At 40.1% G+C, this 288,358-nt stretch overlaps 2 protein-coding genes and 1 non-coding gene across 6 annotated transcripts; 2 read left to right on the plus strand and 1 right to left on the minus strand.

The window, feature by feature from the left end:
- Positions 1–40,678: 40,678 nt before the first annotated feature.
- PAPSS1 (3'-phosphoadenosine 5'-phosphosulfate synthase 1) lies at positions 40,679–192,066 on the plus strand. Of its 4 annotated transcripts, none has more exons than XM_061164249.1 (12): positions 40,679–40,794; positions 95,042–95,156; positions 100,392–100,627; positions 107,136–107,274; positions 114,546–114,664; positions 132,905–133,018; positions 135,783–135,894; positions 139,629–139,834; positions 141,393–141,528; positions 153,218–153,486; positions 172,584–172,813; positions 191,335–192,066. In XM_061164249.1, exons 2-12 carry the CDS (start codon positions 95,045–95,047, stop codon positions 191,471–191,473), a joined length of 1,812 nt encoding a protein of 603 aa, XP_061020232.1. In that variant the 5' UTR covers positions 40,679–40,794; positions 95,042–95,044; the 3' UTR covers positions 191,474–192,066. The 4 variants fall into 4 exon arrangements, with proteins under 4 accessions (XP_061020232.1, XP_061020233.1, XP_061020231.1 ...); XM_061164250.1 differs by lacking the exon at positions 40,679–40,794 and adding an exon at positions 81,123–81,144; XM_061164248.1 differs by lacking the exon at positions 40,679–40,794 and adding an exon at positions 81,962–82,113.
- On the plus strand, positions 71,701–72,159 carry LOC133071654 (guanine nucleotide-binding protein G(I)/G(S)/G(O) subunit gamma-5-like). Its single transcript, XM_061164253.1, has one exon. The coding sequence runs from the start codon at positions 71,702–71,704 to the stop codon at positions 71,906–71,908; it is 207 nt and encodes a 68-aa protein (XP_061020236.1). The 5' UTR covers position 71,701; the 3' UTR covers positions 71,909–72,159.
- Positions 135,386–135,573, minus strand: LOC133071955 (U2 spliceosomal RNA). The gene has a single exon (XR_009696576.1). It is a non-coding gene; the product is annotated as a U2 spliceosomal RNA (small nuclear RNA).
- Positions 192,067–288,358: the final 96,292 nt, after the last annotated feature.

Here is a 288,358-nt window from a genome sequence, read left to right on the forward strand (position 1 = left end):
GGTATCCATCAGGGTCCTGAAACAAATACTCTGCAGATACCGAGGGCAACTGTAAAGAAGGGAAGCATGTGAGGAGGAAACTTGCATTTCTGGGCTATTTTTCAATCAGCCATACTACTTTTGAAATTAAAAACAACAGCACAAGCAGTATTATAGCCAAGAAGGCAGTAATAGAAATCCAAGACATAAGGAAGCTTACTGTCTAGTTGGAGAGACAGTAACACCCAGAACAACTAGAGATTAAGGCTGATCACTCTCTGAATTTGGAGTTTCAGATACTTACTCTGTGCCAAGCCCATCCAAAGAGCGATTACCTACCATTTATTGAATACTTGTTATATGCCAGGGGCTATGCAAATTGCTTTATCTATAATATCTCATTTAATAATTTAAGAAACAATCTGAGATAAGTACTCATAGTGCCCTCTACATATGAGGTAACCAAAGAAAAGAGAGATCGTCATTGTCCAGAAATCACATTCAAGTAAGTGGCATCACTGGGGCTTAAAACCAGGGTCTTCCAATCCCAAAGTTCATGCTTTTGGCCACTATTCCATAAATTGTATCCACATTGATATACCTGTCTGATGTAACAATACTCTTACTTTGGTTTTTAAAACATGTATTTTAAACTTTATTTTTAAAAATATGAAGTAATAGTATCATATTTTGGAGCAATTGGAAAATGAAGAAAAAATATAAACACTATTAACATTTTCATGTCCAGCCTGCTTCCCTTAGAGTTCCATATCTTAAGATAATTTCAACAAACATCATAGAAATGATTCTAATTCTGATTTTTTAAAAATGTAGCACTATAGCATATGTTCTTTCCTCAAGATTATTGTTTTAGTGTCTGGGAAGTATGCCTATATATGTACGTACATACATATATATATGCTTGTGCATGTATGCATGTGCACTGAACTTGTACTCTCTGAAATCTGGTAGTCTCTTGATTAGGGAGCAATTTATTCTAATATTTTTGTTTACCTTGGGCTATTTTTTTTAGACTTAGTAATACTATACTATATGTATTTATACAGATGTTCTATATTAAAGGAAATGGTTTGGGTATTCAGAAAAGTAAATGAAATGTACTATTTGCCACATCTTATTAACTACTATCCTTGCTATTTCTGGACTAGAGGAAAATGGAGAGGGAGTAGGGACAGTAATGAGCATCTTTGCAGTAGTCCAGGTGAGAAATGGCAGTGGTCTGCCTTAGGAAAGGAGTGATGGGAATGTAAAAAGTAGAGCAGATGTGAAGTATAGTGGACAAAAGTTGCAAATCAATTGTATATAAGGAATGAGCCAAAGACAACTTCTACTTTTTTTGTTTACTTGAGCACTTGCTGGATGGATGGTAGTACCTTTTACCAAGACAAAGAATGCCAAGACAGGAACAGGTTTGTAAAGGAGGATGATGAATTTTATTTAAACATGATGACCTTGAGATATGACATGTATGATTGGAGATGCCAGGTGGGCAGCTGATGACAGTCGCCTAGAACTCAAAGAGCCAAGAACTGCAGATATAAATTTGAGAATAGTCAGTATGTAGATAAGAAAGTCATAGGCGCCCTTGGTGAAGATGGTGGAGTAGGAAGACCCTGAGTTCACCTCCTCTCATGGGCATAACAAAATTACAAATATTTAGAGCTCAACTATTGATGAGAAAGATCAGAAAAGATCTTGTACAACTAAAAATGTAAAAAAAGAAACCACAATGAGGTGAGTAGGAAGAGTGGAGTCATGGTACAGTCAAGACCCATATGCTGGTGGTTGACCAGTCCCGGAATCTCTTGGTCCCAACCCCACACAGAAGCAGGCAGTCACTCGCCCCAGGACCAATGCATCCCTACAGTTTGCCTTTTTGGGACCCATTCAACACACCAGCATCCAGACACCAGGCCCAGAAACTCCCAGGCCCCGGCCATGCCCCCCAGCTCTGGGACACCTTGGACCTTTTAGCCAGCAGCCCCAGGATCCAGCCCAACCAGTCAGACTGAATCAACAGACTGAAACCAGGTTTGGAGAATCCAGGGCCTTATAGCTAGAGACCCTAGGACCTAGTTCCACATACCAGCAACTTGGAAAATGAGCTGACAGAGGACAGTTGCTCCAAATGAAAGAACAAGATAAAGTCCCAAAAGAAGAATTAAGTGGCATGGAGATAGTCAACCTAACTGATAAAGAGTACAAAGTAATGGATGAGCAGAATGAGAAATTAGGAGATTTTAACAAAGAGAAAATATAACGAAGAACAAGAGATAAAGAATATAATAGCTGAAATGAAAAATTAGAAGGAATCAAGAGTAGATTAAATGACACAGAGGCTGTAACAGCCAGCTGGAAAACAGAGTTTTGGAAATCGCTGAAGCTGAAGAGAAAAAGGAAAAAGAATAAAAAGAAATGAAGACAGTTTAAGAGACTTCTGCAGGCTTCCCCAATGACTCAGAGGTAAAACAATCCACCCGCCAATGCAGGAGACACAGGAGATGGAGGTTCAGTCCCTGTGTTGGGAAGATCACCTGCAGGAGGGCATGACAACCCACTCCAGTATCTTGCTGGGAAAATCCCATGGACAGAGGAGCCTGGCAGGCTTTGGTCCATGAGGTCGCAAAGAGTTAGACATGACTGAATCAGTTGAGCACACGTGGGACAACATCAAACACAGTAACATTTGCATTATAAGAGTCCCAGAAAGGAATGCAAACTAGTACATACAAACTATGGAGAACAGTGTGGAGATTCCTTAAAAAACTGGAAATAGAACTGCCATATGATCCAGCAATCCCACTCCTGGGCATACACACTGAGGAAACTAGATCTGAAAGAGACACGTGCACCCCAATGTTCATCGCAGCTCTGTTTACAATTGCCAGGACATGGAGGCAACCTAGATGCCCATCAGCAGACGAACGGATAAGGAAGCTATGGTACATATACACCATGGACTATTACTCAGCCATTAAAAAGAATTCATTTGAATCAGTTCTAATGAGATGGATGAAACTGGAGCCCATTATACAGAGTGAAGTAAGCCAGAAAGATAAAGACCAATACAGTATACTAACGCATATATATAGAATTTAAAAAGATGGTAACAATAACCCTATATGCAAAACAGAAAAAGAGACACAGTTGTACAGAACAGACTTTTGGACTCTGTGGGAGAAGGCAAGGGTGGGATGTTCTGAGAGAATAGCATTGAAACAAGTATACTATCAAGGGTGAGACAGATCTCCAGCCCAGGTTGGATGCATGAGACAAGTGCTCAGGGCTGGTACAATGGGAAGACCCAGAGGGATGGGATGGGGAGGCAGGTGGGAGGGGAGATCGGGATGGGGAACACATGTAAATCCATGGCTGATTCATGTCAGTGTATGGAAAAAACCACTACAATATTGTAAAGTAATTAGCCTCCAACTAATAAAAATAAATGAAAAAAAAAAAAAAAAAAAGTCCCAGAAAGAGGAGAGAGAGAGGAAAGGACTGAGAACATATTTGAAGACATAACAGCTGAATACTTCCCTAACCTGGAAAAGGAAACAGGCATCCAGGTCTGTATCCAAGAAGACAATGGAAAGATTTTTTGAGGAAAGTAGAATGGCCATCTATATCAAATTCTCCTGAGAGAGCAGGTAAAATAAAGATGTAAAGGTCCATTGGATTTGGTAACATAGAGGTCTTTGTTAGTTGTAACCAGAGGGTTTGGTTATGCTCTGGTGCAGTGGAATCCTAGTTGAATGGGAATGAGAAAGAGCTGAGTTCAGCAGTGGTTCAGGGAGTTGGCTTCCTGGAGGGCCGATCTATAAGGGATGCTAAAGCATTACCAGAATAAATTTATAAAATACAACTTGGGTTGGGGAAAAATGAGGACTGACTATAAGTTATAGTTTCTTTCTGAGGTAAGGAAAACATCACTGAAGGCTGACAGGAAAGAGTCTGTAAAGGGGGGGAGGATAAATAGTCAACATTCAGGAGGAGTCAAGAGGTATCCAGAGCACAGATGGAAGAGACGGCCTGAGACATGAGAAAGAACAGCTAGACCAACACAAGGGGGAAAGAAAAAAAGAGGAGTGCGGGAATGACACAGTTATGCTCGTAGACTGTCTGTGGAAAGTTGAAATCACCCCTTCAGCTGCTTCCGTTTTTCTGTGAGTTATGAGGTATATTAGTCTTCTGTTGTTGCTATAACAAATTAGCACAAACTTACTAGTCTGAAATAACACAACTGTATTAACTCACAGTTCTATAGGTCTGCTGGTTTCTCTGCTCCAAGTTTCAGGAGGCTGAAATCAAGGTGTGGCTCTCTGGGCTTTTATCAGCAGTGGCAGACTTCCAAACTCCTTCAGGTCGCTAGCAGAATCTAGTTTTTTCCTGGTTGCAGAGCAAAGGTTTCTATTTCCCTGCAGGCTGTCAGCTGGGAGCGATGGGGGTCGGGGTGGAGGGCATCTGATGCCTATGGCAGCAAAGGCATCTGTCCCAGAGCCAGTCACAGCTTGTTGAATCCTTCCCACAATTGGACTCTTGCTTACATCTCAATCTGCCACATCTCTTTGCCTCAGTTGGAGAAAATTCTGTTTTGAAGGACTCACGTGATTAAATCAGGCCCATCTGCATAATTCAGGATACTTTTTCTATTGTAGGCCCCTAATCTTAATTAAAATATAAAGAAGAACAGCAAATAAAGACTATAATAACTGAAATGAAACATAAACTAGAAGGAATCAAGAGAAGATTAAACGATGCAGAAGAATGTATCAGTGAATTGGAAAACAGAATTATGGAAATCACTGAAGCCCAATAGAAAAAATAAAGAGAATAAATAAAAGAAAAGGAATAAGAATAAAAGGAAATGGGGACAGTTTTGCCATGTGATGTAACATATTCACAAGTTCTGGGGATTAGGGCATGGCTATCATCGGAGGACCCATTCTGCTGAGCACAAAGTGACATCATTAACTGCGAATAAGAAGTGGAAGAGGTGGGAAGTTTTAGAAAGAATAAGAACAGTTTGAAATAGCCATGCTGGAGAGCAAGAACATGAACTGATCAGAAAAACTCTGTAAATCTGACAGACAGCACTGAAGATTGAACTGAAGTTGGGGCCATAGTGATACCAAGAGTGACTTTTTCTGGCAGCACTCAGCCTCCTGGGCAGGGCTCAGAGAACCGCGGTAGTGATGGAGTAGGCAGGCAAAGGAGAGAGACAGTAGTGCCCGGGTAGTGTCAATGAAATGAGGGACTAGGGAATAAAAGATGGTCAGGGAGACAAAGAGAAGAGCTGATGGGTCAATAGCCTAGAGATCTTGGACACACTGCAGAACGGGTGAACTAGGGCTAATAGACGGAAGACTTTGGAAGTACAGAGATTAGGTGATGAACCTTTTATCTGAGCTGTTTGCGGTGATGGCAGGGCGTGGATGTAGGATGCGGCTGTGAGTGGATGAGTGAGGATGTAGGGAAGGAAGAGAAGAGAATGAAGTCACTTCAGAGTTCAGGGCATTGGAAGAGTAATTCTCATGGATGCTAAAGTTACTCAGAATGATGACCAGACTAGAGGTAGGGAAGAAGATGGTAAAGCAGGTGCCAAACCAACAATGATGGGTTGGAAGGAGGAGAGGAAGAGGGTGGTACAGAGGACATGAATGCCTCAAAGGAGTGGGGAGTTTCACAAGAGCCTGGTATAATCTTGGTCCAGAAGTAGCTCTAGAAATCAAAGGGATGAAGACTTTACCTTTCAGCTTCAAGGACACAGAGAAGGTCATCAGACACCCTTGACCGGCTGTAAACTGTGTCCTCTGATTTCAGTTAAGACAAAAATTATAGGAAATATTCAGAGATGCAATTGAGCATATAGGAGAGTTTGTGATCATAAAGTAGGGATTTCAGAGGATATAACAGAAGGTTAGGTAGTGATGGGAAGAGTTCGGGAGAGCAGGGGAACAAAATCACAGAGCATTATGGAGATAGATGTATGAAGATGAAATAGGTATGTCAGTAGGAAGAGGGAAATTTTCTCCCTAAACCTAATCCTACCTTTTTTGGGAGCTGATAGCCTGATTCTTTGCCAAAGTCAGGGTAAATAGAAAATGGGTAAATAGCAATGTAACTCAAGGCTCAAATGGAGACATACTTATTTAGCAAAATAAAGCTCAGGAGGTACATCAAGAAGAGATTCATCTTAGTGCAAATGGTTTCATTTTATGGCAGCTGTTTCATTCAGAGGCCAGACTACTGTGAGGATCCCTGATCCTCCACTTGCCCTCCCTAAGGATCCCCAAACCACTAACTTTCCCCTAACCACCTGCTCTCACATGCACCTGCTAATGAATGACAAATCATGGCCATATTTGGGGAATAGGCAGGAGAAAATTGGTTTAAAGCACTAAACAACTCTTTTTGGGGAAAGAGAGAAAGTGTTCCGGCTAGGGGTGGGGGTCGCAGGGACGAGAGCGGGCAGCCTCTGCTGACCAAGATAAGGAGCCATGAGTCAATCAAGAGAGTTTACAGCTGTGGATGGAGCAGTAAATTGACTGGGCTAGAGAGAATAGTACCCAACAGCCATCATTCGGGGGAATCTGGTTGGTTGAAATACAGTACTTTAACCAGAAGGGCTGATCTAACCTCTGCGTATATTCTTGACTGGCTAATGTTGCGATTGCCTTGCTTTTACTGTCTGACTCTCAATTCCATAATAAAGGGGTAAGTGTTGGGACCCCATGAGAAATGGCGGATACAGTTCTGAGAATCTCCGCATTGGGCGGCAGGCTCTTTACTGCTAATGCCACCTGGGAAGCCCAGGGAAAGTTTAAGTAGGCTTCAACAGATTCCCTAGAGACACTGAGGCTCATTCTCAATAGGAGGGGTTATCCCCCACCTCTCCACTTCCAGCCTCGTCCCCTGTTTAACAGTCATGGGTCTAGACTCTAACCAAGAGAAAGGGAATTCACTAATGAGTTTAATAGTGATATTCTGGTTAGAGCATTCTCTGACATAATTTTTGTCAGCCAGTCACCTAGAAAGCCAGTCACCTTGCTATTCTAGCAAAGTTGAATTTCAAGCCTATCAAACTAAAGACTGGACTTCACAGACTGGCACCCATACCAGGAAAATGACTCTCTGTAGGCCGGCTAGCCTCCCAGGCCACACTCCCTTCTTCATTAGCTGGATCTCCAATTGTTTCCCTGGTTATATCCCAGTTAGAATGTGCGCGCACACACACACACACACACACACACACACACACACACACACACACATCTTCCTCCAGAGAGTTTATTAGGGCACCGAAAATGATTAAATGGATGGGACTTGAATCACAAATTAAAACAGACATTTCCCCCAATTTAAAATGTGAAGGAGGATGATATTGCTGAAGGACGTGGAACCCTACACAGCCCTGACTTTTCAGCCAGTAGCTCAAACTAAAATGTTTAATGAAAGTGAGAGCGAAAGTCACTCAGTCACGTCCAACTCTCTGTGACCCCACAGACTATACAGTCTGTGGAATTCTCCAGGGCAGAATCCTGGAATGGGTAGCCTTTCCCTTCTCCAGGGGATCTTCCCAACCCAGGGATCAAACCCAGGTCTCCCTCATTGTAGGCAGATTCTTTACCAGCTGGGCCACAAAGGAAGCCCAATAATACTGGAGTGGTAGCATATTCCTTCTCCAGCGGATCTTCCTGACTCAGGAATCAAACTAGGTTCTCCTGCATTGCAGGCAGATCCTTTAAAAACTGAGCTATCAGGGAAGCAAGAAATGTACAAAGTCTGCCTGTTTATCCAAGCCTTTCTTTAAGGATATAACTGTAAGTAATAACTGTATCTTGTTGTGTTTTCTGTGTAAAGGTATTAAGTCAACAACCTCAAACATGTAATATATACTATATCAGTCATCATCTTTATAACTTTCTAGTAGTTAAATATTGTCAGGGAGAAAGATGTAGAAGATGAGCATTAACAGGCAAAAATCTTTGACTTCCCAGTTTCTTCAACCCTTCTAATCTTAGGTGTGTTCTCAGATAGTGGCCATTAGAGTATCTATCATATGTGCAATCTATAAATTTAACATGACTTAACATCTTGCTTTTATACTAATGTTGCTGTTGAAAACAATCCAGAGTATTCTTTCATATCATTAACTCATTTATTATCTCTTTAAAACATTCTCTTAAATTATGATGGCTCCTTAGTCTGTGCTCAGTATTTAATATCAAATGCTTTAAGATTCAGAAGAAAGTGAATGCTTATAATAGTTTCTAAAAACCATTTTTCTGTTTTCTTTTGTGACTTTAAAACATTGTTTTCCATTTAATTTCCTGTCCTTATATCACCCCTACCCACACAAGCTAGCATTCTTCATTCTCTGCTGCCCTTGCACTTGCTAAGCTAGGTCTCATAAATTAATTGTGTCCTTCTTTTAACTCTCTCTTCCTCTAGTCTGGTTTCCTTCATTACACAGTTGAGACAATTAGAGGGTTAGGGATGTCAACCCTCCCCACAGTTGAAAATCCAAGTACAGTGACTTCTCTGGTGGTCCTAAGACTCAGTGCTACCAAGGCAGGGGGCCTCAGCTTGATCCCAGGTCAGGGAACTAGATCCCCCATGCCACAACTAAGAGTTTGAATGCCACAGCTAAAGATCCCACATGCAGCAGTGAAAACTGAGGGTTCCATGAGATGCAACTAGACCAGTGCAGCCAAGTAAATTAATAAATAAATATTTAGAAAATCCAACTACAGTTGGTAGTTGGCCCTCTATTTCCTAGGTTCCTTGTATCCGCAGGCTCAACCAACTGTAGACCATGTAGTACTGTAGTATTTACTACAGAAAAAAGACTGAGTTTTATACGGGAGACAAAAGTATAGCCTCTATCGCTTGTTTCAAAATGTTCTCAATACGGTTGGGAAAACACATTAGAGTTAAATTTATCAAAAATGTGGTCATATTTCACCTGGAAATAACCTAAACCTTAATATACTTATTTGACATTTGTTTTCAAAGGTTTTCAACTCATGGGTGACATGCCATGCTGTCTGCGTGCATGCTCACTCAGTCGTGTCCGACTCTTTATGACCCAATGGACTGTAGCCTGCAAGGCTCCTCTGTCCATGGGATTTCCCAGGCAAGAATACAGGAGTGGGTTGCCATTTTCTCCTCCAGGGGATCTTCCCAGGGACTGAACTCCCCAGGGACTCCAGGGGATGTTTCCAGGGACTGAAATCTCGTCTCCTGCATTGGCAGGTGGATTCTTTACTGCTAAGCTACCTGGGAAGCTGCCGTGCTATTTAGGACCCACTTTAATTGTATCTACCAGTGCCAACAGCTCCTAGCTTTCCAATGCTTCTCCATCTCTAGGAGATTTCAAATATCCTTTGAAACATGCTAGGGAATTAAAGTCATAGATAACTAAATTAATAGGAAAAATCAAGAGAAAAAATGTAAAATAACAATAGTAATTATATTCACTGAAATGCTGAACCATAGGCATATGGCTATACATGTCTTCATATAGTTAGGGTTGTCAACTAAAAAACAGATACATAGCATGAGAGTTGTGGGACTTCCCGGGTGGCGTTATCAGTAAAGAACCTCCTGCCAATGCAGGAGACACAGGAGATGTGGGTTCCATCCCTGGGTCAGGAAGATCCCCTGGAGGAGGGCATAGCAACCCACTCCAGTATTCTTGCCTAGAGAATCCCCCAGACAGAGGAGCCTGGCGGGTTACAGTCCGTAGAGTCACAAAGAGTCAGACATGACGGAAGAGACTTAGCACAAGAGTTGTGAGTTAAGTTTGATTTGGGGCAAAATGAGGACTGCAGCCCAGGAGACAGCCCCTCAGAGAGCTCTGGGAGACTGCTCCAAAGAGGTAGTGGGGGAAGGTCAATATATAAGATTTTGGTGATGGGGGGTGTTCAATGCAATCAAGCACTCATTTTATAGAAAGTTTTCTGCTAGTCACAAAGAGCTGATGTCACCAGGCTTTAGTGCTTTTCTAGATATGAGGAGATGCAAGGATTGGATTATGAAATCAGTCCCTGAAAATATCTAACCATCTAAGGACCTGTTCCACCAGTTTCCCTGGCACACAGAGTACCTCACTCTCCACCCTGAACTCCTTTGCAGGGCGTGTCGAGGGTGAGCAGCTGCAGTGGCACGGGATTCAATTGCTGCAGAGGCAGATGGCAAATGCCCTTGGCAAGCACCAGTTTGTAGTTGGCAGGGTCTTGGCAGGAAAAAGATGATGTACCCCAAAATGTTTAACTACAAAGAGTTTAATGAAGGGACTAGTTAGACATGTTATAGTCAGAGAAAAAGAAAAATGTGAAATTCACTCAGTCGTGTCTGACTTTTTGTGACCCCATGGACTATACAGTCCATGGAATTCTCCAGGCAAGAATACTAGAGTGGGTAGCCGTTCCCCTTTCCAGGGGATCTTCTCAACCCAGGGGTTGAACCCAGGTCTCCCGCATTGTGGGTGGATTTTTTTTTTTTTTACCATCTGAACTGCCAGGGGATCTTCCCATAGTCAGAAAGGCCAGTACAAAGATAGAGCAAGACATGATGAAGCTCCGAGGGGCTCTGGGAAATCATTACCAACTCTAGGGCTGAAGGGAGAAAAAAGGAAAGATGTTTTCAGCACCAGAGAAAAGACAGCTCTGCTCCCGTCCTCAGATGACCTGCCCATGACTGACCCCAACCCAAAGCTGAAGGGTGATGAGGCCCAGATGATGCTGTAGGGAAAGGTTTAATGTCCAGGGGTACACAACAGAGCTGAGATGAATGAGAGTGGATCTGGGAAGGCAAATAGGGAATAGCAAGCACAAATCCCTACAAAGCTTTGGGAGTCTGTGCAGGTGGGTTTATGACAAGGCAATGAACTCCAGCATCCTCCACTTGGTTGGAAAGAGTCATAATTGGGCAAACTGAAGAAACAAATGGCCTGAGAATCTAACTTAACCAGTCGGTCTCCCAAAGCCCTCCCAACACACCAACTACCATACAGCTTAAATGTAGCCAAGTTGTTCACATTTTACCCCTGCTTGTTTGGTGGGAACAGGCTCTTTTGTTAGGCCAAACTTACCTTAATAGTAAGGGCCAACTGGTATAAAAGATGGGCCAACACGAAGATACGATAAGCAGTTATGCATGGATGCCATGGACAATCCCAAGTTAAACCACACACACAACAGACACCACCCTGAGGTTTGTAACGCAAGGACTCCCTAAATGACCTGTCCTCAGAAATATGCAGATAGTCCATGCTCGGGATCTTGATTAATTAGAATTGATTTGTGAAAGCATCCTAGGGGTACGGTAATACACAAAATGATTCTTGAGTGCCTCAGTTTACCAATTGCTTACTCAGTTACGACTCTGGGGCCCCACGGACTTCCCTGGTGGTCCAATGTTAAGACCCCACACTTTCATTGCAGGGGGCACAGGTTTAATCCCTGGGTGGGGAACTGAGATCTGCATGGCACACAGCACATGATCTAACGTTAGATTCCAAAGCACTGCCTGCTTTTTTTTAAAAATAATTTTATTTATTTTGTTTTAATTTTGGCTGTGCTGAGTCTTTGTTGCTACATGCAGGCCTTCTCTGGTTGCGGCGAGTAGGGGCTCCTCTCCAGTTGTGGTCCCAAGCATTGCCTGTTGATTCTCCTAAACAACTGGGCTTTGATCAAGAAAGCAGTGAAAGGAAAGTAGCCTGCTCTTCTCATCTCTAACCTACTTCCTGGCCTCCAATTCCACACTATCTTGGTCATTTTAAATAGAACCTCCATGATCAATAAACTGCTATAGATCAGATGAGGACGGAGAGGCAGGCACTGCATTTGTCAGTGAGGTCACTGGTGTCCTTGGCCAAAGCAGTTTCAGTGGAGCAGAGTCTCCCTTCTGGTATGCCAAGGTTGGTTAGTGAGGCATGAACAATGCAAGTGAGCTGAACACCAAGCCCCGTTAGTGCCTGACACGGCCAGGAGCAGCTAGAGTAATCTTGAGGCTGCGTTCAGGATACCAAACAAATATGGGAATTTTCTCTGGTTGCCATGACATGGAGAAGTTTGGAAAGCACTGCCACAGAGTGATAGAAGTGGAAGTCAAATTGCAGTTCAGGAGGACGAAGTGGAGAAATGGAGGTGGAGGCTGTGAGCGTAGAGAATTCTTTCCAGGCATACAGGTCAGTGAACGAAGGGAGAGAGAGCAAATAGACTGATTCTAAGGAGGATTAATAGGCAGATACTTGAGGACGTTCACAGATAACAGAGAAGGATCTGGCTGCAGAGAGAAATTATAGATACAAGAGGGAGAAAAGGAATGCACTCTTAAGGTGGGAAGGAGGGATGCTGAGGGAGTTCACTACCCTACCTACTATTTCCTTTGTTAAAAAAAAAGGTTGAATCACCTGCTGAGAGTGAAAGAGATAGAATCTTGACATGGGGTTTTAAGAGGAAAATAAAGATTCAAAATATCCGCTATCAGAAGTGAGACTGCCAAAAGATAAGTAAAAATTTTGCCAGTGTTGAGAGTCAGACTGGGAAAAGAGCCACAAATCTGTGATGAAGCTAATCAGCAGAGTTATGTTTCACACGGCTGTACCAGGACACCTGGGTGCTTGAGAAGAGATAGTGTTAGGACCGGGACCTGGAAGAGAAAGAATAGTAGAAAAGATAAGCTAACAAGAGAGTTGCGGCAGCTGGTAATCGAAGGAGGGATAGAATTTGAACTTGTTAGAGTTCTGTCTTATTTGTCTTGTTTATCTCTGTATCTCCTGTACTTGGATCAAAGGTGCTTATCTGTGGATTAGAATCACCTGGAGAGCTTTAGAAATTCCTGATACACCTTGAGCCAATTAAATTGGAATCTTTTGGTGGCTTCCAAATATAGTATTTTTAAAGGTCTATGAATGATTCCAGTCTACAGTCAAAGATGAAAAACATCTGGTCTAGAATACTGTCTAGATAAAAGAGAAACCTAATAAATTTAGTTCAGTGAATGGAATTCAGGTTATATTAGAGAGGTTCTAAAGCTAGACTTCCCAAGTGGCTCAGTTGTAAGGAATCTGCCTGCCAATGCAGGAGATGTGGGTTTGATACCTGGGTCGGGAAGAATCCCTGGAGGAGGAAATGGCAACCCACTCCAGTATTCTTGCCTGGAGAATCTCCATAGACAAAAGAGCCTGGCAGGCTACAGTTCATGGGGTCCCAAAGAGTTAGACACAATGAAGTGACTAAGTATGCATGCACAAATCCAGGAATGGCTGAGGTTTCGAAAAGGGATTAAGACTGAAGTTTCCATGAACTTGAAATGTAGGTTTGAGGCCACAGTTTTTATAGAGGGATTTATATAAATGCTTATTATTTTGGAGTGGGCACAGTCCAAATGATATGATTAAAGTATTTCTGGCCAAGGAAAATTCTGCATAAGTACCATGGTGTGAAGCATGCTACAGTAGTGAAAGCATTCACCTCAGATTGGGACTTGAATCCTACCAAAACCCATGGGCTTCCAACTAAGAAAACACACCTGGTTTCAAGACCTAATGAAGCTTAGGTTTTGGGGTCTCATCACCGGAAGAATTCTGTGAGAGACAAAGTAATAGATAAGAAGTGGATTTATTTAGGGAGAAACATACTCTACAGACTTCCCAGGTGGCACAGTGGTAAACAATTCGCCTTCAAGGCAGGAGACGCAGGTTCAGTCCCTGGGTCAGGAAGATCCCCTGGAGGAGGGCATGGCAACCCACTCCAGTATTCTTGTCTACAAAATTCCATGAACCGAGGAGCCTGGTAGGCTACAGTCCATGGGATCGCAAAAGAGTGGGATATAACTTAGTGACTACGCAACAGCACACTCTACAAACAGAGCATGGGCTATCTCAGAAGGCGAGAGTGGCTTCGAAATGCAGTGTGGTTAGCTTTTATAGGCTGGGTAATTTCATGGGCTAATAAGTGGGAGGATTATTCCAACGATTTTGGGCAAGTGGCCACTACCCACCTTTGGATCTCTCATGGTCAGCCTTGGAGCTGTCATGGTGCCAGCCTGCGGGCGTGTTGCTTAGCTTGCTGCTGTGTTATAATGAGGACGAGATGGTTGGATGGCATCACCGACTCAACGGACATGAGTTTGCCTAAGCTCCAGGAGTTGGTGATGGACAGGGAGGCCTGATGTGCTGCAGTCCGTGGGGTCACAAAGAGTCTGACATAGCTGAGCAACTGAAGTGAACTGAACTGAGCCTCAGTGTCAGTTGACTTGTCCTGACTTGTTGGACATCCAACTTGTTGGACAAGTTGACTTGTCCGCCATCTTGGACCCATTTGGTTCTAATGGGAACCCATTTGGTTCCCATCGGTTTGTGTTGTGTCCTTGGGCTGTGTCATTCTTTCAAAGGTTGTGCCCTGCCTGCCTTCCTCCTGTTTCATTATAGTAGTTAAAGATTTGAAGCTAGGGAGTTGGAGAGTTTGTGAAGTTAGAAGTTAAAGTTGCATAGAAGGGAGGAAGAGAGGAAGACTTGAGGTCCATGGCTCTCAGATTGGACCTTGATCTCAGTTGAACTTGGACGTGAATTTGAGCAAACTCCAGGAGATGGTAAAGGACAGAGGAGCCTGTCTCGTGTGCCACTGTTCATGGTGTCACAAAGAGCCAGACATGATTTAGCAATGGAATAAAAACAATTCAGTTGAACTGATACAGGCTTACACTTCCTTCTATATCCTCATGACCCTAAATTCATGTTTTTCAGCAAATTTCTCAGGCTCCCTTAGTCTGAGATCACCTTTGCTTCCCTGGGATTGAGTTCACCTTACACTAAGACACACATACTAAAGTCTTATTGTAAACTAGTTAATCCATTTTCTTGCTTTCAAGAGAGTATCAGGTGAAGGCATTGAAGGTTAGGAAAGCAAAGAGTGGTAAAAAGTGGAAAATTCACCACTCTTACAATTGTGCTTCTTGTTTAGTTGCTAGGTCATGTCTGATTTTTTTTGTGACCTCATGGACTACAGTCCGCAAGGCTCCTCTGTTCATGGGATTTCCCAAGCAAGAATACTGGATTAGGTTACCATTTCCTATTCCAGGGGATCTTCCTGACTCAGGAATCAAAACCATATCTGTTTTGTCTCCTGCATTGGCAGTTGGATTCTTTACCACTGAAATCCCAATTTTGCTTGAGGCTATTCCAGTCAGGGCTTCTACTTAGCAAAGATGACAACAGAAGCAAAACCCACAAAACTAACCTATTACCCAAGTACCATAATATTTTAGGAGAAACACAGTGATGCCAATGACCTCTAAAATGGCGTTTTTTCTTCATTTAATTAGATAGTTAACTGCTCACTTCTCAGGTGACTCAATGGCAAAGAGTCCACCTGTCAACACGGAAGACGAGGGTTCGATTCCTGGTTGGGGAAGATCCCCTGGAAGAGGAAATGGCCACCCACTCCAGTATTCTTGCCTGAAGAATCTCATGGACAGAACACCCTGTCAGGTCACAGTCCATGGACTCACAAAGAGTTGGACACAACCGAGCATGCACACATGAAGCGTTATCTTATCACAACTCACAACCTCTGTATGGGATCACATTGAACTCTGATGGCACATTAGGTGATTAGGGTGGGTTGGGCTTTCATGACAGAGCTAATTTATCTTCCCCACTGCCAAACACCTAAGTCATTTCCAAGGAATTGTTTATAAATAGTTGGGTAGAGTATGGTCAGGTGGTGAAGAAGTTTGTAAATCATTATTTTATTATAAGAGAAAGCAGTTGCATTTCTCCTCCTGGTGAGGTGAATATTAACTTTCTAGATGGAAAACTGTAATCCTAATCATCTTGGCAGCTCTCTGGTCATATGACATACCTGGGGGCAGCTCCAGGTGGCCGTGCGTCAAACAAATGACAAGGAGCCTCAAGTAATATTTGACTAAGAATTGTTTTCTCTGTGGGAGACAATCAGCAGTCATACCACCTAAGCTGGCAAACTCTCCTCCAGCGCTTATTGCTATGGCAGGATGTTGGAGGAAGTTTCTGGAGGACAAGTAATACCCCTCACTGCAACTGGTGAGCCAAAAAAACAGTCACAATGGAATCGACGTAGGAAAGAAGACTTTAGACTAAAGACGTGGCGTTCTCCCCAGAGCGGCAGGACTGAGGAAGGACCAGGTCTCTCTGCCCCATTGTTACTACCCTGTCCCAGGTGCCTCCCGCCACCTAGTACCTAAGGCAGCTTCCCATAGGCATCCTGCCTCCAGACCTGGTCCTCCATTCCATACATAGTCTGCAGCCATCAGGCTCTTTCTAAAATGCCATTCTGAGGACTTCCCTGGTGGTTCAGTGGCTAACACTCTGTGCTTCCCACACAGGTATCCAGGTTCAATTCCTGGTTGGGGAACTAGATGCCACATGCTGCAACTAAGAGTTCACCTGACTCAACTAAATGTCCCGCATGCTGCAATGAGGACCACATGCCACAACCAAGGCCTGGTGTAGCCAAATAAATAAATAAAATTAAAATGTAAATAAATAACACCATTTATAATAATGGTATTATTATATATAATAATATATTAAATAAATAAATTTATGAATAGTATAATAAATATAAATAAATATAAAATATATTAATATATAAACCATATAAATATATAATAGAAATATATATGTTTATATATACATAAATCATATAATAAATATAAATAATATAATAATAAATGAATAAATAAACACCATCTGGTTTTATCAGCCCCAACTAGAGCCCATTTTATGACTGCTCGTTTCTCCCATTTCTCAGAATAATGTCAGCTCTGAGTACAGCTGAACATCTCAATTAATGATGATTTCTGCCTGCAACTCCCAGTTTCCATTCTCCACTACATTAAACATCTAGTTTGCTTAAACCAGTAAGCTCTCTGGCTTCTTCTTCTGGGAACCCACTTCCTCCTCTTTTTCTCACTAACTCTTTACTTTTCAGGACTCAATTTAGATATCCTAGTGGGGACCCCTATAACACCCTAAACTTCACTTATCATAAGCTATTGCATCTTGTAGGATGTTTAATTATCTGCCTGTCTTGCTGTATAGTATTAGCTCACATCGAGTGTCTATTACTCACCACACCCTATCAAACATTTTCCTTGGCATATCTCGTGTGATTCCCGTAACAGTCCTGTGAGAAAAACACTTGATTACAAATAATTAAATTGAGGCCCATGTTAAGTCATTTGCTTAAGTCCTACAGCTAGAAACCTCCATAGGGCAAGATGGTGTCGGTCTTGCCTATCATTTGATCCCTAGCAATCCTGAGCCTAGCCCTTTAACATAGCTAACACTTACATTGCACTTAAACTGTGCTGGGCATATCTCAACCTTCTGTCAATAAGATGCGGAAACTGAAATAAAAGTGACCTGCATATGATCACACAGTAGAGAAGTAGTCAGGTTGGGATTTAAACATAAGCAACTGGCTTCAGAGCTGCAGCACTCTTAATCTCTAGGCAGTTCTTCGTTTGCTTAAACAGAAATGTTTCAAGTTGCAGAAATGTTAAGGAAACAGATGAAGCAGTCAATAAAGCAAAGCAAATCGAGACCACTTTTAGTAAGGCAATTTGTTAGTTGCCTTCAGACAGCCTGTCATGAAGTCTTCACAGTGCCCACGATAGGATAGATGCATAGTTCCCACAAATGAAAACATGTCTGGAAGCAAAAAAAAAAAATCATTTTCTATCTTCGAGTGTCTCAGCTTCAGTGAGAGGTTGTCAGTGATTAAAAAAAAAAAATCAACTAAAATTTCCTTCTTAGTACTGCAGTATGTACTCAAATGACATTATCTAGAGAAAATAGGGCGGAGAAGGCAATGGCACCCCACTCCAGTACTCTTGCCTGGAAAATCCCATGGACAGAGGAGCCTGGTAGGCTACAGTCCATGGGGTCGCTAAGAGTCCAACACGACTGAGCAACTTCACTTTCACTTTTCACTTTCATGCACTGGAGAAAGAAATGGCAACCCACTCCAGTGTTCTTGCCTGGAGAATCCCAGGGACAAGGGAGCCTGGTGGGCTGCCGTCTATGGGGTCGTACAGAGTCAGACACAACTGAAGTGACTTAGCAGCAGCAGCAGCAGAGAAAATAGGGAGGGAAATCCAGTGGGATTATGGTGAAAAAGTCCACCAGCTATATTGGTAGAGGACTACTGTGACCTGGGAAAAAAAGAATGGAAAAATCCTTGCATTTCCTAAGAAGGCCAAAAACACCTTAGTTTGCCCTTGTCAAGTACAAACAGAACTTGGGTGGCAGAGAGAAAGAAGCAAAAGAATGCTTTCATAGTTGTTTTTATCTCCCTTCCCCAAAAGGAAACTTGTATTACTGTTTCTTCTGATTTTTCTGAATCATTTTGATGGTTTCTACCACAATGACTTGTTTTAGAAGATCAACTCCACATTTTTTCCTTTTAATAAAACAGAAAAAAAAAATTGAATAAATTTTTATTTCTATTTGTTCAATTGAAAAATTGAATAAAATGGATAATATTTTACTTTTTGGAGAATGAGGGGAGAATGATGACTTGGGGGAATGAATGCCCCTCATCATCAGATGTGTCCCGGCAGCAGCTGGCAGGTCCAGAGCTGGAGATCCCCATAATTGTCACAAAGGCAAGGACTTTATTTGACTTGGCTGCTGCCTTTTGTTAGAGACAGGAAAAAACAGTCCTTGACCAGAAATAATGGCTTGCTGATGGGGAGGAGCTCAGGTTAGGGATAGGATTTGTTCATAGATTTAAGGAGGAGTTGATAGAAAAGGAAGAAACAAGCATAACTCCTAGGTGTGTGGCTTTAGCTTCTGGGTGGGGTCAGTTATTGACATAAGGAAGGCTGTGGGGAAGAAGAGATTTCAGGAAGAAAATTTCTAAATTAAATTTTGCATGTGTTAAGTTTGAAATTTCTGAATGAGGGTCCTACTTTGTCTTTCTTGTTCTACTTATACTCCATTACGGTATCTGCTCAGCATCAAGAGGAGCCTTTTAAACTGTAACTCAAAGCCATCCAACAACTCCACATCTAGCTACAAGTAAAAACGAAAGTCATGACCTTGTCTTCTACACACATCCTTGCTCCTTCCCTTCCAGCTGTGCTGTTCTCCTTGCTATCCCTTGAACATACCAGGTACATTCCCATTTCAGGATCTTTGCAGTGTATCTTCCTTTTTTTGGGAATGCTCTTCCTACGGGTAAGTTAGCTATCTTCCTGACCTCACCTCCTCCAAACCTTAGCCTGAATTTTGGCATCTTGGTAAGGTCTATGCTGATCACCCTATTTAAAACCACGACTGTTCTTCCATACCCAGCACTCTACTTTCTCTTCTTACATAGCACTTTTATTTCATCACCCCCCATTTTGGGGGCGGTCAGCATGCTGCATAGCTTGTGGAATCTTAGTTTCCTACCCAGGGACTGAACCCAGGCCCTCAGCAGTGAGAGTGCAGAGTCCCAGCCACAGTACCACCAGGTTATTTCCTATACTATGACTCTTTAATAAGGTCAGTTGTTAATCTTCTTTTCCTCTCACTGGAATGTAAGCAGGACGAAGGACAATTATTTGATACTAGTATCAAATTTGATACTAGTTTAGCCCAAGAACATAGAATATTCTATGGCACATACTAAGTACCCAATAGTTATTGGTTGAATGAGTAGAAATAATTATCTGCTGTCTAAGAAATGTCAAAAAGATGGTTGGATAGATGAGTACAGACCTAAGGAGAGGTGAGGTCTGGAAATATTCATCGTGATGAATTAGTTAAAATTTTGAGAATGGATGAAGCTACCCAAGGTAAAAACATGACTAGCAAAGAGAGGTTCCAATATTAAGATCTGGAAAATGTCCACATTTTGACATCAGGCAGAGATGGAGAAACCAAAAAAAAAAAAATATTTAGAACCGGTAATGTAGGAGAAAAACTAGGAGATATTTGGGGAGGGGTGGTATTGTGTGAAGGAGAGAGGGGTCAATAATCTCATCTCCTGCTCTGTCGTTGGGTAAGATAAGGCTAGAAAAGCCTCCATTATATGGGCAACAGTGGAGATCTTTGCCAGCCTTGGTAAGAACTATTTCTGGGAAGATCAAAGTTGAGATGGATTGCCAAAATGGCTTGAGGATACTATTGGAGGACTGTACTTAAAAACAACTTCCCAGGTGCCACTAGTGGTAAAGAACACATCTGCCAATGCAGGTATACATAAGAGACAAGGATTCGATCCCTGGCTTGGGAAGATCCCCTGGAGGAGAGCATGGCAACTCCCTCCAGTATTCTTGCCTAGAGAATCCCAATGACAGAGGAGCCTGGCAGGCTGCAGTCCATAGGGTCGCAGTGTCAGACATGACTAAAGGGACTTAGCATGTAGTTCAACGTGTGTGTGTGTGCTTAGTCACTCAGTCATGTCCAATTCTTTGGACTGTGGCCCACCAAGCTCCTCTAGAAGTCCATGGAATTTTCCAGGCAAGAATACTGGGGTGGGTTGCCATTTTCTTCTCCAGGGAGTGGGTTGTACTTAAATATAACTCCGCCAAATAAGAGCAAAAGATAACTAGGAATAATAACTCACAGGACCAGAACTAATAGGAAAAGAGACAGCAGCAGATCAGCAACATCAATTTTTGGAAGATGAGAAGCACCTGAAAAAGTAGAAATTGACTCGACTCAGTAGACCAGGGGGATACACGCCTATGTGCCCGGGAGCAGTGGTAGAATTGGGGTGTTTTGATGATGAACAAGTCCATTTGCTATGTAGAACTCTTCAGACGTTTTGCACTTGGGTCCAGAAGGTACTACAGAAAGTAAAGTTAATCTGCCTGGATAGAAACAGGGAAAGTGGTTGAAAACTTTTATAGAGTAATTGATCTCACTGATTCCTTTCCTTGTATGACCTGCCTAGAGAACTACAATTCCATGTACCTCCAGCCTGCCCAAAGAGTTTTATTCTCTGGAGAAATTGGATTAGTGAGAGAGACTCGACTCTGGGACACAGAGATAAGAATAGAACAAGACATGGAGTTATAAAGGTGGGAATTAAGTGAAAATTTTCATACTGAATTATAATTATTAGGCTCCCTTCTCCTGCTGTGCTCCTGGAATTCTGTCCACAGATTGGAAAGTATATTGGGGGACTTTCTTTGAAGAATCTAAGTTACACACGAGAAAAGACTGACAGATGCTGGTATCTCCAGAATCATCCAATAAAAAGGCTCTGTCTTAGTCTGCTCAGGCTGCTTAATGAAACACCATAGACATTTCTCACAGTTCTGTAGGCTGGGAAGCCCAAGATCACTGGAAAATACAGTGTTCGGGAGTGCCCTTGCAGACAGCTGTGTTCTCACATGGTGGAGAGAGAGAGAATTTTCTCTTCCTCTTCTTGTAAAGCCTCCAATCACCTCATTTAATCATAATTACCTCCTAAAAACCCTATGTCCAAATACAGTCGTATTGGAGTTAGAGCTCCAACATATGAATTTAGTGAGAGAGGGGGTCACAATTCAGTTCATATCCCTGAACAGGAAATAACCATTGAGAGTATGCCTTTTTATATGTTTGGGATCTGGTTTTAATGGCAGTTATCCCACTTCGATTAATGTAAGGGATTTCAACAGAGGAGAGGAGTGAAAAGAGAGCCCCGCACTAGACTTTTCTAGAGGACAGCTAACCTCTCCTGCTTAGAAAAGAAGAGAGAGGCTTTCAGAGGGAGGGCACCAAATGAAAAGTTAAACTGATTTATTCGAACATCTGGGGAAAATTATTGGTAAAGGTTCAGCAAGTCTATTGAAACATTTAGAGAAACAATAAATGATAAACACATGGGAAGCTTAGCAAAGGCAGTTTCAACTCCAGGAAAAACAAAATGTTGTATGAAGAGGAGATATTCATGCATCTTGGGTTAAACAGGGAATCTTTACTGGACATAGTAATGTAAACAACAGCCGATTCAGCCGAAAATTAGAATAACTTTACGTGGAGGGGATGAAGCAGGAAAGGGAAGTTGTGTGTGTGTATGAGAGAGAGACATGACATACTTTACCTTCTGTAACAGGAGGTGTTTAGAAAACATTTAAAGTATATTAAGAAATAGCATTATTATCCTATAAAAATATGTCAATAATTACTAGTAAAAACAGCAAAGAAGTTGAAAGTGGGTTCCACTGGGAGTGGGGTGGGAGTGCCAGTTGAATATTTAAGACTTATTTGTATATTGGATAAAACTGATACATGTAACTTTTCAAAATACATGGTATATATACTTCAATTAAAAAAAAAAATATATATATATATTCTTCCCCAGTGGGTCAGAAGGTAGAGTCTGCCTGCAATACAGGAGACCTGCGTTCGATCCCTGGGTCAGGAAGATCCCCTGGAGAAGGGAATGGCAACCTACTCCAGTATTCTTGCCTGGAAAATCCCATGGACGGAGGAGCCTGGTGGGCCCCAATCCATGGGGTTGCAAAAAGTTGGACATGACTGAGTAACTAACACACACACACATATATACACACATAGGTGTATATATATATATGTGACAAATGCTGTCAGTCAGTCCAGCCGCTCAGTCGTGTCTGACTCTTTGTGACCCCATGGACTGCAGCACGCCAGGCTTCCCTGTCCGTCACCAACTCCCGGAGCTTGCTCAATCTCATGTCCATCAAGTCGGTGATGCCATCCAACCATCTCATTCTCTGTTGTCCCCTTCTCCTTCCACCTTCAATCTTTCCCAGCATCAGGGTATTTTCAAGTTAGTTCTTCGCATCAGGTGGCCAAAGTATTGGAGCTTCAGGTTCAGCATCAGTCCTTCCAATGAATATTCAGGATTGATTTCCTTTAGGATGGACTGGTTGGATCTCCTTGCAGTCCAAGAGAGTCTCAAGAGTCTTCTCCAACACCACAGTTCAAAAGCATCAATTTTTTGGCACTCAGATATCACTTTTATATGTGGAATCTAAAAAAATAAAACTAGTTAGTATAACAAAAAAGATTCACAGATATATAGAATAAACTAGTAGTTATCAGTGGACAGAGGAGACGGGGGAGTGGGACAAGATGGGGGTAGGGGCTCGAAAGATACAAACTACTGTGTATAAAATAAACAAGTCACAAGGTTATGTTATACAGCAGAATATAGCCAATATTTTATAGTAACTATAAATTCAATATAACATTTAAAAATTGAATTTCTATGTCATACATCTGAAACATATAACATCATGAATCAACTATACCTCAATTAAAAAAATACATAAAATACATTGTACAGGAGGTTTAAAAGAAGAGATGGGAAGTATGGACAGCTCTTTCAGGAAGCTTTGCTGGCAGAGAGGAGCAAAGCAATGGGGTAGCAACTCATTCAAGGGTGAATTAAAAAAAAATTTTTTTTGGCTGCACCACGTAAGATCTTAGTTCCCCAGTCAGGGGTCAAACCAGTACCCCCTGCAGTGGAAGCTTGGAGTCCTAACCACTGGACTACCAGGAAAGCCCTTGAATCTAAATAGGTTTCAAGTGAGAATACTTAGTTACCAAATCAAACAGTGCGGGCTTTATAATGAAAAGTGGAGTCTCTTGCACTCCACCCCCTTTCCAACACATTGCTTTCCATTCACCTATAAACATTTAAACCATGGTTTCTCTCAACTCAGCAGTGTGAACGAAGTTTGCTGCCCTGGGAGAGGAGGGCATAGTTTCCTGCCCTGGGAGAGGAGGGCATAGACAGGATTTCTGCCAATGGAGAGCAGTGTCTCACCAGCCCGTGAGCAAGCCGAATGGCACATGTTCTGCTGGCGTCTTATCACCACCCAGCCTGTAGGAAGACAGGAAAGCCCAGAAGAGAAGCTGGGAAGCATGCTGTTAGGGCATTTTTGCAGCACTGCTTTGTAGAATTCTGTGATCTCTCAGACTCACAGTGCCCTCATTAGGACCTGTGCAAAGAGGAAGGAAACACCGAGTTCTGTTTGCCATATATCTTAAAGCCTTGAGGTCTAAATTTGATTTGGGGAAATCAAGAGAGTGATTTCCTACCTCTGCCCGCCTTGAGAAGAATAGGTGAAATGCTTTCTGTTGGTATCTTTACCCAGACCCTGTACGAAAGTGAAAGCGTTAGTCACTCAGTCGTGTCCAACTCTCAGTGACCCCCACGGATTGTAGTCCGCCAGGCTCCTCTGTCCATGGGATTCTCCTGGCAAGAGTAGTGGAGTAGTTGCCATTTCCTACTCCAGGGAGACCCTGTATACCATAATGATAAAGAGGCACAGGCTAGTTCTCATGGTCACACCTCTACTGAGGGTGCTGTAAGTAGGGATAAATTTTATTGCTCTCAAGTGGCTATAATCATAACAATATAATGCAAACATACAGTGTTTACTTTCTGAACATTAATGAAACAACCATACGAGTACAGAAGAGCCACCAGAACTATGAGGGATTTTAAAACAAACATAAAAAGGCCCTCAGGAAAATGGCCTGTAGATCATCATCTAGGGATTTTTAAAGATTATATTTATGTTTCTTCTTTTGCAGCATATTTAAGAGGATGACAGATTTGCCAGGTTTAATGCAATATTTAAGATAATACATTATAAAAGTTACTGAACTCAAATATTAGAGGCGGGACTAGTATACAGACGTATGCCACTGCCTTGGAGTGGGAATTCGTTTTGGAGTGAGGTTGCCGTAACTAACTTGGGAAGAATCAGACGACCATTTGCAAATCGGTATTTCATGTTTTCCCCATTAGGGACCTAACTCCCTGATATTTTCCATGATACTGTCTGTCTATTGAAATGTCAATAGAAGAGAAAATGTACCATGGCTTTTAGGTATGTCACGTGGCTATGTCAACCTAGAGGAAACTCAGATGTCTTCAGGGACCAGACAGGTGAGTAAAATGCATGTGAACACGAGGCCCAAGAGAACATGGATTAAATTAAAACCCACACTACACATCCATGGGCTTCCCAGGTGGCACTAGTGATAAAGAACCCGCCTGCTAATGCGGGAGACATAAGAGACACACGTTTGATCCCTGGGTTGGGAAGATCCCCTGGAGGAGGGCACAGCAACCTACGCCAATATTCTTGCCTGGAAAATCTCATGGACAGAAGAGCCTGGTAGGCTACAGTCCATAGGGTCACAACGAGTTGGACATGACTGAAGTGACTGAGCACTCACTCACACACACACACACACACACACACACACACAGCCTCCATACTGTGCCGGCCAAACAGGAGTCTGCTGCTCACCTCTTTCCTGGGGGCTACCAATCTGTGATCTCTGCTCAGCTGTGGGAATAACGCCCCTGACAAAGTGAGACCAGAACGCCCTCTAGAGCCACGGGGGTTTCTAACACTCTCTTGGAGCAGAACCAATTTAGGCCTAAAGGAGTTAATCCAAAATGACTGCCTGAAGTCCCACCTCGCCTCCAAGCCGTGCTCAGAGTCTCCCTCTGAGACGGGGCCTTACCTCCTGCTCAGTACCTCTGTTGCGGCACCTCCAGGGTTGTGTGTTGCAATGGCCTGGGTTTGTGTCAGCTTCGCCTCCCGGAACTCATGGCCCAGCCTCACTATGTAAACCTATATCTCTCTTGGTAAAATTCAAAGGAAGGAATTTCTGAGTATTTGAATTGCATATAGAAATTATTTTAAAATCCTAGAGCTGTATCCAAAAAAAGAATACCTCCTACCTTACATATTCTCTCAGTGTTTCCCAAACTGGTGTTCCTCCGAACATTCGTCCCAGGAGATGCTCCCTGAAAAGTGTTTTGTGGCCACATGCCACCCTGTATCCTGATCGAGTCACATGGCACGCTAGCATTGTAAAGGCTCTGAGAAGATCAGGAAAAATTAAAGAAAAGTTTACTTTTTTTCACCGAGATTTCTCCTCACGTATTTAGCCATGGGATTCTTTTAATGGGACCATTTAAGGACTTGCTCCTTGGTTATACACTTTATTTTTTTCATTATGAATATGAGTTTTATTTATTTATTTATTTATTTTCCATTTATGTTTATTAGTTGGAGGCTAATTACTTTACAATATTGTAGTGGTTTTTGCCATACATTGACATGAATCAGCCATGGATTTACATGTGTTCCCCATCCCGATCCCCCTTCCCGCCTCCCTCTCCATCCCATCCCTCTGGGTCTTCCCAGTGTACCAGCCCTGAGCACCTGTCTCATGCATCCAACCTGGGCTGCTGATCTGTTTCACCCTTGATAGTATACTTGTTTCAATGCTGTTCTCTCTGAATATCCCACCCTGCCTTCTCCCACAGAGTCTAAAAGTCTGTTCTATACATCTGTGTCTCTTTTTCTGTTTTGCATATAGGGACTTGCTCCTTGGAATGTAACCTTTGCAGAAGCAGCCAGGACAGACTCTGGCCCCAAGCTGCCTACAAGCAACCCTCAGCATTCATCGTCCTTGGGTAAGTTACTTGACCTGAACAGGTTACTTGACTTAAGCTGTCTCATTTGTACAATGGGCATAATAGTAGGACATCCTCTCTTACAGGGCTGTTGTGAAAGTTAAATGAGTTAATATACATATAAACTATGTGTGTGTGCATGTTAAATTGTTTCAATCATGTCTGACTCTGTGACCCCATGGACTGTAGCCTGCCAGGCTCCTCTGTCCATGGGATTCTCCAGGGCAAAATACTGGAGTGGGTGTCATGCCCTCCTCCAAGGAATCTTCTAGACCCAGGGATCAAACCCCCATCTCTTACGACTCCTGTATTGGCAGACTGGTTCTTTATCACTAGTAGCACCTGTATCTCAGCCTAAATTTGGAGTTTTGGTCAGAATATCAGACTTTTTTCCCTGCTTCAAATTCAGGGGAAAAAAAATAGCAACAAGAGGACATTGAAGTATCGGCTTTGCTACCAATAAAGGCTGTTTAGAGGAAGCTTGCTATTAGGTTTGTTAATATGTTTCACTACCTTCCTGCCTTATCCACTTCACCCCCATTTGATTCCAGCCTTTCCATTGCAGGTGGAGATGGTTGCAGGCTTTTTTTCATAGGGTTAGGTCATTTACAGCAGAGTGGACAAAGTAAGTGTTTGTCTTGTGTATTAGTTTGTTCGGGCTGCTATAACAGTGCCACAAACTAGGTGGTTTAGAATGACAGAAATTTACTGTTCTGGAGACCAGAAATCTGAAATCAAATTATCAAGGACCATGCTCCCTCTGAGATGTGTAGGGGAAGGCTCTTCCCTGGCGTATTCTCTCTCTCTAGCCCCAAGTGTTCCTGGGCTTGTGGCGGCAAACCCTCATCTCCACCTTCATCGTCATACAGCATTCTCCCCGTCTATTCACACGGCCTTCCCTCTCTGAGCGTCCCTCTCTATGTCTACATTTCCCCTTTTTATAAAGGCTTCAGTCATGCTGGACTAGGGACCACACTCACGACCTCATTTTATCTTGATTACCTGTGTAAAAACCCTGTTTCCAAATAAGGTTGCATTCTGGTTTATAGGGGGGTCAGGACTTCAACACAACCTTTTTAGGGGGACAGAATGCCACCTGTAACATCCTGAGACCAAACCCTCTGAAATAGAGGAAAAGGGACCAAAGATAAATTCTGATCCTTCTTCCCTATGTCGCCAACCAGAGACATCGTTCCTCCTTGCTTGGGGAAGCGTGAGAGGGGATCAAGGAAGTCCAGCGTCGTGCTCCTACGTCTGAAACGGAGAAATCTCCCTCCCTCTCTACGGAAAATGAAGAAGGAGGGAAACCTCCCCATTCCCACCCACATCTCCAAACTGTGGTCCAAGGAGGACTTTGGGAATAAAGAGGTCTTTGGAATTGCTTGTGATCCTTCCCTAAAATTTGTCAGTTGGAGTCCCTCCATCTCTCTTGGGGCTCAAAGGGCATACCTGTGTGTACTGAGAACACTAGTTGCCTAGATGCTGGGAGACTTAAGGATGCCCTGGTGCTGCATCTGGAGCCAGTTTCAGTTGCCTATGCCCTCGGGAACAAAGTTCTTTCAAGCCTAATCTTTTTGGGATTGAGGAGAAAATATTCTCAATAGTCTTAGAAACAGCTATTAGCAGTTAGTACAATATATATATATAGTGTATATATATAAATATATATATATTTTAATAAAGATTTGAAGAAGGGGAATGCATATTCAATAATGAGGGGAGAAATGGAGATATACATGAGGCAAAGATAACATTTCAAATAGCAATGGGTAATGTGGGAGGGAGGCTCAAGAGAGAGCGGATATATGTACACGTATGGCTGATCCATGTTGTTGTATGGCAGAAACCAATACAACATTGTAAAGCAATTATCCCCCAATTAAATTTTTTCAAAATTAATTTTAAAAATAGCAATGGGTAGAACAAGCTCTGTGCATGCTAGGTCGTTTCAGTCGTGTTCGACTCTTTGGCAAACTATGGACTGTAGCCCGCCAGGCTCCTCTGTCCATAAAATTCTCCAGGCAAGAATACTGGAGTGGGTTGCCATTTCCTCCTCCAGGGGATCATGTTGGATTAGGGGCCACACTCATGACCTCATTTTAACTTGTGTCTCCACCCAGGGATCGAATCTGTGTCTCTTACGTCTCATGTATTGGCAGAGTGGGTTCTTTACCACTAGCACCACCTGGGAAGCCCACAGAATGAGCTAGGCATCTTTGTTAGGGGAGAGGATCTATAGCTGTTAAGTGTTTACCGTTTGCCTGACCTGTACTATCTTGTTTAATCCTCATACCCTCTGAGTCTCACTGGTGAGCTGTGGGGAGGGCAGCTTGTCACCAAGGCTTGTGCTCTTAAGGGCTGAGCTACACAGCCTCCTTTGTCTGAAACCCAGGAGGCTGCTCTTCCTCTGCATCCAGAGAATGGTTTGTGTCATTTCTTCTACAGCACTGAATCCGTTTGGAGTTGTTCCCTTTCTTGATTGTGAGCCACTCCAGGAGGAACTGGCCCACACTCATCTTCATTGTTTAATCTGCTGCCTGTCACCTTGTGGGTAAGCTTTTAGTTAAATCAATGAATAATTTTTTATTAAAGAATCCTTGAAGATTTTTCTGATCCACAGAGTTGCTATAATACTCATGAACTGTGATTGCTTCACACACAGAAACAAAGACATTCAGGCTAATGATCTGTATTACAGCAGTGACAATATGCTAACTGGTCTCTTTCATTATTTAGAACTTTCCCCACAGTTTAAATTGAGAAAGCCCGATTTCTTCCTAGGTCTTTTCGTGGAAGTATCCAGGGTGTGGTGCTCAATGCATAGTGTCTTGGTGTCTTCAGGGAACCTGCTGAGTGGTCACTGACTCAGGCTCTTCCTAGACTAGGTAGGACAAGGGTGACTCTGGGCCACTGACACTAGAAAAGTACTGACAAATCTGTTGCCCCATTCAAACCCAGCGTTCATTTACGTAGTGAATTTAGCTGAAATTAGCTGAAATTAGCTGGCCTAATTTCTTGGCCACAAGAAATTAGCTGGCCTTTATGTTACATTCTGCTCTCCACGAGATGCCTAATTTTTGAAACCCATGGAGCACAGACTTGGTCTAATAAATGCACAGAGGGACAAGCACATATTAGAAGAATCTCAAATCAAAATCTAACAGCAACTGACCATGTGACCTGCTTTGGGAAATGGAAAGGGAGACAGCCCCAGCTGTTACCTGCTTATCAAACTAAGCCTCCTGGACCTTGTTCTACTCTAGATGATTTTCTTATATAGAACAAATGGAAGAGCAAGGGGAAATAATACGTTCATGAGAAAATGGCAGGTACTAGAAGCTGAGTGGAAGCCAAATGGAAGGAATGGTGGCAAAGACTATATATCTCTTCTGTTTTCTAAACTCAAAGAGAGAGAAAAGTGAATAATACTTCTTGGTTTGATGGTCTCTGGGCAGCTTGGATCTTTAAATATTTGTTCAGTAGTTTCTATTTCTTCATTTATTCATCTACGCGTTTATTGATTCATTCAGGAAACATTTATTGTGTACTACTCTGTGCTAGACACGAGGTAGGACACTGAGGATGTAGGGATGAGGGAGGCCGATTGCCTATCCTCCAGAGTTTAGGAGGAATTTAAACACGGACATGGAGTAGACTGAAGACGCTTTGAAGGCAGAGATGGAGACTTATTCATCGTGGTAGCACCAATCCGTGGTATGGTGACTGCCATATAGGAGGCATTTAATAAATGTTTCTTGAATGACTTTATGAAGGTATTGGTCATATATTAATAAAGCAATTTTCACACTGTAGTGTTAAACTACTAAATATAGTTGAAGACTTCAAAAAATACTAAAAAGTTTCTTGCATGGTAGTAACTTCAATAAAATTTTCTAATTGGAAAAATAGCCAATGTAATTTATACAATATATATCTGTTAATATACTGAAACCTCCATGGTGCTCTAGTGCTGCTGAATGCTACCTATGTTTTAAATGATTCATCCTGAGTTAGAAGTTCCAGGATAGAGTGTTCTTCCTTAATACTAGTTAATATTTTTTTCAGTTGTGGCTCAACCTGAGTGAAGCCACTGACATAGAAAAGGCATCAGTTGTTCTAGTCACTTTGGTGAAAAGAGCATGGCATGGGTTGACAGTCGTTGTGAGGACATTTGAAACAGCTCATATGTTTGTATTCTTATTGATTTCTGATAGCACTTTAAAAATAGAAGCCATAAATTATGTATAGCCAAGAACTATTAAGAACTTCAAGGCAACTACACTTAAAATAAATGGCCCAAGAACTGTAAAGTCAGCTGGCTTAGAGCAAGAATTTCTAACAATAATTCATTTCTAGCTGTTACTAGTCATGCCCATGGTCTTGGAGGATGCTAAGAGGGATCTCTGGTGTGGCTACAGCCATAGGTCAGGTACCAGCTACGGATGGGGCGCACATAACCTAAAGCCTGCCTAGGGCTAGGGTTTGTTTCTGCGAGTGGCTCCAGGCCCACACTCTTCTCCACAGATGGCTGCCCACAGAAGGCCACCAAGTTCCTCTCATGAGACTGTCCTTGATACCTGAGCAGTGGTCTCATGGCATGGGCAGAAATTTCAGAAAAGCATGAGAAAGCATGACCACTGAGTGTGGTCAATATCAGGGCCAGTGGCACTGCTAGTTTGAGCATGCTTGTGGCCATAGCTTGTGCCTTAGCTGCATAAAGAGGACTTGAGTCAACAGCTACCCTGCAGCAAAGTAGTAGCACGCACATTAAGTTCTCCTAGTTAGAGAACTCTGTAGACAAAGGATTGGAATAGGCACTTATATGATGTGGTTCCCTTGCAGTTCAGGGTTAACGATGTGTGACAATTTGATTTGAGGCATTTTGAAAGATAACCTTCCTTAACACCACCTAACGACCGTGGAGTTATCATAACACATACAAACAGGCACAGGAGTGCTTTAATGCCTTCTCACTGTGCAAGCAGAGGAAGATGCCCAGAAGAATGTGGAGTAAGTTGTACAATCTGTATGGAGAACAGAGGGAAGCATACAGATAGCTTCTGCCTATCACACACATGGACTTTGTGGCCACCTATACTTAGCCTTCTTTTGCTAAAACCAGGCAGAGAATAAGCTAGTTGTTTTTCTGAAGAATGGCTGAGTGACCCGGGCTGGATAACAATCTCTGGGCATGACCTGGCTCAGTGACAACTGGAAGGCACATTCTGGCCCTTTTAAAAAACTCATCAAAGGTCAGGGACGGAGAATCTGGAAAATGGTTGGCCAAATGTTCTGAGACCTTTCTTCTTGGCATGTAATGTAGAAGTAGAGTTCATTTTTTCAACTAATATTTAGTCTTTGCTACATGCTAGTTACCAGTACTACACTGGTAAATGAGAGATCCATCCTGCCTTGATGGAACTTACTATTATCCAGCAAGTGGAAAATTTTCAAACCAAGCCACCAGAGTAAATATATATTTTCAAACAGTGATATGTCTACCAAAAGAAGTATAGGATACTTTTTGAGGCATTGTTATAGAAGAACCTAATTTAGGTTTGGGGCTAAGGAAGGCCCTACTTTGAGTAAATGACATTCAGCTGAAAGCTGAAGGCTGGAGTTGGAGTTGGCAGAGTGTGTGTGCGTGTGTACATGTGCCTGTGTGTGTGAAGAGTGTGAGTGCTGGGGACATTGGGAAGTGTTGTGGGCTGAAGGAGTAGCAAAGGTCTCATGGGGGAAGTTTGACTCTTTGGGGAATTAAAAGCAAGCCAGGGTGGTTGTCATGGGATGTGTGAGTCAGAGATGGGTATGAGTTGAAGTGGGAGGTAGGCAGGATCCACGCCATTCAGGGCTTTGTAGATCATGTGGAACATCTGTGATTTATCCTAAGGATGGAGTGTGTTTGTCGGTGATCTGCTGTAGAAAGATGTGATGAAGTGTCCTCCAGCTGTCAACCTGAAGAAGGATGCTTCTCAGCAGTGGTTCTTGAAAGTGAACCAGGATTGAAGTGTGACCTTGGGTGAAATGTCAGTGAGACAGGGTCGCATTTCATAACACATTTTATAGATTATCAGTGACGGTGATAGAGCTTTATTGAGGTTGTGGAAAAGGAATGAAATCACGCAGGAAAATACTTCATGTTGACTTGACGTCCCCCACATCTCAAATACCATGAGCACATGTGCAGACATCCAGGAAGGCAGAATCAGTGAACACCAGGGTCCCTTCTGAAGCTGACTCTGCAAGCAGTTGTTCACTCCACATCCTGCCTTACTAGATTCTCTCCTTGTACGTGCTCTCTCCTGGTCCTCAGTTCAGGAAATAGGAGGGGAGTTTAAATAACTCACTCTCAGGACTCTTCTCCTAAGCTTGAAAAAAATTTTTTTCTTGTATGTTTCTTAGGAAAGGGTAATAGAAAATACCAAGCTCCAAAATCTTTGACAGTGCAAAGGAATGCCTGTGGTGCTGCCCACATTTGCAAAGCTTGGACTGGGATTTTTTTTTTTTTTTAATCAATATTTTTCTTACTGAAGTATAATTGATTTACAATGTCATGTTCATTTCTGCTGTACAGCAAAGTGATTCAATAATACATTTTATCTGCATTCTTTTTTATGTTCTTTTCCACTATGGTTTATCATAGGATATTGAATAAAATCCTCTGTGCTCTACAGTAGGACCTTGTTATTTATCCACTGGGATTTTGCTTTTGATTAAGGTTTTAACAAGGAGCATGGACCTTATGAGAAGTTTAAGACCTTAATTTAGCATGTTTTGCATTTCACTTGGGGAAGTGACTTTTCTTTTAAAACTGGTGAATGGGAAACATATGCACAATTATGTGTTGAAACCTACAACCCCAATGAAGCAGGGAAAACTATGGATTAGTAGAGGAAAAAGTTATCATTTCAAGTTATGTTTCTATGAGTTCAGCCATCAAATATTTTAGAAGTTGTCACTTAAAAGCATTATTCATAGGCTACCAGATGGATTATATATAATCTATTGTCTACAGATGTATCAGGTTAGAAGACTAATGAATTTTTGGCTTTAAGTAAATACAGATCTCAACCATGATTACTTTGAAATGAATCTGAATGAGTTGGAGAGGCAATGGACTAATTGTTTCAAAAGACAGAATGAAAATAAAAATATGATAGGAATTCACAGTATATATGAATTCTGCCCAATAGATGGTCAAGTCTCCATTCCTAAACCAGTAAATCTGAATTAATACTTATCCCATTATGTGCCTTAGTTCATAGAAAAATAACTTTCCTTTCCTCTGTTTCATTTGCTTAATTTTAAGAAAAATAGAAGATGATAATAATCTTGACAGTTAGAAGCATGATCAAGAAAAAAAAAAAAAGATTCTAAAACCATTGGCAGATCCAATGGATCGACAAAACTAAATAGTATGAGGTTTGAACAAATATTTCTCAAGTCCTATTTGCCATAGAACTATGAAGCTGGCCTTCTAGAGAGCACAGCCTGGCCATTTTTATCCCCTAGCTAGTCTGTCTCAGACAGTGAGACTAGATATAGCCAGATGAACTAGACTGTCTAACCATAAAATGTGACAGAAATGAGATGAAAAGAGACTCAGTGTTCCATAAAAACTTCACTGTTACTAATGCTGGTTCTCTATTGCCCACTGATTCCCATTTTAAAAATCCAGATGATTCCATCCTAGAGAACAAGGGAAATGAGCACTACTCAGCTGTGAAAATGGCATGAAGGTGAGAGAGTAAAATTCTGATTGCCATTCAGAGCACAAATGATTTCAAATGCTTTACTGTGTTTTGGGCTTCCCTGCTGGGTCAGTAGGTAAAGAATTCACCTGCAATGCAGGAGACCTAGGTTCAATAATTGTTTCAAAATAACTTTTCTTTACAGTTACTTAGTTTTCAAGAAACTTAAGGACCCATTTAGGTAACATGCTAATATTTAAGGAATGATCCCTAAAAAGAGTTGTTCCAAAGATTTATTAAATAATATTTGAGAAGTGCTAATAAAGAAGGAAATGACTTGACCATGCTAATCACTGTTTTATTTAGAATTGTATAGAAAGTTCTTCTAATTTTACAATATGTGTTAGTGCTTTTTCTGGTGTTACACCCTATGTGTGTGCTAAGTCACTTCAGTCATGTATGACTCTGTGTGACGCTATGGACTGTACCCTGCAAGGCTCCTCTGTCTATGGGATTCTTCAGGCAAGGATACTGGGGAGGATTGCTGTGCCCTCCTCCAGGGTATCTTCCTGACCCAAGGATTGAACCCACATCTCTTATGTCTCCTTTGTTGGCAGGCGAGTTCTTTACCACTAGCACCACCTGGGAAGCCCAAAGTACACTAGAGCATTATTAAAATAGAAAATGTTGGGAATTCCCTGGCAGTCCAGTGGTTAGGACTCAGCACTTTCACTGCAGGGGCCCAGGTTCAATCCTTGGCCAAGGAACTAAGATTCTGCAGGCCACGCATGGTATGGCCAAAAAAGAAAGAAAGAAAGAAAAAAATGTTATGTAATTTCTCTATTCTAATATGTCACACTTTATAATCTCACAATAACAAGTTGTGATGTTCCTAAAAATAAAAACAAATAAATGCTAAGAACACAAGCTACGTAACTTCTTTAATAAACTGGGCATTCCTGATATAGCTATAATCAAGAAAAGAACTGTACTGTTTGCAGATGACATGGTACTATAAACAGAAAACCCAAAAGATGCCCCAGAAAGCTATTAGAGCTCATCAGTGAATTCAGTAAAGTTGCAAGATACAAAATTAATATACAGAAATCAGTTGCATTTCTATATACTAATAACGAACTATCAGAAAGAGAATTCAAGGAAACAATTCCATTTACCATTGCATCTAAAAGAATAGAATACCTAGAAATAAGCCTATGTAAAGAGGCAAAAGACTTTTATTCCAAAACTGTAAGATGCTTATGAAAGAAACTAAGGAACAAATAAACAGATGGACAGATATACTGTGTTTCTGAATTGGAGGAATCAATGTTGTCAAAATGACCGTATCACCCAAGGCAATCCATAGATTCAATGCAATTCCTTTCAAAAATACCAATGGTATTTTTCACAGAACTAGAAAAATAATTTTAAAATTTGTATGGAAACACAAAAGACCCTGACTAGCCCAAACAATCTTGAGAAAAACGAAGAGAGCTAAAAGAATCAGGCAGCCTGGATTCAGACTATACTACAAAATGACAGTAATCAAAACAATATGGTACTGGCACAAAAACAGACATATAGATCAATGGAACAGATTAGAGAGCCCAGAAATAAACCCATGCACTTATGGCTAGTTAATCTATAACAAAGGTGGTGAGAAATATATAATGGAAAAAAAGACAGTCTCTTCAATAAGCAGAGCTGAGAAAACTGACAGCTACATGTAAAAGAATGAAATTAGAATATTCTCTAACACCATATAAAAAATAAACTCAAAATGGATTAAATACCTAAATGCAAGACCAGAAACCATAATACTCCTAGAAGAAAACATGGGCAGAACATTGACATAAATCGTTTAGCATAATCTAGCTCCTCAAATAAAGGAAATAGAGGCAAAAATAAACCACCGAGACCTAATTAAACTTAAAAACTTTTGTACAGCAAAGAAAATCATCAACAAAATGAAAAGACAATCTACTGAATAGGAGATAGTATTTGCAAATGATATGACCAATAAGGGGTTAATATACAAAATAGGTAAACAACTCATATAACTTAATACCAAAAAAAGAAACAATTTGATTAAAGAGTGGGCAGGAGACCTGAATGGATATTTTTCCAAGGAAGATATACAAATGGCTAATTATATTGCTAATCACTAGGGAAATGTAAATCAAAACCATAATGAGATGTTGCCTCATAACTGTCAGAATCACTATCATCAAAAAGGCTCCAACTAACAAATGTTGGTTAGGATGCAGAGAAAAGGGAACCCTCGTACACTGTTGGTGGGGATGTGAATTGGAGCAGCCAGTGTGGAAAACAGTATAGAGGTTCCTCAAAAAACTAAAGATAAGGAGTTTCCTGGGGACCTGGTGTTTAGGATTCCAGCTTTCACTGCCGTGGCCCAGGTTCCACCCCGGTCAGCGAACTGAGATCCTGCAAGCCATGTGGCATGACAAAAAAAACCACAACAAACTAAAAAGTAGAACTACCGTATGACCCAGGCTTCCCAGCAGGAGACACAGGAGATGTGGGTTCGATCCCTGGGTCGGGAAGATCCCCTGGAGAAGAAAATGACAACCCGCTCCAGTATTCTTGCCTGAAAAATCCCACGGACTGAGGATCCTGGTGGACTAAAGACCAATGAGTCTCAAAGAGTTGGACACGACTGAATGACTAAGCATAGCACCATATGACCCACAATTCCACTCCTGGGTATATGGCCAAGAAAAAATTACCCTCAGAAACTCTAATTCAAAAAGATTCATGCATCCCAAGTTTCATAGCAGCATTATTTACAAATAGCCAAGATATGGAAGCAACCTATGTTGTCATCAACAGATGAAATAGATCAAGAAGATGTGGTCTATATATATATACCATATATTAATACATACACACATAAAATGGAATACTTGTCAGCCATTTAAAAAATGACATTTTTCCATTGCAGCAACATGGATAAACTTAGAGGGTATTATGCTAAGTGTAATGAGTCAGACAGAGAAAGACAAAAACTATATATCACTAATATGTGATATATAAAAAATACAATAAACTAGTGAATAGAGAAAAAAAGGAGCAGACTCACAGGAATAGACAAAAACTAGTGGTTGCCAGTGGTTAGAGGGAAAAGGGGGCAAAATAGGAGTAGGGGAGTAAGAGGTTAAAACTATTAGGTACAAAATAAGCTACGAGGTGGTGGGGGTTGCGAAATGATATAATCTCTTTGAAAAACCATTTGTTAGTTTCAACTAGGGTTATGTTTCATGATACAGCAATTCCACCTTTTATCCTCCAAAGAAATGAATGCATATACCCTCTCATTTGTAAATTATATTCATGGCAGCTTTATTCATAATATCCAAAAGATAAGAGAATGCAAGCACTTATCATACAAACAGATAAATAAATTGTGATAATTTATGTAATGGAATACTACCCATCAATTAAAACCAAGATAGTTCTAACACAAGAAGGAGAAATCTCACAGACACTCTGTTGTGTGAAAGAAGTCAGATACAAAAGAGGTCTAGTATGTGATTGTATTTATATACAGTTTAAGAACAAGCAAAACTAAGAGATGTTTTTAGAAGCCAGAATAGTGATCAACCCATCAGAGGAAAGAGTGAAAAGTGCATGAGACTCTTATAAGAAATATTCTATCATTTTATCTCAGTGGTGGTTATTAAGATACATACATATGTAAACATTCAAACTATAATGCTTACAATTAGTACATTTTATGCACTTCGCTATGTGTATGTTATTACTTGCTGAGTAAAATAAAGTTGATCAAATCTGCAATCAATCAATCAATAAGCTGTAAGGGCATATTGTACAATACAGGGAATGTAGCTGATATTTTATAATAGCTATAAATGGAGTATAGCCATTAAAATTGTGAATAACTATTATTGTATACCAATAGCATATAATACTGTACTTCAACAAAAGAAAGTAAAAACAAGTAAATGCCGAGAGTCCAGGGTGCATAACTTCTTCAGTAAACTGAGTTTCTAATACAGCTATTAACAAAAAAAGAAACTTTGGATGAACTTATTTGCAGGGAAGGAATGGAGACACAGATGTAGAGAAAGACTTGTGGATCCGGTAGGGGAAGGAGAGGGTGGGACGAAGAGGAAAAGTAGCATTGACATATATACACTATCATGTGTAAAATAGATAGCTGGTGGGAAGTTGCTATATAAGATAGGGAGTCCAGCCTGGCACTCTGTGATGACCTAGAGGGGTGCGGTGGGGGGACGAGAGGGAGGCTCAACAGGAAGGGGCTACATATGTAATCATGGCCAATTCACATTGCTGGATGGCAGAAACCAACACAACATTGTAAAGCAATCTTCCTTCAACTAAAAAATAAATGTAAAAAATTTTAAATGAAAAAAAAAAAAAGATAAAAGAAGCTTCTGAAATAGTAACTAAAATTAACTTTGCATATCCTATACATTTCACTTATGTTAATAAATAAGTCAGATGAAGTCCAAAATTCTGTTACTTATTTTAAATTTTATTTTATTTTTTGGCAGCACTGCACAGTATGCAGGATCTTCCCTGATCAGGGATCAAACCTGTGCCCTCTACAGTGGATGCATGAAGTCTTAGCCATTGGACCACCAGAGAAGTTCTGTTAAATTATTTTAAAAGGAGCAAACATCTAGATCCTGAGCTATTTGGGAGTTACGGCAATTTACATGTACAGTTGAGAGGCCCCGTCTTCCTGCCTTGCTCCCACCAGCTGCCTTTTTTTGAACACTCTTCATGTGACAGCGTGAAAAATGGATAAAAAGGTGGTCATTTGAAATTGTTTCTTTGGATTCCTTGGCAGAGGAACAAATGCACTGCTGAAAATATCACAAAGTGATATCACAAAGTGTTGTAAAAAAATAAAACTTTTTTATATAAACTATGGTTATTTTCATGGAAACAGTGATAGACTATTTTCTTAGACTCCAAAATCACTGCAGACTGTGACTGCAGTCATGAAATTAAAACATGCTTGCTCCTCGGAAGAAAAGCTATGACAAATCTAGACAACATATCAAAAAGCAGAGACATCGCTTTGCTGACAAAGGTACATATATTCAAAGCTATGGTTTTTTCAGTAGTCATGTATGGATGTGAGAGTTGGACCATAAAGAAGGCTGTGCACTGAAGAATTGATGCTTTTTAACTGTGCTGTTGGAGAAGACTCTTGAGAGTCCCTTGAATTGCAAGGAGATCAAACAAGTCAATCCTAAAGAAAATCAACCCTGCATGTTTATTGAAAGGATTGTTGCTGAAGCTGAAGCTCCAATACTTTGGCCACCTGATGTGAAGAGCCGACTCATTGGAAAAGACCCTGATGCTGGGAAAGACTGAAAGCAGGAGGAGAAAGGGGCAACAGAGGATGAGATGGTTGGATGGCATCATCGACTCAATGGACATGAGTTTTGAACAAATTCTGGGAGATAGTGAAGGACAGGGAAGCCTAGCATGCTGCAACTCATGGGGTTGCAAAGAGCTGGACACGACTGAGTGACTGAACAACAAAATGGTTATTTTAAGGTACTTAATACATTTTATTTGCTGAAAGAATGACCTTATTAACAAATGCTTTTTGATATTATGTTGATATGTTGATGCATAAGAATATAAGCTCTATCAGTTAACTGTGGGAGTTAACTTCAATTACCTTGCAAGATTTGAAACGGTTTATTGCATTTTAAAAAATTTTAGATAAAGCACAAGAATGTTGTTTTACCCTACTGATTAATTCTAACACCTAAGGTTATGCTTCCTACAAAGATCTATGGTTGGACTTTGGGTTGTAGAATTTCCACACCCTGTGCTTCTACATCATCCTGTTCTCTGCGGTTCATTTCATAGATTGCTAGAGTCTCTTAGAAGAAGGAAAATTAGTCAATTGTTTTGTTATTTCAGTATTTCTAGTAACTGAGGTGATAGCAATAGAAGTAATAAGCTTCTTTCATTGTGTTTTCACCCACACTTCTTTTTGCCCTTAGTTCTCAATATTATTTCTGCACAACTTTTGTAAGTTGTACTAAGCAATAAAATAATAAAAGTCTCAAGATATGGTCCACGTGTCCTAGGCAGTTTACATCTAAAGAATTAGTAAGACTCTCTGAGACTTGGCAGAGCCTTTCAAGTGGGATTTGCCTCAGTTCTGCTTTAAAGAACAAAGCTGTGATCAATGGCATATAGAGTACTCTCAATTTTCACACCATTGAACAGCTTGGTCTACCTTCAGTCCGTAATTTACTTCTGGAACTCTGAAGTATTTTGAGTGTGTTGTCATTCTGGATAAAATGAGCTGTGTAAATAACAGGTAAGGTGGAGACTGCCAACGGTCTACTAGATCCTATTCCACATTTTAAATTATAGACTTTCAGGTGAGGCCGTGGCTAACAGGCTAGGAGTGCCATTTCCAAACTTCCTTATAGCTAGTTACGGCCATGAATTTCAGGTCTGTGTAACAGAATGTAAACAGAAGTGATGTGTGCCATTTCCTGGTTCAGACTGTGAAATGCGACGTGTAAATTCCCCTATGCTCTTTCCCATCTCGGGGAGTCAAACATGGACCATGCTTGGACCAGGTCTCAACCATGTAGGTAAGTAAAACACCTAAATTATGGAGAAGAAACAAGAGTCATTCATTCTTGCAACTAATATTTACTGAAAGGTAGGCTCTAAATGCAGGCCGCGTTCTAAATTCTGGGGATACATCAGTGAACCAGAGACCAAAGTCTTCGCTCCCCTTGAGCTCAAATGGGCAATAAAGAATAAGTAAATATAAAGCATAGTTTGTTAGAAATAAATGTTAAGCAGAAAAATAAAATATAAAGCAAGGAAGGGAGATTTGAAATCCTGACTGGCTGTTAGGTGATCATAGGCAACTAAATGAGACAAAATAGTGGTATAGAGGAGAAGCTGTTGCATTCTGAAGGTTCTGAAGGCAGAGCCAGGGAGATTCGCCAGGGAACAGGAAACAAGGTGTGGGAGTGATCCAAAGCAGGAGTCAAGGTTAACACAAAGATATTTTTCCCTGAGGAGTTTGGCAAAATACTGTTGTTGTTGATTAAGGCTGGGAAGATAGTAGGAGGGTTTGGAGGGAAACATTCAAAACTCAGTTTTGAATATTGAGGTTGTGATGCCTATTAGATGCCAATGGGGGTGTTTCGTGATCAGTAAAATGTGGGTCTGAAGTTCACAAGAGAGATCCAGACCACCAGTGTTTGGGAGTCATCAATAGAGCTGTTATTGACTTCACTTTTGGCTGTGCTGGGTCTTCGTTGCCACACTGGCTTTTCTCTGGTCGCGGCGAGCCGGGGTCTCCTCTTGGGTTGCGGTGGGCGGGCTTCTCATTGCGGTGGCTTCTCTTGCTGGGAAGCACAGGCTCTAGGGCGCGCCGGCTCCGAGTTGCAGCTCCCAGGCTCCAGAGCACAGACTCACGAGTCGTGGTGCAGGGGCTTAGCTGCTCCGCAGCGGGTGGGATCTCCCCAGACCAGCGACAAACCTGTCTCTCCTGCATTGGCAGGCGAATTCTTTACCACTAAGCCACCAGGGAAGCCCTATTTCTTTTTTATGAATGTAAATATTTTTTTATTTTACTATTTAATACCACAAGACCAGATGAGATGACCTAGGGAATGAGTGATACAGAAAGCAGAAATAGCCCAAGGACTGAACTCTGTACCTTTAGAGGTATGGCTGATGAGGGACAACTAGCCCCACCTCCAAAAATTGAGAAGGAGCAGCAAAAATGATAGGAGGTATACAGTGTCATTTAAACATATTCAAAGTTTGCCTGGGGCTTTCCCAGGTGGCGCTGTGGTAAAGAACCCACCTGCCAATGCAGGAGAGGTAAGAGATGTGGGTCCAACCCCTGGATCAGGAAAATCCCTTGGAGAAGGGCATGGCAACCCGCTCTAGTATTCTTGCCTGGAGAATCCCGTGGACAGAGGAGCCTGTCCTCCAGTCCATAGCATCGCGCCGAGTTGAACATAACTAAAGTGACTTAGAATGCAACCATGCATACTGATGGATAGATAAAGGCAACGGAATACCACTCGGTCATAAAAAAGAATAAAATTGTGCCATTTGCAACAACAAGGATGGACCTGGAGGGTGAGGTAAGTCAGACAGAGAAAGACAAATACTGTGTGCTTTCATTTAGATTAGACTCTAAAAAACCAAAGCAAACATGAATAAAACAAAATAGAAACAATCTCCATCATTGATATGGAGAACAAAGTAGTGGTTATCAGTGGGGAGAGGGATGAGAGGAGGGACAAGATAGGAGCAGGCAGTTAAGAAGTACAAACTACTACGTATAAAATAAATAAGCTAGACGGATATATTATAAAACACAGAAGATGTAGCCAATGTTTTATAATGACTAAGTAGAGGATAATGTATAAGAATAATGAATCACGAAGTTGAACACCTGAAACTAATACAATATTGTAAATGAACTAAAAATTTTTTTAAAGAAGAACACACTCACAGTTATAGGCTGTGTGTTTGTGCGTGTGTGTGTGTGTGTGTGTGTGTGTGTTAGAGATTAAGGCATACTTCCTTAGATTCCATCTTGCATGCTATTCTTTCTCTAGAGACCTGGGTTGATGACATCAGTCTCTACACTTTGACCTGAGGCATCATTTCTAGTGATTCATTATATTACTTTGGTGTGTTTTGAAGAAATCCTTGGTTTGTCTGGTCATCTGGGTTTTGCTTCTTCCCTTTTGCCATTTTTTTTTTCAAATAAGGGGTAGACAGGGGAGAGGGAATGATACCCAAAGGGGAGGTAGGAAGTCTAACTTCCTGTGCATTTATGTGTATTTCTGACCGGAGTGTATGTATGGGGGACAGAATGTCCAGGGAGTCTGTAAAAGGGCAGATTTTGAATACTCACAGAAGGAAGCATAGCCGGGTTACCTGAGCTTGGTACTTCAGATTACAGGCACTGATTTACAAGACATGGCAAAAAGATGGAAAGGAAATACACTGAAAATTCTGCAACAACTATGCTTCAGGTCTAAGCCTTTTATCTTTTTGATTTTTCTATATTCTATAATTTTTGTACAGTGAACATTTATTATTAGAATGTGTTGGATTCCCAAACTGGGGGAAAAAAGAAAACAACTAAAGAACTTTGGTTTTAGTTCTACCACTTCCTAATTCTGTGACCTTGGGCAAATTTTTAAATATTGCTTAGCCTTAGTCCTCTTGTTCTTAAAATGTGAATAAATCAGTTAATTGAGTGGATTAAATGAGATAATATATAAAAAATGCTTAGTATACATTAAGAACCTGGCATATAATAGGGTCCAATGAATTATCTTATCATCATATTCATTTTTATTACTAGGGGATACGCTGGCAGTAACGACTTATATATAGGAGTAGTTGATTATTCCAAAGACATTAAATGATAAGAACTTTTTCAGATAGCGCATTGCAGTTCTCAGGAAACTAAGTACAAGAAGACTAAAAATAAATCCTACACCCTTTTTTTACAGGGGGCCTTCAGATAGAAATTCATTTTAAATCTGAGAAAAACTATGTATTTTAAGCAGTATCTTCTTATCATAGGTGATTATGTACTCTCCAGATTTTTCTCGTGAATCATAATAATTATATCTACTTTTAAAATCAGACCAATATTTGTTACTAGTGGTCATAATGCCAGCACCAATAGTTATTATTTGATTATTCAAAGAGAGTCCCAGGTCAAGCTCTCAGTTCTTGTGAAAATGCCTCTTTTGGAATCAAATCCTTAAACCCATCCAATCGGGAACTCTAATTCTTAAGATTTTAAATTTGTTTGTTAAAAACCTACAGATAATTTCACTTCACTTTGGAATATGTTTTTCCTTTCACAGTTGAATATGGACTATTCTGATTCCTTAGAATTTACATATTAAGAGAAATAAAGCCATATTAAATTTCTGGCTAAGGACGTTTTCAACTTCCTTAATTTTAGTCATTCATCTTACCACTTTAGCTTTCCTGCTGGCTGTAAGCAGCTTCCTCCCTCTGACTATCACAAAGCACTAGCCTGAAATGTTGTGGTTTTTTTTCCCCTTGCTCTTCAGATTTTGTGACTTCCATCTTCATGTCTTGAAAAGTCTCTGGCTTATTCATTATTAAGTGGTGGATATTGTTACTCTCAGAATTTTCATTAAAACTGTGTATAAATCTGAAAAAGAGTCTTTGGGTCATCTACTTGGAAATCCTGATTTTAGTGTTCATCTATATTCTAGAGCCATGAATCCTCATTTCTTATTAGTAAATATTTTGTTATTGCCATTTATGTTCTTATTTTTTAAATTATAGTTTACTTGCAAACCAGGCCTGATGTATTTAAAGAGTTTGCTTCATGAAATATGTGTTGGTGCGTATTCCTTTTAGAGCAAAAAAAAATGATGGAGGATTTTTAAAAATAATACCTTTTAAAGAATTTGAACTGCAGGTATGTCGTGAAGTCCTTAATTTTCAAATACTTTTGTATCCTCAAAGCCTAACAGAGAGCGTGGTCCTTGCAGGTCCTTGGTGAGGGCTTGTTGTTCAGTCACTCAGTCGTGTCCAACTCCTTGTGACCCAAGGACTGCAGCAAGTCAGGCGTCCCTGTCCTTCCCTATCTCCTGAAGTTTGCTCAGACTCAAGTCCGTTGAATCAGTGATGCCATCCAACGATCTCATTCTCTGATGTCCCCTTCTCCTCCTGCCCTCAGTCTTTCCCAGCATCCTGGTCTTTTCCAATGAGTCAGTTCTTTGTATCAGGTGGCCAAAGTATTGGAGCTTCAGCATCAGTCCTTTCAACGAATATTCAGGGTTGATTTCCTTTAGGATTGACTAATTTGATTTCCTTGCTGTCCAAGGGACTCTTATTAGTGCTAAAGTAACCATTTCCTTTGGTTAAAAATCTGCCTATGTACTTTATTTGATAATATGTGGATCTGTATTATCAGCCTTCCAGCATATTAAACCATCTTGGTGATTTTTAAAAAGCCAATGCTCAGGCCCCACAGCAGGCCAATTCAGTACCTAATTTTGTATTATTTAAAAGGTTTCCAGGTGATTCTAATGTGTGCTGGGGTTGAGAATCACTTACACAGGTCAGAGATTTTGGAAATTTATTTTAACCTTTACCTGATTGCATGCTTTCATTTTGCAATCATTTATATTTAATAACCTAGGCTGCCTATGAGATTTAATATAAGCATTTGCCTAATCTTTTCTTTTTTAAGCCAAGAAAAAAATAGTTTCTCTACCTTCTCCTCCTTCCCACTTTTATTCAGTACATTTAAAAATTCAATGTGAGAAAGTAAGAGATCGTGTAGGTTACAGAGTTTTGCTTTCTTAGCTGTAGTTTTAGCCCCTGGGCTTATATGGTAACGGTATGGAAATTAGCTCTAGAAACGATAGCTGACAAGTACATGTGCATAGTTATTGAAGCCCTCTTTTACAAATGCTATTTGTTATTCAACAAATAGTGACTTTGGGACTTGAAAAATTCAGTTAGAAAGTGAAGTTAAAATTTAAAAGTTATTTAAAGTTCAAGGAGATTTTCCCTTCAAAGGCAAGGCAAAGTTAAATTAAAGGGTTTAAAATCATAGTTCTGAGTGTGATGTTTTTAAAAAGACTTATTTTTGTAGCTTGTTTAGGGTATAGTTTTGCCTATGATTATAAACACTGCCTTCTAATCTCTTTTCTTCCAGAAGCCTAGCCTGTTTTTATGACTCAAGGATAAGAAGCACCAGAATTACAGGGCTTTTTGATGTCCTTTTGTAGTAAAACATTGCGTTTTTTCCATAGTAAATGAAACAGCTACAAAGATTATGTTTCCACTTGTAAGATAAATAGATGCATAATTATAGTAGTTTTAAAAAGAACGATGCCACACAAGAATATAAACAAGAAAATGCTTATTTAGTAGATAAAAACATGCTATCAGTAGAGTACAAAATTTTGAGAAAATATTTGTTCTATAGAAAGTAGCATTAGTGGAAAATCATGGAAAATAGGTTTATTCAAATTATAAACAAGTACCTTTTTACTAAATTTATCAGGTCCAAAGTAAGAGAAAAATCGACGATATTTTAAAGGAAAAATCTAGTCAGCCAAACTAGATCACTCAGACTACCTAGATTAGACTTAGTTAAATTAGCAGGATAATTACCAGTGTTGAATTTATATTTATACTTTATTACACTATTGTCATTCTTTTTTTTATTACCATGCATGATCATAATTTCACTATCTAGTAAATAATTCCAAAATTTAATTTTTTTTTATCTTAAATAGAATAACAACCTTAGTATTTCTTGTTAAGATTATAATACTTAAATTGAGTTGAACTACCTAATGGTTTGGTCAGTATCTACCCATGACAATAAAGCAATTATCCTCCAATTAAAAAGAAATTTAAATTAAAAGAAAATCTACCCATGGGTTTTGAGGTGAGTGTGAGTGTTAGTCGCTCAATCTTGTCTGACTCTTTGCAACCCATGGACTATGGCCCACCAGGCAAGAATACTGGAGTGGGTTGCCATGCCCTTCTGCAGGGGAGCTTCCCGACCCATGAATCAAACCTGGGTCTCCTGCATTGCAGGCAGATTCTTTATCATCTGAGCCACCAGGGAAGCCCATCTAAAAGCTAAACTTTGATTTATCCTGTGTACGTGAATTATGCTTCGTTCTGTGTTTTCCCTCATACCTTTCAATGTATTTGTGTAAACTAAATGAATGAAACGCTTTAAAATTTTTGGAACTTTTTCAATATTATAGAAAGCACATCTGTAAAATGTATTATAAATGCACATGTATGGCATTTTCTCCCACAGTCATGAACTCTGTTTATCTAAAACTCATACCCTCCCCACTCTACTACCATGCATTGGGTTCATGAATATCCTCCAAGTCAACCCAGACAGACCTGACTCATTTCTTCAATGACCATATATTACATACAGGTCTATTAAAGTTTATTTAACCATCACCCTATGGGCAAACATTTAGATCACTTCGAATTTTTACTATTAGATAATGCAGCAAAGAGCATATATATGCTTACACAGTTCTGTAATTATCTCTCAAGGACAGAATCCAAGAGACAGATTTGCTAGGTCAGAGGATGTACATTTTAAATTTGACAAGTATTGTCCGTGCATAAGAGTCCCTATTTGTCCACAGTCTACTAAAAACAATTGGAAGGAACTGTAAATGACTAATGACAGAGAAACAAATAATTATGGTACTACTATAGATGAATTATTATACAGATATTTATAGGTAGATTATTGTATAAGTATTAAAATAAGTATGAAGGAGGTCTTATAACATGAAAATGTTTATAATATGATACCAAGGTAAAAAGTATAATACTTTATATGTAAAATTGTATATTTATGGGGATGAGAAATATAAGAGTTATATGAAAAAAGGAAAAACTGTTTCTTTGGGTGGTAAAAGTATAGACAATCCCCCCCCCAGCTTTTTATTTTGTTTTCTGTTACTATTATGTTGTTTCTACAATAAATATAATAAAAACTATAGCCTTTAAATAACTAACAGGAACCATCAATATAAAAATTAATTCTTATCAGATTTATTGATATCTTAATCTAATCTTGATTTACTATTTGTCCCTTCAGATAGGCATTGAAAAATTTTGTGTGTGTTCTTGTTGGGACTGGGTGCCTTAAAGAGATGGTCCTTTAATAGCAAATGCCACAATGCTAAAAAAAAAAAAAAAATCACTGGTGCATCACATTGTGGAAATTATTGGTATGGTGCCAACCCAATAGATTCAGCACATTTGTCTTGAATTTAGACAAATGTTCATTTGTTTAAATTTTCCTTTGTCTGAGAAGGTCATAAACAAAATTTTCAAATTTTTTCTTCAGTAAGTAGTATTTTCAAATTGTAATGATAAAAACCAAAGTTCAAGGATGATAAAATAGTAGAATTATGATGAAAAATATCTTTGCCAATCCTGAAGCAGGTTTTGAAGGATAAGAAGGCGTTGGCCAGGTACAGAGGAAATGGACCCAGATATTGAAGTCATAGCTTGACCCAAAAGATGAGAGCAGGCATGGCCCAGAGTGGACAGGGTTCTGAGATAGCCATTTAACTCAAACAGAAGGTGCTTTTTGTGATGAAATGGAAAATAAGGCTAGATAGGTAGAAGTCTAGCCTCTAGGGGAGAGGAGGACAGGCTTTGAAAGCCAGGAAAACAATGAGTTTGGATTGAATACGTTAAATTGGATTGATTGAAATAAGGAGAAACTTTAAGATCCTTAGCCAGGAAGAGAAAGAGTGAACAACTGTTTTTACCGGGATCGGGAGGCATGTTCTTATCCAGTTCTGTGGAAGAGGCAAGAAGGAGTATGTGCAGTTTAAAAACAAAACAGTATTTTGTCTCATTGCTTTATTTTTTTATATTAACCTATGAACTTTATTTTTGTCTCATTGCTTTAAATTGTTTTTAGCCACACAGTTTGCTTCATTTCAGTCTCCAAATAATATTAAAAACAATACATGGTTTTTGTTTGCTTATCAAATGCAATCATGATTAAACATTGTTGAAAAACACAGAATATAAGCTCATGTATAAGCTACTATTTGATAGTATAATTAAAATAATGGGCTACAATCAATAGTTATAATTAAAAAAAAACTTTCCCTATGGCCAGTCTCACTCACTATTTCTAATTTTTTCCCTGTGTCTTGTGGTATTTATTTTTATACATGAGAATTACATGTTTATGCTGATATAATTTATTATATCTATTTATACATGGTCTATTGACTTTTCACATTGGTAAGTGAGGGTTTAACTCTCTTATACAATCAGCTTATTTTCTTTCCCTCCAACCTCCCAATATAATCAGATCACAGATTTGGCTAAATTTTATTATGTGTTTACATTATTTTGACTGTCTACACATAATTCACTGCTGAAACTAGGAGTGTACCATGATCATGCTTCTTTTCGTTTCCTCTGGAGTCAACAGTTGTATCAATTGTTCATTTGGTAATCTTCCAAATAATTTTTCTAAATATGGCCCAATAGTTGTCAAATAATCTGAGTTCCATTTCAAATTTATTTCCAGAAACTTTTGTTCTCCTGCTCCAATCTTGAATGGTTGCTTTCTAGCCATAGTTGATGATTTGTATGTTTATTTGAGACTGCATGCCTGACGGTGGCTTTGAATTTGCAGAATATTCTCAGGGGTCACTCAATTTCTACGCAGAGACCCTCAAATCTTGTGCCTGGCTACAGGTGTTTGAGGATCTGGATGGGGAAACAGGGCTGGTGAAAGGGTGATTGTATGTTTCTCCCATAAATATACAAACTTCGCTTAATCCACCTATTTTCAGCCCCTTGGCTCCTCTTGAGCTTTTCTGAACCTTTCTCTCCTTAAGCTCAGAACCTTTTTGATTCATGTTCTGAAGGAATCAATCTCATGTCTGAGGTTTTGGAAGAGGAAGTCATTAGGCTTTTTGGGGTCTAACTGCTTCATGTGCAGGCTTTCAAACGATTCTTTGAATTCCAGATCTGTGCCTCACTGTCCTTCTGTACAACCAAATTCCTGAGTTTGGTTTTTCCTCCTTTTTGGAAGAAATTAGGTTCAATTTTCTCCACTCTCCTAATTCATCAGCTTTCCATCCTACAAAACCTGTTGCTATCTCCTATCCCCTGGTGTCTTCTCTCCTGTTTTTTTTTTTTTCTTTTTCAGTCCTTTAGACCTATTTATTTTAAATATTATTATTATCATTTTAATAGGAATTCAGGAGAGAATGGAAGTGATACATCCATTCAATTTATCATATGGAATCAGAAATCCCCATTTACATTTTAAATCCTGTGATAGTAGTATACTATTTTCTCTTATTCATTACGAAACTTATTTTTTCAAAGATAGTTTTGGCAGAAATATGTCATGAATTGAGTCATCCTACTCTTTTTTTTAACGATTTATTTATTTTTGGCTGCACTGGGTCTGTATTGCTGCGCAAGGGCTTTCCCCAGCTGTGGTGAGCAGAGGCTGCCCTCTGCTTAGGTTTGCAGGCTTCTCATTGCTCGTCTCCTCTTGTTGCAGTTGTGCCACATGAACTTAGTTGCCCCCAAGGCATGTGGGATCTTCCTGGTCCAGGAAGATCATTCTCTTTACGGTCTTTTCATTTCACTGGTGCCTCCTCATAATTTGTTACATTGACTCAAATACAACATTCCTAGGTTTGCAAGTATCATTCCTCTCCATATTCTTCAGTTCCTCTAAAATTGCATTTCTCAAGAAACTCACATTAATTGTTCTAACTTCTCTATGTAATTGTATTTTTGGAGAATAGAGTGACTGCATGATGCGAAACTGTCAAAGTCAGAACAAGACAATGGTTGGGGTTACCTGTTTTTATACACATAACTCCAAAATTTTATAATAATTTTCTTTTAAAATCCCTAACTCAATACCACATGTACCTGCCTTCATCTCTGAAATTGTCTATGCACTTAGTATAGGAAGCAATAAAGGAAAGAATAAATAATAGATAATAATGAGTTAATTAATATAACGTTGATATAAAATAAGGTGATAACAGTTGATATATAATATAAATCATATTTAAGAAATAAACACTGAAGGAAGAAAACAAAAGCATTTCCCATACACCAAGAGCTAGTATAGTGGTTCTTCATCATCATTTCTAGTACTTAGGGTGACAGATTATTACTCTAATATAATATATATTATAATATATTATAATACCCTAATATAATGTACTATCTATATTGAAAACATTTGACATTTGAGATGCCAGACTACTGATATTATTTTTTTTTGTTCACTGAATTGACTGTTGGTAATGCCCTTGGTGGCTTAGCTGGTAAAGAATATGCCTGCAATGCGGGAAACCTGGGTTCGATCCCTGGGTTGGGAAGATGCCCTGGAGAAGGGAATGGCCACCCATTCCAGTATTCTGGCCTGGAGAACTTCATGGACTGTATAGTCCGTAGGGTCACAAAGAGTCGGACACTACTGAGCTACTTCCACTTTCACACTTTCAATGTGTAAGTGTCATTAAATTTGCTCTAGTGTTCATATTTTTTGAGTTTAGTTTCATGCATGATAGGCCAAAACTACCTGTGTGTGTATACTCAGAAAGCAATATGGAAAAAGGAAAATTTCAATCAATCATGTACTATGAAAGTGAAGTTGCTCAGTCATGTCCGACTCTTTATGACCCCACAGACTGTAGCCTACCAGGTTCCATCCGTCCATGGGATTTTCCAGGCAAGAGTACTGGAGTGGGTTGCCATTTCCTTCTCCAGAGGAAATTCCCGACCCAGGGGTCGAACCCGGGTCTACCCTCATTGTAGGCAGACGCTTTACCATCTGAGCCACCAGGGAAGCCTCAGTCATCTACTGCTGCTGCTGCTGTCACTTCAGTCGTGTCCGACTCTGTGTGACCCCATAGACGGCAGCCCACCAGGCTCCCCCGTCCCTGGGATTCTCCAAGCAAGAACACTGGAGTGGGGTGCCATTTCCTTCTCCAATGTGTGAAAGTGAAAAGGGAAAGTGAAGTCACTCAGTGTGTCCGACTCCTAACACCAAATCCTCAATTATAACCCTTACAGCAGAGTTATCTTTGAATAAAGTGGGAGCTCAGTACATATTTGCTCCCTTTTTTTTGTTTTGTTGCAATTTGTTAAGGGCTCTCGTAAACAAAATGTAGGTAAACCATGAGGGCATTTATCTAACTTAGTGTACATATATCATGTTAGAATGATTATTTATTTGATACATAAAGATAGGAATGGATGTCCTTATTCTGAACTGGAAATCATTATTCTGCTAGGAATTCTTCACACAGTTTCCAGTTAATCTTGTAAATTATCAGCTCACTTTATATCTTTTAGGTTCTTCTAAATTGTGTCTTGTTTTCCAAAACTTTAGATAATAGAAGGCTTATAGCTTAGTCAGGATGCTATCTGCCTCACTCTCAGCAATCTTTCTGCCTTGTTGACCTTCCTCTACACCTTCCAGCATAAATGCCTGTTTTTCTCCAAGTCTTACTTCCTGACCACGGAGTACAGCTTGGAAAAAATAGACAAAGCTCATTGGCTCTAAAACTACTTAGTGATTTCCAACATTAGCTCAGTTTTACTCCCTAGATAACTTCCTTACCAACTGATCTCAAAGATTATTCCCAACTTCTATTACTTTTATCAGGCTTATCTCTGTAGGTGTATGCCCCTTATCTCTTATCAGAGAAAATGACAACAGCAGCTGCCACTTGCTGAGTGCTTTACAACACAACTACACAGAAGATCTTTTATTCCCTTTCTGTAGGTGAGGACAACCTCAGAGAGGAAAAGAAGCATACCTGAGGGCACACAGCTCATCAGACTGCGTCTGATTCATGCCTTACTCTCTTTTTCTTTGTTCTTCCTTTTATTATCTTTTAAAGTATAATATTTTACATGTACAAAAGTACATAATGTATCAGTTCAGTTCAGTCGCTGAGTCGTGTCCGACTCTTTGCGACCCCATGGATTGCAGCACACCAGGCCTCGCTGTCCATCACCAACTCCTGGAGTTTACCCAAACTCAGGTCCATTGAGTCAGTGATGATATCCAACCATCTCATCCTCTGTCGTCCCCTTCTCCTCCTGCCCTCAATCTTTCCCAGCATCAGGTTCTTTTCAAATGAGACAGCTCTTCCCATCAGCTGGCCAAAGTATACATATGTATACATAATGTATACATAATTGTTAAAGCTACATAATAAAATGAGTGTCCACGATCTCATCATCTAGTTTGGGGACTAGCACATCATCAGTACTGTTGCATCTCCCTATGTGTTCCTCCCTTTCCCACCCTCAGGCCTCTCCCACTACTCAGAAAGGTTACTGCTGTTTTCCGTTTTCTATTTATTTTTTCCTTGCTATTTTTAAACATTTTATTTCAAAATAATTTAAGACACAGAGAAGATTAAAGAATATTGCCCCAAATTTCTGTATACCCTTCACTAAATTAAACAATTATCATTTGCCACATTTGTTTTCTCATTTTGTGTCTCTGTGCCCATGGTTATTGTTGTCATTTCTGAACCATTTGAAAATAAGTTGTAGATATTATACCTCTTTGCCTCTACATACTTGGGTATATATTTTCTAAAACAAGGACAGCCAGTTAACAAAATTGGAAAATTTAACACTGATGCGTTGCTATGTTTAACCTATAGCCCATTTTCAACTTTCACCAGTTATCCTATAAATATCCTTTGTAGCCATCCTGGTCTACCCTGGTGCTTCAGTGATAAAGAATCTGCCTGCCAATGTAGGAGATGTTGGTTTGATTCCTGTGTTGGGAAGATCCCCTGGAGAAGGAAACGGCCACCCACTCCAGTATCCTTGCTTGGGGAATCTCATGGATAGAAAGAGCCTGGTGGTGGTGGTTTAGTTGTTAAGTTGAGTCTGACTTTTGCGACCCCATGGACTGTAACCTGCCAGGCTCCTCTGTCCATGGGATTCTCCAGGAAGAACACTGGAGTGGATGGCCATTTCCTTCTCCAGGGATCTTCCTGACCCAGGAATCAAACCCAGGTCTCTTGCATTGCAGGCAGATTCTTTTCCAACTGAGCTACGATCAAATCTACTGGTAGGCTGCAATCCTTGCAGTCACAAAAAAGTTGGACACGACTTAGTGACTAAACAACAACAAGCCACGCTACTGTTACCAAAAGAGGAGTCTCTGGGGTCTGACTGCTTATTGCTCAAAAGCCAATAAACAGGCCAAGTTGGTGGAAAGGAAAATTTGCTTTATTTCAGATGCCAGCAACTGGGGAGGATGGTGGCGGACATCTGTCCAAAGACTGACTCTCCCCTTCCCCACCCCACTGGCAACCAGTGGGGCAAGAGATTTTATAGACAGAAGAGGGGGGAGGGTTACATGCAGAAACAGCACAGACAGTCATCTTCTAACTGGTCATCAGCGGTCTGACCAGCGTCATCTTGACTGTTTTAGGAACAGTTAATCTTCACTTCCAGGGTCCATTTGTTCCCATTTCGTTGAGGCAGATTCTCAGAATTGTGGCAGCTTCTGTCCTGGGTACAGTCTGGTCATTAAATAGTTAACTTCTTCCACCTGGTGTTTTTGTATCTGTGACAGCTCACAGGATATGGCTCAGAATATTGTCTACAGCCCTTGGGAAAGAACTAAAGGTCCCTGACTATGCTTAATGACTACATGATTATTAGTTGGTCTCCTTTGGCTGTTTCCCTTTTTTCCTGGATTTCTCATTTTTCTGATTAAACTTATTCTTTGACTAGTTTTTCACAGACAAAAGGCATGCAGAGGACATGGGGTGGGGGGCAAGGACCATAGGGTTCCACTCCATTTCACTCCTCCACCCCCCAAGCCCATCCCCCCACCACAGGATCTAGTCTAGGATCCCCCCATTCCAGGATCACATATTGTTACTTAGCGGAATTATCTCTTCAGCCTCACTTAGTCTAGAACAATTCCCCAGTCAGTCTTTGTGTTTTTTGACCCTGACATACTCAAACAGTTCACGTCAATTATTTTGTAGACTGTCCATCAGTGTGGCTTTTCTTCATGATTTTCTTCACGGAATGTTTCTTCACAATTAGACTTAGGTAATAACTTTTTTGGCAGGAATATTATGAGTGAGGTTGTGTCCTTTTCTATGTAACACTCCGGAAGCATATGGTGTCATTATTCTCTATTTTTGGTAATGTCAACTTTGATTACTTGGTTATGGTGATACCTTCCAGGTTTACCATCTCTAAAAGCACTATTTCCCTCTTTGTAATTAATAAGTAATTTGTAGAGAGAGACTTTGAGACTATGTAGCTATCTTATTCATAAAATTTCAACCCAATAGCTTTGGCATCCATTGACATTTTTGTCTGAATCAATTATTATTGTCAGTTCAGTTCAGTCGCTCAGTCGTATCCAACTCTTTGCGACCCCGTGGACTGCAGCACGCCAGGCCTCCCTGTCCATCGCCAACTCCTGGAGTTTACTCAAACTCATATCCATCGAGTCGGTGATGCCATCCAACCATCTCATCCTCTGTTGTTCCCTTCTCCTACTGCTTTCAATCTTTCCCAGCATCAGAGTCTTTTCTAATGAGTCAGTTCTTCACATCAGGTGCCTAAAGTATTGGAGTTTCAGCTTCAGCATCAGTCCTTCCAATGAATATTCAGGACTGATTTCCTTTAGGATGGACTGGTTTGATCTCCTTGCAGTCCAAGGGATTCTCAACAGTCTTTTCCAACACCACAGTTCAAAAGCATCAATTCTTTGGCACTTAGCTTTCCTGATAGTCCAACTCTCACATCCATACATGACCACTGGAAAAACCATAACTTTGACTAGACTGACCTTTGTTGGTTTAGTAATGTCTCTGATTTTTAATATGCTGTCTAGGTTGGTCATAACTTTTCTTCCAAGGAGCAAGCATCTTTTAATTTCATGGCTGCATTCACCATCTGCAGTGATTTTGGAGCCCAAAGAAATAAAGTGTGTCACTGTTTCCACTGTTTCCCCATCTATTTGCCATGAAGTGATTGGACCAGATGCCATGATCTTAGTTTTCTTAATGTTGAGCTTTAAGCCAACTTTTCCACTCTCCTCTTTCACTTTCATCAAGAGGCTCTTTAGTTCTTCCTCACTTTCTGCCATAAGGGTGGTGTCATCTGCATATCTGAGGTTATTGATATTTCTCCCAGCAATCCTGATTCCAGCTTGTGCTTCCTCCAGCCCAGCATTTCTCATGATGTACTCTGCATATAAGTTAAATAAGCAGGGTGACAATATACAGCCTTGACGTACTCCTTTTCCTATGTGGAACCAGTCTGTTGTTCCATGTCCAGTTCTAACTGTTGCTTCCTGACCTGCATACAGGTTTCTCAAGAGGCAGGTCAGGTGGTCTGGTATTCCCATCTCTTTCAGAATTTTCCACAGTTTATTGTGATCCACGCAGTCAAAGGCTTTTGTGTAGTCAATAAAGCAGAAAAAGATGTTTTTCTGGAACTCTCTTGCTGTTTTGATGATCCAACGGATGTTGGCAATTTGGTCTCTGGTTCCTCTGCCTTTTCTGTAATAGTTGCTAAATGGTCATTTACTATCTCTTCATTCCTTCTACACGAGATTCCTCTAAAAGGGAGAATTTTTCCTTCTTCCCTGTTTATTTGTTATCAGAAGAAACTCACCTGTTTATTTACTCTCAGTTCTCAGTTCATCGCTGATCTGCATTGTCACCTCTGTCATGTACCAGGTGTCCATATATTCTTGGGTCTTTTCGGGCTCTCCCTTTTGTCCAATGACCTTTTTTTCTTCTCTGTATCAAAACAACATTATCTCAATTACTATGGTTTCATCATTAGCTTCAGTTGTTCCAGTGTCTGTTTGACCAAGTTTCTCCTTCAATAAAAATTGAAAAGTGCCTTGGGTTTTCTTCCTTTTCCATATAAACATCAGAATCAGCTGTCATGTTTCATAAAACCTCTGTTGATATTTTGATTAAGAATATATTAATTTTGCACATCAATTGGGGGAGAATCACTTTAAAAAATTCAGCCTTTGTTTCCATGAATATGTTTCTCCATGTACTTAGATTTTCTGAGTGTCTTTTAATAATGCTTTATATATATTTTTTTTCTGTACAGAGCTTGTACATCTTTTATTAAATTTAATTTAGATGTCTTTTTTTTAGCTATTTAAATACAATTTCTTTCTAAATTATGTTTTCTACGTGTATATTGTTACAGAAGCGTTTTCTGAATACTTGTTAAATTTTATAGAAAAGGAGTTGAATCTTACATATTGATCTTATGGTAAATTCTTATTACTTTTAATAAGCAATCTTTGCGATTTTTTACATAGATTATCATATTGTTTGTGAAATAATGTAGTCCGAGGTCTTCCCTTCCGATCTTTTTGTCTTTGATTTCCTTTGTGTCTTTCAGTGTGAGATTAATAAAATGGGTAGGAGACCCTGCCTGGTCCTGGGCTGTTGTTTTGCTATCCAAAATCCATCCTGGTCCCCACTGTAGTTTGGCACCATCTAGCGGTGATTGATCACTCCAGTTTGTAGTGATGGGAAGGATTCAGGGTCTGCAGCTGACTTGAGGGCAGCACCAGTGATTCCAGGAAATTGCTGGCTAGATGGCAAAATTATTGTTCGCCTAGTTTGGGAATATTGAGTTCAGAGACCACTGAGCTAGCAGGATTCAAACTCCACCTCCCCTCTGGGTTTTGTGCTATTTTCCTTCCAGGCTCTTCCCTCTACCCCCTGTCATTTTCCATTCCCCAACCCCAGAATAAGAACTTTGCTCTCCTTCTTTTGTACCATCTGCAGGGCTTGGTGGTGGAGAGGAACAAATCATCCATTCTATCATCTCAGAATTCATCATATCCTGTGTGTATTTTCACAGGATTTTACTGTATTTATTTGTATATTTTGCTCTCTTCTTTCATTATAGTAAACTTCAAAAGGATTCTTATGTCTCATTCACAGTCATATTTTCATGAGAAGAAAAGTTCCTAGCATGCAGGCACCCGAGAACACTTCTTAAATAAAATGAGCAAATGACACAGAAATCTTCCATTACATGATACATTTGTTAATTTCTTCCTGTAATTTTTGGATGAAGCACAAGCTGGAATAAAGATTGCTGGGAGAAATATCAATAATCTCAGATATGCAGATGACACCACCCTTATGGCAGAAAGTGAAGAAGAACTAAAGAGCCTCTTGATGAAAGTGAAAGAGGAGAGTGAAAAAGCTGGCTTAAAGCTCAACATTAAAAAAACTAAAATAATGGCATCTAGTCCCATCACTTCGTGGCAAATAGATGGGGAAACAATGGAAACAGTCACAGACTTTATTTTGCGGGGCTCCAAAATCACTGCAGATGGTGACTGCAGCCATGAAATTAAAAGATGCTTGCTCCTCGGAAGAAAAGTTATGACAAACCTAGACAGTGTATTAAAAAGCAGAGCCACTACTTGGCCGACAAAGGTCTGTATAGTCAAAACTATGATTTTTCCAGTAGTCTTGTATGGATGTGACAGCTGAAGTGAAGTGAAGCGAAGGCTGAGCGCTGAAGAATTGATGCCTTCAAACTATAGTGCTGGAGAAGACTCTTGAGAGTCCCTTGGACTGCAAGGAGATCAAACCAGTCCATCCTAAAGGAAATCAGTCCTGAATATTCATTGGAAGGACTGATGCTGAAGCTTCAATGCTTTGGCCACCTGACGTGAAGAGCCGACTCATTGGAAAAGACCCTGATGGTAGGAAAGATTGAAGGCAGGAGGAGAAGGAGATGACAGAGGATGAGATAGTTGGATGGCATCACTGATTCAATGGACATGAGTTTGAACAAACTCTGGAAAATAGTGAAGGACAGGGAAGCCTGGTGTGCTGCAGTCCACGGGGTCACTGTCAGACACAACTGAGCGACAGAACAACAACAGTTACTTAGAAAATTTGAGGGTTTTCGATCAGATGCATACAAAATTAAAATCGCTGCAGCTTCTTGATGAAGCTTCTTAATGATATTTTTAGTATTTTGGTTTTGGTTTTCATATTTTTGGTCATGAAACCTATTTCAAGGCAGTGCGCTCAGTGGTCCTGCCAATCTGTCTCTTGCTTCAACAGTATTGATGCAACAGATGCCGGGATGTCCCTTGCTCCAGCCTCTGACCACCCTCCAGCTTCTCTTCCAAGCGCAACTTTAGAACCAGCCACTCGGCCATCCTTGACCTCTGGGACCAGCCAACACCAATTGTTGAGTTTAGCTCTTTATTACCGATTAACCATGAATTCCAAGATTCCTCAGAATTATTCCACCAAGGTCGAGGCTGCCTTCAACTGCCTGGTCAACTGCATCAGCCAGCCTCCTACACCTACCCCACTGGGCTTCTATTTCCACCACAACAGCATGACTTTGGAGGGCATGGGCCACTGTTTCAGGGAATTGGCCAAGAAGAATTAGGGTGCTGAGCCTCTCTTGAAAAGGAAAATCCAGGGCAGCGGCTGCAGCTTCTTCCAGGATGTGCAGAAGCCATCTCAAGTTGAGTGGGGGTAAAACCCAGGATACTGTGGAAGCTGCACTCTCATGGAGAAGAACGATCTGCCCATGCAGACCCCCACCTCTGTGGCTTCCTCGAGAGCCACTTCCTAGAAGAGGAGGAGAAACTCCCGGAGAAGATGGGCAGTCTCCTGGCTAACTTCCAACGGCAGACAGGTCCCCAGGCTGGGCTGGCTGAGTGTCTCTTCCAAAGGTTCACCATTCAGCATGACTAGTCGGAAGGAGCCTTGGAAGCCCAGCAGCCTTTGAGGAGCTCTTCTGGTGTCAGGGCTTCCGCCTGAAGCCTCTCTCTGCAGGCACAAGGCCAATTTTTCACCACCCTGGAGCCCTCTCCCAAGCCTTGGACCAAATGGAAACAGTAAAGCTTTTTGCAGCAACAAAACAAAACAACCCTCCCTGCCCCACCCCCGACCAAAACCCCAAAAAACCCCTCCTATTTTGATGCTAACATGACATCAAGCTTTCTTCTGGTGAAAATCTACCACAAGTCTTTTCACTTGCTTTTACTTTCAATCTTCATATGTCTTTATGCTTTATGTCCCTCTCTTCCAAACAGTATTTAGCTGGATTTTTAAAAACACAGTTGTATAATCATTTAACTGGTAAATTTAATTCATTTATGTTTACGATAATTATTGATGTATCTGAATTTATTTCTATATATGTTTAACCTGTTTATTGCCTTAAATTTATTTTTTTTGATGATTGCACTTCTAAAAAATCCTTTTGCTTCTTTTTCAGATCAGGTTATTCCTATTAGTCTTATTTTACCCATTCATCTTTAATTCGATTATAATTTTTTAAATTCCATTGTTTATTTCTGTAAAGATTCTATACCCAATCTCCATTCTCGAGTCAAGTTGTAACAGTTATACTAGTCACATTTAAATAGTGCTAACATAGCTGTTAGATAATTAGGTAAGCCCATATGTGCCAGATACTTTCTAAAAATTTTAATAAAGTATTTTAACCTAGTATACCCAAAGTATTTTTTCAACCAAGTACTCTTTTAAGAACTTTACTTTCATTAGATCATTTAAGTCTCATTTTACTGATCAACCCCATTTTATGGAATAGAAAACTGCAACAGAGAGGGAGGTCAAAAAATTTGGCCAAGGTCACATAGGTAGGTAGATTTTTTAGCTGGGATTTGAATGCAAGTTGTTAACTATACTCACTATGTGCTGTGCTTAGTAGCTGAGTCGTGTCCAACTCTGCCAGCCCATGGACTGAAGCCTCCTCCCAGGTTCCTCTGTCCATGAGGATTCTCCAGGCAAGAATACTGGAGTGGGTTTGCCATGCCCTCCTCCAGGGGATCTTCCCAACCCAGGGATCGAGGAGAAAAAAAACCCCAGACGTTGTTTTTGGCAAAATAAAATGTTATTTTTGCTTTTTTTTTTTTTTTTTTAATGCTAGTGATTTTCAACTTTCTCATACAGTAATTGGCTATCTGTACATCTTCTTTAGTTCATCTTTCATATTCTTTGTCTATTTTTATCTTGGAGTCATAATCTTTTGTATTAAAAACTCCTTGTCTTAACTACAATAAAATGTATTTTTATTTAATAAATTTTTCATTTTACCAGAGATAATTTCTTGGTTAACATTTTAATTTCCTAAGGAAATTTACAAGAGTTATATAATTCCCTTTTCAAAGAAAACATATCTCTGCTCTCCTTCATCCTCACTATCAGGAAATTCTCAGCTATTATTTTACGGTCCCTGAGCTCAAATTTCCAAAGGAAACCATGAAGAAAGTTAAAAAAAAAAAAAAATTCTTCTTTTATGTGTATTATGTAAAATATAATTTCTGAATCTCTATAAAATTAAATAAAAATATATTAGCTATATCAAAGAACTAAATCTATTTAATATGATATAAGCATAATACAGTACAATGAATAAATAGACAATTTATATTTGTGTTATTTTAAGGAAAAAAAACAAAATTTTTAAAAAGGTGAAGATTAGTGATTATGAAAGATATCAAAAGGAATACTCTGTTTTCAAGAATGAGCCACTACAGAGATTCTTTATGGAGAGATCCAAAGTGTTATTTGATTTTTAAAACGAACAGGCAAACAAAGAACCATGCAGTCCCATTTTGAGGCTCTCAACATTTGCCATGGTCAGAAACTGTCCTGGGAAAACAGCACAACATAGGAATGTTGCCATCTAGTGTTCACTTTTAGAATTGGCCCCACAAAATTAGTGTAATCTAAACATATTATTTCAAAATGTAGTGACTCTTTGGAGCCAGAGATCAAGAGAGTTTTCAGAGGTAACTGAGAAGTTGTTAAAATTAAGGAGAGAAAGGAGGATGTTACTAGAGATGTGTAATCGTACATGTAAAGATTGCAATGAATCAGAATAGACAATGGAAAGAGAAAACAGCAAATGCGTAAGACCCTTTAGAGGGGATAAAGAATGTTAGAAGGCGGAGGGTCAAATCTTTGAAGCAGTAGAAAAGTAGCAGTCTTTGAAATGTATTGGGTGGGAAATTTAAAGAATAAAATGTATGTTTACAACTTTTGAAAGATTTTTGTTTTAGATAATGAAAAGTTACCATCTGTTGAGGACTTAGTGAGTACCAGCTATTATAAATGCTTTGCATGTAATATATATTTGACTTCTGTAATTACTCTGTTACCCCCATTTAAACATGAGAAAATTGAGGTACAGAAAGTTTACAGAGTTTGGTAAGTGGCAAAACCTCGTTATTGATTTGTCTAAACCAAGAAGCTGTTTCCAATGTCCATGCTCTTAACCCACATACTATGCACTTCCTTCTAAAGTAAGTATAGAACTTGAGCTGGGGTCACCATGTAATGTTAGCTAGAAGGTTTAGTCAACTATCCAAAGCATTCTGACGAAATTTTATTATTTTTACTATCTGGATCTGGTGTTTGAACTGATAAACTCATCTAACAATTGCTCAGCTTTCCCTTTTACATCTGTGTCATGTTCTTTTTAAAAAATATTTATTTATTTATTTGGCTGCATCAGATCTTAGTTGCAGCACTCGAGATCTTTCATTGCCATGTGCTGGTTCTCTAGCTGCTGCGAGTGGGCTTATTTGCCCCAGGGCATGTGGGATCTTAGTTCCCCGTCCAGGGATTGAACCTGAGTCCCCTGTATCCCAAGGCAAATTCTTGGCCATTGGACCACCAGGGAAGTCCCCGGTGCTATTTTCTTGCTGAGGTTTAGTACGTTCGTGTCTTAGGTATAAAAATATCACAGCACCGTGTTTTCTTTTGTAGAGTGTGTACAGCAGCATCAGCAGTGGTAAATTTCTTCTCTCAGCTGGTGGTCCTCCTTCCTGTCACCAGCGCAACTGTAGTCACTAGTATGGGTTGCGTTGCGTCACCCCCACCCCGTTTCCCATTCACATGTTGAAGTCCTCACTCCCAGTACCTCAAAATGTGGCTGCCTTTAGAGATAAGGTCTTCAAAGAGGTAATTAAGTTAATAGAAGGTCATTGGATTGGGCCCCTAATCCAACAAGAAAAGGAAAATTGGGTGTGAACACTTACTGGCGAGACCGTGTGAAGACAGGGAAAACACAGCCAGCTAAAAGTCGAGGGGAGAAGCCTCAGATGAAACCATCCCTGGTAAAATTTGACCTCAAACTTCTAGCTTCCAGAAATAGGAGAAAATACACCTCTGCTGTTTAAGCTGCCACGTCTAGGGTACTCAGTTGTGGCAGCCCTAGCAAATGGAATGGAGTGCGTGCATTACTCAGGCTCCTGGTTTATAAAGCAAACAAACTGCTCTCGCTAGGTTAAGAAGAAGGAAAAAAGACAGTTCCTAAGGAATATTAGATAGCTCAGCGAATCTTTGGAGGACTAGAGAGCCAGGTTGAGAGCCCACACAGTCAGAAACAATGCCCAAACCACATCACCACATTGTACCAGTAAAGGCTTCAATGAAACTAGACCTTACAGGGCACACCACTCACTGTGGACTTGAGATGCCAGGACTTCCATCTTCTGACCACAGGAGATGACATCTCAGCAGCTACCTTTGCCCCTCAAAATAGAATTCCTGCAGCTCTGCCTTGCCACATAGCTCATGTATGGTTTGATGTCTCATGAGGTTGCGTGTGCTTGGAGAAGCCTAGGTTCCACGCCTGCAGCCTAGTTGTGAGTGAGCCAAGGGAGTGAGTTTTCTGACTTCTGCCACATGGAGGTGGATCAAAAGGCAGGAAACTGTCTAGACATAGAAAGAGTGTTAGTGGAAAACCAGAAAAAGCACATAAAGGGAGTCAACTGTAAAATCTCAGTAATATGATTCTTGGACCAGTTGCTCTGCTAGTACATTTCTCTGAGACCTAGTTGTCATTTCCATAGTCCTTACACTTTTCTTGAATTTATTTTTATTTTCATTAGGTAAAACTCTCCCTTGTCTAGAATTCACATGACTATCAAGCACAAACAGCTGGATCCCTCACCCCAGCTTGTTGTCTACTTTTGTAAGACAGAAAGAAATTAAGGCAGTTAATATGAAGATGATGCTTTGCAAGTATCCATTCTTCTTTATGCTGGTAAAAGAATCCCCAATTTTCCTCAGTGAATCATCCCTTTTTCCTGTCTTTCTCTATGATTTCTGTGAGAATACCATTTCCTGGTCTGCCACTCCTGCCCAAGTTCTAGAAGACTGAGGCTCAATTTTGCCAATCAGAACATGCATATACCATCCCTCTTCCCCAGCTCTGTGATTAGCTCTAGAATAAGCAGCAGCATTGTCCAGGATGGACCAATGAGACTCCATCTAAGGATATTTCCTAGAAGAATACACTTGCCTTTTCTGGCTCTTCTCTTTCTGCTGTGGTTGCTAGGCTAGGACACAAGCCTGGAGCTGCTGCTGACTAAACTGATGCTCTTTGATAAGACCTTTCCTGTAAATTGACACAGTGCAAAGCAGAGCAAGAGATAAATAAACAGAGTCCTAATATCCTGTGAGCACCGAGAACCAGCTGTGCTTGAAGTTTGCATTGCTTCTGGATTTTTCAGTTCCTTATGCCAGTGAGGTCACTTTCTGCTTAAATCCATTTGAGTACCTTCAGTTACTTGCAAGCAAGACTCTTGACTCATTTTATTAGGTAAATAAAATAGTTCATTACTACAAATTTTTCTCTAATAATTCTGATTAACAAATATTTATGGTATCCCTTAATTCGATGTCCAAATGAAAAAAACTTGGGCTTGTTTTTACATAGGTGTGCACATACCACATATGCATATGCACAAGCAAACACACACTGGGTGAGGGAAAACAGAGTAACTATATCGAAGGTTTCATTCCTCTTGGTTTCTCTCCCTTTAGATAAAATGACCTTTTTATGATTTGATGAGAGAGAACATACTTGCATGTATTTTTCTGTATTTTTTGCTTTATCTAGATTTATTCTTGAATGCAGCAGAGACATATTTTTCTGTTTCTTACATCCCGGTGTTTGGAGGTCAGCATATGGGTTAGTTGGATTAATTTTGTTTCTTTTTAACCTATGTGTCTCTACAGGTTTGACCTTTCCATTTTTTTCCTACATCGTGACTATTACAGGTTAAATGCTGGGGTGTACATACATGTTTAATAAAGGAGTAATGTAAGTTCAGGCAGACTTGCAACTCTCTGTCTTCTATAAGAATTTATGAGCACTATCAAATAACAATAGTACCTCACTTTGATTCATCTTTTAGCTTTCAGCGCCTAGTTTTACCTGTCCTCCTTCTTCTAATCATAAATCAGTTTCCACTGTACTTAAGAGCAGCTGTTGTATTGACGGAGACAGATCATTATCACTAATTTAAATCTAATGTACTTTGGGGGAAATATTTTGTTAAAGGTACTGTACTGTACCTAGATATATTAAGAATCTAGTTCTTGAGTTGTTTTTCTGCATAAATTACAAAATGAGACATAAATGAGTGCCTTGGAGAAACTATAGACATATGTACCATCTTGGTCTATTCAGTTGGTTGTAATAAAATGCCTCAGACTGAGTGGCTGATAAACAGACCTTCCTCTCTCCCGGTTCTGGAGGCTGGTGAGTCCAAGATTAAGGCACCAGCAAGATAAAGTCAGGGGCTTCCCAGGTGGTGCAGTGGTAAAGAATTCGACTGTTAATACAGAAGATGCAGGAGACACATTCAATGGTTCAATCCCCAGGTCAGGAAGATCTCCTGGAGAAGGAAATGGCAAACCACTCCAGTATTCTTGCATGGAAAATTCCATGGACAGAGGAGCCTGACAGTCCATGGGGTTGCAAGAGTTGGACATAACTGAGTGACTAACACATACACACATATACACACAATGCAGCATCTGGTCTTCTGACTATCTTATGTGAAATGAGTCTATGTGTTTCTCAGAATACCACCTTACAAAGACCCAGATCAGTGTGACCTACCTAGTATTCTGGACATCAGGGGAGAAAAGGATTAGAGACGAGGGAAGGCTGGGCAGAAGGAAAGGGGAGAGGAGGAGGAGGAGGAGGAAAGAAAGAGAACTGTGTTTAACTGTGGTTAGCACTTTATATTCTTAGGGCAAATCCTGAGTATCCCCAAGCTTCTAAATAACAGGATAATGTCCTATCTCTGAAATTAAGACCTTGTTTTATGTTATGAATTTATAATTTCCTAATTGCTATTGATATTTGTTGCAGCATAAAATAAGCACACACGCTTTTAAATTAGATTTGCCTATTAAAAACTAATGGATGTCTCAGGTTCAATCCAATTTCTTGGTTCCTTATAGTATGAAAGTTTTTTAATTTTGTTTTCTGTAAGAAATATGCACAATTAAATTGGCTTCTCTCTGATTAAATATTTTATAACTTCCTTTATGTATTTGACTTGTGATTTTTACTGATAAAGTGGTTATTTTCAAAAGTGCATGTGTGCTAAGTCACGCACGTCCAATTCTTTGCAACCCCATGGACTGTAGCCCACCAGGCTCCTCTGTCCATGGGATTTCCCAGGCAAGAATGCTGGAGTGGGATGCCATGCCCTCCTCCTGGGGGATCTTCCTGACTCAGGGATGGAACCTGCATCTTATGTCTCCCGCATTGGCTGGTGGGTTCTTTTACCACCAGCGCCACCTGGGAAGCCTGTTCAAAAGGAAGTGAAGACAAATGATTGTAGTAAATGTAGGGTAAAGGAGTTAGAGAAGGCAAGGTTCAGAAAAAGAATGAGACCATCACTTTACAGGAACAGATCACTTTTAATGAGATGAGAAGGGGCAGCAGTCAGATTAGTGAGCTGCTGCAGTAACCCAAGAAAAGAGTAAGTACATACAGGCATATACGTGGAAATCTACCGTCTTAAGGGGGCCTGTTCTTCTCCAAGGTTGTTCGGAGTAGTTATCTCTTAAACTGCTGGGGCAAGGAATTCTGGAGATCGGCCAGAGGCTGGACTGGCTGGGATCTGGGCGTAATCAACCTTAATGTCCATTTTTTTTCTTCGGGTAGGCAGGTTCTTTGTTTTGCATAGAATGGTGGGGAGGACCCGGAGGGGAGTTTTAACTCCAGGCTATTTTGAGCCCTGTAACTTTCCTTCAGTAAACAGTGAAATTATTTAAATATTTATAAATAAATAATGTATTTCCTCTAAAATAGGTCATTTCTGAAGCAGACACATGTGTTTACAAATATAGTTTAGGCACAATATGTTAAGATTATGCAATACTTTTTCCAAAACATTTAATATATTTTTTAATCTATTGTTTTTTAAATTTTACTTCAAAACTTATTGGCTTAAAACAACCACCGTTTTGTTATGCCTCACATTCCTGAGAAGGAAATGGCAACCCACTCTGGTACTCTTGCCTGAAGAATCCTATGGACAGAGAAGCCTGGTGGGCAAAAGTCCATGGGGTCGCAAAGAGTCTGACATGACTGAGCACGCACAATTTGTGGACTGGGATTTGTCTATGGCTTATTGATTTCACTACTAGTACTGGACTGGAATATCCAGGATGCCTGCTTCACTCAAATTAGTCACTTGGACTCGGATAGATTGGACTGATCAGCTGGAGTGGCTCTCGTAGGGTCAGATACTTGGTGCTTTGGTTCCCCCTGCTGGCTGGGTTCCTTGGTCTTCTTGTGCGTCTCTGTGTAATTCTTCCGGCAAGGTGGCCAGACTCCTTAAGTTGCCAGGTGTAAGCCTGAACTGATACACAGTCACTTTGGCCACATTCCATTAGCCAAAGTAAATCACAGGTCAGCCTGGATTCAGTGTGGGAGACTACACAGGGAGTGAATATTAGGATGAAAGATTCAGAAGGGAGTGGAGGTACCCTGTGGAGTTTAGCTACATCAGTCTATGTGTCCTTAGACAATATCATTTCCTGGATCTTCAAGAGCAAAACTGAATATTTCTCCGGATGCATCCTTTGTGTTATCTGCAGCTGAAGAAACGCCTTTCAGGTGACAGTGCAAATGACAGCCCTTCTCTTGGGTTTATAATGGAATCCTAAAAGCAGTAAGGATTTTGCAATATACAAAATATTGATTTTGTTTAACCTGGCATTTCCCAAGCATTTAAGTGCATAGAACCATGCCTGGTACTTAGTAATCACTTATAAATATCTGTTGAATGAGATTTACCCTAGGACATTCCCCCCCTTTTCTTTTTCAAAACGTACATGAACATTACTAAGAACTGGTGTTTCCGAAGGAAGAAACTTTTTGAAAAACAGGCTGTTATGTGAGAAAGGAGCATGTGATTCTGAGTTTCTTCCTGACCTATAACTCCCCATCTAGCTGTTTCCTAATGAATTAATTGTTGTACTTTAGTCTGTATGCCCCCATCTCCTGGTTGCAGGTGAGTAGACTCGCGTGGGCATCTGACCCAAAGGCAATTATCTACAGGCTGGCCAGCAAGAGCGCTGTGCTGCAACCTAGCACAAGAGCTTTTACAAAAGTAGTCTAAATTGGGTTGTGATAGGCAGACCAAGTTAGATCCTGTCCCTTGGATAGTTTGAATGTGGGAAAATCAGTCAGTTCATTGTTAGGGGTAGGAGCAGTAGAAACAGAAGCAGAGAACAAATGAGTTTCCATTACATGGAGCCCTAGGATGCTGTTTCTTCACTGTCCTGGTTGTGTGGCTGCTGAAAACACTTCCTATTTCCCTTTCTCCACCCATATTTAAAATGAAACCCCATTAACTGAGGTAGCCCAAGTGTGTCTCTATGTCTTACTCTCTGAAAGAGCCTAGTACATGAAGTCAGGAAGCGAGGCCTTATGCTATCTTATTCAGAATAAGAAAACACTCTATTCAATCATCTTCTCAGGAGAGAAATGCCACTATAACATGTCCCTCCAGAAGGATGACTCCTACTAGTGGTGCCAACAATAAGCAGAATGGTAGGGAAGGCTGGCAAATGAATTGCTCAGGAAATGTTTTCAACTGTTGTAGGGAACTCTTTGGTTAATAGATACAGAAGAAACCAGATGTGACTGAGAATTTTTCTATTAGGAGTCTCAGAAATACATGCTGAAAAGTCTGTTCAGGACATGTTATTTTCCCCCACTGACTACCAGAAAGGAATAAGGAAATTAATTATGGAAGGGAGGTGACAGGTGGAAGGAGAAAGCACATGGATACCAGTGAAGCTGGGGCTGTTGTGCCAAATTTAGTTGGCTACTAAAGCAGAGCTGTTCTAGGGAATAGTAGAAAGCCCGGAGAGAGGTTCTGATGGCCACTAGTCTAAGGCAGAGTCAGCATATAACCACCTGCTCCAGTATTTATTAGGAGGCTGGGGGAGTGGGGAACAGCACCCAGAAAATTCAGTGTAAGGCCACAAAAATGCCAAGCCAACGATGTCAGTGAGAAGAGACAGAATATCGACATTTGAACACCAGATCAATCAGTGGGCAGGGCTGCAATCCACATGAGGGAGAAGAAATTTAAGCCAGAACCCAGGCATACACAGAACTTGCCTCTTCCTGTCTGAACAGGTTCAGTGGATGGTGAGCATTGAGGATTTTTTAAAAGAGATTTATTTATGTATGTATTTGGCTGTGCTGGGTCTTTGCTGCCGTTCACAGGCTTTCTCTAGATTGCAGCGAGAGGGGGCTATTCTCTAGTTGTGGGGTGCTAGGTTCTCACTGCAGTGGCTTCTCTCCTTGCGAAGGCTCTTCTCTGATCGAGGGCTCAGTAATTGTGGCGCACGGGTTTAGATGCTCTGGGGCATGTGGGATCTTCCGGAGCAGGGATCAAACTCATGTTCTCTGCACTGGCAGGTGGATTCTTAACCACTGGACCGTCGAGGAAGCCCCATATTTGGAATTTAGCACAAGAAAGGAGCATGTTTGCTCTATGGTGTCAGGATTCTTTCATTTTATTAAAACAGTTTTATATTTACAGAAAAATTAAGCAGATGGTACAGAGAGTTCACAAATACCCGCACACCCAGTTTTCCCTATTGTTAACACTTACCTTACAGGGTACGATGTTACAGCTAATGAACAAATACTGATATTTTATTATCAACTGTAGTGCACAGTTTACTCAGATTTCCTTAGTTTTTGCCTGATTTCTTTCTATGCCCCAGGGTCCCATCCAGGATATCGCACTGCATTTAGCTGTCATGTCGCCTTCGGGTCCCCTTGGCTGTGACAGTGTCTCAGACTTTCCTTCTTCTTTTTTTTTAATTGGCGTATAATTGCTTTACAATGCTGTGTTAGTTTCTCCTGTAAAACAACATGGACCAGTTATAAGTACACATGTGTCTCCTCCCTCCTGAATCTCCCTTGCCCCCATCTCACCTGTCTAGGTGAGCACAGAGCTCCGAGATGAGCTCCCTGTGGCCTACGGCAGCTTCCCACTGGCAATCTATTTTACACACGGTGGTGTACATGTCAGTGCTACCCTCAATTCATCCTTCCCTCCCCTTCCCACTCCCTCCCCTGTGTCCACGTGTTTGTTCTCTATATCTGCATCTCTATTTCTGCCCTGCAAAAAGGTTCATCTGTATCATTTTGCTAGATTCCATATATATGCATTAATATATATTTCTTTTTCTCTTTCTGACTTACTTTGCTCTGTATAACAGACTCTACATTCACCCACATAATGACAAATGATCCAATTTCATTCTTTTTATGGCTGAGTAATATTCCATTGTCTCTATGAACCGTATCTTTTTTATCCGTTCATCTGTTGATGGATATCTAGGCTGTTTCCATGTCCTGGTTATTGTAAATAGTGCTGCAATGAACACTGGGGTACATGTGTCTTTTTGAACTATAGTTTTCTTAGGGTATATGCCCTGTAGTGGGATTTCTGGGTCATGTGGTAGTTTTTAGTTTTTTACCTCCATACTTTTCTCCATACTGGCTGCATCAATTTACATTCCTATCAACAGTACAAAAGGGTTCTCTCTGCTCCACACCATCTCCAACATTTATTGTTTGTAGATTTTTTGATGATGGCCATTCTGACTGGTGTGAGTTGATACCTCATTGTAGCTTTGATTTTCACTTCTCTAATAGTGATTGATGTTAAGCATCTTTTTAAGTGTTTGCTGGCCATCAGACTTGCCTTGTTTTTGATTATCTTAACAGTTTTGAGTACTGGTCAGGCATTTTGTAGGTTATCCCTCTATTGGAATTTGTCTGATGTATTTCTTATGATTCAACTGGAGCCGTGGGCTTTGGAGGAAGATCACAGAGGTGAAGTGTCATTTTCATCACATCACATCACATCACATCACATCATAATAAGACTACCAACCATCAACATGACTTATCACGGTTGATGTGAATCCTGATTACCTGACTGAGGTAGCATCTGTCAAGTTTACTAGCTGTAAAGTTTTTTTTTTCCTCTCTATTTCCATAATGTACATCTGGAAGGAGGTATGCATAGCTCACATTTAAGGAGTGAAGATTTATGATCCCTGACCTTGAGATTTGAGTATCTACATAAATTATTTGGAATTCTTCATAGGAGATATCTCTTCTCCCACTTATTTATTTATTCAATCATTTATTTATCAATATGGACTCACAGATATTTATTTTATACTTATGATAATCCAATACTACTTTGCTTTGTTGCTCAAATTGTTGTTCCATCTTTGGCCAGGGGAACTCTTTCACTTGGCTCTTGTGCTCCTTTGACAGAATGACATGAATGTGGTATTTTGTTGTGTTTGTTTTGCTTTGTTTTTTGTACTCCCTCACTTTCTGTCACTATATGTTCCAGGCTCATCTTGTATATTTCTTTGCTAGTCTTTAGGTCAGCTATTATGCCAAGGAACTCTGGTTACTGTTATTGCAAGTGGCATAAGAAACCAAGATCTGGCCCAGCCCCGCCGACTGGCCCAGCGGACCCACCGCAGACCTGCTGATGGCCCGCGGATCTGCCATCCTTTCCAGTGCGCCATGTCTGGTTCATCCAGCGTCGCGGCTATGAAAAAAGTGGTTCAACAGCTCCGGCTGGAGGCCAGGCTCAATCGGGTGAAGGTTTCCCAGGCAGCTGCAGATTTGAAACAGTTTTGTCTGCAGAATGCTCAACATGACCCTCTGCTGACTGGAGTATCTTCAAGTACAAATCCCTTCAGGCCCCAGAAAGTCTGTTCCTTTTTGTAGTAAGATGAATCTTGACAAGGTTTTCCAAACCACTTTTCATAAACCAGTGAATATTCAAAGGAAAGCTAAATTTGAAGCCTGTACAAAAGCCTCTCTAACGTGCCATACTACACAAACTTCTACTTTTGTCAGTCCTTAATGTCTACCTCTCTGAATATTCTTAATTTTCTGTTTCACAAGGGTAATTATTTTATATACACTGATGGCAGCATACAATAAAATACTTAGTATAAAAAAAAAAAAAAAGAAACCAAGATCTGGGCATTAGGTATACTTGTTATGATGAGTGGAGTGTTGTTTCTTTAGAGCTTTTTCATTTGACAAAGCAAAGAACTATATATGCACGTATCACTTATGCATATACACATATCTATAAATGATGATCTATATGTAAAGTTGACTCCCACTTCGTGCCATCCATTTACTTGTTTAATTCCACTGTACATGTACAGTAACATCAGAATTATTAACCCATACACTCATGTGGAATGGCTTTATCAACTAGCATACAGTGCTTATGTGTAGTTCCTTTTGCCTTTGGTTTTACAGATTCTACTCTTTTCCAAATTTACTCAGTTCAGCACCACACTTCCCTGTAGTGACACTGTAAGGAATTGAAGAGGATGGAGAAGTAAATTTACAGAATAAAATAGTCTTAAAGATGTATCATACTTTTGAAATTGGTAATATTAAATTACACCATCCAGGGATGTACATTTAAATGGTGAAAGGAAAAAAGCAAAGAAGTTGTGACTATAGAAGTAACCACATAAAAGCAACTCCTCCTTCTGGGCAGATGAATTGTCAGAGACTGGATGTACTATCCCACCCGAAACAGGTTTTAAAAAACCCAACAAGATAATATATGAAACAATGATTTTCAGACAGTAGACACCAGGAAATGCAGGGCAGTGGTTCCTGAGAGATGAGGAAATAAATAAGGTAAGCCCTATAATTGCCTTGGCTTAACTAGGAGAGAGCTTTGAAGCTACAGTGCAGGCAGGGGGAGCCCCAGAGGCCAGGAGTTCCCCTGAGTTAAGGAAATGGCGCTGGGAATCCAGCCTCCAAGGAGTGGAGCGCAAGAGAGGAGAGAGTGACCATAGAGAAAGCTCCAGGGGCGGCAGGAAGTCCACCTGAGCACAGGCAAGCAGGAAACTAATGCAGGACAGAGAAAAATACCTGGAACTCCACCAGAAGAAATCATGTCCCCTCTAGCCAGAGTAAAAAACCTTGGCTTTGGGCAAAATACACATAGCGCTTACCAAAACCTCACTTATTTCACTGAATCAACCAATACAGCCTTGACCCCAAAACACTCACCCGCAAACCCTAATAAAGGCACGTGCCGCACCCTGCCTCCATCCTGCCTTGACCTCCCCGTGTGACCCCTTAAGGTGTGCCGTGTACTTTGTTCAGGACCTGTGAGTAATAAACTTCTCTATTTCAATCTCTTTTGTCTCTACTTGAGCCACAACTCATCCAGTACCCTATGTTCCACTTAACAAATGTCAGTTTGACCAAATCATAACAACATACAATGAAGTACTAACCATCAATAAAATGGAATGAACTACTGATACACACAATAATATGAATGAATCTCAATATTTATGTTGAAAGAATGTAGGGAAAGAATCTGTGCTGTGTTTGCTGCTGTATTCTATTACTCACTACTTAGCTACTTTAACATACAGAAGTTATTAACACAATGTTTTACAGAATGTAAGGTACTTAAAGACAATTTGTGGTTTTGATTAAATTATTTACAGGTATAGATAACACACAAATTAACCTAGAATACTTTTAGGAGAAGAATCCTTTGAGATAAATATATCCAGCTGCTCCCCCATCCCACCGGAATTTGCACGATTTACCCAAAGTCATATATTTAGTAGAAAACCTAGATGTCTAGCAAGTTATTTCCACTCTCTCTGAAGATCTCTTCTGAATTATGAATAAGCCACAATTTTAAAACATAATTTTTAGCAACTGGTCTTATGAAATCCACTATCTGGGGACTTTTTCCTAAGGAAAAAATAAAGTTAACCACAAGGAAATGCTTCAGATGAAATTGATAAGTGATGATTCAAGGTTTCTTTCAGTCTTGTTTCTTTATTCAATAAAATCCTCTGGTGGAGAAGACATTTACTTACCTTCATGTATTTTCTCCACAAACAAAATATGGAGAAAATGGAACGCTATGACTGGAGGCAAACAAAACAGTATTTTGTTCACTCTAAAAATGAATTAGAAATCTTCTCACAAGTCCCAGAATCTCTAAAGGAACTTTCCCGAATCTGTGGTGATTCCCTCCAGATGGTAACCAAACATTCCTGGCTGCTTCCAAACCACCACACCAGTTTCTCAGCTGGTAAGGATTTAACAATGGAATGTGGAAGGTGACTGAGATTCTAATGATCATTTACCTCTGGCTTGTGCAGCATCTTTTCAATTCTCCCAGAACTCCTAAGACTGATGCTCTGATATCACCAGGGTAACTGACTTAATATTACCAAGCTTACTTACCTATTACTCTCTCACTGAAAGAACCTGTGTACCCAAAGGGTTAAAATATACTTTGCTCCAGGTTTCCTAACTTTTATACCTCCTCAGTTTAGCTTAAAATATTTAATTTTTTTCTTTCAGTTTTGATGACATTTGAAATACATAGTTAAATTACAAGAGAGAGCTAATGCCTTCAGTTAATTACTTAGTTATAGATATTCAGGAATGCCCACCCATTACATAGAGCAATAGTTCTTAAAGATGGTCCTTTCTCACTAATAGTCTTGCTTCATACTAAATGAGAAAATAAAAGCCTTCAGTGGAAATCCCCTCATCTTCCCACCACCTACACAAATGAACTGGCATCTCTGCCCCTCTTCTCCTTTTAGCTTATTTTGCAGAAATGACTTACTGTCTGTCAAAGGTCCAGCTTTATTTATGCTCTGGCTCACAGTCACAAGGACCTCCATCCATCAGTTACCGCCCCCCGCCCCCCCCCCCCCCCGCATTGGATCATTCTCATCAGCATACAATTTACTCTAATTTCTTCTTTTTTAAAAAAAAATTATCTTATTTTGATTCTGTATTACCCTTCAACTATATCCCATGTCTCTGCTCCTTTTTTCAAGTCAAACATCTTAAGGGTTGTTCTCACAGGCTCACTTCATTTGACTTCTAATCCAGTCTTTCCAAAAAATGTTTCTTGCATGCATGTGTCAAAACGATATATCCTAATAGAGTCAAATAATCTTTTAAGGAATTTTAAAACAGAGAGCAAATCCTTAGTCATCTTACCCTTCTCCCCCAATTTCCTTCCCTGGAGGCAACTACTCAAGTCTTTTAGTGAACTTCCTTGGAATTCCCTTGAAACAATAGGTACACCACTATTCTTGGTCTTTATGTTTTACACAATATCTCTTATTCTCTCACTATGGTACATGTGGATCTATCTCTCCTCTTCTATCACCATCACTCACACACACAGACACACACAAATTTTATCCCCTCAACCTCTTCAGCTAGTCATAGTGCAATTTTGTTAATATTTATGTTCACAGTTTACATTATTATGTCTATGTGTGATTTAGAGCTGACCCATGTAGTAAACCTATTATTAGTCTTCCTTTCCATCATGATATTTTTCTTCTAGAGACAGTTTCTTTTTCTTTTTTTCACTTTCTATTCTTTTTTTTAAGTGGGCGTGTGTGTTTCTTTGAAAAATTGTTTTTTGTCTTTTTAAAAAGAAGAATTCTCACATAAAAAAAGAGATAGTGTAGAAATATGCTTTTTTAAAAAAGAATACTTCATAAGTGGCTCTAGCAGACACTCCTGGCGCCCACCTACGTCTGTTCAGCCCTTACTACTGTGGAGCAGGCTATTTTGACTTCCACCTGTGAATACACTGCCATCTCTTTTCATAAGAGTTTTCTTTAGGACTAGTGTCCTCTCCATTGAGGTGCACTGCAATCCAAACGTACCAGAGAATGACTACTCCCTGGGAGTGGTCCTTAAGTAATGACTGCAGGGGGTTGTGTAATTGTCCTAGCTCTCTCAGGTGATATACCCTGAAGGACAAGTTCAAAGTGCAGCACTCTGAAGTTCAAGTTCAGAGTTCCCCGCTGAAAATAAGCTCCAGCCTCTCACAATGACCGTTTGATAGCACATTCTTTATTGACTTGACTACCTTCTTGTTTCTGTATCACTCCACTAATGGTGTTTCCTGGGATAACTTCCCAAATAAATGACTTGTACTTGAATCTGTCTTTCCATGCCTGCCTCCTGAAAAATACAAACTAACACTATAGTGCTGGGTATTTCCTGTTACATCACTTTTTAGGGTACATGTTATCTGCTGTTTCTCAATTTTAGAGATGCTAAGACTGATAGGAGGCTGCAGGTGGTGTCAGCCTCATTTCTCCATTATAAAGTTCCCTTGCCTGCCTGTATTAGTCAGGGTTCTCCAGAGAAACAGAACCGATAGGATAGACAGATAGGTATTTATCATAAGGAATTGGCTCACCTGATCATGGATGGTTAGAAGTTCTAAGATCTGAGGTCAGTAAGCTGGAGACCCAGGACAGCAGATGGTGCAGTTCCAAACCAAGTCCAAATGTCTGAGAAGGAGGAGAGCTGATGGTGTATATTCCAGCATGAAAAATAGCAAGCTCGAGACCCAAGAGCCAATGTTTCAGTTCAATTCTGAAGACAGGAAAAAGACCAATGTCTCAACTCAAGGAAGTAAGTCAAGAGGAGTTACCTTTTAGTTGTGGAAGAGACATCATGTTGTTCTATTCAGGCCTTCAGCTGACTGGATGAGGATCACCGACTTTAGGGAGGGCAACCTAGTTTAGTGTCTACTGATTCAAATGTTAATATCTCCCAGAAACACAGACACACCCAGAATAATGTTTAACCAAGTATATGGGCACCCCTCAGCCCAGCCAAGTTGACACAAAATTAGCCATCACATTATCTTTCACCTAACAATTTTATCAGTTACTAATGGTTACTGCCTGGTCATATCATTTACCTGGTCAGATGTTTAAAATGGCGATTTAAAAAAAAATGCCAGTATTCCTTCTGCATTTATTACCTGAAATTCTATCCATACGAACTTTCCCTTCCTTATCAATTGTTTTATTACTCTGAAATATAGTGTTTACAGAAAGAATGCAATAAATATATCTTTTCTGATGACTTGGTTTTCTAAGGAGTTATCACTAATTTAATCCCAAACTATGTCAGCTGTCTAAATTATTTTCAGTATGTGACTCCCATCGGATGCTCTATCAATTTCATCTTCCTAAACTGAGCTCCCCAAGGATTTTCTGACTTCATGAAGAAGCTTCTGGATGATTATCCTCTAGACCTGATCCACAGCAGTCATCCTGGGATCTCCCTTCATTAGAATTCCCTCCAGCTGTTTCCTGTGTGGGAGCTCCTATTCTCTGAATGCTGTTTTTCCTCGTTATATTTAAGTGAAGCATATCCCCCAGGTTTCTTTAAGAGAGAGTGTATGATAATTTCAAATTCTAGGTTGGAAGCATTTTTCTTTTCTTCTTTTTTTTTTTCATGGCAATACTTTTTGTTTTAGAGCATTTGTTTTCTAGCTCTTGATGTTTTTCTTGATAGCTTCAGTTCCTATTTTTTTCATCTTGAGAGAAAAAATCCTGCATTAAAGGACTGTGGAGTCTGCTTTTTATCAACTGCTAAGTGTATGAGGGAGACAGCAGAGGTGGGGTGGGTTCATACTCAGCTGCAGGGCTGAATATGGCACCCCAGCCATATTTCTCTCAGCCATTCATTGTGGTGAGAGCCAGCTTCAGTCCATTTTCACTCCTCATTCTTTGTTTGTGAACTCTCCTTCTCCTTGGAAGCTTGTAGGATTTCCAAACAATTTCAGAGTGCTGGGGAACAGCATTTGGAAATTTCACAGTGCTTTGTGTGCTTGATATTTATCTGTTTAGTTGGACATTCAGGGAAGGTCTGAAGTCCTTCAGTGACAGGAAATTTTGTTGAATAATTTTCTTGGTTATTTCCTCTGGTGAGCTTTTTCTTTCTGGAACTCCTAATATTTGAATCTTAAATTTTCTAGACTGTTCTTTTAATATTTCTCATCTTTTGGATTTTTTTGCTCTACATCTGGAAGATATCGACACCTTTCTTCCACTCCTACTATCTTGTTTTTAATTTCCAGGAGCCCAATTTTGTTTCCTGAATACTTTTGGGCATTGCCATTTCATTGGTAAATCTTTCAATATGTACCTCTAAAATTACTCCTTTAATAATAACAACACTTTTATCACAACAGAAAAAGTTAAGTCTTTAATATCAAAAGTCTAGGGACTCTTTAAATTTCCTGCGGTAAAAAAGATTTTTTTGTTTGAAGCAGTGTTCAAATAAGTTTATGTATTTCAATTGCTTATTTTTCATGTTATCTTTTAATGTTTAGTTCTTCCTTGTTTATTTTTTCCAACCATTGAGTTACTGAACAGTCAGGTCATTAATGATGTAGAGTTTTCCACAGTTTAGACTCAACTGATTGTATTTATGCTGATTTTACATCTTCCTCTTTCCTCTGCATTAACTATAAAATGCTGTCACCTGAAGACTTTATTAGAATCAGATTTGACTTTTTGAGGGGGGCATTAATACTTTCAGGAAGCAAAAAAGTTCTAATTTGTTCTTTATTTTCATGATTTAGCAGCCATTGATGATCATTGCCTTTATTATTCCATTTAATGGTATAAAATATTATAAACATATTTCTTTCTGAATTTATTAGCTGTATGTCTACAAAGGAAAAATTGCTCTCATCAACTTTTTCATTACCTGAGTTACAGTTAGTGCATGGTACAATTAGCAAATGCTTAATATTTTCCTTTTGTCAGTTTTCAAAATGATGAGTAGGTTTATTAGCATCTTCCAAGGATTACAATGAGTTCTTTTTAAATTGTCATCATTATGAACATCTAGATTTAAACGTATTTGATTTGTTTCAATACCTTGTAGATTTTACCCCCTTTAGTCCTCTAATGGTGTAATTTTATTTTTAATTATTTGTTTTTGGCTGTGTGGGGTCTTTGTTGTTTTGCAAGGGCTTTCTTTAGTTGCAGTGAGTGGCAGCTACTTTCCAGTTGTAGTGCAAAGGCTCCTTGTTGTGCTGGCTTCTTTTGTTGTGAAACATGGGCTCTAGGTGTCTGGGCTTCAGTGGATGTGGTGCACAGGCTTAGTTGCCCTGAGGCATATGCAATCTTCCTGGACCAGGGATCGAACCTGTGTCCCTGCATTGGAGGCAGATTCTTCACCACTGGACCACCAGGGAAGTCCCTAATTGTGTAATTTTGACAGAGGAAAGCTTCTTCCGTTTGGCTTCTGAGTCCTTTTTACATAATCATACTGTTTTGTTTTTTTTTTTGACAATTTCTTGTTTTGGATTTGACAAGTTGTTTCAGGCTCATTTGCATGATGTCTGAAACAATAAATTTGAATTGATAGTATCAATGTAAACTTATGATACATTTTACCTGAAAAAGTCCATAAATATTGAGTAACTCAGAAGCATTAAACACTCCTGGAAGCCTAGATTGTGATACCTAAAAAACATTTGCTTCTGAAAACCAGGAATCCTGGGTCTCCTTAGAGAAATGGCTGATTCCAGGTGTAGTGTTGTGTTTTCATCTGAAGCTTGGGATCTTCTTCCAAACTCAGTCTGTTATTGGCAGAATCCAGAAATTCATTGAAATTAAGTTCTATGTACAGATTGTAAATGAAGAATCCCCAAAGAAAAGGCTATAAGGAACCATTGACAATTTGAGGATCAAATTTTTAGAGACACTACTCTGACAGCAATGACAAGAATGGAGTGTGTGGGCAGTAGAAGCACAAGATGCCTATAGACAGAGATTAATTCTGATTCTTCCTGGATATGGGGAAGGCCTAACACTAAGACAGCAGCAGTAGGGTAAAGAAACAGGGGACTGGTTTGCTAACTATTAAGAATGTATGACTGTCAGCATAACTGATGCCAACTTGGGCATGTACAAGTTCCTATCCTTCCACTGACCCTACCCAGAACTGTACACTGCAGCAAATCATTTTACTGTCATCAAGAGCTGTGTAGTTACTAGATGCTATTTAATAATCATTAGGATCCAGTGGCTCCCCTGGTGGCTCGCCAATAAAGAGACAGCCTGCAGTGCAGAAGACCCGGGTTCGATCCTGGGTCAGGAAGATCCCCTAGAGAAGGGAATGGCAATCCACTCCAGTATTCTTGCTTGGAGAACCCCATGGACAGAGGAGCCTAGTGGGCTGCAGCCCATGGGGTTCCAAAGAGCCAGACACGACTGAGTGACTAACACTTTCACTTCAGGACCCAGTGGCCTCTGTGCTATCTTAGTCCTTGAACAAGGATGAAGACCTTCTCTGACATATTCCCAGAGCCCAGGATACTAGTTAGCCGTCTATAAATCTTAGGAATGCACTTACTGTTTCTAAGCACCACTCCCATTCCCTTGGCTAACTATAAAACTGCCCCAGTGGCCCCTCAGTAGTGTATGCAGTGCAACTGCAAATGCCTCTGGATCATAGTCCTTCTGATCCCATCCTGTAAGTTACTGAACAATAAACAAATCCGTTGATTACATGGACTTCCCTGGAGACTCAGACTGTAAAGAATCTGTCTGCAGAGCTGGAAACCCGAGTTCCATCCCTGGGTCTAGAAGATCCCCTGGAGGAGGGCATGGCAACCCACTCCAGTATTCTTGCCTGGAGAATTCCATGGACAGAAGAGCCTGGTGGGCTACAGTTCATGGGGTTGCAAAGAGTCTGACACTACTGAGCGACTTTCACTTTCACTGACTACATTGAGCTGCCTGTCTCATTTTTTTCAGCTGCAAGATATCTTCTCAGTTTGGTGGGCATTTTTCATTTCCTTTTGTCCTCCAACGAAGAGGAAGTAAGGTCAGGTCTTAGTGAGTGGTGTGCGCGTGTAGGGGAGGGCACTGGGTTATGGGCAAGCGCTGCAAACAACTATTTTGGTGCTAGGGACAAGCTACGGGAAAGCCCTGAGAGGGGTGGTTTAGTCGCTAAGTCGAGTCCGACTCTTGCGGCCCCAGGGACTGTAGCCCGCAGGCTCCTCTGTCCACGGAGGTGGAAAGGAAGGTAACTCTCAGAGGAAGCTCCCTCCATCCCCAGCCCATCCTCAGGTGAAGTAGCCACGGAATTCTCAGGTGAGTTTGAACATGTCCTCTACAGATGGGCATTCCACTCAGTGGTAACCAAAGGCTCTCCCTCAGCCTGGATTTCATTCCACTAAGGATTTCATGAGAAGCTAATAAAATACATGCCCCTTCTTGACTTGGCCGGTGAGAAGTACCTGACAGAAATCTCCTCAAGAGATGTCTTCTGGTGGGGACGGAGGCACCTGGCAGATAACCGCTAAAACCAGAAGAGATGTTAACTACTGATGGTGTATTGACTTTTTTTTTTTTTAATTGTTGGGCAGAATTTCAACACGAAGCGGAATGTGTGGACAATAAGCTGTTAAATCTTCTCTTTGAGATGCTGGAAAATTCCTTTTTATATGTGCCCAAGCCGAGATGAGCACAGATTTGGAAGATAGGAAACTGGTGGCCGGGCTTATGGAGGAAAAGACAGGGGCGGGAGACCACGTCCACGTCTTCTTTCTAGTAAACAGCAGCGGAGCTGGGAGCCTGGTGTCTTCCTTGTCTCTAGGTCTGGTCTTGGGACCCGGGTCCAGCCTCCACGCATGCGCAGCTCAAGGAGCGAGTCAGAGAGGCACGGGGGAAGTTCCACGACTACCTTCTCAGGCTCCGCCCCTTCCTCAGAATCAGAGGGAGGAGCGTCGTGCGCGCTCGCGTCGGTGCGCGCCCTGAAGCCCGCCCCCAACTCCTGCCTCTGGTCGCTCCACCCCGCACACCTCTGCCCCGGACCCGTTTCGGAGGCGCGGCCGACGCGGCGCGCAGTCAGAGCCACGAGCACGAGCGCGTGCCTACGACTGCGCGGCCAGCCCCGTCGCGAGGAGGCCCCGCCTTCCCGCCCCGCCCCCGCCGGCCTCAGGTCCTCTGGCTTAGCTCACGGCGCTGAGAATCCCGCCACCCGCGCGCGCTCTGTAAGCCATGGAGGTCCCCGGTAGCCTCTGCAAGAAAGTCAAACTGAGCAATAACGCGCAGAACTGGGTGAGTCGAAGCAGATGTGTGGAGGAGGCTCTCAGAGGCTCCGGCTGCAGATCCATTCGGAGCCGCTGCCCGCTCCTTCTGCATGCATCCTGCTTGGAGAATCGGGGATGGTACCCGAGGCCGCGGCGCCTTCCAGCAGGGACGGAGGGTGGTGCCGGGTGGCGTGGCGTGGCGTGGCGGGGGCGGGGGTCTCTGACTGGGCTCTGCAGGCAGTCGGATCCACGGTCCGTGGGAAGAACGCCTGCTTCTCCAGCTCCACGGCTCGGATGAGACCTCGAGGACTATCTTTCGGGAGTGAGCTGGCGGCTGCTGAAATCTTCTCCCGTGAGGGGAAGCTGCCCGCATCCCTTCCAGTGGCCTGAAGGTCTGCAGAGGAAGCGGAGGCAGGCGCCTTTGGTGCATTCCTGGTTTTTCTTGGCTCTGCCAGTGCAGTTAGCCCAGGTTTGGGTCCGTCTCCATGTCTTTCCATTTCTGACTTACAACATGAAGGGAGAGTACCCAACAATGTGGCCATTCATGAGTTGAGACTGCCCTGAACTGAGGTTCTTTGTGACTCGGTGTTAAATTGGACTATTTAACAAATAACATGGAAACTAAAATGTAGGGGGAAACTAATGGTTTATAACATTTAGCAAGGACTGCCAGTTGGCTTTGATGGTGAAGTGTTCTGTCCTCAGAAGGTTGCTTCCTTCCTTAATTATTCTTGCTAAGAAACTGCCTTAAGCTAAGGTTTTGTAAGTGAGGTGGGAGTCGGGTGGGGGAGGTGGTGTCCAACTCTGGAGGCCGGAAAGGCCTTGGTTTTAAGTCTGGATGGAAAATTTTTTTCACAGTACAGCAAGATCATGAGGTTTAAATGCAGCCTTGTAAGTCATCATTACTCTTGGTGAATCGAAGAAGAAAAAAACCATTCAGACAAGTGTTCATTTTAAGTCATTAATTTACCATTTCTGAGGTTACCAAGGATTCTCACCCAATTCCTTTCTCCTTCTAATTAACTTCTCTGTTCCTTTAGGTGATGAGGAGGAAGAGGAGATAAAAGGTGAATTAGAACATTGAGAAGGAGCCCTGGACTACCAGTCTGGTCTCTGGTTCCAACTTTGCCATTTAGTAGTTGTTTGATCCTGAGTGAAAACACTCGACTTCTTTAAACCTCAGCTGACTTAAAGATATAATAGCCTGTACTTCTCTAGACAGTTTTGAGGAGTAAAGAAGGTAATGATTTGGAAGGTCAGTGATACCACTGCTATGCAATTGTTGATATTGCTCCTGTTACTCTGAGGTATTACCTGGTTAGGGACATAGGGTTGGTTAAATTAGAGTATTTACAGGTCATTTCAGCTACACTGTCTGTAACTCATTTACTGTTCCACTTGCCAAAAAGTGCATGTGCTTTGTAGAAGCCCTCAGAGAAGATGAGAAATGAGGGAATCGGTGCTTGCCTTCCAGCTGGTCATGGCCTGGTTGGGATTATAATTGGCATTTGCTGGATGATGAATATATCATTACAGGCCCAGTTATTTTATCACAGTTTAGAGGAGAGATTAGTTTAGTCTGGATGTTTTGGAGAGGATTATGGAAGAGAGGCCTTCCCTGGTGGCTCAGACGGTAATCCGCCTGCAATGAGGGAGACCTGGGTTGGGAAGATCCCTGGAGAAGGGAACAACTACCCTTTCCAGTATTCTGGCCTCAAGAATTTCATGGACACAGGAGCCTGGCAGACTACAGTCCATGGGGTTGCAAAGAGTTGGACACGACTGAGCAACTTTCACTTTTGTGGAGAAGTGTGCTTAGGTTTTGAGGTAGATGGAAGCTGTATGAATAAGGTCTAGGAACAAAAATAATTTATATTATTTATTGTAATATTATTATAACTACTATAAATAATAATAATTGTTAGTTACTCCAGAAACAGTGAAGAGACCTGTTTATCTGTTCTGGAGGGCTTTTGTTGACTGAAGATAAGATTGAATAAGCAGTCTGGGGCTAGGGTATATAGTTGTTAATGTTTGGCTGCTGAGTTGAGACTAGATCCTGTGGGAGATTTTTGATGAAGCTAGAATTTTTAATTTTAAGGGCCTTGTAAATCTTTCTTTGCCCCAATAGGGAACACCCATCATTTTTGCCTCTCATATACATCAACTGATAGCCACATGTGTAGAGAATGCACACACCTTTCAAGTTCCCAACATGCGATGAAATTGGTATTCCAGAGGGACTGGTCTGCTGAAGAAAGTAGACGCTCTTAGAGCCCACATGTAGAAGTCCTGGCGAACAGAGAGGGTTAGAGTGAGGTTTAAATGAATTAATAGATTTGAAGCATGCCTGTGCATCAGTTCAGGTGTTTTTCTTGTTATTGCTATTAAGTCATCCAGTCGTGAGGGTGCAACTGCAACTGGTCTAACGTGGTAGTGGGGAACAGAATAGCTGCATTAACAGCTCTCTAGGAGGAGTTACGAGGTACCTGACTAGAGTTAGGGAATGAGAGGGAGAGGTGTTCAAAGATGTTTAGCCCTGGGAGTTGGGGAGAGTAGTTGTGGCATGCAGGGAATTTGGAAAATAGATTGAGGGTTGGAGTGACGGTGATGATAAACACTAACGAAAGTTTACTGTTCGCTGGAGACAGTTTGACATTATTTGGTAAATTAACTTAATGATTTTTTGTAACATTTTTGAGGTGAGTATCATGAGAGACAGTGGTTTAAAGCAAGGATCGTGGAACTGACTACCTGGACTTGATCCTGGGTTTCACTGTTTACTCATTGTGTAACCTGTGGCTAGGCACTTTCTGTGCCTCCACTTTGCTCATCTATAAAGTGGGAGTGATAGTCTCACAGGGATGTTGTGAAAATTAAAGGAGTTAATGTATGAAAAATGCTTACGACAGTGTCTGGCATATAGTGTTATGTGTCTGTTAGCCCTTATTGTTGCAGTTATCCTCTTTGCGCCAGTTGTTGTTCAGTCACTCAGTTGTGTCTGACTCTTTGCGACCCCGTGGACTGCGGCACTCCATGCTTTCCTGTCCGTGACCATCTCCTGGAGTTTGCTCAGGCTCATTGGTGTCCATTGACTCAGTGATGCCATTCAACCATCTCATCCTCTGCCGCCACCTTCTCCTTTTGCCTTCAATTGTTCCCAGCATCAGGGTCTTTCCCAATGAGTAGGCTCTTCTCATCAGGTGGCCAAAGTATTGGAGCTTCAGCATTGGTCCTTCCAATTAATATTCAGTGTTGATTTCCTTTAGGATTGACTGGTTTGATCTCCTTGCTGTGTCCAAAGGACCCTCAAGAGTTTTCTCCAACACCATAGTTCAAAAGCATCAATTCTTCAGTGCTCAGCCTTCTTTATGGTCCAACTCTCACATCTATACATGACTCCTAGAAAAACCATAGCTTTGACTATATGGACCTTTGTTGGCAAAGTCTTGTCTCTGCTTTTTAATATGCTATCTAGCTTTGTCATAGCTTTTCTTCCAAGAAGCAGATGTCTTAATTTCATGGCTGCAGTCACCATCTGCAGTGATTTTGGAGCCCAAGAAAATACCAGTTAGTGTCTCCATTTTATTGAGAAGCTGAGGCACAGAGCTATCATAGAGGTTGTAAGAGGTGGGCCCAGTATAAAGCATGCTACATGCTTAAGGGACAGACATTCTTAGTAGAGATAGTCTGTAGAACAAAGCTATGTGTGTGCTCAGTTGCTCCATCTTGTCCAATTCTTTGTGACCCTATGAACTGTGACCCTCCAAGCCCCTCTGTCCATGGGATTTTCCCGGCAAGAATACTGGAGCAGGTTGTCATTTCCTTCTCCAGGGGTCTTTCTGACCCAGGGATCGAACCTGCATCTCCTGTGTCTCTTGCATTGCATGTGAATTCTTAATCACCCACTGGAGAAGCCTGTAGAACAAGGCTGTCTAATAGAAATAAAATGTGAGCCATATAACATAATTTAAATTTTTCCAGAGGTCAAATTTAAAAAAAAAGAAGGAACAGATTGAAAAAAATTTTAATATTTATTTAACCCAGTATAGTTAAAATTGTTGTTGTTTAGTCTATTAGTCATGTCTGTCTCTTTTGCAGCCACATGGACTGTAACCTGCCAGGTTCCTCTATCCATGGGATTTTCCTGGCAAGAATACTGGAGTGGGTTGACATTTCTTTCTCCAGGGAATCTTCCTGACCTAGGGATTGAATATGCTTCTCCTTCATTGGCAGACAGGTTCTTTACCACTGAGCCATCAGGGAAGCCTATAGCTAAAGTACTGTCATCTCAGTATAAAAATGGGTTCAGTACTGTCATAATCAATATAAAATTATTAAGAAATATGCATAAGTGTATATTTTACACTTAGCACACATCTCAGTTTAGACTAACCACATTTTATTTTTTATTTTTTTTATTAGTTGGATGCTAATTTAAAACCTCCATAGGAACATGTAGATAGCCGATAGGAATCGAGTTAGGTGAAGGTTGGAAATAAAGATTTGCTGGTTAAATTTGAGTTAGAGAATTTAGAGAGAATTGCAGTATTTTCGTGTACCTGCAAGAATAGTAAAGAAAATCAAGAATGCAGAGGGCCCTGTTAGCCTCCTCTTATCTCAGTCTGACAAAACATAAGATGTAATGAATATCATTCTCCATCTGTTTGAACCTTTCTCCGTTGGGACTGGTTTTCAGCCGCCTTTGGAAAACACTTCAAAGTGTGTGTTAGTTGGCCCTCGGTTCAGACCCAGGTGTCACTCACCCATTTTGTAGACTCATGTTGGCCCAGATCCTGTTTGAACCTGCTTTATGGTGGGGTTGGACACTTGCTACCCACAGATTAATCTGAGATCTAGCACACTGTTCAGAAGCACATGCAGTCTCATTCTGGTTTGCCGTTCCAGTCCCCTTTCTCTTCCACTCCCCAGATTCCTATAACTCCACATGTCCAGCGTCAGTTTTCTTTCTATACCTTACATTCTCAGGGTTTTACAGAAGCTTTTCCTTCTGCCCTGATGCCTGTTGACCTTTATCACTTGTGGAAATCTTCAGAGCCTCAGACGCCTTTACCACAGCAGTGTGGCCCTCCTACATCCACACACTCTAGTGTGTAGGATGAATTGTTTCTGCACCTCTGTGTTACATTGCACTCTGCTGTTACCATGTAATCATATTTTGTTACAGAGGTTTTGTGTGTACACTGAGCTTCTGCTGATATAACAGGATGGGGATAAAGGTTAGGGTGCAGAGTTAGCTAGGGTACTTCTGATATTAAAAGGCTTAGGTAATTTACTAGTAATTTAGCACAGCTTAAATAAGAGAGTAAGCTCCATATGGGGTAGGATTAAAATTACAGTTTTGTCACTTACTACCTGTGTAATCTAGGGCATGTTACCTAACTCCTCTGTGTCTCAATGTCTTCAAACGTAACAATGTGGATAATAAAACATACCTTGTAGTGTCATAGCAAGGTTTAAATCAGTTAATATATTTAAAGCACTATAGCTGGTGCTTTAAATAGGCATTCTTATTTATGTAAGGTGTTAAATTTAAGGCGTTCTTATTCATTAAGCCATCAAATATTTAACACCTGGTTTGTATGTGCCTTTGTCCTCAGTGCTGGAGATGCAGTCATAAAAAGACAGAAAGGGCCCGGCTCTCATGGATATTGCATTCTACCTGGGAGAGAGTTAATAATGAAAAAGCAAATAAATGAATGAGATACTTTTACCTTTTATCAGTTCTCCTTCTCTGAACAGTATGTCCCTCATACTGTTCAAAGCCTTTCATAGGAGGCTAACAGCTCATTCTGGATTTGAAGGAAGACTGAGGTGATACAAAAGTGAAACAAGCATGCAGAAGTGGAACAACATGGCATCTGAAAAACCATATATTCCTCCCTCAGAGCGTGGACCTGGCTGAGGGCAGGGGCGGGTATTGAGCCAGAAGTTAGGGAGCCACTGCTAGAAAAGTTGCCTAAAGGAGAAGGCAAGCTGGACTTCTGCCACGAGTGTGCTCCACTGTTGACTGACCACAAGAACAGGAAGAATGACAGGACCAAATCTGCATTGTCCAATACAGTAGCTACTAGTCACCTGTGGCAACTTGAATTTAGTTAAAATGAAAAATTCTGTGTTTCAAGTGCTACATTTCCATAGGAAGCTCATGGCCACTGTTTTGGACCATGCAGTATAGAACATTTTTGTCATCTCAGAAAGTTCTGTTGGATAGGGCAGGTCTAGATAATGACTCTGGGATGGCTATTGACATTTTTTTCCTACTTATTTGTGTATTTATGTATTTGTTTTTACTTTCTTCCTTGGGGAAGGAAATTTTGAGAGATGGTGGCAACTTTGGAATCATGGTTTTGGGCACTTCTGCTCTTCTGGCTTAGCAGGGTACCCAGCTGTCAGTTAGCCTTCCCTTAACACAGTGACTTCTCTAAAGTCGAAATGTGAAATGAGCTTCCCCAGCTTAGCTCTGTTATATTGACCTTTAAGAAGTAGTTTTCTTCTTCAGTGATTCTCAACCCCCGGGGGTGTTTGGTAATATCTGGAGACATTTTTTGTTACATTTATGTGTCTGGACAGGGTTGCTTCTGACGTGTTGGGCAGAGGCCAGAGATGCTGCTAAGAAAATCTTACAGTGCACAGAATAGCCCCCACAACAAAGAATTATCACTGGTGCTGGGGTCCAAAAGTCGTTAATGCTGAAGTTGAGAAACCCTATTATGTGCTTTGAGTAAGAAAATTATGTAACTCCGAAATGCAAAACTAGTCATTTAAAACAAAGTCCAGTTGATACCAGCATTTTTTTCATCCACCTGCCTGGATGTTACTGTCTTTTGCTCTGAGATGAGTCAATTACCTGTAGCATAATGACAGCAAAACCATAAAATCCACCACTGAATTGTTTTGAAACATATTACTGAGTAATTAGTTCACATGAAGAGGCTGTATCTTTTGTTTTTGTTTCTGCTTTTGGCAGTCACCTAAGTGGTAATTTTTTCTATGAAATTTCCTTTCCCAAGGACACAGTTCTCTACAAAGTATCTTTTAACTGGATAAAAGTAGTGGAAATATCGGACACTATATAGAAATCCGGAGAAGGCAATGGCACCCCATTCCAGTACTCTTGCCTGGAAAATCCTATGGATGGAGGAGCCTCGTAGGCTGCAGTCCATGGGGTCCTGAAGAGTCGGACACGACTGAGCGACTTCACTTTCACTTTTCACTTTCATGCATTGGAGAAGGAAATGGCAACCCACTCCAGTGTTCTTGCCTGGAGAATCCCAGGGACGGTGGAGCCTGGTGGGCTGTGGTCTATGGGGTCGCACAGAGTCAGACACGACTGAAGTGACTTAGCAGCAGCAGCAAGGGCCATTGCATTAAAAAATATCCATTAAGTCAATTTTTAAATGTTTTTTAATCTGTAAAACAGAATAGTTGGCGAGCCATAATGTACATGCAGAGTGCATGCGTGACAATCAGTGATCAAATAAGCGTGCCAGTTTCTTAGCTCTGATTCAGGAGATCTGGGGTATGACCAGAGATTCACTTTCTGACGAGCAGCCAGCTCACTGCCAGTTTTGCTCTGCACCATGCTTTGAGGCAGCAAGGTTTTTAAGTGTAGCCTTTACAAGTTGTTTTCTTAACCTCCAGGAACATCTGAGCTTCACTTTTGCTGTTTGTGTTTGGCTTGTTAATGTTCAAAGGATTAATTTCAGTCATCAGTAACTGTGAACTAGAGCTCTTGCCTCATGGTACTCTTCAGTTTGCCCACGTGGTACTCTACCATCTCTCCAGTTTACTCACTGTAAATTTGGATGTAAAACAAACGTGCCTGTGACCATTTGAGGTATTCCCTATTGAGGAATACACAGTTTGGCAGTCAGTGTAAGGTGGATGGTGGGATGTGTGATGGATGTTGAAGTCTAGAATTACTCTTGTTATTTGGTATATGCTTTGTGTCTTTGCAAATTCGACTTAAAAATGCAGAGATCTTCATAAAATCAGAATAAACTCACAGACCTTGAAATTCTCTAAATATCATCATGGGAGAAGTTAGCTTGTTCCTTCGGGAAGTGGATAGAATAACAAAGCATCCCATGTGGAAGTTGCTGCTTTGTTGTTGTTTTACTTGCTAAAATTCTTCTCCTGTGTCGTGGACTGTAGCTCTGCCAGGCCTCTCTGTCAAATTAAGGAGGGTCAACAAAGGGGCACAGGGCCACTTGTGTGGATGTTGAGGACAGCAGCAGCAGGTGTAGAAAATGTACGCCGCAAATACGAGAGGCCACCTGACTTTAGCCTGGAAATAGGACTGGTAGTCATTTAGTTCTAGTCGAGTCTTTTAGTCCCAATCAGAGAAAGAGAAGGAATTCTCTGGAAATGGATTGTCCGAGTTCTGCTGTTCTTAAAATTTGTGAGTGTCAGTTGTCAGTTCATTTGCAAGTTATACAGAGAACACAAATCACGCTTTAAATGCCTTATATCTGACTTCTACTGAGCGCAGACTAGGCTCAAGAAAAGAGGTTGGAGGTTGTGAAAAACACAAAGAATCTAAGTCATAGTGCTTGACCAACTCTCCCAAGAAAGTAAAAACTATATACAAAGAGACTCCTAAAAGTATAAAACAACAAATGAATCCTATGGGCAGTAAATGTTATAGTGACTCCCTGGCTGTACATTCACCAAGCCAAATATTACTTCAAACCTCCCATACTATTAGGAAAGAATAAGCCTGACTTTGCTGCTCTGTGGCTAGAAACTAGGCCATTGAAGACTCTGAGAACAGGAGTGGAGAGTCGGAAGGAAATAACTCACTCTTGGCCCTTAGTCACTAATGTCAAGTTTTCCCAGCAGAATTATAGGCAGGATTTGGCTAGAGTGGGATGGAAAAGGAAAAGAAGGGAAGAGGCCCTAGATTACATACAGAAATGGCCTTTAGATTTTTAGTAATTCTGGCATATACCTACCATCTTGCAATTGTAATAGATTTTAAAAATGTTCTTTGGTTTATTCTGAAAAACTGGGGATTAGGAGATTGTGGCAAATCTTTTTGAAAGTTTGTTTTTTAATATGAAAAATATCAAACACCCATAAACAGTAAGCCTCCTTGTACCCAGACTGCCATTTTGGCTGCCAGAATTTTTTTAAACGTAGGCGGAAAGAGGCCTGGAGGGAGCATACTTTCCTAGTGATTAAAACAGTCTTATCCTATATCTTCTGTCAACCACATCCTCTACAGTTTATAGCTTCTCAGTTGTTTTTTTTTTAAACATTCTACTCAATTTAAAAAGGAAAGCAGAAGGTATTTTATGGTGCCAAAATGAATTAAAATTCATTAGATACATGTTTCTTCTTGCCCTAAAGCAAAGTAACTTGGAAAAACATCCCCAAACCAAATGACCAAGTGGAACAGGTTTTGCAAGTATAGACAGCTAACCTGTGTAGCACCCTCCTGGTCCCCCCATTCCTGTCGTGTCCTCTTTCAGCAGACTTAGCTTCTGTCTCCTCCCAGGCTGCCTGACTGGGAGCTGAAACTGGACACTTCAGGAAAGAGGTGACATTGCTTGCCAAGAGATGCAGATGTCTGTGTCTGATACCCCGTGTTTTGTTTAAAATCCTGGAAATGCAGAGCCGGAAAGTTATGTCTGCTGCATCAGTTTAATGGAAATGAAATGGGAGACCCCTATTAGCATTCTTCGTGATTATTGGAAGTATATCCGTTAATGAGATGGTTAGTGGGGAAGAGGTCCTTTTGGCTCCTGAGAATCCCCCCAACTCCCAAAGGCAATGAGCGATAGACAGTAAGAGGCAGATGGACAGAGATACTTTCTCCTGCATACCCCGTTGATTGTGCAGGGAGATGAGGAAAGATTCTAAACCTCAGGCACTTCTTTAGGCTAGCCAGTTTGAGATAAGAATACATCTGGAAGTTGAAGATCTCGATGGAAAAATAGTCCCTTTTCAAAGTCCATGTGTGTATACCTGTGAGGGTGTTTGTTCCCCGTCTTGATGGCCTCTGGGTCAAGGTTGAATCCATCTCTGACTTTCATGCGTCAGCCTGAGCCACTCATGTGGCTGTGGAAGCACACAGTCATGGCCACCACTCTGGCTTTAAATGAATGATTGGTGCCTTCAGATGCCTTGTTCCAGCCGCCCAGCAGTCATTCTGGATCTGCCTGGTTACTTCTCTGCACTTGCTGTTCCTGGTCTGGAAGGGGCTTCCCTCAGAGGTCCTCAGAGACCTTCAGTGCCTTATTCTGGCTGAAGCCTTCCCTGGCCACCCTGTCTAAACATCACCCTTCCTCTGATACTTCTCATTTTTGGCTTTATTTACATTCCCCTCCTGTTTGATGCTTATTTCTAATTTACATAATTTCCAAAGTATTTATCTTGGTGTATTTTCTTTCCTCTGTTTTCCCAGTGGGTTCTCAAACTTAAATTGGCATTGGAGTCACTCGGAGGCTTTAACATACAGATTGTTGGGCTTCATCCCAAAGTTTCTGACTTAGTTTGCCTGGGATCGGTTCTGATAATTTGCATTTCTGGCATTTCCCACGCGTGCTTGCTCAGTCACTCAGTGGGGTCCGACTCTTTGTGATCCCATGGACTGTAGCCTGTACTCCACTGTCCATGGAATTTTCCAGGCTAGAAGACTGGAGTGAGTTGCCATTTCCTCCTCTAGGGGATATTGCAGACCTCAGGATTGGACTTGTGTCTCCTGCCTTGGCAGGTGGATTCTTTACCAGCATTTCCCAGGAGATGCCAAAGCTGCTGGCTAGGGACCAGGCTTTGAGAACTCCTGCCCTGGCAGGGAGGATTAGAAAGGCCTCAGGAGGACAGTGATTTTATTGGCATTTTCATCAGAACCTAGAAGAATATCAGGCATGTAGTGTGCATTCAGTAAATATCTTTGAATGAATGATGAATAAAATTGTGTTGAAAAAGAAGAGCTATACGAAGAATCAGATGCAAACACCCAATTAAAAGACTGCTGACACTTATTCTATAAAGGCATAACTCGTTGGAAAGGCCCTATAATTATGTTTTTGCTCCATGGGAGGGCAAAATAGAACCTACATGATTCATATTTTCAATTTTAGAAAACAACTTTATTGAGATAAATTTGCCTACCATTCAGTTTACCCACTTAAAATATATGATTTGTAAATACACATTGTTTAGTATATTTACAGAGTTGTGCAACCATCGGCAGTCAATTTTAGAGCATTTTAATCACCCTAGAAAAGAATCCTGTTCCCATTAGCAGGCACTTAACATCCAGCTTGAGGCAGTCACTGATCTACTTTCTATCCCTCTAAATTTTCCTTTTCTGGATGGTTCACATATTAACAAATGGAATTGTGCAATATGTGGCTTTTGTTACCAGCATCTTTCACTTAGTATAATGCTTTTGAGGTTTGTCCATATTATAGGATGTATTGGTACTTCATTCCTTTTTATTACCAAATAGTATTTCCTCATATGGATATACCATACAATTAAAAAAAAAAGCATTTTGTTTAATTATTGTGATGCACAGTTGGGTTGTTTGACCCATTGGCTTTTGTGAATCAACTGTTAGAGCATATGTGTACAAGTTTCGTGTGGACTTGTTTTCACTTCTTGTGAGTGTAAATCTAGGAGTGGGGATCACTTGGTAATTATGTTTAATGTTCTGTAGAACTGCTCTTTTCCAAAGTGGCTGTACGTTTCCATCAGCGAACATATGTGGATTTCAGTTTGCCCATATCTTCACTACCACTTGTTACTGCCTGTCTTTTTAAAAATAATTATATTTTACTTAGTTATTTTTGATTGTGCTGCATCTTCGTTGCTGTTCGGGCTTTTTTCTAGTTGTGGCGAACTGGGGCTATTGTTCACTGCAGGGCATGGGCTTCTCATTGCAGTGACTTCTCTTGTTTCCGAGCACGGGCTCTAAGGCACACAGGCTTAGTTGCTCTGCAGCATGTGGGATCTTCCTGGACCAGGGATCGAACATGTGACTCCTGCATTGGCAGGTGGATTCTTTACCACTGAGCCACCAGGGAAGCCCCCTTGCCTGTCTTTTTGATTATAGCCATCCTGGTGGGTGTGCAGTGGTATCTCATTGTGGTTTTGATTTTCATTTCTTGGATGGCTAATGTGGTCGAGCATCTTTTAATGTGCTTATTTGCCATTTGTATTTGTTCTTTGGAGAAATGTCTATTAAGATCCTTTGAAGCCTATGTAATTGTATACCCTTTTTGTTTAAGAAGAAAAAAATTTGGGAGAACAACAGTTGCATTCCTTTTTTTTTTTTTCCCGTTACCCATTTCATGATACCTGCAGACATCCCTTCCATACCTCATTCAGGAATCTGCTCAGATGCCACCTACTCAAGAGGCTTTTCCTGATCATTCTGTTTAAAGAGGCACTCACCCCCTATCTCTCTTTCCAGTTTTACCCTGTTTTATTTTCAGAGAGCACTTGTCACTCTCTGATTTAATAATTAAGTTTTATTAGTCTGTCTCCCAGTGGAATGTTAGCTCATTGAGGGTAGGGGACCTGTGTTGTTTACTTGGTTTACAAGTATGGCCCCAGGAATCACTGGCTGAATGAGTGATTAAATGAATGAATGAGTGAGAAGACTGGGCTCTGGAGTCCACCATTCACAAGTTATGGGAACTGGGGCAGGTTTAACTTTTCACCTTAATCTGGAAAACCATAGTAGTAGGACTTTGTGCATCTTTGGGGAGCTGTGCAGACTAAATCAGTTGGTGTATGTAAAGAACTGGACACTGCCAGGTTCTCTAAAGAAAGGAAAAGCTGTTAGTATTCATCTTTCTTCCTTGCTTTTGTCATGTCACATAGGGCAGTTACTGTATGTTTGCAAGGAATATATGTTTACCTTTTAAGAGACTCAGGTAGACCAAAATTCTTTCTTTTTTTCCCCCCTTTTTTCCCAGGGGATGCAGAGAGCAACTAATGTCACCTATCAAGCCCACCATGTCAGCAGAAACAAGAGAGGACAAGTGGTGGGGACCAGAGGCGGCTTTCGTGGCTGTACAGTTTGGCTGACAGGTACGGTCCAGAGAGTTAACCAGTTTTTCTAAAGCAGTGTTTATTATAGACAGCCTTGACCTGGGAGTAAGCATATTTCAATTTTGAGTCCTGTTGTATCTGGAGCATCATACTAGAGCTACTCAGTAATAACATATTTTCTTTTGGTAATTCCTCTTATTCTTTATAAAATTGCTGTTAAAGGGGAAAAATCAGAATGCATCTTAAAATCACTTTACATTCTGTTAACTTCTGCATGCAAATACGAACTGGATTCTGCCTTCAAGATGCTAATGATATAGACCACATGAGGAGAAAGAATGAGCGGTGAAGAATTTCACATTTTCTATCACTCTTCTTTTGTTTTGGCCTCTGATTGATTCTTGTGTTGATTTTTCCAGAGTCTGTCTTGGAGAGGGTAAATTGATCCAGGTTTTGGAGGTAGTTTTAAAAATGATGGATCTTTTCACTTCTAGGAGTTTGATTTAAAATTTTGATGCATCTTGCCAGTTTACCCATGTTGGAGGACAGAGGGAATGAAGAGTGCTTACTGAATTGAGAAGGTATCTTGAGACTGAATAACAAGGCAGGCAGTTCCATATAATCAATGGATCAGTTTATTATAGGGTAACCTACTCACTGGGTGGGATCTGGCAGTGATCTGGAAGCATTGGCAGCTGCACTCTGCACTGCCGAGGGCCCCCTGGGACAATTTGATAGTTAACCTAGGGCATGGGAGTAAGTGCTTGGACATAGGAAGTGGATTCTTAAGTCAATATTTATGAATGGGTAACTAGTCTTCTGGGTACCAGAAGTATGTTAGCTAAGGTCTTCATCATTGTTGGGGATTAACAGAACACAGAAGCATCCTGGACCTAATAATCTTTAAACAGTGTCTATTAACTGCAAATTCTTGATGACGGAGAAGTGAAGTACAGGCCTGGGTAGGGTCAGTGGGAGGACAGGAGGAACTGTACTGGTCCAAGATGGCATCACTTAGGCTAACAGCCACACAACCCGCTAACATTTGGACCTGTTTATCTTCCTAATGTGGACAAGGGCCCATCTTCCAGTGTCTTGTCAACATGGATATTACTCATCCTTAAAATTTTTGCTGATTGCCAAAAAGCAGCATTCCCATTTTTTGTTTTTATAAATTAAAAGTTTCAGCTGTAGATAGGTGATATGTTTCTGTATGTGGCACTTTTGTGTTCTTCCCATTTCCTCATTCTTAAATTGAGATTGATGTTAAATTGTTATGTTTACATTGTCTAGACTTGTAATGGGCTTTCTAGGTGGTGGAGTGGTAAAGAATCTGGCTATCAGTGCAGGAGATGCAAGAGATGTGGGTTTGATCCCTGGGTTAGGAAGATCACCTGGAGAAGGAAATGGCTACCCACTCCAGTGTTCTTTTCTGGAGAATCCATGGATAGAGGCGCCTGGAGGGCTACAGTCTGTGCGGTCACAAAGAGTCAGACTCCACTGAGCATGCTTGTAACATATTCTGTTCCAAATCTTAAATATACATAGTTGTTTGTATTTGAGTTCTGTAAGTAAATTGATTTACCCTTACCACCTAATCATCAGTTCTTTTATTACAGCATGTCTGCTCATGAGCTCTTTCTTTGAGTCACGTTTCTATGGTCTATATTTTTGAAGTGGATTTTGTAAGATGGTTTTCTGTTAGATTCTGAATTCCCTGAGTTGTTATGTTTGAGAATATCTGCCCGTCTTTTATGACAACTTGGTTGGGTAAAATATGTATTTGGTTCCTACTTTCTTTGTCTTAGAATTCTTAAAACATTATTCCATTTTCTTCTATTAAATGTTGTGACTTTTTTCTGCTCCTTATGAGCTTTTTTTTTTAACCTGCATTCTTGAAGAATGATTACTTTTCCTATAATTTCTTTCAGAAGTTTTGCTTTTCTCATTTAGGCTCTTTGTTATTGTTCAGTCGTTCAGTCATGTCTGACTGCGACCCCATGAACTGCAGCACAACAGGCTTCCCTGTCCTTCACTATCTCCTGGAGTTTGCTCAGACTTCATGTCCATTGAGTCGGTGATGCTGTCCAACCATCTCATCTTCTGTCGCCCCTTCTCCTCCTGCCCTCAATCTTTCCCAGCATCATGGTCTTTTCCAATGAGTCAGTTCTTTGCATCAGGTGGCTGAAGTATTGGAGCTTCAGCTTCAGCATCAGGCCTTCCAATGAATATTCAGGGCTGATTTCCTTTAGGATTGACTGATTTGATCTCCTTGCAATCCAAGGGACCCTAAGAGTCTTCTCCAGCAGCACAGTTCGAAAGCATCAGTTCTTAGGGGCTCAGCCTTCTTTTTTGTCCAGCTCTCACATCCGTACATGACTACTGGAAAAACCATAGCCTTGACTAGAGGACCTTTGCCAGCAAAATCCTGTATCTGCCTTTTTAGGCTCTTTATCTTCCTGCAGTTGGTTTTTGTATGTAGTGTGAGGGGGGGATCCATTTTCTTTTTTTCCATGTAGATAATCAGTTTTCCCAAGAGAATATATTGATGAAGGTATCCTTTTTCTCTCTGATCTGCTGGGCCAGCTGTCATAGATCAGGTTTCCACTTATGTGTGGGTTTCTGGGAACTTGCATCGATTCCACTGGTATACTTCACTTGTTGATTCCTCTCTTATTACCACACTGTTTTAATTACTATGTGTTTGTAAAGTCCTGAAATTCAGTGGAGTAAGTCTTCTCACCTTCTTCATTGGAAATATCTTGAGGTTTTTTTTTTTTTTTTTTGGCTCTTTGTAGTGTATGAATTTTGTAATCCGTTTAACCAATTCCCCCAAAATCTTGTTGAGATTTGGTTTGGGGTTACATTGTATCTAAAGATCAATTTGGGGTGGATTGATCTTTAAAACATTGAATACTTCTTTTCTTGAACCTAGTATGTTCCCTTTATTTTACCACTAATGATGTTTATAAATTCTGTTTATCAGATTTTTTTTTTTTGGTACTTACCTTCATTCAGGTCTAGGATGTAATCAATTTCAGAATTGTCTGTTTGAAAAGAAAATGTATTCCCCTGATGTGGGCAATATTCTATATACATTCACCAAACCAGGCTTGTTAATTGTGTGTTTTGGATTTTTTTTTTTTGACAATATTGTTGGATACAGAATTCATGACTTCTTTCTTTTTCTTTCCTTTCAGTAGCTTAACCAGATCTGTCCAGGTTTATACACCATTTTCTTGAAACACTTCTCAGATTGTGCTTCACATCAGCTTTCTTTGTATCTTTATGTTGATTTGTATATTATTTTACCAGGGCCACTGTAACAAATTGCTGCAAACTGAGTGGCTTCAGACAACCAAAGTTTACTCTCTGACAGTTTTAGGAAGCGGCCAGAAGCCTGAAATCAGGGTAGCTTCCTTCTGTCTGCTCTGGGGACAGTCTATTCCATTCCCTCTCCTGGCATCTGGTGCATCTGGCGGTCCTCAGCGTTCCCTGGCTTGTAGGCGTACCACTCCAGTGTCTGTTTTCGCCTTCACATGGCCTCGTTATAGAAACACCAGTCCCTGGATTGAGTGCCCATCCTAGTCCTGTGTGACCTCATTTTAGTTTAAGTCGTTACATGCACAGAGACCCTGTTTAAAACAATAAGCAAAGGACAGAAAAACCCAGTCTCCCCAGCCTGTGTTCACTCATTGTTGATACGTAACAAGTTACCCAAAACCTAGTGGTGCGGAACAGCCGTTTTAATTCGCTCACCATTGTGGGGGTAAGGAGGTCAGGAGGGCTCTGCTGGGCAGTTTGCCTCTGGCTCTTGCTTGGTTGCAGTCTTGCTGGCTTGGGCTCCAGTCACGTAAAGCCACAGCTGGTCGGGTGTCCGCAGGAGCCCCACAGTAGGTGCTGCGTGTCAGCCGGGATCTTAGCTGGCTAGGGTTATCAACTACAACACTTACTTCTCATTTCTCCAGGATGTGGTCTCAGAGTATTTAACAGCTGATGCATAGTTGCTAAGTCGAGTCTGACTCTTTCCGACCCTGTGGACTGTAGCCTGGCAGGCTCCTCTCTCCAGGGGATTCTCCAGACAAGAATACTGGAGTGGGTGACCATTTCTTTCTCCAGGGGAGCTTCCTGACCAAGGGATCGAACTGGAGCCTTCTGCATTGGCAGGTGGATTCTTTATAGCTGAGCCACCAGGAAAGCCCTGTGTAACAGCTGGCTTCTCTCAAATTAAATATCCAAAGAGAAGCTGAACAGCTTTTTCTGACCTGGTCTTGGAAGTCATGCATCATCATTTTCACTGTATTCTTTTGGTTATAGGTGAGTCTTAAGTCCAGCCCAGATTCAAGGGCTGGGAAATATAATAGACTCTGCCTGTGAATGGGACAGTGGCAATGTCCTGTTGTAAAAAAGCTTTTAGGCCATTGTTGGAAAATATACTACCTGCTGTGCTTGTTAATATACGTTTTTAATGTAGAAAGCATCTAATGCTATATTGATCCTTTTAACATATCATCCTTTTTAAAATTTATTTTTCAGTTTGCCTTCTATACTGACACGTCGAGAGTTTCAGTACATGAGGTTTCCGTGTTTTATCTCGTCTCTCATAATTGTCTTAGTTGTGAATTCTGTAATAACATACTCCCTAACATAGCACATGTTAGTGCATAAATATACTTTTTTCTTTTCCTTCACTTCTTATCATTTAGTGACTAAATATCATTAGTAGAGGAAGGTGAAATGAGGATATTCTTTTCTTTCTAGATTAATTATGTTATAAATTAGATTCTCAGTTACTTTTGTCATGAGAGCCTTTGGGAAGTGTTGATCCTGGGATCTAGAGGTAACTTTCTAATATTTATTTCACTGACTTTTGTCTTTTCTTTTTCTCCCCTCACCAGAAGTAATTTGGGCATATAACTTTGTTTTAGAATTGGCATGCAGTTTTAGAATAGTGGTAACAAGAGGACATGGTGAATATCTGTACTCAACCAAATATAATATTCAGATTGGTTAAGCCTTTGTAGCTCAGTGATTTCTGGGATACCTTTGAATTTAGACAGGAATTACTAAAACATAAATGCTTATTATATTTAAATTACAGATGTTTTTCTAGCTAAGACATAGTAAAATCTTACAGAGAAATATTGGATAAGAATGTTACTGAGAGATTGCTTTGCATAATGAATATAATTAAGCCTGTGACTAAAATTCTTTGTTACTAAGTAATTATCCTCTCAATTTTCTATCTGAAATCTGTGGACTGTTCACTTTTAGGCTTATCTGGAGCAGGAAAGACCACAGTAAGCATGGCTTTGGAGGAATACTTGGTTTGCCATGGTATTCCTTGCTACACTTTGGATGGTGACAACATTCGTCAAGGTCTCAATAAAAATCTTGGCTTTAGTCCTGAAGACAGGGAAGAGAACGTTCGACGCATCGCGGAAGTAGCTAAGCTGTTTGCAGATGCTGGCTTAGTATGCATCACAAGTTTTATATCACCTTATACTCAGGTATGTGACTTTTGCACCATTGTGGGTCTGATTACGTATATTGAGAACATGGTGTCAGAAAAAGCAAATAATCTAAACATTGACATGTACTTTGAGGCTAAATCCAAATTAAAACAGTTAACCTACAGCCTTTCTGTGCTGCAACTTTCTAAGTAAATTCATTTTTGAAAAGCATTGCTGTGACCCACTCATCCCCTGGCCCTTACCAAGTATAACCAAAGTTGTTGACCAAGTCAATGGCCAAATTATTTCAAGTTTGACTTTTCAGTTCACAAAACCTATAATAAAGACTCAACATGCATTAAACACCAGGGAAAATGTTAGATTTCTTAACATGTGTCCTGTTGGGATTCTTTTGCTCACAATTCCTGAGGCTCATCTTTCATCACATTTTTTCATAGAGACCATAGCAGCACTGATTCATTTTTTTTGTATTGCTTTGAGAAAAGTCATGTTGCTTTTCCTCACGAGAATTCCGTTTCCCTCTGCCTAGAAGGCGTTCATCTCCTTCCTCCTAGCCTCACCTCAGCATCAGCTGAACCCTGTTCATGCTCTGAGTCTCAGGTTGGGTATCTCCTCCTCTCAGACTTTGCTGGGTATCTGTCTTGGTTGCCCTTGGTAGTGTACCATGACACATTTAAAAAAAAATTAATTAATCTTTGGCTGTGCTGGCTCTTCGTTGCTTTTTGCGGGCTTTCTCTGGTTGCAGTGAGCGGGGACTCCTCTTCGTTGTGGGATGCAGGTTTCTCTTGTGGTGGCTTCTGTAGTCGTGGAGCTCAGGCTCTAGGTGGATGATGGGCTTCAGCAGTTCAGCACATGGGCTCAGTAGTAGTGGTATATGGATTTTGGGGTGCGTGGGTTTCACTAGGTGTGGCTTGTGGGCCCTAGAGTGTGGTCTTAGTAGTCTTGGCATACAGGCTTAGTTGCTTCTTGCCACGTGGATTCTTTCCGGACCAGGGATCAAACCTGTGTCCCCTACATTGGCGAATGGATTCTTATCCACGGTACCACCAGGGAGGTTGCATTGTTTTATTATAAATCCCAGTTTTTTGATTGATGATGCTAGCAGCAGCAGCAGCAGTAATAATAACAGTGATAATGGTAATAATAGCAGCTAGCACTTACTGAACACTTACTATGTACTGATAACAGTTTTAAAGTGCTGTCATATGAACTAGCTCCCTTAGCTCTCATCACTCAGTAAGGAGGGTGGAGGTGAGGAAACAGAGATGTAAATCATCCAGGCTCACACACTGCATGGAGGAGCAAGGGTTTGCTCCCAGACTGTGCCACTGGGATCCATGCTCTTGCCCACTGTACTTTGCTGCCTCTAAACCCCACTGGCTTCTTGAGGCTGGGGTTCCGTCTGATTTGTCTTTCTAATCTTGACGCTAAGCCCGGATCCGGGAACACAGTAGATATTTAGAACACAGTAGATATTTGTTAAATGATAGCATAGCCTCTTAGGGAGCCCAGATATGTAAAAACAGGCAAGATATCTTAGTGGTTAAAGATAGCAGCTTTGAAGCCAGAAATAAGAGACTGAAATCTCGGCTCTCCCAGTTACTGTTAGGACCTTGGCCAATTTACTTAACCTTTGAAGCTCAGGTAATGCCTACCTTGTAGGGTTGCTTTGTGTGTGTGTGTACGCGTGTGCAGGTGTGTGTATGTGTGCACATGTGTTTGTATGCATGCACATGTGTGTGTGTGTGTGCGCGCGCGCGCGTGTGTGTGTGTGTGTGTGCACATGTGTGTGCATGTATGTGCTCAGTCGATCAGCTGTGTCTCTTTGTGGCCCCACCAGGCTCCTCTGCCCATGGAATTTTCCAGGCTAGAGTTGCTCTGAGGATTAGGTAAATCATGCATTGACTGCTCTTAGCACAATGCCTGATGTGTAGTAAGTATTCAGTAGGTGTAATAAGTAATAGCACAATTCTATTATTGTAACATAAATCTGGACGGGTTACTTAGATTTAAAAAAACTTGAGCTGTAAAGATTATAGATTAAGTGTGAGATTGAGTGTTAATCACAGAGATTCACTTAGTTGAACTGTGGCAGGAGTCGTAAAAGGTTCTTTGAGGACTAGCTACTTTTCATTTTCCTGAAGCATTGGGATCAGTGTCAATACATCAGCTTAAAGTATCCTAGATAATGAAATGTGTAAGAGAATGAGAGTTGTTAGAGTTCCTCAATTCTTGGACAGAAACAGTTTTCAGAGTGATATAATAATGGTGATATTCTTGCACCTTCTGGGAATCTTTGCAGTTCTTAGAAAAAGAAAAAGTCAGTGATACCTTTGGAGAGCTGGCAACTGAGCCCTGGGTATCTAAAAGTATATGCTAATATGCTTTTTTTGGCCCTGTTGTTTCCATAGCATGGAACAAAACTTTTGTTGGTCTCATGCCTAAAAGCACTGAGAATGGAAATGAGGTTTAGATTATGCTTAGAGCATGTCAAAATCCACAAGAATATTTGTACCAAGTCATATAGGATATGTGTATTCTTCTGTCACCCCTGAACTTGGGCATCTTGGTTGTAAAAATAAGCCTGATAATTCTTATCCTTAAGGAGTTGGTAGGTGATCTGGTGGGAGCATAGAGATGTGATCTTAAGGCAAGTGATTGGGTACGTGTATGAAAACTGCTGTGGAAGATCCAAAGAGGTGGTGCTGCTTGAGATGAGTCATGAGGGGTGACTCAGTGTACCAGTTAGACCGGAGGGAGGAAGCTATTTCAGACAGCAGAGATACTGCAGTAGTTACAACAGCATGGAAATGTGAGGGAATTGCACCTGGGGGACTGTAGGTAGTTTGTTTTGGCTGCTCTGCAGGATAAACATGAGGAAAGATGAAGCTCGAGCCATTTGCAGCAGTCTCACAGAAAACTCCAGACTGCTGAAAACTTTGCCCCAGGGATGGTGGAGAGCTGAGATTGTGCTGGGGAATGGTGTCTCTGGGTGTGTATTTTAGTGAGGTCACCGTAAAGCCTGGAATGAGAATGGTCTAGAGGTAGGAGACTAGTTAGGAGGCTTTTGGGGGTGAATTCAGGCACCGGCCGTGGGAATAGAAAAGATGGGGCATATATGAGAGCTCTTGAGCATGTATGTAGCATCAGTGGGATGTCGTGCCTGGATTGATGCTGAATTTGGGGTGAACATGAAGGAGGGTGCTTTCTGAGGAGAAGATGGTCTGATTGAGTTAGAAGATGTAGAGTAGGAAGGGAGGAGAAGACTGTGTCATTTTAGATGGGTTAGATTTGAAGTGTCGGTGGTGTATCTAGGTGAAGATGACCTCTGGGTTATTTGGAAATGTGTTCTGGAGCTCAGGAATGTTGTATAGAATTGAGATATAGTTTTGGAGGTTGTTAACTCAATTAGTTGAAACCTTGATGAAGCTGAGAAATCAAAAGAGTATAAAGAATGAGAAGAGAGTGACAGGTGGAAACTTGGGAACACCTTCATTTGAAAGGACAGTTGTAATAGTAGGATCACCACTGAACTGCTATGCCAGAAACTAAGGTTATAAAGCTAGTGAAATTATTTCAGTACATTAGGATCTGTGATAGAGGTACATGGTGGGTACTTTCCCAGATGGCACAGTGGTAAAGAATCGACCTGCCAGTACAGGAGACGCAAGAGACGCGGGTTTGATCCCTGGGTCCGGAAGATCCCCTGGAGTTGGAAATGGCAACCAACTCCAGTTTTCTTGCCTGGAAGATCCCATGGACAGAGGAGCCTGGTGGGCTGCAGTCCATGGAGTCACAAAGAGTCAGACATGACTGAGTGACCGAGCGCTGAGAACTCAGAGGAAGTGAGGCCCTCAGCCAGCCTGGACATGTGGGGCAGGGTTCCTGAGGACTGAGCACGGAGCTTACTCTGAGGGAGCACACTGCTGTAGCCGCAGGAGAGGGGTGAGTGTTTGCAGGGGGTATGCCAAAGGCATAAGATCCAAGCAACCTGGTAGAAAGATTGGTATTAATTATTGATTAATAATTAATCAGATGCAAGACTTGAGGATGTTGGCCCAGGTAAAGACCTGTCATGTCACTCTGAGATGCTTCGGTTTTACCCTGATGGCGATGAGGGTGGTCTCTGAAGAGTTTAGTGACGTGGTTGAATTTGCATCATCTTATTTGCATCATCTTATCATCCTGGGTACGGTGTAGAGTGTGCCCTTGAGAAGATCAAAGCTAGAAGCCAGTAGGCTGATTAAAAGGGTGACTCACTTGTCAGCAAAAGAAATAAGGTGGAACCAGGAGTTAGGCAAGAAGTGGGTTAGTATAATGTCTGGAGGTAAAATCTGAAGGACTTTGTGACAAAATGCACAAGATGGGACGGCATAGGAACCAGGAAAACTCTGGAGATTCCAGGTGAATAGTGTTAATATTCCTTGATTTGGGCAGTATGGGTGGGAAGGACAGCCTGGGAGAAGAGAGAAGGCGTTCGGTTTTTGGACATGTTCAAGGTACATGGGGGATGTCCAGGAGGGTGTATTTAGGAGGAAGTTAGAAAAGGGTGTTAAATTTCAGAAACGGACAGAGTTCATGCTGGAGAGTTGGTGTGTATGTTGTAGTTTCCACTGTGAAAGCAGTTGAGAAGAGTGCTCTGGGACTGTGTGGGGTGAGCAGTGGGCTCCTGATCAGGCGTGGGCAACACCAGTGCTGCAGTGAGGGGTGAAGTCAAAGGAGCCCTGGGCAGCCTGCGTGGGATCCCCCAGGGAGTAGCATTATTGGGATATGTACGCTCAGTAGTGTGAAATGTGGTCAGAATGGCCTGGCAAGTGCCCACGATGATGGGGATTTTTGTATCATTTGTTTGTTCACCGGTTTTTAATAGAAAGTAGTGACTTTTACTTGTTGCCAGTGAAGAAAGAGAAGGTTGAAGATTCTGGATGAAGCAGGACTCGTGGACTGAGCAAGTTTCATTAGAAGGAAGGGATTTTTTTTTTTTTTTGGAACTTTTTATTTTGTATTGGGATATAGCCAGTTAACAATGTTGTGACAGTTTCAGGCAAACAGCAGAGGGACTCAGCCATACACACACATGTATCCATTCTCCCCCCAACTCCCCTCCCATCCAGCCACCACACAACATTGAGCAGAATTCTATGTGCTATACAGTGGATCCTTGTCCGCTATCCGTTTTAATCATAGCAATGTGTCCATGTCCATCCCAAATCCCCCGACTATCCAGAAGGAGATTTTTTTTAAACGTATAACTTTAAAGGTTACTTTCCATTTACAGTTATTACAAAATATTGGCTCCATTCCCTGTGTCATACAATACATCCTTCAGCCTATCTTGTACCCAATAGTTTGTATCTCTCTCTCCCCCACCCCTGTATTGCCCCTTCCCTCCTCTCCCCATTGGGAATCACTGATTTTTTTCTCTCTTTGAGTTTGCTTCTTTTTTGTCATATTCACTAGTTTGTTGTATTTTTTAAGATTCCACGTGTAAGTGATACCATACTATATTAGCCTTTCTCTGTCAAACTTGTTTCATCAGCATAATGCCCTCCAGGCCCATCCGTGTTGCGACAGATGGCAAAACCTCATTCTTTTATATGGCTGAGTAGTATTCCATTGTAGGGTAGGGCATTTTGAATCTGTGAGAGCAGGAGTGGCAGGAGGGAATGAGGTCAAGGTGGGGGATGTAGGCATATTTGTATGGCAGAGGGGAGATGGAGAACATTCATGTCTGGGGATTTTCTTTTTAAAGTTAGAGGTGTGGCCATTGGTAAGAGTGGAAGTAGGCTTGAGTGGAGGGACCGTGAGAATGATGGTAAATGACAACAAAAATGGTGGCACCACCTTGAATATATAGAGTGAATGTGGAGCCTGACTTTGAGAACACGCAGGGCAGTGAAGCCATCAGGGAGGACTTGGTTTTAGTTAAGATCAGAAAGAAGAAGTAGATCCCTTAAAAGGGCGGAGTATTCCGGAAGACAGCGTGGAGAGATTTTAGGCTGGGCGCTGAAGTAATTATCAGAGTTGGGGGTTAGGAGCCATGCAGAAAAATGAAGTTTGGGGCATGTTAGACATGTGCAGTGGCTGCAGGGGTTTGTATGTGGCAAGAGAATAAACTAGCCTTGGTTCTGAATGGATTTCTGGTGAAGTTACTTTCAGGCCATCACAGACTGAGGTTGAGTGAGTTGTTAAGAGAGGCCTGATGGCATTTGCATTCGAGCTGAGCTTTGGCTCAAGTTCCTCATAAAGTTTAGGTGAAAGCATTCGTGGGGCATTTATTGTTCTCCCTCCTGGAACTTCCCAGTATATCCGATTTTCAGAATAGCAACGCTTTTAAAATTCTTAATGCAGAATGGGCTTGTTAACCTAATTTCTTGGGTTTTTATTTTCAGTTTATATTTTTAAAATACAAATTAAACTTTGACAAATACATTTTGCTCTAACTCAACCGAAAAGCTCTTTTCCTTGTCCTTGTTATTAATACAGTACCCTTGGTTCCTATGAGCATTTTTTGTTAAGTTTCTGCCTGTGTCTTTTTTCTAAGGATCGCAACAATGCAAGGCAGATTCACGAGGGTGCAAGTTTACCTTTCTTCGAAGTATTTGTTGATGCTCCCCTGCATGTTTGTGAGCAGAGGGATGTCAAAGGACTCTACAAAAAAGCCCGGGCTGGAGAAATTAAAGGTAAGTAATATGCTTTTTTCCCAGTTTGTCTTTCCTTCAATATTTCATCTTAACCGTATCTGAGACTGATAATCTTTTCTAAGAGATGAAAGTATTCGAACAACCTGAAGCTCCTTGAGAAGAGTCAGTGGGTCTTACTACACAGTTGTATCTCTCAGGCTTAACCAGTAGTACCTGTTGGTAGTAGTACTGTTTACACTCAGTATCACCCATCAGCTTGAAATCCTACCCACAAGACACGTTTTAGAGGACTTGGACTTTGGGGGCTGGTGGAAACCTATTTGGTGAAATTTGGTGCCTAGCACTTCTGTGGTCTTTGTTCTAGTGAAAATGTAAGAAATCCCATAGTGAATGGGGAAAATGCCTAAATCATAAGCATCTTGAGAGCAAGGAAAATGTCTCATTCTTATGTATATCATGTTGCTTGGAGTGATCTGGAATTCATTCTATGTATGATTGTTGCATTAGATTGAATTAACATATCAAAGTACACACAGCTTGTATTTTCAGTTTTATAGTCTGCTCCCGGAGTTTCAACTCTGATGAAAATTTGGCATAGAGACATTTAGAACTTGTTCCTCTGTGGCCTTTGATACCAGTCATTCAATTTATCTTTTAGACATCCTTTGACATTAGTCCTGGTCTGTTATTATTATTAACAGTAAGAGAGAGCATGCCAACATGAAAAAAGCATCAAAGATAGATATTTAGTTTACATTGTTTGGAATCAATTCATGCTGGTAACTTTTATTTGCCTCCCAGCAGGGAATGTGATAAACTGGGGCTATCAGAAGCTCCCAGGAGCTCTATGAAGTATAGATTTTGGCACCAGCTTCTGACCCTGAAAAGGAAAGGGTGGAAGAGGAAGGAAAATGCTTGTTATGCTGAGCTCTTTTGTCTGGACCTGGGAACGCATGAGCAGTTGGGGCGAGTTCCACTGAATCTGGTGGTGAATTTGGTTCCTTGGGCAGGCTCGTGTCTAGTCTTGCCACCTTGGAAGCTCAGTTTCACCCACTAAGCCTGTACTTTCTTGACTCAGGAAGAACAGTCCTGATTATGATGACAACAGGAAGGGAACCAGTTTATCCATTTAATTTCTTGGTCACTGTCTGGCTTACCTGGTAGCTCAGCTGGTAAAGAATCCATCTACAGTGCAGGAGACCCCGATTCAATTCCTGGGTCGGGAAGATCCCTTGGAGAAGGGATAGGCTACCCACTCCAGTATTCATGGACTTCCCTGGTGGCTCAGACAGTAAAGAATCTGCCTGCAATGAAGGAGACCTGGGTTCGATCCCTGGGTTGGGAAGATCCCAGGAGGAGGGCATGGCAACCCACTCCAGTATTCTTGCCTGGAAAATTCCATTGGCAGAGGAGCCTGGCGGGCTACAGCCCATGGGGTTGCAAAGAGTCAGACATGACTGAGTGAATAGCACACAGCTCTCTCTGTTGACGATCAGTGTTCACTTCTGTTTGTTCGTCATAGAGATTTGCAAAGAGAAGCTGAAGGATGTGTCCAGGATCCCAATGTCTGAATCTTTTACTTATTTTAACTATAGTTGGTTTTGTTGTTTTTTCAAGGATGGATTGGTGAGGGATTTGTCTGCCCACCTGGAATAAGCACCCTCTTTACCATTTTTTGTGTTGTAAGAATTTAGCACAAAGCATGGCCCAGAAGTAGGAAGTCAAGAGATACCTGGAGTAACAGCAGGCTTGGCCTTGGAGTACAAAATGAAGCAGGGCAAAGTCTCACAGAATTTTGCTAAGAGAACACAATAGTCATAGCAAACACCTTCTTCTAGCAACACGAGATGACTGTACACATTAATACCACCACATGGTCAATATGAAAATCAGATTGATTATATTGATTATATCCTTTGTAGCTGAAGATGGAAAAGATCTATACAGACAGTAAAAACAAGACAGGGAGCTGACTGTGACTCAGATCATGAACTCCTTATTGCAAAATTCATACTTAAATTGAAGAAAGTAGGGAAAACCACTGGACCATTCAGTGGAAGTAACAAATAGATTCAAGGGATTAGATCTGATAGACAGAGTTCCTGAAGAACTATGGACGGAGGTTCATGACATTATACAGGAAGTGGTGATCAGAACCATCCTAAAGAAAAAGAAATGCAGAAAGGCAAAATGGTTGTCTGAGGAGGCCTTACAAATAGCTGAGAAAAGAAGAGAAACGAAAGGCAGAGGAGGAAAGGAAAGATATACCCATCTGAATATAAAGTTCCAGAGAACAGCAAGGAGAGATAAGAAAGCCTTTATAAGTGATCAGTGCAAAGAAATAGAGGAAAGCAATAGAATGGGAAAGACTAGAGATCTCTTCAAGAAAATTAGAAATACCAAGGGAACATTTCATGCAGAGATGGGCACAATAAAGGACAGAAATGGTATGGACCTAATAGATGCAGAAGATATTAAGAAGAGGTGGCAAGAATACACAGAAGAACTGTACAAAAAAGATCATAATGACCTGGATAACCATGATGGTGTGATCACTCACCTAGAGCCAGACATCCTGTTGTGTGTAGTCAAGTGGGCCTTAGGAAGCATCACTATGAACAAAGCTAGTGGAAGTGATGGAATTCCAGCTAAGCTATTTCAGATCCTAAAAGATGATGCTGTGAAAGTGCTGCACTCAATATGCCAGCAAATATGGAAAACTGAGCAGCGACCACAAGACTGGAAAAGGTCAGTTTTCATTCCTATCCCAAAGAAGGGCGATGCCAAAGAATGTTCAAACTACTGCACAATTGTCCTCATTTCACGTGCTGGCAAAGTAATGCTCAAAATTCTCCAAGCGAAGGTGGGAGAGGGGTTCAAGATGGGGAACACATATATACCCACGGCTGATTCATATCAATGTATGGCAGAAACCACTGTAATATAGTAAAGTAATTAGTCTCCAATTAAAATAAATAAATTAATTTAAAAAAATCCTCCAAGTGAGGCTTCAGTAGTATGTCAACCAGGAACTTCCAGATGTACAAGCTGGATTTAGAAAAGGCAGAGGAACCAGAGATCAAATTGCCAGCATCCGTTGGATCATAGAAAAAGCTAGAGAATCCCAGAAAAAAACATCTGCTTCATTGACTATGCTAAAGCCTTTGACTGTGTGGATCACAGCAACCTGTGGAAAATTCTTCAAGAGATGGTAATACCAGACCACCTTACCTGCCTCCTGAGAAATCTGTATGCAGGTCAAGAAGCAACAGGTAGAACTGGACATGAAACAATGGTCTGGTTCCAGATTGGGAAAGGAGTACATCGAACGGTATATTGTCACCCTGCTTATTTAACTTATATACAGAGTGCATCATGCAAAATTCCGGGCTGGATGAAACACAAGCTGGAATTAAGATTGCAGGGAGAAATATCAATAACCTCAGATATGCAGATGACACCATTCTTATGGAAGAAGGCAAAGAGGAATTAAAGAGCCTCTTGATGAACGTGAAAGAGGAGAGTGAAAAAGCTGGCTTAAAACTCAACATTCAGAAAACAGATCGTAGCATCCGGTCCCATTACCTCATGGCAAATAGATGGGGAAACAATGGAAACAGTGACAGACTTAGGTTTCTTGGGCTCCAGAATCACTGCAGACAGTGACTGCAGCCATGAAATTGAAAGACACTTGCTCCTTGGAAGAAAAGCAATGACAAACCTAGACAGCATAGTAAAAAGCAGAGATGTTACTTTGCCAACAAAAGTCTGTATAGTCAAAGCTCTGGTTTTTCTACTAGTCGTGTATGGACGTGAGAGCTGGACAGTAAAAAAGGCTGAGTGCCGAAGAATGGATTTGTTTGAACAATGGGCTGGTGAACATTCTTGAGAGTCTCTTGGACAGCAAGGAGGTCAAACCAGTCATAAACTAAAGGAAATCAACCCTGAATGTACATTGGAAGAGCTGATGCTGAAGCTGAAGCTCCAGTCCTTTGGCTGCCTAATGTGCCTACTGATTGGAAAAGGTCCTGCTACTGGGAAAGATTGAAGGCAGGAGAAGGGGACAACAGAGGATGAGATGGTTTGATGGCATCACCAACTTAATAGACATGAGTTTGAGCAAACACTGGGAGATGGTGAATGACAGGGAAGCCTGGTGTGCTGTAGTCCATGGGGTCACAAAAAGTTGGACACAACTGAGCGACTGAACAACAACAAATGGCCCAAAGCATAATACTTAGTACATACACAGTAAATGCTTGTTGGATGGTATGGAAGGTGGAGTAAAAATCATGTGTTCAGCACATTGGTCTCCACTGTCTATTTGCAAAGTTTGTATTTGGTGCTAGGGATGTAAAGTTGAATAATAAGACCAAAGCCAAAATACCTTAAGTCACTTGCAGTTTCCATTCTGTATCTGGGAGTATGTTTGTGCTCAGTTTTCTATGTGTTACTTGTTTGCCAAGTATTTCTTAGTTCCTCTGATTAGGCATTGATAAAACATTCCTTAGATTAATGTATACCTGTGTGCATAAATGTACCCACATTTATTTATTTTAGGTTAGCCATGATACTAGAGTTCCTGACTGGGTAGTTTTTAGAAATCATTTATTCATTGTTAGAATGGTGCTTAGAGAGTTTCCTAGCAATGAGCCTTGATGGTAAACATTCAAGAACAGGTGGTATTACATCCATTCAGTGGACCTCAGGCTTTTATATGGCACTACTAAACTGTAAGTGTATGCCTATGTCAGATACTTTAATACCTAGATTATTTTCATGATTAATGCTTCAGTAGTTATAACCTACTTATATAAATGTTTTCCTCACAATGTACATTTATTATAATCACTGATGGGATAAATTAATTAGGAAGAAACTTCCTGGACTTTTAAAATGTTAAACCAAACCTCCTAACACAGTGATCTTCAAGCTTTGCTGCACACAAGGATCACCTAGGAGAACCTAAAAAATCTAGTGCCAAGGCTGAACCGCAGACCAATGAGATTAGAATCTCTTGAGGTTAGGACCTGGTGATTCCAAGTTGTAGCTACATTTGAGAATTTAGAACTTATGAACTAGAGTTTTAAATAACCAGATTTGTTTGTTCCCTACCTATGTTACTATGACTCACCAGTAATACTGTTGGAAGTATCAGTAATGCAAAAATTTCTTCTTAGGCTTGGGACTTAATGTGATATTTAGGAATATGAGATAGAAAAAGAATGAAATAGGTGGGTTATAGACTTGTAGTGCTCATCTTAAGGCTCCTTTGATACCTATGCCTCTTTTTAAGAAAAAAAACTTTGAATTTTTTATTGGAATATAGTCAGTGAACAATGTTGTGATAGTTTCAGGTGAATAGCAAAGGGACTCAGCCATACATAATACATGTATCCGTTCTTCCCCAAACTCCCCTCCCATTAAGACTGCCACATAACTTTGAGCAGAGTTCCCTGTGCCGTACAGTAGGTCCTTTTGGTTATCCATTTTAAATATAGCAGAGTGTACATGTCCATCCCAAACTCCCTAATTGTCCCTTCCTCTTATCCTTCTCCTGCAATCATTAAGTTCATTCTCTAATTCTGTGAGTCTCTGTTTTGTAAGTCGGTTCATTCGATGCCTATGCCTCTTAATAGTAGTGATTTTAATTTCATATTTACCATTCTAACCAAGGAATTGATGTTTCAGGGCAAACAGGCCCTGAATGACTTAGGTATGGAGTAATGTGAAAGACAGGAATAGCGTACTTTAACTCAGCCAGCCCATTCTGTGGTAGCAACATGTATTTTTTCTCTTCTAGCAGTTACACAGTAGTGCATATATGATAGGGAAAATCTAAATAGTGGTTAATACCTAAATTGATTGCATTTGATTGTGGAACGTATTTGATGATATAACAGGATTCCTCACCTACGTTTTGCTTGAGCTAATAGTAGTTAATCGATCTTGATTAACCTAATATGATCTTGAACAGTTAATGTGATGGCAGAAGAAGCCTGCAGAGCTATAATTTGGCTGCAGATAATCCTGGTGAATATAATGGACAGATTGACTTGGCATCAGTTTTTGCACTGAGAGGAAAGAAAACCTAGATGAGGTTGGTTTTATGCCCAGGGCTTAGGCACTATCTCCTGTGTCCCTGTGGAGAAATTGGATGCTCTGAATCACTTGGTATGCATACCTGTTTTTTCATACAAGGCGCTTACTTAACAGAGAAAAGGAAAGGTGATAGAAGTATTGTCTGTCCTCATTATCTGAAGATTCCAGATCTGCACATGTGCCTACTCACTCATGTTTATTTGTAACCCCCACATCAGTGTACCCACAGTGCTTTGGCTTATAAACACATACAGAGCAGCAACACTTCAGTCACCCAGAGCGCACACTCCCAGCTCAAGTTTGAACAGCGCCTTTGTGTGTCAGCTATCATGCTGTGAAGGGGTGTCCTTTAAGTGGCCTATTTAGTACCGTGTCTTTTGTTTTTTAGCTTTTTGTTTGTTAGCTTTTAATTTTTGTTGTTTGCTTTTTAAAATGCACTCCTCTTCCCTGGCATAGTGCTGAAGTGTTATCTAGTAGTTTGAACTGCAGGAAGACTGACCTGCCTTGTGGAGATAACACGTGTTAGATAAGATTTGTTCAGATGTGAATTCTAGTGCTCCTAGCCATTATTTTGGTGCTAATGAATCAACTATATATACATATAAAGAAATACTCATAAAAAGTTATATATTGATTGGTTGATAAAAATTTGGTGACAAGAGGCTCACAGGAGCCCACCTGCATGTTTCTCCTTGGAGGCGTGGTTTAGTATTCACTACTTCCGTGTTTCTCCTTGGAGGCGTGGTTTAGTATTCACCACTTCCGTGTTTCTCCGTGGAGGCGTGGCGTAGTATTCACTACTTCCGTGTTTCTCCTTGGAGGCGTGGTTTAGTATTCACCACTTCCGTGTTTCTCCTTGGAGGCGTGGTTTAGTATTCACCACTTCCGTGTTTCTCCGTGGAGGCGTGGCGTAGTATTCACTACTTCCGTGTTTCTCCTTGGAGGCGTGGTTTAGTATTCACGACTTCCATATTTGTGGCGACTTCATTGAACATGATCGCTGCGAATAAGGAGGAACGACTGTTTATGTTCAGAGAAGGAACAAAAGTTTAATTAGAAATCTTCTCCCCAGAAAGAAGTTTCAGTAATATAACCCTGTAACCTCAAAGGGAGAGTGTAAAAATGAACTTCAGCATAGCAGAGACTTGCACTGAAGGAAGAAACCTATTTTAATTTCCACCCTGTCTATCATCTGTTACCTTTTACAGGTTTCACTGGGATTGATTCTGAATATGAAAAACCAGAGGCCCCTGAATTAGTGCTGAAAACAGACTCCTGTGATGTAAATGACTGTGTCCAGCAGGTGGTGGAGCTTCTACAGGAACGGGTAAGAGAATGTCAAAGAGCGAATTCCCAGAGAATGACTGTGTCCATTTTATAACATTCCCTCTCCGAATAAAGGATGGTGGTAATATGGAGTGACATGTATATTTTAAGTCTTTTTTCCTTCCAATTTTATTGAGACATAATTGACATACAGCATTGTATGTTTATAGTGTACAGCATAATGGTTTGACTTACATCATGAAGTGACTATCACAGTAAGTTTAGTGAACATCCATCATCTCATATAGACCCAAAATTAAAGAAATAGAAATATTTGTGTGTGTGTGTGTGTGTGTGTGTGTGTGATAACTCTTAGGATTTGCTCTCTTAGGAACTTTAGTATATGGCATACAGCGGTGCTAATGGCACTTGTAATGTTGGACATGACATCCCCAGGACTCACTCACCCATCACTGGAGACTGTGCCTCTTGACTGCTTTCCTCCAGGTCCCTCTCCTCCCCACCCCTTCCTCTGGTAACTGCAAGTCTGATCTCTTTTTTTGTGAGTTTATTTGTATGTTTGTGTGTTTTTAAAGCATAATTGACCTAGAACCCTGGGTTGGTTTCTGTCACATAAGAGAATGGTGTTTTTATACATTTCAAAATGATCACCCCAATAAATCTAGTTATTACATGTCACCACAAAAATATTACTTAGTTATTAGCTATATTCACCACATTGTATATTTCTCTTGGAGCTGTAAGTTTGTCCCTCTGAATCAACCTCACCTATTTCTTTCCTTCTTCCCAGTTCCCTCTCTTCTGGTAAACACCTTTTTGTTCTCTGTGTCAATAACTCTGTCTCTGTTTTGTTAAGCTTGTTCATTTGTTTTTTTATATTCCACATATAAGTGAAATCATAAAGTGAAAAAAAAATCATTTATTTTTCTCTGTCTGACTTAATCATATCCTCTGGGTCATCCATATTGTCATAAGTGGCAAGATTCCATTCTCTTTTATGGCTCATATTTCACTGTATACATCTACCACAACTTTATCCATTCATCTATTGATGGGTACTTGGGGTGCATCCATATCTTGAATGTGTAAACAATGTTACATAGGGGTGTGTATAATTTTTCTAATTAGTGTTTTTATTTTCTTTGGACAAATACCTAGGAGAGTTAATGCTGGAGCATACGATAGTCCTATTTTTAACTTTCTCAGGACTGTCCATACTGTTTTCCATAGTGGCTACACTAATACATATTCCACCAGTAGAGTATGAGGGTTCCCTTTTCTACACATTCTTGACAATACTTGTTATAACTTGTTGTGTTTTTGATAATAGCCATTCTGACAGGTGTGAAGTGATATCTCATTAAGGTTTTGATTTGTATTTCCTTGATGGTCAGTGATATTGAGCATTTTTTCATGTACCTGTTTATCAGTTGCCTGTCTTCTTTGTAAAAATGTTCAGCTTCTCAGAGCCTCTGCCCATTTTTTAATCTTTTTTTTTTTTTTAATGTTAGTTGTATGAGTTCTTTGTATATTTTGGATATTAACCTTATCAGATGTATCATTTGAAAAATATCTTCTCCCATTCAGTAGGTGACCTTTTTGTTTTGTTGTTAATTTCCTTTGCTGTGCAAATGCTTTTAGTTGTAGTCCCATATGTTTATTTTTGATGGTGTTTCCATTGCTGAGGAGACATAGCCAAAAAAAAACGTTATTAAGTCCAGAGAGCATACGGTGTGTGTTTTCTTGTAGAAGTTTTATGGTTTCAGGTCTTATATTTAAGACTTTAATCCATTTTGAATTTATTTCTTTTTATGGTGTGAGAAAGTGGGCCAGTTTGATTCTTTTGCATGTAGCCATCCAGTTTTCCTAAAATTGCTTATTGAAGAGGCTGTCTTTTTCCTATTGTGTATTCTTGGCCCCCGTGTTGTAGATTAATTGCCCATATAAGTGTGGGTTCATTTCTGGGCTCTTTATTCTGTTTGTTTGATCTATGTGTCTGTTTTTGTACCTTAATTTTTTTTTATGACTATAGCTTTATAGTGTAGTTTGAAATTTTTAGGGAGCATGATACCTTCAGCTTGTTCCTCTTTCTCAAGATTATTTTGGCTGTTTGGAGTCATGTGTTTCCATACAAAATTTAAGATTATTTGTTCTACTACTGTAAAAAATGCCATTAGTAATTTGTTAGGGATTGTATTGAAGTTGTACATTGCCTTGAGTAGTGTGCTCATTTTTTTTTTTTTTTTTGTTTTAGTGTGCTCATTTTAACTGTATTAATTCTTCCAGTCCATGGCCAAGGTATATCTTTCCATGTGTCATCTTCATTTTCTTTCATTAGTGTCTTATAGTTTTCTGATAACAAGTCTTTAATGTGCTTAGCTAGATGTATTCCTATCTTATTCTTTTTGATGTGATTGTAAATGGAATTGTCTTCTTAAGAGCTCTTTCTGATAGCTCATTGTTAGTGTGTAGAAATGCAACAGATTTCTGTGTATTAATTTTGTAACCTGCAACTTTACTGAATTCGTTGATTAACTCTAGTAGTTTTGGGTAGTCTCTTGCAGATTCTCTATGATTTTCTGTGTTGCGTTTCCATCTTCTGTGGTTACTGTTAATGTACTAACAGGTTTCTCCAGTGGTGAGCTGTTCCACCTGGTCCTTAGTGTGGGATCTGGCCTGCAGAGAGCTTTCCCCCGTGTTTGTACTTTACCTGCAGCTTTTAGCATTCACCCGATGCCTATACTAGTCTTCTTGCTCCTCTCTCAGCAGTAAACTACTGTGGCTTATTACCACACTTGTAACCACTCATTACTAGCCCAGTGCTAGCTGGGCTCATCTGAGAAGGCAGTGGCACCCCACTCCAGCACTCTTGCCTGGAAAATCCCATGGACGGAGGAGCCTGGTAGACTGCAGTCCATGGGGTCGCTACTGAGTCGGACACAACTGAGCGACTTCACTTTCACTTTTCACTTTCATGCATTGGAGGATGAAATGGCAACCCACTCCAGTATTCCTGCCTGGAGAATCCCAGGGACGGGGGAGGCTGGTGGGCTTCCGTCTGTGGGGTTGCACAGAGTTGGACACAACTGAAGCGACTTAGCAGCAGCAGCAGCAGCTGGGCTCATGATGGGGAAGTGGTGATGGTTCCCAGTTCTACTGAAGTTCCAGCTTCAGTCTTTTTTCTTTTTTAATAAAGGAGGGGCAATATTTTTAAAATTAATTAACTTCTTTCTTTTTGTTTTTTTTGACTACACTGGGTCTTCATTGCTTTGCATGGGCTTTCTCTAGTTGTGGCGAGCAGGGGCTGCTCTTCATTGTGGTGCACGGGCTTCTCACTGCGGTTGCTTCTGCTGTTGCGGAGCGCAGGCTCTTGGCATACGGGCTCAGTAGCTGTGGTGCACAGGCTTAGTTGCTCTGTGGCATGTGGAATCTTCCTAGAGCAGGGATGAAACATGTATCCGCTGCCTTGTCAGGCAGGTTCTTATCCACTCTCCCACCAGGGGAGTCCCAGCTTCAGTCTTAAGCAGGACCTACGTCCCTAGGCTTGAGGGGGTTCTTTCTCAATGTCTCTTCGCCTCCCTACATGGTAGCTAGCCTCTCTGGACGCGGGAGGTCTTGGAGGATGAGTCTTGTGCTCCTCACATGTAGATCCCTGGTTTGTATTGGTTCAGGGTCTTGGGCCAAGACAATTTCTTCTGCCCCCTTTCGGTGGACCGTACGTGGTTCTGTTGTTGCTGTTGTTCAGTGGCGAAGTTGTGTTCCAATCTTTGTGACCCCATGGACTAAAGCGTGCCAGGCTCCTCTGTCCTCCGCTGTCTCCGAAAGTCTGCTCAAATTCATGTCCATTGAATCAGTGATGCTATCTAACCATCTTATCTTCTGCTGGCCCCTTCTCCTTTTGCCTTTAATTTTTCCCAGCATAAGGGTCTTTTCAAGTGAGTTGACCCTTGGCATCAGCTGACCAAAGTATTGGAGCTTCAGCTTCATTCAGCTTTAGTCCTTCCAGTGAATATTCAGGCTTGATTTCCTTTGGGATGGACTGGTTTGATCTCCCTGCAGTTGAAGGGACTCTCAAGAGTCTTCTCCAGCACCACAATTCAAAAGCATCAATTCTTCAGTGCTCAGCTTTCTTTATGATCCAACTCTCATGTCTGTACATGACTGCTTGCTTCTACAGACCTCCCCCAAAATAGTGGACCCTGGGCGGAGTGAGGGGTCCTTGCCATCCACCATCAGCTTAAGGCTTTTGTGTTGGATGAGACAGTGTTGCGGGGGGCAGGCAGAGCCTTGTGCCTGCACCACTGAGGGGGCTCACTCTCTGGTCCCCAGACCTGCTCCTCATCTTCCTTCTGCAAACCTGTTAGAGGTCCGCTTAAGGTGAGTGCAGAACTCCTAGTGTCTGGGTTCCCAGTGATAACAACCTGCCACATAAGTCCACACTCAGCCATTAGAGTTTTAAAATCTTTAAAGCTGTTTTCTTCTTTCTGTCTTTACTACAGCCATCGCTTCTTCCCAGCCTCTACCATAGGGAGATAATTCATGTCTTGACTCTTTTTGGTGGGTTCAGAAGCAGTTCATGTTACTGCGTTAGGACCTCAGCTCTGTGATGGGCTCGGGAAGGTTTGATTTTATAGATTAGCTGGTCTTTCTCCTTGTTAGATGGTGGTCAGTTGTGAAATCTGTTCCGTTTTCAGTGTACTGTCTATCCTTACTCTACTTTATGGGGTTGTTTATAGTTTTCTTATAAATTTGTATGACATTAGTAAGGTGGAACTAGTGGTAAAAAACTTGCCTGCCAATTACGAGATCCAAGTTCAGTCCCTGGGTTGGGGAAGATCCCCTGGAGATGGAAATGGCAACCCACTCCAATATCCTTGTCTGGAGAATCCCGTGGACAAGAGGAACCAAGAGGGCTGCAGACCGTGGGGTTGCTAAGAGTCAGACACAACTGAAGCAATGTAGCACGCATGCACAGTAAGTATTCTATGTCATTTTCGTTGAGCTGTGTTCTCAATATTTTTTCTTTCTTTTTAAATTTATTTTTGGCTGTGCTGTGTCTTTATTGCTGTATGCAGACTTTCTCTAGTTGCAGCAAGCTGGGGCTAGTCCTCATCGCAGTGCACGATCTTCTCATTGCCTTGACTTCTCTTGGGGCGGTGTGCAGGCTTCAGTAGCTGGGGTCATGAGCTCAGTAGGCAAGGTGTGTGGGCTGCGTAGTTGTGACACAGGGCCTTAGTTGCTCTGTGGCATGTGGGATCTTCCTGAACCAGGGATCGAACCCATGTCTCCTGCATTGACAGGTGGACTCTTAACCACTGGACCACCAGGGAAGTTCCTTTCTTTGTATTTTGATATAATTTTGTTTGTATGTTTTGTGTATTGAACCTGTATTTTCTTTTTTAACTTAAGACTTGTCATATCAATGTTAGAAAGTTATACATGGTTCTATTTTCTGTTGGTTTGAATTATCTGTTTTTTACATCTCATTAGTGATTCTTATATGTTTTATGAAACTTCAGAAAAATGCACATAGATACTTTCGTGAAATTTTGGTTCATGACTTTCTGAGACCATTTTATGGGCTTTAGATAATTCCAGATAGTTCAGACACTTAAAAGGGATTAGTTACTTAATATGTGATGGCTATTCTCCTTCCTTTCTTTCTTTCCTTCAATTCCTAAACTCTTCTTGGAGGCCCTGCTCAGAATAGCATCATTTGAATTTGACCCTTTAGTACATAGAGGCTATTTTTTTTGGTAGTAGTGGTCAGATGATTTTTTTTTTAATTTATCTTGATAAAATTTCGTGACTCTTCTGTGAGTCTAAAAGTAGGACAGATTTCTCATATATCCTTCATTAGCTTCCTCTTAGGTTAATAACTTGCATAATCATAGATCGTTTCTCAGAACTGAATAATTAACCTTGGTACTAAAGCACAAGCTTGTTTGGATTTCACCAGTTTTTCTACTAATGCCCTTTCCTGTTCTCTGATTCAATCCAAGATTCTTCACTGTATTGACTTATTTTTAACCATGATTCTGTAAAGTGAAACTACAGGCTCACATGATATCTGTTACACCCAGGATTTTGCTTCCCCTGCAACCCAGTGGTAAAAAATACAGGACTGACTGTCACTATAATTTTAGCCTCACTCTACTCAATATTCCCTCAAGTGGTCACCGCACCTCCAGTTCTATATGCCTTTTATTCCATTTAATGTTGTTGGCAGAATCATCTTTCTAAAATGTAGTCTAATCCTTTCTGTCATTTACTCTAAAATGTGTATTGATTTTTCCCAGTGTTTATAGGATTAAGGTGATTTGTGTTCAAGGTTTTCCATAGTTTGGTTTGAAGCTGTATTTTTTCTTATGTCTTTCACTACAGTGTTTACCTATTTTTTCCCCCCTTTTATTGCTGCTGTTACTTGCCTTAGTCTCTGTAGCCGTAATTATTGCCTTGCTCCTAATTTGTTTGTTCCTAATTAATGATTGTACCTATTATTCTTCCTTTTATATGGTCTATGTTATGGTCTATTCTTCCTTTTATTAGTCTATATTATGCTTGCTAGACAGTCTCATAATTGGACAGTTTCATTTAAGGTTTTGGAAAAAGGAATAGATAAGGAACTAATGTCTAGTAAATGCTTGTTGTAAGGGACTTGTATGTGGGGCTTTGTTTTTTAAAATATTTGCTTTGGTGGTTAGAACTGGGGGAAAGTGGTCTTTCTTCTGCTTTAGTTTCTAACCAGTTCTACCTTGAATTACTATAGTGGTTTCCCACTTGGTCTTTGCACTGAGTGTATATGTTGTCTAATTGTATTCACACAGTTAACCTATGAGTATTTCAGAGATCTGTGCTAACTTGCTCATGAATATATTGAATTCTATATCTAGGACTCCAGGTACATGAATTCCTAGAACTCATTTCCAGGTGCCTCTGGCTTTTACTTTCAAGTGTCCTCATTATACCTCAAGTATAATATAAATAATTTTACAGCAGAAGGATATTCTGACAATATTCTAGTTTAAGACAGAAATTTTCTTTTGAAAAATTACTCATTTGGGTGTTGACAAAAGAAATGTAAACGCTTCCTTAATGCAGTTGCTTTTTCAGGTACCACCCTCTTTTGGGGAAAGATTTCAATTATGTGCTTTCCTCAGGAAATTATTTCACTTCACATTGAAAGTATGTATTTCTGCTTATACTGATTGATCCTGTAAATTAATTTAGCAAATACTTGGTGCTGTACATACTAGGCACTGTTGCAAACCACTGTGGATGTGGCAGTAAATTAAGCAGTACAGATTCCTGCCTCATGAACCTTAATTTTTGGTCGTTTGTTGTTCAGTTGCTCAGTTGTGTCCTACTCTTTGAGACCCCTGTGGACTGCAGCACACCAGGCTCCCCTGTCCTTCACCATCTCCCAGAGCTCCTCAAACTCATGTCCATTAGTCGGTGATGCCACTTAGCGATCTCTTTCTCTGTCGTCCCCTTCTCCTCCTGCCTTCAATCTTTCCCATCATCAGGGTCATTTCTAGTTAGTTGGCTCTTCACATCAGGTGGCCAAAGTATTGGAGTATCAGCTTCAGCATAAATTCTTCCAGTGAATATTCAGGATTGATTTCCTTTAGGTTTGATCTCCTTGCAGTCCAAGGGACTCTCAAGAGTCTTCTCCAACACCATAGTTCAAAAGCACCAATTCTTCGATGTTCAGCCTTTTTTATGGTCCACCTCTCACATCCAGCTGCTGGAAAAACCATAGCTTTGACTGTTGTTGGCAAAGTAATGTTTCTGGTTTTTAATACACTTTCTAGGTTTGTCCTTCTTCCAGGGAGCAAGCGTCTTTTAATTTCATGGCTGCAATCACTGTCCACAGTGATTTTGGAGCCCAAGAAAATAAAATCTGTCACTGTTTCCATTTTTTTCCCCATCTATTTGCCATGAAGTGGTGGGACAGGATGCCATGATCTTCATTTTCTGAATGTTGAGTTTTAAGCCAGCTTTTTCACTCTTCTCTTTCACCTTCATCTACAGGCTCTTTAATTCCTCTTCACTTTCTGCCATAAGTGTGGTGTCATCTGCATATCTGAAGTTATTGATATTTCTCCTTGCAGTCTTGATTCCAGCTTGTGCTTCATCCAGCCTGGCATTTCACATGATGTACTCTGCATATAAGTTAAATAAGCAGGGTGACAATACACAGCCTTGACGTACTCCTTTCCCAATTTGGAACTAGTCCGTTGTTTCATGTCTAGTTCTACCTGTTGCTTCTTGGACTGCATACAGGTTTCTCAGGAGACAGGTAAGATGGTCCGGTATTCCCATCTCTTGAAGAATTTTCTACAGTTTGTTGTGATCCACACAGTCCAAGGAAATGGCAACCCACTCCAATATTCTTGCCTGGAGAATCCCATGGACAGAGGAGCCTGCCAGGCTACAGTCTATGGGGTCTCAAGAGTTGGACATGACTTAGCTTGTAAACCACCACCACACAGTCAAAGGCTTTAGCATAGGCAATGAGGCAGAAGTAGATGTTTTTCTGGAATTCTCTAGCTTTATCTGTGATCCAAGGGATGTTGGCGATTTGCTCTCTGGTTCCTCTGGGTTTTCTAAATCCAGCTTGAACATCTAGAAGTTCTTGGTTTAGGTACTGTTGAAGCCTAACTTGGAGAATTTTGAGCGTTACCTTGCTAGTATGTGAAATGATTACAATTGTGTGGTAGTTTGAACATTCTTTGGCATTGCCCTTCTTTGGGATTGGAATGAAAACGGACCTTTTCCAGTCTTGTGGCCACTGCCAAGTTTTCCATATTTGCCGGCATATAGACTATAGCACTTTAACAGCATCATCTTTTAGGATTTGAAATAGCTCAGCTAGAATTCAATCACCTCCACTAGCGTTGTTCCTTACAACCTTTACTTTTGGATATTTGGTTCTTACAGCCGTTATTTATAATTATAAGCTAGAATGACTGTATAAATTCTTTTCTTTTGTAAGATGAGATAGAATTTTTTAAAAAATTCAAGAAAGAAATTCACACATAGACATAACTGCTTCTATTCTGATGTTTATTCTCTTTTGATTGACTTTCTCACAAAGTTGAATCTCAAATGAGCGTTAGGGCACATGGGGGTATTCACCCCCTTGTGAATACCTGACATTCTGCTCAAAGTTTATGGTGATACAAGGAGTTTGCTTGCCTGTAGTACCCTGATCATGAGGTGACTTACTATAATGTGCACTCTTTCTAACAAACTTTCTACATGGTGATCCAGGAGTAGCCAATGCAGTTGAACTTCATTGTCATCACAAAGACATTTGTTAGGGTTTCCAAAGGTGGGTTGTTGTTCAGTCGCTCAGTTGTGTTTGACTCTTTGTGACCCCATGGACTGTAGCACTCCAGGCTTCCCTGTCCCTTCACCATCTCCTGGAGCTTGCTCAAACTCATGTTCATTGAGTCTGTGATGCAATCCAACCATCTCATCCTCTGTCATCCCCTTCTCTTCCTGGCCTCAGTCTTTCTCAGCATTAGGACCTTTTCCAGTGAGTTGACTCTTTGCATCAGGTGGCCAAATGTCACAAATATAGATTGGGAGTGGAAAACATGAATATGTTGAATACAGTGGTATTTTAAAGCAGAGAATAGTAACCAAATCTTCATAGGTTTATAGTGTGTGTGAGTGGGGATGTGAAGATTTATTAGTGGGTCTGTGTTGACCAGCATTATGTGTAAGAATGTAATTGTGAGTGGAAGGGGATGATGGGCAGAGGTGGAAACCTGCAACAAGAACTCCTGTGAGCTGGACTCTTACCCTGTGCAGAAGCCTTTGGTAGTCACTTCAGTAGCATTATTGCATTGAATTTGTAAGACTCTGAGAAGTAGTTGTAATTTTCCTCATTTTACTGATGAGAAAACAAATTCAGGAAGGTGAAGTTATTTGTCCCAAGATTGAGAAGTGCTGCCTCCCCTGGTGATGGGTGGAATTTTTTTCTATCTGCTGCTTGGTATTGGAGAGACTCAACAAAATGAGTTCTACTAGGTATTGTTTCTTTAGCATTCTCTACTACCAACAAAAAATTAATCAGTCCATCTAAGAAAGAAATGGGAAATTTTTATTGGAGTCAAATGTGTGAAGTCACTTCAGTTGTGTTGACTCTTTGTGACCTCATGGACCGTAGCCTGCCAGGTTTTCTGTCCATGGGATTTTCCAGGCAGGAATACTGGAGTAAGTTGCCATGCCCTTCTCCAGAGGATCTTCCCAACCCAGGGATCAAACCCAGGTCTCCTGTGTTGCAGGTGGATGCTTTATAATACAGATTTTTATTTTATCATTGCTAATATATGGAATTGATTTTCACTGAGAAAAAAAATATTTTTAGGGTGCTCTACAGTGGGTATTTTAGGATGAAGAGTATTGGCTCTGGCATCTCTGGATTGTCTTATTTCTCTTTTGATCTGGCTTATGTAGTAAAATTGGAATACACAGTGTAGTCATTTATATATTTAATTTTTCAGTATTTTGTCAGAGCATCTTTATTTTCCCAATGTGCTTTGGTGCACACATTTTTATTTAAGAAGATAGAAGACACTGGAAAATATTGAAGGTTTTTAAATTCATTAAAGTTTTTTCCTAACCCTTGAATGGTCACTAGATGGCCTGCTGGTATTGCATTTTCACTTGACGGGTTATGACATAAGGAAGTAGGCTTCTTGCTGATGGTTTTAATCTAATGTGATATTTTAAATACTGTTTTTAAATCTACTAGGAACTCTAGATTTAGTAGTGCTATAAATTATTTAAAGGTTTGTCTTTTTATGAAATGGTGGTTTAGTGCTCTAAATGGATTTTATACTGTACATAAAACCAGACTTTGCAGCTCCGTTTTCAAGTGATGCCAGAATGTCATTTGGTGTTCATGCTTGGGATGCATGTAGTTTAGATAATAGAAATTTAATAGTTGCATAAAAAAATGATTGAGCTCTAGTGTTCAAATCTGTTGAGCAGACTTGGCTTACAAAAAAGTTCAGAATATACTTAAAGGAAAAATTTAAAATGTGAAGTCACTCTGTTTATTAACTTGTTCACAGTTAGGAAGATTAAAAAGAGAAGACTACTAAAAAGAAAGACTACTATTTCCAGGTAGTGAATGTTCTACCAGTCAGTTTCCAGGGAAACAACGAGCAATTGTCTCTGAACAAAGATGTGAATACAACACATTAGGTCTTAGACTGTATTTAGTCAGTCAAATAAAAAAGTTTTGTGTATCTATGTTACATACTAAATTTAAATTAATATTTGAATATTTCTAGACCTACCTCACTAATGGTAGCATGTAAATTGTTAGTCAGCCAACTAGTCTCTCAGTGGTGTCTGACTCTTTGCAACCCCATGGACTGAAACCTGCCAGGTTCCTCTGCCCATGGAATTTTCCAGGCAAGAATACTGGAGTGGGTTGCCATTTGCTTCTCCAGGGGATCTTCCCAACCCAGGGATCGAACCCAGGTCTTCTGTGTTGCAGGCAGATTCTTTACCATCTGAGCCACCAGGGAGGCCCCTAGCAAGTTGTTAACTAACCTCCTATTCACGAGAACTCCTAGGAGCACCCCTGTTTCCTCTTCACCCTTAAATGGTGACTGTGGAGCTGTTAAGATCAGTTGTAAGGGTTTAGGTGCATAGACGTCTGTTCCTGACCTGGCTTGTGATCTCTTTTTGTTTTAAAGGACGCTTCCTGATGTAGAGGGCTTTATATGTACAGGTTGCAGAAGAACACAGTATTTTCTGATAGCTGTATCTCTGGGAATCCTACTGAATCCCAAATAAAATGACTAACTCATGTGGCAGAGACTTCATGTTCTGTTATCCAGATATCTTGTCTCACTTTGAGGTGGTTTTGATCTTTTTTGATGTTTAATCGTGGTTTTGGAAACTAAAAACATTTCGGTGGAATGTGATAGAAACTGGCTGTGTCCACATTTTAAAAACAGTTTGTCTTCCTGTTGGTTCTCTTCTCTCTACATGTTCAGTCTACAGAGAACTTGCTTCCTCCAAACATGTGTTCCACGTTCCTCTTGATCCCTGCTGTGCTTGTGTTAATTCCAAAAATACTTGCTTATGTACCTTTTTGAAGAGAAAAACAGTGGCAACTTCTCAAACCTTTATTTTGCCATTGGTTAGTCATCAGAAGAATTTTATATTTAAGTTATGAGGCTAAAATTCATTTTAAAATAATTGCTGAGTGTGAATTTTGAAAAAGAATTTTGTGACATGCTTGTAATGAAAAAAATTAATACTTAAATTTTAATAAAGTTTTAATGATAAACATTAAAATTTTGTATAATTTAAAATTATTTTCTTGATAAAAGGAATAGAAATACCTTCTCTCTTGGAGTCTTAACCACTGGACCACCAGAGAAGTTCTAAATTCCCTCTTGAAAAGAAAGTGATTATAGGGGAATTCCCTGGCCATCCAGTGGTTAGGACTCAGAGCTTCCACTGCAGGGGTCCCAGGTTCCATCCCTGGTTGGGGAACTAAGATCCTGTAAGCCATGTGACGTGGCTGATAAAAATTAAAAAAAAAAAATTGATCATAGCCTCTATGTTCATACAGATAAAGTGGCTTGTTACTAAAAATGCAATCATCTTAAAGCTATGGCATTATTAGTATACGAAACACTAAAAAAATAATTTGGCCAGGCTTATAATATAGATACTGCTTTTTCATGTTCAAACAAGTTCTCTTGTATTTGCTCACCAACTGTTTATACCTTTTGGTTTTTCACCTAGGGTGTGGTTGACAGGAAATGGACATGATGTATAGAAACATGTGTTGATTCTCAGCTCTTACTGGGAACAAACTGTCCTTGGAGGAGGCAGATTCACATACTGGAGTGGATAGTCCAGTGTGGTATGTGATGCAGAAGGGAGTTCCAGGTCCGAGGCGAGGCGCAGACAGACCCTGTGTTGGGGGGCATCGCAGTGGGCAGTGGGCACTGCTGCTCCTCACTACTGTGTGTGGGCTGACGCTAGTGATGCTGGCTGAGGAAGCCAGCTCAAAATGCCCTGTGGTATCCAACAGAAATCAAAAGATTTAGTCTGTTGCATGCACTCCTCTGACCCTCCAGGACTGTTGACAACCGTTAGTGGTAAAGCGGGCGTGAGGGTGGAGGAAGTCATCAATACCCATCATGAAAGAGGCATCCCATCCTTGCAAAGTAATATGGGCTTCAGAGATGCCAAAGAAAGCTTTATGTAGAGTTGTTTGTATCAGTGAAACCCTTCTCTTCCCTGGAGTTGCTGTGTCATTTGTTTCCAGACTGTGGATTCTGTTTTTTAAAGTTTTAAGGGATCCAGAGTGGTGAGAATGGGGGTGTTTGATTTATTTACGGTGATGGGGCTCGAGAAAGTTTGTTGAAAATCATTCACTTGTTATTAGTAGAAATGTTTAGGTGTAACTGAAATGTTGAATACTTTTTGTCTAGATCTTTATTAACACAGAAAGATCACATGCTGAAACCCTGGGAATTGTAAATGTTTAATAAAATCATGAAAATAAACTCAGAACACTTTGTGTGACAACATGTTTCATAACTTAGTTTTATGGGAAAAACAGTAAAGGTTTTATTTTTATTAAAAAATTTTTTTAATTTATTTTTTTTATTTGGAAGAGAACAGTGTTGGGACTTGAGTTGGAATCCCAGTTCCAACACTTATCAATTAACTATATGACCTTGGAAAAAATAACCTAATTTCTTTGGCTTCGATCCTCTCATCTGTGAAATGGGAAATAAAAATAGTACCTGTCTCAGAATTGTTCTGAGAATTCTATTAATAAATGTAGAGTGCTTAGAACAGTTCCTGGCATGTAGCAAGCACACTGTAATTATTATTTATTGAGTATTTATCATGTGTTAAGCACACTGGAAGACAGTGTAGTAGGGATTTGGGGTAAGTTATTAACCTCTTCTGAGCCTCAATTTCCTCATCTGTAAAAGAAGGATAGCAACAGTTTCTTTTACTTTCATAGGTAGGATTGCATGAAAATTAAATGAATTAATGCATGTGACGCCCTTAAGGTATTGCTGTTTTTGTTGTTAGCATCCAGTAAATGTGAGCCCCCACAGATTACATACTTTAAGTCATTTTTCACACAGCCATGTAACTATATATATGTATATACATATACTCACATATATTATATACACACACACACACTCATACCCTTGTTGTTGTTAAACAGTTGAGAAAGAAACAAGTTGAGAAATGTAGATAACCTGTTCAAGATTGCACAGTTAGAATTTGATCTCAGGCCTTAAGTAGCCAAATCAGAAATAAGTGACCTATAGACCTCTGTTGCTTTATTGGATCTTATTGGTTTTGAAGATGATGTTCCTCTGATGGTTTTGCGATTCATATAAATATTTAATTTCAAGTGTGCTTTGTGAAATTTTATCATATTCTTTCTCTCAAAAGCCTTAGTGAATGTCTGACTGTGTAACTTTTGATTTTAGGATTTGTTGTGGAAGACTTGAATTCTTTATTGTGCAAAAATGTGTGTTTCTCAAGGCACCTTTGCGAGCTTTACACATACTCAAGAAGTTAATTGAACATATAGGGTGCATGTGCAGTTCCCTTAATGCACGTTATATTGTTCTGGGAAACTTGGATTCTGAATTTTTATTTTCTGGTTGATGGAATAATAGACTTTGTGCAAACTGCTCAAAATACCAGTTGCTCTATAATACACTTATGGGTGAAAGAACACTTGGAGGGAAATATACAAAAATGATGTTGATAATCATATATAAGGGTGATGGGTTTTTCTCATTTCCACGTTTTCTTTACTACTATTTATTTAATTTAATTCTTTATAAAATTATTATGTTATTCTTTATAAAAAATAATTAAACAATTAATTTATTATTTCAAACAAATGTGTTAAAAATAACTCCTGGAGTTAGAAGTACAGAATGGACTACCTTAAGCTGTTTCTCTTGCTAGATTTTAAAAAGAGATGTTATCTTGTACTGTACTAACATCTATAAAGAGAAAATGGAAGCAGCTGATGGAAGCTGTCTCTCTTCCTTCACCATTATTCTTTGAGGCCCTCATGTAGTGTTTACTGTTAGTAAATACAATAAGTAGTCTTCTGCTGTGGGTACCTGCTGCAGGCTTAATTGCAGAAGGAGGTGTGGAAGGTTTAGGAAGCTCTCTGTGCTGTGCCAAGTTTGTGTTTAACACACACTTTCTGCTTTCCCCTGAGCAGTGGGATGCTCGAAGGACAAAGGGCCCCCAGAGAGCTGGCTGAACATGCTATGGTAGCAAGCAGTGTTCCTTTATTTATGTCTTTTAATTTTATTATTTCTTTTTTTTCTTTCTTCAAATTTACTCATCTCATTCATTCTTGAGTTTCTCCCAAGAAAGATCAGAGGCCTTGAGTTTACTGATAGGAGGAACTTGGTTTTGGTATATGACTTGGCCAGTCCTATTCCATCTTTATGGGCTTCCAAGGTGGCGCTAGTGGTAAGGAATCTGCCTGCCAGTGCAGGAGATGCGGATATGACCTCTGGGTTGGGAAGATCCCCTGGAGGAGGACATGGCAACCCACTCCAGTATTCTTGTCCAGAGAATCACGTGGACAGAGGAGCCTGGTGGGCTGCAGTCCATGGAGTCACAAAGAGTTGGATACAACTGAAGTGACTTAGCACACGTGTTCCATCTTTGAAGGAACAGAATATCAGAGAAATGGAGGAGAATAACTTTCTAGATTCACAGGACCCATAAGGGCTGCTTGAATGGTAGCATTCAGGCTTTCATGAGGTCATCCAGCTTTGAGACACATGTCTGACTCTGCTTTTTCCCTCTGCTGAAGATATTAATATAAGTCCAAATATAAGTTGAAGTTTCTTCCCAAAATTTTTCCTCAGGAAAAGTAGTAGGTAGTATCTTTAAACACTTGGTTTTTCCATTAATATTTATTTCAAATTACCTTTTTTTGTTGTTATACATTTTAAAAAATAGACTTTATTTTTTAGAGAAGTTTCAGGTTCACAGCAAAACTTGAGTGGGAATTATAGAGAATGAACTCCTAGGACTCCCCTCCCTGCCACACGTGGGTTATCCGGCTGTCCGCATCCCTCACCTGAGTGGTAGCTTTGTTATAATTGGTGAACCTATATTGATATGTAGGTTCATTAGAGAAGATCCCGATGCTGGGAAAGATTGAAGGCAGGAGGAAAAGGGGATGACAGGGGATGAGAACGGGTTGGATGGGCTCACTGACCCAGTGGACATGAGTTCGAGCAAGCTCTGGGAGATGGTGAAGGACAGGGAAGCCTGGTGTGCTGCAGTCCATGGGGTCACAGAGTCAGACACGACTGACTAAACAACAACGTTGATGCATTGTTATCATCCATAGTTCATAGTTTACCTTAGGGCTGAACATTCTGTGGGTTATAACCACTGTGTAATGACATTTACACACCATTGTAATATGATATAGAATAGCTTTACTGTCCTAGAAAGTCCCCTGTGTTCTTCCTATTCTTCCCTTCTCCCCTTCCCTCTAACCCTGGGCAGCCACTGATGTTTTTACTGTGTCCATAGTTTTGCCTTTTCAGGATGTCCTATAGTTGGAGCCATACAGTATGTAACCTTTTCCAATGGGTTTCTTTGATTTACTAACCTGTCTTTAAGTTTCCCTCATGTCTTTTCATGGTTTGATAGCTCATTTCTTCTTAGGGCTGAATAACTAATATTCCATCATCTGGATGTACTGCCGTGTATTTGTTCATCTATTGAAGGACTTCTTGGTTGTTTTCATGGGCAGTCTTGAGCAAGGCTGCTGTGAAATCTATGTGCAGGTGTTTGTGTGGACATAAGTTTTCAGCTCATCTGGGTAAATACTGAGGAGCACGATGACCCGGTTGCATGGCAAGAGTATGGTTCAGTTCAGTGCGTTCACTTATTCAGTCGTGCCTGACTCTTTGTGACCCCGTGGACTGCAGCATGCCAGGCTTCCTTGTCCATCACCAACTCTCAGAGCTTGCTCGAAACAGATTGTCTTCTAAAGCAGCTATGCCATTTTGCATTCCCACCAGCAGTGAGAGAGAGTTCCTGTTGCTCTGCCTCCTTGTCAGCATGTGCTCCGTGTTTTGGATTTCGACCATTCTGATAAGTATATTCTAACAGGGTTATCTCACTGTGGTTTTGAATTGCATATTTCTGATGATATATCATGTAGAGTATTGTTTCATATACTTATTTGTCATCTGTATAACTTCTTTGGTGAGGTGTCTTTTCAGGCCTCTGACCCATTTTCTAATAGGGTTCTTTTCTTATTGTTGAGTGGTTAGAGTTCTCTCTCTGTTTTGAATAACAGTCCCTTTTCAGATATTTTTTCTCAGTCTATGGCTTGTCTTACCGTTCTCTTGGGAATTAATGTATTTTAAATGAGACATTGCTTAGACATATATGAAAAACTTATCAGTGCCAGTTTTATATGCTTATGGAGATCACTTGATCGATTTGACTTTAAAAATTTAGAGTAATTAAACACATTTGATAATTATTCCTAGGAGTATGGCAGGTGTAAACAGGCCTCGTGAAGGTCACTTGATGAGCAGTGTCTGAGAGCAGTGTGTACGTTTGTGGTCATCACAAATAGATACTTGTGGGATAAATGAGGAAGAGCTTTGTCCCAGTATGATATAAATGAGTGCTTGGAGTTTGGATAAAATTTCCAGAATGCACTGCATAAGAGGTCAGAGAGTGCTCTTTTTCAAACCGCAGTGGTGGGAATAGAGCTGATGTGCTCTGGAGTACTGTATGTTTATTAGTATTAAATGACTAATAAGGTGGTGTTAGTCACACTGGTGATAAAGATCTGTACGGAAGCTGGAATAAAATGGTTTCATAGTATGTTACAGGTAATGGTGATTATGTTTAGAGTGCTTCTTTTGTTTGTTTGTTTCTAAATCCTTTTAGTGATCATTCCTTACTTGAGGTCACCTCTTTGCAGTTGCCTGATTTTGACATACATGGTACGCTGTGGGAATTTCTTTCGCACTGAGTAGTGGGAAATTATGTGTAATGATTTCTTGCATGTGGGATGTTATTTGCTTGGGAGTAGACCAACCGTCGTTAGGAAAATTGATTAAATCCCTCTCATATGTTTTTTTAGAGTCTCTTTTTGAAACATTAATTTCCTTCATTAACGTGCCGTTTGGCAAACTCTAAATTGTTGGATCAGACATTTAATTTTGCTTTTGTTAATGTGTAGGATATTGTACCTGTGGATGCCTCTTACGAAGTGAAAGAGCTATATGTGCCAGAAAATAAACTTCATTTGGCAAAAACAGATGCAGAAACGCTACCAGCCTTGAAAATTAATAAAGTAAGTGCTTCGTCCTTTTCTCATATCAAGTGCTTTAATCCTATAGATAGTTGTTGGTCTGTAGGATTTGTGATTTTATTGATGTGGTGCTGGTGGTGGTGGTCATCGTTGTATATATCACCATTTCCAGGGGTGGGAAATATGTTTAACACATAAAACCATATTCCCAAATTACCATGGCTTTTGATTTTATTTCACTCACAATATTTATTTTGAAATACCAAAGAATAGAGGTTATATAGGATTTTAGGTTTATCAGAAGGAATGGATTCTAAAAAGTAAAAAACCTTTAATAATTTAATAATTAAAATGAACTTTTTTTTCCTTAAACATGTTTCCTAATCCCTTGCCAAGACCCTGATTTTCCCTTTCTTCTATTGTGAGGAATAATTCTGTTGTGTATTGTAGCTCTAATAATATCATTAAGTATTTTTCCCAATAAGAAACTGCTTAAACTAGGTATGATGACAGTGGAAACTATAATTTATCACTTTCAAATCTTAGAGAATTTTAAATTGTATCATTCAGATATACTTTAAAAATAGGTTAGAAATAAGAACTTAAACTAGGAATAGAATTTCCCAGCCTTTCTTCTAGTGTAGTAAAAATCCCAGACACCCAGGGAGGTGCCACATCTGAAAGTAAGGAGAAAGAGAAAAGGAGGCTGAGGCTGGAGAAAGACTCTGCAAAGACTTACTCAAATTCCTGATAGGAGTACATTGTCTAGGTGGTTTGTGTGATTGGGTTTCTAACCAGAAGCTAAGACATGTTGCAGGGAGCAAGGAGAAGGATGAGTTGGGGAGCAGAGTCACTCAAAGCTGACTCTACTGAGGAACCACAGATTTTGTCCTAACAGACTTTGTGTCAATTGAATAAACACACACACACATATTGGGGTAGGGAGAGAGAGAGAAGAAAGAAACTGAGAATGAATGAATCTGAATCCAGATCAGTCAGACTCTGTAACCCAAAAAGATGGTAGCTTTTTCAAATGTGAGCCTTTTTTTCAATACAGTGGTTTGTTCTTTGCGTAGCAGTATGAAAAATAATTAATTAAAAAAATGTAGGCTACATCATGTAATGTTTTAGCTCAGGCTGCCACAACAGAAACCGTAACCTGGATAGCATAAACAACAGACGTTTCTTTTCTCACGGTTCTGTAAGAAAGAAAGGCCAAGACCTCGGTGCTGGCTGACTTGGTCCCTGACAAGGCCCCCTTCCTGACCTGCTGTCAGACACCTTCTCACCGTGTGCTCAGGGTGAGAGTCGAGCTCTGGTATCTCTTCCTACTCTTATGAGGGCACCAGACTACTAGATTAGGACCCAGCCTTATGACCTCATTTAAGCTTTATCACCTCCTTAGGGCCCTATCTCCAATTCACATTGGGGGCTTCAGCATATTTGGGGGGGATATAAACATTCAGTTTATAGTAGATACCATCTAGAATTAGATTCCAGTAGAGACAAATAGGGGGCATGTCAGAGGTTTAGGAAAAATGAATAAGAGGAGAACTTGAAAATGAAACAATTTGGTGCATGAATCTCATTTTTTCCTGTGAATTGAAGGAGGGGTATACTTTGCCCATATTTGATTTTTCAGTGGAACATGCTGGCCAGCATACTTTGGGAATACATGGTAAGCCACATCTTACCACACACCTCTTGGTCAGGTGCTTTATCTTTTCTCTTTTGAGAATCATGGCTATATATATATATACACATATATATACCAAGTTAAAAGCACATCCAGCTTACATTGTTGTTGTTTTGTTGCTAAGTCGTGTCTGATTGTTTTGCGACCCCATGGACTGTAGCCCTCCAAGCTCCTCTGTCCATGAGATTTCCCAGGCAAGAATACTGGAGTGGGTTGCCGTTTTCTTCTCCAGGGGATCTTCCTAACTCAAGGATTGAACTTGCATCTCCTGAAATGCAGGTGGATTCTTTACCACTGAGCCACTGGGGAAGCTCCCCCCCCACCAGCTTACATTAATTCATCATTAATTTATCAATTCTTTAATATTCTGATCGGATACACTAGAAATCTTAAAGTTCAAGAAATAATACAGTGTTTGTAAAATGAATGTCATTGGTGAGGGACACTTTTGGTAAGTATTTTTACCTAAAGTTTGTTTTAGCTTAGAACAGTGGTTGTCAGAGTGTAGTTGCTAGAACATTATTGTTAACATTTTCTGGGTACCTGTTAAAAATACAAATCTTTGTCCCCCATAACAAACCAGCTAACTCAGAAACTAGTGTGGAGCCGTCTTCACTTAACAAGTCTTCCAGAGGTTTCTTACATGTATTAAAGTTTGAGGAATGCTGGTTTAGGAGATGCTATTCTTTTTTTTTTTTTTTTGTCTCCCCCGAGGGGGGTGCACCGTTCCTGGAAGTACTGCAATACCAGGTCGATGCGTGTGGACGGAGCAAGCTCCTATTCCCACTCCCAGCTCCAAAAATCCATTTAATATATTGTCCTCGGATAGAGGACGTATCAGATATTAAACTGATAAGAACAGATACTACACTTGATCTTAGCCAAAAGGCCGAGAAGCGAGATGCTATTCTTATTAGAAATGTTATTTAAATTTATTAAGGAAAACGTGTATTTTCTTAGTGCCCCTGTTGTTTATTGGATTTGTATAACCTTATTCATTCTTGACAAGTTTGTTACCGTTACTTTCAAAACGAAACTGCAGAAAACCATTACTGCTTTTGTTCATGAGTACATGAAACAGAGCATTGTTCTTTACTGTCTCCTTCACAGGTGGATATGCAGTGGGTGCAAGTTTTGGCAGAAGGCTGGGCAACCCCGCTGAATGGCTTTATGAGAGAGAGGGAGTACTTGCAATGTCTTCACTTCGATTGTCTTCTGGATGGTAAGACTTGGACATTTAGGTGCATTGAGTGTGGAAAAGAAGGCACATACTTGCAGGGATTGGTCACTGTTTAGAGAAAGTACTGGTAACGTCTTAATTGGAGATAGCACTTTAAGACTAAATTATGTCAGTACTGAATATTTTAAGTATATTCTGAGATCGTCTTTCTAGTTTTAGGTTTCCTGATTGTGATTTATTGTGGGGGGAGGACAACCTGGGGGTTAGGGCTGAAAATGGATTTAAAAAACGAATGCAGTTTTCCCTATTCCGTATCTACCTGGTCACGGTAGAAAGCCTCTTCCGAAAGTGTTCACTTCAGTTCAGTTCAGTTGCTCAGTCTTGTCCGACTCTTTGCGATCCCATGAATCGCAGCACGCCAGGCCTCCCTGTCCATCACCAACTCCCGGAGTTTATGCACACTCATGTCCATCGAGTCAGTGATGCCATCCAGCCATATCATTCTCTGTCGTCTCCTTCTCCTCCTGCCCCGAATCCCTCCCAGCATCAGGGTCTTTTCCAATGAGTCAACTCTTTGCATGAGGCGGCCAAAGTATTGGAGTTTCAGCTTTAGCATCAGTCCTTCCAATGAACACCCAGGACTGATCTCCTTTAGGATAGACCGGTTGGATCTCCTTGCAGTCCAAGGGACTCTCAAGAGTCTTCTCCAACACCACAGTTCAAAAGCATCAATTCTTCAGTGCTCAGCTTTCTTTATAGTCCAACTCTCACATCCATACATGACTACTGGAAAAACCATAGCCTTGACTAGACGGATCTGTGTTGGCAAAATAATGTCTCTGCTTTTTAATATGCTATCTAGGTTGGTCATAACTTTCCTTCCAAGGAGTAAGCGTCTTTTAATTTCATGGTTGCAGTCACCATCTGCAGTGATTTTGGAGCCCAGAAAAATAAAGTCAGCCACTGTTTCCACTGTTTCCCCATCTATTTGCCATGAAGTGATGGGACCAGATGCCATGATCTTAGTTTTCTTAATGTTAAGCTTTAAGCCAACTTTTTTACTCTCCTCTTTCACTTTCATCAAGAGGCTTTTTAGTTCTTCTTCACTTTCTGCCATAAGGGTGGTGTCATCTGCATATCTGAGGTTATTGATATTTCTCCTGGCAATCTTGATTCCAGCTTGTGCTTCTTCCAGCCCAGCGTTTCTCATGATGTACTCTGCATATAAGTTAAATAAGCAAGGTGACAATATACAGCCTTGATGTACTCCTTTCCCTATTTGGAACCAGTCTGTTGTTCCATGTCCAGTTCTAACTGTTGCTTCCTGACCTGCATATAGATTTCTCAAGAGGCAGGTCAGGTGGTCTGATATTCCCATCTCTTTCAGAATTTTCCACAGTTTATTATGATTCACACAGTCAAAGGCTTTGGCATAGTCAATAAAACAGAAATAGATGTTTTTCTGGAACTCTTTGATCTCTGGTTCCTCTGCCTTTTTCTAAAACCAGCTTGAACATCTGAAGTTCACGGTTCACATATTGCTGAAGCCTGGCTTGGAGAATTTTGAGCATTACTTTTCTAGCATGTGAGATGAGTGCAATTGTGCGGTAGTTTGAGCATTCTTTGGCATTGCCTTTCTTAGGGATTGGAAATGAAAACTGACTTTTCCAGTCCTGTGGCCACTGCTGAGTTTTCCAAATTTGCTGGCATATTGAGTGCAGCACTTTCACAGCATCATCTTTCAAGATTTGAAATGTGTATATAGTCACTAAATTGTGCTGTACTGAAGCCCATGCTTGCTTATTAAGCCAGGTGTTCTAACAAGGAATCAGGGTGTCCATGTTTAGAAATCCTGAAATAGGTGGTTGAAAGGATGGTTCTTCTTATTTTAAAACACTGAAGCAATTGCCAAAGAAATCTATATTTAGGATATTGTCATTACATTCTAGCTACCTTAAACTTTGTATACTGTTGGTAGTATTAATTTGCTACAGTAAAGGAGATATTACTAAATTGTAAAGAACTCTAGTGCCATATGATCTGGCAATTCCACTTCTGGGTATTTATCTGAAGAAAACAAAAACACTAACTACCAAAGATATATGCACCCATATGTTCACTGCAGCGTTATTGATGATCACTGAGACATGGAATCAACCCAAGTACCATCAGTCGGTGAATGGATAAAGAAGATACACACACACACACACACACACACACACACACACACACACACACACACACACGAATATTACTAAGCTGTAAAAAAAGAAGGAACTTTGCCATTTGTTGCGACCTGGAGGTTATTATGTTGAAGTGAAATAAGTTGAACTGAGAAAGACAAATTTCCAAAAAAGACAAACAAAACAGAAATAGACTCATAGATACAAAGAAACTCATGGTTGCTAGAAGGGAAGGGTGTGGGAGTAGGCTAAGGTGAAGGGGATTAAGAGTTGTTAACTTCCAGCTATAAAATAAATAAGTCACAGGCATATACTAATTAGCATAAATATAATACTGTAATAACTTTATATGGTGACAAATGATTACTAGACTTATTGTGATCATTTCATGATGATTTAAATATTGAATTTAAATATTTAAATATTGTATTTAAATGTTGGATCACAGTGTTGTACATCTGAAGCCAACATAATATTGTATGTCAGCTACAATACTTCCATTTAAAAACAAGTCATAGAACCCTACAAAATTGCAACCATATTCTTCTGTGTTATGACTTCTTTTGACTGAGGAAGTAAAGTAGATACCAGAAAATGTAATTCCTAATCCTTGTTCTCAAGAAACTTTATCACAAGAACATGAGGATTGAATTTTACTTTTTGATTTTCTTCTTTGGAAATAATGGTAAAAGTTAACTGTGGACTGCCCCCTTAGTAATGATTCGGTCTTGGATGTGGTACAAATTTGTCTATTAATTTTCCATTTTGAACTCTACCTTGTGGTGGTAATTTTAAAATAGTTAAGCAGTTATCACTGATTTTGTTAACATCTTTTGCCCCAAGAAGGCATGCCATGATTTAAAAAAAAAAAAAAGGTTTCTCTTTGATATGTAAATAATATCCACATATGAATTTGAGAATGCATTTTATTTTCCTAACCTGTACATGATCAATGGGAAAAGAAGAAAACACTTCTAGCGCTTGAACGGTTGGGAACCGAGAATGACCTTCAGTCTCACCAGCAGCGTGTTATGGTGTAAATGGAGACACTGATTAGTTACTACCTTTGTTTCTTCACCAGCGACAGATGACAGGAGTTCCATTCTGATCAAAAACTAAAAAAACATTTTGAGTGTTTTTGTCTTCCTTTCTCAAGGATCGAGACCGAGGTCTAGCAAGTGTCTTCAAGTAACTTGCCACTCAAAATGTAGTTATCAGCAGGGGTTCGTATTTGTCCTGAAAGGGCCCTGAAGCACAATTCCTAATCTTACTCGAACATTTTTGGTGATTTAGGTTTAGCCAGTTGCTCTTCCTTGTTACATCTGTGATTCTTCCCCCTAAAGACAGTTTCATGAGTGGTTGTGAAGAGTATTGCTACAAACAATTGATGTTCTTAATTTTTGCTGTTTTTTTTTTAAACTCTGGATTTGTTGCTTGTTCTCTCTGATTTTCTGTGCTAGGTGCCAATAGAACATATCACTGCAGTAGTAAACCTTTTATTGTTTGAAGAGTGTCTGCTGAAGCGTGAAAGGTAGATACGAGACCTGTTGAGTAACATAAGCTGTGCGCTTTATCTTCTCTTGTGCCCTGCAGGGGGTGTCATTAACCTGTCAGTACCTATAGTCCTGACAGCTACTCAGGAAGACAAAGACAGGCTGGACGGCTGCACGGCATTTGCTCTGATGTATGAGGGCCGCCGGGTGGCCATTCTTCGCAATCCAGAGTTTTTTGAGCACAGGAAGGAGGAGCGCTGTGCCCGGCAGTGGGGAACAACATGCAAGAACCACCCCTATATCAAGGTCCTGAGTAAACCTTGCTGCGTTTTGTCTTGATTTACCAATAATGCTTGTGCTGAAATGTGAGGCGTTACCTGTATATCAACTCTGCCATAGGAACCATTAATATTTTGCGGAATCAGGGCTTGAACTTATATTCGTGTGATGAGCATGCGGGCATGTCATTTCGGTGCAGACAAATTCCAGCAAATATTGTTTAAACACCTCCTGTACACCGGCCCTGAGCTAGGTGCCAGAGCTGGGAACATAGGGCTGAGGTGCATGGCAGGCACAGTCCTTTTGTGCTTGGTATGTGCTCTCTGGTGGTGGAGCAGATCCTGATCTTGTATTTACAGGTCGGATGTGAGGGCAGGATGCTATGGGAGACCACAGAGGGCGATTTTATCTAAGCTGGACTTTTAATTGAACATTGTGTTTCTGGTATGCAAACAGTGAAATTTTAGTCTCCTTAAAGGGCCTCATGTTATTTCATGTATTGTAAGTGAAATATTATCACTGAAGTCACATTTCTGCCCTTTGTTTTAAAGTAGACTTTGAACTGTAAGGAGCTAAGTGAGGGGGTTCCCCGGCAGTCCCGAGGTTTGGACTCGGCGCTTTCACTGCTGGGCTTGGGTTCCATCCCTGATCAGGGAACAAAGATCCTACAAGCTTTGTGGTGCAGCCAAAAAAAAAAGCCTAAGTGAAATTTTAGTAGCTCTGTATATCTAGAAAATTTATATAGTGTCTGTTTAAATCATGGGAGTGTGCTAAATTTTATTTCATTATCTTCTGTATGACAAAAAAGAGCAATTAAATGTTAAAAATGGGCAGATGTGGGACTTTGCTGGCAGTCCAGTGTTTACGGTGCCACACTTCCACTCCAGGGGGCGCAGGTTTGGTCTGATCGTTGGTAGGGGAGCTAAGTCGTTGGTAGGGGACCTGAGGTGTACTGACTCCTTTGTCCTTAAATGCCATTCGCTCTATTCCCTGGACACTGTGTTCCAGTGCTCTGTTTGTTTTCTCTGTAACATTTATCACTGGCTGGTATTCCTCTGGTTTCTCCTGTCTTTTCTCATCGTCATTACTTTAATTGCTCAGAAGTTTAGGATTGGAAAACACCAAGAGGGCAGAGTGACCCATTTTTCTGTTACTCAACATGCAGCAACAATTAAAAGAATGTTTTTGTTACTTAAAAAGTTACAATTATTCATTTCGTTTGTCTGCATTTCATATGCAAATATGTTAGCTGTATCACAAATCCTTTGTGAATTATAAAATGTATTCTAATTCTACAGCATCTCTCATTCCCAGTTCAGTTGATTTACTATTAACCTTAAAGCAAGTGATGTCGCTCAGTCGTGTCCGACTCTTTGTGACCCCATGGACTGTAGCCTACCAGGTTCCTCCATCCATGGGATTTTCCAGGCAAGAATACTGGAGTGGGTTGCCATTTCCTTCTCCAACCATTAACCTTAAGATGAGCATAATTTATAGGTATATATAACTCGTGTGAGAGAAATGTTCTTACTTATTTCGATCTTGATTCCTGTTTAAAAAGTTATTTTCTTTCTCTTGCCATTAGATGGTTATGGAACAAGGAGATTGGCTGATTGGAGGAGATCTTCAGGTCTTGGACCGAATTTATTGGAATGATGGTCTTGATCAGTATCGTTTTACTCCTACTGAGCTAAAGCAGAAGTTTAAAGATATGAATGCAGGTAAGACATGGATCTGATTATCTCACATGGGACTACTTGGAGTCTCTGCTTGATGGGGAAGTTCATAAGGATTTTTTCCAATACTTACTAAAATGTAAGACAGATTGAGGAGTAAAGATAAGGGTAGTTAGCAATGGAATATGTAAGGAAAGCTATTATAATCAGTCTGAATCCACCTGTGTAGTTCACTCCCGTTCTGCAGATAACAATAGAACAGCAATACACACTCACTGTTCACTCACCAAGTGTTCGTTGCTCACATGTTGTATGTGCCGGAGTGCCGAGTGCTGAGTATTCATAAGTCAACAGGAGTTTATGGTGTATTAGAGAGAGACAGTCAGAAAACAACAGAAAAAGTTATTGAAGAGTAGGTTAACAGTGATTTCAGATTTCTGAATTAGGATGAAGTGGAGCTGTGGAAGTAGAGAGTCTGTAGGGACTCTTCTTTATAATGCTGCCTTAGAAAGTATCCCAGGACAGGGATTTTTATATTAGACGTCTGTGATTAGCAGGTCTTTTACACAAAGGTAGGTAAATAATGTGTTTATACTGTTTATACAGGTGCCACAGCGTTTGCTGTAGATTTTGGAAGGCTTTTTTAAGGTCTGAAGAATTTGGAGCCTCTTATAATCATACTACTTATGAATTCTCACTCCAGAAATGGTTAAACCCTAAGCATGGGTGCTGCTTTTTCAAATAACTTCTGTGTAGAAATTGAGGAGATAGCTCTATGTTAGTTTGCTGATATTTGATATGATGTGAAATGGATCAGGAACTGGAGATGTGACCTGGGCACACCCCTTCAGATCTCCACGGGCCTCAGCAGCCTGCCTCATTCACTCACATTTCCTGCTTAGACACCTCAGGGTATTTGGTAGTGTAGGACCACATGTCTGCTTCTGAATTTTACTCCTCACCTCTGAATTTGAAGCGCAGGTTTGGCCTAAGCCTCTTGTGCAGGGATTTCTCTGTGACACTCGCTGCTTGCTTGTATAGCAGCTTGTTTTCTTCTTGTTAGCTGACATATTTTGGGCACAGTCGTAGGGACTGCATCATGACTGCTCAAAGTCAGTGATGCTGCCTCATTCCCTTTTGTCAGCCTGTGACTTAAAGGTCCATGGTAAGTCTGTTTTGGCCTTTGAAATGTAAGGAAGAGGGGCTTCTGGGAAAGGTTTTCTTTTCTAAAGAGAATCAGGCTTAGGACAGAAAGTTACCTTTTTCCATCCTTCCTTTTCCTCTTGCTTCGGATGTGGTCATGTAAGGGTTCAGTGTTTGGAGCTCTGGCAGCCATTTTGTAACTATGAGAATCCATGAGAATCGTATACTGTTTGAGTTTCTGATCAACCCTCGAGTCCTCTCTCTCCACATTTCTTACTCAAAGACCTAATGCATGTTTGAGTTATAGAAGACACTTCCAGTTGAGTCTTATCTTGTTTGCGACCAGAAGCATCTGATAATTTAACATGTATAGACCTGTTTTTTTCTGATAAATAGGAACATGTTTAACTGAGGACTTGCTGAGACCTGCTCGTTAATTCTTTTTTCCAAAATAATTTATATCAAGAGCTCATGTTAATAAATAATTTTTTGGCACTGTTGAAGGGTCTTATCATGAAATTATCATTCATAATCAGAGACTTTATGTTACATCTGTTTTGCATTCTTCCTTGTGGGGCCAAACATTTTAAATCATTTAGATAATTTGTTGCATAGTGAGAGATTGCAACTTTTGTTTAAATTAGCTGGGAGCCAGTTATTAGCCTTAAATCAAGCAAAAAGGATGGTGGGGTGTTATTTTGTTTACTTTTCCATTTTAGACTAAAGCAAATAAACAACAGATTGAGTGTCTTCCTTTATAGTTCTTATTCACTCTTTCCGGAAGCCAGTAACAAGTCATCTACTTGTGTGTACAAATCATAATTCAAGGGAGAGAAAAGAGGAAATTCTTTTTTTTCTTAGGATTCCTTTTTAACCTCCTCCTCCTCCTCCCCTCATCTAGTAGAAGAACTCTGATTACCCTGTGTGGGCTATTGTCCTGTGCACATTGATATGGTCAGTTTTGGTGTTTGTAAACCATTCTATAGCTGGAAGGATTGGGAAATCACTGACACCCACATCAGTGACTGCAGGGTGTCATGGTTCCAGGTGGCAGGTTCTTTGAACCATTGATGATTGACCAGTATCCTGGAAAGAATGAATTTCACGTAAACCAATGAAGAGCCAAGTTAGCGTTTATTATACACAGTGGAGTCCTGCTGGGTTACAAAGGGAAACATTGACATAATTTCTTTCAAGCTAGTATGTGCTAGCACAGTGCTGAATAAATCTGAAAAAGCTTTATAGAGCTTGTTGAACCAGACCATATTTTAAATGAATTGATAGAAACAGCAGAAATATATCTTAGGCGAAGTTGGGAGTGATAGATACATGAGGAAGCTGAGGCAGAGGCAGATCGTCTGCCTCTGAAGGAGCTGCCACAGGCAAGGAGCAGGAGATGCTACGATCTGAGGTTGGGTGGTGGAGCCTCTGTCACCTGGGTCAGGGGACACTCAGATGAAGCTGTGAGTATTGTCTGACAAAGTGAATATTTAAAGATGAGTGGTCAAGGTTAAGGGAGCTGCCAGGGAATGACGAGGCATCTGGGGACTAGCAATTTGGGGTAGTATTACCATTCCTGACATTGTTTCTTAAGTGGGGTAGGAGAAGGCTGGCGCTGCGGGGAGGGGCAGCGGGCAGGAGATGGTTGTCGGGGGTGTGGGCACGGCTGTGGTCACCATGCTGGGGCAGGATGCTACTGGGCACATGTTTTCTCCTCCGTCCTCTGCTTGCCTGTTTGTCTGCCTTGGGGAGGTAGGAGTACAGCCCTCGCCCTGCCCCTGGACACACATGTGCGCACACACACGTGTACATGCACACACACATGCACACGTGCACACACACCAGAGACATGGACTAGAAGGGAAGGTGAACGCAGAGCAGACAGTGCAGAGTCTGTTTGGCAAAAAGCTTTATATTCAACGTTACTTTTCACGTTAATTTGAAAGCACTTTTAGTCTTAAGAGAGAAAACAACTTGTGGCCATGTTTCGGGTATGAGAGTCCCTGTTTGTGAAAAATTCTAGTCTATTCATATTTACTCAAGTGGCCTATCTTTGTCTTGTGGATTTTTTTTAATTCCCTCATGAGCAGTTTAAGTAAAAGAAAAACTGGTGATTTATGACTGGCCTGAGGGAGGAGGGGGATCAAACTCGTTTTTTTTGTTGTTGTTTCCAACTCTCTTAAAAAATCTCCCACAAAAACAAACATAGTGTGCCCTCACCTTTCCACCCTCCCCCTCCAGCTGTGGCACTATTGTCAGGACTCTCTTGTTCAGCTGCTACATTAATTTGAGGAAACTCAGAAATGCCTGTACTTATAGTTTTGGGGTAAAATGGCAGATAATAGAGCTTGCCTAGGATTGGAGAGAAGACTGATTAATTAGTGCTATATGTAGGACAGTTTTCAGAGAAGTTGAAAGGAAGGAAGCAGGAAGATGTTGTAATTCGGGGTTTAGTGGTTGGGATACAGTCCAGGACTCTGCCTGTGGGCTGGGCAGCGAAGCACAGTTCTGAGAAATCTGGGGGAAAGAGTTTGGAGCACTCCCCTGCTGACCAGTCCATTCGTTGCTCACAGCAGCTCTGCTGGGAACCTGCTGCCATCCCTGGGCCCTTTGCTGAGCAACTGCAGCGCAGGGGCCCAGCCCAGGTGTTTTCAGCATGCCGAGTTGTGTTCCAGGGCCATGATGCTCGGTCAGGCAGCCTGTGTCCTGCCTGTATCCAGGGAGTCGGGGTCCGCCCTCCTTCCACCACCAGAAAGCACTCCTGGTGCCATCCTTCCCCATCACATGTCCGTGCATCCTCAGAAGAACCTTCCCCACTGTCTTCTTCCCCTTCCACCTGCTGCAGGGAAGGGATCAGACTATACTTAACATGAGGTGTTGGCTCCTGGATGGTATCGAATGCAGAGGAGAGGGAGAGAAGCTGTACTGTGGGATTCTTCCTTACTTAGGCATGAAATATAGAAGCCTGGGGAGCTGGGCCCGCTTTTGGTTTGAAATATGCGGGTTATAGTGAAGGTGGAGGAACTGAGGGGGTGGGAGCAGTAATGAGCAATATCTATTGAAATGTTTTGAGTAATAAGTCTCTGTAACTGATGAGTTGGAAGGTCAGGACTTAAAGATGCAGCTAACAGAAGCCATCTGTATGCACATGGTAATTGAATCCAGGCAGAGGGGTAAGTTTCCTGAATGAGCCTATAAAGAAAGAATGTCATAGGACCCAGCAGTGAACCTTATGGTTCTGAGAGGACTACAAGATGTCAGAAACAGGTGATTAGACTAAAATGGGCCAAGCAGAGTATAAAATGTCATACGCATTTGATCACATCTGTGTAAAAATGTATGCATAAGGAGAAAAACTAGGAGACTCTGCAAAAAACCAAAACCAATTATATTAAGATCATGCATTTCGGTTGGTTTTTTTCTCTCCAAATTTTCTTCAGTATTTCATTTGTATGTATGTGTTAGTCATTTGTGTCTGACTCTTTGTGACCCCATGGACTGTAGCCTGCCAGGCTCCTCTGTTCATGAAATTCTCCAGGCAAGAATACTGGAGTGGGTAACCATTCCCTCTTCTAGGGAATCTTTCTGACCCAGGGATTGAACCCAGGTCTCCCATGTTGCGAGGGTAGCACCTGTCTTCACTGTTGCCACGTTGTTAGGGTATGTGACCCCCACTCACAGTGTGTAGGCTGTGATCAGTCACAGGAGCCTGACTGTATGCTGGGGGAGGAATAGATTGAGTGAGCAGAGACAATGGAAGGCTGGAGGATGGTTTGTTTTATATGGAAAATGTGGGGCACATGTTTCTCTGCAGCAGCCTTCTGGTTTTGCTGTCTCCCACTCCACCCCCTGACTCTTACCCACATCAGCCCTGCACAGTCTACTAGGCCAGTTCTCTGTGAAATATGGCTGATAAATGCACAACCTCTGTTTGGAATGCCGTATCCTTCCTAACCTGTGTTCCAGAATGCTACATGATATCACGTGCTAGGCTTCGTATCCATCTTTGACAAAATGGATGATTCTATGTCCTCGGACACATCTGCCTTCCTGCTTCCACACTTTTGATCTCACCAGGTGGCTTGGCTACAGTGCTTTTACTTCTATCACCCAAATTTCATTTGTCTTTGAGAGGTCAGTAAATTACAGCCTGCAGGCCAGATCTGGCCTACTGCTGGTTCTTGTAAATAAAGTTTTATTGGGAAATATCCACAATTATGCATCGTCTGTGACTGTTTCTGCACTATTTGTGCAGGGGTGAGTAGTTGCAGCAGAAACCCTATAGCCTGAAAAGCGTAAAATATTCACTCCAGCTCTTGAAGGAAAAAGTTTGCTTTTCCTCGGCAGCTTCACAGTGTATTTTCTATAAGTCAAAATAATAGAATTCCTGGTCCTTTCCCAGAAATGAAGGCAGAGGACTAGAAAGAGATGGAAATCATAGTATTCTTACCTGGAGAATACCATGAACAGAGGAGCCTGGCAGGCTACAGTCCATGGGGTCACAGAGAGTTGGACGTGACTCAGCAACTAACACATGCACGCACAGGCATCCCAGGAATGAGGACAGAGGGCTAGAAAGAAATGGAAATCATAAGTGTTAATAGTAAGTTTCAGTCATTTTGTAGGTAATGTCCCATTTTCAAACACAGTTGAAACTCTGATCTTTGGTAAAGCATTCAGTCTTAAACTAAGCCATAAGGAGTTATAAGTGAAAAGGTAAATATTTTATACCAGTTATGGTGTGACAATAGGGAATGCATTGTCCTTTAGGAAATGGGGATGAGAATGTGAAAAATTATTGAAAGTTGCTATAAGTATCAGTGGGCTGAGGTCCATAGTAGCCCATTATTCTTTTTCCATCCTTGATGGAAAATTGATGGAGGAAAATTTAATAGTGATGCATGTTGGGTTATGTTTGTTGGGACAATACCTTGGGAGTGTAAGCTTCCAATGGATCAGTTACTCCTGTTACATTGTTGATCCATGTAAGTTCTCTAGTGGAGAAACCAGATGGTAGGGATGAAAATGCAGTCTGCAGCTACAGACAGTTAAAGCCATTTGGGTAATTCATTGATAAATAGTTATAAGGGATTGAAAAGACTGGAAGTTTAGGAAAAGTCTGGTAATACTGGGAAGGAAAAAATGGGCAGACCAAATGATCACTGCATTTCCGAATGTACCTGATAATAAGGAAATAATTCTACCTGGAAGAAATTTTGGCAGTAAAATCCTTTATATGCTGCTAATGTAAACTTTTAAGAAGTCATTCATCTTAACTTTATCTGTTAAATGTCCATGTGGAGCTAGATTAATTCTTTTTGGAAAGGAAGCCTAGGTAGGTGAATTATTAGAACCTGTGAAATATGTGTATTTGAGACAGAATTTATTTTTTATGTTTCCTTTTGCACATCCTGTCATATAAATAATCTTGCTAAATGGCGCTCTTACAGAATGAGATTTGCCCTGCCTGAAGTCTAGGAATGTGGTCATCACACACCTGAGATGTATTACCCAGGGGTCCTGTTCATGGTTAGGCACCTGTTCCTCATTAAGGACATCGAAGGCTGCGTGTCCCAGCGCAGAGCTAATGCACCCTTGTCTTTAACACTCACTGGAGTGTTCGTCCTGGAGTAGACCTGGAGCCACCAGTAGAACAGTGGGTTCAGTTTTCCTGCCAGGAACTTTTAGATGTGGTGCTTTTCTGTTTGCTTTTTAAAGAATGAATTGTCTTAAGGAACTTAGATTTATTAAGTGACTGCAGTGTGCATCTCACCGTGCTGGGTACTGTATATTATCTTCATAACAGTAACTTTAGTATCACCCTACTAGGAAGATGTCAGAAGTGAAATTAAGACCTTAAAGACCACAGTCCATGGTTAAAAACTAGTAGACTTGTGATTTGAAACTAAATATCCTGTTCCAAAACAATGCTTCTTCTGGGTGTATCTTTACTCCTAAAAATTTTTAGAGAAAATTTCAAATATATGCTACTTATATTTGTAAGTAGGTACATTAGGCTTCCTTGGTGGCTCAGATGGTAAGAATCTGAAGTAACGCTTTAAAGTAACACTTTACTTTAAAGTAAACACTTTTGTTTTTTAACACTTGCATGAGACAAGTGTTCAGGGCTGGTGCACTGGGAAGACCCAGAGGGATGATATGGGGAGGGAGGTGGGAGGGGGGATCAGGATGGGGAACACATGTAAATCCATGGCTGATTCATGTCAATGTATGGCAAAAACCACTACAATATTGTAAAGTAATTAGCCTCCAACTAATAAAAATAAATGAAAAAAAATACGGAAAAAACTGAAAAAAAAAAATAAATAAACACTTTAACACTTTAAAGTAACACTTTGCTTTACTTTTGTAACAGTATGAATGAGTCCCCATTTACCTCCAGCCCAAATTCAGTTGTACCAACTCTTGACTAATCTTGTTTCCCTTGTGCTGCTGCCTACCCCACTGCATTCCTGCATGTTATTCTGAAGCACACTCAGACCTCATGTCATTTCCATCTAAATATTTCAGAAAGTATTTAAGAGTTAGGACTTTAAAAATAGAGCCATGATATCACTATTGCACCTAAATAATAATAGTTTATTAATACTATCAAATAGGCTTCCCCAGTGGCTCAGCAGTAAAGAATCTGCCTGCAATGCAGGAGGTGCAGGAGACTCAGGTTTGATCCCTGGGTCGGTTAGACCTCCTGGAGGAGGGCATGACAACCCGCTCCAGTATTCTTACCTGGAAAATCCCATGGACAGAGGAGCCTGGTGGGCTAAAGCCTGTAGGGTCACACAGAGTCGGACACTACTGAGTGACTGAGCACACATACACTACTATCAAATATCTAGTCAGTGATCATATTTCTGATAATTTCATAGTAGTCACGTTTCTTGTTTTTATAGTTTGAATTAGGATGTAAGTAAAATTCACACGTTGTAGTCAGGTCATATGTTTCCCATCATAATTTTTTACTTGGTTTTTTTAACCTTTTGTTTTGAAATAATTTTTAAAATCTACAGAAAAATTATAATAGTACCAAGAGCTCCTATATATTGTATCCAGATCCCACAATTGACATTATGTTTATTTGCCTTTTCATTCTCACTTTCTTTGAAAGTTGCAGACACAATGCCCCATTACTCCTTAGTTATTTCCACGTGTATTTGCTGAAAGTAAGGAGAGTCTCCTGCCTAACCTCTGTGCTCATCAAACACAGAAAAATACACTGATATGAGACAGTCTAATCTGTGTCCTGCCCTCACATCACGCCATCATTCTGGTTGGTTCTTTATCACAGAACCAACGATGACAGCGGAAATCTTCTCTTTGCCACCTTTCATTCCCACTTCAGGATGCCAGTCGTGTCTTTAGTCTGCCTCATTCAGAGCAGTCACTTACTCTCTGTCGTGCCTTTCACAGACTCGGCATCTCTGAAGAGTACCTACTCTTTACTTTCTCGACTGTCTCTCAGTTTTGGTTTATCTGCTGTTTCCTCATGATTAGGTTCTGGTTACACCTTTTCTCAGGAATCCCATAGGAAGCAAGGCCGAATCATTGGCACATCATATTTTGTGGCTCACAATTTTGATTTGTCCTCTTACAGATGAGTTCAACTTTTTTAAAAGTTAACTTTTTGCATTAAAGGTCATCTTTACCAGGTTTTTCCTACTGTAAAGTTAACAAGTTATTTTGTACATACTAACAAGTATTTTGGGGGAGAGATTTTGAGACTCAGTGAATATCCCATTGTTATCAAATTTTTATCTGTTAGCTTTAGCATGCTGCAAAATACGGTGATTCTATCATTCTGGTTACTTTTATTAGTTGACTTTCTATACTGTGAGTTAGAGTTTCCACTTCACTGGTTTTTTCATTTATTTTATTCTTTCTGGATTCATAGGCTTCTCTTTTACTCCGTGGTTTTCAAACTATTAGTTATGATTTACTTTGCTGTTTAGCTTGTCCTTCATTGGCTTCTGGGGCTGTGTCCCTTGACACGTCCTGGTTGCTGTATCCTTTGACGTGTCCTCATCCTTCTCTGAGCACTTCCTTCTTTATGGTACAAAAGACGATCCGTTTCATGTTATACTTTCCATGCCTGCCCCAGAACTGGCCGTTTTTGCCAAGGAACCCTGGTTTATTTAAATAGGGGGTAGTATTTAGGTTGCAAAATTTGGGCTTTAGTTTTGCTCTTTGCCACTGGGTGGTCACTGCTTGTAGGACCTTTCAGTGGTCAGAACCAGAAGGTAAGCATGTATACTCACACAAATTCATATCTATCCCTGAATACATCTATCCATACAGCTGAAAACCATGAGGCAGGTCATCCTGATATTTTCAACCCTAATCCAATACCACGTGGTCTTTCCTAGCCTTTCTTCTTTTGGGTATTTTGGCCTTTCCGTTCCTGCAGTCAGAGTCCTGATGTCCATTATCGTCAATGAATTTACTTACTTGCTGTCCTCCCATGTGTGTATGCAGTCTCCCGGTCAGACGAGCCGGCTTCTCAGCCCTGGCCCCCTGACCCCACTCAGGCAGGCATCTCCTTGGCCCAGGTGCTGCAGGCTTGTGCTGGCCCAGACTGCTCTTCGTCTCTTTCCTCCCTGTGGTCCAGGCCTCAGCTACTTGCCCCCAGCCTCCCCATCAGTGCAGTAACACATCAGCCCAGGAGTAGGATTCCTGAGTGCTTAGTAAGTGTCTCTGTTGTTCTTCAAGGCTGTTTACAAAGAATAGGTAAAGGAAAGGGGAGAGTGGGGAGAGAACTAAACTTACTGATGAGATCGAGGCCAGAATCACAATGCAGGTTAAATGGAACAGTGGTAGTGCGTGCGTTCAGGAGACGTTCTTTGTTGTCTTTTGGAAAGACTGGAGTATGATAATTAGGAAGTAAGATTCATTCTTGGTCTTGGGCAAGGGGAGTTCGATATAATGGCTAAAAGGGATGTTTTGAAATCTTTTGATATCTATACTTTGGAGTGTTTTCAGAAGGACGGAAAAGCTGTGATATCACCTCTCCTCCTGTTTCCTTAAAGCAGGGTAATTTTAGATAAGTAGGTAAGTAAAGTCGATCAGTTGTGTCCGACTCTTTGCGATCCCATGGACAGTAGCGTACCATGCTCCTCTGTCCATGGGATTCTCCAGGCAAGAGTACTGGAGTGGGTTGCCATTTCCTTCTCCAGGGAATCTTCCTGACCCAGGGATCAAACCCAGGTCTTCAGCATTGCAGGCAGATGCTTTACCATCTGAGCCACCAGGGAAGCCCGTTAACTTTAGATACTCACATACTTGTATCAAGACTTCTTTTTTGTACCTTATGTCCTGCTATTTCTTTGGTGTAAACCCACCTTGTTCATTTATAAAAGGTAACTTGAGAACATCATAGCATAGTGATGATGCTCTCAATCTTGGAATGTCACAGGATGTGTCCCCAAAAATCTCCTGGTCAAGTAGGTGCCATCATTTTCTTTCTGTGCCTTTTGTTGCTGTGATAGAAGAGGGTTAGAATTGAGAATAGACTGGGGATATTATACAATTCAGCTTAAAATTGTTAGGGAAAGGGGAGATGTTCTTCTCTGAGTCTAGATTAGCTTGACATTGCATGATGATTTATCAGATATTATGAGGGCAACAAATACAGAGCTCCTCTTACTGGGTTGTTACTCTGTTCTGTAGAATTATTCTGTGACCCCAAGGAGCCATGCCTTCTGAGAAAGGTCTCCTGATAGCAAGAGCCCCATGTAGGAGTGAAGCCAGGGTTGTAAGCAGAAGATACGTAGTTAACCACTTTAATTTATTCAGCACTTTTCAACATTTGAGTAATAGCAATGGTCCTTGTAAGGAATATTGTTGTTGCATGGCTCAGATGATAAAGAATCCACCTGAATTGCGGAAGACCTGGGTTCGGTCCCTGGGTTGGGAAGATCCCCTGGAGGAGGGCATAGCAACCCACTCCTGGGGGTGAAGAATCCCATGGACAGAGGAGCCTGGCGGGCTATAGTTCATGGGGTCACAAAGAGTCAGACATGACCGAGTGACTTAGCACACAAACTATAATCCAAAATCTAGACCTGGCATCACAAAACAACTGGATAGCATTCCAGTCAGTTAGAGTAATCAGTATAAAGAGCTTATTTAGATTGTAAGTAAATTTTCTAAGCCTTACATTTCTCTGTCTTTCTTTAATAAAGGACTATCTTAGATCTGATGACGGGATTGACCTGATGGGTTATTAAGGCATAGACCGAGAATTTATATGCATTGCAGGCTGTTGAATTGAGATGGGTTCGAGCCAGACAGTCTTGATTTTCATCCTCAGATTGCCCGTGAATGCAGGAAGTAATTGTTATAAGTCAATTACTATTATGTGACACAGCCTCAGGCTTGTAAGATTTGTAAAGTAATAATTACTGTATCAGCTTGCCTTGAAGTAAGTGGTCAGAGCAGTACATGCTTTTCCCCCAGTTTCTGATTCTGCGCATGCAGGTTTGCTTAATCCTGAGCATCAGGCTTCAAGAAGAATTGCTTATCTTTTGGGAGGCAGCATTAGAAATGTGCTGTTCTTAACGCTGAAATTCTCTTTCAGATGCTGTCTTTGCCTTTCAACTACGCAACCCAGTGCACAATGGCCACGCTCTATTAATGCAGGACACCCATAGGCAGCTTCTGGAGAGGGGCTACCGGCGCCCCGTCCTGCTCCTTCACCCCCTTGGTGGCTGGACAAAGGATGACGATGTCCCTCTGATGTGGCGGATGAAGCAGCACGCTGCAGTGCTGGAGGAAGGAGTCCTGAATCCTGAGACCACGGTGGTGGCCATCTTCCCGTCTCCCATGATGTATGCTGGACCAACTGAGGTAGATAGCTTTTAAGATTTGCTCTGCAGCAGTGTTGAAACCACTCTTACTAATGCAGCAGGTAGCCACAGCAGACTTATCTTAGGATGTTTCCCCTGATCACAGATCTGTTCTGAGCATGAGGCTGGAGTACTCACCTGCTCTGTTGGGGATGCGCTCTAGAGGTGGCCCCCAGGAGGCAGTCTTGTTAGGACTGGGAAGGCAGGGAGGGGTTCTCTTGCTCTCATTGTGGTTTGTGATCCCAGTTGTGAAGGAGGGAAAGTTTCTTGCAGACAAAGGGCTGGGTAGCCTTGAGCCTGTGTGAAACAGGCTCTTGTCTGGTCCTCGTTACACAGGTCTGACAGCGTGCATCTTATTCCTTTGACAAAGTTCTAAGTCACTCTTCCCAGGGGACAGAATCGGTCTGATTTTTGCTTCTGGTATTTGAGTGGGAAGAAAAAGATGGTATCTTTAAAGAAAACATTCTTCATCTGTTCTCTATTGAAGGACTAATAGAGTCAGGAAATAAAATTGCTTCTTGATTTTGGGTGGAGTAGAGTTCTAGAGTTCTACTTAGCAGTCAAAAGGAAAGTTTTGAGATCTTTTTATAACCATATATAAGGGAGAAGACTTAGGTTTTTGCTTCAAGGTAGAGATGGCTTTCAAAAAAAATATTTGAATAAATGGATAAATCAGTGAATGTCCTGAAAAACAGTGTGTGAAAAATTCCTAGCCAGCTTCTTGTTGAGAGTTTAAGATAAAGAATGGAATGCACATCATTAGTGCACTCTTTTTTGTTCCCACCTTGAAGGGAGATGAATTTACTTACTAGATATATTTGGGAGGCAAACCCTTTTAGAAGGAAAAGAACAATTTAGTTGTAGATACTCTGTGGTAGTTTCCTTAAGAAAATGTTTTTTAAAGGAAATAAAAGATGTTTGGCTGTTCTTGGGATCAAGCCTAAAAAATTTTTATTGGAGCTTAGTTGTGGGGTTGTATACTCTTTATCTAAGAAATACTGACAGAAAATTACAGTAACAGCAGGCTAAAAGTTTACAGGGTATTTGATTCTTCTCTTGGATCAGCCTGAATAACATATTAGAAGACATGAGGTAGAATTCCTCATAATCTTCTCTCCTTGTTGGTATGAAATATTCCTAAGAATTGGGTGTTGAAAGCCATTTTATTTTCCCAGAGACCACCGTGTCTTAAGTTCTTACATCTTTTTTTTCTCTATTTGTTAATATTTTATTTATGTTTTTTGCATCCATATTTTTTAAGATATTATTTATTTTTAGAGTTTATTTTCAACTAGAGGATAATTGCCTTACAATACTGTGTTGATTTCTGCCATACATCAATATGTATCAGTCACAGGTACATGCATCTTCCCTCCCTCCTGAGTTATTTTGGAAATAAAGTCACAGTTTTGTCCCAGTAGTTTCTCAGCTTCTTTTTTGGTGCTGTCTTCATCACCATCATTTTAAGGGAATCATTTGGAATGAAGTTCTCCAGAATTAACCAGGTGAGCGGCTTTCATTGTGGGAATGATGCAGATGAATTTAGGGGTCAGGGCTGAGTTTATCAGTAACTTCATTCAAGAGCCAGTGAGGAAAAGGAAAGAATTTATCTTGGCCTATGAGAACGTATTTTGTCCCATTTGTATTTCTGATTCCTGTCTAAAAGGGAAGGTATGACATTTTATTATCTAAATAAACTAAAAACTGCTTTTGAGAAGGCAGCGAAGGGATAGACAAATAACAAAAACAGAAGAGCGAACACCACACAAGGTCAAACATGCAGTCGTGTCTGCATTCAAAGGGTTTTTAAGGCCTGTCATTTCAGAGCCAGGTGTGTCTCTTGAGGAAAATTCAGAGATCAAGGTGCCTAAAGGTGCCCTTGGGTGCCTGCATTTTGGCTTTCCTCAGAGTCTTCCTTCTTCCAAGGCAAAGCTGACGAGGTGAGCTGGCTGCAGCAAGCCCTCCCCCAGCCTCAGATTTGACTCCTGTTGCTACACCCAAGAGCATGGTCTGGTTAAAACACTGTAGGCTCTTGGACCATTCTTGGCCTGGTTTGCCGCCTAATCTTAGGTTCGACTTCTCTGAGCTATGTTTTTAGTGCACAGAAAAGGGTCATTTAGGGCATGCACGGGGAGGTGGGACTAAACATTCTTTAAGATTCTGTCTCATTCTCCTTATTTTCTTACTTGTCTTATTTGCTTTTAACTTCATGTTGAACTATAATATACATCGGAGAAAGTACACATTTCCCAGGTATACAATTAAATGAAATTTTCCCACTCGAACAGTCGTGTGACCAGCACCCAGAGAGGTGAAGAGACTGTTACCAGCACCCTTGCCAATCTTCATCCTGCCCTCTCCTATCCACCCCGTCCTCCCCACAGTAGTCATCACCGTCCTCGCTTCTCACAGCGTAGATGCGATGAGCTGGTTGGAAACTCTGGGAAGCAGACTGTGAGATGAGCATTCAGGAGGTGTGTGAGGGAGAGCTCTTGGAAGCAGCACTTGTGGAAGAAGGAGAAAGGCGGCGAGCAGGGTTGGGCTGGAGGAGAAGCTGAGCTGCAGTTCGGTCTTAGTGGAAGCCTGAGCTGATCCTGTGTGGGCTTCTGGAAAGGCCCTTCAAAGATGCTTTCAGTTGCACAAAAAATAGTCACTTAAACCTCTGTGTTGACCAGCGCTTGGCTGCCCAGGGAGGGGGCCTGCCTTTGACCGCTGCTGCTGCTTTCCGCGGGGGCAGTTTCTAAAGAGGGCTGACGGCCTGCGGGCTGTGTGCTGACAGCACTCCTCAAAGTGGGGAGGCAGCCCTGCTTCCCCGGGGGACCTGGGCATTGCATCTCGGCACCGAGTCCAGCCTTTCCTCGTGCTTTTATAGCTGAGATCATACCGTGCACACTCTGGCATTTGGCCTCTTTTCCCTTTGCGTACATTGGTGAGACTCGCCTTGCTGTGGTGTGTAGTTAGTTGTACTTGGTCACTCTCTGTACCGTGGAGTATCCTGTCCTGTGACTGCACCCAGTACTGTTGATGGGCGTCCCAGTTTCTAGTTGTTTGCTATGAAGAATAGCACTGGCGTGAAGATTTTAGTGCATGACTTTTCATGGGCATTTCTGTTGGTTGAATACCTAGAATTCTAGATATTCTAGGGGTGAGCCTTTGTTCAGCTTTAGTAGATGTTGCCAACCAATTTCTAATGTGGTTGTACCATTTTATTGATACATTCTCATCCACAGTATTTCTTCAGCTAAACTTGGTTACTTTTTTCATTTGAGCCCTTTTGGTCCTCTGGCTTTATGTAACCAAGTGTCCTGTATATACTTTTATTATTTCTTAACCAGCCTCTAAAATGTTTTCATTGAACCAGTTTCACTGAAGAGGAAATGGAGAAGTAAATGAATTGTATGTATATACCATGATTGAGAATATAAGAATAGCCTATTTTTATTGAGCTCTTCCGGCAGGCAAATGTTCCAAGTGCTTTACATGTATCCACTAACTTCATCCTTAGAACGACACTAACAGCAGGTAGATTATTCTTCTTCTCAGTTCAGAGATGAGGAAACTGAGGTGGAGGGGTTAACATGCTTGTTCCAGATCATTCCAGAGCCATGGGCTCTACATGCCACAGAATGTTTTTTCTTTTATCTTATCAGGTAAAATTAAAATATGTGGCCACAGATTTTTAGAAAATAGACTGGAAATAAATTCTTAAAATATCTTCCAAAACAGTGAATTAGGATGGCCTTGGCTGACATTTATTAGAGGTAGAATCTTTAGTACAGAGCCTTTCTTTTTTTTTATTTTTTTTTTATTTTTTATTTTTTTTCTTTTAGTACAGAGCCTTTCAAACTTATTTTTCATTTGTCACAAACCAGAGTTGTGTGTTGTGATCATCTTTGTTTAATCTGTGCGTGCGTGCTCATTCGCTTCAGTTGTGTCCGACTCTTTGACCCAGGACTGGAGCTGTCCAGGCTCCTCTGTCCGTGGGATTCTCCAGGCAAGAACACTGGAGTGGGTTGCCATGCCCCGCTCCAGGGGATCTTCCTGACTCAGGGCGCAAACCCACCTCTCTTTTGTCTCCTGCATTGACAGGCGGGTTCTTTACCACTAGCGCTACTTGCGTAGCCCTTGTTTAATCTGTGTTCTTAACTCTTTTTTTTTTTTTTTTTTGGACACATCGCGTAACATGCTGGATCTTAGTTCCCAACCAGTGATCAAACCTGTGCCCCTTGGATTGGAAGTGTGGAGACCCAACCACTGGGCCTCCAGGAAATTCCCTTACTCTGTATTCTTCTGATACCTGCCTCATTGTTGTTCAGTCTCTGAGTCGTGTCAGACTCCCTGCAGTTCCATGCGCTGCAGCCGTCCAGGCTTCCCTGTCTCTCACTGTCACCTGGAGTTTGATCAGACTCGTGTCCGTCGGGTCGGTGGTGCCATCCAGCCGTCTCGCCCTGCCTCAGGGTCGTAGTCACATCTGCCTATTTTTTTTTAACTGTTGTTGTGAGAAGTAAATAGAATAAATATAAATCAGTAACACATTGCCTAGCTTGTGGCAATACATGGTAATTAATATCAACTGCCTTAAAAAACAGTAACAAACTGTTGCTGCAAGTTCTTAACATCCCTGGGATTCTGTCCCTGCATCAGGGGAGCTGCATACATCTCAAGGCTGCTCATCCATCTGTGTCAAGTTGTAGAGTTTTGATTATGGCAGAGAGCCTGGGATGACCAACTTACCTAGCAGACTCCACATCAGAGCATGGATCCTCTGATTTGGAATATCGTTTGCTGTTTGATAGTATAATATAAAGCTCAAATAAAGAATATGAAGGCAAATGAAAATAACCATTTCTTGAATGTCTGTATATGTGTCTCTCATATAAACAGATTCTTTGTGCATGTTGTATAACCTCATCCCCACAACAGCTCAGGGAGATAGCTGTTACTTCCATTTTACAGCTGAGATTACTGAAGCTCAGAGAGACCGAGTAATGTAACTGTAGTCTGTACAAGAAAACTGAAGCTGGACAGTAATTAAAGCAGTAAAAACAGATTTTCACTCAGGAACTGTTACAACGTGGGGAAGAGAGACCTAATGGGCTCAGTTGAATACATCATGGTCAAGTGGGGGTTTATAGCCAAGGAGCAGAGTGGTGGTCAGTGGCTGGAAAATTACTAGGAGGAAACATCAGAAACAACGGGCGTGGGATGGTTCTGGTTAAATTGACCTAGCGGGATCCTTGCTAAAGGCAGGACAGCCTGTTTACATATCATATGGAGGTGGTAGGGATGAAGAATTGGATCATGTATGCAGGATGGAGGGGCTGCAGAGTGACTTAGCAAGATTTTTGTCACAATTGGTAGTACAAGCCCTACAAGATGGATTCTGAAGGTCGGGGCATAGAGAACTTGGAGGAACCTGACGAAAGTTAGGTCAAGGAGGGAATCTTGGTCATATCTTAAAACCAGTAAGACGCGCAACTGGACCTGAAACTTGAGCTTTTCTGGCTCCAAAGACTGTGTCTTCTTTTCATCAGGCTCCTTGCTGCCTGGAACCCTGTGAGGGGCCGTAGCAGTCGGTAGGAGGGCAAAGAGGTTAAAGATGCCCTGTGCATACACAGAGCTCCCAGGTTTCCTAGAAGGGAACAAAGGTATATTAGAGCAATTTCTGCCTGTAAATCTCTGGAGTGTCAGTTACATGCTAAGAGCTGTGGCTCTTGTCAGAGAGCCCCTCATCTGGTACCCAAGCAAAGGCAATTTTTAACTTCTGAACTTTTATAGAACAAACTTAAGAAATTCTGATAAACACTTCCATATTTTAAACTATTAAATATTTTAATGTTTATGACCTGGCAGGATTTAAACCGTTATATTGAGTGGCTTTTTTTTTTTTTTTATTGAGTGGCTTTTGAAAACTATCCATTTCTTTTTCTCAAGTGCCTCACTTGTGTGCTTGACTTATTTGGCTTATTCACAGCCTCAAATGAAGAATTTTTTTATAGTTAAAAAAAAACACATAACACTTCTTTTTGTAGCTTTCCCAGTGACATCAGGACAAAGTCTGCCAGTAATGCTCATTTGCCAACTAATAATAATAAAATAAAAACAATGACTCTTCCTTTAATCATTTTCTGTAGGTCATTTAGAAGGCATTGGTACCAGATTTGTTTCTCCAGCACAAATGCTTCTCAGAATGATGAGCAGCTGTTAGCCTATTTGGTTATCAACAGGATGTCCCTGATTTTCCAGTCTGTAAAAGAGTTGATGGCTTGATTCCTAAATTCCATTTTAGGAGTTGGGTAGGTGGGGGCAGGGCAGCATGTGGTGGGAGAGCTACTTCTCCAATGTTAAAAAGTTGTCCCATCTCACTAAATGCTGTCATCCATTTATATAAAGGACAAATAATGCTTTTTAAGACGTGTTACATGAACGTGCTGAAAGTAAGATATATCATGAAATGTAGATATGTGTTGTAAGTTTTCTCCTGGTCTTTAAGGCATTTGAATGAAAATTACTGGTTGAATTCTGGAGAAAATTTATCATTATAAGCTGCCATGAAAGTTATCGGTGCAGTTAGTAAATGACTCCTTAGTAGCAACTGATTGTATTTAGTTGAGCAAATGCTCTTAATCAGGGACAGTAGGAACATACTGCCACATGATGCGGTATGTTTGTTTAATTAGTCCATGCTTTACACCGATATCTGGAGCAGTAAATAGGATGTCTATTAGGGTTTAAACCCTGTTCCTCCCCACAAACACTTCCAAGCCTTTAACAACTAAAGGGACAGCTCTTAGGATCTGAGCCTAAATATAGGAGCCATAAACCCCCAAGTTTTATTTATAACCTTTTACTCTCTTTGAGCTCTTTGATCATTTTGTCTTCTGGCCATTTATTTTATTAATGTTTCTGGAACAGTGCAACACAAATTCACAATCTCTTATCTGAAGTACTTGGGGTCATGTATTACTTAATCCTGCTTATGGGCCTGGGGCATAAAACACATTAGTATTTCTTAACAAAGTGAATGTTTTTTCACATTAATTGGGATCAGCAAAGGCTACAGATAAACTTTGTCAGTTTTGATCATGTTTTGCTAATGTTAGTTTAAAAAAATGGTTTTTGGATTTCAGATGGTTACCATAAGATTACTTAATACATCCATTTGGTAGTATGGACGTGTATTACATCATCATATTGAATACTTTAAACTTACATGATGTTGTATGTCAATTACATCTTGTTAAAGCTGGAAAAAACTGAACTTCAGATTTTTGGGTAGGCACTTGTGGATCTTTATCACAGAAACATTTAAAGTCTGTTGATTTATTTTAAAAATAATTTTGGGCTTCCCTGGTGGCACAGTGGTAAGGAATCCACCTGCCAATGCAGGAGTCATGGGTTCCATCCCTGGAGAAGGAAATGGCAACCCACTCCAGTACTCTTGCCTGGAAAATCCCATGGACAGGGGAGCCTGTTGGGCTACAGTCCATGAGATCACTGAGTCAGACACGACTGACCGACTGAGCAGCAGCGTCTGTTTTATATGCTTTTAGCTTATATGTATCTTGAAAAGTGAAATCGCTAATTTAATTTGGAGACATTAGATTTTATAGGTGTGTTAGATGCTTTTTGCAGGGAAGGAGGAATATACCCTGTTTTCCTCCTGACTTTTCCTTAGACTTCCAGCTCAGAATCTGTTTTTGTCTGTTTCTTACTCTGGCAGCATCAAGATCAAATATTGTCTTTTAGTTTGGCCTTTCACTTTTTCCTGCAGTTGTAATCTATGCTGTTTCTTCCCTAAATGTAGTACTAGCTTGTATTTTCTCTCCTGCTCTGAGTCCTATCTTGGAGGGCATGACACAGTTTAAGTAGCTGCATGTGAATAGGTATGCATGGACTTTGGCATTGGAGAGACCCGATTTCAAATACTCCTTCTCATAGTTGTTCATTTTGCAACTTTGAATGTGTTATTGAAAGTTTTCTTATTTGTAAAACAGAAACATTGACTATCTTATTGATTTACTCTAAACATTAAATGAAATATTCATAAAACACTTTGTTTTCATATTAGGAAGAACTTAATAACTAGTGCCTGTTATTTTCTTCACTCTCCCCTGTGAAGGAACTCATGAAATGTTTTCCAATGACATACCATCATGTTGCCTTCCTGTGGTTCCTTAAAATAATAGTCAGTAAGGGGGTGGAGAGACAGAAAAGAGTCAAAGACTTGGCGTTGACCAAAAACAAATTTTTGGGTCCCTGGGCTTGGGAGGCCGAAGGGGGAGGAGGACTGTGGATTTGCTCTCTCTCCCATGACCCTCTTCACACCTGCCAGTGGCCTGGGCTCAACCAGGGCAAAGTAATTTACAAAAATAAAACAGTTTGGTTGCTGATGGTTCTGAACAAATCCTTCTCTTACATTTGACTTATGTTATCTTGAACCCTGAGAGAACTGAGGTTTATCCTTGAAGATAAAGGAAATCTTTGGGCAAGTCTGTATTTTGTGTATCAGGCCTCGATTCTTGATGTTCAGAATGAAGGGTTTGGATTCCACAATCTAAACATTCCTTTTCAACTCTTAAAATTGTGTGATAGGAGTAATTATAAGGTGTGTCTAATTCTCTTCTACAAGTTGGAGAATGGAATGTGTAAGTAGATCTCATAATTTTCGCATTGCAAATCAGAAATATGACTCTCACAATGACTGAATATTGTTCCATGTCTGTGCAGAGCTATGGGAATTGGTAGAAATGCTTAGAATGTGTAGTTGTGCAGAGACTGGAAATGATAAGTACCCAGGATCTACATGATGGAAAGGATAAACCTTGTCTTTCATTTGTCTCTCTAGGTTTTCCCAGTCAACGTGAAGAGTTTAAAATAGTTCTTGCCATTGAGAAATCAAGAGGCAGACCATTAAGATCTGGGAATTTCAAGAAAATAGGTTAATACTAAAGTGTTGTGATAATGTATAACCAAGATGTGGAGGTATTTTAACATGACATTCAAGAGATGAATGAAAATACGGATGGTTTTACCCGACAAAAGTAGTTAGTTGGTTTGAATTTAAAGAATTTTTGCAGCAAGTACATTTTTGACAATTTGGAAAAAGAAAATTTGCATTATAAAACCAGCTTCTGTGTCTGAAGTTCTTTCACAAATCAGTTGAATATATGAATTTGGCTTTTTGATGTGGTTACTTTAAGAGACTTCATTACAGTTAGAGAAAATTTTGATGTGAAATGTATGAAGAAATAGGTGATTTAAGTAGGGACTTAAATAACTGATCTGTTTGTTATCTTCAGTATTTTTAATTAAACAAAATTGAAAATATTATATGCTTAATCTGCCAGATTTCTAGGACAGGGGAATTACTCCACTGTGGGGTAGGAAGAAGATGATATAGTACTAGTGGTGTTATATGTCATGTGGTATAGTCCAGTTTTGTAGTTTTATGATGTAATTTTAAATTTGAAAAATAAGTTATTTTTCTCTCAGAAGCCACTGAATATTAAGTTTACCAAAAGTTTTGGTAGGTTTAAGAGAGGTAGATACAGTATAGTACAGTTCAGTCGCTCAGTCGTGTCCAACTCTTTGCGACCCTATGGACCACAGCACGCCAGGCCTCCCTGTCCATCACCCACTCCTGGAGTTTACTCAAACTCGTTCATTGAGTCGGTGAAGCCATCCAACCATCTCATCCTCTGTCATCCTCTTCTCCTCCTGCCCTCAATCTTTCCCAGCATCAGGGTCTTTTCAAGTGAGTCAGATCTTTGCATCAGGTGGCCAAAGTATTAATGTTTCAGCTTCATTATCAGTCCCTCCAATGAATGCCCAGGACTGATCTCCTTTAGGATGGACTGGTTGGATCTCCTTGCAGTCCAAGGGACTCTCAAGAGTCTTCTCCAACACCACGGTTCAAAAGCATCAATTCTTCTGTGCTCAGCTTTCTTTAAAGTCCCAACTCTCACATCCATACATGACTACTGGAAAAACCATAGCCTTGACTAGGCAGACCTTTGTTGGCAAAGTAATGTCTCTGCTTTTTAATATGCATTCTAGGTTGATCATAACTTTCCTTCCAAGGAGTAAGCGTCTTTTAATTTCATGGCTGCAATCACCATCTGCAGTGATTTTGGAGCCCCCCAAAATAAAGTCTGTAACTGTTTCCACTGTTTCTGCATCTAATTGCCATGAAGTGATGGGACCAGATGCCATGATCTTAGTTTTCTGAATGTTGAGCTTTAAGCCAACTTTTTCACTCTCCTCTTTTGCTTTCATCAAGAGGTTCTTTAGTTCTTCACTTTCTGCCATAAGGGTGGTGTCATCTGCATATCTGAGGTTATTGATATGTCTCCCAGCACTCTTGATCTGGCTTGTGCTTCATCCAGCCCAGTGTTTCTCATGATGTACTCTGCATATAAGTTCAATAAGCAGGATGACAATTTACAGCCTTGATATACTTCTTTCCCTATTTGGAACCAGTCTGTTGTTCCATGTCTAGTTCTAACTGTTGCTTCCTGACCTGCATATAGATTTCTCAAGAGGCAGGTCAGGTGGTCTGGTATTCCCATCTCTTGAAGAATTTTCCACAGTTTATTGTGATCCACACAGTCAAAGGCTTTGGCATAGTCAATAAAGCAGAAGTAGATGTTTTGCTGGAACTCCCTTGGTTTCTCAGTGAACCAGAGGATGTTGGCAATTTGATCTCTGGTTCCTCTGGCTTTTCTAAAACCAGCTTGAACATCTGGAAGTCCATGGTTCACGTATTGTTGAAGCCTGGCTTGGAGAATTTTGAGCATCACTTTGCTAGCATGTGAGATGAGTGTAATTGTGCAGTAGTTTGAGCATTCTTTGGCATTGCCTTTCTTTGGGATTGGAATGAAAATGGGCCTTTTCCAGTCCTGTGACCACTGCTGAGTTTTCCAAATTTGCTGGCATATTGAGTGCAGCACTTTCACACCATCATCTTTTAGGATTTGTGATAGCTCAACTGGAATTCCATCACCTCCACTAGCTTTGTTCATAGTGATGCTTCCTCAGGATCACTTGATTTCACATTCCAGGATGTCTGGCTCTAGGTAAGTGATCACACCATCGTGATTATCTGGGTCATGAAGATCTTTTTTGTCTGGTTCTTCTATATATTCCTACCACCTCTTCTTAATATCTTCTGCTTCTGTTAGGTCCATACCATTTCTGTCCTTTATTTTGCCCATCTTTGTATGAAATGTTCCCTTAGTATCTGATTTTCTTGAAGAGATCTCTAGTCTTTCCCATTCTATTGTTTTCCTCTATTTCTTTGCACTGATCACTGATGAAGGCTTTCTTATCTCTCCTTGTTATTCTTTGGAACTCTGCATTCAGATGAGTATATCTTTCCTTTTCTCCTTTGTTTTTCACTTCTCTTCTTTTCACAGCTATTTGTAAGGCCTCCTTAGACAGCCATTTTGCTTTTTTGCATTTCTTTTTCTTGGGGATCCCTGTCTCATGTACAATGAAACGAACCTCCCTCCATAGTTCATCAGGCACTCTGTCTATCAGATCTTGTCCCTTAAATCTATTTCTCTCTTCCACTGTATAATCATAAAGGATTTGATTTAGGTCATACCTGCTTGGTTGAGTGGTTTTCCCTACTTTCTTCAATTTAAGTCTGTATTTGGCAATAAAGAGTTCATGATCTGAGCCACAGTCAGCTCCCAGTCTTGTTTTTGCTGACTCTATAGAGCTTCCCCATCTTTGGCTGCAAAGAATATAATCAATCTGATTTTGGTAGATGATAGATAACTATTTTCTAATGGAGTCAGGGAGCAAATGAGACTTTTATGTTTATAAAAAGGGGCATGGATTAAACATCATATTGTGATGATTCAAGAACTATTCTAATTCTAAAGTGTTTACATTGTAACTATTCTGTGTATGAAGATAAGTAATTTAGGTTGCTATATGTCACTGATTTTTGGTTTGTTAGTTGCACAATATCTTAATCTATGATGGATGGCAGGGAGAACCATTACAGGATTTGCATAGATCAATCTTATTTGAGAACTGATTATAATTTGAATTGTGAATACTCCCCTTTTAGCACTATTGAATAGCAAAACTTAATTCTTACTTGTATTGCTTACATTGTGGAAGTAAGTTATGTAGAGCCAAAAAACATTAGCTGCAAAAATGTACTTGGGGAGGAAATTCTGAAACAAATGCTGATTGTTTTCAATGACAGTTGCTGATGGTGAGTTGTTGTTGTTCTCCCATCCTTTTGATTTGATTTGATTTACAATATTGTGTTAGTTTCGGGTGTCCAGCTTCAGATTCTCTTCCGTTATAGGTTATTACCAGATAATGAATATAGTAACAATACAGAATATGCTGCACTGCTCTACAGTAAATCCTTGTTTATTTTATATACAGTCATGTGTGTCTGTTAATCCCATAGTCCTAGTTTATTCCCCTCTCCCCTTTCCCCCTGGTAACCATAACTTTGTTTTCTATGTCTGTGAGTCTCTTTCTGTTTTCTAAGTAAGTTCATTTGTACCAATATTTTGAGATATAAGATATGGGTGATATCTTATAAATGTCTTTCTCTGATTTACCTCAGGTAGTATGATAATCTCTGGATACATTCATGTTGTAAATGTCAGGATTTCATTCTTTCTTGTGGCTGAGTAGTATTCCATTGCATAAATACACCTGTTGAGCTAAGAAGGCAGAGATTGGGTTTCGGGGCTGCCGAAGCAACAAGACTTGCAGCACAGAACTAAGGCAGGGCTTCCCTGGGGCTCAGTCAGTAAAGAATCTGCCTGCAGTGCGGGAGACCTGCGTTCAGGCCCTGGGTCAGGAAGATCCCCTGGAGAAGGAAATGGCAACCCACTCCAGTATTTTTGCCTGGAGAATTCCATGGACAGAGGAGCCTGGTGGGCTACAGTCCATGGGGTCACAAAGGGTCGGACACAACTGAGTGACTAACAATTTCACTTTCAGGGCAACAGAAGATGTGAGGGTGTTCCCCAGGGTTTCTTGGACTGCATTTGTGCAGGGCAAGACTCTGAGGCCTGGTATAGAGTGGCTACAGTAAGTTTGAGAGTGGATTGAAGGTACTAGAGGTTATTCACTGTTGAAAGATGACATTCCAGCATAGCTAAAGTAGAGAAATCTTGTTAACATCTTAGGTATGCAACTGAGACACCAGAAACACATGCTTTTGGAACATAGGCCACACTGTACAGAAAGCATGCAGTCAGGAAGTGGGAAATCACACAGAATTGGACAGGGGAGTTTAAAGAATTATTAAACTTTAGTAGAGAAGTAACTAAAAAATGCAGAGTGAACTCTAAAGGGTACCCTAGGGCTGAGGGAGATTACCAAAGGAAGGGTAGATTTGGAAAAGGGATCCTCTCCCCAAGACTGGGCTTCAGATCTCATTGGAAAAGGTATGGTTTCATCCCACTGGATGGTGAAGTTGAGTGGACTCTCTGGACCACACTGGTTCACAGATGCCAGATAACAGGAAACTACCTTCTCTCTGGTTCACAGGCTAGCTGAGGCTAAAGACTGGTGAGCTCAATGGGGGTCAGGGCATTCATTGGGAGCTGGCTTGCTGCCAGATTGGTGCACAGTATGGGATACCCATGTTGCAATTAATGCAGGAAGCAACCCTCTGAGGCCCAGTCGAGCACAGCGGGATACATGAGTAAGCAGAAGTCAGGGAGCTGCTGGTGGGAGGCTTGGAGTGCACTGGAGTTTGCATTAGGAGGACTGTAGTGAGGTGATCACTGGACTCAGGCTAGGGCTTTGAGGTTGTTGAAGGAGTGTGCACTTTGGGCTTGCTGCTGGACCCCTGTGCCACCAAATAGCCCCATATTCAGGTACCACTACACATCCTTCCTTCTCCAGTGTCCCTCTAATGCCCTCTGCTGATTTAACATTGTGCTCGCTGTGAAGGAGAAATGCTTAGTTTTCAATCCATTTTCTCAGCAAATACTAAGGGTGAATTTGGAGTTGAAAGGCAGTAGGTTGGTAATTGGTCCAAAAAACTGGACTGAACCTGCCCAATAGAGCTTAAAATTGAGCCTCAAAAAGATAAGAAGAGGTGCCAGTAAATTACCTGCCTGCTGGAATCAGGCTCTTAACATTCTAAAGGAAAACAGCATTATTCAGGCTCCTTAAAACCAATAATTCACAAATTCAGCATACAGCAACAAATTATTGGAAATAGCAAGGAACTGATTTATAATCCAGAATAAAAACTTTCACTAGAAGCGTGCCTTTAGATGATGCTGATGTTGGCATTAGCCAATAAGAACATTGAAGCTTCTTAAACAAAAATATTGTCTTATGGGTGAGGACTCTCAGAAAAGTGGAAGCTGAAAAAAAATCAAGTGGAAAACCAAGGGCTAAAAAAGTGTAGTATCTGAAACAGAAACATTTATTGGATAAACTTAAAAGCTGACTGGAGTTGGCAGAAGAGAAAGGTCAGTGAGTTTAAAAAGTCAGTAGGAATTTTTTGAAAAAGGAAAATAGATGGGAGAAAAGAAGCAAAGCCTTAGTAGCTTGTGGACAACCTCAAGCCATCTAACATGTGTATAAGTGAAGTTCTGAAAGAAGAGAGAGAGAATGTGGCACAAAAAGTTTTGGCAAAAAAAGGGTTGAAAGTTTTCTGCCATTGGTGGAAAACATCAGCCTACAAATTCAAGCAGCCCAATAAATATAAGAAAGGATAAATCCAAAGAAGACCACAATTAGGCACAGAGTAGCCAACCTGCTGAAAATTTATGATAGAGAGGAACCTTAAAAGCAGAGAGTGATGGCTGGCTTCTCAAGAGCGTTATGAGCTAGAAGCAATGGAGTAGCATTTTTAAGAGAGAAAAAAAAGTAGAAACATGTCTATTAATCTAGAATTCTATAGTCAAGCAAATTTAAAGATGAAGTGAAGACATTTCAGGTAAGTGGCAGTTGAAAGTTTTATTAATGAGGAAGAAAAGTTTTTCAGGAATCCTCTAGACAACTTCCCAAGAGATTGTTATTTGCTCAGGTGCCCATGCTGCATTGCTCGGAAAGCAAGGACGTAGCCTTTTCGTCCTTTACGGGGAGGTTTCTGTCATCAAGGAATAGGGAGATCAGGACGAAGAGAAATCAGTTGTTGTGGAGGCAATGAGCAGTGTTTGCCACATGTGAATTAAATTACTCTTATAATCAGAAAAAAATGACAAAGCTATTTGGTCTTTGCTGCACAGATGAAAGTAAAGCAGAAAATAATTCATTTGTTGTTAAGTTGGCCATTTACAGATTCTTATAGGGGTTCATAGTAAACTTTCAGGCATATATTGTAGTCCTTCTTCAGTATGCAGTTTCCTGGTAATCACGCTAGCCAGTGGCATAAAAAGGTAAGGAATGCATCTTGACCTCAGTCTGCCAGATAGACAGACAGCTCTTTCTGGGTTTTAACAACCATTTTCTGGGCAGCATGTCATTTTCTTCAGAGAGGAAAGGGATTTTCTTTAGGAATTCTGGTCAGGAAGCAATTAATTCAGCTGTGATTGTCAGGAAATACTTCACAGAGTGCCGGGAGCCGGCACACGAGATCCCACTGGTGACAAGGTCATGAGGAGAAGACCTGACAAGCAAGGCAGATCAGGACTTCAGGGATTTCGAAAAGCTGCCCCGGCGCTCACCTTAAAGATGATCTCTGTCTTTCTGATGCTTGCTATATTAGACTACTCCCTAATTTCTGTGACACAGGTAGAAGGCCTTCCCCGATCTCTCTCCAAACAGAATCAACTTAGAACTTTAATCAATATGTCCCCCAGACAGTGGGATCCTATAAGATTATCCAGGATGAAAGGAGTGTTTCAATTTAGACCCCTTTGCTGGCATTCTAGCCTGCTTGGCAAATGCATACTAATGCACATGACTGCTCACAACACCTTAATCATAAACAGAATAAAGAAGCTGATCACACAAAAGGCCCTAATAGGCACAGAGCCCTTCGGGGGTGAGGAAGCCCTATTAGAAAACACAGAAATATTATTCTAAAAGTGGTTAAAGATTTAGAAAAATAAGAGTTCAGAATTGTTCATTTTAACCAGGAATGCTAAACAGGGGCTGCCTCACCAGAGCTGCAGAGTCTTTGTGTGGTAAACCTTTTAGATAAATTTAACTGATAATTTCTGCAAAAGGACTGACCTTTGTGTTCATTAAAGAATAGATTACGGAAAACAGCTTTGCATTCACCTAGGTCATAAAATGTCAATAGGCTCCATGGCCAGAAGATAATGTACAAGACTCTCACAAAGAAGTATGCAGAAAACACCCTCGTTTCGTGAAGGATAAGCTGATGTAATATTAAACTATCTTATCCTTAGAAATGTCCTAACTTAGAATATAAAAGCTGCGGTAAAAAATAAAGATTTGCCAGACTCTGCTGCACCCCCAATCTGGTCACTCTCTCTCTCTCTCTCTCTCTCTCTCTGTCTGTCTGTCTCTTTCTCTCGCCGACGCCGTTCATCCTGAGGGTACCCCTGGATCCTGCCGAGGCTGGACCCCGGCAACAGAGTAATAGTAATAGTGGCAGTAATAACAACTTTTCTTTATTGAAGGCCAGGTAGTATCCTGAGTACTTTCAAAACTTCCAACAATCTTATGCATTAAGTGTTATCATTCTCATTTTTATAAATTAGGAAACTGAGGCTTGTATAAGGAAATCGCTTCTTCCGTCAGTGAGGGGCAAAGCTAGGATTCATATCTAGGATATCCTGATTTGAAAGCCTGTGTTCTTAACCAGATACCAGTAGCCATGGCTGACTTGCATTCTCTTCGTTAAAACATATTACCTGTTCAGTAGGTTATAAGTTGACTCACACTAGGCTTTCTTGGAAGAATGACATTTGATTTGCTTACTCATGGCTGTTAAAAATCATAAAGTTTTCTCATAAGGGAACCATTCATTAAAATATACATTGAAACCGTTTAGGTCACCTGCAGGAGAAAGCTGACTCCATGTTTGTTGTGTTTATGTTTAATTTACTCATATAACTTCTAAAGAAGTCAGAGAAGCAATTAAATTTTCTGACAGTTTTACAAGGCAGAGTTAAAACTGGTCCATGTCACCATCATGCTTTTGAAATATATTCCTGGTTTATTGACCAGTTGGCACTTGAATGATTTAAGCATCCAGACATAAATATATAATGAGCAAAGTAAGTTCACCTAAGTTCAGAAAACTTAGATTGCCCTTTTGATTTAACTCCGTAAGCAGTAGCTATTTTTCATGAGCCAGAAAAGATTTTACATTTAAGTGGAGTTGCAGAGTACTTAATTGATGATTTGATTCTGACTGACCCCTTGATACAAATTGAGTCTGAACAAGTGGAATTCTTCTGTGTGTCTGCTGTGGAGGGGCAGAGGGAGATGAGCAGATATTTCATGAAGAGCTGAATCTGGGGTGGATGGAGGAAGAGGTGGTGTATGTGGAGAACAAAGGTCTTCTAGCTTCTTGCTTTGCCATCTGGTGCAAACAGAACTACTGCAGCTCACTGCAAGCGGACGTAATACTGTGGTGGAAAAAGAGGAAGTTAGAGGGCCTTGGGGGTCCTTTCTCTTTAGCTGGCTCATGAGGAAAGCAAACTAGGCTAGTGCTCGGGAGGCTTTTTAATGACCCATGTCTGGAAATGGCACACATCACTTTGGCTTTCATTTCTTTGATCAGAACTCAGTTGTAGGGAGACTGAGAATTGTATTAAACTGTGTGTTTAGGAAGAAAGATAGTACAAGGTATCTAGAAACACAAATATATGGAAACCTAAGCAAGCAGAAAACAAATTAAGGCAATTATTAACGATAGGAAAAACAGTTGTACAAGGAGAGGAGTAAAATAAAGATGATAACAGCCAACATTTATTGTGTACTTACTCTGTGCCAGGTACTATTCTAAGTCCTCAGTTTTTTTACATGTTAATTTTATTAAAAATTCTATCCAGTAAATAAGATTGTAATCCCCATTTTACGGATAAGTGGTTATTTCACCAAAGTATTGATACCACAGTGTTTATTGAATAAATGGGATAGGGAATGAAGATAGTGGAGTAAGAGCCAAATATCTTCTTTTATAGTAGGAAATAATAATGTGGAAATAATGCCTCTATTATAATTTTGAACATGACAAATTTGAACTGTGCAGGTCCACTTATATGCAGGTTTTTATCCAGTAAGTATGTACAGTACTACATGATTTGTGCTTGATTGAGTCCATGGATGCAGAATCTTGAATACAGTGGGCTGACTCTGGGACTTGAGCATCCACACATACTGAGGGATGACAGTATATAATATCTAAAATTAACAGTCAAGTTACAACTGTATGCACATACTGTTTGAAATATAGATGTCAATATCAGTAGAAACAACTAGAAAAGTTGAAAATCTTCAGGGTAACCTGTTCAAATACAGGGTTTGGGCTTGCCTTCATATTCTTGCACTTTATGAACTATGTTGATATAAAGTACTTGTTAGAAGAGATGCTATCAAGAGAGATGAAATGATATGAAGTGGTCATCATTTATACAGCTATTCACATAGAACTGAGATGGTTTTGTAAATTGCTAAATAATGGAGCCATACACTGCGAGGGAACTAAGACCAAACGTGTGGACCTGGGTTTGTCCTACAGTCTGTTGGCCGAGTCACTTAACCTTTGAGGATTCGCTTCCTTCTTGTTTTAATGAGAATGATGCTCTCTTCCAGTTACTCTAACTTCTAGATTGCTATAGTTCTAGGTGTTAGACCAAGTAATTTTTGTTTTTAAACAGTAAGTCAGTGTGACGGTATAGGCTACAGAGCTACCTTTGAAAGTAGCTGGCTGTTAAGTCACAGCCAACAGCTTGTTTTATGCTTCCCAGCTCCATATACATATATACTTGTAGAGTTTTTTGGAAGGGTGTTTCCCCCCCCCCCCGGCTTCCCAAGATGATGATTTTAATTTGTTGAGATTTCCTACTGATAGATATTGATTATATAAGAAGTGTATGCATTTATTATCCACTTCCTACTTCTAAGCGCTGGTCATGAAATCACGGTTATCTAATGTGACCATTTCTATTCTAGGTCCAATGGCATTGCAGAGCACGGATGGTTGCCGGAGCCAACTTCTACATTGTTGGACGAGACCCTGCTGGCATGCCCCATCCAGAAACAGGGAAGGATCTTTATGAGCCGACTCATGGCGCCAAAGTGCTGACCATGGCCCCGGGCCTGATCACCTTGGAGATCGTTCCCTTTCGAGTTGCCGCTTATAACAAGAAAAAGAAGCGGATGGACTACTATGACTCTGAGCAGTAAGCTTTACATTCTGTGCATAAATCTGGGAAACACCGTGTGTTCTGAGCTGCTCCTAGGGTTTTAATGTATTGCCTCATCTTTACAACAGCTTAACAATGGCAGGCTTTGTTGTACCAATTTTAGAGACCGGCAAACCAAAGAAACTAATTTCTCAATACTTTAGAAGTAGAAATAAAAATTGAATCTGGTTTCATGGGTCATGATCTTAGGAATTTTGTTGGGAAGTGTTTAAGGCAGTGATGACATTTCTGTCTGCCTTACACAAGTAGTCCAGATTTTGCTAGTAAGCGCAAGGGACCTATGTAATAAGAGAGTTTGACTAATATTTGTGCAGTCGTTGTGTGACAGGCACTGTCCTCATTGCAGTATAGGTATTAAGTTAATACTTGTAATTAATGCCCTATACTAATCCTGTGAAGTAGGTGCAGTTATCCCCATCTTGCAGATTAGTAAGATGAGGCATACAAAGTATGAGGCATACAAAGTTCAAATATTCTTGTAATGTCACAGATACAGTGAATTGGCAGCTCACTGGGTATGCTGACCACTAAGAGTGCAACTTCATTCTTCAAAGATCTTAGAAGGAGCAAAAATGAACAACTTTTTTGTGCAAATTACTGATAATATTGAACATGTATCTATCTTCTTTTGACTGGCAAAATTTTATTAGTTGCTATGTATAGATAATATCCATACAGACATACCTCAAGATAGTGTGGGTTCAGTTCCAAACCACTGAAATTAAAGTGAATAATCCCAATAAAGCAAGTCACATGAAATTTTTTTGTTTCCTAGTACAGATAAAAGTTATGTTTATATATACTATAGTATGTTAAGCACACAGTAACAGTATTTCTAAAAAGCAATTTACACACCTTAATTTAAAAAACTTTATTGATAAAAATGTTAACCATTCTCTGAGCCTTCAGTGAGTTGTGATGTTTTTCCTGGTGGAGGGTCTTGCCTGGATGTTGATGGCTGCTGACTGATTAGGGTGGTGGTTGCTGAAGGTTGGGCTGTGGTAGTATCTTAAAACAAGACAACAGTGAAGTTTGCCACATCCATTAACTCTTTCACTAATGAGCTCTCTGTAATTACACAATGCTGTTTAATAGAGCTTCTTTCAAAATTGGACTCAGTCCTTGCAAACCCTACTGCTGTTGTATCAGCTAAAGTTTATGTAATATTCTAAATTCTTTGTTGTCACTTAAAACTCTGTACAGCATCTTACCAGGAGTAGATTCCATCTCAAGTAACCACTTTCTTTGCTTATTAGAAGCAAGTCTTTAGCCATTTAAGTTTTATTGTGACATTGAAGCAATTCAGTCAAATCTTCACACTCCACTTCTAATTCTAGTTCTCTTGCTATTTCTACCACATCTGCAGTTCTTTCCTCCACTGAAGCCTCGAACCCCTCAGGTCACCCATGAGGTTTGGAATTCAGTTCAGTTCAGTTGCTCAGTCGTGTCCGACTCTTTGCCACCCCATGAAGTGCAGCATGCCAGGCCTCCCTGTCCATCACCAACTCCCGGAGTCCACCCAAACCCATGTCCATCGAATTGGTGATGCTATCCAACCATCTCATTCTCTGTTGTCCCCTTCTCCTCCTGCCCCGAATCCCTCCCAGCATCAGGGTCTTTTCCAATGAGTCAGCTCTTCGCATCAGGTGGCCAGAGTATTGGAGTTTCAGCTTCAGCATCAGTCCTTCCAATGAACACCTGGGACTGATCTCCTTTAGGATGGACTGGTTGGATCTCCTTGCAGTCCAAGGGACTCTCAAGAGTCTTCTCCAACACCACAGTTCAAAAGCATCATTTCTTCGGCACTCAGCTTTCTTTATAGTCCAACTCTCACATCTGTACATGACTACTGGAAAAACCATAGCCTTGACTAGGCGGACCTTTGTTGGCAAAGTAATGTCTCTGCTTTTTAATATGCTGTCTAGATTGGTCATAACTTTCCTTCCAAGGAGTAAGCATCTTTTAATTTCATGGCTGAAATCACCATCTGCAGTGATTTTGGAGCCCAAAAAATAAAGTCAGTCACTGTTTCCACTGTTTCTGCATCTAATTGCCACGAAGTGATTGGACCAGATGCCATGATCTTTGTTTTCTGAATGTTGAGCTTTAAGCCAACTTTTCCACTCTCCTCTTTCACTTTCATCAAGAGGCTCTTTAGTTCTTCACTTTCTGCCATAAGGGTGGTGTCATCTGCATAGCTGAGGTTATTGATATTTCTCCCTGCAATCTTTATTCCAGCTTGTGCTTCCTCCAGCCCAGCGTTTCTCATGATGTACTCTGCATATAAGTTAAATAAGCAGGGTGACAATATACAGCCTTGAGGTACTCCTTTTTCTATTTGGAACCAGTCTGTTGTTCCATGTCCAGTTCTAGCTGTTGCTTCCTGACCTGCATACAGTTTTTCAAGAGGCAGGTCAGGTGGTTTGGTATTCCCATCTCTTGAAGAATTTTCCATAGTTTATTGTGATCCACATAGTCAAAGGCTTTGGCATGGTCAATAAAGCAGAAATAGATGTTTTTCTGGAACACTCTTGCCTTTTCGATGATCCAGCTGATGTTGGCAATTTGATCTCTGGTTCCTCTGCCTTTTCTAAAACCAACTTGAACATATGGAAGTTCACGGTTCATATATTGCTGAAGCCTGGCTTGGAGAATTTTAAGCATTACTTTACTAGCGTGTGAGATGAGTGCAATTGTGCAATAGTTTGAGCATTCTTTGGCATTGCCTTTCTTTGGGATTGGAATGAAAACTGACTTTTCCAGTCCTGTGGCCCCTGCTGAGTTTTCCAAATTTGCTGGCGTATTGAGTGCAGCACTTTCACAGCATCATCTTTCAGGATTTGAAATAGCTCAACTGGAATTCCATCACCTCCACCAGCTTTGTTCGTAGTGATGCTTCCTAAGACCCACTTGACTTCACCTTCCAGGATGTCTGGCTCTAGGTGAGTGATCACACCATTGTGATTATCTGGGTCATGAAGATCTTTTTTGTCTAGTTCTTCTCTGTTTGGAATTAGCTTCCTGTGAATGCTGGTATTTTGACCTCTCCCCAGGAATCACAGATATTCTTAATGGCATATAGAATAGTGAATCTTTTTTAGAAGGTTTTCAATTAACTTTGCCCAGATTCATCAGAGGAATTGCTATCTGTGGCAACTATAGCTTTATAAAATATATTTCTTAAATAAGAAGACTTGAAAGTGGAAATTAGTCCTTTATCCACAACATTAGCAGGCATGAAAATAACATTAAATTCATTGCACACCTCCATCAGAGCTCTTGGGTGACCAAGTGCATTGTCAATGAGCAATGCCAATATTCTGTAAAGAATCTTTTCTTCTTGAGCAGAAGTTCTTAACAATAGGCTTAAGATACTCTATAAAACCATGTTGTAAACAGATGTGCCATCATTCAGACTTTGTTGTTCCATTTATACAGCACAGGCAGAGTAGATTTAGCATCATTCTTAAAGACACTAGGATTTTTGGAATGGTCAATGAACATTGACTTCAATTTAAAGTCATCAGCTGCAGTAACCTCTAACAAGAGTCAGCCTGTCCTTTGAAGCTAGGCATTGACTTCTCCTCTCTAGCTATGAATGGCATCATCTTCCAAGAGAAGGCTGTTTCATCTCCATGGAAAATCTGTTGTTTAGTGTGAAAGTGTTAGTTGCTCAGTTGCGTCTGACTCTTTGTGACTCTGTGGACTGTAGCACACCAGGCTCCTCTGTCCATGGAATTCTACAGGCAAGAATACTGGAGTGTGTTTGCCATTCCCTTCTTCAGGGGCTCTCCAGGGATTGAACCCAGGTCTCCTGCATTGCAGACAGATTCTTTGCCGTCTAAGCCACCAGGGAAGCCCATTGTTTAGTGTAGCCACCTTCATTAATGATCTTAGCTAGATCTTCTGGATAACTTGCCGCAGCTTCTATATCAACACTTGCTGCTTCACCTTGTACTTTTATGTTATGGAGATGACTTCTTTCCTTAAACCTTATGAACCAACCTCTGCATGCTTCAGACTTTTCTTTTTAAACTTCCTCACCTCTCTTAGTCTTCACAGAATTGAAGAGAGCTGGGGCCTTACTCCGAATTAGGCTTTGGCTGAAAGGATTATTGTAGCTGGTTTGATCATCTATCCAGACCACTAATACTTTCTCCATGTGAGCAATAACGCTTGTTTGGCTTGCTTGTCATTCATGTGTTTGATGGAGTAACACTTTTAATTTACTTCAATAACTTTTTCTTTGCATTTACAGCTTGGCTGCCTGGCACAAGAGGCCTAGTCCATCTCAGTTTTCAACATGCCTTCCTTACTAATAAAGCGTAATCATTTCTAGCTTTTGATTTAAAGTGAGAGACATGTGCACTTTTGACTTGAAAACTTAGAGGCATTGTAGGTTATTAATTGACCTGGTTTCAATATTGTTGTGTCTCAGGGAATAGGGAGGCCTGCGAAGGGGAAGAGAGATGGGGGAACGGCTAGTTAGTGGAGCAGTGAGAACATACATTTATTAAGTTCACCATCATTATATGGGCATGGTTCTGGGGCTCTAAAACAATTACAGTAGTAACCTCCAAAATCACAGATCACCAAATATAATAATAATGAAAATGTGTGTGTGTGTGTGTGAGTCGCTTAGCCGTGTCTGACTCTTGGCAACCCCATGGACTGTAGCCCCCCAGGCTTCTCTGTCCATGGGATTCTCCAGGCAAGAATACTGGAGCGGGTTGCCATTTCCTTCTCCGATTTTAAGAAATAAGTAATCCAAAAAGGTAGAACCAATTGCAAAATACAGGACTTTAAGAAAAATAATAAACATTAAATATTTCATAGTATTTTGAGATGGAGTAGACCTTAGATATCCTTTAGACAAGCCATTAGTTTTATCAATAGAGAAACTGAATAAATTCAGCAAAGATTGCATTAATTAAGTCTTCTTCTCAACTAAACACCGTTTCTCTAGCCCTCTATTTTTCTTATTATTTATTTAGATCCCAATTAGAAAATTCTAAGTTTATTTTTATTTTAACATCTTGTTTAATTTGATCTAAAGACTTTTCAGGTCTTTGAATTGCTGATTCTGTCATACTTGCTATATGCTAATTACATTTTTAGATAACATGACCTTCAAGGTTATTATTCAAGTCTTTATAATAGAATTATTAAACTAGACTTCATAGAGGACAGAACTCACTAGTAACCTTATGATGTACAATTCAGCTTCTGTTAAACATAGCATTATTCAATTAAATACAAATCCTCAAAATTATATTAGTTTCCAGCTCCCATTTTTTTTTTTTTTTTTTTTTTATTAGTTGGAGGCCAATCACTTCACAACATTTCAGTGGGTTTTGTCATACATTGATATGAATCAGCCATGGATTTACACGTCTTCCCCATCCCAATCCCCGCTCCCCCAGCTCCCATTTTTATCATGTCTACAAAGATGATTTAGTTTGCTAGGTTGAGTCTCTGATTTTGGGGGAGTGATAACAGTGATAGATTAAATATTTTTTTAATTATTATTATTGTAGGATTGGATTCTTTAAGCTCAGAAAACAAAACTATTGAATGTGTCTAGGGATTAGTCTCTTATAATCTCTTTTCCTTGATTTTAATTCTGTTACTAGTGTTGATCCTACACACGCAAATTCAAGTCTCTTTTCTGTCCTCCCTCTCTTCATTTGCCAAAATGATGTTTTTTTTCTTCCAAGATTTTTGATACTTTCCCTTTACTGATCAGTTTCTTTCTGTTCAGAATTGGATCTAGAACAGTTTCTCCTAGAAATGTCTCTATTTTGTTATGCTAGAGTCAGAATAGCAAAAGAGCACAGACCTTGAAGCCCAAGGGAATGGAATCACATTCTTGCCCCACCACCCCTGTAGCTGTGTGACCTCAGGTAAATCACTTTCCTCTTTCTGCCCTACTTTCCTCAGCTTCAGAATGGGGAATAGTGATCGTGCTGTATGTATGTATCTTCATAGAGTGGTTGAGGACCAAATCAGTTCATATATGTCATTTGCAAGCAATGTTACCTGGAACCTAGTAAGTACTAGAAATGTGTATATTGTTATCATATATGTAATGTATATATAATGAAAAAGTATGAATAATTGTGAGAATTATCAAAATGTGACACACAGACACAAAATGAGCAAGCACTGTTGGAAAAATGGTGCCAATAGACTTTCTCAAGGCATGGTTACCACGCACCTTCAACTTGTGAAGGATACGGTAAAGTGAAGTGCAGTAAATGAGGGAAGCCTGTAGGCAGTACACCCTGTAAGTTTAGAGTGGCCGTGTGAGGCTCTAGGAGCAGAAGTTAGGAGTGCTAGCCCCATGCTTGAGTGACTTGAGATTCCTGTGTCATCTCTGGCCTTGTTTCTTTATCTCCAGAATGGTGGCAGTGAATGAACTGATTTCCTTCTAGCTCAAAATCTGTAGTTCTTTCCAGAATCTGTAGTTCCTAGCTATTTTCCGTTAGTAGGAGCTTCATGTTTTGTTGATTAATACTTACTTCATGCATATTATACCTGCTTATTTAGTCCTCTTGCTTTTTTAGTATAAATTACACTTCAGGTTGAGCAAGTGGTTGCCTCTTAGTTTCTGTGAGGATTGGTTCCAGGACCCCTGCACAGATACCAAAGTCTTCAGATACTCAAGTCTCTTATATAAAATGATGTAGTATTTGTATATGGCTTACACACATCCTCCTATGTACTTTAAATTACCTCTAGATTATTTTTTAATACCTAATACAATATAAATGCTATGTAAAGATGATACAAATGCTACGTAAATTACATATATTGTTGCCTGCTCATGATAAATTTTTGTTTTTGCAGTGTCAGTTGTTATCTATCTTCTTTCATTTTGTATTTTGTTTATTTGGATCCTTTCTCCTTTCCTCTTGATGAGCTTGGCCAGAGGTTTATTGATTTTGTTTACCCTTTCAGAAAACCCACTCTTGGTTTTACAAGTTACATTTTGGGGACTTTTTGGAATTCTCTTCTCACCCCCTGAATGTTTTCAGTCAGAGGTTGTTTGAATCCTTGGATGTAGAAACCAAGGATATGGAGGGCCAGCTCTATTTTTTAATTTTTGTTTTCTCAGTTCATCTCTACTAATGGGTGCTGACTGAAACTTAAGTCTTATAACTTCTCATCTGAAAGAACTCATCCTTTTGTCCATGATACTGTACAGTTCACTCTGTGTTCAGGAATAATGCTGATCCTAACCGCGTGCCCTCATTTAATGTGGCCTGTTTTGTAATGGTTCAGACAAGAAGGAAAAAGAAATTAAAAAAAAATTCTTTTGTTTCTGAAAGGGACATAAATTCTGATGTCATTTAATAAAATAAGTTACCTGCAAAAATAAATACTATTGATAACAAGTGGGACTTGAGGGATTTGTTGGCTTCTCATTTAATGACAAATAATTCTGGAGAAAATGCACAATCTTAGATGATAGCCGTCTTTTCTGAGTAATGGACTCTAGAAAATCACAGGAAAACCCCACGAGTCAATGAACAGAAAAGGCTTATTGTGTAACTGATTTGGGGAAATGTGAAAGCATTTGTGACTGTGCTCAACGGCCTTGGTGTGGGATTCAAGGCAAGACCCACTCTAGACCATTATTTTCTTTTTTTAAACAACTTATTTATGTATTTTAATTGGAGGAAAATTACAATATGTTGATATATTTTTTTGCCATATATCAACATGAATCAGCCACAGGTATACATGTGTCTCCCTCATCCTTAACCTCCCCTCCCACACCCTTCCCCACCCTAGCCCTCTGGGTTGTTCCAGAGCATGGGCTTTGGGTGCCCTGCTAGACCATTATTTTCTGAAGATCTGAGTTGTGGCCCAGGTTATAGTATACTGCAGAACCTCACCATGAGAAGAATTTGCAATAAACCAGAAATGTACCATTTTTACCCTTGTACAAAATTAGGGTTTGCCAATAACTGGAAATTGTTCTAAATCATGGCGTGTTTTGTTTTGGCTTAAAAATAGATGTATGTGTCTCTGTGTGTATTTATATATGTATATGTATGCATATGTATATATATTTGTATACATGCATACACACATACTACAATTTCATTGTCTGAAAAAAAGTGCAGCTATAAAAGCAATGTGATGAGTTTTAAAGGGTCTTTTTGTACCAAAGAGATGCCTTAGAAGGTTAAAGAAAATTTTTTTAAAGAAAAAGCAATTAGAGTAAACTTTGAACTATGTTAGTATATAGGTGATTGAAGTGAAAAATATAAATTAAATATTAAGGAAAACAAAAAAAGCTTCAGGTATGTCTTTTTGTGGTTCAAAACATGTAGGGTCACCATCAGAGATTTTAATTTTCTTAATCTGGAGAGGATTACCTATTGGCAATTCTTTTGAAAGCTCCTCCTGACATTGAGAACCCCCACTGAGGGTAGGCTTGGTTTCCTACAAATCGATAGAACGTATAGTGCTGGGGTGGAATGCTGGGCAGGGCAACCCTTCACTTCTCACCCAGCACGCAGTTTATTTGTGTGGTTTATGTACAAATGTTATGAGTGAAACCTCGTTCTGAAAGTAACAGTTAGTCACTTAGAGAGTTAGAGGTGAGAAGTAGAATTGTTCTGCATGTGGCCAACTACTTAAAACTTAGATGAGTTTGCATTTTGATGAGTTAAGGAAGCAAAACTAGAGTTGAGCTTTTACACTTCTTGTGCGGATGTGTTTTGTTACTGTGGTTTCCTTGCATGATCAGTTGATTTAATCACACACAGGACCATGGAGTCCATCTGTATGTAGTTGAATGATGTGCTGGGAAGCCCTTGATAACTTTCATGTTTTGTTAAGTCTGTGTAATACTGCTTTAAGTCTCTCTTTTAATCATTCAAAAGCTAAATAATTACATCAGTTCTCATAAGATTTTCCAGTGATGAATTCTATATTAGTTGCATGACTGGCTCACTTTCTTCGAATTTTTTTTGAGTTACTAAATCTTAATAAATTGTAACTTGGGAAGCTTTAAAACTGCCTTAGTTTTCTAATTTTTTATATTCCTGTTCAAGTGTAATTAAGTTGATGGGAATATGTTGGAAAGTGATTAAAATTTTGTGGAAAGGCGATAGTCTTTGATGTAGTGAGAAAACACAGTTATTAATTATGCACATATGAGGTTGTCTTATGTTTGATTAATGGATATTACTCAATGCCAGCTTTTATGTAATTAATGATTTTATAGCTTTGATTTGACTAAATACCAGTGTAAGACAAGGCTTAGGGATTAAAAAACCATGAAGATTACAGGCGAGATATTATTGATAAGAATTATGATAAAAATCATCTGTTTATACTTAGGAAGTTAAGTAGGTTCATATTAGCTGTAATAATGACTCAAGGAAATTTAGTTTAAGATTAAAGCCCATTCTTTCAGCTGTTACAAACTTGTAGAGATAATTCAGCTATTTGCAATTTTTTTCCCCTTTAGCAATAATTCTTCTTTGTATTTGGATAGGTTAATGCAAATTTTTGGTTCATATTTTTGAAATAGCAGCTCACCAAAAAGAGAGTGCACGTGAGTCTGAGTGCCTGGTGGAAATGGGTCAATGAGGGAACAGGTAGACATAAATGTTTGCTTTTGGTTATTTCCATGTTATCAGTAGAGTATTTCTTTCATATTTTTAATTCTGAATAAAGTGAAGTTGCTCAGTCATGTCCGACTCTTTGCGACCCCATGGACTGTAGCCTACCAGGTTTCTCCGTCCATGGGATCTTCCAGGCAGGAGTACTGGAGTGGATTGCTATTTCCTTCTCCAGGGATTTTAATTTTGAAGTATACCTTAAATCATGTACTACTACTACTTACTGTCTTTTTTTTTTTTTTTTTAAAGCACTTTACTTATAGACATCCTTCAAGGTTTTTCTCATGTATTCTTCACTCTTTTATATACTTTTCACAGGAGAGCTCACCTGCTCTAGTGGTTTCTGTGTGGTGACACTCAAAGCTATTCCTCAGTGTTTCCAAGTTGCTAATTATGTTAACTTTCTATTGCCCTGTAACAAATTAACACAAATTTAGTGGCTTAAAACATTACCCATTTATAACCTCACAGTTCCTTAGGTCAGAAGCCTGGAGTGGCTAAGCCAGACTCTCTGGCCCGCCTAGGCTCTTATCTGAAGGCTCTGGAAAGAATCAACTTCCAAGATGCCCTTGTTGGAAAAATTCAGTTCCTTACGGTTACAGGACTGAGGGTCCCTGTCTTCTTACTGGTTAATAGGGGGATCGTTCTCTGCAGCTCAGAGCCACATTGGGGTTTTTCCTCATGGGCCTCTTGATCTCAGTGTTAGACCCACCCTCACGTCAAATCCCTGAGGCTCAAATCTCTGAGTGCTGTGTCATCTGAGAACAGTCTTTGCTTTTAGAGGGCTTGAGTGATTAGGCCTCTAATTAATTAGTTAGGCCCACTCACATAGTTTCACTGTTTTAGGTCAATTGATTAGTAACTTCAATTGCTTCTGCAAAATTCTTTTTGCCATATAAGGACATATCATGGTAGTGACACCTTCATGGGGTAAAAGTCATGAAGGCCATCTTAGAATCCTCTCTACACACTAATGGGCGTTTCTGCTTAGATTTCATGATGTTATTTAAAATGTTCAGAAGCAGCTTTACCTTTCCCTTCATATATCTCCAAATCCTAAATTCCTTAGTTACTTGTTCTTCTCATTATGTAGAATCTTGAAGTCCTTTATTCTTTCACCTTACTCTTTACACCCAAGTCTTGTCATCTTGACCCCTGAAATATTTCTTGTGTGAATTCTGTTTTCTTTCTTGCTGTATAGTCTTTGCCACACATAAAGATTTCTCTTAAAGTACTGGGGAACTGTCTGCCGTTAATTCATAAAATGTTTTTATTGATTTTGATGTTTCTTGTGAAAACTTGTGGAAGTCTGACAGTAATTGCATGAATTTGCCAATGAGTGTTGTCCTGTGCTTGCAGATTTTTCACATACTTTATGGCAAAAGTTTTATTTTTTTATTGCATAGATAATAATTATTAGATAATAATAGTAAATATTATATTTATTGCATGGGGGTTATTGCATAATCATTAACAGATAAGGTCTCATTTAAAATTTTTGAATCATAATTAATGACAGTACTATATATATTTTTGAAAGTCAAATTATATATTTTATATATGCTGTATTTTGTTTTAAAGTCAACATTTACATTGAAATTAGGATAAACTTTCCAAATTTGCTATTCTTTTATTTATTAACTACATATTGATCTTTACTACATATACCCTTGCTAAGTGTGGGCACTGTGGTTGGAAACAAGCTTGATTTGTTGCCTTAATAGATATAGGACTTACATTCTGGAGAAGACAGACAATAAACCATTAATGACACAGTTAACTAAGGGTCGCATGTGCTTTGCAGAAGACTTGTGGCAAGCTCAGCTGACACTTATCTGACTAAGTCTAGGTTATCAGGGATGGGTTGCTGGAGTAGGTGACATTTAGGCTGAGTTCCAAAAGATGAATAGGCATTCATACCCTTGATAAAGATGGAGGTAATAGACTATGCCAAAGCCTTTGACTATGTGGATCACAATAAACTATGGAAAATTCTTCAAGAGATGGGAATACCAGACCACCAGACCTGCCTCTTGAAAAACCTGTATGCAGGTCAGGACGCAACAGCTAGAACTGGACATGGAACAGACTGGTTCCAAATAGGAAAAGGAGTACGTCAAGGCTGTATATTGTCACCCTGCTTATTTAACTTATATGCAGAGTACATCATGAGAAACGCTGGGCTGGAGGAAGCACAAGCTGGAATAAAGATTGCAGAGAGAAATATCAATAACCTCAGATATGCGGATGACACCACCCTTATGGCAGAAAGTGAAGAAAAACTAAAGAGCCTCTTGATGAAAGTGAAACAACAGAGTGAAAAGGTTGGCTTAAAGCTCAACATTCAGAAAACTAAGATCATGGCATCCAGTCCCATCACTTCATGGCAAATAGATAGGGAAACAGTGGAAACAGTGGCTGACTTTATTTTTTTGGGCTCCAAAATCACTGCAGATAGTGACTGCAGCCATGAAATTAAAAGACACTCCTTGGAAGGAAAGTTATGACCAATCTAGACAGCATATTAAAAAGCAGAGACATTACTTTGCCAACAAAGGTCCGCCTAGTCAAGGCTATGGTTTTTCCAGTGGTCAGTATGGATGTGAGAGTTGGACCATAAAGAAAGCTGAGTGCCGAAGAAATGATGCTTTTGAACTGTGGTGTTGGAGAAGACTCTTGAGAGTCCCTTGGACTGCAAGGAGATCCAACCAGTCCATCCTAAAGGAGATCAGTCCTGGGTGTTCATTGGAAGGACTGATGCTGAAGCTGAAACTCCAATACTTTGGCCTCCTGATGCAAAGAGCTGACTCATTGGAAAAGACCCTGATGCTGGGAGGGTTTGGGGGCAGGAGGAGAAGGGGACAACAGAAGATGAGATGGTTGGATGGCATCACCGACTCAATGGACATGAGTTTGGGCAGACTCCGGGAGTTGTTGATGGACAGGGAGGCCTGGCGTGCTGCAGTCCATGGGGTCGCAAAGAGTCGGACAGGACTGAGCGGCTGAACTGAACTAAACTGAATAGCATTCTGGACAAAGAGATAAGCACTTGCAAAGGTGCTGAGGTGATAAGACCCAGAGGGCTTGGGAAGAAGGGCAGGGTGGATAGGAAAGGAGCAGGATGAGATGGGGACTAGATAAAGCAGTTCTTTGAAAGGTACAAACTGGAATAGATTTTTAAAAGATAGTGTTGTTACAGTGTACATTAGATACTGGGAAGGTCAAGTTTTTGGTAATTAGGTAAATTGGATTATACTGACTGATTTCTCCTAAGAAATTAACTAAAAATTCTGGATAAAGAAAAATGTTTTCAGAAAAGTATTATGGCACTGATAAGATGATAAGAACTGTCAGGGTAAACTATTAAGTGAAAGTTAGATCTTCTGTTAACTTAATTGTTGAAGTTGCCCTTGCCCTGATGAACCTAGCTGACTTGAGTGTTGATTTCCATAGTCCTGACCAGGGTGGGGAGTCAAACAGGAGACACTCCGGTGATGCTGTTGCTCCCTCCCACCTTAGGTGTTTAGAGAGAACCGGAAGTGAACCCCGCTCATTCCTCTTCCCTGAGAGTCTGAGCGGAGCCCTGAGCTTTAGGCTCAGAAGCTCAGACCTGCTCAGATGGGCCAAGCTCAGATTACCTTGCTGTTGTTGTTGTTTGGGCACTTAGTCTTGTCTGACTGTTTTGTAACATGGACTGTGGTCCACCAGGTCCCTCTCTCCCTGGGATTTCCCAGGCAAGAATACTGGAGTGGGTTGCCATTTCCTCCTCCAGGGGGTCAGGTATCAAAGCCCTGTCTCCTCAATTGGCAGGTGGTTCTTTACCACTGAACCACCAGGGAAGTCCTCACATTACCTGGGTTATGTTAGAAAAAATCAGCAACCCAAAAACTCTCAAGCCGTGAAATCAGTTTTTGGTGGTTCTTAACTGGGCATGCCTCTTAAATATTCAGCAGAAGCAAATGTATACTCTCACTGGATTGTTACTTCCTTGTCTTCAACCTCAGCTTAATCCCACAAATAATTATACATGCTTAATAGACAGTTTAAGTCAAAAATGATAAAACATACAAGGAAATAGCACCAACGAAAGGAAAAAAAAAAAAAAGGAAACTGCCTTCAGCACAAGCAGGTTTGCAAAGACTTCACATACCAGAATTATCAGACGTGAATTACAGAGTAACTATACTTGCAGTGTTTATTAAACACAGACACGTTTGGGACTACTACTTGGCACTTAAAAGTACAGACATGACCTAGCAGTATAGAAGAGAGAACGGTGGGAGGGAGGTCAGTGTGGAGGTGTGCTATGGTGCAGGCAACAGTTAATGAGGTGATGGTTTGGGCAGTTTGCAACGTGGAGACTGGAAGAAAGACAAGTAGGCATTCCCTGGAAACTTCTTCTTTGACTGAATATCTGATAGGAGCTGTGCTCTAGCTTTTATTTAAAGAGTTTTGAGGGGAGGAAAACATGATGAATTAAGATTTTGGTAAATTAGTTTGAGATAATTAAATTTTTCGTGTGTTTTGATTGGTCTTTGGTTTGGAAATAAAAACTTATTAAATTTGTCACATATGATGCCAACCAATGCTTTTTGGTTCCTGGAAAGAAAGCCATAAACAGCTAATTATCTGATTTTGAATAAATTATTTGTATTTGAAGAGAATTCTTAGTGTTTGGAGGTACACTGTATTATGTATGAGTTTCTTTCGGGTTAGATCAAAGTTAATTAGCTCCCAAAGAGTTAATTAGATTCACTTATAAGTTACTACCCTCATCTTCAATTCTGTCAGAGAAGTTTCTCTTTGTGTCTCTGATTGCTTATCATCTCATTAGCATTTTTTTTTAAAAAGCCAATTGAATTGAATATGAACTTTTGAAAGATAAATGCGAAGGGCCCCCCTCTGACCCCAGCCTCTTGTCTATCTGAACAACTTGAGCTGGTGGCTCTGCTGGTCGCATATGTGAGACAGCAGATGGTTGTAAAGATTTAAAATCTTGAGCACATGGCCACGAGTTGCTGTGCTTCGGAGTCGGTCAAGATGCTGGCCACATGTAGTGAGTGGTTGTACATGGGACAAGATGCTGCGCCCCAGGCTCCCACAGTCTGATGGCTGCTGTGCCTTTTCCATCCCTGAGTCCTAACACCTCTTCCCCTTCGGTTGTTTTTTAGGTTGTGTGTTTTATTGTTTTTTGGAGAGAGAGAGAGAGAGAGAGAGTGTGTGTGTGTGTGTGTGTGTGTGTGTGTGTGTGTGTGTTTTAGAGGAGGCGTTCTTTTAGCTGTGGATTGTAAGAATCTGTGACCAAGTGGTTTTGAAAAGGGAAAAAAACCAGACCTGCGTTTCTATTTTCAGGTTCCATGGATGTCGGTTACCGAGCGCAGTCAGACGGGCTAACTGGAATTGCTTTGCAGTGAAAGCCTGTGCTGTACTTACTTGCTCCGTCATGTCTGACTCTTTGCGACCCCAGGGACTGCAGCCCGCCAGGCTCCTCTGTCCATAGGGGATTCTCCAGATAGGAATACTGGAGTGGATTGCCTCGCCCTCCTCCAGGGGCTCTTCCCAACCCAGGGATCGAACCCAGGTCTCCTGCATTGCGGGCAGATTCTTTACCAGCTGAGCTATGAGGGAAGCCCAGTGAAAGCCTTAGGTCCTTTGTTTAGTAGCCTGACCTGCTTCTGGCAGATTCCCGATTACTCACAGGTAGGGCTCATAGCTAGTTTTTAGGTCATTCCCGCAAGAGCTCAGTTTTTACTTGGTTTATTTTTTCCTGTGGAAAGCTATCCATTCAAAGCTGTGATTGTGAAAACTGTGATTAGATTACAGATAGTGACTCTAGTGTCAAGTCCTTGAATCTGACTTCTGATAAAAAGAAAAAAAAAATACAATCCTCATGTGATGGATAGAAGTACAAGTATGAGGCAGAGGGAAATAAATGTGTTTTCCGGAGCCAGGGTGGAGTGGAAACACCAGCTTGTGGAAGCAGAAACTCCCATTTCAAGTGATGAAGAAATGCTTGTGGCATGCGGGGCAGATGGAGTGTGAAATAGGGTCAGGAAAAGAGGTACCCAGGGACTGTGGTTTTAAAGTGCAATTTCAGAAGGAATGCAAGCTGACTTCTGGATTTCAGACCCTTTGGCATTCTGAGGAAAGAAAGGACTTTAATTGGTCTGGCTTTTTTCCTTTAATCACAAAGTCAGGACAGAGTCATTCTGCAAGCTGCTCCCTCATTTTCTTTCTCATTGCCCATCAGGAACAGGCACTTTCTACACAGACAGGGGGTTTCCTTTTTTGAAATCAAAAGTTTAAATTGATGTGGCCAGAAAGATCTAGGGTCATAATTTTCCTTAATGAGGCTTATGGAAGGAATTGTTAAGTGAACCTCCTGAGGAACAGAAACGTTCAAGCAACTTTTGTCAAATGATTGTTAGCCAAACTAATCAGTTGTACATTGGGTTGGAATGAGTGTTTTTGGACACAGTTGGAGAGATCTGGACCCCTGTAGGCCCTTGACTTCCTTTCCAGGTGCTGCTTTGCTACGTTCTGCCTGGAGGGATAACCTCTCTGGCTTGTAGATAAAGTCACTTAACTGCATTGATGGATCTTATGATCAGTTCCTACCATACAGGTTCTGGGTTCCTCTCAGGAGATGATCTTACATCTTTATTGAGAAGGTTGAGACCATCTTGCATTAACCACCTCATCTCTTGCTAACTATAGATCATCACTTATTTCTTTTCTTCATTCTTCAACTCTCAGAACTTCTTTCTCTTTGTTCATCCCAGACTTTATCTTCTCCAGCTTTCATTTCTTAGCTATTTCTCTTTCCTGGCTTTCATTCTCCTCCCTTTTGTCATTCTTGCCACTTATTTTCTTCTGCCTACATACATGGTAAGACCTTTCCTTTCCTTTAAAAAAAAAAATCTTTTCTCCACTCTGTATCTCTGCTGCTTTACCACTTCATCTCTTTCCTTCACCATCCACTTGGTTGCTCAGTTGCTCAGTTGTGTCCGAGTCTTTGCTACCCCATGGGTTGCAGCACACCAGGCTTCCCTGTCCTTCACTATCTTCTGGAGTTTGCTCAAACTCATGTCCATTGAGTCAGTGATGCCACTGAAACCGCTGATTAAAGAGAATTTAAAATCTGATTCATTTATCCAGTGGATTTTCCTCTGTCGTGGTCATCTTCCTTAGCCCCTCTATGGCCTTAACAGAAATTTTACTTTTTTCATGAATCATTACTTACATTTTTTACTGTTCTTCAGTATACTCTAATGACTGTGTAACTGTATTCAGGAATGTACGTAGTTTACTTAAACCTTCAACTGTCATCATTTACAACATTTTTACATAAAACAACTTTAAATAACTATCTTTATGCATAATGTTTGCAGGCCTCTCCAATTATTTCCTTTACATCAGTTCAGTTGCTCAGTCGTGTCCGACTCTTTGTGGGGTCTTTGCGACCCCATGAATCGCAGCACGCCAGGCCTCCCTGTCCATCACAAACTCCGGAGTTTACTCAAACTCATGCCCATCGAGTCAGTGATGCCATCCAGCCATCTCATCTTCTGTCGTCCCCTTCTCCTCCTGCCCCCAATCCCTCCCAGCATCAGGGTCTTTTCCAATGAGTCAGCTCTTCGCATCAGGTAGCCAAAGTATTGGAGTTTCAGCTTCAGCATCAGTCCTTCCAATGAACACCTGGGACTGATCTCCTTTAGGATGGACTGGTTGGATCTCCTTGCAGTCCAAGGGACTCTCAAGAGTCTTCTCCAACACCACAGTTCAAAAGCATCAATTTTTCAGATTGATCCCTAGAAATCTAATTATTAGTTAAAACATACCTGGCATATCTGTAGAAGCAAGGACCACTGGCAGTTTATGATTTCACTTGATTTCCAAGTTAACTCCACAGATAGCAAAGTGGGGAAGGAACAAACGTACAGCCACTGATGAGGAGTAAACAGGGCTTGTGATCTAGTGAGTTGAATGACCTAGAACTCTCTCTGGGTTCTTATCTGCTGCCTAGTCAGTCCCCTTGTTTGAGGGAAAAGGTTGAAATTACCAGTAGACACTGTGTGTCTTAGCCATAGGTGCTCTGTACTTAATAGTCTAAGGGTTTTTGTGTGTTTTGAAGGTATGAAGCTGAAAAGAACTAACAGTGCCTTTGTCTAATACCTTATCAATGGAATAGTATTAATCATTGCTACTTACTTGTTTATTATTTTTCAAGTTCCAATTTTTCTCTTACTGTTCCAAAATGCATTTAGCCTTTCAGATTCAGACTGTCTAAAAATTTTTCAACAGGTGCTAGTTAAATTAGATGTTTTTCCAAAAAAAAAAAAAAATTCCTATTTCTAAATTTTTAGTTACCAAGAATTGGGGAGGAGGGAAGGAAATGTGTATGGTTATAAAAGGGCTTCCCTCGTAGCTCAGTCAGTAAAGAATCTGCCTGCAATGCAGGAGACCGGGTTCGATCCCTGGGTTGGGAAGATCCCCTGGAGAAGGAAATGGCAGCCCACTCCAGTATTCTTGCCTGGGAAATCCCAAGGACAGTGGAGCCTGGCAGAGTACAGTCCGTGGGGTCACAAGCGTCGGATGTGACTTAGCGGCTAAACCAACAATAAAGGGGCAATCCAAGCAATTGTCGTTTTATTTTGTGATTTTTGATACTCTGATGTTTCTTGCTCTGTGACAAACCTGAAATCAGGTTGATATTTATAAGTATTACATTTCATCTAGATCTTTTTCATTAAGCTTCTCTACCATGAACAGAAGAAACAAACTTTTTTTAAAAATTTCACTATTTACAAAGTTTTTTAAAATGTGAAATAATTTTCTTTTTTCTCTCCCTTTCAGCCATGAAGACTTTGAATTTATTTCAGGAACACGAATGCGAAAACTTGCCCGAGAAGGCCAGAAACCTCCTGAAGGTTTCATGGCTCCCAAGGCCTGGGATGTGCTGATGGAGTACTACAAATCTTTGGAGAAGGCTTAAGCTGTTCACCCAGCCAGTTCACCTTTGACGCCACACCGAATAACAAGAGGGGACCACGTAGTTACTGTTGGCATTTCTTTGTGGTGGTATCTGTCCAGACATGCATCCCCCAAACAGACCCCTTTCCTTAAGTATTAACAGCATCATTTGGTCTGCCTTATGAGTTCTGTTTTGAACTAGTGTAACACACTCCTGGTTTTAATGTATCTTTTCCAACTTATTGTAGTTATATTCCTACAGTCCAGTTTTAAAACCTTGTCTTTTTGTGTTATATTTATGCTTCTGTATCATTTTTTTCAAGCTCGTGTATCAGTTGTAACCAATAGTATACACATTGAATCTCACTTTTCATATCTTGAAAAAAGAAAAAAAGATCCACTAAACAATAAACTTGGCTAGGTCTTGTTTTGGGAATTTTACAAGACATCTGTAGAAATTAGATTTTTTTTTTCCGACAGTGAAAATATAAACTGCTTTCTTCTTTTCCCTCAGCTATTGATCTCTTAACTGTTATAATCTAAAGTATATTAATATCTGTGTAAACTCTGAATGAACTTTCTTGATTCAATAAAATTAAACTTTTTGGCTTCTTATTTATGTGATTTTTAAAAAATATTGTTATGTTCACACATACTTACCCATCGTGTGAAAAAGTTTCTGGTGGAGAAAGGAATCTAATAATTAGTAGAATCGAATAATCAGTTCCAAGTACTGTTTCATAGTGAGTTTTTAAGTGGGAAAATAATGATGCATTCTCAATCCATCCAAAACCTCAGCCTCTTTTCCCAAATATCTCTCTAATATTCTTAAATACCTCAGATGGTGGTACTAGTAGTAGACCATGATGGAGGGATGTTAGGGTTTGCCCGTCAGTTTATCTGGAGTGGGGGACAACATATCAAGTTTGCTTTTGTAGAATATCCTGAATGCGCGAGTCGTGGTTTCATGGTGGCAGTGATGGAGTCAAGATTCTGGGGCAGTGAGTATGCAGTGGTGATGGCACCCATGGTATTGGGGTCTCCTGGGCAGTATTATCCTATCTCAAATATTCCAGTGGAATGACCTTGGCTGAGTCCTCTGCCTCTAACTTCTCATTTCTGATCATTTTCTAAGCCTTATTCTCTTGCCTTTTCCATCAGTTCTGTAAGATACCCAGCAGTTTTCCTACATATTCCTTTGGTGCTTAAATTATCTGGAGTTTCTGTTTACCAAGAGCCCTGGTCATAACAGGTGGCAAGTGGAAAAAAAAAAAATGTGTCTTTCACATTAAAATCTTGATAGTGCTAAATTGAAGCTGATTTTTACTGTTAACATTTTTTTTTAAGGTTTATTGCTTTATTTTATTTCTGACTGTGCTGGGTCTTCATTGCTGTGCATGGGCCTTCTCTAGTTGCAGTGAGCGGGGGCTCCTTGGAGTTGCAGTGCTCAGGTTTCTCATTGTGGTGGCCTCTCTTGTGGAGCACAGGCTCTAGAATGTATGAGCTTCAGTGGTTACGGCGCGCAGGCTCAGTGGTTGAGGCTTGAGGTTTTCTAGGCACTCGGGCTTCGTTTCTCTACAGCATGTCGGATCAAACCCATGTCCCCGGCATTGGCAGGAGGATACCTCACCACTGGACTGCCAGGGAAACCCTACTGTTAACATATTTTAAAAGTGTAAATACAGAGGAAGGAATTTTAGTTCTTGGCACTCAGAACACTTACCCATTTAAAATTACAAAAGTATACTTGTAAAGTCAAGATGAGAACATGAAGAACAGAAACCAATGGCATTAAGGTAAAATGTGGTTGAAAAAGCAGCTTTGTGTTCAGTTGTTGTTCCCGAGTTAGTTGTGTTCTATCATATAATTGTCGTTCCTGAGTTCGTCCCATTGTGGAATTTGCCCTCATCCCCCCAGAGAGGCACATGATGAAAACGTGATTCTAGGACCCAGTGTTCTTGGAATTGGCCAGGCACCTGTGTGTTCTGGAAAGATGGAGAAGAAAATAAAAGTACCCAGTGATTTCTACGAGTCCACAGGTCGGTATGTGTGTCTTTAATCTACAGTTATGATATATGTAGAAATTTTATTTTTTCCTTTCCAGTTCATAAAAATGAGCCCAAACCAGTCTTTAAAAGCTTCAGCCCTTACACCAAGCCTCTCCTGCCAAGTGGTCTTGGAAATCTCAATGCCATTTTTATCTATCCGTCAGCTGGAAAAGTGAATGGAAAAATAATTATTTTTTTTCCTTGAAGGAAGTAAAAGAAAGTGCAGTCATCTTGGCAGAAGTATAATGTTTTAAATCTGTCAATTCTCTATTCCACTCTGATAATCAAGACCATGGATTTGCATTTCATTTCCATCCAAGAGGAAAACAATTATGTGCATCTCTTGGAAGTTAGCATTTGAATGCTTTATCAGGAAAAATTCAGAAGTCATGCTTTCCACATATGGTATATTTTTATTAGCACATATGTATCCAGGGCTGAGTTGGCTCATGAAGTAAGGAAGTATGTGCCCACTGGGCGGCTTTTGTGTGTGGGCTATATTACTTAGAGGGTCTGTAAGCTTCTTTGTATTTCTGTGGATTCCATTTCCTCCTCCACACAGTCTTGTCCTGGATATAACTATATGTAAGTTGTGCCAAACACATTCTGCCCACCTAACTCAGTCAGTCTTTCTGGTCTGAGGTAAAAACTGGGCTTCCTAAAGGTAAGTACTTGAGGACTATAATTGAGTAGGGGTGTGTTGAGATTGGAATATTTTTTTCCTAATTTCCCATTTTACCAGATTCTTAGGAAAATGGCACCAGAGTTTAAGGCCTGGATTCAAGGAGCTGAAATTGGAAACAGGGAAAATCTCATCATGGACCTTTATCTCCCAGACCTGCACCAGCACTGAACATCTGTAATGACCTGCATTTGTTAAAAAATTATGGTTACCTGAAAAGGGAAGGTGGTGGGGGTGGGGGAAGGAATAAATTGGGGATCGGGGATTAACAGATACACATTACTATAGGGAACTGTATTCAATGTCTTATAACCTATGACAGAAAAGAATCTGGGAAAAACCCGTATAGACATATACATGTGTATAAATCAGTTTGCTCTACACCTGAATCACTGTGAGAGTTGGACCATAAAGAAAGCTGAGCACCAAAGAATTGATGCTTTTGAACTGTGGTGTTGGAGAAGACTCTTGAGAGTCCCTTGGACTGCAAGGAGATCCAACCAGTCCATCCTAAAGGAGATCAGTCCTAGGTGTTCATTGGAAGGACTGATGTTGAAGCTGAAACTCCAATACTTTGGCCACCTGATGCGAAGAGTTGACCCTGATGCTGGGAGGGATTGGGGGCAGGAGGAGAAGGGGACGACAGAGGATGAGATGGTTGGATGGCATCCCTGACTCAATGGACATGAGTTTGAGTAAACTCTGGGAGTTGGCGATGGACAGGGAGGCCTGGCATGCTGCCGCCCATGGGGTCGCAAAGAGTTGGACAAGACTGAGCAACTGAACTGAACTGAAATATTGTAAATCTACTATGCGTCCATTTATAAAAGAAAACTTGTCCCCTGAAATGAACTGAACACTGACTTGCTCTCTGCTTTGTTTCCAAAAGCTCTAACTCGTCCTCTTTAAGTTTTCTGTCTGAGCGTATAACCTCCTCTATTGCCCAAGGGAAAGTATCTGTTAAAAAGTAAACTGGAGCCTTGCTTCACAGTTGGATCCTCAAGGAAAAAGCCGAATGAAGGAGAGAGAGTTCTATCTGACCTGTGACTGCTTCACCCCTTGACTGCCCAGAGTCTGCCCCGAATGACTTTGAACCTCAGTATGTGGCTAGTGCTATTTTGTGTGATGTAGAGGCACATCTGTATATTCTATTTAGGTTTGCAGTTGTAGCAAATTTGACTTTTGATAAGTTGCGGGCAATTCCAGTGGGCGACACACTTGGGCTATGCAGCCATTAAGAGAGTTTTGAGTGAAAGGCAAGTTAAAGTTATTTAGGAGATGTGCAGACTTAAGCAGAGACACAAGTTTAAAAGAAACTGTAGTTTTGTGGTTAAGAATTTAAGCTTTATGGAGAACAGTGGGGAAGTTCCTTAAAAAGCTAAAAAAATAGAGCTACCAGCGGGCTTCCCTGATGGCTCAGATGGTAAAGAATCCACCTGCAATGTGAAAGACCTGGGTTTGATCCCTGGGTTGGGAAGATCCCCTGGAGGAGGGCGTGACAACCCACTCCAGTATTCTTACCTGGAGAATCCCATGGACAGAGGAGCCTGGTGGGCTACAGTCCTTGGGGTCACAAAGAGTCGGACACGACTGAGTGACTAAGCACACAGGACGTATGACCCAGCAATCCCACTGCTGGGCATTTATCTGAAGAAAACCATAATTCGAAAGGCATGCACCCTGATGTCCACTGCAGCACTATTTACAATAGCCAGGATATGGAAGCAACCTAAATGTCCATTGATAGAGGAATGGATAAAGAAGATGTGATACACATATAAAACGGAATATTACTCAGCCATAAGGAGTGAAGTAGTGCCATTTGCAGAGACATGGATGGATAGAGAATGTCAGAGTGAAGTAAGTCAGAGAAAAATATCATGTAGTACTGCTTATATGTGAAATCTAGAAAGGCGGTAGAGGTGAACTTATTTTCAAAGCAGAAACGCAGTCACAGATGTAGAGAACAAACTTAGAGTTGCCAAGGAGGGCAGAGGAGGGTGGGGTGAATTAGGAGACCTGTGCTGACATATACACACTACTGTGTATAAAATGGCTAACAAGTGAGAACCTACTGCCCAGCGCACGGAACTCTACCAGGTGCTTGGTGGTGACCTCAATGGGAAGGAAATTTTAAAAAAGACTGTACAAGCACTGTTCTTTGTTATTATTTAATGGTGTTTTTTGGCCAAGCAACACAGTGATACCAATATTTATGAGACTAGACCTTGTCATCTTTGCTTTGTAATACCATTCTCTAGACCACTGAGCAAAGTGACTAAATATATTATGTTAGATACAAATCTAAAGGCAGTCAAAACACAGTATCCCTGTTTTAGCCACACTTTCCCCTCACTTTTCCCCTGTGTTCAGCTTCTCCTATGTTTCCTAGATTAAGAAAACAAGTACATTTTTGCACAGAGAAAAATCAGAAAAATACATTTGCTTAAAGTAAGCATAGACCAATCCTATGAAAAACTGATAGTACATTGGGAAAGCATCATCCAGAGAAAGATCAAGATTAGAAAGGTCAGTTAATTAATTAATAAAGGTCAGTTTATTCTCAACATAGAAGATCTGCTTTAATTAACTTGGTCATTAACATTAAAGCTGCATTTTACAAGTGTTAACATTTTCATTTAAAAGTTAAGTTTATTGATATGTCTGATAAAGCATAAAATCTTAAATATATTTAACTTTTAGAATTGAACTATAAGTGGTGTTTCATGTACTAGACAATTTTTTACATCTTCTGTGGATAGAACAGGAATAAAGGTATTAGGAATATGAAGTACAAGATTGTATACCATTTCCCAGATAAATTCCCAGGAATTTTTTTTTCCTATTTGTATAGTCAAAAGATCTCATAGCTAAGAGTAGGATAATGAATAAATAATTTAAGTATATCTTGAGTAAACAATAAAAATCATAATAATTGCTAACATTTGCTGAGTGCTTGCTCTTATTTGCCAGTCACTGTGCTAAGTCCTTTACATGTTAAGAATGGAGAAGAAAATTTTTTCAAAGAATTAAAAATTAACAGTATAGTAAAGTTTTGTTAGAGAAATTGGCATTGCAAGTTAACTTTGATAAAGAGGTCGAGTATAAGATAAATGTGCAAAAACCAAAACCACATAAATGTGAAAAAATAAAAATCTCTGTATTAACAATAATTGACTACAAATGAAAATGTCTGATGGAGAGGCCATCCAGAGGACATGACTGCCAGGTGACCTGCAAGCTGGATGCGGAAAATCAGAGATGCCTCGTCTCTATTCATCCTTGGAATGTACATTCTCCTTACCATTCCCGTAGCCAGAGCCATTTCAAGGACGCAGCCTTGAGAGGGAACGTGCTGTTGAGACCATCTGGACAGTACTGAACAATACCCTGTCAAGGATGCTGACAGGATTCTAATGGGAGGCTGTGGAGCTGTGCTCATTGCAGAGCCTTTGGGGACAAGCCTCCCAAGTTAAGTCCTGTTGCTTAGTAGGACTGCCGCCTAGTAATCGGGAGCAGCTGCCTCACTCCTCTTTCTTCACCCTCTATGTTCAGGAGCTGTTTTCACATTTCACCTGGGAAATTCCTGAGTTTGTGAACCTACGATGTCCCAGTAATGACAGTCAAACAACCTGTAAAATACTTAGGAACAAAATTAAGAAGAAAACAAACAGGGACTACTTGAGTAAAACTGTAATTTTATGAAAAGTCATAAAAGCAAGATCTAAAATAGTGGAACAGTTTACTATGATCCTAGGTGAAAAAATATAAAAATGGCAGTCTTCCAGAATTTATGATTTTAAGGCAATTAAAACCTCAATGAATTTTTTAGGGAGAGGAATTAGATAAAATTTTATCAGTTCATTAGGAATAACAAATACCAAAAAGGCAAGATAATTGTAAGAGGTGAGAGGAAACAACTTACCTACTGACTCAAAGACTCAGGAAAAGTGTGGGGAGTTGCTTTAAGCTGCTGAGTTTTAGGGTGCTTTGTTATACAGCAATAACTGATTAAGACAGACCTTACAGCTCATGTATCCTAACTCTGTTGTACTCACCTGAGGACAGGGCTGGGGAAATTTGAGTTATGGTATAGGTAAAAAAAAAAAGCAAACTGGAGTAGGACCTAGAAGCTTTATGATTAGAAGAATAAATGATAGAATCAATTAAAATAGTAGCAAGATAGAAAACAGAACTAGACAACAGTGTGTGTGTGTGTGTATATATATATATATATAAAAGAGTGTTCAGTTACAGAGCTAAAAAATAGAATATATCCTTGATAAAATAAGTAGATAAGCACAGGAGTTGGCAAACTATGATCTGGCTTGCTGCCTTTTTTGTAAACAAAGTTATATTGGAGCATAGCTACACACATTTAAGTATTCTCTGTGATTGCTTTTGTGCCCTAGTAGCAGAGCCGACAGAGAAGGCAATGGCAACCCACTCCAGTACTCTTGCCTGGCAAACCCCATAGATAGAGGAGCCTGGTGGGCTGCAGTGCATGGGGTCGCTAAGAGTCAGACACGACTGAGCGACTTCACTTTCACTTTTCACTTTCACACATCGGAGAAGGAAATGGCAACCCACTCCAGTGTTCCTGCCTGGAGAATCCCAGGGACGGGGGAGCCTGGTGGGCTGCCGTCTATGGGGTCACACAGAGCCGGACACGACTGAAGCGACTTAGCAGCAGCAGCAGAGCTGAGTAGTTGAGACAGAAACCCCGTTGCCTGAAAAGCTGAAAATGCTTATCATCTGGCCCTTTACAGGAAGAAATTGCTGACCCCTGCTCCAGGCTGATAATTACTCCTATAGCATGGCATTCCCATGGCAGAGTTCCTACTAACAGGAGAGGACAGGCTCACGGAAGGGAGAAATATACTCGATATTTAGTCTGTATATCTCACCCTTCTATTCTCTTCTTCACGTTGGATGGGAATGAGATGGCAACAGGGGAGAGACTCAGATCCTCAGCAGATGTAACCTTGTGAAGTCAGAGTGGTACGTGCTCAAATGCCTCCTATCGTGGAAGTGAGATTGGAAGCTTAATGACAGTAACATGTCCAGATAATTTGATTAAGTGTCAGGCATGCTGTCTGACTCGATTTGGAGCTATATCAATTGAACTGTTTACTGAATAGGACAGCTTTTAGCATTATGTTGATGCAGCAGCATTTCACATACAATGTGTGAGTCCTTAACCAACAGGGTCCTATTCTATAGCACAGGGAACTCTGCTTAATGTTATCTGGCAGTCTGGGTGGGAGGGAAGTTTGGGGGAGGATGGATACATGTGTATGTATGGCTGAGTCCATTTGCTATCCACCTGAAACTGTCACATTTTTAATTGGCTATATGCATGCTAATTAGCTTGTCATGTCTGACTCTTTGCAACCCTATGGACTGTAGCCCGCCAGGCTCCTCTGTCCATGGGGATTCTTTAGGCAAGAAGACTGAAGTGGGTTGCCATACCCTCCTCCAGGGAATCTTCCAGACCTGGGGATCAAACCCGCATCTCTTATGTCTCCTGCATTTTTGACAGGAGGGCTCTTTACCATTGGCACATAAAAAAGTTTAAAAAAAAAATAAACACTAAATAAAAAAGCCAAAAATAATGTATGAATCCAAATAACTATGTTTTAAAAGTAGATACAAAGCAAAAAATAAAAACAAATACAAATTTTATTAAGCAGTGGTTTCAATAGTAGTTCTTTCACTTTTATGCATTCAGTCATTGTCTAAGCAATTACAGATTCAAAATGACTGGCGACAGAACATTAGGTTTATCAGCAGAAACACCAAATACGTAATGCTGACAGATCATCATGTATGTGTTCAGGGCATATAAGCTAAGATTCCTCTGAGAACGTTCACCTTTGCATTTCCTGACTTCCAGGTTTAAACTTGTATCCTGTGCATTGTGTTAACATTTTTCTTTGCATTTAGCTTCCTTTTAAAAAATGAGAACAAAAGAAAAAATTTAATATCCCAATCCCTAAGGACAGTCACCGTATACCACATAATAGATGCTTTGAGGGACTTGAGTTTTTTATATTTTTAAATCTTTGGAACACAGGGAAGGTGTATGGTTCCTTTTATTCATATCTCTAATGGATTAAAAGTATTGTGCTCAAAATTTGCATAAAAGCTTTTCTTTTACTGCCAGAAATAAATGAAAGCGAATAAAGGACCTCAAATCAAGAAAAGAAAATGTAATACAGCTTAGAGACAAACTTGGAAACTCAGTATTAAGTGATTAAAATATGCGAATTTAAAAGGCCGTCTTTTTAGAAAAGGAACTGGGGTGATGACATTGTCCACCATGATAAACGCTAAAAGAGAACACAGGTGATAGGGTAAAAGCAAGGGACTTTGGGGTATCATAGTAAGTGAGATTTTTAAAAATATGAAAGTACCTTTCCAGACCTTTCCATATAATAGGTATTCAACATATGTTTGCTTCCTCCCCTTTCGAGGGAGACACTGTGTGTTTCCCATACTCTCTTGTAGCTATCATTGGCCATGGGACCAATTTGGGCCAAGGAGACATAAGAGGGATTTTGTTCAGGTTGATCCCTGGGTTGGGAAGATCCCCTGAAGAAGGGAAAGGCTACCCACCCCAGTATTCTGGCCTGGAGAATTCCATGGACTGTAGAGTCCATGGGGGTCACAAAGAGTCAGATATGACTGAGTGACTTTCACTTTCTTTTGCTTTTCTTAGAAAAGAGGTGACACATGATATTTCTTTTTTTTCTGTCTGGTAGGCAGACCTCAGAATGCTTCCTCGGCAAGCTCTGTAATGAGATATGGTACATGGTATTTAGCAATTTCTGTTGTATTTGAACAGAGTTTGTATGTTTGTTTAAAAGTTATGTTTTGATTTGTATCTGCATTCCAATTAAAGACTTTGATAAGCTTTGGACTTGATTATCAGCTCTGGAAAGTGAGGTTTATGGAGAAGTTATTGTCAAGAACCACTTAGGAAAGCCCTGGTCCCTTGAACATTTTGAGAAATATGCTGAGAATTTGCAGCTAGAGACAGAGGTGGATCAAGGATGGTCCTCACCTGAACTCGGGCTTTGGTAAGTTCTTCCTCCTTTGCTAAAAGGTTGAAACTTATCTGCTCTCCCATAAATAATTCTCAAGGATTCCTGAAACACTAACAGCCCATGTAAACTTTTTAAGGAAAAGAACAAGACTATAACTAACAACAGGACATTTTTTAATGTGTTTTTTTTTTTTTTTTTGGATCCTAGACAACCTTTTGCAGTTTGCTTGGTTCAAGACTGCATCCAGCAAATGACGAACACCCTCTAGATAACCCAGGCTCCTTGAAAGCCTTATCATCAGTTCAATGGGATTTTAACTTTTCAGAAGGAAAAGTTAACAGGGATATGAAGTACCTCTCGACATCTCTAGATTTCTCCAAAGTCAGCCCTGCCTTAGAAGACCCTCCAAACTAGGGAAATAAGCTGATGTAACCTACGAGGTGTAAAGCTTCCTGTTGTCCTTTCAGCTGAGGTTTCAGGAACTTGGGGCTTCCCTGGTGTCTCAGACGGTAAAGAATGTGCCTGCGATGCCGGAGACCTGGGTTCGATCCCTGGGTCAGAAAGATCCCCTGGAGAAGAGAAAGGCAGCCCACTCCAGTATTCTTGCCTGGAAAATTCCACAGACAGAGAAGCCTGGTGAGCTACAGTCCATGGAGTCACAAAGAGTCAGACATGACTGAACGACTAACACTTCTGGAAACTCAATACAGACATTTTTCTCTTTAGAGTCAAGCCGTCCTCACATTCTATTTCCACTTGTCTTTCTTCATGGCAATCCTGCTACACTAGAGAGGTTTTTTAATATGAGAAAAAGAACACTTCAGTCTCAGAAAGATGCTTAGCATCAAAGTCCTCTAGTCAAGCTCTTCAACATTTACAGTTTTGGGGTTTTTTTTTTAAGTTTTCTTAATGCTCTGAGGAACACAAGGCAGTTCTCCCACACCTCCTACGGTCTGAGCATCCCCTTCCCTTGAGAGACATCTCACTGCTGCTTTGGCGGCCAGCAACCCCTTGTGAAAGGTTCCCACCCTCCTCCAGTCCTGAAGTCACCACAGGACAGGGTTATGAAAGGACTTGATTATGGGACGAAATTATAGGAGAGTCTCAGACTCTGTCCAAGCAAGTGACTTTTTATGATAACCAGGGCTACCAGTTCCTGGAACTTACTTAAAAATGAAATCAATTGAAAAAAGTGTTAGAGAAAATCTTCTTCACAAAAAAATAGGAATAAAATATAACCAGTGGAAAACTACAAAAATGGGAAAATTTCCAGCTACACTAGATTTTTTAAAATTGCTTCCTAAAGGTTTTAGTGTTTTCTTTTTCTTTACAATTTTTTTCTTTGGAGTTTTATTGAGATATAATTGACAATCAGAACTGTATAAATTTAAGGTATACAGCATAATGATTTGACTTTCATCATGAAATGATTCCCATAGTATGTTTAGTGAACAGCATCATCTCATATAGATATAAAAGAAGTAGAAAAAGATGTTTTTTTTTCTTGTGCTGAGAACTCAGAATTTACTCTTAACAGCTTTCATCTATAACTTACAGTGGTGTTAATTATATTTATCAGGTTGTATATGATATCCTTAGTACTTATTTTATAACTGGAAGTTTGCACTTTTTGACCACGTTCATCCATTCCCACTCTTCCCTAATCCCTGCCTCTGGTAACCACAGGTCTGATCTCTTTTTCTATGAATTTTTTTTTAAGTGTAAATGCCCTACAACACTGTACTAGTTTCTGTTACACAACATACTGATTTGATATTTCTATACATTTCAAGATGATCAACACAAGTCTAGTTTCCATCTGCTACCATACAAAGTTATTATATAATTACTGACTATTCCCACACTGTACATTTCATCCCCATTATTAGATTTCTTGTTAATGCAAATTAAAATGTCTTGTTTTATTCTGACTAGGATGCACTGAAATGAGTTGTGATGTGTGAGAGCCTGGGGGAGTTTTGATGCCTCCAAGACCTGTAACTGGGCCCTTGAGTATTCAGGAGAGCATTGTTCTGCCCTACCTCCAGCACTTGGAGGATTACTGATGTCCTTTTGTTTATTTAATTTTGTCTGTGCTGGGTCTTCGTTGCTGCCTGGGCTTTTCTCTAGCTGCGGAAAGTGGGGGCTGCTGTCCAGCCGTGTGTGGGCTGCTCATTGCAGTGGCTTCTCTTGTCGTGGAGCTCGGGCTCGAAGGCATGAGCTTCAGTAGTTGCAGCTGCTGGGCTCTCGAGCAGAGGCTCAGGTGTTGTGGCCTACAGGCGCAGCATGCGGGATCCTCCGGGAGCGGGGATGGAACCTGTGTCTCCTGCATTGGCAGGCAGATTTTTTTTTTTTTTTTTTTTTTAGCCACTGAACCACCAGGGAAGCCCACTGATGTTATTAATGAGCAGAAGTTCATGCGTGAGGAGGGGTGAAATTGACTGCAGTAAGAAGGAAGCATTTACATTGGCCCCAACAGGCTCAGCCAGGAGTGTGACTTGAAGCAAGCAGGGTTTCAGGTAAATAACTGGCCATGGTGTGCTGAGCAGAGAGGAGGAACTGCAGAGGATTCACTGAAAGAGGTCATATTTTTTCAGAGGGATGGAGAGGAGGGGCCCACCGTAGGCATTAAGAGAAGCGATAGGGAAGGGAGGGCACCTTTGCCATCTTCCCAAATAGATCCTGGCGCTCAGAACTCTGACCTGGTCTCTGGTGACCACATAGGCTTTAATGTCTTTGGTTCACTAGTGGGTGAGCTTGTGACAATAGGAGCTCAAATTTATTTCTGTTGTGACCGCTCCACATACCAGATGTGTCTGCTTTTAGGGTCTGTGTCGACTCTACGGGCCATGGAAGAGGCTGCCTCATAGGCATCTCGGCAAGGGGCAGGAGCCGAGTTCTGGCGGATTCAGGTCTGCCACATGCTTACCAGCCTGTGCTCAGGCTCCTGACTACCGGCTGCAGCAGCTCTGCCCACGCCTGGGGCCTCCATCTAAAGTCAGTGAGGTTCATGGCATTTCTGCAGGACCACCACAGAGCTGAAGAGTGGGGCTCCCCTGTTATCAGAGGGTCTCTGGTCTGGAGTTCCCGGTGAGCAGCACCCCAAGAGCAAGTGAAACTAGACAAGGCCAGAGGAAAAAAAGGTTCAGACTTTATTTTATTATCCAGATTTTTTTTTTTTCCTCCTGGGAGTTGTTAATGGGCTCTGCCTGTGACAGGTGTATTTAATCGCTTTCTGCTCATAAAAATCATTAAAGTTGTTGTTAAATTTTTCATATAAAACAATGTTCTGAGGACCATTAATAAAAATTTATATTTATTGTAAAATATAGACTATGTTATCTTTTTCAATTTTAATTTTCTGTTTTTATCTTTCATAACTAGGACTAATTACAGTGGACACGTGTAAAAATAAAATCACATACATTAAGTTGGCTATTATTATAAAAATAAAAAACAGTAAGTGTTGGTGAGGATGCAGAAAAATCACAAGCTTAGTGCACTGCTTTTGGGAGTGCAAAGTGGTGCAACAGCTATGGAAAATAGTATGGTGGTTTCTCAAAAAAGTTAAACATATACTGCCATAAGATCCAGCACTCAGCTTTTAGTTATACACCCAAAAGAATTAAAAATAGAGACTCAGATATTTGGGCACCAGTGTTGGGAATTCTGCCCAGAAAGGGAAACATACCCTTGGGCTTAATGACTTACAAATTTGTATAATTTGCTAGGATTTCAAAACTTTTTTTTTTCTACTTTTGTTTCCCAATCTTAAAAGATAGAATAATATAAATTTTCTTACTATATAATCAGGATAAACAATGCTAACTGCTATAAAAGTAATGTCTAGATCTCAATGGCTTAATACAAATACAGTTTTTTTCTCGTGCCTATCACAGTCTTTAGGTAGATGTAGATGATTCCATTTTCTGACATGGTTACTTTCCATCTACGGCTTCCTTGATCACCGTGGAAGAACAGTGAACAGATACAATCCTGCAAGGGCTTCAGGACCAGGCCTTGAAAGTGGCCTTTATCTCCTGCTCTCTTCATTCCATTGATCAGGATTGGCCACGTGACTGCAAGCCAACTTTGTGGAACTCTGAGAAATGTAATCTTCTTGAATTCTCAGGAAGCATTAAAGGAATTATTGAGCATTTAGCTAGTCTCTGTCACAATTAAAATTTTTTCTTGATTTTTTTTTCCCCAAAAGATTTAAGCTATACTATGAAGATTCAGATGAAAAAACATGATAAAGTAACACTTGAATGAGGACAATTAGAAAATGAAAGTGAGATATTTTGTACTAAGCATTTATGTTTTATGAGCTTGAAACCGTTTCCTTACATATCATGCAACCATGATTGCTATTCCTTTCCTCATTGTGACAGCTCAGAATTCATACACCAAAACAATTTCGGCTGTGCCTGAGTCAAGCAAGACATCCAAATGGAAATTGTTTGTTTAATTAGCCTCATCCACATGACTTATTTTTGCTCTTGATGTAAGCGTAAGAAGTACGAAACAGTCTGATATCACCTTCCCCACTCTATAAAAAACAGAAGCATAGAAAACTTAGCTAAGATTGTCATGTGAGCAATTGTCATAATGCTTACATTCCCAAGGCAGATGGAGAATGGGTCTGGGAGGGCTCGCTTAGCAAAGCTGTGTTCATGGATCCTGAATTTGAGCTCATGAACGATGTCCTTGACTGTGTGTCATGCTTGGTCATGGTTAGAACGCTTATTTCAATATGGAGTTGTTGTCTAGTTGCTAAGTCGTGTCCAACTCTTTTGTGACCTCATGGACTGTAGCCTGCCAGGCTCCTCTGTCCATGGGATTTTCCAGGCAAGCGTACTGGAGTAGGTTTCCATTTCCTTGTCCAGGTGATCTTCTGATGCGGGGATCAAACCTGCCTCTCCTGCTTGGCAGGCAGATTTGCCACCACTGAGCCACCTGTGTGTGTGTGTGTGTGTGTGTGTATGCTAAGTCGCTTCAGTCACGACTGACTCTTTTTGACCCCACGGACTGTAGCCTGCCAGGCTCCTCTGTCGGTGGATTCTCTAGGCAAGAATACTGGAGTGGGTTGCTATGCCCTTCTCCAGGGGATCTTCCCAACCCAGGAATCGAACTTGCCTCTCTTATGTCTCCTGAATTGGCAGGCAGGTTGTTTACCACTAGCGCCACCTGGGAAGCCCTATTTCAATATGACTCTGTGAGAGATATGGCTTCCGGGGTGGCTCAGATAGTGAAGAATCTGCGTGTAAGGCAAGAGACTTGCATTCAATCCCTGGGTTGGGAAGATCCCCTGGAGGAGGATATAGCAACCAATGGCAGTATTCTTGCCTGGAAAATTCCAAGGACAGAGGAGCCTGGCAGGCTACAGTCCATGGGGTCACAAAGAGTCTGACACGACTGAGAGACTAACACACACTGAGCCAAATGCTCTATTTCTCGGATAAGGGTCAAGGGCAAGTGTGATACAGGGAAAGTTATTTTATGTCTCTGACCCTCTCAGCATTTTCTTGCCTATAAAACAAGGATCTCACAGAGATTTGGGGTTTCGTAAGGTTAAAATACTTGAAAGCAGCTAACTCAAATTTCCTGGCACATAGTAAGGGTTTCATAAATTTCATACTGAATTTTATTGTCATTGTCCTGTATTTTTTAGTCAGAGCTGCATCTCCATCTGATGTGGCACTTGAGCAGGTGAGAAGGACATAGACCATGGTGCAGAGGGAACAAACATCAGGTTAAGTACTACAACCTGGCCCTCTGACTCTGTGCTATAGCAGATGGTAATCAGCTTGTTCTGTAACGTGTGAGATTTATAACCAAGTTTGAATTCAGTTTTTTAGTCTTGTGGAGTTGAAAGAGGAAAGAATGATGGGGTGAGGGGCAACATAAATAGACTTATAGTCATAATCCAGTGAGTATGTCTGGCGATATGGAGGTAGGATGAGAGAATATGGCCAAACACATTTGAATGAATGATGACCTGGCCCAGTGTGATGTGCTGGGAGCTTCCTGGCAAGCGCGGCATGAAGCATGTCAGGGCCCCGAGGGTCTCTTCTATTCTCTAAGTATCTCAGATCCACTTGCCAGGGAAGATCTGAGCAAGAGAGGTTGGTCTCATGCCTGGAGCTGTCTTATCAGCTCTGTATTGCTCTATTTCCATTTTCATCCATCTGCGTCCAGGACTAGGTACTGGGAAGAAGTAACTGCAAAGAAAATCTTCAGTTTCTCTTGTATTCAGTATACAGGGGCCGTAGGGATTTATCAGTGGCCAATCATTTCACCTTTCTGGGTGTGGGAAGGGAAGGATAACGTCTGTTTTGAAAACTTCACAGTGGACAAGCAGTGGTGCTGGTTCTACTGTCGTTGTCCTTTGCTGTGGGATTTTGGTGACGCTTGAGGAAGAAAAATGTTTGTCCTAAACACTTCTATCTGCATAGTTACGCTGTGTTTATTTATTTTTTTAAATAAATTTTTAAAATTTTATTTATTTTTAAAAATATATTTATTTTTACAAATAAAATTTGCTGAAAAATTATTACTATTTTATTTTTCAAAAATGTATTTATTTCGATGCACTGGGTCTTAGTTGTGGCACGTGGGATCTAGTTCCCAGGGATTGAACCTGCATTGGGAGCATGGAGTCTTAGACACTGGGCTTCCAGGAATGTCCCTTTTCCAGCTGTTTAGATACTTTATAATACTAGCCTGCTGCTGTCTAGAGTTCCTGTTCATGTAGGCAATACAAAACCAGGGGTATATGGATAGACTTCATGAATTTTATTAAATAAATAGAAAAAAAACCCCTGCACATATGTGTGTATATGCTTTTTTCTGGCTTTCAGCAGATTCTCAAAGGCCTCAACATCTTCCCCCAAAATGGTGAGAATCACTGGTTAACATATCTGCCTGGTAAATCTGTATCTCACTATTGGATATTGCTGCTGTATTTTTTACAGAAGATTTAGAGAAGTATTTTTTAAGAGAAGAAGTTGCTGTTATTCTTATTTGTAACTAATTGTGTTTGTGTAACCCTACCTATATGTATAGTATAATTTAATTTCAGAATTTTGAATTAAGAAGAATGGGTTCAAATCTGGCACTCCTGCTTCCTGATTGTGTGACTTAGGCCATGTTACTTAAGCTCTGTGTGTGTATTTCTTTAGCTGACCAAGGAATGCTAATCCTTCTTTATAAGATTCCTAAGAGGCTTTGAAGAAGTATGACATTTGAACCTCCAAAATGTTGTATAGTTAAATATGAATATGTCTTATTAAGTCACAGTTGTGTAAAAGGTCTCTCCAAACACAAAGAAGAAATCAGCTATAACCTACTATCCGAACTTGCTTTTATCATTTTACTATGTCTTTCAAGTCTTATTTCCGTGGATAGAATTTTTTTTTTAATATAGTATACTACATTTATAATTAGATCAGATCATTTATAAACACAATTTAAGCCATTTTCTTTTTTGTTGGATTTTAAGTTATATTACTTTCCAAAATAGTAATAATTTTTTTCAGTGAATATCATGAAAAAGACATTTTAAAGAGATTAGGTCTATAAAGTAGATTTCCAGAGGTGGAATTCGAGGGCCAGAAAGTACTTGTCTTGTCTTAAAAGGCTCTTGAAATATAATTGACTCACAAATTACATATTTTTCTAACTTTATGTTATGCAATAAAATGTATGGAAAAGTGCATATTTCCATAAACAGTTTATTTCTCATCTATTTATTGCAAAGCAAATACTGGTTTACTTATATTGTCCAGAAATACCCTTCACACCCTTCTCAGTCATTATTTCTTACTTTTTCCACCAAGGAAAACACAGGCTTTTGGGGAAGTTGTTTCTTTGCTTTTATTTATAGTTTTATCATTGAAGCATACATCTCTAAATATCACAGCTTGGTTTTGCCTGCTTTTAAAACTTGATATATATGCTGTCATGCAGTTTGCATTCTTTGTCTGGAGTTTAATGTTTGTGAGAGTCAGTCTTATTGTTACATACAACTGATAAATTGTTCATTTTCTCTGCCATGAAGTCTCCCAATCTAGGTAATAATTATGAGCTGTGATCTGCCCTCATCACATTACAGCATCTGAAAGGATTTTATATTCTTATATTTCTTTATACAGAAAGGAAAGAAACAAGCATTGGAACATCTACCTTAGTTTAGACATCGCAAATCTGAATATTTTTGGAAGAAGAAAGCAAACATGTTTGTGTGTGTTTCAGTATTTATATGTGGAATGTTCGATAAGAGAAATAACTAATATATAACATATGGAAGATAATTTGTGTTCTAAATCATTGCTCCTTAGCTTGAAAATGCAAGTCATACAGGTGTGTATGAGTGTTTGCTTACATATGAAAACTCCTTTGTTCCCATGGACAGAAAAAAAAAATTTCTTTCAGAGAATAGATTGTCAGCTCCCCTCTTTTCTCTTAAAAAAATTTAAATATATATTTTTATTTTTAATTAGAGGATAATTACAATACTGTGATGGTTTCTACCATATAGCAACATGAATTGGCCGTAGGCATACATGTGTCCCCTCCCTCTTGAACCTCCTTCCCACCTTCCTCTCCATCCCACCCCTCTAGGTTGTCACAGAGCACTGGCTTTGGGTTCCCTGCATCATACAGCAAACTCTCTCTGGCTATATATTTTATATATGGTAATATATATGTTCCAATTGTCAGCCTCCTTTTAAAGTGTGGTGAATGCTTCTATATCTAGATAACAATGTTGATAGAACAAGCAGAGGCTTACTTTGCATTGCTACAAACTTCCACTAATAGCTGTAATCTTTCCTCTCCAAAAACAGAGATAAAAGATAGGATTTTTAATAAAATCCACTAAATTGTAAATACTTGATTTAAAAAGAAACACAAAACTTTCACTTTTATAAAGTGCAGAGATTTTGAAGCAGAAGCCTTCTTTATCCTCTACAAGTCTTAAATAGATTCATCTTTATGTACTGATCCATTTAAAAATAGACACTATCTTTAGCTCAAATGCTTGCAAATAGAGATGTGATGGATTTTAGGAAATTGCAGCACTTCCCCCATCATTCTCTTTTATCTATGAGAAAGGATTTTTTTGAACCTTTGATAGCATCGAGGTCTAAATTAGGAGTGTCCTTAAACAGAGTCCCAGCAACTTGGAGTACTTTTCCATGCTCAGAGTTCACAGACGTGAACTTCTTTATTCACAGAGGGGAATATACAAAGGTCTCGTGGACCCTGCACTGGGCACTTCACCCGCTTCTGTAAAGTTGCCTTAATGGATGTCCCACTTTGTGTGTCCAGTTCTGACTTCACGGGAAGATGAGTCAGGGCTTTCTGCTTATTACCTGTATTTAAACAATCCACACAATCCTAGTACGGAGTGATCACTCAGTAATATTTGGAAGTTGTTCTAGGCTACTGAATCCCAGCAGCTGGTATGTGTACAAACAGTATTTGTTACAGCCCCCACAAACTTCGCCAGAAGTTTGGCAACATCACAAAGACCTTCCTGCCACCAAAAGGCTTTCCTGCCACTGTAGTAATAGCTGACTTGGAGGGGGAACTGAGCAATTTTCTTACTTTGTTACTCCATCGATGCTCATGATTTCAGTGGAATTAAGTCCCAAGATGAGGGAGCAATGAAAGCTTCCTGATGTCCAGGGTGTAAGAAAGGAAATGGATACTTTTCCTTTTAAGATAGTGTGATAAGTGCCTTACCGCCAACTAAGTTACTGAAATATAATTACATGTAACCTTCTTTTTTAAAAAAATATTTATTTATTATATTTGGCTGTGCCAGGCCTTAGTTGCAGCACTCAGGATCTTCAATCTTTGGTATGGCATGTGGGAATCTTTAGTTGCAAAATGTGGAATCTTTAGCTGTGGCCTGTGAACTCTTAGTTGAGGCAAGTGGGATCTAGTTTCCTGATGGGGGATTGAACCCAGGCCCCCTGCAATGGGAGTATGGAGTCTTAGCCACTGGGCCACCAGGGAAGTCCCCACACATGGCCTTCTTAATATCAGAAATTCACTTCTGAAACTCAGATGTTCTGTGCAACAAATGCTGGCTTTCAGCTCATTCTCCATTACTTTAAATATAAGTATGATACACCAGCTCCCTCACCACCAATTTCCTTACATACAACCAAAACAGTTATTATGCATGTAACTGAAATACATTAGTAATAATTATAAAATGCTTACAATATTGCTTCCTGATCCCCACATAGTAAAAATAGTGGCTATAAATAGTGTTTTGCATGCTGTAACACATTGCATTTTTTCTTTGTTAGCACTCCTCAGCTTTTAAAAAAGTCTGCATAGAGTGACATTTTAGCAACTGCCTTTGAAATTGTAGAATTTTCCTATACGTCATGCCATTTTGTTTAATATGTTGTAATGAGTATGATGGTTAATTTTATCTGTCAGCTTCACTGGACTAAACATGATTTCTGGGCGTGTCTGTGAATGTGTTTCTGGAAGAGATTAATATTTGAATTGGTAGACTGAATAAAGATGATCACTGCACCAATGCAAGTAGGCATCATCTAATCTGACAACCTCAGCTGAACAGAAAGGCAGAGGAAAGGTGAATTTGCTCTGTTTGAGCTGAAACATTCATCCTCTCCTGCCCTCTGCCATCAGCATTGCTGATTCTCTGGTCTTTGGACCTGAGGCTGTTGTTTGTTGCTCAGTCATTTCTGAGCAACATGAGACCCCCATGGACTGTAACCCGCCAGGTGCATCTGTTCATGGGATTTCCCAGGCAAGAATACTCTGGACTGTGGACTTGAACTAGGGTTTATACCATCAGTTCCCTGATTCTCAAGTCTTTGGACTTGGACTTATGCCACTATCTTTCCTGGTTATCAGAACTTCATACTCAGACTGAGTACCACCAGCCTTTCTGGGTCTCCAGTTTGCAGACAACAGATCATGGGACTTCCTGGTTTTCATAATCACGTGAGCTAATTCTGCTAATAAATCTCCTCTTATATATATCTGTATATATCTGCTACTGAGTCCAGGCTTGATCAGCTTGCCACACAACAGGACAATAAGTTGGGAGATGAGTTATTGGGGTAAGGAAAGTCAGCCAACTGAGAAGATGGCAGACTAGTGTCTTACAGAATGATCCTACCCCAGTTAGAATTTAGACTATGTGTGTGCTCGGGTACTTAGCTGTGTTTGACTCTTTGTGGTCCCCTGGATGGTAACCTCCCAGGCTCCTCTGTCCATGGGATTTTCCAGGCAACAATACTGGAGTAGGTTGCCGTTTCTTCCTCCAGGGGATCTTCCTGACCCAGGGATCTAGCCTGTGTCTCCTGCATTGCAGTCAGATTCTTTACCACTGAGCCACCTGGGAATATGTTTTATAATTAAAGTGGTGGTGGTGGTGGTGGTATGTGGTTGCTTGTTGCAAACTTCTTGGTGTCAGAATCCTTTGTTCTTGAGTAGGTTAGGTCATGATATTCCTGTAACAAATGTTCTCTGTTATTCAACTTTTAAAAAAATTTATTCCTATCTGAATGGAAGAGTGTTATACCTTTAAAGTTCAGAGCCTTGAGAATGGGCTATCCTGTGTATTTCAGGCTATAGGCAACATTCTTTTACAAAAGGTGCAGAGAATAGACAACTGAGCACAAAGTTTAAAGTAAAAGAAACAGATCCAACATGGAGTCAGATTTGTTCTTCCCTATTACGTAACCTATTAATTCTGTTTTTTGGGAGAATCCTATTAATACAACAAGTTTTCAGAATATAAATATAGATCCTTTCTATGTAAACTTCAGCCAAAATAAGTTGTGCTGAAAGATAGATATGTTCCATAAAGGTTGGGTATTGAAAATCATAAGATGTTCTGCCATAAAACATTAGCCAGGGAGATGTTCTTTGTGGTGTGACTGTACAAGGCTATTTTAATTGCACAGTCATTAATGGATGAGGTTCTGATATCCAAATGTTTACAATTGTTGAGTATTCTGTAGGGACAGCCATTTTCTATGGCTGACAAACAGGTTGAGTTTCGTAATAAGAGTTAGTTTATTTTCTATTTCTCGTCTCCCTAATCTCCTGAGTCCTCTATCCTATCCACAGGATAGAAATAGTGCATCTTGAGATTTTGCTACTTTTAGATATGTGGGTATGTGGGAAGAGTTGAGCACATAATTATAAGGAGGAAGGATGGGATCAGCTACTGCCACTGACATTTCTCACAAGTTTTCAGGAGCAAACCTCTATTCAACTGATGCTAGTAGAGTAAACATCAACATTTCCCAATGTGGGTAGATTAGAAAAACATGGTTTTTGAAGCCAAACAGATCTGGTTTCAAATCCCAGTTTCCTCCACTTACCTGTGTGAACTTCAGCAAGTTACTAAACCTTTAAGATTCATTTTTTTCATCTATTAAATGGCTAGTATGCTTACTTTAGAGGGTTGTGATAAGGATTAAATGACATAGTGACATTTTATAGTTTTTTTTATTAAAGTATAGTTGATTTACAAAGTAATTCATATATATATATACACACACTTATCTTTTAGAAGAATTCCATTAGATTATTATAAGATATTGAATATAGTTCCCAGTGTTATATAGTAAATCCTTGTTGTTTATTTTATTTATAATAATGTATATTGTTAATCCCATAGTTCTAATTTATTATTCTCCCTACCCCTTCCCCTTTGGTAAGCATAGTTTGTTTTCTATGTCTTTGAGTCTGTTTATGCTTTGTAAAAGATGATTTGTATTATTTTTGTACTTTTTTAGATTCTACATATAAGTGATATCACATATTTGTCTTTTTCTGCCTGACTTAGTTACTATGGTAATCTCTAGGTCCATGTTGCTGCAAATGGCATTATTTCATTCTTTTTTATGGCTGAGTAATATTTCACTACACTGTACGCATCTATATCTGTCTCACATCATTTTTATACATTCATCTGTTGATGGACCTTCAGGTTGTATCCATGTCTTGGCTATTGTAAATAGTGCTATTATCAACATCAGGGTGCATGTATCTTTTTGAATTAGAGTTTTCATCTGTTCTGGATATATGATGGATCATATGATAACTCTATTTTTAGTTTCTTAAGGAATCTCTGGGTTTCTCTGGTAGCTCAGCTGGTAAAGAATCCACCTGCAATGCAGGAGACCTGGATGTGATCCCTGGGTTAGGAAGATCCCCTGGAAGAGGGCATGGCAACTCACTCCAGTATTCTTGCCTGGAGAGTCCTCATGGACAGAGGGGCCTGGTGGGCTACAGTCCATGGGGTCACAAAGAATCAGACACAACAGAGAGACTAAGCGCAACATGGTAAAAGGAATATCCAGACTGTTTTTCATAGTGGCTGCACTATGCTTGTGGGCTGCACCCACAAACAGTGTAAGAGAGTTCTTTTTTTGCCACACCCTTTCCAGTAATTATTATTTGTAGACAGTTTGATGATGGCTATTCTGATCAGAGTGAGGTGATATCTTATTGTAGTTTTGATTTACATTCTCTAATAATGAGCGGTGCTGAGTGTGTTTTCACTTGCCTGTTGGCCATCAGTATGTCTTCTTTGGAAAAATGTCTATTTAGGTGTTCTGCCCATTTTTTAATGAGTTGTTTATTTTTTTGTTGTTGAGCTGTATGAGCTGTTTGTATAATTTGGAAATTAAGCCCTTATCAGTCACTTCATTTGTGAATATTTTCTCCCAGTCCATAGGCTGTCTCTTTGTTTTGCTGATGATTTCCTTTGCTATGCAAAAACTTATAAGTTTGATTAGGCCCCATTTGTTTATTTTTGCTTTTATTTCTTATGCTTTGGGAGATTGGACACAGTAAAATTTTTAAATTCTATAAAATTTATCCCATAATGGACTGTGATAATTCATTCTGTGTGTCAACTTGGACTGTGCTTTTGATGAGATCAACACTGAAATCAGTGAATTTGGAGTAAGCAGATTGTCCTCCATAATGTAGATGGGCCTCATCCAATCAGTCAAAGCCCTGAACAGAACAAAGAGACAAGTCTCCCCAAGCAAGAGCGAATTCTCCATAGACTGCCTTTGGACCTTACCTGCATCATTGGCTCTAGTAGGTCTCTAGCTTGCCAGCCCACACTACAGATTTAAACTTGTCAGTTTCCATAGTTGCATGAGCCAATTACTTATAATAAATCTCTTTATATATACATCCTATTGGTTCTGTTTTTCTGACTAATACATGTGTGTGTGTGTGTGTGTGTGTGTGTGTGTGTGTTAAATTGCTTCAGTTGTGTCTGATTCTTTGTGACCCCCAAGGGCTGTAGCCCACCAGGCTCCTCGGTCCATTGGATTGTCTAGGCAAGAACACTGGAGTGGGTTGCCATGCCTTCTTCAACTAATACATAGACCCATACAAAACTAAGGGCTCAAATATGGGAGTTATTTGAGGTTAGCATCTACATGTCTGTGACATAAATCTGCCAGCTAATATCAACAAATACTCATCAGTTTGAGTACAAAATAACATTAAGCAAGAATAAATTCCACAAGTTCATAAACCATTAAATTAACACTAAGATGAGTTACAATAGATCTCCTTCCACTTAAGGAAAATTTTTCTTCAGATTACAACAGACAATAATATTTTCCATAAGGTCAGAGATCTGAATGACTCTGTCGTTTTTAAGAATGGATAATTTTAAAACAGAAGAAATTCGCATTTCTTTATAAACTCTGCTGAACTCACTGGGGCTGAAGAGTGTCATAGTATCTTTGTAACTTCAGCAGCTGATGACAAGGCCTATTGCATAGATTCCATCTCCTATATTTTTCAAAAATTAATAAAAGAAGATCTAGGGGATCTAGAAGATCTAGTGGAGGGCTTCTCTAGTAGCTCAGATGGTAAAGCATCTGCCTGCAATTCAGGAGACCCGGGTCCGATGCCTGGGTCGGGAAGATCCCCTGGAGAAGGAAATGGCAACGCATTCCAGTATTCTTGCCTGGAGAATTTCATGGACAGAGGAACCTGGCAGGCTATAGTCCATGGGTTGCAGAGAGTCGGACACAACTGAGCGACTAACACACACAGGGGGAGTGGAGACCAACGTGTGATAGACCTTGAATCTCATTTTGTCTGCAGTAGATGTAGCTGCCTACCAAGTGAAAGCCTGGCTCTTCGAGTCAAAATTATGTTCCCCAGGAATGGGACTGCTATAGTAAAATGTATATTTGCAAGGAGTGAAATGGTGGGGGAGTTCTGAATTATGAAAAGTTGGCATTATAGAATTATACAAGACATGATTTTTTTTGCCTTCAAGATTGAAAGTGAAAGTGAAAATCACTCAGTTGTGTCGAACTCTTTGTAACCCCATGGACTATACAGTTCATGGAATTCTCTAGGCCAGAATACTTGAGCGGGTAGCTTTTTCCTTCTTCAGGGGATCTCCCCAACCCAGGGATCAAACCCAGGTCTCCCGCCTTGCAGGCAGATTCTTTACCAGCTGAGCCCCGAGAGAAGCCCACCTTCAAGATTAGTTGGGAAGAATTCCCAGCTCTTGTTTCTGTCACATATGAAGCTCCCTCCCAGGAGATGATGATAGGAATGGAACTCAGGAAATTGAGTCTGTGTCTGTGGTCCCTTTGCTGCTGCTAGACTAGTAAACACTCTGCCTGGTTGTACACAGCGGAGGAGCAATGCCCCTTCATCTACAACAGTGGTCCTTAATCCTCATCAGAGCCTCCCTTGAATGGGGCCATTAACCTTTTCTCCCCCTGTACCTTCTGACTTGCTAGTTTTCCCCATATCAAACATCCTATGGGCAATAAGGAAGATACTAAGAAATTATTTTTTTTTTTTACTAAGGGATCAGCTGTACCTCAAAAATAGAAGTTCAGTGAAGAGAGAACCAAGCCTGTACCTCATTGATGGCCCCTGTGCTACACAAGGCTGTATAGATTTAGGCATTCAAAAGAAGACTGACTTTGTGACCTCTTTCTTTCTCTCCTTCTCTCTCTCTCTTGCTCTCTCACTTTCTCATCCCTGTTCCTCTTTCTACAAACTTGTGAGGCAGGAGATAGATGAGCCCTGGGCTGGAACCTTCTCCTTGTGGCCAGATACTCCAAAATAAAGATAATGGCAGGAGCAAGGAGAAGCTGAGTCAAGCTCAGATAAAAGATATAGAGACCACATATTTCTTTATTCTTGAGGTCAAGGGAACCTCCCAAACTACACGTGAGCAGAAAGTTTCCTCAGGGATCAAAGAAGGGAGGGGCACCAGACCATAATATGTTCTGTCAACTCATCAGAGACACGTGGCCTGCAGTCCTTCTTGGCTAAAAGATGTGTGAGCCACACAGAGGAGGGCCCTTGTTTTGTTGTGGTTTTTCAGTGTCTGACTCTTTGTGACCCCACGGGCTGCAGCACACCAGGCCTCCCTGTCCCTCACCATCACCCAGAGTTCACCCAAGTTCATGTCTATTGAATCAGTGAAGCTATCCAACCATCTCGTCCTTCTGCCTTCAGTCTTTCCCAGCATCGGAGTCTTTCCTAGCATCAGGGTCTTTCCCAATGAGTTGGCTGTTTGTGTCAGGTGGACAAAGTATTGGAGGAGGACCCTGAGTCAGAGCAAATATCTATTCAGAGCGAGGCAAAGCAAGATGATTGGTCAGAGGAAACATGGAAGAACTGCCCCCAGTGTAAGTGATTTAAACTACTCGGAAGGGGTACAACTCTTTCTCTGGGCTCGCCTCTGTGTCTATCTGCCCATACTCCTTTCCTTCTAATACACACTTCACTTGTTTCACTACTTTCCATCTCTTTGCTGAAATTCCTTTCTCCAAAGCAGATGAGCCAGGGCCTTGTCAGTTGGCAGTGGCCTTAGCGGTCTAATGGCTAGGATTCTCATCACCACGGTCTAGGATCAATCCCTGAGATTCTGCTTCAAGCCACCACAGGCCACAGCCACCCTAGAGCCTCCTGAAATCACATGTAGCTTCAGCCCTCACATCTGATACATTTTCTTTCCTATGGGAAACTTCTTCCAGTCTTCACAAGGTTTTGCAAACTCCTGTGTCTTTGGTTTTGGGTAGGCGCTCACGGATACTTTCCTTTGGTTCACATTGGCCGATTTGAAAGAGAAGAAGAAGAACCAGGAGACACGAGTAAAGGGGGCCCTGGACTAAGCCCCCTGCTTTGAAAGACTCTGTTTATTGCAAATATAGACACACACACAAAGTAGATTATTAAAGAATGAATGCATCTCTGTCCCTTAAATTTGGAGCTCACTATAATTACAGCATGACCTAGGGCCAGTGAAAAGCTTCTCTGCATCTCTTGCTCTCTGTCCTCTGAACAAGAGAGATAGGATTACATGCTACATGGGTGGTGCTACTATCATGTTCAGAGATACAAAGTACTTTAGCTTGCAGGAAGGATTTGAATGGACAAAACATTTAGGTAAAAGAAAAGAGTAATAAACTCATCAAACTCTTCCTCCTCAAAATTAGCCATTCAGACAGCATAAATGCAAAACTCCTTGCATGATGAAGTGTGGGTTTCCCAACAGTGCTGAGAATCCATTTTCCCTCCTTATGCTTCAGTTTGTGGATCTAGAGATGCTTATAAATTAGCAGGATATTTCCAACAGTTTGCACATGGTTGCTTAAGATAACTTTTCAACAGTGTAATCACTATCAATCACATTTTATGTATGTAAGGCTAGATGTAATATATGGGCGATTTCACAGAACACCATCATCAGACAAGGTCAGTCTGTGATCATGATGGAGCAAGATGAAAATAGGACCACTTGAGAATCATGTTCTGAGTACAAGAGCATTTCCAAACCAAAACATTTCCAAGCCTCCCTCTCTCCTAGTTTTTATGAGAGACTACTACTTCTTTATGTATGGATACAACTTAATTTTAACTCTCTTCTTATTTTCCAGATAAGAATTACTAAAATCCCCAAACACAAAATTACATCTGTTTCCTGACAGCACCCAATCCTAGGCAATATCCTACTTCTCTAAACAGTAATCAAAATTACTTAACCAGCCCAAATCCTGTAAGTCCCTTCTCATACCTTCTTAATAAGAAAGCCCGTATTTCCTATAATGAATGTTATAATCAATAATCCCAACACACTATAGAGGCCTTCTTGATGGTCTTTGATTGGAGGCTTTGCCGGTACTGTTTTTCTGGTTGTTCTGTTGCTAAGTCGTGTCCTACTCTTTGCAACCCATGGACTGCAGCTTGCCAGGCTTCCCTTTCCTTCACCATCTCTGAGTTTCTCAAACTCATGTCCATTGAGTTAATGATGCTATCCAACCATTTCATCCTCTGCCTCCCCCTTCTCCTCCTGATCTCAATCTTTCCCAGCATCAAGGTCTTTTTCAATGAGTTGGCTCTTTGCATCAGGTGGCCAAAGTATTGGAGCTTCAGCTTCAGCATTCGTCCTTCCAATGAATATTCAAGGTTGATTTCCTTTAGGGTTGACTGGTTTGATCTCCTTGCAGTCCAAGGGACTCTCAAGAGTCTTCTCCAGTATCGCTGTTTGAAAGCATCAGTTATTCAGTGCTCAGCCATTTTTATGACCAAACTATCACATCCATACATAACTAATGGAAAAACCATAGCTTTGACTAGATGGACCTTTGTCAGCAAAGTAATGTCTCTGCTTTTTAGTATGCTTTCTAGGCTTGTCATAGCTTTTCTTCCAAGGAGCACTGTCATTTTAGGTCCTACAAATATTAAGGAAGGTCCTACATCGAATGTGGGTTCTGATTCCAGTACAGCTTCCCCAGCAACTGGAGTTGTTGCTGCTCCCTCACTAGTTACCAAGGGCCAAACATATCTCTAAGACCATGACTAACCCCTCCACACACAGCATTGGAAAGGAAATTCCTCAGAGTAATTTCAACCCTGTCCCTTGTGAAATGATAAAACTGGTGTTATTTAATTATCCTTGGAAGAATTTAGTACTCATTGAATATTTACTAAACACCAGTTATGTGCTAGAAACTATAATTACTGAGGACATAGCAGTGAATAAATGGATAAAAATCCCTGTGCTCATGTCACTTATATATTTTAACAGAGTGTCTATATTAGATGTAAATGGCTCTTTCTTATTTAGGGTGGGTTACACTAACTAGATGAGAAACCTTTTGATGACCAGTCTTAACTTCTGTCTAACCCGTTCTCCCTCCCTTCTGTGCCCTACCCCCTTATTTAAGATGGGGGAAGAAGATTTAAGTTTCAAAGCACACACAATTGCGGGCTAATTCTCTGAATGTTAGTCTGTTTTGGTAATTTAGAGTTATTTGTTATCAGCAACATGTATTTGTACACAAACAAATTATTCAGTTTATAAAATTGGTTTCAAATTAAATGTTCTCACTTTCATCTCTGTCATCTTGCTGGCATTACTTAAGGAAATCAGATCTTTTCTTTGTATTGTAGTTAGAAAAGTTAACCTTAATTCTAGCACTGCTGAGGTTATCACAAAATCTAAAATAATGAAGTCCAATTTAATTCAATGCCACAAATTTGCATTGAATGCCCTCTGCAGGAAAGGACCTTTCTTTTGTATCTTTCTTTTAGGGAGGTTAAAATGCTTTGCAAATGTTAGTGGACATTTTCAAGATAATGCTTAGATCTGATCTCAATAAATTTGCAGCATACTGTATATATCTATATGTAGCTTACTATATGTATAAAGCAGCATTTTTATAATGACTCATATGTAATAGTGTCTGCAATTGCAATGTGGTTTCCATTATAACTTTAGTCCTCATCTGCTAGTAACTTTCTCCAAATTTAATCTTTTGGGTTGAAATTTTCCATGCCTGGTTTAAGCTCAAAGCTATTTAAAAAAATTTTTTTTTTAAGTTGCAGAGTGATTCCTTTGGCTATCATATATACCTCTTCTAATTTCAATGTAGGCAAGAAAAAAAAAAGCATAAAGGAAAGATTTGAGTGTTATGGGTATGGCATTTATATGTTCAGCTAGAACCATAAAAAGGCCTTTATAGCCTACACCTAAGATCATTTCACTCAGCTCATTTCTTAAAAAAATTGGAGGGGATTCGCTGATATCTGGCATGCCTTTGTCACTGCAGGACTTTCTTCCACATGGTAACAGTGGCTAAAAAGATTCTTAGAGATTTGATTCCCTTGGCATTTAAATATGTAAGCTTAGCTGATAATCATGATGCATTATCACTGATGCATGCACGCTTAGTCATTTCTGATTCTTTGTGGCCTCATGGACTACATAGCCTGCCAGGCTCCTCTGTCCATGGGATTATCCAGACAAGAATACTGGAATGGATTGCCATTTCCTCCTCCAGGGGATCTTCCTGACCCAGGGATCAAACAAGTGTCTCCTGCCTTGCAGGTGGATTCTTTCCCTGCTGAATCATCAGGGAATACAATTGTTTGATTCTGAGGCCCTTGGGATGGGAATTCAGGCCTCTGTTGTGTCTTTTCCCTCTGTTCCATGTAACAAATATGTTATTTAGGAAATTAAAAATGATTTCTCATGAGAAACTATGAAGGATTATAGCCTTTTAAGGTGTTTATAGCGAAAAAGATATCTGTTTGGTTTCAGTTCTGATAGTTGCATTGCCAAACTTGGAAATGTTCTACAGACATTATTTAAATGTAGCTATAAGTTCACCCTCCGCCCTCATCCAAAAATAAGTATGTGACCCTCACAGAGGTCTTTGGTGGTTGAGGCTTATTGGTATATGAGGATTAACAGCATTCTTGAGGAAAAAAAAAAAAGAAGGGGAGCACAGGTAGGAATTCCTTTTGGGTCCACACGAGAGAAAATGAAATACCCTGAAATCTACATTCTCATGTGTCTTGAATCTTCACCTTATACTTGATTTAAACTTTATTCTTATCTTTAATGTTGTTAGAAAGTCATCACTTTTGAAATTGTGTAACTTGATCTTTACCTAAAATAACATCCAGTGGCCCCAAAGGCATTTAAAAAGATGACATCTTACGTATCCTCTTTCTGAAGACATACCCCTGTGTGCATATTTGCATAACTTCTTTACGTGCCTAAACTGTCTATTCTCTCTCTGAGGCTCTCCCATGTAGACATATACATCCGTGTAGATTCAGAGTTTTCCACAAGGAACAAAGGGAATCTTATAATGAAAAACAACATTTTTTTATGGATCCATGCCAAGGTACCGGATCCTTGTTTTTTTCCAGTTGATTTATCTTAATGATTCTCTGTCAGGCACAAGCCTTTATGAATTCTGCATAATGTCCTGTTCAATTATGGCTGCATGCTTGCCTCAGCTTTGCAAGGCTAAGCTTGAGATGATCTTTTTTCCTCTAAGAATCTACCCATATTCAGGGACAAAATGAGACCAGTTACTGCTGGAGAAATGTGATTAACAAAACTGTTTTTTTTTTTTTTTTAAAGACTCATGTTTACAAAAATGAAACCTGGACACGTTTTACCAACTTTGTTTTATATTTGAAGTTATCTTTTCATTTCTTTCCTCAGTTCAGTTAGATACAGGTCTTAGAACTATGATTTGAATTAGTTTTAAGTGTAAATAGAATGCATTGTCAAAATATTTTTTCTTAGCTTTTTTCCTTCTGTGCGGAAGCATGGATAGAGCTCTGTGTTGTTCTGTAATAGTGCTGTATCTGGGGCTTCCCAGGTGGCGCTAGTTGTAAAGAACCCACCTGCCAATGCAAGAGATGTAAGAGATGCGGGTTTGATACCTGGTTGGGAAGATCCCTAGAGGAGAGCATGGAAACTCACTCCAATATTCTTGCCTGGAGAATCTCACGGACAGAGAAGCCTGGTGGGTTTTGTCCATTGGGTCACAAAGAGTTGGACATGACTGAAGTGACTTAGCATGTAGTGCTATCTGATTAAATTTCTGTGAAAATAGACATGTTCTATAATCTGCTCTATGCTTCAGTATGGTAACCACTGATCACTTGTGGCTGTTGAACATTGGAAATGTGCCTAGTGTGATTGAGAAACTGAATTTTAAATATTCATAAAGTTTAATTTATTCAAGTATAAATTATTCCTGTGGTTAGGGCCTACTCTTATAACACATGTCCATATAACTTAGTTCTTGAAAATTACACTGAGATTTTCTCAAAATGCTGTTCCTATAACAAACCACCCCAAATTTGAAGCTGGATAGTAACCATTAGTTATAACCTATCATGATTCAGTGGGTTGACTACTCAGTGGGACAGTTCTCACTCAGGGTTCCTCATGTGGGTTCAGTCAGATGTCGAGGAGGCTGGAGTCATTTGAAAGTTCAACTGGACTAATGTCCAGTATAGCTCCCCACTCTATGCCTGGGTGCCTGGAATGGTTTGGAATGGCTGGAGTCTGCTCAGACATCTTTCTCTCCATGGAACTGCTCCAAGTGACAAGCGTGGGTCTTGCTGAGCAAGGTGGTCTCGGGACATTGAACTCATTACACATGGTCCGGCGGCCCCCAGAGTAGTGTTTGAAGAGACAGGAAGTAGGTGCTGCCATGTTCTTCCAGCATGGAAACTGGCCCACAATTACCTTTTCTATGATCTATTGGTCAGAGCAATCCCAGAGCCTGCCAAGGTTTAAGAGATGTTATCCTAGATCCCACCTCTGGATGGGAAAGAGGTAAAAAATTGTGGCTGTTTTTAGTTCTTCACAGCTATTTTGTAAAGTGGCAAATCTCCCAAGCTCAAACAGCAGTAAATGTGAAGACAGATGCATCTATTTTCCTTCTCTACCTGACCAATAATATAACTTCAATAGTCTATTTTGAGGTCAAGAAATGACAAGAACAAAGAATGTGTGCTTTTGATGATGTCTAAACTGAACTGGGGATCTCAGATAAGAGGAGAAACTTTGTGATTTTATCTATCTATCTATTATCTAATCTGTCTGTGCCAGGTCTTAGTTGTGGCATGCAAGGTCTTATAGCATGGGGGATTTTCTTAGTTGTGGCATGTGGGATCTAGTTCTGACCAGGGATCAAACCCGGGTCTCTTGCATTGGGAGTGTGGAGTCTTAGCCCCTGGACCACCTGGGAAGTCTTGAAACTTAGTGATTTTGTTTTAACTCAGGACTCAACTTCATGAGAGGAGCAAACACCATCAGCTTAGGTAGTTTTTATGGTTCTAAAATGACTGTGAACACCGAATTCTGGCTAAAAGTCCTTTCCACACTTCATGCATGTAAGTACTGTTTTTAATCTGCACCTATGTAATGATTGTTTTAATTTTTTGCTTTGTTATTGCAGCTTCAGTGGCTAAGGTTGTCTATTTATTAAATCTTTTTTTTTTTTTTTTTTGCTACATTCAGCATCTTTTCTTAAAAAAGATTAATAATCTCAAAGTAACAAACACTTTGCTTCTCTGGATAAACTTGGTCTATCTTTGGATTTCTCATGCTGCTCTACAAATATGTTTTCTCATTTGATTTGTGATTCATTATGCATTCAAAAATGTGTCTTCAGTTTAATATCGACTTGAAAACATGTGCATGGATATCCTGTTGTCAGCCAGCTTCCACCTGTCTTGTCCAAGAATATTATGTTCAGGTGAACATTGCTTCTCTCCTTAAAAGTTGTCTGTATTCCAGGACTGCTGTTAGTAATTTCATCTTGCCATTCAGCATTAATCAATAATGTTCACATGACACTACATGATGACCTGTGTCTACGTGTCTGAGTTATCAGCAATCTAGGCGGTCAGCAATCACACACAGTCACTCAGCTCCAGCCACACCAAAGACTTGCAAGTGACTTAAACTCCAATCCTCTTTGCTACTCAGGGCTTTTTCCTCATGTACACAGTCCTTCTTCGAGTAACACTCTTCTCCCTACCCTTCTAACTAACTCCAACACTTCTGTCCCTGGTAAGTCTTAGTTGAAATATCACTTTCTCCAGGATATCATCTTCTCTGGCTCCATGGACTAGATTAGACCCACCTGTTACACACACCCTTTTCTTCTTCACACTTAGTACACTCACACCATTGATTCTGCTTTTGTTTTCTCCTAGAAGCTCTTGCAGGTAGAGATCATGTCTAACTTATTCACCATCCTATCCTCAGAACATAATACAGTACCTGAACCAGAGTAATAATTACTGAAAAGTTGACTAAATTCCACATAAAAGAAACATCTCAGATAAAAACCTATTGTTGAGCATGACTCTTCAGTAAGAAATTATAAAGCAAGTAACTATCAACCTGAAACAACTCTGTAGAAGAGATTTCATTTTTATCAAAAGGGTTATCATGGTCCCTGTCTTTGAGTTCAATGCTTGAAATAAGGAGTAATCTTTGAAATACAGTTTAATAAATTCACAGTGGTGACACTGCCTGAGATATTTTTAGATCATCTTAGTTAACCAGGTACAAAGAAGGTCATTAGTCAAAAGTGACAGAGAAATGAATTCTTCTTTATTTTTTTTTTTGAATTCTTCTTTTGTAGGAAGGTTTGATCCTCATTTCACTTTGTTGGACTTTGCTATGTGCACGCTGTGCCTGACCAGCCCCATATTTACATGAAAGGGCTTCATCAGCTTTTAAAAAACCATATGGTAAAAACATCTACACATATTTCTTCAGATACCTTCAGGCATTGCTAAGCAGCTGGTATTAATGAATAAGAAGAGCCAGTGAAATCATTGTATGTTGTTGCTAGGAGGGAACAGTTTATAGCCAGGAGAACTACAGACTGCTAGGCAAGAACACACAGGAATAGAAGGGATGTGTGATTTCTGCATCTCATCTATATTTGGCGATGTGAACTGCTTAAGGCAATACTGTGCTGGGCTGATTAGCAAGTATTAATTCTATTCCTACTGATGGTGGTCCTGGGGACTAATACCTTTGATACTTATCAGAAGTATTTCAGAGGCAGTGTCTCTAACTGAAGCCACCAGGGTAGTATTAAGAGACACCCCAGTTCAACAACAAAAACATTCTGTAAGATCGTTTCTCTAGATTTTCCATCTTTTCTTACAGTAAACATATTTCCTCCCACTATATACATTAAAATTTTTATGATGTTGAGACACAATTCTTACTATAACCTTTTAAGAGACCCATTTCCTACCATAACCCAGATGTAGGAATTAGCCCCCTGTCTACATGGGATCCTTTTCAGCTTCAAACACACTTTGATGCAAAACCCCATCCTTTCACCAGGTTCCACAAAAAAAAATCCAAGTGTAATTTTTGGTAGTTTTCATATTTTTGTGTATTTCCCTTTGCAACCACCAGATTAATAGACTAAAGTGTTTCCCTCAGAGCCCTACCTCCAGCTCCATCTTCTCCTTCATCCTTTGCCTAGGCTCTGCCCAGTCCCTCCAACTCCTCTTTTCCTCCTCTGTATTATTTGCAGCAGGGTCCTTTTTTTTTTAAGCAGGAAACCTCGCTGACTTTGACCCACTAAGCTTAAAAAAGAGTTTTTGTAGCAAATATTGTTGACAAACAAAAACATGATAAAATATGCACTAATCTGTACGCTAGAGTATGTTCAAGCTGATGTCTCTTCTTTTCCTTCCTTCTCTTTTTTCCTTATATCCTATTTGCTGACAATTAAAAAAAAATATATTTGGCTTGGAGGATTTGACTCAGGTTTTAGAAATAATAAATTCCCTAAAGGGAATTTGAGTGTCAAGCCTTTCCTTCTTAATATAGTTCTTTTTGTATCAGTTCAGTTCAGTTCAGTTCAGTCACTCAGTTGTGTCCGACTCTTTGCTTTTTGTATAGTTATAGTCTAAAGCAATTAAAGTCAAAGCACTTAAGCTGATTCTACACACACACAGGTGTGCGAGTGTTCCCCTAGTCCCTCCATACGGCTAGCTGTCAACAGTTTCACCTTTTTCTTTGAAACTTAGACTGTTCTAGGATATTGCTAAAACTGTTCCAAAATTCTCAGAATTTGCACAGATATAAATTCCACTGGGCAGTTTTCAACCTAGGTTCGGGATGTTGCTGGAGGGAATTTCTTATCAGATGTGGATGGAAAGAACGTTTATCTTGGCTTTTGAAGCGAGGCTATAAAAAGTGCTATAAATGTTTCAGATTTTGTTATTATGGTTATATTAAATTCAACAAAGGAATTTTTCGACACACACCAAGCCAGAACCCAAAAGAGGTTCCAGAAAGAGGGGTATGTGGAAGGTGAAATCAAACTGGATAATGGAATTATGGGAAGTAGATATAGGTCTCAATGGCTGGTGCCTAGGATTTTGATGTTTGTAGAGGAAGAGAAGGCTATATTGAAGGCTCTATGAGAATGAGAGCTAGAGTTGAGTATCTTCAATATATAATAACAATAGCCAACATTTATGAGTACTTACTAGGTAGCAGGAAATATTTGAAACCCTATAACTTTTAAAACTCTTAATACTTCAAAATTACTTAATTTATTAAACTACAGTTGACTTACCATATTGTGTTAATTTGCTTCAGATTCTTTTTCATTATAGGTTATAAGAATATTGAATACAGTTCCATATACTATACAGTGAATTCTTGTTTGTCTGTTTTACATATAGTGGTATGTGTGTGTTAATCTCATACTTCTAATTTATCATTCCCCCTCCCCTTTTCCCTTTGGTAACCATAGGTTTGTTTTCCACATCTGTGGGTTGTTTCTGTTTTGTAAATAATTTCATTTGTATTAGTTTTTTAGGTTCCACATGGGAGTGATATGCGGTATCATATAATATTTGTTTTTCTCTGTCAGACTCAATATAAAAATTGCTCAGTCCATGTATGTTGCTGCAAATGGTGCTATTTCATTTTATGGCTGAGTAACACTCCATTATATTCCTTTGTTCATCTTCTTTATTCATTTGTCTGTTGATGTACTTTCAGATTGCTTGCATATCTTGGTTATTATAAATCAGTTCAGTTCAGTTCAGTTGCTCACTTGTGTCTGACACTTTGTGACCCCATGGACTGCAGCACGCCAGGCCTCCCTGTCCATCACCACTCCCGGAGTTTACTCAAACTCATGTCCATTGAGTTGGTGATGCCATCCAACCACCTCATCCTCTGTCGTCCCCTTCTCCTACAGCCTCCAATCTTTCCCAGAATCAGGATCTTTTCAAATGAGTCAGTTCTTTGCATCAGCTGGCCAAAGTGTTGGAGTTTCAGCTTCAACATCAATCCCTTCAATGAATATTCAGGACTGATTTCCTTTAGGATGGACTGGTTGGATCTCCTTGCAGTCCAAGGGACTTTCAAGAGTCTTCTCCAATACCACAGCTCAAAAGCATCAATTCTTTGGTGCTCAGCTTTCTTCACAGTCCAACTCTCATATCCATACATGACTACGGGAAAAACCATAGCCTTGAATAGATGGACTTTTGTTGGCAAAGTAATGTCTCTGCTCTTTAATATGCTATCTAGGTTGGACATAAATTTTCTTCCAAGGAGTAGGTGTCTTTTAATTTCATGGCTGCAATCACCACCTGCAGTGATTTTGGAACCCCCAAAATAAAGTCTGGCACTGTTTCTCCATCTATTTGCCATGAAGTGATGGGACCGGATACCATGATCTTAGTTTTCTGAACGTTGAGTTTTAAGCCAACTTTTTCACTTTCCTCTTTCACTTTCATCAAGAGGCTCTTTAGTTCTTCTTTGCTTTCTGCCATAAGGGTGGTGTCATCTGCATATCTGAGGTTATTGATATTTCTCCTGGCAATCTTGATTCCAGCTTGTGCTTCATCCAGCCCGGCATTTCTCATGATGTACTCTGCATATAAGTTAAATAAGCATGGTGACAATATACAGCCCTGACATACTCCTTTTCCTATTTGGAACCAGTCTGTTGTTTCAGGTCCAATTCTAACTGTTGCTTCCTGACCTGCATACAGATTTCTCAAGAGGCAGGTCAGGTGATCTGGTATTCCCATCTCTTTAAGAATTGTCCACAGTTTATTGTGATCCACACAGTCAAAGGCTTTGGCATAGTCAATAAAGCAGAAGTAGATGTTTTGCTGGAACTCTCTTGCTTTCTCAATGATCCAGAGGATGTTAACAATTTGATGTCTGGTTCCTCTGACTTTTCTAAAACCAGCTTGAACATCTCGAAGTTCACGGTTCAGGTATTGTTAAAGCCTGGCTTGGAGAATTTTGAGTATTATTTTACTAGCATGTGAGATGAGTGCAATTGTGTGGTAGTTTGAGCATTCTTTGGGATTGCCTTTCTTTGGGATTGGAATGAAAACTGACCTTTTTCAGTCCTGTGGCCACTGCTAAGTTTTCCAAAATTGCTGGCATATCGAGTGCAGCATGTTCACAGCATCATCTTTTAGGATTTGAAATAGCTCAACTGGAATTCCATCACCTCCATTAGCTTTGTTGGCCGTGATGCTTCCTAAGGCCCACTTGACTTCCCATTCCAGGATGTCTGGCTCTAGGTGAGTGATCACAACATCGTGATCATCTTTTCTGTATAGTTCTTCTGTGTATTGCTCTTCTGTGTATTCTCTTCTTAATATCTTCTGCTTCTGTTAGGTCCCTACCATTTCTGTCCTTTATTGTGCCCATCTTTGCATGAAGTGTTCCCTTGGTATCTCTAATTTTCTTGAAGAGATCTCTAGTCTTTCCCATTCTATTGTTTTCCTCTATTTCTTTGCATTGATCACTGAGGAAGGCTTTCTTATCTCCTCTTGCTATTCTTTGGAACTCTGCATTCAAATGGGTATATCTTTCCTCTTCTCCTTTGCCTTTAGCTTCTCTTCTTTTCTCAGCCATTTGTAAGGCCTCCTCAGACAACCATCTTTCCTTTTTGCATTTCTTTTTCTTAGGCATGGTCTTGATCACTGCCTTTTGTACAATGTCACAAACCTTTGTCCATAGTTCTTCAGGCACTCTGTCTATCAGATCTAGTCCCTTAAATCTATTTGTCACTTCCACTGTTCAATCGTTAGGGATTTGATTTAGGTCATACCTGAATGGTCTAGTGGTTTTCCCTACTTTCTTCAATTTAAGCCTGAATTTGGCAATAAGGAGTTCATGATCTGAGCCACAGTCAGCTCCTGGTCTTGTTTTTGCTAACTGTGTAGAGCTTCTCCATCTTTGGCTGCAAATAATATAATCAGTCTGATACTGGTATTGACCATCTGGTGATGTCCATGTGTAGAGTCTTCTCTTGTGTTGTTGGAAGTGTTTGCTATGACCAGTGCGTTCTCTTGGCAAAACTCTATTAGTCTTTGCCCTGCTTCATTCTGTACTCCAAGGCCAAATTTGCCTGTTACTCAAGGTGTTTCTTGACTTCCTACTTTTGCATTCCAGTCCCCTATTATGAAAAGGACATCTTTTTTGAGTGTTAGTTCTAGAAGGTCTTGTAGGTCTTCATAGAACTGTTCAACTTCAGCTGCTTCAGCATTACTGGTCGGGGCATAGACTTGGATTACTGTGATAATGAATGGTTAGCCTTGGAAATGAACAGAGATCATCTGCCATTTTTGAGATTGGGAATTGTAAATAGTGCTGTTGTAAATGTTGGAGTGCTTGTACGTTTTCAAATTAGGCTTTTTCTTTCCAGGATATATGCCCAGGAAGGGGATCACTGGATCATGTCATTACTCTAGTTTTAGTTTTTTAAGGAACCTCCTGATTTTTTTCCATAGAGGCTGTACCAATTTACATTCTCACTCATAGTGTAGGAGGATTCCCTTTTCTCTACACCCTCTCAAGCACTATTTATAGACTTTTTGATGATGGCCATTCTGACTGGTATAAAGTGATACTTCACTGTATTTTTTAAATTAATTTTTATTGGCGTATAGTTGTTTTACAATATTGTGTTAGTTTCTGCTCTACAGAAAAATGAATCAGCTATGTGTATACATATATTCCCTTTTTTGGGGGGTTTCCTTCCCGTTTAGATCACCGCAGAGCTTGAGTAGAGTTTCCTGTGCTGTACAATAGGTTCTCATTAGCTATCTATTTTTTTTTTTTTTAGTTATCTATTTTTATACAAAGTAGTGTATATATGTTAATTCTGTTCTCCCAATCCATCCCACCCTATCTTCTTTCCTTGGTATCCATACATCTGTTCTCTACATTTGTGTCTCTATTTCTGCTTTGTAGATAAGTTCATATGTACCATTTTTTATATTCCACACATAAGCAATATTATACAATATTTATTTTTTTCTTTCTGACTTAACTTCACTCCGTATGACAGTCTCTAGGTCTATCCATGTCTCTGCAAATTGCACAACTTCATTCCTTTTTATGGCTAATTAACACTATATTGCATATATGTACCACAGCTTCTTTTTCCGTTCTTCCCTTGGTGGACATTTAGATTGCTTACATGTCTTGGCTATTGTAAACAGTGCTGCAGTTAAGATTGTGGTGCATGTATCCTTTTATTTATTATTTTTTTTTACATTGATTGATATGGATTTAAATCAGTATTTAGTACCTTGTGATGCAATAGAGCTTTTTAAAATTTATTTTTTTTAACTGAAGTAAAATTGCCTTACAATGTTGTGTTGGTTTCTGCCATACAGCAGGACAAATCATCTATAATTATACATATATCACCTCCCTCTGGAACCTTCCTCTCCTCCCCCATCCCACCCTTCTAGGCAGACCTTTTTTTAGATCATGTGTTTCTCTGGATATTTGCCGAGGAGTTGCAGGGTCATGTGGTAGCTCTATTTTTAGTTTTTAAAGGAAACTCCATACTGTTATCTATAGTGGCTATATCAATTTACATTCCCACCAACAGTGTAAGAGGGTTCCCTTTTCTCCACACCCTCTCCAGCATTTACTGTTTGTGGATTTTTGACAATGGCCACTCTGACCATTGTGAAGTGACACCTCATTGTAGTTTTGATTGATTTGCATTTCTTTGATAATTAGTGGTGTGGAGCATCTTTTTATGGGTTTGTTGGCCATCTGTATGTCTTCTTTGGCAAAATGTCTATTTAGGTCTTCTGCCCATTTTTGATTTTTTTTTTTTTTTAATATTGAGCTGAATGAGCTATTGGTACATTTTGGAGGTTAATCCCTTATTAGTTGCTTCTTTTGCAAATATTTTCTCCCATTCTGAGGGTTGTCTTTTTGTCTTACTTATGGTTTCCTTTTCTGTGCAAAAACTTTATAGTTTAATTCAGTGAGTTCAATTCAGTTCAGTCACACAGTTGTGTCCAACTCTTTTTGACCCCGTGAATCACAGCACACCAGGCCTCCCTGTCCATCACCAACTCCCAGAGTTTACTCAAACTCATGTCCATCAAGTCGGTGATGCCATCCAGCCATCTCATCCTCTGTCATCCCCTTCTCCTCCTGTCCCCAATCCCTCCCAGCATCAGAGTCTTTTCCAATGAGTCAACTCTTCGCATCAGGTGGCCAAAGTATTGGAGTTTCAGCTTCTACATCAGTCCTTCCAATGAGCACCCAGGATTGATCTGCCTTAGGAAGGACTGGTTGGATCTCCTTGTGGTTCAAGGGACTCTCAAGAGTCTTCAACACCACAGTTCAAAAGCATCATTTCTTCGGTGCTCAACTTTCTTCACAGTCCAACTCTCACATCCATACATGATCACTGGAAAACCATAGCCTTGACTAGATGGACTTTTGTTGGCAAAGTAATGTCTCTGCTTTTTAATATGCTATCTAGGTTGGTCATAACTTCCTTCCAAGGAGTAAGCGTCTTTTAATTTCATGGCTGCAATCACCATCTGCAGTGATTTTGGAGCCAAAAAAAATAAAGTCTGACATTGTTTCCACTGTTTCCCCATTTATTTCACATGAAGTGATGGGACCAGATGCCATGATCTTAGTTTTCTGAATGTTGAGTTTTAAGCCAATTTTTTCACTCTCCTCTTTCACTTTCATCAAGAGGCTCTTTAGTTCCTCTTCACTTTCTGCCATAAGGGTAGTGTCATCTGCATATCTGAGGTTATTGATATTTCTCCCAGCAATCTCGATTCCAGCTTGTGCTTCATCTAGCCCAGCGTTTCTCATGATGTACTCTGCATATAAGTTAAATAAGCAGGGTGACAATATACAGCCTTGACGTACTCCTTTTCCTATTTGGAACCAGTCTGTTGTTTCAGGTCCAGTTCTAACTGTTGCTTCCTGACCTGCATATAGGTTTGTCAAGAGGCAGGTCAGATGGTCTGGTATGCCCATCTCTTTCAGAATTTTCCAACAATGTATTGTGATCCACACAGTCAAAGGCTTTGGCATAGTCAATAAAGCAGAAGTAGATGTTTTTCTGGAACTCTCTTGCTTTTTCGATGATCCAGCAAATGTTGGCAATTTGATCTCTTGTTCCTCTGCCTTTTCTAAAACCAGCTTGAACATCTGGAGGTTCCCGGTTCATGTATTGTTGAAGCCTGGCTTGGAGAATTTTGAGCATTACTTTACCAGCGTGTGAGATGAGTGCAATTGTGTGGTAGTTTGAGCATTCTTTGGGATTGCCTTTCTTTGGGATTGGAATGAAAACTGACCTTTTCCAGTCCTGTGGCCACTGCTGAGTTTTCCAAATTTGCTGGCATATTGCGTGCAGCACTTTCACAGTATCATCCTTTAAGATTTGAAATAGCGCAACTGGAATTCCATCACCGCCACTAGCTTTGTTCATAGAGATGCTTTAAAGCCCACTAGACTTCACATTCCAGGATGTCTGGCTCTAGGTGAGTGCTCACACCATCGTGATTATCTGGATTGTGAAGATCTTTTTTGTACAGTTCTTCTGTGTATTCTTGCCACCTCTTCTTAATATCTTCTGCTTCCTTTAGGTCCATACCATTTCTGTCCTTAATGAACCCATCTTTGCATGAAATGTTCCCTTGGTATCTCTAATTTTCTTGAAGAGATCTCTAGTCTTTCTCATTCTGTTGCTTTCCTCTATTTCTTTGCATTGATCGCTGAGGAAAGCTTTCTTATCTTTCCTTGCTATTCTTTGGAACTCTGCATTCAAATGGGAATATCTTTCCTTTTCTCCTTTGCTTTTCACTTCTCTTCTTTTCACAGCTATTTGTAAGGCCTCCTCAGACAACCACTTTGCCTTTTTGCATTTCTTTTCCATGGGGATGGTCTTGATTCCTGTCTCCTGTACAGTGTCATGAACCTCCATCCATAGTTCATCAGGCACTCTATCAGATCTAGTCCCTTAAATCTATTTCTCACTTCCACTGTATAGTCATAAGGGATTTGATTTAGGTCATACCTGAATGGTCTAGTGGTTTTCCCTCCTTTCTTCACTTTAAGTCTGAATTTGGTAATAAGGAAGTCCCATTTATTTTTGTTTTTATTTTTGTTACTCTAGGTGGTAGGTCAAAAAAGACGCTGCAATTTATGTCAGAGAGTCTTCTGCTTATGTTTTCCTCTAAGAGTTTAATGGTGTCGTCTTACATTTAGGTGTTTAATCCATTTTGAGTTTATTTTTTTGTATGGTATTAGGTGTGTGTGTGCTGTGTTAGTCGCTTAGTTGTGACCAACTGTTTATGATCCCTGGACTGTAGCCCTCCAGGCTTCTCTATCTATGGGGATTTTCCAGGCAAGAGTACTGGAGTGGGTGCTGTGACCTCCTCCAGGGGATTTTCCCAACTCAGGGATCACACCCAGGTCTCCCTCATTGGAGGCAGATTCTTTACAGTCTTAGCTACTAGGGAAGCCATGGTGTTAGGTAGTATTCTAATTTAATTCTTTTACATGTAGCTGTCTGGCTTTCCCAGCACGACTTATTGAAGAGACTGTCTTTTCTCACATTATAGTCTTTCCTTCTTTGTCATGGGCTTCACTGGTGGTTCAGATGGTAAAGCATCTGCCTGCAATGAGGGAGACCTGGGTTTGATCCTGGGCCTGGAAGATCCCCTGGAGAAGGAAATGGCAACCCACTCCAGTACTCTTGCCTGGAAAACTCCATGGACAGAGGAGCCTTGTAGGCTACTAGTTCATAGGGTCTCAAAGAGTTGGACACGACTGAGCAACTTCACTTCTCGTCACTTCCTTTGTCATAGACTGAGTCACCACAGGTGCATAGTTTTGTCTCTGGACTTTTTATCCTGTCCATTGAGCTATACTTCTGTTTTTGTGCCAGTAGCATACTCTCTTAATTATTGTAGCTTTGTAGTGTAATATGAAGTCAGGGAGCCTGATTCCTCCAGTTTTTTTCTTCTTTCTCAAGATTGCTTTAGCTCTTCGGGGTCTTTTGTATTTCCATACAGATCATAAAATTTTTTGTTCTAATTCTGTGAAAAATGCCTTGGTAATTTGATAGAGATTGCATTTAGTCTGTAGATTGCTTTGATTGATTCTTCTAATATTGATGTTACCAATCCAAGAACATGCTGTATTTCTCCATGTGTTGTGTCATTTTTTATTTCATCAATATCTTATAGTTTTCTGACTCATTGTAGTTTTGGCTTGCATTTCTCTAATAATCTGTGATGTTGAACATTTTTCATGTGCCTATTTGTCATCTGCTTGTGTTCTTTAGAGAAATGTCTATTTAGCTCTTCTGCTCATGTTTTGATTGGGTTATTTGTTTGTTTGAGTTGCATGCTGTGTTTAGTCGCTCAGTCGTGTCCGACTCTTTGCAACCCCATGAACTGTAGCCCACCAGGCTCCCCTGTCCATGGGGATTCTTCAGGCAAGAATAATGGAGTGGGTTGCCATGCCCTCCTCCAGGGGATCTTCCCAATCCAGAGGATGAACCAGGTCTCCCACATTGCAGGCGGATTCTTTACCATCTGAGCCACAAGGAAAACCCTTGAGTTGCATGAGCTACCTGTATATTTTGGAAATCAATCCCATGTTATTCACATCATTTACAATAATTTCTCCCACTGTATAGGCTGTCTTTTTGTTTTATTTATTATTTTCTTTGCTGTGCAAAACATTTGTTTGATGAGGTCCCATTTTATTTTTGTTTTTATTTCTTTTGCCTTGGGAGAACTAACTAAGAAAATATTATTGTTATTTAAAAAACTATTTATTTATTTTCAGCTGTGCTGGGTCTTCATTGTTGTGTAGGCTTTTTCTCCAGTTGCAGCTAGTGGAGGCTACGTTCTAGTTGGGATACGCAGGCTTCTCATTACTGTGGCTTCTCTTGTTGCAGAGCATGGGCTCTAGGTACACAGGCTTCAGTAGTTGAAGCACATGGGCTCAGTGTTTGAGACTTCCCGGTTCTAGACCACAGGCTCAGTATTGCTTAGTTGCTCTGAGGCATGTGGGATCTTCCTGGACCAGGGATCAAATCTATGTCCCCTTCATTGGCAGGCAGATTCTTTATCACTAGACCACCAGAGGAGCCCAGAAAATATTATTGAAATTTATGTCTGAGAATATTTTGCCTATATTCTCTTTTAGGATTTTTATGGTGTCACATCTTCTATTTCAGTTTTAAGCTATTTAGCATTTATTTTTGTGTATGGTGTGAGAGAGTGTTCTAACTTCATTGACTTATATGTAACTGTTCTGCTTTCCCAGTACCATTTGCTGAAGTAATTGCTTCTTCTCCATTGTTTATTTTTGCCTCTTTTGTTGAAGATTAATTGACTGTAGGTGTGTGGGATTATTTCTGGGCTCTCTCTTGTATTCCACTGATCTATATGTCTTAAAACTCATAATACTCTTAAGTATATACCTCTGAAATATTAAGTACATACTATTATTATCTTAGAGATCCAGAAGTCATGAAAGAATAATTTGGGAAAGAAATATACATGGGAGAGTTAAATATAGTTAAAGTTAGAATTAATTAATTAGAAGATATATATGAGATAGTATACAGCAGAAACAAAGAGACAGAAATAAAATTTAAAAATTATGTAAAAATTATGCAAACACAAATGGAAAATTAAGAGACATGATGGTAGAATGAGAGAGTCCAATACATGTATAATATGGGTTCTGAAAGAAGAGAAGAGAAATAAGAGGGAATAAATATTTAAAGAGATAAGGGAGTTTTGGTTGGCTCTAGGATAGTTCGATCCCTGGGTTGGGAAGATCCCCTGGAGAAGGAAATGGCAACCCACTCCGGTATTCTTGCCTGGAGAATCCCATGGACCAAGGAGCCTGGTAGGTTAGAGTCCATGGGGTCACAAAGAGTCAGACATGACTAAGTGACTAACACTAGGATAGTGATGACCACTCAAATCCAGACCTCTTTGCAAACCCTCATAATAAAAATGGAACATGAAGTAGCCATAAATGACCCATGTCTATGGTATTTCTAGAAGACAGGGAATATCACAAACTTCAAATTACATATAAATAGACATACTAGTTCATGAAGAGCTACCAAAGGAGTACCCACTGCTGTTGCTAGTTTGTAGGTATGCAAAGTGAGACAGAGGAGCATGAAGTACATAGTTGTAGCATAGATTTAAAAAAAATTTCCATCAAAAAATGTCTGATATTGAGGGTTAAAATGTCAAACTAAGATCTGGGGCTTAGTTCAAAGCAGCAGCCACAAACAACAAATGCCACTTAAGAAACTTAACAGAATCAAGGATAAAACTAACTTGAGCATTGAAAGAATTTAACAAGGTAGCAAGATATAAAATTAACAAGCTAAAAAGAAATAGCTTTCATATACACAGATAACATTATTTAGGAATTATAATGGAAGAGAGAACCCATTTATCTTCTCCCTGCCAAAGACAAAAATGCTTAGGATTGACTTGAGAAATGTGCAAAACTTATGTGGAAATTAGAGAGTACCCCTAAATAATATAAATGGAACATTCTTAGTCTTGGATAAGATATCTCAGGATCATTCTCCTTAAGTTAATTTATACATTGGTGATTCCCAACAAACATACCACCAAGCCTTTTACCTGGAGGTAATCAAGTTGATACTAAAATATATATGAAAAAAGAAACATAATCATAGCCAATAAACAATGAAAAGAAACTGCTATGGGTTGACAGGGGAGGGACTATAAGGGCTCTCTATAAAAAAGTTAAGGTAATCAACAATAATTAAGGTAATCATCAATAAAATACTGAAGTACTGGTGCATAAAAATTCAGATCAGTGAAATAGAATAGGAAGTTCAAAGTAGACCCAAGTACCTACAGAAATTTATCATAGAATAAAGGGTATTAAAAATTGCTGCGGCAGGGATGAACTGATAAAGAAATGGTATTGAGACAACTGGATAGTCATTGGGAAAAAATGGTAGATCTATTCTTCATACCATACAAAAGAATACATATCAATGGATCATAGATCTAAACAAAAGATGGAGCTAGAAGAAAACATCAGTGAGTTTGTCTATAACCCGTGTGTGTGTGTGTGTGTGTATGTGTGTACGCTAAGTCGTGTCTGACTCTTTGTGACTTCATGGACTGTAGCCTGCCAAGCTCCTCTGTCCATGAGATTTCCAGGCAAGAATACTAGAGTGGGCTGCCATGCCCTCCTCCAGGGTATCTTCCCAACCCAGGGATAGAACCTGTCTGTGTCTCTTATGTTTCCTGCATTGGTAGGCAGATTCTTTATCACTAGTGCCACTGGGGGCTTCATGTATAGGATAGGGTTTTCTAAATATGACTTAAAATCGTGACGGAATAAGAGAAAAGACTGATAAATTTTATAAAATTATAAAAGACCCTTTCCAGGGGAAAAACATTAACAAATCAAAAGATAAATAACAAATTGTGAAAAAAAAATCTGCAATATGTATCACAGATAAAGTGTTGAACCTCTAATGTATTTAAAAATACTATTTGAGGAAAAGGCAAAACATTCAACTGAAAAATAATCAAGAGACATGAACTGACATTCACAAAAATGACGTAAATGGCTCTTAAACATATGAAAATATGTTCAATTTTATTCATAATAAGAGAGAGGCAATTCAAAAGTATGCTGAGATAACATTTCTCACCTACCTGGTTGACAAAAATTTAAAAGCTTAACATCACTTTCTGTTAGCCAGGCTGTGAGGAAACAATCACTCTGATTTATTGCAGATAGAATGCAAAAATCGGGCATCCTCTATGCAGAAGAATTTGACAATATATAACAAAACTACATATGCATTTCCTATTTGATTTAGGAACCCACTTCTAGGAATTTATCCTAAAGATATACCTCCTAAAACTGAAAATATATACATACAGAATTATGCTTTAAAATGTTAATTGTAACTTGTCCATATGTTAGAAACTGCATGACTAAATTATGGTATATTTATACAATAGAGTGCATACAGTGGTAAGAAAAGATAAAGAGCAAACCTTTGAACTCATAGAGTGTGCTTTTTAGGATATATTGCTAAATTAAAAAAGCAAAGTACAAAAATTATACATAATCGATTGTGTAAGAGAAAGGGGAAGTAAAAAATATATGTATCTTCTTGTGTTTTCAAAAAGAAATATAAAGAGATAAGGCAGAAACTAATAAATTGCTTACATATGGTGATGGACAGGGAAGCCTGGTGTGCTATAGTTCATGGGGTCATGAAGAGCTGGACATGACTTGGTGACTGAATAACAACAACAACAGAAAGTGTATGAGGAGTGTCATAAATAATAGAGCAGCAAGGCAAAACTTAATAACTATATAGAAAATTTTAATGATGTGCTTAAGTTGATTTAGATATGATTAAGCTCAGAGATTAGAGAACACACAATTTTTTTCCCCCCAAGAACAACATGGAACATTGATAATTCCCCAGCTAATTGGTTCCATGGTCCCTGTCCAAAACACCATAGACTATAAGTCAACAAGGAAATTTTAAAAAAGGTATTGTTGTACCTTTGGAAGCTAGAAACATAATTCTAAGTAAACTCAGGATCAAACAGGAAACAAACTGGAATTTTGAAACACATGAGAGTGAAAATTGTGAGATGCAGCTATAGCAGCATCAGAGGAAGATTTATAGCCTAAGATGTATTTCTTTTAAAAATTAACATAAACATATTTAGCATTTAACTCATGAAGCTAGGAAAAGAATACAGAAGAAGCACAAAAATGATAGAGGAAAAGCAATAATAAAGACATAAAAAGTAAGCAAGAGAACAAAGAAAAACCAACAGAGATGATCATTAAACCTGAAATCTGGTTCTCTGAAAACTTCGTGTGAAAACTTTAATAACATCATAATTTTAATTACAAAGACAAATTTCTGAAAGGACCAACCATGAGAAACAAACAGAAGGAATATATCAATCATGTGAGAACACCAACAAGAGGGCTCCAACTGCTATCTATAGAGGAAGGAGTGCTGTCGTGATTACGCAGCAGAGGTCACGTTTAGTATTTTCTCTAGTGCAGCCCACCTGCTGACTCTGCTTTCAAAGTAGGTCCTGCATCTCTGTCTCAGGACCTTCTGGCTTCAGCCTCTTCGCCTGGCCACTCTCCTCACTATTCGTATTATCTCCCATTTCCTTCCCCACAGCTGTAGAAACCCACATCTTCAAACTCCAACCCTCAAACCATTTTTTTTTCTTCTCTTCATTCTAAATTTATTGTTTTTGAAACACAAAGCCAAAGTAGATCCTCCTTTGAATCTCTTCTACTGTGCCTTTTCCCTTCTCTCTGCAATAAACACAGGAAAGCATTGTTCTGAAATGTGCTTTGGAAAGTAAAAAAAATTCAAGAAAACAAACCTTAGTTAAGTCTAAATAGATTCTTTACCACATGTGTTTTATACATGTAGATCATTCACTAATGACAATACAAAAACCGTCTTAGGTGCTGACGCTCAGCCTTAGTCAGAAGGCAAATATTATCTATCTTATTAATTATTTGTCTGAAACTCCTATTTCAGAATCAAATTTATTTTTTATAATTATGTATTTGAGTGGTTAACTTCAATACAATAAGGGAATATATTAGACCCTTGGCAGAAATGATAAATACAGATACCTAAAGGGGATGTTCACATTCTTAACATAAATTACTTATATATATACATATACATATATATATATATATATATATATATACACACATACACACACATGTAGTTATGTTAGCATTCCAATTCGAGTAAAATCAGCTTGTTTTCCTCTATCCAGTGACTTTTTCTTTCAAACATTTCAATTTGGTAAACTTTCAATGTGTCTCATTAGACACTTTTGCCTGTAGTTCTTTAAAACCATGTGTGACTTAATCCACATGCTTTTCATTCATTTACAATCATCAAAATACAGCCTTTAAAGAGCTATTTGATTTCAAAGAACATTTTTAATTAGCATTTCAAGCCCTTTGAGAATAAAAGCGGGATGCCACATTTTTCCAAGAGTAAACACAGCACAACCAAAAACACACTCCTTGCCCAGAGAAATCCAAGCTTCTGAATTTTAATTCTTTTCCATTCTTGACTAAATGAGTCGTCTCCCATCTCCCTTTAACTCCTGGTGAAGCGTGAAGTGTTTTGAGATGAGATAGTATTTTTCAAATTACTATTTTAAAATCTATTTAGCTACTATTTGAGCAGCTTCTGTTAAGAACTTCTGCCTCAATTGTTCTACAGCAGCTGAATGGGCAGTCTCGAGACCAGCAACGTCTTGAAACTTTCTAGAAATGCACATTCTTTGGTCCTATATGAGGTACTGAATCGGTAATGCGGACAAAGCAGAGAAGTCTGTTTAATAAGTTCTCCAGGTGATTCAGATACCTCCCTCCCTTTCTTCCTCCCTGCTTTCTTTCCTGCCTCCCCTTCCTCCTTCCTTCCAGGATATATGTATGATTAGGCCATCAAGATGGCTCTGAACATCCCTTACTCAACCAATGCCTGCTTCACCTATGCCCTACACGTCCTACATACTTATTCTAGGCCCCAGCTGATCATTGTTTTAGCTTTAAATCAGAACATCTCTATTATGGGTTTCCCAAGTGACGCAGTGGTAAAGAATCTGCTTGCCAGTGCAAGAGACGTGGGTTCGATCCCTGGGTGGGGAAACGGTAACCCACTCCAATACCCTTGCCTGGAAAATTCCATGGACAGAAGAGTGTGGCGGGTTACAGTCCATGGGGTCGCAGAGTAGGCCATGACTGAGCACGCACACACACGTCTCCTCTATGATAGCTTATCAACAGGGTGGTGAGGGGTGTGCCCCTCTGCTGGTTGCCCTGGTAACTGATGAGCCAACCTGCTGTCAATTTCCCTTTAATTAGTAACCGCCCCTTTTCCCCCAGAAGTAGCGCATGCCGCTTTGTCCTGCACGCCCTCCGCCATCTCCGTGCGGTGGTCGGGGCGAAGTGGCTGGTGCGGTGCTGCCCCGGGGACCTTGCTTCAGACCTTAAGGTCCTCTTATCCGTTAAGCCATTGATGTCTCTGTCACGGACTCCAGGCTGTTTCTTCAGTATTGAAGTTGGGTGAGTACAGGGCTTGCAGTGCAGGCTTGCATAGTACGCAGCCCCCAAAATACAGATAACGTTTCTGCTGCGTCTGAAACTCAGCCACTTGAAATGATATCTCTTCCTAAAAATCAGAAACATCCCTGCAGCTTCTTTGATCAAGAAGTCATGAGCTATAAACTTTTGTGTCAAATTAGGACCCATAAGTCATGGTTTCTGGGTGCTAATTTGTGGTGGTGTCAATTTTGAACATTTTTAAACAATGCTGTTTTCTGGCTAACATCTCCCCGCCCCCGATGATGAAATGTTAAGATGATGAGAAATTATAAAAGTGAGGCACAATGTTGTACGGTTTGGCTAGATATTTGTTCTTTATATTACACCTAACTGTGATTAGCGCTGACTTTGGAGCCAGCGTGTGCCTGGTGCAGATCTCACCTTTGCAATTTGTGCAAACTGGGGCAATTTACAGACGCTCTCTAAAACTCGGTTTCCGTGTCCCTCATTTATGAAAATAAGGGGAAAATATTTACCTTCTGGGGAGTGATATACATGAGATACAATTTGGAATTTAGCCTGGTGCTCAAAATATGATAGTGATTATTATTTGATAAAAATAGGCTAGCTGATGACTTGAGAAAATGTGTGTGGGTTGGGTAATGGTGCAGATTGCGCAGTACTTAGAGAAACAAGCTTTTGTTAGAAAGGAACTTGCCAGGAAGCCCTTTTGCTCATCCCTCCTTTAGGCCCAGGTTCATGCTTCTCTTTTAACTGAGTGGTACCTGGTGTAGCTCCTGAAATAAATTCTCACTCCTCATACTCATGTTTCCTTAGCATCCGAGAAAGGGTATCCATGAGACTGGCAGGCCAGTGGTTCAGCTTAGTGTGTGTTTACAAAAGGAGCTGCCTGGAGACCTGATTCCTTACAAGATTACAAACAATTCTTTCCCTCAGCTTCCCTGCAGACACCTATAAGGCTGCTTTTGGGCTCCAGGTTTTAAACTCCTCTATGATTATTACACACTCAATCAACAGTGATGGACTTGTCAACCATTTGGTTGAGTTAGTGGTTAAATTTAGTCATTGTGTATAGAAGCAGAAAGTTCAAAGTTTATCAGAGTCAAAAAATAAGTGATACACCTGTTTTGAGTTTACCTTGGGAGAAGAAAATAGCTTTGACTGAGTGTCTTCCAGATTCTTCTGTTGCCTTTTAGCTCATCTTTTGGGATTGTTAGATCCTGAGGCTCCTGGAGAATAAAGCCCCAAATTGGGCTAGTCTGTCCACCTCTTCCTGAAGGTCTGCCTGTGGGAAACTGCCCCATCATTAGTAGTCTTGAGTTCCAAGCTCGCCTTCAGAATACTGTGGAGTCCCACACTGCAAGGGAGTTAATCAAAGGAGAACTCTTCAGACGTGAAAGGCGAGAGGAATGCAACAGAGTTGTGATTCTGGGACTATTTTGGTAAGGAACTGGCTGACTGAGCACCCTGGTTATAGGCGTCACATTTTCGCTTTTTCTGCCTTTCAACTTGTTTCAAGGGGGTAATGCCACATTAAAAAAAATTTTTTTTTGTTTTAACATCCTATTGTTTCATAATGACCTTTCAAAAACTTGGAAATTCTCTCTGTACCAGTTTTGTCCTTTTCAATTTGGCACAGAAGGCTTTGGGTGTTTCTAATGGAAATTTTAATTATAATTAAATTTTTATTATTTTTGGCTCTGCATTGCTGTGCAGGCTTTTCTCTAGTTTGAGAGCTGGGGCTACTCTTGAGTTGCTGTGCGCGGGTTTCTCACTGCAATGGCTTCTGTTTCAGGGGACAGGCTCTAGGCGTGCGGGCTTCAGTAGTTGTGGCGCGTGGGCTCAGTTCGTTGCCGTTCCCAGGCTCCAGAGCACAGGCTTATGTGACACGTGAGCCTAGCTGCTCCACCGCATGTTGGGATTGTCTCAGATGAGGGATCAAACCCATGTCTCCTGCACGGGCAGGCAGTTTCTCTACCACTGAGCTACCAGGGAAGTCCTTAATTATAATTTGCCAAAAGACTGTATTGACAACCCCAGTGGTAATGGAGACCTCACTTTCAGTTCGTTGTTCATGTGTTATTTGCTGAGGACATGCCAATCCACTTTGCTAGTATTTAAGTGACAATTTTTTCTAATACAAACATCGTGGAAGGCTTGTGGTACTGATCAGAAAGCATGGTCTATTAAATTATTGCTAAGAATGTGGACTCTCTGGGTATATGTGTAAGCTTGAGGCCAAATTTGAATCTTTGAGTGACTTTGAGAGGGAATGTCTCAAATTTAAAATAACATCTAGGGGTTTGCAGAGGGTCTTCCCTTGTGGCTCAACTGGTAGAGAATCTGCCTACAATGAGACTTGGGTTTGATCCCTGGGTTGGGAAGATCCCCTGGAGAAGGGAAAAGCTACCCACTCCAGTATTCTGGCCTGGAGAAGTCCATGCGCAAAGAGACACAGCTAAGAGACTTTCACACACACGGGTTTGCAGAGAGGTTTGAGGTCATAGGATCAAAGTTTATTCCTTGCATAATATAGATGTATAAAAGTTCACTGACAATGAGCACTCCTTTGAGCTCCCAGTCCTTTGAGCCTGCTATAATTGATGCCTTGTAATTTTTCACGATAACTTCTGATGTCAAGTTCAAATAGAAACTCCAATTTAAGTACTGATGGAAAGTGAATACCATTGTGTTGGAGAGGAGAGATTATTAAGACTAGTTGGTATAACTGGGATGCATTAAAATAGAAGTCTAATGTAAGGATTATAAGTCACTGGGATATGATAGAAGGTCTTATGAAAGACATTGGGAGTTGAGTTCTTAATTTAGTTTGTGTTGAATTAATAAAAATAAATAATATTGGGCTGAGGATTGAGTGGAAATATCTTTAGCATTAAGATAAATCTGGACAATGAGATGCAGGAAGGATTCTGCTCTGTTTCTGGATATTTGTACCCTGGGAATGGGGTGTATGGATACTCAGGGCTCAATCAAGTTGGGTACAGACTTCTGCAAGGACTTAAGTGTGCCTGTATGACTTACTCTGCCTTGACTTGATAAGAGGGCATTTTCCTCATGTTATGAAGAGACAAGTCTTAGGTAAATCAACAACATTTAGGAAAGATGTGAATACCTGATTAGGTTAGCTCCATCTTGAGAAAAACTTAGCAGAAGCGAGTCACATGTTTGTCGTAGCAGAGGAAGATGAGGAATCACAGAGGGTAGGCCTGGCTGTGTGTTCAAGGACTGATGGCCCTGTGTGCCCACGCGCTTCTGGATAATCTACTTGCTGCTTATCTCACCTGCTGCTGAGTTGCAAGGGTTCGCAAGTCTAAGTCGTCTCATTTGCTCTTCATTGTTCCCTGAAAGGGGCTTCATGTGGGAAAATAGTTCATTCTCCTGGTTGTCTGTGTAAATTAGTGTGTGACTGAAGTGATTACAGCTGTCTGCTGCTTCAACTGAGTTGCCTTTTCCTTACATTACCCAGAAAGGATGAACCTAAATAGGAGCAGTGGGAAGAGGAGCAAGTATCTGTTTGAAAGAAGCCAGCACCTATAAAATGTGCCTTAGAGAAAGAAATCTGATTAGAGCCCCAGTTGTGCATCTCTGTGACCTTGGGCAAGTTAATTTATCAAACTCAATTGCCTCACCTGTAAAATGATAATAAAATCTAATACTTACTCTGTTCCAGACATTATATGAAGCACTTGTCAAATATTATTACTATAAAATAAGGATTACTGTTATTCCTTTTTATAGATGAGGAAGAAAATACTTCAGAAATTAAATAATTTGTCTTTGGTCATGTTGCTAGTAGATCTTAGAGCCCAGATCCTAGGTTTGAACCCAAGTGCTTGGACTCTGATGTGGATTCTGTTGACCACCACAATGTACTTCATGGGGTTGTTGTTTATTACAAGCTTATGTCTTAAGATGTACAGATAAACAAGCTGTGTAAGCCCAACTTACAGTCCACAGTAAACATGTAGTAAATATTAGCCATTATTACTATTGCATATCAAGTACCACATATATTTTAAAATACATAGCCTTGACTCTAAACTTGATAAGGAAGCTAGGAATCAAATAGGATAAGTTTATGAAGGTTTTTCTGATTCTGGAGACCATGTCTTTTCTCTTCTACTAGGAATTTGCAACATGTAGGGAAAGGATTTCTGCAAGGCCCAGAGTTAGTATTAATACAGAGGCTTTAAAAATCCATGGCTGTGTTAAGCCTGTCTGTAAATTAAACGTATCATGTATTTCACACATGAATGTTCTGTTTTTAGAGTATGCTGTGATTAACATACATGAAACAACTCTTATAATTAAAAAACCATAGTTTAATTAATAGGACTCTATGATTCATAGTGTCTTTTTGTCATTACGTCTTCTCACTATTCAGAAACCAAAAGTACACTTACTCTTAAGTAAAAGCTCATGAGAAAATTTGAAGTTAAAAGGGCTTTCACACTTAAAATATTCTGGACGTAACAAATCACATGAGTTCGTGAGCCTCTACGATTAGTATGACTATGCCTATTATACATGAATTTACTAGTACACTTTTCTTGTACCAAGGAGAAGATTATTTGAAGAAACTATAGTGCTGTGGAGAGAGACAGTGGAAGGAGGAAAAGGGCACTTACGCAGTGTCTTGTTCATGGATGTGCATCATAATTATCTTATAACAGTTTTAGTGGAAGAAAATAAAACCCAGAGGAAATGAAAAGCAACAGCCTTGGCTGTGGAAATGGGAATACCTAAATGGCTAAAGCCCTTCTGTAGGGTCTAAGTGCGATTTCCATTAAGACAATGGGAATCACATGGCCCTCACCCTGAGAAAGTGTGTGAGCATTTCTTGCTTAAGAGTCAGATGAGTTATGAGCATTTGAAAAGAGGAAATTTGGAGTTAATTTTCCAACTCATCACTGCACTGGGGGCTATTGAAGAGGAGAAAATCCTTTTACGGTGTGGGATAAAGTACATGAAATCAAACGAAGCAAGTGGGTACCCGTGTCTTCAGTGATATGGTATGTCGTGGATAAACAACTGGAGATCTCAACATTCAGGGCTGCTCATTTAATTTTAGGCCTTATTTCTAACTTGAGTTATGCATTGCATATACTTTAATTTTCTGTCTGATTTTAGTGATTATTTAAATCAAATTCGGTGGCTTGTAGAGTTATAGTGAAAAGATTTCAGTGAGTAGTGAGAGCATCACTGTAGACTCTTACTGTTCATTTAGGGCAAGAATTTCAAATTTCCTTTTAGCTAAGAGTGTTTCTTTAAATGAAATCTAATGTAGAGTCCAGTGTAAGCACAGACAAAAGTGGAACTGCTCTGATCCAAGCAGAGTGATCCCCAGCATCACCAATCATTATCTCTCCCATCCTGCCCTCCATGTGGCCATTAAGACACCATTGAGGACCTCCTCCATCTGAGAATTAGTGTGAAAACTACCATTTGGGAGCCTTTCAAGTCTTTAAAAGGATAAATAGCCTATATAATCATTTCCCAGATTTTCATTCTAGTAGAAGGGTTAATGTGCATATTTTTTTCCCTGCCTCTTTGAAGGAATAATTAGTTGTTACCCAAGAGATAATAGCTTTCTTATGATCTGTCAGCTTGGGGAAACTAGTTCCTAAGGATTGACTACCTTACATCATTGTGCTTCTGTGTAATGAGAGAATATTGATAAAGAGTAGACAATTTGTGGTAATATAAATCAAAACACATACCTGATTATTATTAAAACCTGATGCTTATGTTCTTTTCTAGAAATTTTATGGTGGCATGTCTCAAATTTGTCTTTAAGCCACTTCCTAGAAGAGAACATAGGCAAAACATTTTCTGACATAAGTCATTCCAATGTTTTCTTAAATCAGTCTCCCATGGCAATAGAAAATAAACAGATGGGATCTAATCAAACTTATAAGCTTTTGCACAGCAAAGGAAACTATAAACAAAATGAAAAAACCTACAGACTGAGGAGAAAATATTTGCAGATGATGTGAATGACAAGGGGTTACTTTCAAAAGTATGCCAACAGCTCATACAGTTCAACAACAACAAAAAGCAAAGAATGCAACTGAAAAATAGGAAGAAGACCTAAATAGACATTTCTCCAAAGAAGACATACAGATGGTTAACAGGGACATGAAAAGAGGTTCAGCATTGTTAATTATTACAGAAATGCAAATCAAAACTACAATGAGGTACCGTTTCATACTGGTCAGAATGTCCATAGTTAAAAATAATAAGTAATAAATGCTACAAATAATAGATGCTTGGGAGGGTGTTGGAGAAAGGGGAACCCTCCTATGCTATTTGTGGGAATGTAAATTGGTACAGTCACTATAGAGAACAGTACAGAGGTTCCTTAAACTAAAAATAGAGCTACCAAATGATTCAGCAGTCCCACTCCTGGGCATGTATCTGGAGAAATCTCTAATTTAAAAAGATACAGGCACCCTGTAGTAGCACTGTTCACAATTGGTAAGACATGGAAGCAGTCTAAACGTCCATTGACAGATGAATGAACCAAAAAGATGTAGTACATATACACTATGGAAAACGACTGAGCTGAAAAACAAATAAAATAACGCCATTTGTAGCAACACAGAGGTATTTAAAGATTATTCATACTAAGTGAAGCAAGTCCGAGAAAGACAAATATCATATAATATTACTTATAAAAGGACTCTAAAATATGACGCAAAGGAACTTTTATGAAACAAACAGACTCACAGATACAGAGAACAGAGTTGTGACTGTGAAGAGGGAGGGGGATGGGAGAGGATGGGATGTGAATTTGGGGTTAGCAGATGTGAACTATTATATATAGAATGGATAAACCACAAGGCCCTACTGTAGAACACATGAAATTGTATTCTATATTCTGTGATAAGCCATAATGGCAAAGAATATATAAAAGAATGTGTGTATATAAGAATTTATAAATAAAAAACTGAATCACTTTGCTGTAGAGCAGACATTAACACAGCTTTAGTAGATACGGCAATAAAAAATCATTGCTACCATTTATTGAGCACATTGTCTATATGCCAGGTACTTTCTATCAACATTTTTTAAATTGGTTTGTTTCTTACAGCATCCCCGTGAGCTGAATATTATCATCTCTACCTCATGAATGAGGGGATTGTTCTTCTGCAGTCAATACTCTATTTCTCTGCTGGAAAAACTCTTGGAAAGGTTTTGTTTTTCACTGAAACAAATCCATTTGCTGAATCCCATGCTTCATTTCACTAAGTCTCACACCATCATTTGACACAGTGTGTTGGTTCCTTTTACTGGAAACTGTTTTTCCTCTTGGCTTCCATGCTGGCACACTCTTCTACTTTCCTGACGCTTCCTTCTCCTCTTCTTTCCAAGAGGATACCATCCAGTTGCTGCCTGATTCTCTGATCTCTTTACTTTTCTCTCTTCCTCTCACTCTCTTCCAGCCACACTGGCATTGATGTTTCTTGAACTCATCGTGCTTTTCCTGCCTTAAAGCATCTGCATTTGCTTTCCTCCCCTCCTCGTATGCTCTCCCCTCATACATCTGCATGGTTAACTAATTTCATTGAGATCTCTGCTCAAATAGCATTACTCTCTCTCCTACCCCAGGGTCAGTCTGAATTCTCTCACTCTGCTTTATTTTTCTTTAAAGAAATTATCGTTGTCTGAAATTACATAGTTACTTGTTTACCCATTTCATCTGTCTGTGCTGCTTGACTGTTAACCTCTTTAGAGCAGGGACTAGTTTATCTTGTGCATCACTGTATCCCTAATGACCAGAGAACAGTGACTGGCATTTCAGAAGAGCTCAGTAATATAAAGTAATACATTTATGTGTTAAGAAGCTCCGTGTGAAGTGACAGTGCTTTGTATTTTATGCAGATTCACCATTTTCTCAATTTTCTAATTTTAATTTTGTTAGTTCTATAGTGACTTCTTTAGGCCTGGTATATGGGATTTGTGATCTCAGTCTTGATTTTATAACTTTGTGCATTGTCTCTTGAGGGTTCAGTTCAGTTCAGTCACTCAGTCATGTCCAACTCTTTGAGACTCCATGGACATGACTGCAGCACACCAGGCTTTCTTATCCATCATCAACTCCTGGAGCTTTCTCAAACTCATGTCCTTCGAGTCAGTGATGCCATCCAACCATCTCATCCTCTGTCATCCCCTTCTCCTCCTGCCTTCAGTCTTTCCCAGCATCAGGGTCTTTTCCAAGGAATCAGTTCTTCACATCAGGTAGCCAAAGTATTGAGGTTTCATCTCCTCCTATTTCTCTTGTATGTACTTTAATGTAACAACTTTACTTTGAAATGATGTGGTGTATATTCATACATATGTGAATCCTCAGTGGTATATTTGGATGAACTATGTATGTGCTTCCCTGATGGCTCAGACAGTGAAGAATCTGCCTGTAATGCAGGACACCCAGGTTCAATCCCTGGGTGGGTAAGATTCCCCGGAGAAGGGAATACTCACTCCAGTATTCTTGCCTGGAGAACTTCATGGACAGAGCAGCCTGGCAGGCTGCAGTCCATGGGGTCGCAAAGAATCAGACATAAGAGATACTAACACTTTGAGTAAAACACAAATGCATACATACACTCACTGGGGCATGAAGCCCAAGAAGAAATCAAAAACTAGTTGATACGCAAAGAACTCCCTAAAGGTAAGACACTAAATCCTTCATTCAGAAGAAATTTTTTCCATTCCAAACAATGGATATACTTATTGGATTGTATAGTAGCTCAAAGATAAATTTTTCTGTAGGAATCCACTCATGCACTAACAGTGTTTTCACTTAGGCGATTAATTGAATTAGGACTATCTTCTTAATATATACCACTGAACAAGGTAGTCCTAATTTGATAAGTAGTTCCTTTTGTAACGTAGTAGACTACTTGTATGTATATATTTCTTTGTAGTAGGATAACTGAAGTCAGTCATCAGAACATTTCTTGGAGCAAGGTCATAATTTATTGATTCCACTCCATTAGACATCAATAAAGCAATTGAATAAAAAATGCAAAAGGGGATACAAGAGAGGAAGAATGTCTTCACTCTTTTGAAGTAGAGGATTTAGGTCTGACCATGTGTAGGCATTTCTCCAAATCAGACATGATGCATCTTCTCCAGAATAAAGGATTTCAGATCATCCTTTGGACTCATGGACTCTGACATGGTGGCAGTAACCTTTCTCTCTTAAGAAGGTTAGATGACTTGTTTCAATGTAATGTATACCACAGATACTCCCTGTCATCTCTGATGCCGTCCTCATTTTTACTTTTATTTAATCCTGGAAATTCTTTGTGCATTACTTTGGTAAATAGAAAAAAGTACTAAGATTTGAGGGTACTGCTAGAAAATAGATGAAACATTTTCTGTGTAGGAATATATCATAGTTCAAATATCCTCCTTTCTTCCAGTGTGCAGTATATATACATCTCCAATTGAATCAAGTTTGTGTGACTAGGAAACACCCAAACTCGAAAAGGTATCCATAACTGAGTTCTCTAAATGTTTAAATGTAACATAGATGAGGTAGCATTTTTACACAGACAGGTCTGTGTATTCATGAATGTAAGTGTATGCTAAGTTGCCTCAGTTGTGTCCGGCTCTTTGCGACCCTATAGATTGTAGCCCACCAGGATCCTCTGTCCACAGGAATTCTCCAGGCAAGAATACTGGAGTGGGTTGCCATGCCTTCCTGCAGGGAATCTTCCTGACCCAGGGATCGAACCTACTTCTTTTATGCCTCCTGCATTTACAGGCAGCTTTTTTACCACTAGGACCACCTAGGAAGCCCGTAAAAGAGTATGCCCACTGTCAATTTAGCAGATGTTTAAGATATAAATGAATACTCAGAGAATAAGCAAGCACTTTGCTAAGAATGATGTCTGGCCCACTCTGAGACGAGTAAGTGTAGTAAACATGTAACTTCTGGTCACCTAGAGGTTGTCTGCCAGACCATGCCTAATGTCACTCCATCCCTCATCTTCAACCCGTCTCTGACCCCACGTAATCCAGACCCCATGTGATCCCTGTTTATTACCCCAGGGGTGGGTATCTACAACAGGATGAGGATCAAGGCTGTGGAGAGATTTTATAATAGAATGGAAAGAATATGTCTGTTTCACACATTACTTGTTCACAAAAACAGCTGAAAGTCTAATGGTCTGTTTTGGGGGCTATATTTAAAAATCCTCTGCATGGAAACAGCTGTGTTAGTACACAGCTGTGAAAAACCTCCGTGTCAGAAATGTCATATGTACACATATTTTTTCTAAACTATTTCAGACAGATCATACTTCTCAATGTATTTCTTTTCTCCAAAGGCATATAGCAATGTATATTTTATAGCATATACCTGGTAAACAAGTTTGTAAAATATAAGGATAAAAATCTGATGCACACTTGATATATTACTGTTCAAATTAAATCATATTATCACTTTCTGGGACTCCATCCACTTGGGATATCCAAGTGTGTTTCTGGGCTTATGTTTAGAATGCAGTATGTGACTACTGGGGCTTCCCAGGTGGTGCTAGCGGTAAAGAACCCGCCTGCCATTGCAGGAGGCGTAAGAGATGTGGGTTTGATCCCTGGGTCAAGAAGATCCCCTGAAGGAGGGCAGGGCAACCTGTGCTAGTATTCCTGCCTGGAGATTCCCATGGACAGAGGAGCCTGGTAGTCTACAGTCCATGGGGTCGCAAAGAGTCAAGACATGACTGAAGTGACATAGCATGCGAATCTGAAAAGAATGAGCTTTGCCTTAAAAGAGAATCCCATTGATTTTAGGAGATCAGAGAGCAACTGAATATGCCAGAGCAAAAAATAGTTTTTATTTTGGACATAATCACAAATTCAAGAATTTCCCCTACCATTGGCAGAATGATGAATTTCTGTTGCTTTTCTTTTAATATTTTACATTATAAAATGGAAATGAGGGCACTGCATTTTAAATCTTATATTTTAAAACTGAAGCGAGTGAAAGAAATCAGGTGAAACAATTGGTACATACTGAATTTTTTGAAGATTAGTCTTGGCCATTATATAGATACTTGTGATAAAACTCGGAAGTTAGGTTTAATATTACTTCTAAATTTTTGAATGTCCACAAAGCCCCACGAACACTTACTGATTGAGATACGTTGGAGGAGTCACGTAACCTTTCTTAGGGTCAAGCTCCTCACCTTCAAAGTGAAAATAATATTTGTAGCCCAGCACTGTGGGGAGGATTGAACTTGATATGCATGTGAAGTGCTTGCATGCATGTGTGCTAAGTTGGTTCAACAAGAACCCTGCCAGGCTCCTCTGTCCATGGGATTCTCCAGGCAAGAATACTGGAGTGGGTTGCCATTCCCTTCTCTACGGGATCTTCCTGACCCAGGGATAGAAACCGTGTCTCCTGCAGCATAAAGCGCTTAGTCCACAGTAAATAATCAACCCAGGAAGCCAACTAATTCACCAGCCTGAAGGGTCCCTGAGGCCCTGCCTCTCTCCTTCACTGCCTGAGTTGAGACTTCTTTTGTACCTTTCCCATGTTCAGTAGCTCTCAGTATTTATCCCTGGTGTGTCTTGGAGTGGTCTGATTGCCCAAGGGGAGTATCTTGGGTAGATTAAAAGAGAGGCTCAGGATCTTCCATGTTCCTTGTCCTCAGCTGATAGAGGACCATTGGGGAGCATCGAACTGCAAACACACACCCTCCCTTAACTCTGGGGAACTCAGACCATCACTTCAGCTCGCCCTCTTCCAGGCATTTCCCTAACCCCCCTAAAAAGATCTGACTTGAGGCTTTGCTGGAGGCAGAAACTGACTCCCGCTATCACAATGCTCTATTAATCTTGACACCAAACCTAGGTTCCATTTGCAAGTCTGTGGGTAGAGAGCCTTTAGTTACACAATTACAAACAAGAACTTAAAATGCAGTTTAAGTAACATGTTATTGTGAATGAGATTCAGATTGAAAACAAAATTCCAAATTCTGTCTGTTTCCTTGAGATGGTCAATGTAGCAAAGGGGGCTGGGGCAGAGTGGGGTAGGAAGGTAGTATTTGAATTGGTTTAGAGAAAGGCAAGAAAGACTGGATGTCCTTTACAAATTCTGTATCTTTGTCATGATCAACTGTATTTATTTTCAACCAAGGCATAGCCTATGAAGGGAGTTATTTCATTTTGTGCACAGAAAAATGAAACATTTGCTTGCTTGCTCTTTACACTTGGAAATCTTTACAGCACATTTATTCCATATTAAACTTTTGGAATTTTTGACTGGCACCTAACTCGGTGAAAGATCAACCTGAACATGAATAGTTATTCTGTTTGATATATAAAATTGATGAATTACTTCAGTTGAATAAATTTTCTCATTTTTGATGGTTTGTACATCACATGAGCCTATGTCAATGTTCTCAGCTTTGACTGCCCACTGGGGAGCTTTAAAAAAAAAAAACCAAAAACACTGGATACCTGGATCTAAATGTTAGAGATTCTAATTTAATTGGTCGAAGTCATGTCTTCAGGAGCAAGTTTTAAAGCTCCCAGGTGATTCTGATATTTAGGTGAAGTTTTAGAACCGCTGGTCTAGATTAGGATTAAGGTGCTTGGGCTAAGCCTGTAATTTATATAAACTGGCAAAACTCTCTCTTCCACTTACTTCATTAAAGACTTAGTAGGAGCCTCTTTCTTCAAGGCGATTTTTTTTTAACCCTAAGTTTGCTGTTTTTGAAATAGATATCATTGAAAGAAAACAGAATCTTATAATTTTATTGTTTGAAGTATGGCTTCAACCAATTTAATCCAAATCTATTTTTCTACAGCGCATTCTTGGTTGATAACAAAATTCAAGGATATGAGAGCAAAACTCCCTTTAACACCTGAAAGAGAGTGGGAGAGAGAAATGGAAAAAAACTTGGGAATTTTCCTCAGTGGGTCAGTAGCTAGCATTTTTAAAATGTGGCAAAACCCACACGACATAAATTTACCATTTTAACAATTTTTAAGTGTGTGGTATGGGGCTTCCCTGGTGGTTCAGATGATAACGTGCCCTGCAGTGCGGGAGACCAGGTTTCATTCCTGGGTGGGGAAGATCTCCTGGAGAAGGGAAGGGCTACCCACTCCAGTATTCTTGCCCGGAGAATTCCATGGACAGAGGAGCCTGGTGTGCTACAGTTCATGGGGTAAGAAATAGTTGGACACAACTGAGCAGCTAAAAAAAAAAAAAAAAAAGACAACCAAACTATCTTTAACAAGTGAAAGAGAGAGGGAGAGAGAATACTTGAGAACTTTCTTCTATGGGTCAGAAGATGGCATTTTTTAAAAAATGTGGAAAAAAACCACAGAACAGAAAAAATTTACCACCAGCTGTTTTCACGTGTGTAGTATAGTAGTATTGACTGTGTGCACGTTGTTGTGTGACAGATTGCTAGAGCGTTTTCAACTTGCGTGGATGATGCTTTATACCCATTAAACAACAGCTGCCCACTCCCCACTTTCCCCCAGTCCCTGGCAGCCTCAATTTTACTTTGATTCTATGAGTTTGATTCAAGTGTCATGTATGAGTGCAATCATGCGTTACCTGTCCTTTTGAGCTTGGCTTGTTTCATTTATCAAAAGTCCCATTCATGTTGTCACTTATGATGGGGCTTCCTTTCTTTTTAAGGGTCAGCTAATATTCCATTTATGTATATACTGCATTTTCTTATCTATTTAATTGAAATATAATTGATTTACTGTATTAGTTTCAGACTTACAATATAGTGATTTAATATTTTTATACATTATGCTTCATTTAAAGTTATTATGAAATACTGGCTGTATTCCCTATGTTATACAATATATTCTTGTAGCTTATTTTCCATGTAGTAGTTTGTGCCTCATAATTTCCTACATCTTACACTTCCCTCCTTCCCTCTCCCCACTGCTAACTGACAGTTTTCTGTATCGGTAAGTTTGTTTCTGTTTTATTATATTCATTCACTTTTTTTTTTAGATTCCCTATCTAAGTGAAAACATATGGTATTTGTCTTCCTCTGTCTGACTTACTTCGCTAAGCAGATACCCTACCGATCTACTCATGTTGTTGCAGATGGCAAGATTTCATGTTTCTATGGCTGAGTAATACTCCTGTGTGTGTGTGTGTGTGTGTGTGTATTACACCTTCTTTATCCATTCATTTGTTGAGTTGTTGCTATATGTTCACTGTTGTAAATAATGCTTCATTGAACATTGAGGAACATGTATTTTTTCAAATTTAGTGCTTTTGTTTTCTTCAGGTACATATCCAGGAGTGGGATTGCTGGATCATATGGTAGTTCTGGTTGTAGTTTTTTGAGGACTCTGCATACTGTTTTCCATAGTGGCAGCACCAATTTACATCCCCCTCAATTCCTGCTAGGTACTAGGGTTCTCCTTTCTCTACATCCTCACCAACATTTGTTACTTGTGATCTTTTTGATGATAGCCATTTGACATTTCATTGTGGTTTGATTTGCATTCATTTCTCTGGTTAAATAATGTTGAGCATCTTTTCTTGGGCCTATTCGTCATCTGTGTATCTTTTTTGAAAAAAATGCCTATTTACGTCTTCTGCTCATTTTAAAAATTGGATTATTTATTTTATATTGAGTTGTATGAGTTGTTTATGTTTTGAGTATTTGTTGTTATGATTATTTTGGGTGTTAGCCTCTTATTAGTCATTATTTGCAAACATTTTCATTTAGCAGATTGTCTTTTCCTTTTGTTGATTATTTCCTTTGTGCAAAAACTTTTAAATGTAATTATGTCCCATTTGCTTATTTTTTTCTCTGTTTCCTTTGTCTTAGGAGACAGATTCAGAAAAAATAATGCTATGATTTATGTCAAAGAATATTCTGTGTATGTTTTATTCTTGGAGTTTTATGATTTCCAGTCTTACATTGAGTTCTTCAGTCCACTTTGAATTTATTTTTGTATATGGTGTGAGAAAATGTTCTAATTTCATTCTTTTACATGTAGCTGTCCGGTTTTCCAAGCATCACTTACTGAAGATATTATATGTGTTTGCTTTTGTATTCATGCCTCCTTTGTTGTAGGATATTTGACCATAAGTGTGTGGGTGTCTTTCTGGGCAGTCTGTTCTGTTCCATTGATCTGTGTATGTGTTTTTATGTCAGTAACATGATGTTATTTGGCTACAAGGAGGTAAAAGATCTATACTCTGAAAGCTATAAAACACTGATGGGAATTCCCTGGCAGTCCAGTGGTTAGGACTCCCTGGTTTCACTGCTGGGAGTTCAGGTTCAACCCCTGGTCAGGAAACTAGGTTTCTGCAAGTTGCATGGTGTGGCAAAAAAGGGAAAAAAAGCCAAAACAATCTGGAGGAAAAAAGGCTGGATGTATCATGCTCCCTGATTTCAAGCTATTATAAAAAGAACAGTTAATTATTTTTCTACAGAACTGGAAATCTTTCAGCTAGTCTAAAACAAGCAAGGCCAACTAAGACAACACATAACAGCATGATTTGTTGGCTGATAATTTTCACAAAGTACCAGCCTTAGCTTTTATCTTTTTAAGGATGCACTCGAGTTCTCCTGCAGAGACTCAGTTGTCATTGCAAGCTCAAACAGGCAAATACTGATTTTTAAGATTGTCAGCTAATAGCCAAAAATTGTACATAAAAAATGTAACTTAGAAAATTCTGACTTCCTAGGTTTCCAAGTAGAATGAAATGCGTTCAGTGATTAGCTATTAAACTGAATGTCAGATGATTGAACTGCCTCTTCATGAGTGTGGAGATGCCCAGTCACATCTCATGGATGTAATAAAACTGGTTTCTTTCCATGAACACCATGAAGAGCAAGTTACTTAATATTTTAGAGACTATTAGTTATTAAAAAAGATTTTCAAATGGGTTTTCCTGGATGTCAAGGAATAGAAAACGTCTTTGGTACAAATCAGTAGAATTTCATGTTTGAGTCACATCATATCATAATTTTCTTAGATGAATAGGTTATATGTAATTGTTCTGAGAAAAAGAAAGTCATCAACCAGCAGCTCATGTTAAATTTAATGGATAATGAAGAGTTCTTTGAACAACTTAGTCAGCTCTCCATTGGTTTATTTTTCTAAAGTATGTATAATTTTTTGTGGCTCTTAGTATTATAAAGGTTAGTGAGTTCCCCATGTTATCACAAATAGAGAATAGATAATATTTTAAAAGCTTTTAAAGAGTTTGGTCTTAACTCAGGGGTGTATTCGTAAATCAGACAAATCAAATATATTGTCCTGGATAATAAGAGAAAATTATCCGAACTAATGGCTATTTTTCTTTTTGTACTGAAGCTCTGGTGCGCACATAGTTTAAGTTCTCAGTATATGTGTATATGTGTGTGTGTATATATAATTTTTTTTTTAAACTGAGGGAATCATTTACCTGAGCTCTCTGATTTCCAAATTGTTTCCAGTGTTCTCCACGTTGAGTAATTGAACATGTATTTTACATTCCAGTCTTTCCAGAGAGAAAAAAATCCTTTGAGTTGGAGTTGAAAATTGATATCCCACTGGGCAAGACTATATGCTCCTTGACAATGATTTTTAAAACATAAAATATATTTTCTACATTTCATTGCTAATATTGAATCAATTTATTTTATAGAATTCAGAGTATTAAGAGGTCTAGCATCACATGCTAAATGAAACAGACTTGATTTGTATGGTATTTGAGATTTCTTTAGGAGAGCACCTTTTGTAAAATGGACTTTGGTGCTCAAATAGCCAAATATATGATGAAAACAATCTGTGTAGTATGACAAAAACAGAAGTTCTAATACTCCAAGGGTTATCTGAAATCTAGAAAGTGATGCTGAAGTAAGTGCAAGCAAGTTAATCGTTTTTGTGTCTTTTCAACAACGGCAATTTGAACATTTTTCTCTCTCTCTCTTTTCGGTCATTCTCCTGAGACCTACCCTCCTGCCAGTAGACTACTTAGCAGTGCAGCTGGTAACAGCATTTCTGAAGACCATAGAATATAATTTCTTCAGCTCATAATGACAGAACAGATTCAGTAGTAGAATCTCTTCTGGATATTAATACATGTATGACACATTATTTCCCCTATTTTCTTCTATCACCTGTATCTTTAAAGTGTTATTTTTCCTGGGTCCAGATTAAGATTTCTTAATGTTCAGTATTTAGTTGGGGTGTGTGTGTGTGTGTTTTGGATTGGACTGTGGTATATATAAAGGACCATATAGCCAGAAATCAAGCTGAAGTTTTCCCTCTTCTCTGATTTTTTCCTCCTCCTCGGAGTAGCACTTCTTTGAAGTAATTTTGTCCTCTCAGAGGGGAGGGAACCATTATATGTACTTCATGTTGAACATGGCCTTGTGTGTCTGCAAATTGGACTATTGGGAAGCATTAGGATGAAGAAAATATGGGTTGGTTTTACCTTGTGTGTACTTAACAACTTTCACATGAGAGGAGGCACTCACATTAGACAAAGTATGATTAAAGGCAGGAGTTGAGCAGAGAGGATTACACTAATGCCCTCCAGAACATGGCATAGAGTTTTACTTGTTGGGTTTGAGTCTTGCCTTTTTTTCTGAAATTCTTTGGGCTTAACGTGTATTTTCCTTCCTTTTTAATTCTTCAAACTGAGACATTCAGTGAATTTTGTCCAGTGGAAAAGACACTGCTCTGTGTATGGTAGCATAATGGAGAGAAACTGGACGAAAAGCCTGTTTTCAGAATTAACCTAGATTTTCCACTTTCTTAGACTGGGTAAGAGAGTACACAGAAGTAAAAGAAATATAAGAGAAAGCAGAAAGTTTGTTTCTCATAAGCTAGGAAATATATCACGTGAGGCACGTGATAGAGCTTACTCAGATGGCAACATGGAGAACAGGAGCTCGTGGGTGCTCACAGTGGGGCATCTCCGTGGGTACTGAGTATGTGAAGGGAGGAAGCGGTCACAGTGCCTGCTGGCCCGTCTGGTTGTAAAGTCAGATTTGGGCTTCAGAGCCTTGCCTTATCTTCCTTCTTGGCCCAGGCATCAGTAAATTCCTGAGAGGTCCTACTCATTAAATTTTGACTTTCTTCTTCTGGGAGATGTAGATGGTTTTGCTTCCTTATTTATTTATTTAAAAAAGGAAAAACTCAGCCTTCGTAGAGAAGTGTTTGTAGTAAGCACAAACAAGGGTCATAAGGATGATTTGCACACAAGAAAAAAAAACTAACTGGGTTAATGAACAAAATGGATTTTTTGGCATCACCGATGCAATGGACATGAGTTTGAGTAGGCTCCGGGAGTTGGTGATGGACAGGGAAGCCTGGCGTGCTGCAGTCCATGGGGTCGGAAACAGTGGGACAAGACTGAGCGACTGAATCGAGCTACTGAAAAAGTCCAGAGGTGGGCCAGGCTGCAGGGAAGCTTGGTCCAGGCCCTTGCTGTGTTTCTCTGCAATTTCCTAGTTCGTTCTCATGTCACTTAGCTTTGTTCACATACTGGCTTTGCCCTCATCTTTTTTCTTCATGGTCACAACAAGGTGACCTCGCTTCTAGACTTCATATCCTCACTGTGCATTTTTCCAGAGCAGGAGAGGATGCCTGTCAGGCCACTGTATCACGTCACTCCATGGGGACAGAGAAATAATATGACTTGCAGAGTGGTGACCAGTGGCAGGACCGGCATCCATGTCTTAGAATTCCTAGCAAAATTCTTATTTTTCCTGAGTTCGGACCAGTGTAGATCGCATCTCTTACCCAGGTACTGGTTACTGTCGGGGGACTAGAAATGCCTTGATTGGGTCATTCCAGGGCCATGGGAGCCACTTTTGTAATACAACATAGAGTAAGATTCATTAGCACCATATGGATTTCCAAAATAACTAGGGGATGATTTATAAGGGGTAAGTGAAGAACAGTAGTTGCAGAGGACGTGAGCAGTGTACTGATTTAGATGTGCTGGATAAGAATGACCTTGTTGCCTGTGACAGTTACAGGAGCCCTCAACCTCTTGCACTTTTCATGGCTCCACCCCCCCTCTTCTCCTTCCACGCTTTAAACTAGTCCATCTGATTCTTGTCTCCACCTTTCCACTGAAACAGCTCTCACCTTGCCACATCCCACGGAGGTCTCTAAATCTCGATGTATTAATACTTGACTCCCATAGTATTTGATAACTTGATTACTGCTCCCCCTTTCCTGACTTTTCTTTCTTGATTTCTCTGACATCATTACTAGTCATTGTTCATGCTGATGACTCCCACTGAAGTCCCTTTTGATTGTTTAAATACCTAAAGTTGGACTCCAGTGAATCCACAACATTATGGATCATTCTCTTCAGTTTTAAAATGAAATGTTTTTCATGTCAATAAAAATGATTACTAGAGGATGCAGTTATGAATCATAACAGACTTCAGTAGAACTTCTGTCAGATTGGTTAGCCTTAGTACCATCAGAGTTATTTTGGGGTAACATGAATAATTGAGAGCTGATTTCAATCTTCCTTGGCCCACATGCCTGATTTGACCAAGTTTAGTGCTCTTTACTCCAGGCGTTTGAAGATGAACAAGAGACGTATCTGTTGGGTTCAGAAACACATACATGGGAAAACATTGAATTGATATTAATCATCACTTCCTTCAGTCATCCCCATTCTTCCATTTGTGATTTCAGGCTAGGAGTCATTTTGGGTATGTGCGTTCTTCCCCACAGACTTGTTTATAGATAGGATGGGCTTAAAGTTTCCTTCCAGTCTAAGGCTTCCCTGGGAAGGTTCCCATATATCTTGACCAGGGGAAACAAGAGGAATGGTTTTGAGAATCTGGCTGCAATGCAGGAAACTGGGGTTCGATCCCTGGGTTGGGAAGATCTGATGGAGAAGGGAATGGCAGTCCATTCCAGTATTCTTGCCTGGAGAATTCCATGGGCAGAGGAGCCCAGTGGGCTGTTGTCCATGGGGTCACAAAAAGTCAGACACAGCTGAGCGACTAACACACTGGACCATCACCCCAACAGGTTACTAGTGTATCCTTCACAGAGTTCCTTTTCTCTTCCTAGGGTCCAGTTCTTATAGATGACTCCCTCAGTTTAGATCCATTCTAAGAGTCCAGGACTAGTCTCTTATTGGGTTATTTGTTCTGAAGCTGGGCATTTTTCATTGGCCTATTTACTCCAGAACCCACAGGAATCAGAAGATAGTCATATATGGAGATAACTTTAATGATGGATGATAAGAAAAAGCATTTCTCTGGCTAGGTCTTGTTGATGTAAAATAATTTTTCAGTTCAGTCACTCAGTCGTGTCCAATTCTTTGCAACCCCGTGGACTGCAGCATGCCAGGCTTCCCTGTCCATCACCATCTCCTGCAGCTTGCTCAAACTCATGTCCATTGAGTCAATGATGCTATCCAACCATCTCATCCTCTGTCATCCCCTTCTCCTCCTGCCTTCAATCTTTCCCAGCATCAGGGTCTTTTCCATTGAGTCAATTCTTTGCATCAGGTGGCCAAAGTATTGAAGCTTCAGCTTCAGCATCAGTCCTTCCAATGAATATTCAGGACTGATTTCCTTTAGGATGGACTGGTTTGATCTCCTTGCTGTCCAAGAGACTCTTAAGAGTCTTCTCCAACACCACAGTTCGAAAGCATCAATTCTTTGGAGCCTCAGCTTTCTTTGTGGTCCAACTCTCACATCCATACATGACTACTGGAAAAACCATAGCTTTGACTATATGGACCTTTGTTGGTAAAGTCATGTCTCTGTATTTTAATATGCGGTCTGGGTTTGTTATAGCTTTACTTCCAAGGAGCAAGCGTCTTTTAATTTCATGGCTATAGTCACCATCTGCAGTGGTTTTGGAGCCCAGTCCATTGTATATTTTCAACCCCAAACATACTTACTCTTTCTCACCAGGTCATGGTGACTTTGTTTTTTTCATTAAGGGTGAGAAAAAAAATAATATTCTTTATAGAAAATTCACAAACTTAGTCAGTATTCTCAAAATTACCTATTTTCATCTCAGTCCCTCCATATTAGTTATGCATGGGACTTTAAGAAATGTCCCATAGAACTACCTTGCTAAATTGAAAATCTGATGGCAGTAGTGTGTGCGTGCCTGCTGTCACTTCAGTCGTGTCTGACTCTCTGTGACCCTATGGACCGTAGCCTGCCAGGCTCCTCTATCCATGGGATTCTCCAGGCAAAGAATACTGGAGTGGGTTGCCATGCCCTCCTCCAGGGTATCTTCCCAGGACCGAACTCGCATCTCTTAGGTCTCCTGGATTGGCAGGCAGGTTCTTTTACTACTAGCGCCACCTGTAATAGTTACAGCCAATATTTATTGAATGATTTCTTTGTGCCAGCACTATTCTGAATACTTCATGTACAGTAACTCACACATTTTCACCACAGCCCTATGAGATGGATGCTATCATTATCCCCACTCTACAGATGAGGAAACTAAGACACATAATGGTTAAAAGTATCTCCTCCAAATGACCAGTTCAGCAAGTGACAGAGCCAGGATTAGGTCTGAGTAGTCTGGCTTCAAAAGCCATGCTCTTATCCACTTTGCTAAATAAGTCCCATTGGCAATCCAATCAAGTCCATCTTCCTTAGCAGAGAACGTATTCCTTGCTAGCTCCTTAAGTGTTAGATTTATCAGAACAAAACAACTTATTGCTACCTGCATATACCATGATAATCCACACTTATATGCCTCTAAGCCTTCCTTCTTACTGGCTCTCCTTCCTTTTCTCTCTGTTGTCTAGCTGGCGTCTCTCTGTCCTTCTCTGTTTCTCTGCCACTCCTTCTCGCAACAAATTATTTCTATCCTGAGCTAGTTCTTTTGCTTCCTTTTATTTCTCTTTCCTTCCCATCCCATTTCTCAATTCCTAAGAGAAGTGAAGTAAATCAACTACTGTCATTCCCTAGTGTTGCAGAGAATTATTCCAAGACCCCATACATATACCAAAATCCATGGATGCTCAAATTGCTTATATAAAATAGCATAGTATAGTCAGCCTTCCATGCTGGTGGGTTTCATGTCTGTGAGTGCAGACAGCCAACTGTATTATGTTAGGGTTGTACAGTGTTTCCTTAAAAAGTGTTCATATCTGATAAAAGTGTGTGACTAGTGACTTATACTTGTGACTCAACCCGGTCACCTTGAATAATCCTTGAATGTGTGTATGTGTGTGTGAAGTCACTTCAGTAGTATCTGACTCTTTGCGACGCTATGGACTGTGACCTGCCAGGCTCCTCTGTCCGCAGAATTCTCCAGGAAGAATACTGGAGTGGGTTGCCGTGCCCTCCTCTAGGGGATCTTCCTGACCCAGGGATCAAACCCGCATTTCTTATGTCTCTTGCATTGGCAGGCGAGTTCTTTACCACTAGTGCCACCTGGAAAGTCCAGTGCTTGAGTAGCCTTCTCCAACTATCCTTGAATATGCTTTTGATTTTCAGAATTCCAAACCATCCCTGGAATTATCTAATAACTTTCTAATTATTATTTCATTTTATGTATAAGGAGGCTCAAACACAGGGAAGTTGGCTTGGCCAGGATCACACAGTTAATTCCGGATGAAGTTCTGGTTTTCTGATTCAGAAGAGTGTTCCCCCTCTACCTTTTAAGCCTAGTTGGAAAAGGGAGAGAAAATGGAAAATGCTCTTGCTTTACTTCCTGTTCCACATCTTTTTTACTCTGCCAGCAATCAGTTTTCCCCCTTTGGCCTAAGTTTGTTATGCGAAAATGACTGCTTCTCTTTTTTGAGAAGGTGCCAGGCAGATTCTCCCAGCTCTCTTCTTTCTTTTCTCCTAATCTTCCCCTCAGGCTAGCCCTTTGTCTGGCCATATCTCAAGTTCATGGCTCTGATTGCTCATAAGAAAACACTATGCACAGCATCATCTTTGTTAATCTCTGAAGTATTTAATAATAATAGCACAGAGATGCAGGAGTCATGTGCTTTTCATATGGATGGCATGTGTATTTTCATTGCCCATCATTAAAAAGAGAATGCTATTCAAGCTTTTGTATGTAGTATGTAGTAAATAAAACAGCTTGACCCTTAGAGAAAATAGAAATGTAGATTCAGTTGAGAGTCAATATCATGGCTATGCTTCCTTTCTCATTAAGATTAAGCAATGAAAGCATCTAACAAGGACTGTATGTATGGACTGGGGTCCACAGACATGTACATGCATATGTGGCCTCAGTGAGAGAGGTACCATAAGTAAAGGTCATAGGAAAGAGAGCAGCTTCACTGACATCAAGGAAATAGCAACTATTTACTGACAGCCAGACATTTCAAATCATATCAAGGATCCCAGAACCATTTCAAAGGCCACTGGCCAGGAAACAGACAAGTCATGAATTTGAATACTTCTGAGATTCTGGAAATTCAAAAGCAGAGCCTTCAGATATTAGCATCAAGATAGATTATAAGCAATTATTTTATTTCTGGAAAATTTCTCAAAATCTTTTGTGGAAACAGAAGACTAAGACCATTTTCTGCCTTTGAATGATGCCTGTATACTATTAGACATTTGAGGAATGTTTAAAGAAATCCTGGAATCCTGAAAAGTGTCTTTTGTATCTAAAATGTAAGATTTTTTCTTTCAATAAGTAGTACTCTGTGAAATACTTTCTCAACCAGGTAAATGAAAATTGATCTTCTAGGTGTTTCTCAAATTGGTTGTGCCATTTCAAGTTGCTAAAGTGCCAATGAAGTGTCAAGTTCTACTTCAGGAGAAATATGTGGGAAGGGAATAATTAGTAGTTTTGACTATACTAATTTTTTGAACATTATAATTAACTATTTTAAAATTAAAAAAATGTTATGCCTGGTACATAGTAAACATAAGAACTGCCTTTAGCAGTTTTTGATTTTACGACATAATCTTACGATTTTATTTTCCTCCTAACTAAACAAAGCAATTGAGACCTTTAAACTGTAATTATTCAAAGTAGTAAAAGCAAAACAATTAGATTATGGTTATTTCATTTCTTGGTCTCAACATTTCCAAAAATCATTCACAAGACTACTTATTTTAAATGAACAAAAACGTTTCTATTCCAATTCCATGGAAGTGGACAGCAGTCTTTCAGTAAACAAATTGCCCCACTTGCATCACTCTTAGTATTTGGGAATAGACTTTTGGGATAAACAGAAAGTCTAGCTACAACCACTGTATAAGGCTTTGCTTTTCTTTAGGCATGTCCTCGCCCAGAAAACCTCCCACACGGAGGCAGTATGGTCTAGAGAATAAAATGTCCATCTTACCTTGCTTTTAGTTTTGCCACTGACTTCTGTATTACCTCCAAAGCTTTGGTTATTTTTATACTCACTTTTTGACATTCTAGTCACATAGGCACCCTTTTCTTTTTCTTCTGTGTAGAACTCAACTATTCTGATGAACTAGATTTATCTTGTAGCTGGAAACATGCTTTGGTGATCCACATGTAAATGAGTGACTGACAGAAGTCCAATTTGGAACATGGACCTTACTGCCTCTCAAATAGCCATAGCTCCCTACATCGCAAGATTGTTACAGGTGGGTAAGGAACTTTGGAGAACATCCTTCTGAGAGCCTACTAGGCTCCTGACACTGTGCTGGATACTGGGGATACACAGGGGAAAGACATAGTTTCTGATTTCAAGGAATTTGCAGTCTCAAAGATCAGAAAGACAACTCTGAGGAAGAGAATGCAGTATGCTAAAGGTTACTGTAGAACTCTGCTGGCACAGAAGGAACACTTGAAAAGGTGAGGAGGAGGAAAAGACTGGAAGAGTTTTCCTGGAGGTGTGGAAAAAGCACTTGCAAAAGCGCTGTGGTTTCAGTATTGCATTCCCAGGGAAATGTGTACAGGTTAGTGTCGGGGCTGTGTGAGGGACTGTTTGGGAACATTTGAGCTCTTTGTGAGCATAATTGATAGTCATTAAAAGATTCTAGCAAGAGAAGGACATTATTATATTTGTGTTTTGGATAACTTGGCTGAAGCTGTGATGACAGGGAGGGAGCAGAGCTGAAATTGTTACATGAACCATGTGGAAAATGGGAAGGGCCTGAACAGTGGCATTGGAGGTGAAGGTATAGAAAAAAGATCATAATCTAAAATATTTTTGATATGTAATTTAAAATGCCTTCCAACTAGTTGGATGTGTGGTGAAGTGAGAGCAAAGAATCTATGTTGTCTCTTCTTCAGTTTCTGGTTTTGCTGGGTGGGTGGAAGGAAGGTGGAGCCATTCAAGACATGATGTATATATGTAAGAGGAGGTAGAATTTGGTTTAAAGAGTGAGATGTGTCTGAGCTGCTGGAGCTATGTGGATCGTCAACAATGTTAGTTCATTCTTTTGTCCTGTTTCTTTCCTCCATGGAATATTTGCAGATGCCAAGTAGGCATTAGATATATGATTCTGGGCTGGAAATAAGTCTGCATTTAATCAGCTATGGAAATAGATGAAATTGCCCAGAGACATGTATGTAGAGTGAAGAGAAGGAGCAAAGGTCTGAACTCTGGAGCAAATCAATATCAAAAGGATTAAAATATGTTGTTTTCCATGTTACGTTTCTAACTACATATTTCAGATGGCTAGAAGAATGGGTGCTTTGAATTTGATTTGAGAAACATTGCAAGAGTTTTGTGAAAATCGGTGAAAACAACCAGTTTCACTCTGTGGAGTCCAGCAGTGACATAATTTTGAGAAATTTTTTGTAGCAATACAAAGCAAAGGGCAACTAAACTACTGATTACTTTTGGTTCTAAAAGTGTACTTACTGTTAAACCCAAATTTTGAATTGATGCAACTCACAGAATGTAGTTATGAGCTTTATAGCCAAGAATATAATAACTTGTTATACGGTGAATACCTGGCTGGATTCTCTACCGTATCCAGGGAGATTAGATTATGTTTGTGTTGTTCTTTTGTTTTTATTCTTTGTTCAATTTAGTACTCTACACAGAAAAAAACTAGTCTTAACACCCCCTCTCCCCCAATGCTGATTTTCTTCATTTTCATACCAAGAAGGTAGTCTCCAGCCAATTTTTTATTTTTGAAAGGCTTTCTTTTATTTTCCCCAAATAAATAAAATCTATGGCCTAAATGGTCTAAATATAAACAAGTACACAAGTAGAAGGAACTGCATGTGCCTGGGTTTTTTTAAAAATGTGTTTTGATGGTGGGCAGTGGAACTCTGTGTGGTTATAAATTAGACAGACTGCTGGGCCTTTAGAAAAAGAGGAGTGGGAGACAGAAGAGGCCTAGAAGAAGCAGCTGGCAGTGAGTAAAATGTCCACTGTGCGTGCCTAGTCACTTCAGTTGTGTCTGACTCTTTAAAACCATATGGACCTTAACCTGCCAGGTTCCTCTGTCCATGAGATTCTCCAGGCAAGAATACTTGAGTGGGTTGCCATGCCCACCTCCAGGGGAATCTTCCTGAACCAGGGATCAAACCCATGTCTCTTATGTCTCCTGCATTGGCAGGCAGGTTCTTTACCACTAGTGCCACCTGGGAAGCCAAAATGTCCACTAATGCAAGTTAAATTATATGTGTATATATATATATGTATATGTACAAAGCGGTATATATAGAATATATATAATTATATATAAAATTATATAAAGCAAAACGGTGATTATCAGTCTTGAAAAATACAAGCAGATTTTCTCCCTTCCTCTTTTGATCCTTGAGCTCCAGGCAAGGGATTCTGTCATTCAGAACCTTCCACGTGCACACTTGGGTTCGCATGCTGTCTTCATGTTGCCTTCTGATCTGCCCAGGATCTGATTAGTGTGATTCCATAGTGAGTCCTGGTTACATGAAGACACCTCTCTGGCTTTCATCTTCCTCTCCCTCTTTTCCTTATGAAAACACAATTTTATCGCAGCTCATTCTCCACACCTCCATCTTCACCCCCAAGTCATTCTGTATCTGAGTAAGCATCCAGGTTGTTGACTCTTAGCTAATCTGAAAAATAAAACTTTTGCTAAATATGTTCCTGGCCAGGAACTGGAACTCCAGGGTTCTTTCTGCATCTCAAGAGAATAGGTTACTAGAGATAGCAGTCACAGAAATACAATGGTTTCTTCTGTTTTTCTTACTCAACAGGATGACTTTATAGGTAGAGATGTCAGAGAAAGGTTTTAAAACCTTGGCAGTAGGATTATGTAGATAACTAGCTGATTGATTTATTTCAGCATAAGCTTGGCTCTTTCTCAAGTCATCCTTCTATTAATATTTAGAAGATTAAATCAGAACTTCATGGACCAAGCCTACCATGGGTCAAAACACAGGAAATTCAATGTAACCTATAAATACATGTTGAGGAAATAAAGCTTAAGGAGTGAAGAGAATAAGACACACTGTAATCCACTCACTCACTGCAGCAGTGGGTGTCGCTCCAGCCACACCAGTTTCCTTCTCTTCCTTGTCTGCAATAGACATGTTTTCTTAAAGCTTTCCACTTGCTGTTACCAGCCTGGATGCTGTCATTAGATACCTACATGGTTTGGTCCCTCATTTCCTTCACTTTTCAGATCTGACCACCCTACGTTAAATAGTATCACTCTCATCACTTGTTATCCCCAACTCTATTTTTCTTCAGAGCACTTATATTTTACCCAACAGCATATATTTATTTGTTACTGTCTGTCTATCTTATAGGCCATTGAGTCTAGGGATTTGCCTACTGCTATATCCCCAGAGCCTAGTTCAATGTTTGCTACATGAACAGTATGAAAAGGCAAAAAGATATGACACTGAAAGATGAACTCCCCAGGTTGGTAGGTGCCCAATATGCTACTGGAGAAGAGTGGACAAATAACTCCAGGAAGAATGTAGAAAGGGAGCCAAAGTGAAAACAATGCCCAGTTGTGGATGTGACTGGTGATGCAAGTAAAGTCTGATGGTATAAAGAACAATATTGCCTAGGAACCTGGAATATTAGGTCCATGAATCAAGGTAATTAGAAATGATCAACAAGAGATGGTAAGAGTGAACATAGACATTTTAGGAATCAGCGAACTAAAATGGACTGGAATGGGCCAATTTAATTCAGATGACCATTATATCTACTACTGTGGGCAAGAATCCCTTAGAAGAAATGGAGGGATTTGTTGACTCAGTCAACAAAAGGGTCTGAAATGCAGTTCTTGAGTGCAATCTCAAAAATGACTGAATGGTTTCTGTTCGTTTCCAAGGCAAGCCATGCAATATCACAGCAATCCAAGTCTATGCCCCAGCCAGTAATACTGAAGAAGCAGAAGTTGAATGGCTCTATGAAGACCATAATAGGGGACTGGAATGCAAAGGTAGGAAGTCGAGAGATACCTGAAGTAACAGGCAAATTTGGCCTCAGAGTACAAAATGAGGCAGAGCAAAGGCTAACAGAGTTTTGCCAAGAGAATGCACTGGTCATAGCAAACACCCTCTTCCAACAACACAAGAGAAGACTCTACACATGTATATCACCAGATGGTCAACACTGAAATCAGACTGATTATATTCTTTGCAGCCAAAGATGGAGAAGCTCTATACAGTCAGCAAAAGCAAGACCAGGGGCTGACTGTGGCTCAGATTATGCACTCCTTAATGCCAAATCTAGGCTTAAATTGAAGAAAGTAGGGAAAACCACTGGACCATTCAGGTATGACCTAAATCAAATCCCTTATGATTACACAGTGAAAGTGACAAGAAGATTCAAGGGATTAGATCTGATAGAGTGACTGAAGAACTATGGATGGAGGTTCGTGACATTGTACAGGAGACAGTGATCAAGACCATCCCCAAGAAAAAGAAATGCAAAAAGGCAAAATGGTTGTCTGAGGAGGCCTTACAAATAGCTGAGAAAAGAAGAGAAGCAAAAGGCAAAGGAGAAAAGGAAAGATATACCCATTTGAATGCAGAGTTCCAAAGAATAGCAAGGAGAGACAAGAAAGCCTTCCTTAGTGATCAATGCAAAGAGATAGAGGAAAGCAATAGAAAGGGAAAGACTAGAGATCTCTTCAAGAAAATTAGAGATACCAAGGGAACATTTTCATGCAGATGGGCACAATAAAGAAGTGGTATGGACCTAACAGAAGCAGAAGATATTAAGAAGCGAATACACAGAAGAGCAATACACGGAAGAACTATACAGAAAAGATCTTCATGATGCAGATAATCACGATGTTGTGATCACTCACCTAGAGCCAGACATCCTGGAAGTGGGCCTTAGGAAGCATCAAGTCAAGTGGGCCTTAGGAAGCATCACGACCAACAAAGCTAATGGAACTGATGGAATTCCCTTGAGCTATTTCAAATCCTAAAAGATGATGCTGTGAAAGTGCTATGCTCAATATACCAGCAAATTTGGAAAACTTAGCAGTGGCCACAGGACTGGAAAAGGTCAGTTTTCATTCCAGTCCCAAAGAAAGGCAATGCCAAAGAGTTCTCAAACTACTGCACAATTGCACTCATCTCACACGCTAGTAAAGTAATGCTCAAAATTCTCTAAGCCAAGCTTCAACAGAACATGAACCATGAACTTTCAGATGTTCAAGCTAGATTTAGAAAAGGCAGAGGAACCAGAGATCAAATTGCCAACACCTGTTGGATCATTGAAAAAGCAAGAGAGTTCCAGCAAAATATCTACTTCTGCTTTACTGGTTACATGAAAGCCTTTGACTGTATCAATCACAACAAACTGGAAAATTCAAGAGATGAGACTACCAGACCACCTGACCTGTCTCCTGAGAAATCTGTATGCAGGTCAAGAAGCAACAGTTAGAACTGGACATGGAACAACAGACTGGTTCCAAATTGGGACAGGAATACATCAAGGCTGTATATTGTCACCCTGCTTATTTAACTTATATGCAGAGTACATCATGTGACATGCCGGGCTGGATGAAGCACAAGCTGGAATCAAGATTGCCGGGAGAAATATCAATAATCTCAGTTACGCAGATGACACCACCCTTATGGCAGAAAGTGAAGAACAACTAAAGAGCCTCTTGACAAAAGTGAAAGAGGAGAGTGAAAAAGCTGGTTTAAAAGTCAAGATTCAAAAAACTAAGATCATGGCATCCGGTCCCATCGCTTCATGTCAAATAGATGGGGAAACAATGGAAACAGTAACACACTTTATTTCTTTGGGCTCCAAAATCACTGCAGATGGTAATGCATCCATGAAATTAAAAGATGCTTGCTCCTTGGAAGAAAAACTATGACCAACCTAGACAGCATATTAAAATATAGAGTGATTATTTTGCTGACAAGGTCTGTCTAATCAAAGCTATAGCTTTTCGAGTAGTCATGTATGAATGTGAGAGTTGGGCTATAAAGAAAGCTGAGCACCAAAGAATTGATGCTTTTGAACTGTGGTGTTGGAGAAGACTCTTGAGAGTCTCTTGGACTGCAAGGAGAGCCAGCCTGTCCATCCTAAAGGAAATCAGTCCTGAATGTTCATTGGAAGGACTGATGCTGAAGCTCCAATACTTTGGCCACCTGATGCAAAGAACTGTCTCCTTGGAAAAGACCCTGACACTGGGAAAGATTGAAGGTAGGAGGAGAAGGGGCTGGCAGAGAATGAGATGGTTGGATGGCATCACCGACTTGATGGACGGACATGAGTTTGAGCAAGCTCTGAGAGTTGGTGATGAACAGGAAAGCTTGTGCTTCAGTCCATGGGGTTGCAAAGAGTCAGACATGTTTGAGCAACAGAACTGAACTGAGGTAGTTAATATGCTTCCCAGGTGCCTCAGTGAGTAAAGAATCTGCCTGCCATGCAAGAGACATGGGAAACACCAGTTTGATCCCTGGATCAGGCAGATACCCTGGAGAGGAAATGGCAACCCACTGCAGTGTTCTTGCCCGGAGAATTGCTTGGATAGAGGAGCCTAGCAGGCTACAGTCCATGGGATGGCAAAAGATTCAGACACGACTGAAGTGGCTGAGCATGCAGCATGCAGGTAGTTAATATATTTTGAACAAATCAATGAATGAATAGTGGAGTTGAGCACAGAACCAGGTCTTTGGAACTCTAATACAGTTTTCTTTCCATTGGTTTAGAGCTTTTTTTAAAAAGAAAATTTAATTAACAGATAATTGCTTTACAGTGTTATGTTGGTTTCTGCCATGCAGTAGCATGAATCTGCCATAACTGTACATATATCCCCTTCTTCTTGAGCCTTCCTCCCTCCCCTCCCCACATCTCACTCCTCTAGGTTGTCACCAAGCAGCAGGCAGAGCTCCCTGCATTATACAGCAACTTCCCACTAGCTATCTGTTTTACACATGATAGTGTGTATGTTTCAGCGTTACTCTCCCAATTCATCCCACCCTCTCTGCACCGCCCCCCCCCCCCCCCGCCATGTCCACTTGGGTCCACAAGTCTGTTCTCTACACCTGTGTCTCTATTCCTGCCCTGCAAACAGGTTCATCAGTACCATTTTTCTAGCTTACATAAAGTGAAAGAAAATGAAAGTTGCTCAGTCGTGTCTGACTCTTTGAGACTCCATGGACTGTACAATCCCTGCAGTTCTCCAGGCCAGAATACTGGAGTGGGTAGCCTTTCCCCTCTCTAGGGGATCTTCCCAACCCAGGTCTCTTGCATCACACACACACACACACACACACACACACATATATATATATGCACTTTAACATGATATTTGTTTTTTTCTGACTTACTTCACTCTGTATAACAGGCTGTAGGTAAAGACGTAAATGTAAGGCCAGAAACTAGCCCTCCTCTATTGAGATTATTCTGCTCTTCTTCCTTGCTCTCCATATAAATATTTTAAACAGGCATAAATGCACTTAATAATCACTTCTTAGGATAGTTTCCTTGGTGAGGGGCTTCCAATGTCCAGGCACATGAGAAACAGCTGGGCACCTTAATAGTGCAGATTTCCAGGCCTCAAGCCTGTGCTCTTGATTCAGTAGACTTGAGGTGGAGACTGAGAAGCAGCATTTTTAATTTTAACAACACTTAGGAGATTTGAGAACTAGTGGTTGTGTGACCTTCTTTCATGGTATGCCTTTGTGATGGCAGATTCCTTCAGGCTCTATTAAAGGCCCTTCTTTTAGGTTTTTACCATGGGTCAATCAGACTACGGACAATCAGCAAATTCTGCTCTAATTATAACACAGAATCCACTTAGTGGTGCTGCTGCTCTGGGCCATCCATTGGCAGGATAAAACAGAACACGAGTGATGAGGGGAGGAAAGGATGAAATCTAAATTAACAGTATGTTGGCACGGGTGGATTGGTATGTCTGAGGGCAGCATGGAGGTCACATTAAAGTCCCCTCAAGCCCAGTGTTGTTTTTATCTTCAGCTCTACCTAATGAAGAATGGAGACTTTTTCATAGATCCATCATTACTTTGGGTCATATTTCTAGGATTGAGATGGTCGTTTCAATGGGTAACTGCAAGAGCAGGGGAATAGGAGAAGGCATGTGCCTGCTAAGATGCATGGTGGTGCTGGTGGTTTAGTCACTTAGTCGTGTCCGACTCTGTGCAGCCCCATGAACGGAAGCCTGCCAGGCTCCTCCATCCATGGGGTTCTCCAGGCAAGAATATTGGAGTGGGTTGCCATTTCCTTCTCCAGGGAATCTTCCCAACCCAGGGATGGAACGTGCATCTCTTATGTCTCCTGCACCGGAAAGTGAATTCTTTACTACTAGTGCCACCTGGAAAGCTTAGGAGAAGGCGTAGATGGGCAATAAGAGAGAGGTTGCAGAATCTTCCAAACCCTTGGTCATTTATCTGGGAAGGGCATGAGGGTCTCACAAATGCTGGTAAATGGCTGACTTCAAAGAAAGTCAACCTCTTTATGGTTGTTTTAGGGATTAAGAGAGATCCTGTGTGCACAACACTCCGTAAAGTCCCTGGAAAATAATCATCACAGTAAACGATAGTTATTATTATTAACACATGTGTTAAGGTTAAGCAGGAAATTTCCATGTTTCATTCTACCTCATGAATTCCAAAATTTGTCTGGCCTAGAGTGAAAAAAAGTGCTTAACATACATGAAGTGTGTTGAACTTTTCAAAAGCAATCAAACAGCACTTACTTACATGATGGTATACTTGTTCTTATCACCATTGTGATACTTAAGTTTACTGTGTACTTCCAACCATATTCCTAAAGACGTAAAACTCAATAAAGTCCAAAATATATTTGGCAAAATGTTTTTTTTTCCTTAATTTTTTAAGCTGCGTGTTTGGAAGAAAACTTATTCACATGCTATTAATTATTTGACACATAATTAAGAACTTGAAAACAGTTTAAAAGCACTTTCAAACTTTCTTTTCCTTGAGAAATTGAAGTTGTCTTTGGTTTTGTTTGGGACTAAAACACTAACCATGTCTGCTCTATTTAGGCAGAAACAACTCCTTGCTTACCCTTCTATTCACAGTAATAGGGGATCTTCGTGACCCAGGGATTGAACCTAGGTCTTCTGCATTGCCGGCAGATTTTTTTTTTTTAATTTTTAAATTGAAAAGTAATTACTTTACAGAATTTTGTGGTTTTCTGTCATACAACAAAATGTCATACATCAACAAGAATCAGCCATCGGTACACCCATGTCCCCTCCCCCCCCATCTCCCTCTGCATCCCACCTTCAGCCTGTCACAGAGCCCCTGTTTGAGTTCCCTTAGTCATATAGCAAATTCCCATTGGCTATCTATTTTACATATGGTATTGTAAATTTCTATGTTACTCTCTTCATACATCTCCCCTTCTCCCTCCTCTCCTACCACTGTGTCCATAGGTCTGTTCTCTGTTTCTCCATTGCTGCCCTGAAAATAAATTTATCAGTGCTATCTCTTCAGATTCCATATGTATGTATCAGTATATGATATTTATGGGTTTTTTTGACTTACTTCACTCTGTACAATAGGCTCTAATTTTGTCCACCTCATTAGAACAGATTCAAATGCATTCCTTTTTATGGCTGAGTAGTATTCCGTTGTGTATGCATACCACAGTTTCTTTATCAATTCATCTGTTGATGGACATATAGGTTGCTTCCATTTTCTAACTATTGTAAATAGTGCTGCAGTGAACATTGGAGTACATGTGTATTTTTCAGTTTTGGTTTCCTTAGGGTATATGCCTGGGAGTGGGATTCCTGGGTCATATTGTGGTTTTATTCCTAGCTTTTTAAGGAGTCTCCATACTGTCTTCCATAGTGGCTATATCAGTTTATACCCCTGCCAGAAATGCAAGAGTGTTCCCTTTTCTCCACAACCTCTCCAGCATTTATTGTTTGTAGACTTTTTGATGAGGGCCATTCTGACGAGTGTGAGGTGGTATCTCACTGTAGTTTTGATTTGCATTTCTCTAATAATGAGTGATGTTGAACATCTTTTCATGTGCTTGTGAACCATCTGTATGTCGTCTTTGGAGAAATGTCTCTTCAGGTCCCTTTCCCACTATTTTTTTTTTTTTTTCATTTATTTTTATTAGTTGGAGGCTAATTACTTTACAATATTGTAGTGGTTTTTGTCATACATTGACATGAATCAGCCATGGATTTACATGTATTTCCCATCCTGATCCCCCCTCCCACCTCCCTCTCTACCCGATCCCTCTGGGTCTTCCCAGTGCACTAGGTCCGAGCACTTGTCTCATGCATCCACCTTTCCCACTTTTTGATTGGGTTGTTTGCTTTTCTGGTATTGAGTTGTATGAGCTGCTTGTATATTCTGGAAATTAATTCTTTATCAGTTGTTTCCTTTGCTATTATTTTCTTCCATTCTGAGGGTTGTCTGTTCACCTTGTTGAAAAAACAACTGTTGAAAGACAAGTGAAAAAATACCAGTTTCCTTTGCTCTGCAAAAGCTTTTAAGTTTAATCAGGTCCCACTTGTTTATTTTTATTTCTATTACTCTAGGAGGTGGGTCATAGAAGATCTTGCTTTGATTTATGTCATCAAGTGTTCTGCCTATGTTCTCCTCTAAGAGTTTAATAGTTTCTGGTCTTACATTTAGGTCTTAATCCATGTTGAGTTTATCTTTGTGTATAGTGTTAGGTAGTGATCTAATTTTATTCTTTTGCATGTAGCTGTCCAGTTGTCCCAGCACCATTTATTGAAGAAGAGGTCTTTGCTCCATTGTATATTCTAGTCTCCTTTATCAAAAATATATCCCTGGTGGCTCAGATGGTAAAGCGTTTGCCTACAATGCGGGAGGCCTGGGTTTGATCCCTGGGTCAGGAAGATCCCCTGGAGAAGGAAATGGCAACCTGCTCCAGTATTCTTGCCTGGAGGATCCCATGGACAAAGGAGCCTAGTAGGCTACAGTCCATGGGATCACAAAGAGTCGGACACGACTGAGCAACTTCACTATAACATCTGTTATCAAAAATAAGGTACCTGTATGTGCATGGGTTTATCTGTGGGTTCTCTGTCTTGTTCCATTGGTCTGTATTTCTGTTTTTGTGCCAGGACCATGCTGTCTTGATGACTGTAGCTTTGTGGTTTAGCCTGAAGTCAGGAAGGGTGATTCCTCTAACTCCATTCTTTCTCAAGACTGCTTTGGCCATTTGGGGTCTTTTGTGTTTTGTATGAATTGTGAAATTTTTTGTTCTAGTTCTGTGAAAAATGCCATTGGTAATATGATAGGGATTGCATTGAATCTGTAGATTGCATTTGGTAGTATAGTCATTTTCACAATATTGATTCTTTTTACCCAGGAACATGGACTATCTCTCCATCTGTTTATGTCATCTTTGATTTCTTTCATCAGTGTCTTATAGTTTTCCACATACAGGTCTTTTGTCTCCTTAGGTAGGTTTATTCCTAGATGTTTTATTCTTTTTGTTGCAATGGTGAATGGTATTGATCCTTAATATCTATTTCTGATTTTTTATTGTTAGTATATAGGATTGCAAGTGATTTCTGTGTATTGACCTTGTATCCTGTGACTTTGCTGAATTTGCTGATTAGCTCTAGTAATTTTCTGATAGTTTCTTCTGGGTTTTCTATGTATAGTATCATGTCATCTGAAAACAGTGAGAGTTTTACTTCTTTTCTGACCTGGATTCCTTTTATTTCTTTTTCTTCTCTAATTGCCATAGCTAGGACTTCCAAAACTATGTTGAATAATAGTGGTGAGAGTGGACACCCTTGTCTTGTTCCTGATCTTAGAGGGAAAAGCTTTTAGTTTTTCACGATTGAGAATAATGTTTGCTGTGGACTCTTCATATATGGCCTTTACTGTGCTGAGGTAGGTTCCTTCTATACTCATTTTTTGAAGCATTTTTTAAAATCATAAATAGATGCTGAATTTGTTGAAGGCTTTTTCTGCATCTATTGAGATGATCATAAGGTTTTTATCTTTCAATTTGTTGATCTGGTGTATCTCGTTGATTGATTTGTGTATATTGAAGAATCCTTGCATCCCTGGAATAAACACAACTTGATCATGGTGTATGAGCTTTTTAATGTGTTCTTGGATTCTGTTTGCTAGAATTTTGTTGAGGATTTTTGCATCTATTTCATCAGTGATATTGGCTTATAATTTTCTTTTTTCATATTGTTTTGCCTGGTTTTGGTATCAGGGTGATTGTGGCCTCGTAGAATGAATTTGCAAGTATTCCTTCCTCTGCAATTTTTGGGAAGAGTTTCAGAAAAATAGGCATTAGCTCTTCTCTAAATGTTTGCTAGAATTCCCCTGAAGCCATCTGGTCCTGGGCTTTTGTTTTTTGGGAGATTTTTGATCATTGTTTCAATTTCAGTGTTTGTAACTGCATTGTTCATAATATCTACTTCTTGCTGGTTCAGTCTTTGGAGGCTGATCTTTTCTAAGTATCTGTCCATTTCCTCTAGGTTGTCCATTTTATTAGCATATAGTTGCTCATAATATTCTCTTACGATCCTTTGTATTTCTGTGTTGTCTGTTGTAACCTCTTCTTTTTTATTTCTAATTTTGTTGATTTGATTTTTTCCCCTTTTCTCTTTGATGAGTCTGACTAGTGGTTTGTCAATTTTGTTTATCTTCTCAAAAAAACCAACTTTTAGTTTTGTTAATCTTTGCTGTTGTTTCCTTCATTTATTTTTCATTTATTTCTGCTCTGATTTTTGTGATCTTCCTTCTGCTGACTTTGGGGATTTTTTGTTGTTGTTCTTTTTCGGCTGCTATAGATGTAGAGTTAGGCTGTCTAGTCTACGCTTTTCTTGTTTGTTGAGGTATGATTGTATTGCTATAAACCTCCCTCTTAGAACTGCTTTTGCTGAATCCCATAGGTTTTGGGTCATCATGTTTTCATTTTCATTTGTTTCTAGGAATCTTTTGATTTCCTTTCTTATTTCTTCAGTAACCTCTTTGTTATTAATGTATTTTTTAATCTCCATGAGTTTGTGTTTTTTGCTTTTACCCCCCTGTAGTTGATATCTAGACTCATAGCATTGTGGTCAGAGAAGATATTTGATATGATCTCTATTTTCTTAAATTTACTGAGGCTTGGTTTGTGGCCCAAGATGTGGTCTATCCTGGAGTATGTTCCACGTGTACTTGAGAAAAAAGTGTAGCCTTCTGCATTTGGATGGAAAGTGCTGAAGAAATCAATTAGGTCCATTTGGTCTGATGTTTCATTTAGGGTTTATGTTTCCTTATTGATTCTCTGTTTTGATGATCTGTCCATTGGTGAAAGTGGGGGTGTTAAAGTCCCCTACTAATATTGTGTTGCTGTTGATTTCTTCTCTTACACCTGTTAGTGTTTGCCTTATGTATTGAGGTGATCCTATGTTGGGTGCATAGACACTTGTGATGTCTTCTTCTTGGGCTGAACCCTTGATCATTATGTAGCGTCCTTCTTTGTCTTTTATAATATTCTTTATTTTAAAGTCTTTTTTGTCTGAAATAAGGATTGCCACTCCAGCTTTCTTTTGGTTTTCATATGCATGGAATATCTTTTTCCATCCTTTTACTTTCAACCTGTATATGTCTCTAGGTCTGAAGTGGGTCTCCTGTAGGCAGCATATATATGGGTCTTGTTTCTCTATCCATTCAGTCAGTCTGTATCTTTTGGTTGGTGCATTTAATCCATTTACATTTAAGGTAATTATTGATACATATGTTCCTATTGGCATTTTCTTGATTGATTTGGGTTTGTTTTTGTAGGTCTTTTCTTTCTCTTGTGTTTACTGGATATGTAAGTCCCTTTAGTATTTGTTGCAGTGCTGGTTTGATGGTGCTGAATTCTCTTAACTTCTGCTTGTCCATAAAGCTTTTGATTTCTCCATTAATTTTGAATGACATCTTTGTGGGGTATAGTAATCTTGGTTGTAGATTTTTCTCTTTCAGTACTTTAAATATTTACTGCCATTCCCTTCTTGCCTGTAGAGTTTCTGCTGAAAGATCCACTGTTAATCATATGGGTTTTCCCTTGTATGTTACTTTTTAAGCACACTTTCTTTGTGCTTAATCTCTGTAGCTTGATTAATATGTGTCTTGATGTGTTTCTCCTTGGGTTTAATCAGTAAGGGACTCTCTGTGCTTCTTGGACTTGATTGACTATTTCCTTTCCCATGTTGGGGGAAGTTTTCAACTATAATTTCTTCAAAAATTTTCTCAGTGCTTTTCTTTCTTTCTTCTTCCTCTGGGACCCCTATAACTGGAATGTTGGTATGTTTAATATTGTCAGAGACCAAAGGTCTCTGAGGGTATCCTCAATTCTTTTCACTCCTTGCCCTTTATTCTGCTCTTCAGCAGTTATTTCCACCATTCTATCCTCCAGCTCACTTATCCATTCTTCTGCCTCAGCTATTCTGATATTTGTTCCTTCTAGAGTATTTTTAATTTCAGTAATTGTGTTATTCATGTTTGTTTGCTTATTCTTTATGTCTTCTATGTACTTGGTGATTGTATGCAGGCATATTCTTTATTGTTTGAGCCACCAAGGAAGCCCTTAATTGGCACAAAGCCTGGCAAGTAATAGGTGTTCAATTATTTACTGAATGAGTGAACCATCAGGGGACTCAAATTTGGTCATTCCTGTATGTATTTGCATTCAGTGGTCTCAACTGAATTATTATCATTCTAATAAACTCTAAACTCACAATAGGTTTATCAGTTTTCTAAGGTTGCTATAACACACTGTCATAAACTGGGTGGCTTAAAAAAGCAGAAATTTATTCTCTCACAGGTCTGGAGGCCAGAAGTCTGAAGTCAAGGTGTTGGCAGGGCTGTGTCCGTTCTGAAGTCTCTAGGAGACAGTCTTTTCTCACTCCTCCAGCTTTTAGTGACTCCAGGCATTGCTTGGCTGTGACTGCAGAGCTGCAGTCTCTGCCTCCCTCTTGACGTGGCCTTGTCCTTTGTGTCTTCACCTCCATATCTTCCAAGGAAACCTGCCGCCTGGATCATCTCTGATGATTTCATCTGAGACTCCTTAACTTGAATAATCTGCAAAGTTGCTTTTTCTGGATGAAATCAAATTCACAGATTCTGGGACATGGGCATATCTTTCAGAGGGTCACCATTCAACCTTCCCTGGGTTTCCCTGAGGCTCAGATAGTAAAGAATCTGCCTGCAATGTGGGATACCTGGATTCGATCCCTGGGTTGGGAAGATCCCCTGGAGGAGGGCATGGCAGTGCACTCCACTATTCTTGCCTGGAGAATCCCCATAGACAGGGGAGCCTGGCAGGCTCTAGTCCTTGGGGTCTCAAAGAGTCAGATATGACTGAGCAACTAAGAACAGCACAGCATTCAACCTACTACAATGAGTTAATGGGAATTTTCAGCATTTAGAGTGGGGTTGTTTTTCCCTTGTTATTTTTCTCACTACATCACTGTATACAGATTTTTGAAGTTTTTGTAGCTGAGAAGGTTGAGAACATGGTTTTTGTTTTGGCCTAATTAAGGGTAGAAAATGGGTAAAAACAAATCAACATTGAACCTGTGGATGGGGAAAATATGGTGAATGTTGATAACTCATGGGTAGAGACAGGAAGTTAAACAAGTACTCAGGAAGTAATGTTACACCCAATCTGATGATGTCTGTATGATGTATTAGGGGTGTGTATTTGAAACAGTGATTTGAGTGATGACAAATGTAAAAGAATAGTGGTTGTGATGATGTATAAAGACCATTCTATAATAATCTCAGTGTTTTACCTTTGGAGAGGGAAAGTAATTTTATAGAGAATTGATAAGTCATAGAGACAAGGCCAAAGACTCTTGGAATCAACAGTTTGAAAATGAAAGTCCCAAGAAGAATTCTGATTAGGAAAGAGACCTGGGGTAGATGTGGCTTCTATATTGAAACCATCTGAATTCGATTTGGCAGTAGTAAAATGCAATAATAGAATGTATAATATCAAAAGAAAGAATACATCAGTGGAAAAATTTTCAAACATTAAACAAAGAGCCAGAGAGAACACTTTGAGAATTCTTGTATTTCTGGTAAGCTTTTTATTGAGAGGAAACAGTGGAAATCGAAAATGTTCAACAGGTGGCGGCTTCAGTAAGTTTTTTTGCCTAGTGAGGATAAAATTTTTGCTAAAATAAGCCAGGATTGCTTAAGTGAAAGAATTCTTGAGAAAAGGGAGCTATCGGGGAGTGAAAAATATCCTAAAAGGGAAAGAATACACTGAACAGGTTAGGACTTTAGCACCACAGGAGGAGTTTGATGAATAAAACACTTGAAGAACCCCACAGTAATTGGAACAGTGTTCCTTCTGTTGTAAGGCTTAATCACTGAAGTGAGATTTTAATGCATGGCCTTTTATGAAAAATAACTAAAATTTGTTTGTTATATCCAGTGGCAGACAAGTCAGAAAAAAATATATTTGTAAAAATGGAAAGTACCTGCAACTTTGAGGATTAAGAAATAATGAATTTATGTTTGAGATCTCAAGGGAAAATTGTAAATCTGTCTTTTCCTGTCACTGGAAATTTCTTTTGGTGAACTCATTATCAAACTCAGGCAGCTAAAGTCAAATAGTAAGGATATTAGTGAAGATGTTTGGGATTTATGTGAAAGGAAGGTATATACTTGTCATGTGAATGTCCTTTTCTATATGCAAGTAAAATGAATTCCTCCCATTTAATTTATGTCCTTTCAAAATGACTGAGATAATGATATTCCTATAGCTTCAGTTTCTGCTTATGCCATTCAGATTCCCTTTTCTTTTGGTCTTATGTAACCAGTATTCCCTCTTCGATTTTCTTACCTCTGGCTCTGTAGACATGGGGGTATCCACTCTTTTCTGTATTCTGACAGCAACCACATTGTAGGTTAAATTGTCTCAACAAGTATTTTTTCTAAGTTTGTTTGAAACTTAATATTAAAAAGAAATTTTATATACAGTGCATATAATTCAAGTAACCCATTCTTGATTGCTAAAAATATAATCATCCCATAATTCAATGACTCTTTTTTACAGTTTTAAATAACAGTGTGCAAATGAGCTGATGATTATGCCCCCATGGAAGTTAGATCAACCCATCTGTCTAATGTTCTTTTCTCTCTTAAATATCCTGCACTTATTTTCTGACATGTAAATAAATCTTGAAGATTTATTTTTGAATTTTTTCAAATTTCTGAGCAATGGTCGACTATGAACTCATCCTGGAGCTTTGGGATAATGTATGACAATTGAGAAATGGAAACAAAAGAATGTAGTTGACACTTGTGTTTTTATGTTTAAAAAATCAAGAAAAAATTGTTTAATATTCTATCTGTGCAGATAGGTGTGTGAGTGTGTACTAACCTGTGGACTGAAGCCCGCCAGACTCCTCTGTCCATGGGGTTTTCCAGACAATACTGGAGTGGATTGTCACTTCCTTCTCCAGGGGTTCTTACTGGTCCAGGGATCGAACCTGAGTCTTCTGCATTGGCAGGCAGGTTCTTTACAACTGAGCCGCCAGGGAAGCCTATGGATAGGTAGCACGTTATATACTTTACCAGTAAATATACATGTAATGTGTATACATTTCAGAAAATCCCACTGGTATTTTAAAAACATTTCTTCTTTATATTTTTTAGCATTAAACTTTAGCCTTCAAAAGAACATTTAAAAATAAGAGACTTACTGAATAATACCTGAGAACTTGAACTCAGGTTCCTGTGACATGCATTATTCTTCTGGAAAGTCTTTGCTTTCTGATGTACAAGAAAACATACTTCTGGGTCTCCAAAGTTCTCTCAGAATTTCTTTCTGTTGCAGTACCTGGGCAGCGAGCAGGAGTGCCTGAGAGTTTTATAAAGAGACCCCGGCAACACCGCTGGCCCTAAGAGACTGCAACAATGATGGTTTGTCACTTTTACATCTGTTTTGAAGATTTGGTCTGTTCTTTCTCTTTCTTTTATGTTTTTTCCCCCTGACTAATTACTACATTAAATCACAGAATCATTTGAAATTTCCTCTTTGAGCACTGTGGTTCAACCTACCTCAAATCGAGTAAACTTGACAAATCTTAGTTTTAGCAGGAGGTTCCAGTGCTGTGAAGTCTTTCTGGGGTTCCCAGTGCTGCAGGTGGCAACATAAGGTGGCTGACTAAGTTAGTTTCAAAACAGAGGTAAATTCTCTTCCCTGCTAAATAACACTGGTAGTTCTGCTCTGGAGTTTGTCTTTGTGTAACTGTTTGTTCAGTTCAGTCGCTCAGTTGTGTCCGACTCTGCAACCCCACGAATCGCAGCACGCCAGGCCTCCCTGTCCATCACCAACTCCCGGAGTTTACTCAAACTCATGTCTATTGAGTTGGTGATGTCATCCAGCCATCTCATCCTCTGTTGTCCCCTTCTCTTCCTGCCCCCAATCCCTCCCAGCATCAGGGGCTTTTCCAATGAGTCAGTTCTTCACACCAGGTGGCCAAAGTATTGAAGTTTCAGCTTCAGCATCACTCCTTCCAATGAATATTCAGGATTGATTCCTTTAGGATGGACTGGTTAGATCTCCTTGCAGTCCAAGAGACTCTCAAGAGTCTTCTCCAACACCACAGTTCGAAAGCATCAATTCTTTGGTGCTCAGCTTTCTTTATAGTCCAACTCTCACATCCATACATGACCACTGGAAAAAGCATAGCTTTGACTAGACAGACCTTTGTTGGCAAAGTAATGTCTCTGCTTTGTAATTTGCTGTCTAGGTTGGTCATAGTTTTTCTTCCAAGGAGCAAGTGTCTTTTAATTTCATGGCTGCAGTCACCATCTGCAGGAATTTTGGAGCCCAGAAAAATAAAGTCTGACACTGTTTTCACTGTTTCCCCATCTAGTCTCTGCTTATAACATAAATGTTAGATTTTATCCCACTGAAAATAAGACATATCAGTAAGTGTGGTGATGTGGTCATAGTGTTAGAATTTTCTTCTTACTGTCTTTTCTGTCTTTATGACTTTCTTCTTAGCTTTTCTTAGAAAAGGGAGTCCCCTTTTCTAAGATATTTGAATCCTCGATTTGTCCTCACTTCAGGTAAAGAATAAATATTGAGCATATATTATATTCCAGGCATTGTGCTAAGGCATATAGAGTATGAAACAGTCATTAAAACAGACCTAATCTTTACCTCTCAAGGAATTTATAGTCTCTCAAGCAATTCAGACAATAAAGAAGTCATTGAATATGTAATAAATGTTGCAAAGGAAGAACAAAAGAGTGCTATGACGATGCCTTTAAAAAAAGGGCATTCTTGGGCAACCTAGATGCCCATCAGCAGACGAATGGATAAGGAAGCTGTGGTACATATACACCATGGAATATTACTCAGCCGTTAAAAAGAATTCATTTGAATCAGTTCAAATGAGATGGATGAAACTGGAGCCCATTATACAGAGTGAAGTAAGCCAGAAAGATAAAGATCATTACAGCATACTAACACATATATATGGAATTTAGAAAGATGGTAATGATAACCCTATATGCAAAACAGAAAAAGAGACACAGATGTACAGAACAGACTTTTGGACTCTGTGGGAGAAGGTGAGGGTGGGATGTTTCGAGAGAACAGCATGTATATTATCTATGGTGAAACAGACCACCGGCCCAGGTGGGATGCATGAGACAGGTGCTCGGGCCAGGTGCACTGGGAGGACCCAGGGGAATCGGGTGGGGGGGGGGGAGGTGGGAGGGGGGATCGGGATGGGGAATACATGTAACTCCATGGCTGATTCATGTCAATGTATGACAAAACCAACTGCAATGTTGCGAAGTAGTTAGCCTCCAACTAATAAAAATAATTGAAAAAAAAAAAAAAAAAGGGCATTCTTGGGACTTCCTGGGAGGCTCAGTGGTTAAGATTCCATGCATCAAATTCAGGGGGCTCAGGCTTGATCCCTGGTTGGGAAACAGTGTCAGACTTTATTTTCTTGGGCTCCAAAATTCCTGCAGATGGTGACTGCAGCCATGAAATTAAAAGACACTTGCTCCTTGGAAGAAAAACTATGACCAACCTAGACAGCAAATTACAAAGCAGAGACATTACTTTGCCAACAAAGGTCTGTCTAGTCAAAGCTATGCTTTTTCCAGTGGTCATGTATGGATGTGAGAGTTGGACTATAAAGAAAGCTGAGTGCCAAAGAATTGATGCTTTCGAACTGTGGTGTTGGAGAAGACTCTTGAGAGTCTCTTGGACTGCAAGGAGATCTAACCAGTCCATCCTAAAGGAATCAATCCTGAATATTCATTGGAAGGAGTGATGCTGAAGCTGAAACTTCAATACTTTGGCCACCTGGTGTGAAGAACTGACTCATTGGAAAAGCCCCTGATGCTGGGAGGGATTGGGGGCAGGAAGAGAAGGGGACAACAGAGGATGAGATGGTTGGATGGCATTACAGACTCAATGGATATGAGTTTGAGTGAGCTGCAGGAGATGGTCATGGACAGGGAAGCCTGGTGTGCTGCCGTCCATGGGGTTGCAAAGAGTTGCACATGACTGAACGACTGAACTGGGGAACTGAGATCCCACATGCCACACGATTTGGCTAAATTTTTTTTTTTAAGGCATTCTTTAATCAGGTTTGTAATGGAATGAGGCCACGAAAGTCTCTAGGTCCCATTTCTTCTGTTCTTCTTTAGCCCATGTTCTCCTACTTTCCATGTTCATACAAGCAAGACCTAGATAAGGAGGAGGATGAAAGCACTGCTCACTGTCCTGCAGTTCTTTAATCTGATTTATAACCAGATATAAAAGTGGAATCAATTTTAGATTATTTTAAAGCAACGTTTGTGGGTATAGTTGGTTTGTTTCAATGGGAATGTGGAGACTTACTTCAGAAGTTTCATTGATCCAGTTTCCTTTTGCCCATTGTCATAAGCCAAGTACAGTGATGACTGGAATATGATTTGGATGTGGAACTCCTAGATATCATCTTGTGTTTTGATGTGAAGTGAAGTGAAGTCACTCAGTTGTGTCCGACTCTTTGCGTCCCCATGGATTGTAGCCAACCAGGCTCCTCCGTCCATGGAATTCTCCAGGCAAGAGTACTGGAGTGGGTTGCCATTTCCTTCTCCAGGGGACCTTCCCGGTGTTTTAGCAAGCCAATAAACAGTTAAAATTTGATAGCATCTGGAACTACATAATGTTTGCACTTGTGTTTAAAGTGAAGTTCCTGGTGGCTCAGATGGTAAAGAGTCCACCTGCCACATAGGAAACCGAGGTTTGATCCCTGGGTCAGTAAGATCCCCTGGAGAAGGGATGCTATTCACTCCAGCATTTGAAGAATTCCATGGATAGAGGAGCCTGGTGGGATCACAAAGAGTTGGACACAACTGAATGACTAACACTACTACTACTAACCATTTTGTAGATATTCCTAAGATGTGGACTGAGCTACCTGTAATCTTTATGTGTGGATTAGTTAGCTTATGTAATCAA

This window comes from Dama dama, chromosome 17, assembly GCF_033118175.1.
Source record: "Dama dama isolate Ldn47 chromosome 17, ASM3311817v1, whole genome shotgun sequence".
NCBI classification, from domain to species: Eukaryota; Metazoa; Chordata; class Mammalia; order Artiodactyla; family Cervidae; genus Dama; species Dama dama.

Excerpts from the sequence above, each read along its gene's own strand:
- LOC133071654 (XM_061164253.1), top strand. The coding sequence starts at position 71,702 with ATGTCTGGTTCATCCAGCGTCGCGGCTATGAAAAAAGTGGTTCAACAG.
- PAPSS1 (XM_061164248.1), top strand. The coding sequence starts at position 82,054 with ATGGAGGTCCCCGGTAGCCTCTGCAAGAAAGTCAAACTGAGCAATAAC. Across the intron at positions 133,019-135,782 it reads CAGCCTTGAAAATTAATAAA|GTGGATATGCAGTGGGTGCA; the intron begins GTAAGTGCTTCG and ends TCTCCTTCACAG. Across the intron at positions 153,487-172,583 it reads TGTATGCTGGACCAACTGAG|GTCCAATGGCATTGCAGAGC; the intron begins GTAGATAGCTTT and ends TTTCTATTCTAG.